The sequence below is a fragment of the Lepidochelys olivacea genome (genome assembly GCF_965140295.1).
Source record: "Lepidochelys olivacea isolate rLepOli2 genome assembly, chromosome: 6".
In the NCBI taxonomy this organism is placed as follows: Eukaryota; Metazoa; Chordata; order Testudines; family Cheloniidae; genus Lepidochelys; species Lepidochelys olivacea.
In genome coordinates, this window is record NC_140416.1 from 115,440,969 (window position 1) to 115,729,326 (window position 288,358).

A 288,358-nucleotide genomic window follows, 5' to 3' on the forward strand; every position below is an offset into this window, starting at 1 on the left:
CTGAGTGTCTGATCCTTTTTGGATTCTGTGCCTGTAGGTTGTATTGTAAAGATGACACGGTGTCATTGAGAGGCTTCAACAACGTCACTCAAAATATTCACACATCTATTTATAGCCTCCCCCACCACCACCAAACACTTTAATTTTAGCTTCTAACATAATGGTTTATTACACTTGCAACAGGATTAATGTAACCAGCTGAATTATAAAAGTTAAATTATTATATGCCTCTTCTCAAGCTTTAAGACTAAAGCCTGTCACTGCTTTTAGAATACAGGCTGCTTTACTCCTAATAGGAGGCATTGTTTTGCCTGCAGACTGCCTGAGGTATGGGCAAGTATTTGTCTCCAGTGTTAAGCAGAGAATGGAAAAAATGCCCAGCTGTTTTATGAAGCCTGAGTTTCCCCCCACAGCTGTATTGTACTCAGTGTATTTCTCGGGAAAATAGGATGCTCTTGTGTGTTAAATCCTATTATTTCCTTGAGGCTCTCTCGCCCTTTGTAGGGTATAATAATAATCAAAGAAAGCATTATATCGATAAGGCTGTAGTCATGAAGGGATGAATTGCGGCATGTAACTGCTGACCCAAGTAGAGGGCAACGTGTAACGGAGTCCCTCTAAGGTTAGCTCAGGAAGGAGTCCATCCCCCATTGGTCTGGTGTATGTAACAGAAACCATTATTATTAAATTATTTCCTTCGCTGAGCAGTATACAGTGTCATTGTATGGTATCATACATTAACTAAGGGAGTCTATGGGCCAGAGCCTCAGAAATTGGCATAGCGGCATTGAAGTCAGTAGAGTTATGCTGATCTCAGCTGATTTAAGTCAGGCGGCTGAGGATCTGGCCATATGTAGCTGGAACACAGGCTTACGGAATCATAAAGATAAACAACAACTCCTAAAAATGACAAAGGCCTTGTCCACATTAGAAAGTTACACTACTTTACCTATGCCACTATATCTGAAGTGGTACAACTCCCCCGAGGGTAGACACAATTATATTGGCACAAATGTGCTTTATAAAAGGGAGTAAGTTGTCCTGCTGTAAGGGCCCTTTAAATCAGCAGAAGTGCAACCACACCAGTAGAAGTGTACTGCTATAACTATCTTTGTTTAAAAAAAAATAAATAAAAGCCACCTCTCCTACCGACATAGTGATACCAATACAAAAATCTGTGTGCAGACCAGGCCTGGGTCAGAGAGAAGCTTGTAAATTACTACCCTAATCTTCAGATTAACCCACTGCTTTCCTGGGAGCCAATGAAACTGTAGTGTCAGGGTAACAGGACGTGGAGGGCCACATCCCATGCTCCAGCTACACGATAGCTACTCATGTGGAAGGGTAACAGATTGCTTCATCTTTTTGCTGACCAGTCATCATATTAAAGTTGATGACAACTGTGGGACTGACAAATAAACAACGGCAACAACAATAAAAGCTTCAGCACACATGCTGGCTCCGAGGTCATCACCACCTGTATCTGAAGAATAGAGGCCTGCCACCAAAGGAAACCCTCTCACTCCGCAAGATGTCACCTGAGATTCTGCTGAAGACAAAAAATCAATAGCAGCTAGAAGTGTTTAGTTCTTTGAGTTCAAAAACATCTGAAGACATTCATGACTGAATATCACTCAATTATGTAAAAGCATCAAGCTGCTTCGTAGGATCTGCCGGAGCTAAAAATACACCCAAGTATTGTCTGCAGATCCAAGAGACTGTAACCATTGAAACATTAGCCCTCAAGGAAAGCACAGGAAACTCAGAGCATTATAGGAACAAAGCTATAGCACGGCAGAACCTCAGGGGTAACATAGGCCAAGTTAGAGAAATAACTGCCGAAAGTAATTAAGACATTAATGAAAAAAATCTAAAACAATCTAAGACAGTATAAAACCTTTGCAAATAGGCAGCTCTGGGGCCCAGTTCGTTAACAGATTAGGGCTTCTCTATAAGTAGAGTTATTCCCGATAAGAACATCCGCACATGAAGTTTATTCTAGAATAAGAGTGCTTTATTCTGGATTATTTTTTAGTACAATCCAGATTATTTTAACTCACTGGATTACAGTATAGTTCAGAATAAGGCACTCTTATTCTGGAATAAGAGTATCCACACATGGAGTTTATCAGAGTAGTTAATTTTCTTTATATTTACACACTACCTTATTCCAGATTAGCTTTCATATGAAGACAAGTCCTCAGACTCATCTCTAGGGATCTCAGTTGAAATTCAGCATTACTATGAGAGAAAATAAATTTGGTGGCTCACTCTATTTGTCATTGGGGCACATTAAAAAAAAAAAACAGCAGCAGAGGTTCTACCATGACTGTCAGTTTCTGCTGAGGAGAGACCCCAGAAAGGAACAGGTCACAACTGGGAGAGGTGGACTGGTAGAGATCAAGTGATGTTTTCAGAGAACCTACCCGCAGCATGCTTGGCTTGAGTCGGTGCAATTAGTTCCTCCCCTTTGAAGAATACAATGCATTTTTAAAAAGGAAAGAAAAACCAAGTAGGATACAAAGAGTCTGGTCAACAGTGCTAAAGGGGGGTAGATTATCCAAAACCATGAGCATAAGGGGAAGTCACTGTCAACTGACACTACAGCAATTCAACCTTGGCCCACCGTTTGCCGCACCTCACTGAGTGTTCCGTAGCCCCAGCCAAGCCCTGCCCTGGGGTCCTGTGGGATCAAGGATTGGTTTTCTCTCTGCATCTCAGGCTCCTCCATACCCCGCAGGGATGGCGCGCACAGAAACACAGGCCTACCACTCATTGCCATTTCTGAGCTAAGTGCTGAGCAGAAATCAGAATAAAATGCATCAGAAGGCGGTGTCGAGAAATGAAAGTGTCTCCAAAGACTCATCTACCAACCTCCTCAGCCGCTTCTGCGGGGGGAAAGAGGTTAGAGAAATGACACACTACAGTCCGCTTTGCACAATACAGAATGGGAGCACAAGTCCAACTTCATCAATACGAGTAATAACCGAGTCCAAGACATCTCTGCAAAGCGCCACGTAGGACAGGGGAAATTGGCTCAGGTGGGAATATGATGCTGCTGAATAATCAGCTTACTCTCAACAGGAAAATTAGAGAAGCAAGTCATTAATAGTAGTGCAGCAAAAACGAACATAACCCTGCCAGAGGAAGCACTGAAAGGGAAGTCTGCTCCACTGCTACATTTCTCCACATTTCAGCAGAAACTAGATGAACTGCAATGATGTGTTGCTCTGGACTGAACCATTCTATTGATTAACGGGGTTTAAATAATTCTGAGCACCCATTTACCCACTGAGCAATTTTCCTTGGAAGGCACCACGAAAAATGACTGCTGTAACAATTGTTACAAAAAACCTATGCCTAACCCCAAATACCTTAGCCACGTATGCAAAATTAATACAGTTTTTATTAAATTATGTATTTTGCTGTACTGTAGCCAACTATTTTCTCTAGTGTACATATATTTTAAAATCAATTCCCCTTTATAATGTGACTTCAAAATGGATCTTGGTGCGAAATGTTGCGGAAGTCCCAAACCAGTTATCTTCACTCCTCTGAAAAATCATCTTTTCCAAGGCTGAGTGAGGATGGAGTCGAAAAACACCACAGATTTATAATCATGTATATCATGTATAATCTTCACTAGTGGCTGAAACTTTGTATCAATATGGAATTCCCCTTTAGAATGATATAATCGCATATCACATTTTGCATCTGCAGTAGGTTAATAAGCAAAACGCTGTAAGTTCAGTATTATACACACATCTCACATAGAACAGTTATTTAAAAAGACACTCGTATGTACATTTTGTGCAGGTCAGATAAAAATGATGCAAAAATTACAAACCATAACTAAACACAGTGACTACTGCCATTAAGCAAGGCAGTTTACTGTGCTTTTGTCCTGAAGGGGAATATATTAGAAACGTGTAATAAACCCTAGAATGCAGGATTTACTACTTAACTGAGCTCCTTTTTCCTTTCAGTCAGTGATTCAGTAGCATGAGCACTGCAGCCAAGAAAGAATTCGTTTGCTAGATTACATGGGCCAGATCCAGCTCTGGCTGCTTCATGCAGCTCCAAGGGTGCACAGCAGCTGTAATGGCAGCTTCCCTAGGAAGTGGAGGGTATTCCTCCTATGAGGGAGAATCTCCAGGTGCAAAAGAGCTAATATAGCAGAACAGAAGCACAGCCAGAGGAAAGACTGTGTGGCCCTCATGCCAGCAATTCCCATCTGCTGGACTGGCCCTGTGGGGACAGAGGTGGCCCAGGTGTAAGTCAGAGCTGACCCCAGCCACCTGTCCTCCCACCATTACCTGAGATGCAATGACCATAGCTCAGATGCAGCCCAAGGCTGAGGCTTATGTTAGGTCCTGCATAGCCCCAGTGAAGTCAGTTTCAGAGTAGCAGCCCTGTTAGTCTGTATTCGCAAAAAGAAAAGGAGGACTTGTGGCACCTTAGAGACTAACCAATTTATTTGAGCATGAGCTTTCGTGAGCTACAGCTCACTTCACTGGATGCATCGGATTCATCCGATGAAGTGAGCTGTAGCTCACGAAAGCTCATGCTCAGATAAATTGGTCAGTCTCTAAGGTGCCCCAAGTCCTCCTGTTCTTTTAGTGAAGTCAGTGAGACTCATAGGGTGCCACAGAGCAGAATTTGGCCCTAATTCTCTAAGTGGGGGAAACAAAGAAAAATAGAAACTGTGAATCAAATTTGAAAGCCTTTTGCAGCTGAGTATTTTTGTGCTTCACTATAGTCAGTAGGAATGGAGAGACACCAACTGAAGGGTTTAAGTTAGAGCCTTGGCAATAGGTGTTATTTGAAATTGTTTAGGGATCTGGCACCTATCTTCATCTGGTAGGACCTGTACAATCGTATGGCTCTGTGCACTAGGGTCATGGCTCCTATTACTCAGCAACAGCTAGCACTGGATCTCTTGATAATCAAGAAAGAAAATTAGCCTTCTTCCTCTATCTACTGCCTCCACTGGGTTTAACTCACTTTGGAGGCAGGAAAAAGATGACTATTAAAACTGAAAGTGCCGCTGCGCTCTGAAGCGTGACTACCTAAAAATCACCTCACCTTAGTAAGCAGATCTGCCCTTTGTGGGTATGCAGATACAGGCGTGAACTGTCATACTTTTCTCTTCTGTTAGCCCTCCAGGGCCAACACCTCTGAGAGACCAAGTGGGATTCTATTCCTTCTTGTGCAAACACTGCTTGAGATGGGTTCGCACAAGGGGAAGTGATAGCACCAGGGGGCCTGCAGAACCCTCCTAGTGATGTCAGAGAAGGAAAAAATTCACCTTGACTTTCAGATCTCTGGAATATTTTACGGGAATCTTGAAAAAGCACTTTTTACTTGGAGCAGATTTGACTCAGTCATTGAAAGATAATAAATATGAAACCCCACTATGCACAGAATCATTCTTTCAAGTGAACCTCACATTAAGAAAAAAATAAGAAGAGTGAACAATGATCTAGAATAATCGTGGTTTAGGCACCAAGGCAGATGTGCAGCTTGTTTTGGTCTCTCTCTCTTTTTGTTGTTTTGTTTTCACAACAATAGAAGCCACAAGCTAAGAAAACAGGGAAGCATCTAAACATGCATTACATAACTACTATGTTAAATTGACACCCATCACCTCATACAAACATCTGGTGATATAGGTTGCACAAGAAATAAAACATGCTTACTTCAAATACTAGTAAATAATACAAGAAAGTAATGGCAATCTCTAGGCACTTAAAAGTTTACAGAGAAATCTTTAGTGCTTTCCCATGCTACCTGAAAATATATTAATCAGTCTTAAGTGGTATCAAATGTTTCTCTCTCGGATTTAGAAACACTGTAGTAAAAGGAAGAACGAGTGGCATGCAGTGCTAGACTAATGACGTCATCTGTGTATCAAGAACATTTGCATACATCAATAATAAGAATGGAGGTGGGAGAAAGACATTACACCAGAAGAAAATAGCAACAAAAATAATTTAGATCAATGAGGCATTGACAGCAAGAGGGTAAAAGTAGCTTTGTGTTTTTCATAACCACTTCCCTTCTGGTTATCGTTTGGGTGAGAAAATGTATGAAAACCCTCAAAGGCAACAGGTAAATTTTCTCACTGGGCCCCAGCACCTACATTCACTGAGTGTGCTGAGTTTTAAAAATTCAGTTAAAATAGACCCGGATGGTTCATAATGTTTGCTATGGGATGGCTGCTTTCAGCGGGGTGATTATGGGAGGATCCAGTGGGTAGTCCCAGGAGCTCAGGGACCATTAGGATTCCAGTAAGGTATGCCACCTGCAGACCTGCTGCCCTTTCGTTTCTTTCATTTCTTGCCAGTGATTTTGCTCTTCTTCTCCGCTGCTGTTCTGACCCATAGAAATCCAGCCAATCATCTCCTTGCGCTTCATGCTGCGCCGGTTGTATATGGAGATCATCAGCGTGACGTCAGAAAGCTGGAACAGGGCAACTTGGAAGACGAACGTCTCCTTGTAGATGGGGTTTGGTTGGCCTCGACGGATGGATGTCTTGCAACGAGACATCTCCTGGCCCATGGAGTTGAGAAGGCAGAGCTTTCCGTAGGTGTCTGGGACAAAAGAGAGAAGAGACACTGTTTAGTTTTGTTGCTACTAGTGAAGGAATATCAAGGGGGCAAATGAAGCAAATGGGACCTTTGTCCAAGTAAGCACTGAGTAAAAGCGGAAGGTCAGATCACCTCTTTCCATAATAAAACCCATGGGAGGGGCATAAGAAGGGAGGAAAACTCTGAGGATTTCCTTATCATTCAGTCTGGGTGGGCAGGCAGGGTCTGCTCCTTGGCCTCATGTAATAAACTTCAAGTCTGGCCCTAAACCCTACAGGTCTCACTGGGAGGCCATGACCATCTCCATGGAATCTTTGCTCCAGCTGAGGTCCCAGCACCCCCTCTCCATTTCCTGGCAGCATGGCTCCATTGGAATTTCTACACCAGGGCCTCCCCTGCCTACACTTGCCTCTCATGACTCCCCATTAAAAGGAGGCAACCACTACCTACTATCCTGGACAGATCATGACCCCATAGACAGCCCTTCATAAGTTCCTGAAAGGGGGAGGCAGGTTCCATGAAGGCTGCTGACCACTCTCCTCTTTCTTGTGGGAGTGGAGACATCTGCATGCAGTAGCATGATCTGGCCTTAAGTAAGGATTTCAGAGTTTGTCCGAAGCCTGCAATAAAACCCTCTTTTTGCTTTTCCTCCTGAGTGCAGCAGAATCAAGGTCAACTTCATTCCTTGTTCAAATTCTTTAGTGTACAGACATCTGTATTAACTACATTACTGCTGTGCAGGGGGCTGGACTTGACTTCCAGTCCTACATTTCCATGATTCTAGGATAATACCACCACTAACATCAAGTGCTTTCTACAGTCAAAATCCCCAATCTCATCTCATCCCACAAATCCTGCTCAGTGCAAGTTTACAGACTATTCCTGTTTGCAGGTCACTTTGCCAGGTCAACCCAGCTCTAACCTTTTTAAACATCAAAGACCAAGGTTCTGCAATTTAATATCACCTCAGAGGGCACAGAAGATAGGAAATAAATTACAACCCACTGTCTCCTTCCTATAGCAAGTCTATCCTTTTCTATTCCTGTTTGATGTGCTATGTTACGCACTTATCTGCTGAGAAACACAAGGTGTGAAATTACACTTCAGGTGTGAAAACACTTCTGTAGCTCAAAAGCAGGGCTCTCCATTCCTCAAACTGTTCCACTGAAAAAAGCTGTCAGGAAACTGACAACCGAGGAGTAAATTGTGAGCCTGCACAGCTGTACAGCTATCAGGTTATTGCAGGAAAAGTTCAGCCCTATCACCAGCTAGCTATGGCAATTTGGCTGCCAACATCACACTAGAGACAAAGTAAATCTTGCCAACAAAAATCTTCTCCGTAGAGAGAAAAGGAGAGCAATTTATTCTGTCATGAAATAGTCTGCTGATTGTGGCTGGGAAGGAAAAAAACCCACTTAAATACAAGAAATGTGAATAGTCCATGTGGCACAAAGCAGACTACAGGTCCCATGTACTTTACTGAGAGCTGAACCCTACTTTCTGCGGGATGGCTTGTGATTTTGATGGCACAAATCTGAATCCTGCAGAAGGTTCAGATACATTAAAAACAATACAGAGTTTGCGGAGGGGGGGGTTGTTTTTCTTTTTTAGCTGGACTGTATATGAAAACAAACAAAACAATCAGCACAGGGTTCCTGGTGTTATACATGGGGATTTTAGTTTATTTTACCTTGCAGGTGTCTGTACTGACAAAGCATAGCTGCACTGTAGAAATGTGTCATCATGAAGCCAGGGGCTCTGGCTGCCGCTCAGGGTACTATGGGGGCTTCTTGATATTAGAACTGGTTGTGGGGGAAAGTTTCAGGAAATTTTGGGGAAAGTTCTGCCCTTACACAAACATGCCCTTGCTGCAGAAAGTTTGTTTTAGGGCAGGGGCAGCTCCCAGGTAGAAATTCCAAATGGAATTTTAAAATGGGTTCCAGTTAGGAACTAGGTACAATGGCTCTATTCTTGGTCTACTAGTTCCTGGAACTACATTTACTTCAACTGAACCCAACAGTGGCCAAAAGGAAATGACTGAAATCTCCACTGGGATACTCAAGGTAGGTTCTGGACAACCTCAGAGTCTTGACATTTGGAGGTTCCCCCACAACTAAGGTGCACCAATGACCAGTGGGTTCTAGCATGAGAACACCCATATAATTTCACCCGGTGAAGTCAGACAGGATTTGAAGCCAGCTGGCTGCAGCATGCTTCGCTCACTGAAGCACCCAGTCCCTGGGAGAAGCAGCACTAACATTCGCTCTGGGAAAGAGCTCATGCAACTAAAGCATAATACAGATACCTCTCTGGATGTGCTAAGTGTCTGTCTTTTCAAGAGATGGGAAACTTCACTATCAACGCTTCAGGCAACAAGAAGCAGGTTTTTTTGCTCACCTGTCAACCCCAGAGAGTGGGAGGGGAGGGACTTTAACTGAGAGTGAAATCCCTAATGTTTCAGCTCCTAGATCTAGAGTTTAGCATGCCCATTGTGTTACATTAACGTATGGCAATGAGTGTATCAAATAAACATTACTATACAGCTTGTAGAGGGCAGCATTCTCAGCGACAGAAACAGTAACTCAGCTGTAGCCGAATGAAAACAGCACTTCAAGCTTTCGTTTCTTTACTTATTGGGTTAGCACCCATTAGTGCTGCTTTATTTTATAACCTATCAGCACATCCCTTGTAAATCCTGTTCTTCAGGTTTGTTGCAGATTTGCTGCAAACATTCACCTCCACCTGAAACTTGGGCTTAATAAGATTTTTACCCTGGGGACTAGTTTATATTCTTGTACACACTTTTAGAAAAAATCTTTTGGCTTGTTTTAAAGACATCAGAATGGCTCTGGTGCTAGAATCAATATATATCCAGCTGCAAATGTATTCCTTTAACTCAAAAATAGCTTTGCTTTGTATTTTCCAAGATGTGACTCTGTAGTACGGATTCTGCTTTTTTATCCTTCTTACACATTTAAAATAATTGAGTTAAGCGAAGTTACTGGGCACCATTGACTACTGGGCGTATAATAATCATTTGAACTTCCATTGCACTTCCCACGCAAAATCTCTATGCACTTGCCAAAAGTTAATGAATTTACCGCTTGATTTTCAGCTATGCCCATCACCCACCATCAGATTCTAAGGGTTATTTGGGGGCAAATTCAGGGGTGGAGAATAAAGGATGCTGAAAGATTAATTAAAGCATTCTCTCTCTTTCTTTATTTTTTCCTGGCAAAGCAACTAGTTGTAACGCTGTCTGTAACTCACTGGCGAGTGCATATTGCCTGATCTGCAGGTGATAGGAGTCTGGATAGCGCCCTACCTACAGAGCTTGGCTGGACCTGTAGCAGTTCTAGCTTTTCACTCTGGAGGTTCCCAGTTCAGTGACCGGTATGTTGGTGTGCATCCATAGACCATCATCTTTGGAGCTGTGTGGACTTTTACTGCCTACCATCTTATGCTCTCCTTATGTTCTATAAATTATCCCAGGCACTACAGAACGTTTTTTTAAAGACAGAAGGGAAGGCAAGAATCCTACTTTACTTCTCACCTGAAACTGGTGATATTTCTTGAAGGATTCCATAAAAACCCTGACACCTAAAAGTAATATGAATTATAGTCAACTGCCATTTTAGCTCATTTGCCGGACCATATGACTCTCCTGAGGGGTCATGGCATGCCTAGCCATCCAGAGAGGGCTACAAAATCTGCTAGGTAACCTCTAGAAGGGACTGGAGAAGTTTTGATTGGTTTCAAATGATCATGTGGGGGCACCCAAATCCTAACTGACAGTGGTGAGTATGGGGAGCGGTGTCACTTGTTTGAGTGGTAAAATATGCCCAGAGAAAGGTTTTGTGCTAATGAATTATGCATTCTCATAATTTAACCCAAATTTGGTCCCAGGCTTTTCTAGATTCACACCTCTCCCTGTTCAAATTCCGATGACAGAGAGCTCTTAATTCACACAGGAAATAATTAACAAAGGTGTAAACACATCAGGCATCAGATAAAATTTAAGACCAGTCAAGGTTTCAAGTTCCTCCTAAAGCAAATCAGGACTGTGATATCAAGGTCACACCTGGCGCTATCTCCTAGTCCTCCTTGTCTTGGTCACCTCACCCCCACTGAAATACCGTACAAGGTAGGAAGGATCTTTTAGTGGTGGGGCACTTGACCGGGACTCTCAAAACCTAGGTTCAGTTCTTGGCTCAGCCATGGACTTTCTGTGTGACCTTGAGTGAGTCAATTAATCCACCCTGTAGTTCAGTTCCCGAGGTGGGAATAACAGGACTGCCTTGCCCTCACCAGGGTGTTAAAAGGATAAAATCTGTTAATGATCGTGAGGCACTTTGATACCATGGTGATGAGGATCATAGAAGTTCTTAGCTAGATAGTCTGCGGTATCCTCTGCACTTTTTGCCACTACTCATAACACAGATTCGTTTTTGTTCATCAGCCGTTAAATCTCGATTTGTGGAGCTTTTCCTTTCCGATTTTGATTTGTTCATTCTCTCTCCCTCCCCCGCCCTCTCTTTTTTAACAATAATGCTATTGTGTTTGTTTAATGGGGTTAATATGCTGCTGGTATGATAATGATCATGTGTGGTTGTAATTATCATGTGTGATTAATTCTGCACTTGCTGAAAGGCTGTGAGGATTGTTCTTACCAGCGAGGAAGTCTGAACAATAGTGTTCGACAAGGGGCATTATATATTAACATGAACCCCACAAGAAATGCACAGAGGGAAAGAATTAAGATTGTGTTGGAAGGAGAGAAATCAAACAGAACAGCAGGAAATGTCTGGCAGCTCTTTGGGGCAGGAGCTGTCCTTTTGTTCTGTCTGTACAGAACCTGGCACAACAGGGTGCTGGTCCATGACTGAAGGTCCTAGACACTACCCCAGGACAAATAATAACAAATAAGACAAGGACATTTATCAAGGCTGCAGGTCCCAGCTGTCACTCACTGTAAAATACACCCCCTTAAGTGAGAATACCGGATTTTTGAGGAAAACACCCAGGAGACTAAAATATAAACCCCAGAACCATCCCAGGGGCCCACTAAAACAGTGTGAACAGAACATGGAAGGAAAGGAGGATAAATTCTTCTCTTCTATAATGGACGGAAACATGAGCACAAGCTGATAAGTTTTAGGAGGAGTAAATAAAACAAGATACATATAATACATACATCGTTAGCGTTAAAATGCGGAGAGGGTCATCACGGAAAAAGGGACATACTACAGAAAAAACACTTGTGTGACACTTTCTCGCGGTGCCTGGGACTGTGAGTCACCTTGTTAAACCCCTGCTTCAGCAAGAGAGAGACGTTGGGCTGGGGGGATGAGGTACGACAGCTCCCTGACACCACCAGCCCATTAGCCATCCAAACAAACTCCTTGGGACTGTGCCAGCCCTCTCTTTGCCTTGCCAGTAACAATAGGTAGATACACATGGATCACTTAGGGCCGGATGCTGCAGCCCCTCCTTTGGTTTGTATTCCCAGGGTGCCCAGTGAAGTTAATGGAACTACTAACATGAGAAACGACTGCAGACTCACGCCTACAGCCCGGCAGGTCCAGGTGAACAATTCCTGAAGTTCTAGCCTGGACCAAACTACTTTTAAATGCCACTTCCGAGTCCTTCTTAGGAGATGCTGTGTCAGAAATTCAAGCAGCAAAAAAACTGCTCACATGCATCATAATGTTGAGATTTAAAAAAAAATTAACGTTGATGGATCACTGTCATTTTTGAAGGATAAATAAGGGTGGCTGCAATATTTAACTGACTCAGTTCAGCGCTCAACAACATTTTGTTTTGAAGGTTTTGTGATGCACAAGGTAAGTCCGGGGGGGAGAAATCATTCTTTCCTTGTTCAACAAACTGTCTCTTGCAGCTTTTGCAGACTCCAAGATGCTGCCCTCTAAATCACTGAGGTCCAAATGTAGTGCCTGTTGGTGTGGAGGCCTCCCCAGGCACCAGAACCACTGTGGATTCGGGGAGCCGTGCAGGGGGCATGCATGCCACATGAGGCCTGGAGCTCAGTTATGGAGGGCCCTCAGTGGGGCAGAGAGCCGGGTTGGAGTGAGGACAGAGCATGGTAGGGTTGGACTAGAAGATTCACTGCTGTGTAGCTCCTCCTACTGTTTCCCCTACACTCTGGTGAAGGCGGTGGGTGGATGTGGGTTGACTAATAGGCGGCAGAGGAAACTAAAGCCATTGGACTACAGCAGTGCTTAATTTGTGCCAGTGCTGAGCCCCGGCACCTCCGGGCTTGGCAGTTCGTAGCCCCGGCACCTCTGGGCTTGCCGCATCAGTTATGAAAGTAAAAAAATTGCTTGAGCCCTGGCACTTCTTTCATTACACATGAAGCACTGAACTGCAGTAGTATCCATAGAATAGCTCTGCAGCTATCATGCAGTCTGTGTGCATGTAGGGGGGTGGGAAAGATTCTTTCCCTCCTGCTGCCTCCCCTGAGCATCTGCCCAACGCCATCTGGAGAGTAAACATTACACTTCTTTCGACAGCTACTAAGCTGGCAGGGGCTATGACATGGGAGGTTACTCCTGCACTCCATGCTCTCTCTCAATGTCTTCTCGCATGTCTAGTGCGCATTGCATAGCAGTTTGGTTTTCCACTGCCTTTTACGTTAGCTGTCCCAAAGCCCTTCACAAAGCCCCATTATGCTGGAAGCTCCTGTTACGCCTTTCAAAAACAGCACTCTCAGCACTGGACCCCAGAACACGTTTAACTGAGAGAAGCAATACTGGCCAGGATTCTACGGCTCTCTCCCTGCTCTTCAAAAACAAGATGGGATTTTTAGTTTCTACCTAGAAAAGGAGGCTTGGTTTAATATCTTATCCAAAGAACAGCACCGTAATCAGAGCAGCTGCCTGCATCTCATACTACTTCACTGGAGTGCCAGCAGTGATGATGACTGCAGTTTCTAGCATGGGGTTTGGAGCCAAGTGTTCCCTTTTTCCAACCCCTTTTGCTCTCTTTTTGATAGGTTTTTCCCTCACATCACATTACCAGTAATTTTCCAGGTATGCAAGTACAGTATAGAACAGAAAATAATGATGTGATTTTGGATGGGGAAGCATATTGTGACAGATATGGAACTTCCCTGCAGTAAATTATGAATATTGTATGCTGGCCTGGCCACAGGGATGGTGTTTATTGTATGACTATATTGATTTAATTCAATAGTGAGCTGTCTGGATACAGGCAAGAAGTAGGAGAAAGGCTCAAGATAGCCACTTATCAGCAAATACTTAAGTGCTAAGGGACACTGCCAGACTTATTTGCTTTGCTGACACTGTCAGAGTCTCCAATCAGCCTACAAAACTGTTTTAACCAGCAATAATCAGAACCCTGCAAACATGAGAACAAAGAACTTGGGCAGGTTTTAATACAATGTCTTCGCAGGTATGTCTTCATTGCACAGGTTTCAGAGTAACAGCCGTGTTAGTCTGTATTCGCAAAAAGAAAAGGAGTACTTGTGGCACCTTAGAGGCTAACCAATTTATTTGAGCATAAGCTTTCGTGAGCTACAGCTCACTTCATCGGATGCATACTGTGGAAAGTGTAGAAGATCTTTTATACACACAAAGCATGAAAAAATACCTCCCCCCACCCCACTCTCCTGCTGGCAGTAGTTTATCTAAAGTGATCACTCTCCTTACAATGTGTATGATAATCAAGTTGGGCCATTTCCAGCACAAATCCAGGGTTTAACAAGAACGTCCTAAACCACCTCCCCCCCCCCAGACGGTTCTTGTTAAACCCTTGATTTGTGCTGGAAATGGCCTACCTTGATTATCATACACATTGTAAGGAGAGTGGTCACTTTAGATAAGCTATTACTAGCAGGAGAGTGGGTTTGTGTGTGGGGGGTGTGTGTGAGAAAACCTGGATTTGTGCTGGAAATGGCCCAACTTGATTATCATACACATTGTAAGGACAGTGATCACTTTAGATAAGCTATTGCCAGCAGGAGAGTGGGGTGGGGGGAGGTATTTTTTCATGCTTTGTGTGTATAAAAGATCTTCTATGCTTTCCACAGTATGCATCCAATGAAGTGAGCTGTAGCTCACGAAAGCTTATGCTCAAATAAATTGGTTAGTCTCTAAGGTGCCACAAGTACTCCTTTTCTTTTTGCTTCATTGCACAGTTAACCAAGGCTCTCACCCAAGTTTTAGGCCAACCCCCACTACCATCCACACAGAAAAACCTCTGATCCCAGGTTTGGAAATGTTGTAAGCTTTGGATACCTGGACCGGCTGGGAGTGGGGTTAGAACCTGGGATGGAAGCTGTCCAGTTTGCAGTGAAGATGCAGGCTAAACCATGTGAATGATGACAGCCCTCCAATGCCTTCCCACAATTCCCCCCGGGCATCCAGAAGGACAGACACATTCTGCCACAATGCACTGGGAACAAACCACAAAACAGCTCAGCTTATTGCAGCACAAAGAACCATGGGATATGTCCCTGGAAGTCCCAGCCCCCCCCCCCCCCACCCGCACACACACACAAGTGTAGCACCAGTGAGGATGCAGTAACTTGGGGATGGCCTTGCAGTGCGGCTACTCAAACCCGGGCGAGGCTAATCTGGATGCCAGTCACCCAAGTAAACTCTGCAATACCTTCAGCGGGATGGAGGGCTACAGAGGAAGTAGACAGACACAGGGGCCTGCTGGATGTGTGTGTGGGGAGGCTAGGCTTGCTGAGGCTTTGTGGGAGGATAGGACTCAAGGCAAGATAGACAAATGTGCAGACTCTTTGTTGTTTTAAAATCCTTTTTCTCTTACTCTTTGTTCCCATTGATAAATAAATCATGGTTTTAAGAAGGCTGTTTTGTTTCCTATAATACCACTGGTCACTGGCTCTTGAAGGGAAGAACCACAGGTGCCCGAAACCAGCTGGAACTGCAGAATGAGACTGTTTCATACACAGGGTAGTATAGCCGAGGTCCTGGTCTAAGAGTTGAAGAACTGCATGATCCTACCCTGAAGCAGGAAAGAGCATGAGGGCCAAGACCTGAGTTGGGGGCACTCAGAGACCAGAAAGGGGCAGCTAGACCTGTGACCACAACATATTTGAAGATTTTCATTGAAATTCTAAGAAAATCTTATTTCTTGAGGGTCTGGCTAGCTACGGGTATTAAGTAATTGGATACCGGGCTTGATCCTGCAAGGTTCTGAGCACTCTGGCCACAATCTAGCAAAGCAATTAAGTACTTCAATGGAACTACTCACATGCTTGCATTTAAGGGTGTGCTAAAATGCTTTGGTGGATCAGAGCCAAAGGTGCACAGCACCCTGCAGGTTCAAGCCCAAAGAGTCTTCATTTATAGATCCCCAGCTCAAATCAAGCCCAGGTTCACAGTGACCAAATGTTGTTGCCATCAGGTAGATGTCTGGTGGCTTATGTGAAATGGCCCACATCCAGTTCCCAATGGGCAAGTAACCACATCACCAAAAATACCTCCTCAATTGACGCTAGTTCTCAGATGAGATGACGGGCCAAAGACTGAAGGGCCATGAAGTTTGAACTCACCCCTAGAGGCGGTATCTTCTAGCCTTGAATGAGGCACATTGGCAGCAAAGCTGACTATCACGGCTTGTGCTACACCAGCACAGTGAATAAAGCGCAGACTTTGGTCAGCATCGCTGTTAATGTGTCACGCTTCACGAGAACTAGACACAATTAAAGCATTAAATATGTACTCTTGGCTCCGATTTTATTTTTTATATTAGAGAGGATGGCTGGTCCAAAGACCTGGGTTCAAGGCCCTGCTTTCCCACAGACTTCCTGTGTGGCCTTGGGCTGATCACTTAGTGGCTCCATGCCTCAGTTCCTCTCTATAAAATAAGGATAATACCACTTCTTTGCCTCACTGGGATAAATACATTAGATCTTGTGAGGCGCTCTGATACTATGGTAATGGCAGCCTCATCAGTACCACAGATAGATATTTTATTCAAAATGCACAGGCAAATTTACCAGCACATGCATTTGGAATAATATTTTTTATTCCATTATTAAATGTAAAATTCAAATGTGCAGAGACTCAATTAGGAAATAATTTAATTGGATAGCTTGATGTGGCAAAAACCGTATCAAGAAAATAAAACCAGGTTGTGGCTCAGTGGCTCTGTCGAACAGGTGTGCCATTACGAGAGATTTCACTTACCAGGCGGCCTGTTAATAGCAAGGTTGCGGAAATGGCTGCCTTTGATCATCTCTACTGACAACCGTCCGGTAGTAGCATTGTACGACAGTCCCACCAGCAGCTCTGGTATGCCTCCGTGCGACAGGGACTGTGTTGAAGAAGCGCTATCGCTGTGAGAGGTTGCTGACAGACTGATCTGAGAGTCTCCGCTCTGCAGGGAAAGAACAAAGAGAATCCCAGTGGAATGCTCAACACAGCTCCCCCTTTAATGTATACCTTGGGGCCTAATTGGGTAGAATTGTGATGTTCTTCTTGGAGTTGCCAATGACTAAGAATCATCTGCATGAATAACAATGGGGTAGAAGACAGAACTGCAGGAACAAGTCTCCAGCATCACTTTGCAGAAACACATCTTTCAATACTCTCTCTCTAGAGGCCAGAAGCCCTGTCTAATGTGTTATTACTAGTGTAAATCAAAGCTTTTGAGATAAACATATGCTCCAGTACATCAAAAGTCGAGTAAATTTCCCTGAAAATGATTTTCTGATGGAATGTGTCTAGCACAATCTTCTATCTTTTATGTCACTTGCTGTATATTTTCTTGCTTTCTTCCTAGTTACCATCATGTTCAATTCTCTCCTCTCCCTGCAAATGCATTGTTTATTATTCATTTTGTATGCACAATCTCATACGGAGTTTCTTTTATATGGTGAAAAGTCTTAAGCCTTGTCTACACAGGGAAATTGTCCAGCATAGCTATTGCAAAATAAGCTTTTTTGCAACAGCTATTCTGGAATAGCTCCCAATATGGACATTATTCTGGAATGTGAGTGACGTTTTTCTGGAATAATTATTCTGCTCAATTCCCTCCTTTTCCCTGCCTCTTTGCAGACAAGACCTTAGAGGAAAGGGTGGCCTGTTTTAATACTTGTTAGTATTTTTCTTTTTACCAAAGGATTGAATATTAGTACAAGACATGCCTCCTTTAAAAAGAAAAAACAGAACAAAACAGTATGTTTGAAAATTTAATAGCTATAGTTTCAAAATCAACCTGATGGCACAGCAATTATCCTGCTACTCTGATATCACAGATGATCTACTCTGGGATTGGAAATTGGGATTTTCCAAGGAGATTAAAGGAGCAAAGTGACCAAATCCTACAAAAGCAAGGCACCAAACTTCCTCAGACTTCTTGGAAAACCCCTAGCTAGAATGCTCTTGTGGTGATGTTCACTGTCTATACATAGGACTCTGAAAACTGGGCAGTTCTCTGGAATGTACAAGAGGCTGCTTAAAATATTCAGGCCAAATAAAGAGCCCAACTGGTAGAAAACATGCATGCGTAGATGCAAATGGGTAATTATGGATGCAAAATGGAAGGTTGGTTGTTTGGGCAATGGACCTTTTTGTGGGTTCTACTGCATATTTTATGAGCAGTTACCAGTCTGTGCCCATGAACACATCTTTTGTGGATGGAACTTGTGTGCCTAATTTTGAAAACTTGGCTCTCTAACCTCAGAACACAATAGATTACATGGAAACATCTGGTCCCTGAATGCATAAAAGGTGGAAAGTCATTCTTATGAAAGAACATAAGAACGGCCATACTCGGTCAGACCAAAGGTCCATCTAGCCCAGCATCCTGTCTTCCAACAGTGGCCAATATCAGGTGCCCCACAGGGAATGAACAGAAAATCATCAAGTGATCCATCTCCTGTCACCCATTCCCAGCTTCTGGCAAACAACCACTTTAAAAAACATGCACCCTGCTCCCTTTCAATCCTACTGAAATGTCTAAAAGGGAGCATTAGTGAATGCGTCGGGTAATATGGACGCTGAGCACTGAGCTTTCTCGAACTAGTGCTGACATTCCTCGCTTGAGACCAGGATAAAAACTGAGATCTGAATAGTGGTGCTAGGAAATGGACCGGCAGCATGTTTAAGAATCCTTAATGAAGAAGTTGGTGCATTAGTCAAGTCAGCTGTACCCCTCCACCTCCGCCAATGATACAGTGAATTGTTTAATAGACTTACGCTCATATCGCTCCGTGGCTCCAAAACCAGTGTCACCTTCACTTCCCTCTCCTGGTTTAGGCTCCTCAGATAAAACAGTTGCTCCCCCATCATCTGTTCCCGGATCATTTTGCGCACTGCATAGAGACGGAACCTGAGTGCATAGCTATTCAGCTTCTCTGGCTCCAGCTTATTAAAGGTCATTTTGTCTTTGAACACTGGGATGGGTCCTTTCTGAATGCTCGTCTTTCCCCGCTGTTTCTTGCTGGGCATCAGAACTGTGTGAACTTGCCAGGTGTTCACACCACTGCGGTCTTTGTCTGGGATATCCTTAGCTTCCAGGATGGTTACCAGCAGCTTTTGGCTTGAGGCCTTATAATCGAAGATGACGTCTAGGTCACCACATTTAGAAATGGGTTCATGGGCACTGTGATGAGCTGGAAGACTATTCCCTCCATCATGTTCCTGCCATGGAGAGAGTAAATAAAGGTGTATATATAAAAAAGCATTTTCTTACACAGGCCCTATTAAATCAAACACCTCAAAGATCATTCGAGATAGGATAACCGGCAAACATGACAGAGACCAAATACAAGGTATGTTGGCATCTACCAATGAAAAGTGCTATATAAGAACTAGGTATTATTATTTATTATTAATTATTATTATTATTATTATAGCCTCATCAACTCAATCCCTAGATGGACTGTGGGTCTCTTTAATAGTGAAGAAATATCCTGAGCAAAGCACCATTTGCAAAAAGAATACAGACATCACCCATCCTTATGTGCATCTTCCAAATAGGCTACCCCCGACTGCGTACATCCACACTGCATCTGATACTGAGCCTCCCAGCTACAGTTGATGGGCTTGTGCACTAGCCCCCCACTTCAAGGTTTGAGAGCCAAGCCCCAGCCCAAGGTGCACCGTCTACATAGTTGTTATTCTGTCGACCCAGGCTGGGAGGGCTCCCTCCCAGATGCAGTGTAGACATACCCCAAATGTGAATACAGTATCCACCTTGAGAATGTTATATGGTCATGTGAACATACAGGAGTTGGGCCACACTTTGTGGTGTTTTTATTCTGCTCACCTCGTATTTTGAGAGCAGGCAGTCATTTAGCAAAACAAACCATCTAAATGCCCCTTTTATTCTCTTGAGGGGCCAATGCTGGTTAACTGCTGGATTCTGCACTGCATCTCATTCACAACTGAGTGGTGGGCTGTTGTTCTGAATTAGCTTGCGGCAAGAGCAGTAGAAATAGTGATACAGAAAAAGAGTCATATCAGATTGGGGGAGTGGTAAATAACGCAGAGGACAGGTCACTGACAGTGAGCTAGATCGCTTGGTAAACTGGGTGCAAGCAAACAATATGCCTTTTGATATGGCTAAATGTAGATATGTATACATCTAGGAACACAGAACTTAGGCCATATTTAGAGACGGGGGGACCATATTCTGGGAAGCAATGCCTCCGAAAAAGATTTGGGGGGTCATGGTGGATAACCCGTTGAACATGAGCTCCCAGGGTGACAAAGTGGCCAAAAAAAACAATGCAGTCCTGGGATGCATAAACAGGGGAATCTCAAGAATGAGTAGAGAGGTTATTTTACCTCTGTATTTGGCACTGGTGTGACTGCTCCTGGAATACTGTGCCCAGTGCTGGTGCTCACAATTCAAGAAGAATGCTGATAAGTTAGAAAGGGTTCAGAAAAGAGTGACAAGAATGATTACAGGATTAGACAACATGCCTTATGGTGACAGACTCAAAGAGCTCAATCTATTTAGTTTAACAAAGAGAAGATTACGGGTTACAGTCTGTAAGTATCTACATGGGGAACAAATATTTAACAATGGGCTCTTCCATCTAGCAGAGGAAGGTATAACATGTTCCAGTGGTTGAAAGTTGAAGCTAGACAAATTCAGACTGGAAATAAGGCATAAGGGTAATTAACCATTGGAACAATTTACTAAGGGTCATGGTGGATTCTCCAACACTGGCAATTTTTAAATCAAGACTGGATGTTTTTCTGAAAGATCTGCTTGAGGAATTATTTGGGGGAAGGTGTTTTTTTTGGCCTGTGTTATACAGATCAGATTAGATGATCACAATGGTCCTTTCTCGCTTTGGAATCTTTGAATCAAACACTCCTTTGCTCATCTTCCACTGTGTGCGTCTCCCTCTGAAGTGCCTCTAACCTTCTCTTCACATTGAACCCTCATATTTTCATGATGAGAACTCAAAACATACAAGCAACACGTGTGTAAAACAATTGTCAAATTACCTTTTCTTTCGGCTTCTTTAAAACATTTATTTGAAAAAACAAGATGAAAAAGCCCACTGTTGCTCACTTCACCTGTTGATGGGGGTGTGCGAGTTGCTGTTTCAAGGTGCTTTTTATCTCAGAGATAGAATGTGTTTCAGTGATAAAGGGGTTGCTATAACAATCCATCATTTGTATTTAAACATGTGTATACACTGTACTAGGACAAGATCTCCAGTTAATACTCAGAAGGTGAATCATTGCTGGTAACTGCAAACTACCGAGGAGGGCAATTTCAAGCCTTTATCTTTTGTTTTTAAACTAACATTTCTTTTCAATATGTGGATCTAATTACAACATAGATTAGGAGCAATAATAGTGATTCCCTTAAGAAGCACTAATGGGGTCTATTTATCCAACAAAGCCAAATTTTCAACTACCTCCCATCACTCTGACAAACATTTAGGCTCCTAAATGTATAAGTGCAAAATCCCACATTTCCGCTTTCACATAGGCTGGCGGTTCCGGTAGTTTGCAGTTACCTGACTGGTGCATGCAAATACAAGTTTAAGAGAGAGAGAGAGAAATGCAGTGAAAAACTGGCGCCCTTGTGTCCATGCAGAATTCTTGCTAAGACGAGCCAGAGAAGAATGACACCTAATGAACACATACAAATGGCTTGTTCCAGAACACCACAGACACAGGACTTTGCACGCGTAAGGGCAATGCAGGACAGGTTGTTCCGGAGAACCCGATCATGTGAGTGACGCTGCGTGGCTGTCAAACTACTTCTACCAAATGGCTGGAGTAAGGCTTAAGGAGCAAGTATGAGAAAGATTGCACTTCAGCCGGTTTCTCCCCATACACGCTCATTCCCATTTTTTACCATGTGCATTTGCCATTCAGGAAGTGGGATCACAATGGGTTTGTGGCTTGCTAACACTCAGCGTGGGGGACTACATTTAGTGTGTAACTTTACGTGCACCTACTTATTGCCTCTACTTGTACTTGAGCTGGAAAGCAGCAGTTTTGTGGATGATGCACAGCCCTGTAGGATAAAGTATGCAAAGATGGCCTTTGTACTTCCACCATCCCTGGCTGGCTGTGCCAGTCGAGCCTCTTGGCATAACTTAGAGCCTGCTCTAAATCATGCCAACTACCAGTCCCCGCACCAAATACTAATACAGTAGCCATTGAAGAGTTGGATATCGGGCTGTCTCGACCAAGCTCTCTTAGTTTTGGCTATGTCCCTCACGCTGGCCCTAAGAAGGTGGGAGAAGTGGCAGAAGCTCCATCAACTCTCTGGCACCAGAAAATGGTTCTCCAGTGGCGTTTACCCTTCCATGGCTGGCTCTACTACCTTTAGTGATGATTTGTGCTGGCCGTGGAGCACAACGTCAACAGCCAGCTGGCACTTCCAAAGAATTCTCTGATGTCTGGAACCTATTCATGTTCAAGTTTCCTACATGGCAGAGGCTGCTTGCAGAAGCTTAGTCCTGCTCCTCATAAAGTCACTGGTAAAATTCCCATTCCATGGCTTATGGGGGGGCCATAAATATTCTGTAAATGTACTGACTATACAAGCAACTGCACTGAAATCCAAGTGCTGTGTGGAGTTAAGTATTTCCACATGAAATAAACGTTTTTCTTTTACAGTAAGGTGTACTGATGTATCGGGCTCAATACAGGAGAAAGTGGGGGAAATTACAGGGCCTGTGACAGACAGGTCAGACTAGATAATTTGATGGTCCCCTCTCTCCTTAAACTGTATCAATCTACACGGATTTAAGACAAATACCCCTCTCAGTATAGTGTGTCTTTTTTTAACAGATCATGAGTACAGGACAGAGTGTATATATATGTAAAATACACATTCCTGCCAGAAAAATAAATAAATCTCACAAAGCAGGTAATTATGGGAGCAGCCTTGAAATGCCCTTTGAGTATGCACCGCAGACGCACAACGTTACAGAGTTTGCCTCCAAACAGAGGCCTGTTTGAAAGTAGCACAGCAATGTTTGGGTATCTCTGGAATGTCAGAACATTTAGTTCACTCAAACAAAAATTATCTTCCATTAAGCCACACAATGCAGTCAGATAAGAAGCTACTCACAGCAAACAAATCAGGATCCAGGTGTATCTGAACTCTGTAATTCTCTATGCGCTGTTCATGTTGTTAATATACATGCACCTGGGGCAGATTGAGAGGCACATTCAAAATAGAAATGAAAAGAGGACACTCAAGATTCCGCAGCACTTGTGCACCATGATGAACACGGAATAGACAGAGAAATGGGCACAGGATCCACAGATAGATAATCATCATGGCTCACAGTAATGTAGAAAAAAGAGTCCAGACTGTTATTGCAGGAGGTTCTGGTGTATCAGGCCATATATGCAGAGCTGATCTGTGCAGCATTCAAAATGACTGCCTATTTTTACTGCCTCTGTGTGAATGTCTGCTTTGAACAGGTCAAAAGCCCATACACTGAGAAGCTGCTTTCACTCTCTTCAATTGGGTGGAAGCAACTTGCTCACAGGAAGGGAATATTTTCTGCCAAGCCCTGTTTTTCCTGGGGCAAAAAGATTAACTTGTGCAGCTAAGGGATGATCCTTTTTGATTCAGAGATGTGACTTTTTGTGCTTTTTTATTTATTTTTTTTAATATTGGAGGCTATTCGATACTCTTGCAGAAATTAATCAGATGCTCAATAATAATCCCCTGATTATTAATTTTTTTTATAATAAAGGAACAACCCATATTTAATCATATAGAAAGAGGAGAAGGGTAAGTAGTGAACTAACCCAAAAAGGGCTGTCTTAGAATCTGGAATATTTGCCAGTGGGTATTAGCTTTGAAATAAGGGCCAAATCCTTAGGTCTGGCCAAGACCTGCCTGGTGACATATGCTGGATGCAGGAGAGGAAAAGGGGGCTGTAAACCTCCCCAGCCATGCCCCTGCCTGCTGTAGAAACGTGCTCTGTGTGTATGGAGAGCAGTGTGACAAACAGCTAGCTAAGCTAGGGAAGCCCCCAGCCGTCCCTTTAAGGCAGCTTTCCAGATGCTTCATGCTGCCTGAGCAATGGAAAGCAGCCAGAAGGGGAACTAAGGATCTGACCCAGTAATCATACACTGTATCCCTACAGACACACACCACATACACAAGCAGTAACAAATCCACTTACCTCCTTCAAAGCATGATAAAACATTGTTAGCTAATTCATAGTAACTTCTGTCATGCGGGAAATGGTTGTGATATGATTAGTGTGTGAAATCAGACAATAAAACAGCCTCTCTGAAGGAATACTAGTGAAGTCTATTCAAAATTCGAGCAGGCAAAGTATCAGGAAAAGGGAAAACATACACCAAGGTATGTGCATGCATGCACTTAGGGATTACTATCCTGGGTTGTGCCAATTGATTTTTCACTTCATTTCTTCCCTAACATTTCGGATAAGAATTCCAGACATCTTCAGGGAACAGAAACACGGTGTGTAATACAGAATAATTCACCATACCTCAGGGCTCCAAGCTGATGAGCTGTCAGTTGCGTCATTTCCTTCAAATCCCTGGTTGCTGAACGCCGTCTCCATTTGCAAGCTCCCTTCTGTGGTTTGTTGGCTAAGGCTATGGGCAATGCTAGCCTCCATTCCAGGGCCTTTGGCTTGCATGGTACCCCTACTCTCAGAGGTAGTTCTTGAATCAACAGATATGTGGTCATCTTCATGATAGGATAGGTTGTCTTGGAAACTCAGTTGGCTTAGCCCATCCAGTTCTAACAATATTCAGCAAGAAACATCATTTCAGAGTGATTAAAATTACATTCTTTTTTCTCCCCTAATTTATCCTTTTCCCCCCCCGCCCCACTACAGTAGGAGCCTGGCAGGAACAGCTCTGCTTATGAGACTGTGAGATCCCCGGCATTGAACCCACAAAAAATCACACAACCCGCATAAATCAGCATTGCAAGGAATAAAAACGGCTCCTCTCCCTCTGCATCCTGAGCAGGGAATCAACCTGCCTGACACAAAGAAAGACATCGGTCACACAGGATGATCACAGGGACGTTTGGGAACACAGTGCTCAGGACGCCTACAGTATGAAGGCATCACCAGTCAAGAGACAGATCAGGCATGAAATGGAAAAGTATAATGCACGGGCTGATCCTAAGAGAAGGGTGTGGTAGAGGGAAACCAACACAATTTCCTCTTCTCAGGTGGTGGGAAGCAACACATCGGCCAGCACAGCCCAATAGGAGGACAGGGACGGGGGCATGGCTTAGGGTGGTTGACAGAATGCCTCCCCTCACACTGCATCTCTCATCTGAAGAGCTTTGGTTAAAGCTGCTCTCCAACCAAATGGAAACTCTGAGGAAGGTGGTAATGTTAACTCTACCAGTCTGAGCTTGGGTCAAACCCTCCCTGGGACACAGGGATGCTCATCGGTGCAGGGAGATGCACATTACAACTCTCCTGCCTCCCCAGGACAGCTTTTATGCATCTGACCCACAGGTCTATCCCACATGATTGAAGATGGAAATGTTACTCACGCTGACCAGTAACTGTAGTTTGTCGACATTTGTGTCCCTTTAAGTGCTCTACTTCAGGTGTGCATGTGCCTCTCATGCCCTTGGCTGGAGATTTCTAGCTAGCAGTGTCCATTTGGCCTGCATATGTGCCCTGTGCCTCAGCAAACACAAAGGCTATTTACAGGCGTGTGGGAAAACCACCCTCAGTTCCTTCTCTACCCAGGTGTCCCCGAGGGAACAACTGAAGCAGAGGGGAAGAAGGGTGGGTAGTGGAGCCCCCAGTGGGACACATCTCAAAGAACTTCAATTACTGCACCAGGTGAGTAATCTTTTCTTCTTTGAGTAGTGTCCCAATGGGTACACCACTTCAGCTGACTTCTGAGCAGTATCCCAGGAGGAGAAGGAAGCTTCAGAACAGAGTCCAGAACTGAAGATGGTGCTACAGAGCCAAGTACCACATCAGATCTGATGGCATGGAGCAGGCAGTAATGCTTCAAAAACATACTGAAGTCCAAGTAGTGGCTTTACATATCTCAGATACTGGAACAGTCTTCAAAAATACAGTAGATGTTGCCTGTGATCTGGTTGAATTTGCTCCTATGCCCTGAGAGGGCTGAAAACCAGCAGACTCATAAGAGGCAGAGAGACGACTCGATATCCATTTCGAAAAGTGTTTGAGCAGAGATAGAAGCCCCCTTAGAGCTATCTGCACAGCAGATGAAGAGTCTAGGTCATCTACTAAACTGCTTATTCCTATCCAGGTAGAAGGCCAAGGCCTTTCTAACTTCCAGGGTGTAGAAATAGGATTTCTGCTGAGAGCTATCAGGTTTTGGAAATATTACCGGAAGATGGATAGACTGGGTAAGATGAAAATCCGATGTAACCTTTGGAACTAAGGATGTGGACGTAAAGAACATTGTAAAGGGTTCCAGTCTCCCTGCCCCTACAGGCCAACGTTATGGAAACTTAGAATGCCATCTTCAGAGATAAATGAAGTATGCAGCAGGTTGCCTTTGGTTTGCATGGAGGTCTCGTAAGGCGGTTTAGAATTAGGTTAAGGTCCCTAGATAGGGTGGAGTGTCTAATGTGAGGGAAGAGATTCCATAGGTCCGTAATAAAGCTAGACAATACCGGGTGACTAAAAATGGAGAATCCCTTGACAAAGGGATGAAAGGCTGATATGGCAGCCAGGTGTACTTTGACCAAGCTGATAGAAAAACCTACCGGCTGGATCTGAAATGTAGGATGAGGGAAAAGGGAACCATTTCAGGCTGGAGGTAGCAACAACTGCACCAATAGATGAATCTCTAAGATTTCTGCAGGTAAGCAATGCAGGTTGGTGTTTTCCTACTGTTTAATAACACCTGCTGTACAGCCAAAGTCCATCTGTTCTGAACCATGAGAGTGTTGAAGTGGGCTCCTCATCCTAACAGGGATGAGTCAGTTAGATGGAGTTGGGCAACAGATAGGGATGTCCACACAGACATAGAGTTGCTCCTTCCACCAGTCCAGGGAGTTCTTGACTTGCAAAAGGACTGTCACCTGCCTGTCTGAGGAGCCCTTCCTTGGAGAGTAGATTGTTCTGAGCCAACCCTTAAAGCAATGGAGGTGAAGCCTTGTGTGACTGGTCACAAAAGTGCAAGCTATCATATGGCCCAAGAGTTGAAGACAGTTCCTTATTGTGTGGTCTAAGACGGGGTTTCTCAACCCATGGGTTGGGACCCAAAATCGGGTTGCAGAATGTTCCAAAGGGTCGCATGGCTGCTCCTGTGGCACCTGTCCCATGGGGCTGGCTGGGCTCGCCTCCCTACTCCAGGCACTGCAACCTCTGGGGTCCCAGTGCCATTCAGGGTTAGCCCAGCCGTCATGACCACGTGAGTGGCACCGCAACCCCATGAGTCAGGTCACAATTCAACTCACACAAATTTGGTCCAGTCAGTGGAGCAGTGCCAAACCCGAGTGGTGCTGCAACCCTGGAGGTTGCAATGTCCAGAGCAGAGAGCCAAGCCCAGCCAGCCCCACAGCAGAGGAGCTGCCTCTGTGGGGTGAGTGCCAGGCAGGGCCCAGCCCCCCCACTCCTTTAGGCACCAGGATCTGACTGAAATCACCCCAGGGGTTCCACCCCCAGACTATTTACGTAAAAGAATAAATGAACACAAATCAGACATCAAGAATGATAACATTCGAAAACCAGTTGGAGAACACTTCAGTCTCTCTGGTCACTCAATTACAGACCTAGAAGTGGCAATTCTTCAACAAAAAAACTTCAGAAACAGACTCCAATGAGAGACTGCTGAATTGGAATTAATTTGCAAACTGGACACCATTAATTTAGGCTTGAATAGAGACTGGGAGTGGATGTGTCATTACACAAAGTAAAACTATTTCCCCATGTTATTTCCCCCCCTACTGTTCCGCAGACTTTCTTGTCAACTGCTGGAAATGGCCCATCTTGATTATCACTACAAAAGGGTTTTTTTTCTCTCCTGCTGGTAATAGCTCACCTCACCTGATCACTCTTGTTACAGTGTGTATGGTAACACCCATTGTTTCATGTTCTCTGTGTATATAAAATCTCCCCACTGTATTTTCCACTGCATCCATCTGATGAAGTGAGCTGTAGCTAACAAAAACTTATGCTCGGATAAATTTGTTAGTCACTAAGGTGCCACAAGTACTCCTTTTCTTTTTGCGGATACAGACTAACACAGCTGCTACTCTTAAGACTATTTACTGGGTCACGACAGGCCATAAACATTTACAGATGAGTCCTGAGCCCAAAAAGGTTGAGAACCACTGGTCTAAGGGCTTCGCTGAATTGTCTCTACCAGGCCTGAAAAGGTCACAAATCTGTCTGAAGGGTGTTATGCTCTGGTTGTCAGTAAGTCCCAGTATGCCCCTATAAACTATCCTTTGTACCAGTACCTGAATGAATTTCTTTACTTTCAGCTGCAGGCCCAACTTCTGGAACAGAGCAAGGGCCATCTGGGTGGAAGATAGCACTGCCTTGAAGGAGCAGCCCTGGAGGTACAGGAAAACTAGGATCACTTTCTGCCAAAGATAAGCTGCCACTACTGCTAGGACCTTCGAAAACATCCCTAGGGCTGAGGATAGGCTAAAGGGAAGCATTCGGTGCTGGATCAGATCTTGGCCTATGGTGATTCATAGGTATTTCCTGTGAAATGGGTGTATAATTATATGGAAGTAGGTCTCTTGTAGGTCGAGGGATGAAAACCAATATATGTCCTCCATTAAAGGAATTATAGTTGCCAGAGTCACCATCCTGAACTTTTAAGGTTTTATGAACTTGTTCAAACAGTCTTAGATCCAAGATCAGCCTTTGACCTCCGTCCCTCTTTGGCACCAGGAAATATTTTGAGTAGAAATCCCAGCCCATGAGATGAATGGACCAATTCCACTGCTCCTAGACAGAGGAGAGAGTCCATCTCTTGCCTCAGTAGAAGCTCACAAGAGGGGTCCTGAAAAAGAGTGGGAGGATTTGAACCCTCGACCAACCTATCGAAACTGCTGCTTAAATGATGCCTGGATGGTCATGGAGGGCGGTTGGGCATTTCACTTCTTCTGAAAACTGTGTTTCTTTCTGGCGGTTCTGAGAGTCTATGGTACCTGGACAACTGAGTAGGGCGTGACCTCTTGGCAGTCTGTGACCTACTAAAACTTTTCTTGCTCATTGGTGTGTAAATGCCCAAGTAACATAGGGTAACTCTGGAGTCCTTCAATGTGTGTGGAGTTGTTCGTGGTCTCTGAGAAAAAGCTTATGACCATCAAAGGGAGGTCCTCTACTTGTGTTCTGAACCTCTCTTGGAAACCCCACAACTTGGGGCCATGATGCCCTGAGCATAACTGCTGCTGTAGAGATTAATCTGGCATTCTGCAGGCATTGTAGATGTCAGGCACCATTGCTTGCTTGGTACAGATGGTACTACTTGCTCTGGCTGAGCTGCTTGCATCAGTACTGGTGGCTGGATTAAGGCACATGATGGAACCAATGGCTGAGTGAAATGCTTCGTTGTTGATGACAGGGGTGAACTCGATGGTACCCTGTCCTCACCCTCCTGACTGGTGGAGGGTTTTGATGCTCCATCTTCTTGTACTTGGAACTCCAGGACTTCACAGGCCTGCTAGTACTGGAGGAAGAGTCCTTGGCTCCAATGGTACCCACGGAGACTGAGGACCCCAACAGGGACCTGGTCTTTTCTGCAGCTGTCTTCTTAGAGTAAGAGTCCATGCTCCCCTTTCTGGGAGTCTTCCCAGCAGTCTGCAAAGACTTCCCTTTCTTAGGGGAAGCATGCTTCAAGGTTGACCCGGCGTGATGGATCTGTCTGAAGACAGATGTATTGGGGGGAGGGGAAGTCTCCTGAGCTGGCCCAGAGGGAGGTTGCAGACTAACATTCCATGGCTAACAGTCTGAGCTTTATCTCCTGTTCTTCCTCATCCTTGACTTGAGGGCCAAACAGAAGGAAAACTCCCCTAGGCAACAGACACACTTGGAGTGCCCGTCGCTTACCGATATAGCCTTTGGGCAAGAGAGGCAGTGTTTGGAGCCTGGTGATCCAGGCATTCCCCATCCAGAGAAGACAAGTCTCCCAGAGGAAAGAGAGGGAAAACAATCCTCTCACCTAAAACTAACTATACTAATCACTAAACACAAATTTACAACCATAAACTACCTAACTGCAAGAAAAAACAGAGGGCTGAGTATGCTGTAGGTGGACATGCTAGGTTTCTGTCTCAGGCCAAGGTGGTAGAGAAAGATCTGAGGGTGGTTTGCCCGTGCACCCCTATATCGCCTCGGTATCTGCCACAAGGTGGCATAATTTCAGGTTTCAGAATAACAGCTGTGTTAGTCTGTATTCGCAAAAAGAAAAGGAGTACTTGTGGCACCTTAGAGACTAACCAATTTATTTGAGCATAAGCTTTCGTGAGCTACAGCTCACTTCATCGGATGCATACTGTGGAAAGTGTAGAAGATCTTTTTATACACACAAAGCATGAAAAAAATACCTCCCTCCACTCCACTCTCCTGCTGGTAATAGCTTATCTAAAGTGATCACTCTCCTTACAATGTGTATGATAATCAAGGTGGGCCATTTCCAGCACAAATCCAGAGTTTAACAAGAACGTCAGGGGGGAGGGGGGTGTAGGAAAAAAAAGGGGAAATAGGTTACCTTGCATAATGACTTAGCCACTCCCAGTCTCTATTCAAGCCTAAGTTAATTGTATCCAATTTGCAAATGAATTCCATTTCAACAGTTTCTTGCTGGAGTCTGGATTTGAAGTTTTTTGTTGTAATATCGCAACTTTCATGTCTGTAATCGCGTGACCAGAGAGATTGAAGTGTTCTCCGACTGGTTTATGAATGTTATAATTCTTGACATCTGATTTGTGTCCATTTATTCTTTTACGTAGAGACTGTCCAGTTTGACCAATGTACATGGCAGAGGGGCATTGCTGGTACATGATGGCATATATCACATTGGTGGATGTGCAGGTGAACGAGCCTCTGATAGTGTGGCTGGTGTTATTAGGCCCTGTGATGGTGTCCCCTGAATAGATATGTGGGCACAGTTGGCAACGGGCTTTGTTGCAAGGATAGGTTCCTGGGTTAGTGGTTCTGTTGTGCGGTATGTGGTTGCTGGTGAGTATTTGCTTCAGGTTGGGGGGCTGTCTGTAGGCAAGGACTGGCCTGTCTCCCAAGATTTGTGAGAGTGTTGGGTCATCCTTCAGGATAGGTGGCATAAGGCTCATGTGCAGACCGAACGGGCACTCCTAGCTAGAAATCTTCGATCACAGGCTCGAGAGGCACATGCACACCTGAGGTGGAGCACCCATAGGGATACTACTCGAAGAAGGTGGTTAATCATTGAGGGTAAAATTATCTTCCTTTGTCCGAACTGTGAATTTCTTATCTCCAAAGTGAAGATCTCTACTCTTTATATACAGCACTTGTTCCTCTCCTCACCCAGAATCTGCACTGGCAACTGCGAGAGTTCTGCAGGGTACAGCGCGGAACCCGGAGTAAAATTCTCTCTCCGCTTAGGCAGATTCCATTTATAGTTTAATCAATCATTTGTGGCTTAATCAGAAAACCAGGTATCTTCTGATTTTATACTCGTGAAACCGAAGGCAGGCTTTGTTCCAGACATAAATAAGCGTTACAGTGGTATAACTCATTTTCCTTCCTAGGAGTAAAATTAGTTACACCACTGAAATGCTGGTAAAAGTCACAAACTCAGAACGGAGTTCACTGTATTTACATAACCAGTAAGCCACAGGGCCCCCCCCCCCTTTTTTTTAATCTTAGGGATTTGTTTTCTAGTTCCTTCCAAGAACTGCACCATTCGTGTGGAAAGCAACATGATTTTTACTACCATATTTTTACTCAATTTCTTCTGCAAATATAGAAACAGAAAATAAAAGCAAAAGCAAGAAGGCAGAACAAGCAAGAAATAAAAGAAATGTCTGTATACAAATTTACTGAGACTGTACAAATATGGATTCTCCTTAAGGTGTTTAATTAGCAAATCAGTGTCTTAGACACACTTTAAACAGGGGGTCATCCATCAAAGCATACGTCACACAGCAGACTTTCAGATAAAACATAACTGTAGTAATAAATTATCCCCAGGCAACTGTCTTGTGGTTTTGGACTCCTGCCAGGATAATATCTAGATCAATAATAGAGGAATTTTGAAAGCCCTGAAATATATAATATAACAAAGAACTTTCTCTACGTGTTATGAAAGCAAATGTGGTATACAAGGCAAGTTTCAAGGGAAAGAAAAGAAAAGTGCGATTCACCATTGACTATTTTAGGGAACGGTCTTGTTATTTCTTTAAATTTATGGTAGTCCTGTCAGTGATAACTGCGTGTGTATATGTGAGGGTGTACTTTGACACTGTAAGAAGTTAAGCAAACATCTGTGCCAGATCATAGGAGAACTTACGAAGAATGAACTCACTGTACTATGAACAACTATTTCTGAAAAAAAAAAAAAAAATTTAAATGAAGAGGTACTGAAGGGATCGAGAAAGGAAGTACTGAGGTTCCAGTTCTCAAAAAAAGCAAACAGGAGCCTGGTCCTGGCCATTATAACCACAAAAGTCTACTACTCTCATCACAACACAACTAATGGGTAAGAAAAAGATTGGGGATCATCAGACAATGGAACAGATTATCAAGGGATGTGGGAAAATTCTCCATCGCTTGGCATCTTTAGGACTGGATATCTTTCCTAATGACATGCTGTAATGTGATCACAAGTTGTTGGGCTGGATGGAGTCATCACTGGATGAAATTCTCAGACCTGTATCATGTAAGATGACAGACTAGATGATCACAATTGTCCCTTCTGGCCTTAAAATCTATTTATTTTTTAGGGTGATACACGGATGAACTTAAATCAGCAGAAACTTTCCGCTGAATATCAGGGAAACCTTCTTACCAACAAGATGTAAAAGGACATGGAATAAGCCCTCCAGTTTAAAGATGGATGCTCCAGCATTTGAAACTGTGATGAATTGGGAATATAGCTATACAATTTGTGAATTGTGTGTGAGATTATGAACCCTGCATGTCTGTGTCAGTCTACAAACTCCATTCTGAATGTGCGGCCTTTTGTCGTCTCTGTGGTCTGTTTGCCACCATGCCGAGTTGAAAATTCCCAAGACTGGCAGCAAATGAAGGACAGTAGAAGGTAATTGACTCCTACGTTCCCAACTGTTGGACATCTGCTCACTCTAGACACAGGACTGGTCCCCGCCCAGAAGAACTGGTTTAGCAAGGAGGAAGTCACCTATGCAACAAAGTCATGGAACAGATTTGTGCTCATATGGTGAAGCTGGCAAGGAGGTCACCTGACATGGGAGCGGGGGAGGGGCTGAAAGTTTTAAAAGGGCAGAGGCTGATCTGCTCAGAGCCCGTTTTCTTCAGTCCATAAGGAAGAGACCACTTACCATGTAACAGCCTGCATGAGACAGGGGACACACTGTCTGCCTGGACCCAGATAGTTCCCCCAGGACTCACAAGGAAAAGTGAGGGGCTCCAGTGATTTCATGATTAAGTGTAAAAGAGCATAAACGTGTTAGACTGGGCAAAGTGTGTGAGCACATGTGCGTTGATAGCTCCACAATTGCTGTGTGCCCCTGAAAGAGTAAAACTGAAAACCAGAAGCTTCGCACCTTTGCGGTGGTCAGCGCTGGTCCTGGGGCCTACGGCAAGTGAGCTGAGAAGGGGGCACTGACTGAGTCAGTGCCCAGGAAATGTGCCAGAGAGGAACCAGTGCTGCTGCCTGCTGAGGCTCCTGACGCTTAACACACTGCAGAGGATCCAGCGCCTTGTGAATGAGAGCCAGATGCTAAACTCTTAGGAGGCTGCTGCTTTGTGGCTAGCTGGCCACTCCCCTGTCTTGTAAGTTACAGCACACTCTTTATAGTCCACAAGGGAGGAGGCATACCAGGAAGAAGCGAGCGTGGCCCAAATACACCATGCACCAGCATTTTTGGGACCACTGCAAACAGTTAGCCAGCAGCTACTTTTGCTGCATGGCTGGACTGGAGGATCAAGACTTGGGTAAACTGTAGCTAGAGAGACGGGAAAGATAAACCTCATATAACTATCTCCATCATGCAGCATCAAAGGAGGAGATGAGAGAGAGAGAAGAGGGGCAAAAGGATTGAAGGCAACAGAGTATTTAACAAAAGGCACTTTCCTGGGTTACTGAATGTCCCAGCAGAAGATTGTGCAGTTCCTCACCAGATTGTGTTAATATTCGTGATCAGGAACAAAGCATAACTCACTGGAAGGCTTCTGAGGATCTGATCCAGGGAAGCTGGGTGCGATATATTCTGCGCAGTTCAAGAGAGAGAGGGACAAAGGTGACTTTCCACCATCTCTACACTCCTCTGATCCTTGGGCCAGCCAGGGGCCAACCTGGAGACTGGAATAAGCAATAGCAGCCTCTGGGCTTCTCTAATTTACACCTACATTCCTTTGGCCTCAAGAGGCCATTTCACCAACTGGGAAATACAAGAATGTAGAGACTATGGCCACACCCCCTTCCCCATCACGAGTTAGGGGGTTGGGTGGCATATACCTGCAATGGTGACTCTACCCCAGCCATGGATTCCCCAGGCTGAGGGAATCCTCCATCATGCAGTCAGGATAGCAGTACACTTGACTGAGGATCTGAGAATATCTAAAACATAAATAAGGGGGTGTTATTTGGAATAAAGGGTCTGATCTGCTTCCATTAAAGTAGACAGCAGAACTCCCAGTGACTTGAGTGAAAGCGGGACTGGGCCCTAACAGTTGTTTTTTTTTAAACACAATAAATATTAAAGTAGTACTAATCCTAATGATTTCGGTTTATAAAGACAACAAAGGAAGTAACTGTAGTCCACATTATGATCTAACAGCAGTTCTACAGAGGGGCCTAAATCAAAATGAGCACAATAATTAACAGGTAACTAAATATTTCAGAATCACAACTGTTTTGTGTAACTAAAACCACACAGGCAGTTTCCTGAAGCTTTCCCATGAAAGGTTCTCCCAGACATGTCCTGTATTATAGAATGCCATTGTACCGACCAATTTTGCACTTGGGTAAATGTTTGAAAACCATGCATGTTTGTTTGGAATATTCAAAAGCCACTTGCAATAATAAACAAAGATTGGTCAAAAAATTGTTCCCTTTGATACTATAAATTTTTACCTTCTGTCGTTGCCTGCTATGTAGCGTATGCACTGGTGAATGATGTAACATAATTCATTTGCTATTTACCTGGTATTTGCAAAGCTGCTATAAAAGAAACATGCAATTTCTATTCAAAGGCTTGCTAAAACACACCATATTGATAAGAAATGCAGTTCAACAGATTTCATCGGGCAGAGTCCTATAGTCCTTACTCAGATAAAACTCCCATTGAAATGCATGGGAATTTTGCCTAATGATTAAGGAACCTAATCTAAAACCCATGCAAAGTTAATGGAAAGATTCCCATTGACTTCAGTAGGCTTTGGATCCAGCTCTAAGTCAGTACTTTAGGAATAAACTCCAGATGGATTTTAGCCTGAGCGATCAGAACCAAGGCTGCTCCTTCCCCAAAATAAAAGGACTCTCTCCATGTTAGGTGGCTGTGGATTCAAAGCAAATGTTTTAATACTCATTTGAGACAGACAATACCTTCGCATTCAGATGCCTCGGTACTGTACTCCTCATGGCTGGACAGCAAGCGGTTGAATTTAGGTTTACGTTCTGAACCCGCTTGTGTTGCCTTTTCAGACACCCCCGATCGAAAACTCTGCGAGCGTGACACAGAGATCGCAAACTGTTTAATCACCTCGTCGTCGCTACCTGAAGATGTGGTTAGCTCTTCATCCTCCCCATAACTGTTCACTGGGAGAAAAACACAACACGGGCTTTTGACAATTTCACAGGACTTGACACAGAAGTAGGAAAACATGGTACATTTTCAGTTCACTATTTACTTTGGGGGGAAGGAAAAGGAGAGCAATAAGACATATAACTACCATGGGGGAGCAGATGAGGCAGGCATGTTTCCTCCAAGTTTTTGAAATCTTTCTGGTGCCTCACTGGGTCTGCAGGAATTACACAATGTCACTCCTGGCTTCCCATCCTGCAGATTCCCCCAACTTTTTAAAAATGTGATTGTTCCTCCCACACCCAAAACCAAAAAAAGGAAAACCATTATATGTATATAACCATTAGCATATGCAGAGCCAAAGTAGTAAACACGGACTCTAAAACCTTCTCAGCATTCCAATAATACCTCCACAACCCTCTGAAATAAAGACTACTGAGTGCAGAAGAAAGAAAACCAGAGGGTTAATCTAGTCTTGGGTTACACCATGAACACGAAATTACAGCATCTAGCTAATAGGCATCACCAATTCTGCATTCCAGAGTCAGCAGTGGAACCTTCTGAGAACAATGTAAATTCTAACCTTTAAAGATGAAGATACACATCTGAACATTTTTCTGAAGCTGCCCTTCCCCCTCCTACTGACAATGCTGGCTTTGAATACGGGATCACTACGTTCTCATTAGTGTTTGAATATCCTTTGTGGGAGGTGGGGAGGGGAGGGGGGAAGAAGAGAGGAAAGGGAATCTGATGTCCCATACTTGGCCTCTTTTTTCAAATGAAAATGGAGATGAAAGTACAATGCCACACTGCAGATTCCCCAGCCATCTGTATCAGCATAGGAGGAAGTTTTCATCTGTGAACTTGTGGGGTCAAGGGAGTTGTGGGTGTAATGGACAGCTGGAGTGTGTGTGTGTTTGTGTGTGCATGTGAACACACCAGCTGGGAAGTGTGTTACTATTTTGTTACTTACTCTTGAGGATAAAGAATACAACAGTGGCTGCCAAGACTTGTTTCAATAATCCCCATTGCATATCCAAGCCGCTGAACAAATGAACAATGCATACAAGTGCAAAAAGGTGGGGCCATTTTTCCATGCCAATGGCTGATTTTTGAAGGGAAATACAGCTTCATCTGTATCCCACTCATACACAGCTACCTGGCTAAGATTAGGGAAATAGGACCCTGCTTCCACACATCCAGACTCCATTACGTGTCTCCAATACTAATCCAATTAGAAATACCCCCACTGCTTCCCAAACCTACCTCCTTTCATGACAGTTGCCACAGGCCTGCCATCTATCCCTAGGGCAGAACTCATGGGAACCAGGACAAGGGAGCTCTCAGTGGCTGTGAAATTCACCTCCACCAGGAATCTATCAGACACTGAATCTCATTATGTTGAAGTTGTGTTATCAGATTTGCCTTTGTTGTCTCGCTTTGAGTAATATTGCCAATAAGACCAGTATTGCTCTCAGAAATTGGTCTCCTGGTAGCTAAGTGGTATTTGCCTATGCCTCGGGGGAAGTCTCACTACTGTGGGGAGAAATAAATGTCCCCTACTTTGAGAAAATACACTATTTTAATTGTTTAATAGTTGTTTTGTAAATGGCACTCAGTTAAAAGGGCTTTTTTATTTTTTTACAGAATTGGGCAGGGACAGAACATCTAACTGCTGAGGTCAGTTCAAGCTTTATAAATCTCTCACAATGTCATGTACCGCATTAAATAAGTATCTGTATTATTTCCAGTCTTTACAATGGAGTGAATGCAAGTCGTTAAATTTTCTTCCCCAAAAGTCAAGTACTCTCAGTTTCTGTTCCACAGAAAGCTTTTGCCTTAATTACTTTTGGTTTCAGTTTAGCTCGCAGGTACAGAGAGAATATTTGCTTCATTCAGACTTGTGCGTTTAAAGTTGAGAAACTAACTGGGAGATGAAAAGGGAAGAAAGTGTTTTCATCAGTATTTTCATTAATGACTTGGAAAATGGAGTCGAGAATATGCTTATAAAATTTGCAGATGACACCAAACTGGGAGGAGTTGCAAGCACTTTGTAGAACAGGATTAGAATTCAAAATGACCTTGACAATTAGAGAATTGGTCTGAAATCAACCACATAAAAATTCAGTAAAGACAAAAGTAAAGTACTACACTTAGAAAAGAATAACTGGCTAGGTGGGAGTACCACTGAAAAGAATATGGGGGTTAAAGTGGATCACAAACTGAAACAATACAATACAAATCCCTGTGTGGACCACGCCACCACACACTCAAAATTTGGGGACTTGTAAAGCAGAAGTCAAAGTGTAACTGCAGCATTTGCTATGATGTGGGGTGCTATTTCTTAGCTGCATTTTAAAAAATACATGCTAATTAAATGCTAGAACTAGAGGGTCTAGAGCAAACGCCTGATATGACTTCTGCTGCTGAATCTTTGTCCTGGAAGGAGACAGCTCCATAGATTGCCACGCTAATATCTTTATAATAATACAACCAAGTTTACTCGTGGGAAAGAAAAAACTCAACATTCAGATCTACAAATGCTCTGATTAGAAAGGGGGGAAAGCATTTTCAGAATCACCATGGAAACGTAAATAAAGGGCCCGTGATTATGATCTAAACTCGTGAAAGATGATGAACACATCTTGTGATTTGAAGATGTTGCGCAGTACATGCATTTTAACTCATTTACTCATACACACACAGCCTCTTTTACAAATCAAACCGCTGATCATTTCTAAAGGGGAGTTGCAGTACATTGCAAAAACCACAGACAGTGTCTGCAAGGAATTTAAAATACATGTTCAATATTAAATCTAGGTTACAGACGTCCAAGATAAATGGTCCAAGAATTCTTTATCATTACCAAGTATAAATAATCAAATATCTTTATTCAAAGCCTATACAGAAAAGAATGTACTTCACATAGCTGATAAAATATATTGTGAATGGTGTCAAATGTATATATTTTGCATACCGCTCCCCACTTGCATGTTAAATGGTGGTTGTTTAAGCTGTGAGGTCAAGCACTTAGAACACAGTAATGCCAAATTTATCCTCCCCAGATAACCTTAATTCTTTCTTGTGTTTACCCATCCTGTGCTTTGAGGGGTTGATCCTGCTCCACTGAAGTCAATGGGAGTTTCATTATTGACTTCAATGGGAGCAGGATGATGCTCTGAATGAGTAAGCGGTCCAGTAGCAAAAACAGTATGTGACCACGTAATTAAAGATTGTGTTGTAATGTATATGCCTATGCCTGGCAAATCACAAATGTTCTTAGTACAGTGCCTGCTGCAGCAGTGGCAAGGACATGGGCCGGACCTTAGAATGTTCATGCTCAATTATTATTTTGCTCTGTTGCCACAGTTTCCCCATGGAATGCCAGTGACAGAAGAGAAATGGTGATTTTCAATGGTTTATAACTGAGCAAAATCTGAACTGAATTCCATACGACAATAGGGTGATAGCTCAAGGGCTTTACCCCTGCCAAATTTCAAAGTCTGCCATCAAACAATGGAGGTGTCAGAGTTTGTCAAAACAAAGGTTGAAGGAATCTTTTATAATGGAAATGTAAGGCAACCTAAAAATAGATGTCACTACCAGATCCCTCTTTAATTACAGGCCTGGTCTTCAAAGGGCCTCAACTTTGTCTACACTGGCACTTTCATCGTTAAAACTTTTGTCGCTCAGGCATATGAAAAAACAACCCCCCGAAAAACAGAAGTTTTAACGACGAAAAGCACCTGTGTGGACAGCGCTTCGTCGGTGGGAGGTGAGAGCCTCAGACTCTTTTTACACCTTCAACCAACTGCTAATACAACTCATTGGGAGTGCAAATGAGGGAATGTAGACATTTGATTACCTCACCTATAGCTACACAGGTAGTTAAGTGTCCATGTATCTTCATTTGTCCTAAAAATTATTTGTGGACCCAAAATGATTGTCAAAAAGGAGACCTGGTTTAAAAAAAAAAAGTTAGGCCTAAAATGTATTTTAAATATATAGAAACTGGGCCTCTCTGTAATATATTAAAGCTGTACCATTTCAGGATCGTGTTTTTTGTGAATTTAAATACTGCAAAGAGTACCTGATTCAGGTAATGCATTTGCAGTGGCAAGAGAAGCTTCCATCCCTACCAACGTAACTCAGCCCTTAGAAGGACTTGGATATGGCCAAGCCCATTCATTTTGTATGCTCTCTAGTGAGCCTGTCAACAACAGTGCAAATTAGTGCCAACTGTTCCATCATGCTACACACCCCCGATAGGTGAGTGACATCTTATTGCTGCACTTGGCCCACTACCTTGACTGAATAGAACTAAGCAAATAACTGATTTTCTGGGTTAGTCGCCGAACTGAAAATCCTAAACAAAACAAAAGAAAAGGGTCATTCTGAACCAAACCTGGTGTTTTTTTCCTTGCCAAAATGACCAACCAAATAAATTTAGTTCAGGTTGAACAAAACAACATTTTCAAAATGAAACTGTTCATTTTGAAACAAAATGTTGAAATGGTTCATTTAAAAAAATTTCACTGTTTTGACTTCTTCAGAAACATCTTCCTCATTTTTATTTAGCTGAAACTATTCATAGAATTTGATCCAAATTCACAAATAGTTTCAGTGGCCCCCAAAACGGTATTTTTTGGTGAATTTACTATATACTGAACATTTTTTGCCAGCTCTAGTCATGAGTCAGGTTTCTTCCAGGCAGGGACCTTGTACAAGCTATATGCAACGTGACGCACCTACCATAATTCTGAGTACTGGGCCACTTTACCTGTATCTGTCTTCCAGTTCCCATATCTGGATGTAAATTTGAAAGAAAAAAAAAAAAGGGACTCAGATCCAGACATGCCAAACCTGCGGGAAAAAACACAGAAATTGGGCTTGTTTTTGGCTTAATTGGCTTGTGAGTTGCTTGTTGGCTAGTTTTTGGCTTGTAGCTTGTTTGGCTTGTAGCTTGTTGCTTCTCTTTTTTGATCAGCTCCTGGCAAGCAGGGGTAAGGGGGGGGCAAGCAGGGGAGAGAGTCAGGGATGCACAGCGGGCCCACCCAGTCCCAGACTGCAAGCCAGGTGGGTCAAGTCAGATAGAGTGTTGGGGTTCTTAGGGATTGGCTTGTTTTGAAATGGGATTAGCTTGGTTTTTGACTTATTGTGAAAGTTCGGGTGCTTATTTACCGCATGAAAGTTGGCAACTGTGCTCAGCTCCAAACCACCCCCTGCCTGGGCTTCTGTAACCGCTAAATGAAAAGGCAAGCAAGAAGTTTTTGCAAAAGCAAAACTGCCCCTGATTTTGCCCATCTCTACTGTGTGTTATGGGTTTTCATTAAGCATGAATTAGTAGCAATTAAAACACTACAGGTGGGGCCTATATGTAAGAAGGCCAGTTTTCATGACCCTTCCTTCCCTCATAATAGAAAAGAAAATTGTTTATATTTCATATATGTAACTTTCTCATATATTTTCTCTAGCAAGCTCTACGGCACAATGGCTTGCTATACTGCCCCCCCCCCACACACCTTTTTTCTTTTTTTTTTTTTTAAGATGCTGTTTACTCTTCTAATGTAAAAGCATCATTTTGCAAACTCTCTTTGCAAAAGATCACCTAGCAACAAAGTCAGACTTTACCCCAGATTTTTCCATTAAGTAGAAGGGAGCTTTCTTAAAATGGAGTCGTGTTTTTTCCCAGAACTATTTCACTATTTGCAGAACTCCAGCTGGTACATTGAAATGCATTGAAACTCCTCAGAACTTTCACTCTGGTTCACCCATAAGTGGCGCTTCGCTATACCATAGTTCTTATCAGCTGGTTCCTGTGTCTCGTTGCAGGGGCACACCCACCACCATTCTTTGTTTGCTGATTAACAGGGCAGGAACAAATTCGCTAGCTAAGATATTTGTTTAGGGCTGCTAAGAATTACTATTGCACTGCAGCAAGGCAGATATTTATTTTTCCACTTAATATAATTTTTTTAACGACATAAGCTTTTGGTTAGTTACAGTGGGGCTGATTCATCACAGCCTAACCCTAGTTCTATACAAGCATAACTCCATTGATTTCAATGGAGTTGCACTCCCAAGGGAAAAAAAAACATTCAAACAAGGCAGTGGTGAGCAGTGTTTATATAACTACAGTACTGTATTTTAGCAATATGAGCAGGCCCCTAACTTGAGACCACAAAACTAACTGGGATGCGGGGCTTGGACAAACCTCAGACCTTTCACCAAACTGAACTAAGTCCACAGGTGTTTTTACAGGTTGGAGATCGGGTTGTTTAAGCTGACCCCATTTCAATCAGCCCTCAGACTCTTCTCTTCACCATCCCCACAGCTTCCTATGGCTGACCAGCTGGCCTCTGGCTTCTCAGGAGGGCCCTGATCCAAAGCTCTCTGAAGTCAGTGGACTGTCCTGCCACACATCCCCCTGCCCGTACCTTAAATGTGTACAGTTTCGTACAGTACAGCTGTGGTCTCTGCTGAGCCCTGCTCTTCTGCACACCATTCACATGAACTTTTGGCTTGATATGATCTAGACTGCATTGCAAGCCAGAAATGAGAGGTGAAGGCACAGGGACCCAACACAAATTCCTCTTAACCCCCCAGTGTCTGGACAGGAGGAGAAGGGAGATAGTCCCATGGACCTAGATAGGAATGGGAAGGAGAGTCCTATGGCCCTGTTAGGAGACAGTAGGAAGAGGAGCTCACTGGCCTTTGGTAAGATTGGACCATTATCTGAACTTCTAAAACTCCCAAATCTTTTGAGACTTGTCCACCACTGAACTACACACAAACATGAGTATGCATCTCCTTAGCTCAATCTGGGGAAACTATCTCAGAAACACACGAACAACACCTCCAATAAAACAGCCCAATTACACCAACTTGCTAGTAGGCATCCTACAACCGTCAACTGCACGTTTTTCCACATATAATCCCAACTAGTCCAAGCAGAGGAGTGAGTTACCAAATCTTCATCTGCGGATCTCATTGGTCCCTAGGTGTCCTCAGAGATTCATGGCACGATCCTAAAAGTTGTTCAGATTTTGACTAGAACAGGTCTTAATATTTTCATAGTTGAGTTCACAGAGCCAGAATATTTTCTCATACATCATATATTAATACATTCCCCAACAAACGGGACATCTTGGAAAGTTAAGAATCAGAGGTACTAGAATTAGAGATAAGACATTCATACAACCTGCAGTCTGTGTTCTAATCTAGATGCTGTAGAAAATTGACTCCTTGAATGAAGTGGCCGAATGAACCAGTTTAACTGTTGTGACCTAGGGCTTGGATAAGCATCCAGAAGTCCATGCAATCTTACTCCCCTCCTTCAGATCCCTCTCAACATCCATCTCTTCCCATAGTTTATCTCCAGCAATGACTCAAGAATCCCATATCACCCTAACAATATCTAAAGGCAATTCTAAATTATGCCAGCTGCCAATGGTCAATTACAACAGCCAGGAATTGATGGGGCACAAGATAGCATTAATCATACCCCCCATACTAGAGAGATGTAGGGGTTGTTATATCAGCTGTGAGCTACAACAGTTCTCCATGCACTGGGATGATCCTCCAGAGACCGGATAGCCTGGCTTTAGAGCTGCTTATGCCACTGGAATGGTGCAAAACGGCCAGAATGCCACTGAGGATCAAGGCCCAAGTCCCAGAGAGTGTTCTGTTTTGTAACGTTTGCTTGCAATCAACAATTTATGGGAGTGACCTTCTACAAATGGGGTCAAATTAATAAGAATTGAAACTACAAACAGAAGAAAAAAAGGAAAAAACTGTTTCAGTCGTTGCAGAAAAATACAACGTTCTATTTCTGCAGACAACATTGTTAGTGTTGTACAAGTCTGCTTGTTACTTCACACATAATGCAGTGAGATCATTCCCACCTTGTATAGAGCAGTAGTAGAAGGAGATGAGAGGTGAAGCAGCAGATTTTCAATGAGAGATGCAACATTTCTCAGATGCTGCCAACATGCTGTTCATTGGTAAATGAAGTCTCAAGTCCTAAACAATTTCCCAAAGGAAGAGAGAGGCACAGCTGCCATATGGGGAGAGGGAAGAGGATGCTGCTTGGCAAAATGGCTCAGAAAACACATGCCCCAATACACACACACAATTTGCTCTGTAACTGTTGTGAATCACAATGCCCATGTTTTCCTTTTAAATAAATTCCTCTTAGCTAATAAATAATTAGAATAGATGATCAATAATAGATTAGGTTGTGTAACGTTATACAACCTACTCACCGGTGAACATAGAAGACAGAGGTCTTCAAAGTATACCTTGGTTATCTTCTGTTCTCATGTCTCTTAGGTAGATAGGAGGCAGTATGTCTACTATAAAGGGCCATGAGCTGGGACTCAGGATATTTGGATTCTATCCTTGGCTTTGTCATTGACCTGGTGTAACCTTGGGCAAGGTCACTTCAACTCTACATGCCTCTGCAATACACACCCTACAATATGCAACTCTTTGTAAACTTTTTGGAGAAGCAACTCTCACTATATGTTTGTACAGTGTGTTGCAGAGCCACCCACCTCACCTGGCTTTGGGCTAGCTGTTGCCTCAGTTTCTCCTCAGTTCCACAGACCAGTTACCTACCCACGTTCTCCATCACATGGAAGTGTGCTGGCCTGTACCCCAATCCAGGAAGGGCTGACACCACACCCCAGGTCTTTCAAGCCCTTCTTACCAGTCACAGTTTTATTAATTCGAACAAGACCCCAGAAAATGGCAAAAAACTCACAACCAAAGCATTACGCTTACCGGTTAACCGACATTAACTGTTAACCCCCGGCTGTGCCATGTCGGCTGGATCCCAGCGCTGGATCCAAGAACCCTGCCTTCGCCGGCCCCCGGCCCCACCTGCGCCGATCCTGCCCACGCCACGCCAGCCCCCAGCCCCGGACCCCAGTCCAGGCCTTGCCCCACCGGCTGGCCAGCTGACCCCAGCCTCGTGGCCGGTCAGCTGGACCCAGCCCCTGCCTCGCTAGCCAGAGCAACCCCAACTCCTCTCTCTCTAATCAGTTAACCGTTTAAATGATAGAATTTTAATCGTTTAAACGGTTAACTTTTTAAATGATATTTACATTCCTACTTCAACTAAGCCTTCTCAGCCCTTTTATAGGTAACACCTGAGCTCTTCCCAGATGGGTCTGATAATCAAACAGAGCTGGCTGGCCCCAAGACCCTGGGCCTTTGAAAGGGCAGACTCCAGGGCCTAGCTCAATGGGCTCCCATTTTGGTTGGCCCTCTAGGTGCCACCATAATACAAATAGTAAGTCTTGTTACTGATTACTCAGAAACTTCTTCTCTCAAAGGGATTTATCCCATCAGCCTATGATAACTGTTCTTGCGTGACTGACTATTGGCCATCTGTAGCTTTTTTCCACATTTCACAAGTTAAGGTCCTTTGTATGCACTTTAAATCCCAAGCAAGAGACCCACAGCAAAATCATGGAACACTGTTACTGCTAGACAGCAATGACAAACAGCTACCCAGTTCCCTGCTGTCAGGTTCTCTGAATAGGCAGCTTTACCATTTCTACCTCCTCCTTCTTCTTCTCATTCTGCAACATACAAATACTGGTTTTCTGAACTATGCCTTCGGGGAACTCTGACATCAACAGGGTCTGAAATGCCACCTCGACTTTTGGTGTCTAATCTGAGCCACGTTGGGCCTGGTTTATGAAAGGTGAGGTACAGCCCCCTATGCTCACTGATTCTGCTAGCACGGCAGAAAATCAAGCCTAAGGCATTGCAAGGTGGGCCCCCAAAAATGGAGGCGCCCAAAATCACTTGTCACCTTTGAAAACCGTGTCTTCAGTCTCTCTGTGCCTCAGTCTTCCCATCTGTAAAATGGGCTCACTACCGACCTTCCCCACAGGCCTATTGTAAACTTCATTCCTTTTTGCACAGTGCTTTGACATCCTGGTAAGAGGGTACTTTATAATCGCAAAGAATTGTTCATTGGTATTATTCTGCAAATCTTAACACTTTCAAACAACAGAAGAGATTGAAATTATGTAAAAGGGAAAACTTTAGAAAAAAAATGAATCCCATTACTACACACACAACAGATGTGTGTGCGCACATTAATTCTGAGTGGATGCTATACGTTTAAAAACTAAACAACCAACTCAAAAAATCAGTGGACACAGCTCATTTCTATTGCATCATTGAAGAAATCTTCAGACTCCCACAAAATCTTCTCGAGATACCAGATATATATCCCAGCTTGTCCTTGTGCTCTCCTCCACTCTGGTAGCAAAAATTTTCTGTACATTGCCTTTAATTCTCTTTATTCACTCCTAGTGTTCCTATTGATTCAGTGTGGTCTTTTAGCACTTCCTTTTTTGAATGCAAGGCACTCCTGACTTATAAAGGCTCCAGAGTACACATTCCAACCAGAGTTCTTTCTAAGTTCTTACCAATGAAGCTGCTACCTTCCTTGGAATCTTTACACTGAGACTGGCTGTCTTTCTAAAAGATATTCTTTACTTCAAAACAAGTTTGATGTAGACTGCAAACAACCGGGGCAGGGATCTTCTTCTCATTATATGTGTAAAGTGCACAATGGGAACCAAGTCCCTGTTTGGGGCCTCTTGCTTCTACAAATATTAATAAATTGGGCTCACTCCGAAAGGAAGAATAATTCCCTCCATAACAATAATTATTAGTTGAAATTCTACGGCCTTTGTTATGCGGGAGGTTAAACTAGATAATCATAATGGTCCGATCTGGCCTTAAAATCTATAATACTTTAATATCCCTGAGCCTTTTAGTATCTGTTTACACTAAGAAAATACATGAAAGCTAGCTATCATGATGTAGCTTCTCGATGTAAACCTCAACATTTTCCCTAGAGTAGATACAAATCTACACCTCCTACCTCAATATAGATGGGCCAGGTTCATATAATCATATATTTTGAGGCCAAAAGGGATGATTACACTATCATAACACAGACCATAGAATTCCATTCAGTTACTCCCGTATTGAGCCTAATAACTTGTGTTTGACTCAAGACTTCTCTAGGCATAAACACGTGTCTAGGATGAGGTTGCTAACCTCGGTGTATTTTCCTAGTGAGGACAAGCCCTTTTGTGCATGTGTGATCACACCCAGAAATGTAATCTTCAATTTCTAAATTCTAAATGTTATTCACAGATTACACAGAGGGCCCAGCCCACAGCCTGCCTACGGATGAATGACAACTGGCTCAGCTCCAGGTCCTTGGATAAAAACCAAGTCTAAACAATGCCAACTACCAAGGATAATCTGGCACTTCTTCCCGGCAGTCTCTTGCTTTCGGATTCCTAATGCCAAACCAGATCCCTTGGGTAATGGTAAACCTTCACATTTTCTAGTTTACTAAGGTCTAATAAAGTCATTTCAGTGTGATCTGAATGTAGTCTTTAGCTGGCATGGATCTTGCCTTATTTCAGAAAAAAAAAATGAAAATCTTGGTTTTGCAATGTTAAGGTTGCCTCCTGAGAATTTCCTGATTTAGTGCTCGCTCATTTATATTGTAACATTGCGAACACAGTGTCAGACTGACAGCCCTGGAGACTCTTCATTCGCAGAACTGGCCCTAGAAGTACATGCTTCCCCAACGTGCTTCAGTTCTGATCTAGAGGATTCAACTCAAGTGGTATTTCAGGCCCCACGCCTATTCCAAATTCAGCCTCTCTACGGAAACTGTCAACTCGTGTTCATGATGAGTGTGCGTTTCTGTTTGTGTGCGACATTCGTCCATTGGCAAGTAGGCTCTGACCACTATATTCATTTCACACAAGTGCCTAACAGCCATCGTAGCATTTTGGGATATTTCTTATTTGAACTAGATTCAAGCTGGTGATGTTGGCCCATATTCCCATTGCCAATTCCCTAACGCAGGGGTCGGCAACCTATGGCACACGAGCCAATTTTTAATGGCACGCTGCTGTCTGCCAGACCCGGGCAGACAGCAGAGTGCCACTAAAAATCCTGCCCGGCCCGCTCTTTTCCGCCCCCCGCTCTCTCCTTGCAGGGCAGGCAAGCTTCCCCCTCCCCCGACCTCTTCCCCCAGCGTGCTGGGTTCCTGCCCCTCCTTCTCTCCCCCTCTGCGGCCGATCAGCTGACGGCCCTTGCTTCGGAGAGGGAGAGGTAAAAGCAGAGCCCCAGCACGCTCTCTGCTCCGGGGACCTTGGGGAAGGGGGTGGAATCAGGGCATACCCCCTCCAGCCCCCTGCCATGAGCCGCTCAGGGCAGGGGGCTGGGAGCACCCCCACTACCCCAGCCCACACCCCAAGCCCTCTGCCCTGACCCCTGAACCCCCTACACACACCCCAGCCCTCTTCCCTGACCCCTCCACCCCCCTCACACACACCCAGCCCTCTGCCCTGACCCCTGAACCCTCCTCACACACATCCAGCCCTCTGCCCTGACCTCTGCACCCCCCGACACCCCAGCCCCGTGCCCTGACCCCAGCACCTCCCCCACAACCCCAGCCCTGACTCCAGCACCCCCCACACATCCCCAGCCCCCCCAGTCCCCTGCCCTGACTCCTGCACCCTCCTCAAACACCCCCAGCCCCCTGCACCCCCCTCACATACCCAGACCCCCACACCCCATGCCCTGACTCTTGCACCCCCCACATCCCCACTCCCACCCTGAGCACCAAACAGGAGCTCCTGCACACCCTGCCCCCCACATTCCCACCTGCACCCCTCGCACCAAATGGAAGCTGCCCAAGTAAGCGCTCCACACCCAAACCTCCTGCCTCAACCCTGAGCCCCCTCCCTCATTCTAGCTCCTGGCCAGACCCTGCACCCCAACCTGCAGTCTGCTCCTTCACCCCCCAGCCCTGTTCTCAGCACACTCCCACCCTCATCTCAGTGCAGAGAGAGGAAGAGAATGGCTAGAACCAGGGAGAAGGTAGGTACCTACTCTATGTGGACAGGGCCAGGACTCCAGATCGGCAGCGGGCTGAGCGGGGCAGGCAGCTGGGACCCTGGCTGGCAGGAGCTGGTGGACGGAACCCCAGATCAGCAGCGGTCTGCGGGCTGAGCTGCTCAGCCCACTGCCAGTCTGGGGTCCCGGCCACCAGCCCCGCTCAGCCCACTGACGATCTGTGGTTCTGGCTGCAGACCCCTTGCCAGCCGGGGTCCTGACTGCAGGCCCCACTCAGCCTGCTGCCGGTCTAGGTGAACAGAACCCCAGGCCAGCAATGGGCTGAGCAGGCCGGCGGCGTAAGATCAGCATTTTAATTTAATTTTAAATGAAGCTTGTCAAGGTTCCTCCCCCACTCTGAACTCTAGGGTACAGATGTGGGGACCTGCATGAAAAACCTCCTAAGCTTATCTTTACCAGCTTAGGTCAAAACTTCCCCAAGGTACAAAATATTACCCCCGTTATCCTTGGACTGGCCGCTACCACCACCAAACTAATACTGGTTACTGGGGAAGAGCTGTTTGGACGCGTCCTTCCCCCCAAAATACTTCCCAAAACCTTGCATCCCACTTCCTGGACAAGGTTTGGTAAAAAGCCTCACCAATTTGCCTAGGTGACTACAGACCCAGACCCTTGGATCTTAAGAACAATGAACAATCCTCCCAACACTTGCACCCCCCCTTTCCTGGGAAATGTTGGATAAAAAGCCTCACCAATTTGCATAGGTGACCACAGACCCAAACCCTTGGATCTGAGAACAATGAAAAAGCATTCAGTTTTTTACAAGAAGACTTTTAATGAAAAATAGAAGTAAATAGAAATAAAGAAATCCCCCCTGTAAAATCAGGATGGTAGATATCTTACAGGGTAATTAGATTCAAAAACATAGAGAACTCCTCTAGGCAAAACCTTAAGTTACAAAAAAGATACACAGACAGAAAGATACACAGACAGAAATAGTTATTCTATTCAGCACAATTCTTTTCTCAGCCAATTAAAGAAATCATAATCTAACACATACCTAGCTAGATTACTTACTAAAAGTTCTAAGACTCCATTCCTGTTCTGTCCCTGGCCAAGACGACTACAGACAGACACAGACCCTTTGTTTCTCTCCCTCCTCCCAGCTTTTGAAAGTATCTTGTCTCCTCATTGGTCATTTTGGTCAGGTGCCAGCGAGGTTACCTTTAGCTTCTTAACCGTTACAGGTGAGAGGAGCTTTCCCCTGGCCAGGAGGGATTTCAAAGGGGTTTACCCTTCCCTTTATATTTATGACAAAGCTTCTTAAACATTTTGAAAACCTTGTTTACATATGACAATAGTTTAGTTATATAATATATAAACGTATAGAGAGAGACCTAAAAAACGTTAAAATGTATTATTGGCACGTGAAACCTTAAATTAAAGTGAATAAATGAAGACTCGGCACACCCCTTCTGAAAGGTTGCTGACCCCTGCCCTAACCCAACAGGCCCCTCTTTTTACTCACTACTAAACCATCCCATCACTTGTTTTCTGCAAGGGATTTATAAGGACTGACTTGGTTCTTATGCTATTTCCACTAGAGTCTTCAATAATAGGCACCTACAAACAGGAACCAAGATCTTGGTTTACAAGGCAGTTGTCATCCCCACTCTTCTCTATGGGTGTGAGACCTGGGAAACTGACAGATGACATCTCAAGCAACTGGAGTGGTTCCAGCAACGCTGCCTCAGGAGAATTCTCGGGATCAGCTGGGAAGACCGATGCACTAACATCAGAGTTCTCTCTGCAGCCATCATCAGCAGCATGGAAGAGCAGGTCATGAAATACCAACTCCGCTGGGCTGGCCACTGTGTACGTATGCCTGACGCTCGCCTCCCGACGCAAGTACTCTTCTCTCAGTTAAGTCAGGGAAGAAGGGCTTGCAGAGGGCAGCGAAAGCATTTCAAAGATATATTGAAAGTACAGCTTAAAAAGGGAGGCATCAACCCAACAAATTGGGAGGACTTGGGGCGGAACAGAACACAGCTGTGCCACATCACACACCAAGCCACAGCTCACTTTGAGAACAGACGTGCACTGAGACAGGGCCGCGACAAAGGAGGAAAGAAAGGGCACAACATTCCAGCCAACAACTAGGTCTCCTCCAAGATCACAACTGTCACTTCTGTGGGAAAATTTGCAGGGCAAGAACGGGGCTCCTCAGCCACTTAAAACCGCACCAATGAACCCCCTTGGCAGACATCATCCTCGCATCAAGGGACAGCCGAAGAAGGTGGTTTCCTCCACGCTGGTGCTAAGCTGGTGTGACAGAGGAATATGGAGTAAAGCAACTGAGCTTCAGTTAAATACTGATGGGGTATCCAGTCTCCAGTGCGTCTTATACAGATCTCATATGTATCTAGTTTTCTGACAATGGACCAAAAGTGACCAAAGTGAAAGAGTGCTAGAACTTCTCAATGCATCTGTGGTACAACAGCATTTGCATCTCTTAGTTATAGACTGGGGGCTCAGCGCAGGGATTCCCTGGCAGGCAAATCTGCGCCACAGCAGATCAGCATGTGCCACGTTACCTATCAGCAGTGTGATCTGAGAACTCAAAGATTTCAATGCTCAGATACTTACACCCCTTAGCCTAGAAATGCCTTTCAATAATCTACGCTTGGAATGCACTGAGGCCAGCAGAAGGGCTACTTTAGAAAATAGGGAGCACATTTCTTGAAAGCAAAAAAAAAAAAAAAAAGGTGGCTGAAAACCATCTGCTAAAAAACTTATTTGATAAAAATCGGTCTTTTCCACCCAATTTTTAACTGCAATTATGTCATCTTTACTTCACCTAGCAAAAGGTGATGTTTTTCCACCAAAAGGCTTTTCTTTTGCTGCTGTTTTTTTAAAACTAGCATAGCCTATATTAGGATCACCCTGTAATGGGTCTTTGTGCCTATTAATCATCTGTGGCTGCTAAATGAAGTGTATCTATTTTCTCTGTTACATTACTATTGGCAACCAGGTCTTCAGTAAGTGCCCAGAAATATTGCCATGGCAACAAAAAGCATTCAAGCATCACTCTTGTTTTGTGCCAATTTAGCTTTAAAATCTTCTGTTGTAAAGGAGAATATGGTACATTAAGTACAATAAAATCAAGATGCAATGTTCTGAAAAGAGTCCAAGGATAAACAGGAAACATGTATTTTACAGGACCAAGGGAAATAATGCCAAACGCGAGATGAAAATTTTTCAGAAGTTTAATATTTATGCTAGTGAATGACTCTCCTTTACTGTATGCCAGCCAGCCCATATGCTCACTTATGTTGTCATTTAGGGTTAGGAAGAAAGCTAACAGAAACAAGGATACCTCTTACATTTCCCTTGATCATTTCAATCCAGATCTGAAATTTGAAGTTGTCAGGGTATCCCATCTTCTCACATCTCAGTTATCAACAGATCATTTCATATGCTCAGTAAATCAACAGATCCAAAGAGCAACGGGAGAGATGAAGGAGGGGCATGTATGTTTAGGAAGGGGTATGCCACACTTTGGGTAGCAGAACATGTTCAATCACATCCGAGACAGGGGAAATTTAATAAAAAAATAAATCTCAGGAAAGACACTTTCAATCATGGTTCAGTGCTTTCACACTTTATAGCAAGCTGCTGCAATGTATATGTTTTAGATAGCTCTGAGATGAAAGAAGCCAGGCCTTCATGCCATATCTTGCCCTTGATCCATGCCTGCAACTTCACCGCCATCAATCAAGTCATGAGGGCACAATATGGTCCGTAGTGCAGTGCATAGTGGAGGAAAAAGCACTAGGATTGTGGAAAGCTGGTGCTTACAGGTGAAAAGGAAGGGGCTTCGGGCAAAGCAGCTGGGCAGGGGTGGGGAGCTCTGCAGAGTAGGGCTCCATGATGGCTCCATATAGGCTAATGTGGAGAGAGACTGGTAGGGGTCAGGCCATAGGAACTAACATGGATGCGGTGGCCAGGAACTCCCATAGAATAGGCGCTGAGAGAACATGGCCACTATTCCAATCCTTTAATGTCAAATCCTGCCCTCAGTTTGGGGAAGGGGCACAATTTCATCCCCTTGCACAACCACATAAATGCCTGATTACTCTGGCTTCATGCAGCATATGTGAATTTCACCCTCTAGTAGACACCACTACTGAGGCCTGGATTTCTAACTTGAGAATTCACATTGATCCAGCTCTAAAATACAGTATCAAAGACATCAGGCAGGGGAGTTTGGGGGAAGGGGATGATGGTGGGAAAGAGTATTATTGGCTGGTTATTCCTTCCTTTCTAATTATTTACTTATTTAATGGGAATGATGGTGCAGGGGGAAGAAAGCAAAGGACATATTTAAATTTTTCTTGAAGGGTCACTGCCAAGATTTACACCATCCATGTCTCATCTCCCCACCAAGTACCAAAACAAAAGGCCAGATCCTGTGCAGTATCAAGCACCATACCGGAGGTGAGAGTCAAAGGTGTTTAGCCGCCCTCAGGGGAGAGTTAAAAGTGTTTAGCTGCCCTCAGGGGAGAGCTTTTCCAACAGCAGGTTCAAATTTTCGGAAGTGTCTAAATGCCAGTTTCAAAAGAGTTAAGCACTTGGAAGTCTTAGGACTTGTCTACACAGGGAGTTATGCCAGATTAACTATTTCTGATGAACTACCTCTGTGGATACTCTTACTCCAGAATAACAGTGCCTTACTCTGAATCAGCTTGATCTAATAGCTATTCCAGAATAACTCCCTGTGTGAACAAGCCCTTTACACTCCTTGGAAGTGGATTAAGCCAATTTGAAACAAGGATTTCTTATTCCAGAATAAGCGAGTCCAACACATGGAGTTATTCAGGAATAGCTATTCCACTTTAAATCCAAATTAACTTTCCTGTGTAGACAAGCCCCTATGCTCCTAAATCACTTTTGAAAATTTTACCCTAGGCCAAGAGAAAATATGAATTCCCCGAAACAATGGCTTTAATACATCATTACCTATATACAACGTAGTCAGGATACTAGTTTTCATGCAGTGTCCACATAGGCTTACACCTCTGCCAGCTCTCCCTGATCGCACATGGAAAGTGGATTGATAGAATAAATTCCACATGAACATACACACAATGAGGTCACATGCAATATAGTGCAGAAGCATAGAAATTCCAGACCACCACCACCACCCACCTCCCTCAAAGGGTGTTGTGCTTAAAGTTGCTCATCAGCCAAAGTTTTAAGATTATTGCAGCCCTCTCTTTCCGTTATTAGGGGGAAAACTGGTCTGCATCCTTTGGGTAGCTGCCATACAGACCCTTGAAACTATACATTTAACTTATAGACTCAAAGGCTCAAATGAAACATCATAATCATAGAATCATAGAATATGAGGAATGGAAGGGACCTCAGGTCATCTAGTCCAGCCCCCTGCTCAAAGCAGGACCAATTCCCAATTAAATCAACCCAGCCAGAGCTTTGTCAAGCCTGACCTTAAAAACCTCTAAAGAAGGAGATTCCACCACCTTCCTAAGTGACCCATTCCAGTGCTTCACCACCCTCCTCGTGAAAAAGCTTTTCCTAATATCCAACCTAAACCTCCCACACTGCAAGTTGAGACCATTTTGCCTTGTTCTGTCATCTGCTACCACTGAGAACAGTCTAGATCCATCCTCTTTGGAACCCCCTTTCAGGTAGCTGAAAGCAGCTATCAAATCCCCCCTCACTCTTCTCTTCTGCAGACTAAATAATCTCAGTTCCCTCAGCCTCTCCTCATAAGTCATGTGCTCCAGCCCCCTAATCATTTTTGTTGCCCTCCGCTGGCATGATTTATTCTAGTCTCACCTCCTGCACATTACAGGCCACAGTACCTCGCCCACCCATTCCTGTAATAGAAGCCTAACCTCTGGCTGAGTTACTTAAGTCCTTAAATGATGGTTTAAAGACTTCAAGTTACAGAGAATCCACCATTTACACTAGTTTAAATCTGCAAGTGACCATACCCCATGGTGCAGAGGAAGGCAAAAAAAAAAAAAAAACGCAGGGTCTCTGCCAATCTGACCTGGGGGAAATTTCTTCCCAACGCCAAATATGGTGATCAGTGAGACCCTGAGCATGTGGACAAGACCCACCAGCCAGACACCTGGGAAAGAATTCTCTGTAGTAACTAAGAGCCCTCCTCACCTAGTGTCCAATCACCAGCTGTTGGAGATATTTGCTGCTAACAGTCGCAGATCAGCTACATGCCATTGAAAGCAGTCTCATTATACCATCCCCTCCATAAACTTTTCAAGCCCAGTCTTGAAGCCATTATTAGGGGGATATCTGGTATGCATCCTTTGGGCAGCTGAGATTCAGACCCCTGAAACTATTAATTTAACTTAATTTTTAAAAAAAATCAAATTCTGATCCATTTCCTGCCATTTTCTGCCTAGCGTCCTCTTGAATCTCATTTGAAAAGTTGTGAGGAGAAAAAGTGATCTGGGAATATTTCACCTGTAACTCTCGAAACACATCTATCCTTCAGTACCGCATTTCACTGCAAGCCACACAGAAACATCTTGAGGTTCCTGGCAAGGTTTCATTTTTTTTTTAAGCAATGATGTACAAGCAGATGCTTCTCAAAGTGAAGGCTTAAGGTGAAAAGCTCCCTTTGAAGGGTTCTGATACCTGAAGCATTTTGGCTGAAATCCACAGCACACTAACATGTCAAGCTCATGAGCCTGAATTGAATAAATGCGGGAAATGAACTGCATTTCTTAATATGGTAACAGGACCTGATTTTCCTCTAACCTACCGTGTCTTTACACCCGTTGAACTCCACTCACTTTAATGCAATTAATTCTGAAAGACAGAGGAGAATCAGGGCCATTAGCATGGTTGGTTTGGGGATTTTGAAGCTGTGAGAAATCTACAAGAGATGATGTAAAATAAAATGAGCAGATTAATAACTAAATCAATCAAAGTCAAAGGAGAGAAATGGGCCCTCTTACATAATGCTGCTGGGTGGTAACCACCATCTTACCTTCCACACATGCCTTTCCATTAATATTTTCTAATGAGCCAGGCATATCAAGGTCACGCTGAAGGTCCCTTATCTGCCTGTTGAGGTAGCCTTCCTCCTCGGGTATGGCAGGAAGCATACCTAGCAGCTGGTGGTCGTCATATTCTTGGTAAAACCCCTGGGATGACAGAGAGCTGGTGTTGTCTGGACGTTGCTCTAAGGAGCTGGTGCCACTTCTCACTCTTTTCTGCCATTGCAGACACATGTCGGAGCCCCGGGCAGGTGCCTGGGAATCAAGATCATGACTTGTTGATGGAAAGTCACCGTCTTCAGGATGCACGTGTTCAGCATCTTTCGTGTTCTGGCTAAAGCTTCCTTCATCTTCTGAATCTTCAGAGTAGTCCTTGTAACTGCCGTCACTGTCTTCTAAGTCCTGGTTTCCATCTTCCTCCGACTTGTGGTCCACTCTGCTCAAGTTGACCAATGAAGCAGATAAGGAGTCTCCCACCTGCTGGACAGCTTCGTACATCCGTGACATCCAGGAGGAGAGTGGCTGGAGGAAACTCTGAGCATTCTGAGAAGCCATGCTTATACCATGACCCGTATCTGATGATCAGTTGTTCAGTTTTGCCAGCATGCCACACTTACAATTCTGTGAGCTATAGAATAAGCATCATAAGAGATTACCGTAAATCACTTGTCCATCAGCTTCTATGTGTTATCTATCAAAACTATCCAGCCTAGAGAGAAGGAAAGGCAAGAACCCGTCCACCAGCTTAGAGATACCGCCACTAAGCCACCACCAGAAGTCCAAGATTACACAGCAAGGCATGCATTTTGTAGCAGACAGCAAAGAGCTCCAGATAATCCTACAGCAGCGAGATAAAAGCCATTATGACAAAAATTTAAATAGAGACCATTTGAACGCCAGCACTTCTCGTGGTGCTCATACATTACACTATTAACACCAGAACGATCTATATAAAAATACTCTGTGCTTATATAGCAAATTTAAGCCAAGGTTCTCAAAGCACTTACAAACCTTTATTCCCTTAACACCCCCTTGAGTTAAGTATCATATTATATCCACCTTAAAGATGGGGAAACTGAGGCACAGAAATTCTTTTGTTTGTTTGTTTTTTTAATTGACTTGCCTAAAGGTCACACAGTCAATCATTGTCAGACAGCAGCAGCACTCCCCACTCCCAAAACTATGCTCTAGCCATTCACTACACAAATGTCGGTTCCCGTGGGGGAACACAAGTCAATAGGCTGTATTCATTTCTATGAGAAGGCTTAAAAGGAGCATTTTGACATCAATTGTTGGCAGAGGAAGAGGAAGCTGAGCGTAACCACAATGTTCTTTTGATGTTTAAATGAAACATAACCATTTTCTACACTCAGGCCCTGATTCAGCAAGGCAGTTAAGCTTGTCTAACTTTCCGCATTGTCAGCAGTCCCGTTGAATTAAGTGGGACTAGTCAGAGGCTTAATGTTAGGCATGCGCTTACATACCTTGCAGAACCAGAACCTAAGACAGGTTTCTGGAAGTAGTGTGTGGAGAGAGATTTAAATATCTCAATTTTTAAAACTAATCTCAATCCAAAACAGGAATGTGTGTCATTTTTTCATCTTCCTAAGGACTGCAGGAAGGCAATGGGCCCTTCTCTGCATGCCTCTGGCACATCTGCTCTTTGTGTGCCTTTGGAAAATCTTTCCACACATTACCAGAAAGATATCAGCAAATTCAGGGGGAGTTCAGAGAAGAGGAACAAAAATTGCCAGAAAGCTAATGGATTTAGGAGGAAAGATTAAGCCACCTGTACTGCTTGGGTCAGTGACAACTACAAGGGGGAAAAAATGTTTACATGAAATCTGGGCCTTACTGATTCCATTGACTTCAAGAGGGCCAGGTTTCACCCCAAAAGAGAGAAGAATTATACAGTGTGCCACAGGGCAATATAGATAGGCATAACTACATTAAGAAAGGGAAATAGAGGGGGACTGTCACTGAGTGTGGGGGAGTCAGGGCCCTGCAGCCCCCACTCCCTGCAATTCACCGTGACTCTCAGCCAGCCAGTAAAACAGAAGGCTAATTAGACAACAGGACCAGAGTCTAAAACAGAGCTAGTAGGAACAGAAAACAGGACCCCTCAGTCAGGTCCTTCCTGGGGGGTGGGGAGCCCTGACCCAGGTGCTGGGCCTGTTTCACCATCAAGCTACAAACTGAAACTCCTCCAGCCTTTGCCCAGCTTCCCGGGGGCAGAAGGTGTCACCTGGCCCCAACCCCCTCCTGGGCTCAGATTACGAAGGGCAGCCACCACCCTTTAGGTGCTGGCTGTCCAGTGTCATCCCTCAGTGAAGTCACACCCTTATTTCCCATCTCCATCTAGTATTAATGCAGACAGTAAATGAGTAAAACTCCCCTGCACCATTACCACATTAATACTCCCTACTCCGTCACATCCCGGGGGTGAAATCTGGGCCTCACTGACATAACTGACTTCAAGGGGGCCAGGGTTTCACCCCAGAAGAGAGAAGAATTATACATTAAGAAAGAGAAAATAGAAGGGGACCATCAAGAAAACCTCTCAACAGTTATATGCATAAGGCTGCAGAATAGTATCCAAAGGAAACTGACAGGAGCCCCATTTCCTAGGATACATAAAACTAGGGAGAGTCTTTTGTCCAGTCTTTTTTTAGAGAGTAGCTCCCCACTGAATTAGATGTGGATGACTCAGTCGATCTCTTCAATCTGCACCTTCCATGACTGATTATTTTGCCAAATGACGTTCATTTAACTGGCTATGGTTCGTTTTGCAGAAATCTCCAAGACATTTGTCATCATTAGAGCATGCTTAAAAGTATAATCATTATCCTGGTGATAAAAGTGTGGGTGACTAAATCTTTGACAATACGTTTTTAAAAGTTAATGGGGGTCACAAAGCCTTTCCGTACATGCGCAGACACTGATCCAATGCCACTTGGAGTCAACTGGAAGCTTGCCATTGATTTCAGTGGCCTATTAAACCAAGGTCATATTTCCCATGCAATCAATCACGCCCATTCCCTTCACTGTCCCCCCGGCTCCCATCCAGCCACTCTTCCTCATATGATCTATTTGTTTTGACTCTGAATTCAATTCATTTTCCACCGTCTCCAAATGATATGTTTTCAGTGTGCTGCAGATTTTTCTAGTGATGAGTCACTGCACTGTAGACGTTGTTAGGGGACACTGGCAGCATTGACAGCTTGGAAAGAGAGAGTTAGGCCTTTCGGGGCTTTTTGGGTCGGGATGATTTGGGTTTGCTCTATCCAGCGATGATTGCTAAGCACAGTAGCTAAACATTGCTTCTAAAATGGAATAGTTGGTTTAAAAATAAAGAGAACAAAACCTTTCTGCATTTTTGTGAGGGGTTACTCACTCACGTCTGTGAGCCAACGACCTCTTGGTGCCCCCTGGCAGAAGGTCAACGTGCGTCACAGCAAGGCCCTTCCAACGCTAAGAATTTTCGTTTTAAATAACTTCACCAATCTCAACTCACATTTTTAAAAACTGAGTTATGGAGGGAGAAAAATTGATGAGAACAATAAGTGAAACGTTGGTGGGAGCAAGTACCACTTATTTTTAACGTGTATATCTCAAAAAAAAAACCCACCAAAAAACAGCTTATCAGCTTCACTTCAAACATCCCCAACCTTTTCTCCCTCTCGTGAGACGTTTCAGGCTAAATAGCCTGTGTAGTTATTAATTGTTTCCTTTCTTTTAGAAAATCAGATGGGTAGAAGGGTCGATGTTAGGCATATAAGAGAAAGCACCACAACCATCACTATGAAATCCCTACAATCAATACACTGATTTCTTTATAGATTATATTATGAGCGATGGTAACTGTAAGGAGTGACTTCCTTCAGCTGAGCCTGAGGACTAGCCAGCCCAGCCTCCAGACAGATAAATGAGCTCAGACAAGTTGCGGCAGGACCACCTGATTGACCTGCCCACCTGATTGGCTGAAGGGAGCCAGCAGACCAGGCCTGTTTTAAGCTCAGCAGCAGGTCCCTGGTGTCTCGATTCTTATGTGCGCAACTGCGAGAGTTCCTGTGCTTGCCTTGTTTCCAGCCTTGCTCCTGTCCTGTTCCACTATGCTCCAGCCCTGCTTCCTCCTGACTCTGATCCCTGGCTCAACTCTTGGTTCCCAACTCCTGCTCTGACCACTAGGCCTGACTCCCGCTTCAACAACTAGGCCTGACCCCCCAGCATCCCAGTCATGACAGTAACTGTCGGATGTACCATCATTCCATTCCTAGGTAGATGACTAGACTGGTTCAGATGTAAATCTGACCACACCTTAGCTAAGAACTTAGGGTGTGGTGATAGTAAGACCTTGTCCTTGAAAAACATTATAAATGGGGGTTCTGCCATCAAGGGTCCAATCTCTCCAACCCTGTGGGCTGACATGAAAGCTACTAGAAAGGCAGTCTTTATAGATAAGTGAAGCAAGAAGCAGGTCGCCATAGATTCAAACAGAGGTCCCATAAGATATTTAAGTACCAGGTTGAGATCCCAAATCATAGTAGCATCTTTACCCTGTGGATAAAGATTAGCCAGACCCTTAATAGATCTCAAGGACATATGGTGCACAAAAATGGAATACCCATCTCGAGGGAAATGAAAAGCTGATATCGCAGGGTGATGAACCTTTAACAGAGCTAATTGATATACTCAGTTTTTTAAGTCCAGCAGATGGCTAAGAGCGGAGAAGATTCAGGCACAGGATGGTGATGGTGACATCAGTGGTTGAACCTCTTCCATTTCTGAATTTAAGTGCAACCCTTCTGCCTGTCAGAGTTGGCAGCAACAAGGGCCGGGTTCAGTATCTAGGGGTTCCATTCCAATAACACAATGCAAAACCGGCTTGAGCCCCCACCCAGTGACCTGGGACGAATATATGTCACCCCCGCTGGGCGCCTCCAAGAGGCAATACTTCCCCTCTCGCAAGCACAGAGTCTGAGTGTAGCAAAAGCCTTTTAATAACAGAGAAACAATGTGGCATTATGTTGGGGAAACACCACCAACAGAATTCATAACACAACCCATGAGCAAAAAAACCCACCCCAAGCAAATTGGGGCATGCCCTTTCCCTTTGGTTCTTGAGTCCAGCAATCCAAAGTCACCCAAAGTCCCAAAAGTCTCTGTCCCTGGTCAGTGCAGCACCAGAGTTTGAAAGTTTATCTGCAGAGTTTTACCTCCCAACCTGGGTGGAGACGGGAGGTGGGGTTAAGGGGCACCTTATGTGGTCCAAAGCCAATTGCCCCACCTCTCCATGGGGCTCCGCTCCGCTCCACCAGCCGCTCTGCTCTGCCAGCTGTCCCATGAGCCACTCCAGCCATCCCACAAACTGCTCTGCTCCAAGAGCCGCTCTGCTGTGCTCTGCCAGCTGTCCCATAAACTGCTCCGCAATATATCTTCAGGCTCCCCCCTACTTAACACACACTCAGTGATTTCAGCTCTTAGTAAGTTCAGCTCTTTTGTGATTTCAGCTTGTAGTAGGGGAGCTTCAGTGCTGGTGCACCATTGGTCCAAAGTGAATTCAGCTCAGCAGCCTGTAACTAGACTCCTAATGGAATCAAAATTAGCTCTGATATTCCACAGTGGAGAGAGGAGGAAGTGCAATTAGCATGTAAGGCCCTCACCAGGGGGCCCATGCCACCAAGTATTAATACCTGTCCCCAGCCTCTCTCAATTCACTGAGTTTTGGAACCCATGTCCCTTGCCTAGCGAGTGCTACTTAGTTGATGGCGAGTCCCTTCATCGTAACAAAAGGCCAAGTACAGTTCCACTGTCCTTGATTCACAGAATCAGGATAACAACAATTTATTCTTCCTGCCCCAATAACAGAGAAACTGGGGATCCCACAGCAACCAAAGTGACCATTTGGGCAGCTATGGGCTCATGCTAGGTGGGATGGGTGTGCCTATGCAAATGAAATCAGCCCCTGAAGTTCTTTTCCACAACTTGCCACAACTCACTACCAGATGTCAGGGTGGAGCTCATCCTGACTCTGCTTACATAAGTAATTCTATTTGATTCCCTTCTACTGTTTAATAATACTTGTTGTACTCCTGTTGAGCAGGTGGATTATAATCCCATGAACCATCTGGGAGGTATCCTTGGAGCCCTGCTTTACCCCTAGGTTGCACTGAAACACAAGACCCATTTCCTGGAAGAGGAGATGAGGGACAGTCAAAAGCTTGAACATTGGTTGGACACACAGGTAAAGCACGTAAGGACACCAACCTTGCCTTGGCCAAGTTGGTACTACAAGGACAACCCTGGCCTTGTCCTGCCTGATGTTGTTCATCACTCTTAGAATTAGTGTTGTTGGAGGCAATGTGTAAAACAGGCCCTTTGTACAAAGAAGGAGAAAGACATCTCCCAAAAAGAGAGTTAACCTAGGCTCCTCTTTAGCAAAATAAGCGACATCCTGTTGCTGGACATGGCAAATAGGTCCACCTGGGGAAGTCCCCACTTCTGGGATATCCCAAGAAGGATTTGAGAGTCCAACTCCCATTCATAGTCCTGGGAGAAGTATCTGCTGAGCCTATTGGCTGTGACATTCTGGACTCCAGGAAGGTAAACGGCTGAGATCTGAATCTGATGGGCTGTACTCCATAACTTCCATAACTAGTTTATAGCTTTGGTACATAGGGAGGGTGATCTTGCTCCTCCCTGTGTATTGATATAGAACACGCAAGGTACATATCCATCCTGCTCCTGATTGATTTGCCACTGATAAGGGGTAGGAACTGAAGACAGCCACTCCTGACTTCCCTGAGTTCCAACACGTTGATACGGAGATCAGTTTCCTGAGATGATCATCTGCCCTGAGTTGTGAGTGTGTTGAGGTGTGTGCTCCCCACCCTAAACAGGGATATGTCCATTGTCACAGTTATTGTTGGAGCTGGGCAGATGAAAGGGATGCCTGTGCAGATACTGTGTTGGCCTTTCCACCAATCCAGGGAGTTCTTCACCTGGAGGGAAACTGTAACCTGTTTGTCCAAGCTGTCGTTGAGGAATAGATCATCCTCCTGAACCAGCCCTGAAAGCAGTGGAGGCATGATCCTGCATGATTGATCACTAAGGTGCAAGCTGCTGTATGACCCAGGAGCTGCAAACAGTTCCTTGCTGTAGTACAGTTGCGTCCTTGAATTGTCCTGACCAGATTCAACAAAGTTATGAATCTGTCTGTGAGAAGGAAGGCCCTGGCTGCCAATGAATCCAAACACGTCCCTGTGAAATGTATTCTCTGTTCAGGGGCTAACCTGGACTTATTTAAGTTTAGCTGGAAACCCAACTCCTGAAAGAGGACGAGAGCTGTCTAGGTGGAAGTTAGTACTGCTTTGTACTAGCCAGTCTTCAAGATATGGGAAGACTAAAATTACTTCTCGCTGAAGGCTAAATGACTTTTAGCCGCTACTGCTAAACCCTTGAAAAATTTATTTGAGACTGAAGAGAAGCTGAAGGGAAGTACTCAGCACTGAAAATTATCCTAGCCCATGGTGAAATCCAGGTAACCCCTGTGCTCGGGATATGTCACTATAAGGAAATTGGTTTTTGGCCCTTGACCTACAGGATGCCTACCTCCTGCCTCTAGAAAAGGGATTATAGCTGCCAGAGTCACCATCAGGAACTTCTGAGACTTTACAAATTTGTTCAGTCAGCTTAGATCTCAGAACAATCTCCATCCTCTGTCCTCCTTTGGCATGAGAAAATACTTTGAGTAAAACCCTTTCCTCCTGTGAGGTGACGGAACTGGTTCTATCATTCCTAAACAAAAGAGGGAGTGTATTTCTTGACTAAGTGTAGTCTCGTAAGAGATACCTACACCGCCACACCTGTTGGAAATGGGAAAGGCAATCTCCAAAGTGGGGAGGTGGGCAAAAGGTTGGAGCTTGCAAACTAGAGATGACAGAGGAGACAAAGCCTGGGCCAACCTGTCAAAATTGCCGTTCCGATGATGAGTAGGTACTCACTGAAGGAGGGTGGCAAGCTCTTTTCCTCTGGAATCTCTCTCTCTCACCATGGGATTGGTGATTCTGTGAAAACCAGGGAACTGAGCCAGGCGTGATCTCTGTGTAGTTTGAGACATGCTAACTCTCTTCTTGTTTGTAGGGATATATATACACCCAGAGACCTCAACATGACCCTGGAGTCCTTCAGCATATGCATAGTTCCCAAGTTCTCCATAGGTCACAAGAAGAGCTTCTGACCATCAAATGGGAGGTCCTCAACAGTATTCTGAACCTCTCTTGGGAATCCCAACAACTGGAGCCACAACACCTTGCACATGACAACTGCTGTGGAGGTGGATCTAGCAACAGTGTCTGCAGCATCCAAGGATGCTTGGAGAGAGCTTCTGGCTGATAATTGACCCTCCTTAATGATGGCCCAGAAGGAAGTGTTCTCTGTGCTCCTAAGGAAGATAATCGAAAAAGGATGCAAACTTGTTGTAATTAATGTAGTCATACTTGGCCATAATCTCCTGATAATTTGTGAACTGAAATTGGAGAGTTGCAGATGAGTAGGCTTCCATCCAAAAAGGTCTAACCTTTTCTGGCCATTTCCTATGGAGCAGACCTGGAGTAATTCTGTCTACCCCATTTGTTTACAGCATCCACCACCAGGGAATTAGAAGGGAGATGGGAAAACAGAAATTCTGAGTTCCTGGGGCAATGTAATATTTCTTATACACCTGTTTACAAGTTGGCAGCATGATGGCAGGAGTTTGCCACATGTCTTGGCTGGATCGAGGAATGGTTCATTAATGGGTAGTGCAACCCCAGTGGGTGTCACGGAATGCAAAGTGTCCAGGAGTTTGTGATGAGAGTCTTTAACTTCCTCAAGAAGTACAGTATCTGGATGGTGTCAGCCACCCTCTTCACAAGGTCCCGGAATTGATGAAAATCATTGGCCATAAATGGTGGTGGAGGCATGACTGCCTCACCCAGAGATGAAGATGAAACAGGGGTTTGAAGGGTAGCCTCTTTGTCCACCCGAGCCTCCTGTTCCTCAAAGGTCCCCTCGTATTGGGGGTTTGGTGGAGGAGACTGTGTAACCCTAGTTTCCTTGTGCAGCGGAGCTGGAAAATTGGCAAATTGCTGCCAAGTCACCCAACAATCCCAGTATGGCCAGTATGCACAGAATTTTTGTAATTTTTTGGCACAGAATGCCCCCAGAAGTAAAAGATGGGGAAGGGCAGGGGCCACCATGTAAATTTCTACATACATGTATCAAGCGCTGATCACTGTAGTATCTGAGGGTACATCAGTCACACAGACTTTCGAAGGCAAAGGAGCAGTATAGATGCTTTAACTCTCAAGAACTTCTCCCAAAACAGGATATCACAGTAATGGGTGCAATATAAAACAAGGATCAGAGGCTGAGAAGGCTCTAGAGCCCAAGCAGTGAATTCTGAAATTTCTTATTCCTCTCATCACAGCTCTGCATGCAGCTAGCTATGTTTGGAGTTGTGCCAGGATTTGTTTTAAAAACTGATTTCCCGATAACAAAACACATTTTTGTCAGGATATTTAGCCTCCTTTCTTGTTGATCCTTTGTCACGTGCACTCTTTTTGTAAAAGAATGGCAACTATAAATTACTGTCCCCTACAGTTATCATGGGGGGCAGGAGGGAAGAGCGATAGTAAGATCTATTGTGTAAGCGTGATGTTAATTGTTCATAATAGGTAGGAGCTGTTTCACGAATCCAGGCTTGTCTACAATGTAGAGAAATAGTATGAAAACAAGATGAAAAATGTTTCTGCAATTCCTAAACGCAAACATCGTGAAATAACATCTGCATCATTAAATCGGATCAGGACAGTTTGATTGCAACGTGACCCCAAAGGGTTTATTCCGTTCTGTGAGTTGCTCTGTGTGATCCAAACTACTTATTCCATATATAGGCACATTACTATTCTACTTAGATTGTAACCTCTTTGGGGCAGGGACTGTCTTTTTGTTCTGTGTTTATACATCTTTGACAAATGTGAGAATTGCCCTTAATATTTTATGAAGTATCTGCATGACTCTGTACCGAGCACCTTGCACTGCTACCCATTGGGGGAAGAACAGATTTTTCTCCCTGGAATATGTGAGATCAGGTTAGGTATTTGACATATATAGCCACTAGGACCGTCTGGGCTAGAATCAACATGTTGGCTGCAGAGGTAGCTGAATATGTGAACACAGCACGGTTTTGCAAGGGAAGGACAATGGACACAGGAACCTGTGTTAAGAACTGGCCTCAGAGACACAGCCACAGGGCTCTCTTTAGAGAGACAAAGAGTGGGGATGGAGCACAGGGAAGCAGGCCCTGGCTTCCACCTTTCATGCTAACCCAAGGATGGTCAGAGTCGGTATTCCAGGTAACTGATAAACGGTTCCCTTCCTCTGCAAAGGCGTGTGTGGTGGCGTCACTGCAGAAACTTACTGAGAACACCGTGCCCAGAAGTGCGGGGAGTCTCTCACAGGAGTCTGGCTTGCTGCAGGGAGCCGCGGAGGCTATGTCAACACAGCAAAGAAAACCCGCAGCTGGCCTGTGCCAACTGACTTGGGCTTGTGGGACTGTTTCATTGCTGCGTAGACTTCTGGACTTGGACTGGAGCCTGAGCTCTGGGACTCTCCCAAACTGCAGGGTCCAAGAGCCCAGGCTCCAGCCCCGAGCCAAGACATTTAAACATTAATGAAACAGCCCCAAGAGCCCGAGTCAGCTGCGGGTTTGTCTTTGCTGTGTGGTTATAACCAGAGAGAGACAGGGATAGCTGGCACCCAAAAGCCCAGCTTCAGAGTCACAGGGGATCCAGCACACAAAAGTGTTACTCGCAGGAGATGCGTTAACAGGGCATAAACAAGATCCATGACAAGTACACCTAGCATAATGGGGCCCTGGTCCACGATTGGTACTCATAGGTGCTAATGCAATCAATACTTATGTTCCTAGGGGGATCTGAGGTAAGTGGAGAGTAGGGAGAAACACATCTCGACTATATTCTGTTGCCTGTGATATAGTGGAGGGCCAGATTCTGACCCGATGTCAATGTAAATCAGGAGCATCTCCACTGAAGTGAATGGAGTTACATCAGTGTAAAATCAATATGGGACCAGAATCAGGTCTTTAGAAATTCTCTGACCACTGGTCAAATGAGCACAACTGGATAGTTCGTTTCTGAATAGTAACAAGAAGGTGGCACAGCGAGTAACTTTCAGCATCTACATGAGTGTATGTGTGCTCACACGCGCACACAAGGGCTCTCACACCGTTTTCGTAGTGCAGACCCCACCTAATTAGACCGACTGACTCCTGAGTCCCCACGCTTTGCAAGCACATGGCCTACCTATCTCCCCTCTGCTCTGTGATCATGTAACAAGCCTGTGGCAATTACAGCAATTGCTTGCATGGAAAAGTAACACTAGGAAAGTATCAGAGTAGCAGCCGTGTTAGGCTGTATTCGCAAAAAGAAAAGGAGGACTTGTGGCACCTTAGAAACTAACCAATTTATTTGAGCATAAGCTTTCGTGAGCTACAGCTCACTTCATCGGATGCATTCAGTGGAAAATACAGGGGGGAGATTTATATACACAGAGAACATGAAACAATGGGTGTTATTATACACACTGTAAGGAGAGTGATCGCCTAAGATGAGCTAATACCAGCAGGAGAGCGGGGCAGGGGGTGGGGGGAAGAAAACCTTTTGCAGTGATAATCAAGGTGGGCGATTTCCAGCGGTTGACAAGAACATCTGAGGAACAGTGGGGGGGGGGGGAGAGTGTGGAATAAACATGGGGAAATAGTTTTATGTTGTGTAATGACCCATCCACTCCCAGTCTCTATTCAAGCCTAAGTTAATGGTATCCAGTTTGCAAATTAAACTGGACAGTCTCTACGTAAAAGAATAAATGGACACAAATCAGAAGTCAAGAATTGTAACATTCATAAACCAGCCGGAGAACACTTCAATCTCTTTGGTCACTCGATTACAGACCTAAAAGTTGCAATTCTTCAACAAAAAAAAACTTCAGAAACAGACTCCAACGAGAGACTGCTGAATTGGAATTAATTTGCAAACTGGATACAATTAACTTAGGCTTGAATAAAGACTGGGAGTGGATGGGTCATTACACAAAGTAAAACTATTTCCCCATGTTTATTCCCCCCACCCCACACCGTTCCTCAGACGTTCTTGTCAACTGCTGGAAATGGCCCACCTTGATTACCACTACAAAAGGTTTTCTTCTTCCCTCACCCCTGCCGCCGCTCTCCTGCTGGTAATAGCTCATCTTAAGCGATCACTCTCCTTACAGTGTGTATGATAACACTCATTGTTTCATGTTCTCTGTGTATATAAATCTCCCCCCTGTATTTTCCACTGAATGCATCCGATGAAGTGAGCTGTAGCTCACGAAAGCTTATGCTCAGATAAATTGGTTAGTCTCTAAGGTGCCACAAGTCCTCCTTTTCTTTTTGCGAATACAGACTAACACGGCTGCTACTCTGAAAGATTTTTTTAATTCCTGTGGAAAAAAAGTTATAATCACAGTATCTGTTGTTGCTTTCCTTTCATCTCCCCCTTACATCTGTGGAGCTCTAAGTGGTCGGCTCTCCAAGGACCACCAGCAAATGCTGCACAGTTAACAGTGTGGGAACACACCCACACATTATTCCACATGCTACATACTTTTAGACACCCCTCTCTCCACTCCTTTTCACAATGCCCCTTAGGCATGGGCGGATCTTTAAGTCCCTGAACTGACCCATACGTCCAACCCCCCACCCTCTCAAGATCCACTTCTGTCATGATGCCTACAGAAATCAGACACCTAATGCTGGCTAGGCTGTGGGACAGACAGAAACAGTATGGTATTTATATGTTCAAACACTTCATTAAGAAATAGTAATAATAATGCCTAGCTCTTACATAGTCACATCTGCTGATGAAAAGAGCTATCATTATCTCTATTTTACACATGGAAAAACCGAGGCACAGAGCAGTGACGTGACTTGCCCAAAGACAGCCAGCAGGCTAGCGGCAGCACCAGTGATAGGATCCAAGTCTCCTGGATCCCAGAGCAGTGCTCTAGCCATTACGTATGCTGCCTTTAAAAGAATTCAGAGCTACAAGCCTCTTCCAGGTAACTGCGTGACCTCATTGCAGTTACCCTCCTCCTTCCTCCCACTTGCTGCTTGTGTCACTCACTCGTGCTGTAGTGCTTCCAGTTAGATTCCACGCTCTTTGAGGCAGGGATCCAGTTCTAGGGGCTACTGCTAATGTAAGCAATGCTAACAGCAGCCATAACTTTACTGCTCTGGAAAGACACAAATCTCTTTCACTATTGATTGTGCTGTTGGAGGAAGACAGTCTACACAGTCTGTAAACTGAGTGTGCAAATTACTGCCACCATTTGCTTCCCCTTCCTCATTTATGAGTAGGCATAAGGGTTAGCCTGGTGTCAGTACGTGATGGTCACGGCCTCTGCTCCTACGACAGGTTCCATGGAGGACTCAGACAAAAGGGGACACAGAAAGCAAGGCAAAAACGCAGTGTTGCCAACCCTCATTATTTTATTCCAAGTCTTGTGACATTGGGTGTTTTCCTTAAAGCCCAGCTCCTGCAGTCAAGTAACTATGTAAAGATTTCACCCGTTTCTATCCCCTGTGGCTTAGGAGAAAAGTTTGAAAACACAAACTGAGGCACTCTAAGAGTTAAAAAACCCCAAGATAAATAAAAACCAATCCACCCCACCCCCATTTTGTTTACTTATGATTTTAAGTGGTCTCCTGATTTTTTTGGGGGGGTAAAACTTGTGATTTTTGAATGCTTGTGGGTTGGCAATATGGTAATTATTTGAGGAAAATGCAGAATTCTGTGCTTTTTTTCCTCTGTAAATTGTGTAAAGCGGAGTCAAGAGACCACAATTTTCTTCTCTGGCCTTCAGTTTGCGCTGTAAGATTGATCATTCTGCTCCACTTTGGAATAGGTCACATCAATATAAAAAGTGCTAAATCAAGATATAGCACGAAGTGGATTGTCTTCTTTTATGAGTCACAGCACTGCAGCTTGTGGCTAGATATGGTAATGTACACAAGGGTTTGCCCTGTGCTTGTTACATATTCCTGCAAACAAGCTGGTTTCGCTCCTGAACTTTGCAGTGAAGTGCACTGCTCAGCAGTGCACATTGTAAACTTTCACCACTTCCAGGGTAAAAGTAACCCCATGCGAAGGGCCTGTGCAGCACTGTACACCCTCCAACTACGGTGTACAGGTGAGTTCACTTTAGTTTCAAGTGGAGCACAGGTCTTGTACTGACCCTCTGCACAGGAACAAGATTCACCCTGCTTCCATTGTATAGATCAGAGGTTCTCAAACTGTGGTCCGTGAACCGCCAGAGGTCCGCGAGCGCCATACAGGTGGTCCGCAGATAGTTCCATCTAAGGTGCGCACCTGGGCAGCCACACATGATAGAATGGCCATCCATCTAATTAGTTGAGCCACACAGGTATGGCTCCACTTATTCGGTGCCTGGACCCTGGAGAAGACGCACATGTAAGGTAGGGTGGTGGCCTTGGGGGGAACAGGAAGTAGGTGGGAGGAGGCAGTAGGGTGAGAAGAGGGGGTGGGGGGGAATTTGGGACATACAGGGCTGCAGCCGCCAGAGAAAGAGGAGACTTTCCCCAGCTCCAGGGCTGTGGCCGCCGGGGAGAGACAGCCCTCCTTCCCAGCCCCAGCTCTGTGGCTGCTGTGGCAGGGGAGAGGGCACATCCATTGCATTAGAAAGGTAAGACTACTGATATTAAAATAAGAGTTGTGTGCTTTCATTTGTAGAACAAAAAAACTTTAATTATTATTAAGGTTTTTTTATATAGCACTTTTATCTAAAGCGCTTTACAATAGTTAGCTAACGGTGCAAACAACATTTGGAAAGATCATTAAGTGGTCCGCCGAGACCCTCCGCAATTTTCAAGTGGTCCGAGAAAAAAAAAGTTTGAGAACCACTGGTATAGTTCAAAGGGAAAATATTTCCTCTTTCCCCCCTCAACTCCTCCAGCAATGGCTATCGACTCCCGGGGGGAAACTGCACAAGCTAATCATGCTAAGGCTTAGCACCCCAGCAGTTAGTGCCTACTCCTTCTGTTCAGCTGCACACACTCTAACTGAAAACTGCTCTTGGCTGCTCCACCATGGCTTGGAGTGCACACACACTTGAAGAGAGACAATCAGTGGCAAAGCATCATGGTCCAGAATGCAGCTCATCATTAAGGTCAGAAAGAGGAATTCTAGTACTAGGCACAAAAGCCTCAAGTACCACAAATGACACTCACTGCGTAACAGTAATTACGAGTCATTGTTCTGGAGTTTCCTAAAGGGTTTTCAATTAATACTTCTTTTTCCATAAAGATTCTTCAAGTGTATTGTTCCTTTCAGGAAAACACAGGCCCCTCTATTACAATCAAATCAGGACTAAAATGCCCAGATGTGTGTCTTAGATTCACAATGATGAAAACCGTATTTCACTCAACTCCTTTTGCCACTGTACAGCCAACTTCAGTCAAATCTTCGTTCAGATTCCTGGCACTGGAAGACATTCATTTATATATAAGGCTAACCTGAGAACCTAAAATCTATGAACCAGGCAGATTTATTTTTCCTTCCAACTTTATTTTTATTGTTAGATAGGTCAACGTTCAACAGCAAATCCAGCAAGGATATAAGTGAAGATTGTCATGTACATCAAATTCAGAGAGCCATTAAACTTCTTGGGACAGATTCTGAACTTATTCACATTAATGTAAGATCTGAGTTACTCCACTGCAGTCAATAAAGGTACTCCAGATGTACACTAGTGTAGTGGAGATTAAAATTTGATTCCCTACGTTTGCCCTTCAATTTGGCCAGTTATACAACCAATTTCAGTAGCGGACAGAAGAAGTGTTTCAACCATTCCAAACCCCACCTGAAGTGGGATGGCTAGATTTCACTATTTCACCATATCTACCCGTCACCTACTTACTACCATAACAATTTACATCATAACAATAAGAAGCAGAGGTTTTTATTGAATCTGGCCCTTTAATAATAAAGGCAACCTTCCACCAAGAAGAATAAAGAAGAGAACTGAAAAACAGAATCACAAGTAATTTATATACTGTAATAATATATACCCATACACATACGTATATACAAACACATATTTACCACAGCAAAAATCAAATTCCTTGGTAGAAAAAAAATTCTACTTGTTAGCAGTAATATTTGGAGATTTCCTTAGTTACACTAACTACAGCTATCTCATAGAATGATTTCATCATAAACCACAGCTGCCTTGCTAGATTCAGACCACCTGGCAACCCCACTATCAGCCCAGATGGTAGGCTTCTGCAGGTGCCATATGATGTGATATGTAACCATTAGGTTTTGGTCCATTCTTTCATGTTATGTCTGTAAGAAATCCTGGTCCTTTTGCAAGCATATCTTATAATGGTCTTAAAAATACCTATATAATACATCAAAATTAACTCAACCATAGAAAAGCTGACATTTTGAATCGCTCTAACTTCAACTTTTCCTGACTGTTTTACTTTGTAAAGGAGAACATAGGCTCCGACAGTAATCTCCCATTGTAATTAATGATTACAATGTACTCCTCTTCGGTATCAGATTTAGCACCTCATTAACGTGTATGGTATTTTGCTTGTACGGCACAGCTGTAGTTAAAGTTGAATTAGTGTTTCCATTATAAAGCCATGTTTTCAAGGGTTTATTACTCAGTCGTAGAAGATTTACTTTGAAATGAAAATTGCCACCGAGTGCTTCAGCTTGGCAGCAATTTTATGCCTTCAAAATTTGGGAGGGGAAAAAAATCCACCCTGTTTATTAATAATTCACATTTTAAAAGGCATCGTAAATATATGTTTGCATGATAGTCTTTGACAGCTCAAAAGAATGTCGACACCTACACATTGCTGAGAGATGTGTCATTTTTTTAAAAAAAGCCACACTCTTGTACTACTTGCCAGAAAAAAAAAAAAAGACTTAAAACTAATACGGTTAAATTTCTTTTAATATAGAAAAATCTATGCTAAAGTCATGTTAAATTTATGACACAGAGCCCCAAAAGAAAAGGGAAAAAATTACATGCAAGCTGAGCCCTCACTCTGGGTGAGTCCCAATGGCTTTGTTACTAAAAAGATTTACCGGCATGTCTAACTAAATTTATAAGTAGTCCCATTGACTGCTGTGTCAACTTGTGTCTAAGCATTTGTTTGCTTGTTATTAAAGCCCCAAAGTGGGTGGATCCCGGCCAACTGGATATAGCTACAGTGAAGTCCATGAGGTTTTACACAGGTCTGTGGTCAATCCATACGAAGAGAATGGCAGGATTGGGACCTAAGTCCTAACAGAGTTAGGCCCTTCTGTAACTAATCTTGAAGACTGGACATCTTGCTCCATCATTTAATTAAAAGCACGCTGAAGGATATATTCTGGCAGATAAACCCAAACACGTCTAAGATGCAACTGACTTTGCAAGCAAATCTGAGAAAAATATTAGACAGGTCAAATTCTAGCCTAGCAGCTTGGCAGTGCCTGTTTAAGTATAGATTTGTGCATGTTCATATATATTTTTAAATATTTATTGTAGAACTTTCTGATACATGACAGGTAACTTCTATGAAATGTCCCCCATTACTGGCATTAACATTACCCTAGAGAATATTTACTTAGCATTTTTCCCTCCCACCATAACATTTAGGAAGCTACTGGCCAGATTTGCATGCAGTTCAGCACCTCCCACTGAGACACCTGTGGTCAGATTTTCAAAAGGGCTTACAGCTCCCAATGTAGCCATGTATTCAAGTGCTTAAATAGGAGAAGAGCTCTTCTGAAAAAATCAGTCTGGTTCTGTTGTAAGAACTGAGCACGTCTGAAAATGCCAGGTTACATGCCAACATTCTTAACCAAACCAAGAAAAGTAAAACTCCCCCATAAGCCTTCCTTCCAAGCTATTGTAACTCAGAGTGTCATCACGGATCTGCCTAATATACGTTTCTGGAATGGGACTAATGCAGGATGATATGTATGACAGCTAATGCCAGGAAGTCAGGATGGAAGCATCCTACACTGAGCAAACAACATTCCCATTGCTCTGAGGAAACACCAGAAATGCCCAGATTTTTCTGTTCTTTGCACTACCAAAGCACTCCCACAAGCTAACAATGGAAAAATGTGTTTTCTCCAACGTTTTTCTTCCATTTTTCAAGAGAACATTGCTCAAGACAACAAAGAGGACAGGCCCCTTGTAGCAACTGTGTTATTCATTATATCTACTGTTAGAGTTTACGCCACCGCACCTCAAGCCCCAGCTATTTTCCCCACAAACAACATGGCTCTACTCTCTTCTTAATCAAAGCCTCAGTGAGTTTCTGTACATCAAAGTCACTGAGATAATGATGATGCTTACCCAGGCCCTCATGAACCCCCGACCTCTCTTTGTAGTGTTTTCGTCTCCCTGGTTGTTCCAAGCATGGGAGTCCACCTATCTTTTCGAAGCACAGTTTCTTGTTGATTAAGAGGAAAAGGACTGTGAGGAGGACAATAAAGACTCCAACTGCAGACAAGAACCCAATGGCCTCCGGAGTAACTAGTGACAAAAACAAAGAAATAAAATATTATTGCAACTGGAAATGCTTGTCCCCTAGCGAAGTGTGGTTAACTCACCTCCACCCCATTCCCATGCCCATGCCCTCCCAAATGCGTAAGAAGCCAAATTCAGCAGAATGCAGCCTGTAGTTAGTGGATGCAACCTCCATATTGGGCCAAATCTACTGGTGACATAAACAACGGGATAAATTCCACAATAAATCTGATTCTGCTCTCCCTCCGGGTCTGATACATAGTCCACTGAAGACAACGGAAAGACTCCCCTTGACTTCCACAGGCTTTGGATCGATCAGGTGCATACACCAGTGCAATTCCATTAACTTCAATAGGGTTACTCCCAATTCATGCGGGTGTAATCAGGCTCAGGCTCAGTGGGGCAAAGTTGACCATGCATAAACCATGCATACACAGCCACACGCAAAGAGGGAGTGCTATGTCTTAAGGGTGACAAAACAGCATTTATCTTTTCAAGTCGGAAGGAGATTGAAGGAGAGATTTCATTTTCCTTGCGGCAGGTGAGAGGAATAAGTGGCTGAACCTCTTCGCAGACAGAGAGGTACTGAAGGCAAATACCTTTGGACATTTTTTGCACTTCCTCCAAAAATACATAAGACCATCACAGATGGAGAATGTCTCTGGTACGGGAGAATTCCTTTGCCATTTACTAAGAACCTGGGAAATGTGTCTGTCTCTTCAATGTATCCTGTTAAAATGTTTTTCCTTTGTTGAAATAAGACACAAGCTCCAAAATCATGATTATAACTCTGAACAATACAAGGCCACATCCCCAGCAGGTGTAACTTGTTGCCGACTTCAGGCCTGGACCTCAATTAACTAGTGACATCACTGGCTCTACTTCAGCTGAGAAAGTGGCCCTGTAAGGCAACATTTGCATGTTAAACTGTAGAGAAACATTCTCTTATTTCTGCTTGTTGCATTCTGCCTGAGCCGTTGGCTCTGGAAAGAATTAAAAGCTTTTCTGCTATCATCTGTAAAGCAGTCTCGCATCACGCACGTTGAAATGCCAAAAGCAAGGACAGACATTACACAGATCATCTAGTACAGGTGGCAAAAGCACATATGTCAAAAAGCATAAGCACCATCTGCAAAATAATTCAACATATTCCAGTCATTAATAAATTAACATCAGATGGCTGCGAAGTTCAGTTGCACAGTTCAAGTCAAAGACTCCATCAAAATGAAACATTGGTGGCATATGCTGATTTTGACGCTATGGCTCACTGAAGGGGCAGGCAGCAAGAAACAAGACAGCCAGAGTCAGCACCACATATCGTGTACTCAGCTAGAGGTTTACAAGATTTGACTGAGCACGTATTCAGGGGTGAAGAGGACTGAATTGTCTTCAGTTCCTGTACTGACAGCAGGTAGTGGGACTGCGGGAGGGAAGGTTATAAACAACAGACTGATGTGGCTAATTAGAAACAAAAAATCACAACTTCTCAGAAACAAGCCACACTGAAAAAACGTTAACACGGCTTGGAATGAAACCCGGCAAAGCTGAGAAATGCCGAGGTAAAGCAGAAACTGGTGAGTTGATTCTGATCTTGCTCACACCAGTCTGAACAAGCCGTAGCTCCTCCAAGTCTATGCTTTACTTGCCCTCTTCCCCCTAGGTACTGAGGCATGTAACTGGTCCAGTTCCACCATGCAATAATGATCTTTTGGACCAGTCCAGCAGCAAAAAAGGGTCGGTCTGTAAAGAGGGCGAATCTCTCAGCCAGGAAACCATCTCAGTGTACAGGCTTCCCGGGATGGCTTTCTGTGTCCCAACTCTGCCCCTGCCCCTTCCCCACCCCCACTCCATTCCCTGGAGGAAGGGGTATCCTGGGGCAGGGCCATGGAAGGAGGTGAGGCAGCCGTGCCATTGCACCCCTGCTCTTTTCACCTGCTGCAACAGCCCTTAGGTGGCTGTGGTAGCTAAGCAGAAGTTAGAACAGCTTGGTGGCACAACTCTGGAATAGAAAGAGGTGCAAGGCTGGCATAAAACCTCCTTTGCCCTCCCCCCCCGCCCCCACTGACCCCTTTCCTTCACCGAATACAGCTCTGGCAGGAAAAAGAACGGTAGCCATGTATGCAAGCCCCACTTCTCCTCCCATCCTCTGACTGTCTCAGCTGGCATATCTGGGGAATACGTTTAACGTAAGCTTTCGAGTTGGAGACTTGACCACAGGGTTTTTTAGTGATCTGAGGGGGAGGGAGTGATGTCTAACGGCTGCAGGAGGAGATGTTATTGTCATGAGCAGGACACAAAATGATGAATGCCTAAGGCGCTTCCAATCTGTCAGGCACCCGGGTTCTGGCCACTAGACCTTGAACTTGGCTGAGGCACTCGATCTCTCTGGCTGAGTCTCCAATAGCTGGCTTCCATTTTCTCCCGCTGACAGGGCCCCAATCTGCCTCCAATGTTCTGAAGAATATGCAGTCTAAACCTGCTCAGAGCAGGTGTAAATGTCATGGTGACAAACACACCAACACTGCCTTGTCTACAGTAGGGCTCCAATCGCTGCACCCTTTGGTGGGGCTACCAAGCTGCTAGCAAGAGGGGTCAGCTTCCCAGAAAAAAACAAAAACCACAGTGAAGACCACACCTCTGGGCCTCAGTTTGTGGCCTGGATAGAACAGCTTCTTACTGTGGCTGTCTGAAAGGACTGGTGGGGAGCTCCAGGCCACGTTATGACTTGGTATCCGCCCAAACTGGGGTGAAGCTGCTCTTATAGTGGAGGAGGTTATGCCCCACAAACACAGGTCTGAGAGGCTCTTCTTCTCAAACTGGCAAGGAGAGAGTCGATACGCATATCTGCCTGTTTGCTGCCAGGGAGAAAAGGGGCAAGACTTGTGCGGAAAGTGGGGGGTGTCCATGCTGCAGGGGCTGAACTTATTCCAGCAACAAACTGCAATAAGAGTCATGGGGAAAACCAGGGCCACTCTGGTCTCCCCTATCCCTGGACAGGTTAGCTGCAAAAGGTGGGAGGCATCTGCCACCAGAACTCATCAAAAGCCTCTCTTCTCCTGCATGTGGAAACCACCACGTTACTTGTGCTGAGTGCCAGCAATCTGTGCCTTAGTGCCTCTGAGCGAGGTGCACATGATAGCATTTGAATGCTGTATCTGGGAAGAGACATTCAGCTCAATGCATCTGATGGCCAGTTGGGATAATGTACCCTGTTGTGTGGGTAGCCAGCTCATGCTGTATGACACGTGCATCAATCAGCACAAGAAATAAAGTTCCAGACACACACCTGTGCGCGTATCCTAATTGCTTTCCAGATTTCCCAACCCTTCTTTCCTGTCATTCCTCAGCTGACGGGTTATTCTTCACACTCACGCCTCGGGGCTGAAAGCAAGTGTGAGAAATTGCGCCAAAAGGTTTTTCTGTTTTGGGGTTTTTTTGCACTTCTGTTACCTCACCCAAAAGATTATGAACGACAGGAACAAAAGTTTGCAGCCACCATTGTTTATATACCATCATAGGGGCTTCACAGACAAGTGAAAAGGAGCAGATTTTGACCACAGTGGGTACGGCCTAAGTTAGACAGAAAGAGATGACAGAGCCTCGGAGCAAGTGAAGAAACACCATGACAGGAAACATGGTCTTGTAGTTAAGGCACTGCACGGGGACTCAGGAGATCTGTGTTCTGTCCTTGGCTCTAGCACTGAGTTCCTGTGTGACCTTGGGAAAGTCACTTCATCCCTCTATGCCTCAGTTCCTTTTCTGTAAAGTGGAGATAATCGTACCCTGCTACCTGCCAGCAGTGCTGTGAGGATAAACTAATTACAAAGGTGTGACATGCACACGTATTCTAGTGGTGGAGCTATGTCAGCAGAAAGATGATAGTATGAGATTGAGATGTGCTTTGTTATAGACACTTTCCATTTTGTCATCCCCTACCCCCGCTTTTTTAATTAAATGCTTTAATATGATGGTGGGTGCAAATTACGTCTCCCAACTGCATACATTGTTTTTGCACATGCAATTGTTCATGCACAGTCTAGAAAACCGGAGCACACCATTTAAGGGATTAAATCTGGAGAAAAGGAGGTCTGTGATGGAAGTGAGATTTATAAGCAATATCTGAAGGCGGATGTTCCAGGCATAGGGTGCTACAATCCTGTCACTATTGTACCCACACTAACAAACTACCTTTGCATTATAGGGAGTGACTACACTATGCAGAGAAGGAACTATCCAGTATACCAGGGGTAAAATCATGGCCCCACTGAAGTCAACAGGAGCGTTGCCCCTAACTTCAGTTGGGGCCGGGGGGAGGGGAGGAGAGGGAGTCAGGATTTCAAGCCTGCTGTATGGCTTGGTGTGAGTTTCACAGCCATTTTAGAAACACACTGAGCTCCTTCACCTAGAACAGGAAAACACACACTGGAAATTTCTCAGTGCACCTAACACATACATAGTACTTCCACTGGCTGGAGAGTGTACAAGGAAAAATCTTATTCCAGTTCATCACAGCTGGCCTGCCAAGGATTAAATTCTGAATAAAATCTTATTCCAGACAATGGTTCTTTCATTCCAATTGATTCCAAGCTTTCTGCAATAGGAGTATTTACTGGTACTTTTTAATTACAACCCCCCCCCATAAATTGTCTGTTTTACTGCCTGTGCTAATTACATTTCATTATATATTTGGAGTAAGCTATTATTTTCCTGCTGGTTCCCATGGCTTTCTTCATTATCAACCGCTAATTGTCTAGCATGCGAGCTAAGTAGGCTGTTGTGTGGGCAGAAGTTCAAGGGAAAGCTGCGTGGCATTAGAAATGAGCATTATTATTAGTGTGGCATATTAGAAAGTTTCCACCTACTTGTATGCCCACATAATTTGTTGCACATCATCCCTATCAACAATGTCACCGCGCAACGAGGCACAGAAGGCCATATGTACAGAGCTTTACGCTCGACAATTAGCAGCAGCTATCGAGGGACGATGGTGTGGGGCCAAATAGCTCCTGCAACGACAGTGGAGATATAGGTCTGCCAATGGAGTAATGAACACAGCGAGGGCCCTTTTAAAGGCTCCATTTATCCTTGGCCAGCAGCGCACGAATCCCAGGATGTAATCTGGGCTCATCCCATCTGTCTGCAGGCCAGGGTCAAGTTCATAAAGGGAAATAAAAACAACGCATGCATTCTGGAGTGAATTTACAGAATAATTGTCTCAGAGGTTTTCGGTAGCCAGTGCTAATGCTAATTCGATTTGAACAAGATCCTGAAGAATCCATACCTATGTGAGCTCAGGAAGTGCTATGGAGACTATTATAGCAACCAGCAGAGTATGCAGAATTTCACAAATTTAGGTCAAGACAGAGTTTTAGGAGCAACTTCCTTACAAAGGGAACTGCTATGCCAGGGAGCACACATGACTGATGCTCTGAGCCACGGTTATCAGCATGGAGCAGGTGGCAGTTTTATTCATGTGCGTTGCATACACAATGTACAAACACTTCAGAAATAAAATGTGTTTTCACAGGATTGCAGCTCTCTTCTGATATCTAGCTCAAACAAGACAGAGACAGAGCCTGACCCTTCGTGGCAGCTCACACCAGGATGAAATGGTTGCATAACTCTTCTGTAAATATATTACCAGAAATGAAATCAAACAGACCAAATTCAGCCTTGGGGAGGGAGGGTGCAACTCCCAGTTCAGGTTGCATTTCACTCAGGCTGAATTTGGCTCCATGTATTTTTATGCACTGCTTACGCCCCAGATAGCAGGATGCCTCTCAGCCCCTTCATAAAGGGACAACGAGCCTGATTCTGTTCTCACTGAAATCAGTTGCAAAACTCCCACTGCCATCAATGGGAGTAAGGCCAATCCCAGCGGCTTTGTTCTTGGTAATATATTTGCAGGCCGCCTTTGAAGGATCATGTTGCTTTGAGAGCTATGGTTTGTCGCAGACATGCCTGTTTTAGAGTAACAGGAATAATAAAGTAACTTCTATCTATCTCAGGTGCTTGTATAATACTTGTCACCATAGGATCTGAGCACCTCACAGTCTTTATTTTATTTATCCTCAACACTGCTGTGAGGTAGGACAGTGCTGTTAGCCCCATTGTACAGATGGGAACTGAGGCACAGAGAGGCTAAGTGACTTGCACCAAGTCACCCAGGAAGTCTGAAACAGACCCAAATCTCCCAAGTCCCAGCCCACCCTAACCATGGGACCATTCTTTCAGGCAAACAAGAATACACCTGTAGGTGGCTACAGTACAGCATTTGGCTTCCTATTTGGGACTGTTAGGAACAACATTTTCAAGTCAACAACTGTCCCCCTCCACTATGTCAGGAACAGGTGTCTATGTCTCTCCCTCCACCCCCTAAAGCAGGCCACACTGCCTGCATCATCAGCCACATCATGCTTAGACCAACATTTAACGTTTAAAGCCGATTTCTGGGTCGGTGTTTACCTTGCATCTACAGGAAGATGCTCCGGCATGTGGAGGGCACCCAAAAGCCTTTGTATGCTTTGTTGGGTCAATCAGGAGGACCAAGAATAATGATCTGTGCCTTCCCAAGAAGGCATCTTCACACTGCAGTACTCAGAACTCTTTTTCTTTCCCATAGCAAACGTTGGCAACTAGCAAAGGACATCTCAGGGTAACCGAAAATTGGCTATTGAACCCCTCACCTCTCCAGCACCCGTTCAAATGCAGAGCATGGAGAGCATGCCTGAAAAAGGTTACCATCTGATGCTCTACATCAGGATGGCCAACCCGAGCCTGAGAAGGAGCTAGAATTTACCAATGTACATTGCCAAAGAGCCACAGTAATACGTCAGCAGCCCCCATCAGTTCCCCCCCCCCAAGTTCCCAGTGCCTCCCACCCACAGGCAGCCCCGCCAATCAGCGCCTCCCTTTCCCTCCCACACTGCCCAATCAGCTGTTTCGTGGCATGCAGGAGGCTCGGGGGGGCGCGACAAACTCAGGGGAGGGGGCGGGAAGGGGTGGAGTGGGGGCAGGGCCTGTGGCAGAGCCAGGGGCTGAGCCGTGAGCACCCCCGGCACACTGGAAAGTTGGTGCTTGTAGCTCCAGCCCCGGAGTCGGTGCCTAGACAAGGAGCCGCGTAGTAACCTCTGAAGAGCCGCAGGTGGCTCCGGAGCCACAGGTTGGCCGCCCCTAGTCTACATCAATGGAGTTTGGCAGTCTCAGTCCATCTCCCAGTCGACAGGTATCCATATCCCTCACACACATCATAGTTGACACGAATTGTCAACCTTATCAGTGGTCTCAGAAGATACCCCAATTCAGAAAGATACTTAAAGTGCACATGCTTCAGTCAGCCAGAAAGATCAAGGACTGAAGGAGGACAGAAACCATTCACATTTTTAGAGGTGGTCCCTCCAGGTCAGAGCTGAGGCACATTGGCAGGTCAGCATGGGGAAGCGCGCACTACTGTTGCTTGTCCTGCAAATAAGTATGAACACTTCAGTTTCCAGGCCTGTCAGTCTGCAACCTTCCTTGAACACTAAAGTCATACCACTTTTTTTTTAAAGACAGCTCCCTCATTACCAAGGTACCACTAATGCAGTATTTTGAGACAGTGAGGGGATAACATGCATCACTGTGATGATGCATCCATCAATTGCTATCCTCTCAAAGAGTAAATAAGCAAGCACTCAAACACAGACTTTAACGAATATGCCCACACCCCCACCGTTTGCTCTTCCATTACTCATTTCCTTCCTTGTGACACTAACAGCAACATGAGCTCATAAGAAACCAAACTCTCGCATTCGTGCCTGCCTGCTCTGCACATTGAAAGCATGAGGTGATTGCTCCAGAATTCCCACAAACATCCCCTGCTCGTTTCCTCCTGCACTAACAGAGGCTTACCAAGAATGACCCACCCTCCCCTCAAGGACAAAAGAAGAAAAAAGGTCATTCTGATGGTCTCATTTGTCTCACCTGGACTTGATAAGATGTAAGAGAGAGAGGCCTTGTTACCACCACGCACCCCACATCTGTCTCTTATAACCTGTACAGCCACCCACAGAACTCTTTGCAAGGGACTTCTATTAATAAAAGGAAACAAACATTTTGGCGTGTGAGGTTTATTATTTTCTCGGATTTGGTGGGTGGCAAAGAATGAGCTAACCCTAATTAGAATACTCCTGCTCACATTATTCTCATCCTACAAACGCCAATCTTCCTAGTCTCACCTCTTTGACCCCAAACGTGACAACTCACCCGCAGCCAAAGGCTGGACAGCAGCTCCCTTCAAAGACCTGAATAAACCCTATTCCATCATCAATTGACCAAGGATGATGACCAGTAAACCTTCTGCTGAAGGCTGAGTGTGTTGCCTTGGCAATCTGCCTGACCTCCATTCCCCAGGGAGTGAAAATGTGCTGCCAATAAGAGATTGCAACTAATCAACTCAATCTCTCAATAGTTATAGGGTTTCCCATCTCTGGATGGCAGGCCGTGTGCCCAGACGGAGCAGAGCACTCTGAATACAGACCTGGCTTTTACCCTTTCCTAGCTCTCTCCTTAGGCTGCAGTCTTCTCCTGGTGGTTACATAGTGAGAAGAAAAACGAGGCCAGGGTGTACTTATTAAGCCTGCTTGAGAACTCTCTGTTCTGGGCTTTGGTGGGTGTTTCTAATTGCCTAGAAGAGCCATTTCAGCATAGGCAGCTATGGAAGGGAAGGGGAGGAGACCATTTGCTGTGCGAGAGCGAGCTGAACATCATACCTATGAAAGGATTTGTGCTGTAAATGACCCCACTGCCGGGGGCCACGGAGCGAGCTGTGCTGCAGTCTGCCTTTCGGATGCCTCGCGGAGTTCTACGCCTACCCCAAGTTCAGAGGGATGTGTCACAGATGCGCCAAGCTCTGTCCACGCTTGCGCTTGGTTGGTTCCCATTAAACACTCACTTGTAGTAGGCCATGGATTTTCACTGTGGCTGGGTGCAACCACGCGTTTTAGCATGTAGTTACAGAAGGAACGCAAGGGATCGGTAAACCCTGTCACCCCTCGGAAGCAGTTTAGTATGAGGGTATAAAGTTCGCTCTGCCCTTTTGGTTCATTTTTTCTTGTTAAAGCCTTCTTTTTCAGGGCACAGAATAGAAGTCTTAGGCCCGTGATCCCACAGGCTGGGTCTTGCTCTGCCTCTAGTGTTTGGGACTTGAACTTGACAGGGGGATGATCCTATGCATATTCTCCAGTTTTCCCTCAGTGGGGCATCCCCCACTGCATGGGATTGTTGGCACGCTGCCTCCCATGCCACCCCCCCACCCCCGGCTCCCCAGAACCCAGTCCAGCTACTTGGATTTCGGCCTTGGCCACTGAGGAATACAACCAAGGAACCATTGTGCAAAAAGCTTATAGTTTTTCAAGGGATCCTGCAAGAAGGAGGAGACTGCTTGTAACACCAGGTGTGGTTTCCAGGAAAGAATGTGCCGTGGGAGATTTCTGGACTTGTGGTATCAATCAGGCCCCCTGCACCCAGTGAGTGTGTTCTAAAAGGAACTGGTCATGGGAGAATGCAAAAGCCATTAAAGCAAATACTACGAAAAAATGACTGAGGTTACTGGCTCCATTTATTTAACACAACGGAGTATTTTGCTAATGCTACCACCTTCTATGTTATCAGTGGCATGTGCCTTTTATTGACCTATTAGCCTAATGAACCTGCTGGTTTGTTACAGGGTGACCTGGTGGGAAAGAAGTGCCCCACAGGCAATCCTGGGAAAGGAGGTGGCCAAATCAGCATTTAGCTACCCGGGGGCTTCAGAACCACTGAAAGGAAAGGACATTTGGGGAGCATGGCAGATTAGGAACTGAAACTGGCTTTGATGGTTGGGAGAACAGCCGATCCTACGCCTTCCTCCCACCTTCCCTTGGCATCCCCATACGCTGCCTTTGACTTGTCCCCTGAAGTGCAAGGTTGAGCAAGCCCTGTACAACATGGATGCGTTTGACCCAACGTATTTGCTACTATAGGGGATGATCCCAAAGCCACTGAAGGCCAAAGGGAAGTTTGGCCACTGAGTTTAGTGGGAACAGGAGCGGACTCAGAGAACGCAAATGCTGATGATTCATTATTATTTATATTATCATAGCACCTAGGAGCTCCAGTCGTGGTCCAAAACCCCACTGTGCTAGGTGCTGTACAAAACACAGAACAAAAAAGACAGTCCCTGCCCCAAAGAGCTGACAATCCGAGTATCAGACAAGAGAAAACAGATGGATACACAAAGATGAGGGAGTACAAGGAACCAATGAGACAACGTTGGTCGGCATCATAGACTGTGGTCTCGGCCCACTAGCAGCCTAACCATTGTCAAGTTTTTTGTAGTTTTAAGGAGGAATTTAAAGAAGGACAGTGAGATGGTTTTGTGGAGATTTACAGGGACCTCCTCCCAGTTGTGAGAGTTGGCATGGGAAAAAGCATAAAGATGCTTTGTTTGACAATTTAACAAGTGGGCAGTGAAGGCTAGCATTGTGGGCTGATCGGAGGAGAGAGTCAACATCTGAATGACAGATGAAAGGTCAGGTGGGAATAGGCTGTGAAAGGCCTTGAAAATAAAAACCAGTAGTTTATGTCTGATGCAATAGAGAAGGGGGAACCAGTGCAGGAATACAAAGAGAGAGGTGACAGGGTTCAAGGGACAGGCTAGGAAAATTGACTATGCAAGTTACTTCAGAGCCAGCTATGCTCCCTCTGAAAATATTATATTCCAATATTATACAGTCTTTATACAAAAGGTCCCCTATAAATGAAAGCAATTGTGATTCTGGCTGGAAAGATTCATATATGTCAGGAGATTTCAAAAGCAACACTCAGGAGTTTTTCAAGCAGTGCATGTTACATGGGACCATTCTCATGGACAGCATTTGAGTGTAGCATGCCTTAAGAAACAGGGGGAAGTCAAAAAAAAAAATCAAGGACTTCTAACTGAACTACATTCAATGAGAAGCTACATTAAAATAACTACTACACATTTTATAGGCTTTTGTATTTCCAGTCTATGGAATGTTCTACCTTGTGTACGAAAATCCCCAGAAAATTTTTTGTAAAAAACTTTCAGATATAACTGACAACACTCCTGAGATGTTTTGAAACAGAGACAGCTATGCTATGGAGTGTTGTTTTTATTTTACATATATTCTGGCTCCCTCCAACCATTAATTCTACATTTGGGCCCTATAAAAAAGGCAATGCTGTGTTCTTAACCTAAGTCATTCAAAAATAACTGCATGTATTTTTGTTGCTCCCTGTACAACGCTGTGAGGATATGTTTGCTCTCTGTTTGAGCAGGTGGTGAATGGTTAACACCTGTGTTATCCTATACATACACCCAGTGTTACTACTTTATTGTTCTACAGAGAAGATGGAAGCACTTCTGTAATGATCGTATGAAAGAATAAAATATATGTACAAAGAAAAAGGGCACTGATGCTCTACATTTGGTTACCTGGGGCTTCTAATAGTACTTCAAAAACATACATAAATGTGGTTCTAAATACAAAATAACACAGGCATTTGCAACACAGGGTTTATTTTAAAGCTATATCACTAATGAGGTTACAAAATGAAAAGGTTTGCTTCACTCCAGGAAGTATTTATTCAAAATGCCAGACTTACCTATTTTCCCTTAAAGTAGCAGGACAAGTCAAACAAGAAGTGAAACTTCCCAAGTGTGCTTTCTTCACTGATATAGTGTATGTTGTGAATAATACGACTCTGAAGTCAATAGAAGTTCCTTTGTTTTCAGTCCAGGACAGGCTCCTAAATCCTGATTTCCTTTTGGATCTGTGGAGTTCACACTAGCTGGTCGGAGAAGGCCAGCCATATAGATCTGCGTTTCACAAATGGGAGTGGTGCTTTCTCTCCCTCTCTCTGTACTAGATGATTTACTGTCCAGAGAACAAGGAAGGCTGCTAGTTCATAAACATGTGACAATCACCAAAGGAATGTTAGCCAAAGAGGTGGCAGAGAAAGCAGACTGAATCACTCCCAACGGTGGCTGCTTATAAACTTCTACCCCAACGATAATATTTCCTGAACATGTAGTTACCTGTATGGGTATTAGCACTTTCTTTACTTGGTCAATTATCTTGCTGACAAATTTACAAGAAAAAAATTAATTCAGATCTCCAGTACAAGGATCTCATTTCCTGCCCTGCCTAAACTCAAAGTCTGGCCATAAACATTTTGGATCAGCTAATGAAATGTATCTTTTCTACTGCTGGATCCAATAGGCTCGCAATGAAAAGTAAACTAAGGATCACAGCTGGTACTGGTAATGTTTCATCCCAAGGGAGTATCCCACCGGTAGCAAGGAACTGAAATACATTATTTGCCAGGCCTCAGTCAGTCATGACTTCATTGAACAGATATACACAGCCTCAAGCTGAGCCTGGTTTCACCTCCTAGGATTCCAAAGGTAGGAGAGCAAACAAGTTGCGATGGTTATGCTTTTGTAGGTGGGATTTGTGTGCATTATGAGGTAAATTGTTCTATGAGTAAAAGTGGAAGCTTGTGCCTTGCTCTACATGGGCAGAACAGCATTGTTCACAACTGCATACTGGGTGATACATTAACCAGTTACATGCCCACTGGGCATGCACACAGATGCATGAGTAACATTGGAAAGTGTTTCTTGTAAAACTATGCTTCGCTGACAACAAAAGGTACAAAATGCGCTTCTATTTTTTTTTTAAATCTTAGTGTCCTTTTAAAGGAGATTTTTGATCCTATAATACTGACTTTAGTGCCATATCATGGGTTCAGTGCCCATATGCAGCTGCCACTAACATCACCTGTATGTAGGAATCATTAAGGCATGATATGGCCCTTAGTTTACTGGTTTACACTGAATGAAGGGCTTCCATCCCTAAATTCTCTAGGGCAAATCCAAACTCACCCTCACTGCCTGCAGAGGGCCCTTTTGCATCAGAACCAGAGCAATTCCCAGTGGTGGCAACACTGTAGTAGTTAGAGCCCGATTTTTTAAAAAACCTTTCGTATCTGGTACATCTCAAAGAGAGCAGTGGAAAGGTCCTCAATAAAACCGCACATCACTGGGTATAGTTATTGCAGCAAAGACTAGACTGAAAAAGAAAAAGCCAGCGGGATATCCTGGCCTCAATGAACTCAATGGGAGTTTTGCTATTGACTTTAATAGGGCCAGGGCCTGCTTCAGTCTTTGAAGAGCATTCCAATTTCCTGAAGGTTTGTAAGGGGCAACCTATTTGCCAGTTTTAGGTACTCAAATGGCCCCCAATCACTATAGTATCTGAGCACCTCAAACATCAGTATTTATCCTCAACACTCCTGTGAAATACAGCAGTGCTATTATCCCCATTTTACAGATGGGGAATAGAAGCACAGAGAGACTTTCCCAAGGACACACAGGAAGTCTGGCTGAGCAGAGAACTGAGCCCAAGTCTCCCAAGTCCTAGACTAGCGCTCTAATTATTAGACCAGAGGTTCTCAACCAGAGGGATGTGTACCCCTGAAGGTACGCAGAGGTCTTCCAGTGGGTACATCAACTCATCTAGATATTTGCCTAGTTTTATAACAGGCTTCAAAGAAAGCACCAGCAAGGTCAGTACAAATTAAAATTTCATACAATGATGTGTTTATAATGCTCTATATACTATACACTGAAATGTAAGTACAATATTTATATTCCAATTGATTTTATAATTGAATGGTAAAAATGAGAAAGTCAGCCATTTTTCAGTCACAGTGTGCTGTGACACTTTCATATTTTTATGTCTGATTTTGTAAGCAAGTAGTTTTTAAATGAGGTGACACTTGGGAGTATGCAAGACAAATCAGACTCCTGAAAGGGGTACAGTAGTCTGGAAAGGTTGACCGTCACTGTAGTAGACCATCCAAGCCCATAACCCTCATAACTTCACTACTCATGGCAGCAGGGCCCAACATACCTGTGGAAACCCATACGGGGGTCTATTTGCATTTGGCTGGATTCATGCATGCGACGTGAAAGTAAAAAGACCCCGAATGTCTGTCTGGCTGAAAAGCTACATATTGCACATCCAGGTGCTGCACCTCTCCTGGTTAGCATTCTGACACCTCCACTCCTCCCACTGGGCATCAGGGACTTAAAGGGGCTTTTCAGGACCTGATTTTTTAAAAAAAATATTGTATAAATACTGTTCTTTAATCCCTTTGTCAGCCCTTGGGCTGCTGCCGAGACAGAGTTGCCACCTTCTTGGCCGGCCAGCCAGCCAGATGGATTTTCAGGCTGCTAATGTACAGCATCTAAACATATGACTGGCCCTCCGGGTACCAGCAGAAGAAAGGGTGCAGGGCTTGTTGGATTATTTTGCTTTAGTCCTGGGCCTGCTGTAAAACATTCAAATTATTTGCAACATAGGACCCCGGAAAAACTGCATTTTAGTGATGGCTGACATCATCCTTGTGTAGGGATATACCCAGTCTGTAGAGTGCTTTATGACCCCATCTGACCGTGATGAGCCACTAAAAATGGAATATTGTTATAGGTGGGGTTACTTGTCCTATCTGTGATTAAAGTTACCAAGCACTTCCCTTTATAAAACCCTGTTTTAAGTTGTTTATAACTTTGTCAAACTGTAACCACTGACCTGGAATTTTGCATGATGGGTGTCTGCCTCAGGCTGAGTTTTTCTTCTCTTTTCTTTTTTTTTATTTGCAGCCAAAATCACCCAGCTGTTTCTGAGAAGATCGCTAGTGAAAAATATTTTTTTTTGCCCCTGTTAAAAAATTCGGGTGACCTTTTCTTTGAAAAGCTCTAGGAGTCCCATTCTCCTGTCCCTGTAATGCTACCCCCACCCTCTGTGCTTTGGAGCAGAGACTTGAAATGAGGCAAAAGAGTGGCCTTTTTGTCAGGCCTCAATCCGCTCAAATTTGGCCAAGTTATAAGATTTGAAAAAAAAACACAATTCATGCAAGCTCAGTAGAGACTTGTCCACAATGGGCATGCTCCAGCCCAGGGCTGATCAGGGCTTCCCATGAAATTGCTGCAGGCCATGATGGGTCAGAGCACATGAATTGAGAGCAGGGACCTTTCAATGACCACCCCCTGCTGGAGCCAGGAAGCACAGAGGAGACAAGAGCCAGATCTTGTGGGGGAGGGGAGGAGGAGAGGTAGGGTATAGGAGGAAACAGATTGGGACAAGAAGCCTTGAAGGAGAGACTGGGAATGGCAGGTCAGACGGAGAGGGAGATTAGAACTTAACTTTTTTTTTAAATTGGGGCAGAAGGAAGCCTGGGGTTGGCTGGGCAAGGAGACTGGGACTAGGAGCGTGGGAAGGGGACAAGAGCTAGCTGGGAAAGAAGACTTGGAGCCAGTGGGGGACAAAGGAGACTAGGACAGGTTGGACAAGGAGACTAGGACAAGCAGCCAGATGGGAAAAGACTGACTTGCTGGGCAAGAAGATTGAAGCTGGGATGCAGGGACAGAACTAGAAACAGGTGGGCAAAGAAAGTGGAATAAGGACCCATGTGGTCACGGGGACACACAGTTTGGATGAGGAGACTAGTACCGAGAGCAAGTGGGTATGACAAACATGGGGAGGAGGGAGAGAGAGAGATCAGACAAGGAGCCAGGAGAGGAGAACTGGGAATGGCTGGGCGAGGAGACTGGATCTAGGATGAGACACCCAATGGGTGAGGACTGAGATGGGTTTCATGAGGAGAGTCAGATTGGGACACAGATCCAGAGGTATGGAAGAGACAGGACTGGGCCAGGGATTGGTTAGAGGGGAAGGGTCAGAAGTGTCTGTGCCCATTTTAACACACTCCCCGTCAGAGCCCAGAATGGAATCCAAGATTTCTGAGCCTCACCCTTCCTCTGCTTTCAGAAAATAGCTGTGAACCCACTGGCGAAGTGTCTCATCCCGCTGTAGGTTGGTACACAGAGAATGACAACCTACTATGCTATCAGTTACTCCACCAGCTAAAGTGGCAGAGTCCTGTGAAACGGATCGAAATGTTCCAACCTTGCTGATGATGTACGTGAGTATTAATATGCCACATGATGGAATTTCTGGGTTTTTTTTTCCAATTTGTCTTTTTAAAAACATAGGAAACTACACACACAAACTGTGTTAAAAATATAAAGGCTAGATGCATTCATTGCACAAGATGGACCTGCTCAGGGGATGAATCAAGGCCTGTGTCGCAAAGGGGGCTGTAGTCTGTAGGACCATTGCTTTATTTGTTGCAAAAGTTGCAAGGTGTGATATGAAAGGGGCAGGAGATTGCAGGAAAAGAAAGGACTGTCTCACAGTCAAGGCAGCTAAATGCTGCCTTAGGGAATTGGAATCTATCCTTGCTGCTGCCACAGAGTTCCTATGGGATGCTAAGCAAGTTCCTCAAATCCAGACTTATCACAAGTGGTCACTAATTGTGTATTCCCCATTTTCTGGATGCCTGACTTGAGACCTTGGGGTCCAACCTGCAGAAATTTTGAGCACTCTCAGTCGCAAATGAACTCAATTAGAGCTGTGAACATATAAAGTGCACATGCAACCTTAATTCTGGCATTTCCTAACTTCTGGGTGCTAAACTTTGGGTCCTTGATAATGCTCTTTTAACCTAAGTTTTGTGTAATAGTATATATATTACAGAACATTCATCTCCATAATTCACCAGGGCTGTCACAACCAGCAGAGCCATGGAGAAAGATTTAAGTCATCAAACCCAACCCTCCTGCATTTTGCAGATTTACTCACTACCATCCTTCCCATCAATCTTGGCCTATCTTGTTCTTGAATTTGTGCAGTGAGCTATAATAAGCCAATGAAAACACCAGCACAGAAACCTTGCTATATATAATGTAGGGAGAATAAAACTCCCATCCTTGCCTGCTTCGCACTTCTCTTTTTCATCCTACTTTTTGGCTTTTACACAGTTGTACTAACAAACCTGGAGCAGAAGTTTCAGAAATTCAATATCCTTTTCAAATAACTTATTTTTTTATTTGTCAACCATCAGCTAAACTGTAGAAATACTCCTTTTATGCCCCGTTAAATGTCAAGCTGTTATTTTTAAAATCTGGACAATAGTCTTCACATAAACCTTTGCACTGTTTTAAAGATCAAACATCCTTTCACCTGAGAATCACAGAGAGACTAGTTTCCCTGGTAACATAATTTGCTTCCAGTTCAATGGAACAGTGTGATCCTTTTCATGGGTTCAGTGAACACAGCAGCCAATCAGTGCTTAGGAAGTCAGGTTCTCTTTCAAAGCTCTATAAAAAGTCTGTTGCCAAGGTGTCTTTGTAATGTTTAAATGAACCTCTTATGGACTGGTTTTAATTCTTCTGTTTAAAGCTACACTAAAGCACAGATCTCCCCAAAAGCCACAAGCCGTAAAAGCCTTTTCATTTATCTGCACTTGCTTTTTTTATTTTAAAACTAGGCAAGCTTCTTGGCATATTCTCATACCATATTTTCCCCCTCAAACGGCAATTAGCTAATTGAACAGGAGTTCAAAGGAATATAATTTAGAACCCCGCTTGCCCTGACACTGGTACAAAGACACATCATAGCGTAAAGAACTTGATGTAAAGATTGGCATCCGAAGGCCTTATAATCATTTCACAGAAAGGGCTAGATCATCCTTTCCCTCTTAAAAAAAAAAAAAACACCCCAGAAAAGGGGCAAAGTCACTCTATAAACCTAACAGTGCAGAACCCAAGGCTCACTGAAGAGTAAGGCAGAGGATGGGGGCGAAGAGGAGGACTTGTGAATAGGGGAGAGGGAGAGGCCCTCTAGCCAAATGGATGCTTCACGATACCTAGGAAAACGTCACAGATCTCAGGAGATCACACCCATGCCCCAACTTCCCAGGCCTGAATACCACAGCTCTCCCTGTGATACCACTGACTCCCCATCCACACCTGGACCCTTCCCCTCATTCCCTCCCCCGCCACACACACCTCACTGAGAAAGCTAGACAGTATGAGACAGAACCAGGGGATGGAGTTAATGCTGACAGGCCAACATGAATTCATAGAGAAATTCTCTCCTGGGAGATGATGTCACACATAGCAGCTGAGTCCGTCTCATTGGCTATACCCCATAAAGCAAGAGAGCTTTGCACAAAGGTGCGAAGGGATACTGTGGTAGTTCCCTTTCTCTCTTATTACACCAGGAAGGAACAATCCCACTCCTTTCAACCCCACTGCACCTTGCAGCAGGGGCCACAATATGCCGCACAGATGGAAAATGCACTCTAGCCACCACTCACATTTTGTATGGAAGTAGCTAAGAAAAATTCCTTGCTCAGCAGAATCCTTGCTCATAGTCCCATTGTGTAGCTGACAGAGTGACTACTTGTGAGAATAAGAACTACTCACTGACTAAAGCCTGGGTGTGCACTTGACAGTTGTACGCGGGTACGAAATTTTACAGAAATAAATAGTTATGCCAGTAAAACACCTACTGCAGGTGTGGTTATATTGGTATAAAAGTATGCCCATATAGCTTATTCCCCTTCCTACACCACTATATCTGTGTCTGCAATACACCGGTTGTACCACCTTACCTATATTAGCACTTGCCAGCGTAGCCAAACCCTTTGCATTGCAGGATCTGGCCCAAAATTTGTATGCATAACTTGACAGCATTATGCCAAAACAAATTTCAAATCTCCTTAGTTAATGCCTTTGGGTAGTCAGAGAGAGGACGAGTCTTTCTAAATCTCACTAGACTAAATTTCATCAGACTTCGTTTCGGAATTTGTTGATATTCACCTCCCAATACGTTTTGATGTTACCATTAGCATTTAAATACCTATCATCATTAATGCCTATTGTTCAAATCTGAAACAGATCCACTGTGCACCTGGTGTGATGGCAGCTGTACTAATGATTGGCGTGTTTCCTTTTCAACTTATTTTTTAAAGTGCCAACACCATTTTAAAAGAACTCCATATCTTTGCCAGTATCTAACACAGCGGTGACATGTGCCATTGTCATTTTAGTTTCACTGTAAATTGACCATCACGGAGCACACAGCCTGTACAAATGCATCGGTAGGCAGCCATTAACAATGGTGAAGCAAGGTTTCAAAAAACGTATGCGCGGGCATGCACACAACACAGTCACCGTGTCTCGAGTTCATAAAGGGTTAGCAATGAGCACAGAACACAGCTCCTTAGACTCCTCAGAGAGGAGAGCGCCCCCTAGTGCTGTGAACTCATTGAAAAATGGACCCTTCTAGTAAGAAGCAATAAAAGACAGTAAAGGGAGCAACATCTAAAATGCACTCAGGACACTGTGAACTGGGTGAGAATGCGGGTTTACAGGAAGGCCCAGTCCACAAATGAACTGGAGGCCCCAATCATATGGACATCAATTAAATATGCTTCAAGGCTCCTTATCAGGTGATGGGTACAACTTGAGATTTCATTCATGATTTGCTGAACTTGCCCACTATTTCATTCATCTGGGGTGATGTGTCCCAATGGAGAAGAAACTGGGAGAGGAACATGTTCAACACCATTAGCCATGCTCAACAGCCATGTGCCAGCACAGGAGTAAGTGACAAAGTTTCAGAGCCTAGGGGAGAAGGGCTTTGTTAAAACTGAACCAGCAGAAGCCACGTATAAACTAATACTATATTGCAGTTCTAGTGTATTTCTTACAAAGCTTTAAACACAGAGAGTAACATGGCTGTCATGTAGCTATTACTGTGCTCGAAAACTGTTCAAACACAGTACAAGCCCTAACATGGGCAGAGATTAATAGTCCTACCCATACTCAGAAGTGTTCACCAAAACCATGCACAGGGTAGGCCCACACTGGGGAAAGCCCTTTGCAAATCCAGTGTGCAGATATACCCATAGTGAGAACACTTGGTATCAACACTTGCGCCTGGTGAGATTATTCATGCTGTTGCATTTCAACCAAACTGTAACCATGTGTTTAACGGCTCATCGGTTCCAGCATGTTCTTCCAGGTATTTAACAGCCAGCCTAGCTTATTCTGCTACGAACATGCTCTAAGGCATGGCTGAACTTGTGGGGGCACCGGGTTCTTTCCCTCTGTACTTTTGCATGCTTTGCCCAAGACTTAAGATTCAATTTTGCTCTCACCCAAGGGCCTAATCCAGTGCTCAGTGAAATCAGTGGAAAGCCTCACACTGTCTTCAATGGGCTTTGAATCGGATCCATAATGTATCAATCCTACTGTTTTCACTGGATGTTGCGGGGAATCCCTGAAGGTAAAGGGCTCGACTCTTTACTGCAACCTGCATCCTTTATGCTTCTCCAGTGGCATCACTTGCCCCAGCATAGAGGGCTCTGCTCAGCCACTGCAAAGATGGGGCTCTGAGACATCTCCCTTCCTGATCCTAGGCACAAGGGAGTACAAAGAGTGCAAGGAGACCGGCTGGCATGCTCTTGAGACTGTAATTCCTGGCTGCCCATGGACCCCAGATCGTTGGCTGCTGTAACTTATACCAAGGACCAAATGACTGTCCTGAGAATTCAGAGAGTACAAAAGTGGCTTAAAGCCAACTGTCCTTCTTCCTGCCTCTATCCTAAGTACAGGAACAGAGAGACAAAGCACTGGAGCCCAAACAAGGCCCAGAGGCCAAATCCCAAAGTCCAAACTTAGTTCTTCATCAGGTAAAACCACCGCTGCTGTCAATGGTGGTTTTGTCTCACTCAGGCCTGCATGATTTGTCCTTCCATCACTGTGACACACGAGCCAATTGCATTCAGGGGAGTTAATTCTCATGCTGTCACCTGGAGAGTGTAGAAGCCACCAAATGCATGAGGCACCTCCATGACGTTCTGTCCCGAGGCAAGTCCGACGCCTTAGAATGCCTGTGAGGGAGAAGTGTCTGTGCACACTATCCAAAGACACACATTTGTGGTTTTCATAGCAATTGGGCTCGGGTGGGGGGTTGCTGGTCTGTCCAACGCTAAGCGTGGGTCATGCAGGAAGACATGAGAACCCTAGGGTGGGCTTCACCCACTCCGATAAGGTTGGAGCTGCCCTGTTCAGTGCATTTAGTGAAGGTGGGTAGGCTGCCTACCGTTGAATTCTCCATTATCTTTTGTTTCCTCATAGTGCTCTGGTGTCGTGGGTTGCTTTTTATTTTTCTTCTTCTTCTTTTTTTAATGCATTTTTAAAATATTTTAAAAATAGACACCTGGTCCCCAACAATAAAGAGCTGTAACAAAAGGAGCAAAAATACCCCCATGACTTGCAGCTCTAACTCATTCAGCAGATCAAACAAATATCCTGCTTCAGGAGCTTTATCTGCCAAATGAACCTTTGCTTTAAGCTGAGGGACAGCCGTCCCAGCAGAGAGTGATATCTAAAAGCTAGTGCATGCCACTAAGCTCCTGGCAACTATAAGCGTGCTGTGCCAATTCGTCAGCCCCCTGAAACCCGATTTTATAAATCCATCAGGGTGCATTGTGTGTTCTTTACTACAGCCTTTACTACACCTAGGGAGGTGGTGGAATCTCCTTCCCTAGAAGTTTTTCAGGTCAGGCTTGACAAAGCCCTGGCTGGGATGATTTAGTCGGGGATCGGTCGGTCCCTGCTTTCAGCAGGGGGTTAGACTAGATGACCTCCTGAGGTCCCTTCCAACCCTGATATTCTATGATTCTAACTAGGGCAAGACATTAATCTGAAACCTTATATTTTTCACACTAGTTATCCTAGTTATCTCCATTTTCATTTTTTAGTTTCTGTTTTATCCTCTTCCAGAGTTCTTTGTGATTTTTTTCTGGCCGTCTGCTATTGAGGATTTGCCTAAGGCAGCTGTTTATGAATTCTTGGGTTTTAGATAGCAAGATCTTATAAGTGTCCAAGTTTCAGCGCCATACAGCAAGACTGATTTACAATGATGTTAAATACTCAACATTTCATTTGGAGAGCAAGATTTCGGTTTCTCCAGATCGACTGTAGCATTACAAAGGCATATCTGGCTTTTACTATTCTAGCTTTAATGTCTTTGTCTGTTCCACCTGTTGTACTTACAGTGCTGCAAAGACATGTGAAATATCAGACCCCTTCTATGTCAGAAAGTGTTACTGGTGTTTCTTGTTGGTTGTTGAGTCTCATGGGTTTTACTTCTCGGTGTTGATTTTCAACCCTACTGTCATAAATATAAAGGGAAGGGTAAACCCCTTTAAAATCCCTCCTGGCCAGAGGAAAACTCCTCTCACCTGCAAGGGGTTAAGAAGCTAAAGGTAACCTAGCTAGATTACTTACTAAAAGTTCTAAGACTCCATTCCTGGTCTATCCCCGACAAAGACAGACTATAGACAGACACACAGACCCTTTGTTTCTCTCCCTCCTCCCAGCTTTTGAAAGTATCTTGTCTCCTGTCATAAATATAAAGGGAAGGGTAAACCCCTTTGAAATCCCTCCTGGCCAGGGGAAAGCTCCTCTCACCTGTAAAGGGTTAAGAAGCTAAAGGTAACCTCGCTGGCACCTGACCAAAATGACCAATGAGGAGACAAGATACTTTCAAAAGCTGGGAGGAGGGAGAGAAACAAAGGGTCTGTGTCTGTCTATATGCTGGTCTTTACCGGGGATAGACCAGGAATGGAGTCTTAGAACTTTTAGTAAGTAATCTAGCTAGGTATGTGTTAGATTATGATTTCTTTAAATGGCTGAGAAAAGAATTGTGCTGAATAGAATAACTATTTCTGTCTATGTATCTTTTTTTGTAACTTAAGGTTTTGCCTAGAGGGGTTCTCTATGTTTTTGAATCTAATTACCCTGTAAGATATCTACCATCCTGATTTTACAGGGGGGATTTCTTTATTTCTATTTAATTCTATTTTTTTATTAAAAGTCTTCTTGTAAAAAACTGAATGCTTTTTCATTGTTCTCAGATCCAAGGGTTTGGGTCTGTGGTCACCTATGCAAATTGGTGAGGCTTTTTATCCAACATTTCCCAGGAAAGGGGGGGTGCAAGTGTTGGGAGGATTGTTCGTTGTTCTTAAGATCCAAGGGTCTGGGTCTGTAGTCACCTAGGCAAATTGGTGAGGCTTTTTACCAAACCTTGTCCAGGAAGTGGGATGCAAGGTTTTGGGAAGTATTTTGGGGGGAAGGACGCGTCCAAACAGCTCTTCCCCAGTAACCAGTATTAGTTTGGTGGTGGTAGCGGCCAGTCCAAGGACAACGGGTGGAATATTTTGTACCTTGGGGAAGTTTTGACCTAAGCTGGTAAAGATAAGCTTAGGAGGTTTTTCATGCAGGTCCCCACATCTGTACCCTAGAGTTCAGAGTGGGGGAGGAACCTTGACATCTCCTCATTGGTCATTTTGGTCAGGTGCCAGCAAGATTATCCTAGCTTCTTAACCCTTTACAGGTGAGAGGATTTTTCCTCTGGCCAGGAGGGATTTTAAAGGGGTTTACCCTTCCCTTTATATTTATGACACCTACAAATAGTGCATAAGCCTGGAAATTATTTGTTTTGGCTTGCATGTCTCTATGGATATGGGAGAGCAAGTTTATATGATCTGCAAAGTCAAGGTCCTCTAACTTCTATGTGAAAGTCCATTGTATGTCCCTTGTTTGTTCTGTGGTCTCTCTCATTACCCAATCCACTAACAGTAAAAAGATCACGAGTGACATAAGACATTCTTCTCTGACATCCCCTAGTAACTTCAAATGATTAGTCAGTTTGCTATTGCATATGTCTTTGGCATGTCATTTTCACAGCCACTCTGATAATCATCATAAATTTCTGAAGTATTCCATAGTGACATAGCAACTTCCAGAATACTGTTTTATCCACTGTATCAAAGGCTTTGGAAATCTATAAAATTCATATAAAATGATGAATGCCATTCAATGGCAAGATCTACGATAATACGAAGGGTTACTATTTGATCTATACATACTTCTGTATGAACCCTGCCTGTTCTTGTTGTAACCTTGAATGTACTGTTTTATTCCGCCTAGAATAATATGTATAAATATCTTACTTGGGACAGAGGAGTGGTTTGCAACCTTTTTTCATTTGTGGACCCCTTGAAAATTTCAAATGAAAGCATAGACCCCTTTGGAAATCTTAGACAATGTTTGCGGACCCGTTGGGGGTCCATGGACCACAGGTTGAAAACCACTGGGATAGAGAAATTGAATGCCCCTCCAGTTTTTACAGTGACTTAGGTCTCCTTTCTTTATGTAGCAGCCTCACCATATGATCCTTTTTTCCACTTGTTTGGTATTTTTAGTTCTTCCCATATCCTTTGTAAGAGGCCTACCCAAATAAGAACCTCCACTGGAACGTTATCCAGACCTGACGCCTTTCTACTTTTTAAAATCAATTGTCTGTGCTCTGCCCTTCTACTCTCATGGTAGGCCCTAGTTCAACGTCCATCTCTTCTCCATCCTCTGTCTCTGAGGGATTAGCCACGGGCTTGCCATTCTTCTTGACAAAAAGTACTGCCTTCATTCACATAGTTAATTGTTCAGATTTAATCTTTGTTAAGTTGCTCTTGTTGTCCTGAACGCCTTTGTTTTTCTTCCTGACAACTGTTTAATAATGTTGTACAGTGTCTTCATGTCATGTTGTGCTGCAGCATTCTGTGCATCTAGAGAGTCTTGTTTTTCTTTCCTAGAACTTCTTTTTGGCCTCTGTTCTTTACGGCATATTCCTCCTGGCATTGTTGTGTCTGCTACATATTTTTCCTTGATTTAGTTTCATTTTAATTCAGTGTCTTTCTTCTATTTTCTGCCATGTATCCTCAGATAACCTCTAAATATGACCGCAATACAAACAACAACTGATGGTCTCTCTGTTCCTTCGCTTGCACTGCAGATGCTGAGTACAGCCAACAGGAGGCGCATACCACTAAGGCAGAGAAGGCTCCACCAGAACACAAGTGAGGCAACCCCAAGGGAAATCTGAGGAGCCTCACCCAGCTGGAGACTACAGCTGGTTGAAAAATAAGTACACATTTTGTGAATTTTTTTAAACAAAAATTAATAGAAAAACAAATTGAGGGGTGGGTTCTTTTCTGTCCCTTTCTCCATGGCAAAAAGGAAAGGCACAAAAAAAGGAGGGGGGGAGTCTATTGAGAAAAACCTCACAAAACAAAAAAGTTCAGCTTTCAGTGCTGAAAACAGGAATTTGCTTTTCCATTTCAGAAATATTGGCTCCCCCTTCCCCAATTTTTTGGCAAAAAAGTTTTGAACAAATTTTGACCAGCTCTACTTGAAAGACCTGATAAGCGAGGGGGAACAAGAGCAGCTGCAAGCGGTGTGAGCAAAAGAGAGAGAGAGAGAAAATGATGAGAGGGTGGAGAAAGGAAAAACCCAAGATAAAGCAGAGACACATTAGGGGGTGAATCACCTGAGTAGACGGGAAGATGGGGGCCAAAGGAGACAATCTGGGGATGCACCGGGGGAGGGGGAGGGACAGCACCGCCAGAGAGAGGCTCTGCTTCTGTTTGCTATTCTCAACCCTCAAAATCCTGATTGAAGGGATTGGCTGGGAAGGCTTGAGAGATGCAGGGCCTGTAAAACTGCCACATTAATCCTGTGTGGCTCTCTGTCCCCGTCTAATGTTACAAAGAAATGTACGAGTCTACTAGTACTTTCATGCTAGTGGATCTCATCCTTTATCTCAAGCAGGTGAGGCTCGTGCCTTTAGATCCAGAAGTCCTGAGTTCAGTCTCTCCAAATAACCCAACTAGTCTCACATGGCTAGCGAAGCTCATCCTGAGGTTCGGAGATCAATGACAGTTCAATGCTCCAGGCAGGTTGCCATTGTAATGAGGCCTCAGGATGGGGTACCTACAGCGATTGAACCCATGACCTTTCTATCTATAAACATAAGCTGTATGTTTAAGGTAAATAATGCGGCTCAAACATCTTTTTGTGGTCCAGCCACTAGAGGGAGACAGAGACCAAAGCTGATTTGTGTGGATTGCAGCTGGCGCTAATAAATTCAAAATAAACCAGTTTTAGCAAATACTAAACTAAACAACCAACTGATTTGCTCTTTACATGCCTACAGACCCACATGGAAAAGTTATGAGTGCAGCTCACCTTTAAGTTCTTAGAATTGTGTTTTTTTCTGTCCATTTCACGGTCTCATTGATATTTAGCATCTCTTTGGTATCTTTTTAATTTAAAATTCAATTTGTTGGCCAATGACAGGACTCGCAAAAGGACATACTTAAAAACATATAATCTATTTGAGATTAAATAAAAAATAGATGACCTTCTGGGGTCTAGATGACCTTCTGGGGTCCCTTCCAACCCTGATATTCTATGATTCTATGATTCTATGAATAGCATTTGTAGAAAAAAGTCTCTCTCCACCATCACTCCCAAACAATAAGATTTAAAAAAGCCAAAACAGAAATGTCATTAGCATGCAAATCAGATTATGCAGGTGTTGTGCACAAGCAGCAGGGAAACAACAAAGGGAAAGGGGGTGAAATTGGCACAAACGCTACATGTCAATTGATGAACACACAACTTGTAATTTTTTCCCTGGAGCAAATCGGACCCGAAGAGAGTCTCCTCTGCAGTAGGTACCAAAATGATTTTCATTCTTTTTAACACTTTGGTGGCCAATGTAAAGACCATCCTACTTCCTCTTTTATCCTGGTTCCCTTCTGCAAGGTCCCATATGTGCTCTGCAGTCAGCTGTACCTAAATCCTATGCCAGGTCCCCTGATTTCCGGGGCAACTTCGTTTAAATTCTAAAACAGTCGATTTTATTGAATTCAATATGAAAATGAATAACAAACAGTAAATGAGAACCAGATCCCAGGGGGTGAGGCCCATAAGTACCTAGATAGATTTGTTATATAGCATCCAGACATTTTCAGTGACCCTCATTTTTGTACTAGCAAAATATGACTGTGTTTTAGAAGTTAGCAGAGGTAAAGCTGGAAGTTTGACTACTGAGAAGAACACAGTTGGAAGACTTTGGCACCTTGGGATGGTGAGCTGCAGTCTGACAAACAGAAGGAACATCAAACTAATCTACAATGATCAGCTAGTGAAACAAGTAACAATGTTGACAAACAAACAACTTTAGGCTCCAAAACGAACACTCAGTGCTATGAATAGGACAGTTCACACCTCTTTTAGGAGATATAGTTGCAGGCTGTGTTCAGACCCTGGAAAACATTGCTGCATTGTTAATATTTGGTTCACACTTTTAAGAGTTCTTTGCAACTGTAAGAGCTAGGATTTTTTTTTTATTTTTTTAAGATTCTGGAGCACAATTCTGCAGCAAAGGGTGGATTTCACAGCAAATGTCCTAGTATCACGGAGTACAAGGGAGCCCTATGCTCGTGCCCTTCGCATTATAAAGCAAAGTAAAGAGACAGAGTAGGATCTTTCTCCAGCCAAAACAAATTCCCAGAGGTGCAAGTGAAGATTTAAACATTTCTAGCCAATATTTTGACTAGTGCCTCAAAATTAAATGAGCTGGTTTTATCTTACATTTGAGAATGGAAAGATAAAACAATCGCAAGAAAATCCCAGTTATCCATTCCTGTGAATCCTGAAAAACAGCCTGCTACACTCTTCAGTAACAAAGTTAACAATGAATCAATAATTGCCAATTAGGGTTGCCAACTTTCTAATGGCAGAAAACCAAACACCCTTACCCCATCTCCTGCCCCTACCCTGAGACCCCACCCCTTCCCCCCACTCACTTCATCCCCCCCTCCCTCTGTCGCTCACTCTCTCCCGCCCTCACTCACTCACTTTCATTGCAAGACCCAAGAAGGCACCAGGAGAAGGCTGGGAGCTGCAACAGTTTGAATGTGGGAGATAGAATTATGGGACAGGAAGGGACCTCAAGAGGTCATCTAGTCCAGTGCCCTGCACTCATGGCGGGCCTAAGTATGTGTGATTCAAATACTCTTCACCTCATCAGGGAGAGATTTTTAAACACTATTGTAAAATTAACTGCCCCCCAAAAGAGTCCCACTCACTCGCAATGAGTGAAACTAAAAAGACTATTGCAGGAGCTTGATTTTTCTTGCCTTCACCCAACTGTCCAGGTTGGGGATCCAGTAGTGTTGCAGCCACTAACTGACTCCTTCCCTACCTGGCAATGAACTAGATAGAAGGGGGGGAAAGTGATGCTGTTCTATGTGTAATGACTAGTTAAATTGTTTAAATGTATGCTTTAATAGACCATATATGCAATGTGGACAAATTAATGTTATGGGAGTCTTAATGTTAACATTTCCTGACACTTATATTTAAATATATAACCGTAATACTGAATTGATGTTACTGTATGAATTCATTATAGCTCTTTATTGTTAAGGTGAGGTTGCATAAAATGTAATCCATGCCTCAGAAACTGACCGTTCCCTATCTTGCCATCCTGCCATAGGCGCCGACTTCTCCTGGCGCCGGTGGGTGCTTGACCCCTCTCTGCCCCCGGCCCCGACCCCATTCCAACTCCTTCCCCAAAGTCCCCGCCCCAACTCCGCCCCCTCCCTTCCCCTGTTCGACTCCTTCCCCAAATTCCCGCCCTGGCCCCGCCTCCTCCCCTAAGCACGCCACGTTCCCGCTCCTCCCCCTCCCTCCCAGTGCTTGCTTCAGCTGTTTGGCGGTAGCAAGCGCTGGGAGGTAGGCAGAGGATCAGAGACGCGGCGCACTCAGGAGAGGAGACGGTGAGGCAGGGCAGGGAGTTTGGCTGCCAGTGGGTGCAGAGCACCCACTAATTTTTCCCCATGGGTGCTCCAGCCCCGGAGCACCCACGGCGTCGGCGCCTATGCATCCTGTTACCCAGCAGATTTTCTAGTGTTCTTCATTTCAAGTTTTTTCACTTGTCCTGTGTCTCAGATTTGCCCCAAAGCAGGTTGGGGGTAAATATGTTAGAATGTCACGCACAGCGTGACCACCTGTCCTTCGTTTGGTGCCCAGTGTTCCACATTATGCATCAAATCAATCAATATTGCCTTGTACACACCAACAATCATGCAAAGGATTGTACACTGTAATACAATGTGTTATGAGTGTGTGTCACAAAACATTGGGGAGATGCCCTTAAAAATAAACTATCTCCTATAATTTCTAAATTGTCCTTTATTTGAAACATGAAGGATCTGTATATGGGTGTGAGGGAGATTACCAGAGCCAGGAATTAGCTCACCTGTTTCAGGAACATCATTGCTAGTAAAGCTATGCATTCACTGTTGCCAGGCCCCTTTGTGATGTTGGCACTATCAGACCATATGAACCACTTACTTTTTGCAGATTCCAGCAGGCACCCACCAGTGCGAAGTACCAGACTTTGCACACAGTGATGTCTGGCTGCTGGCGTGGCTCGTGTGCCCCACTGACTGAGTGGGTTGCCGTGGCCACCCCAGTGGCGGATGCCGCACCAGCCCTAGTGCCCCCTGGATGCGCTGACGGAGACACACCCCAAACCACACTAACCTACATTCACCTCCTAGGGTGCACCTAGGCTAGCAGCTGCTGTGTCCTACTTGCTGGGAGGGAGTATGGGTGGGTGTGTCTACACAGCAATTAAAGCTGGTTGCCCTCTGGCTGCTGACTGAGGCTCGCTGTGGGGCTATTTGGGCTAGCTGAACCCCAAGCTCTGAGACCCCCGAGGGGGGAGGGATTCAAACAACCCAAATGTCTACACAGTAATGTTGCAGCCCCAGTCCACTGAGCCAGGCCAGCGGCGTGTTTAATTGCAGTGTAGACATACCCCAGAGAACTCAGAGGGGCTGAAGTGGAGGCTCCTGGGTAAGGACTTCCGGGGAAAGGAACCGCAAATTCAGAGCATCCCCACCTGACCCCCCTCTTCCCCAAGCCACCACCGGCCACCTAGCTGGAGCAGCTGCTAGGAAGAACAGGAGGGTGCTTGGGGCTGGGGTTATGGAAGGGGGTTGAGGTGTGGGAGCGGGGTTGTCAAGGTTCCTTCCCAACTCTGAACTCTAGGGTACAGATGTGGGGACCTGTATGAAAGACCCCCTAAGCTTATTCTTACCAGCTTAGGTTAAAAACTTCCTCAAGGTACAAACTTTGCCTTATCCTTGAGCCCTATGCTGCCACCACCAAGCGTGTTAAACAAAGAACAGGTAAAGAGCCCACTTGGAGAGGTCTTCCTCCAAAATATCCCCCCCAAGCCCTACATCCCCTTTCCTGGGAAAGGCTTGATAAAAATCCTCACCAATTTGTACAGGTGAACACAGACCCAAACCCTTGGATCTTAAGAACAATGAAAAAACAATCAGGTTCTTAAAAGAAGAATTTTAATTAAAGAAAAGGTAAAAGAATCACCTCCGTAAAATCAGGATGGTAAATACCTTACAGGGTAATCAGATTCAAAACATAGAGAATCCCTCTAGGCAAAACCTTAAGTTAAAAAAAAGACACAAAAACAGGAATATACATTCCATTCAGCACAGCCTATTTTACCAGCCATTAAACAAAAGGAAATCTAACGCATTTCTAGCTAGATTACTTACTAATTTTTTACAGGAGTTCTGAGCTGCATTCCTGATCTGTTCCTGGCAAAAGCATCACACAGACAGACAGACCTTTTGTTCCCCCGCCTCCTGCTTTGAAAGTATCTTGTCTCCTCATTAGTCATTTTGGTCAGGTGCCAGCGAGGTTATCTTAGCTTCTTAACCCTTTACAGGTGAAAGGGTTTTGCCTCTGGCCAGGAGGGATTTTATAGCACTGTATACAGAAAGGTGGTTACCCTTCCCTTTATATTTATAACAAGGGTGCAGGGGATTGGGATGCAGGAGGGGGTATGGGCTCTGGGCTGGGGGCGTGGCCTCCAGGGTGGGGCCAGAAATGAGGGGTTATGGGTGCGGGAGGGGGCTCCGGGCTGGGGCAGGGGATGGGAGGAAGCTCGGGTTGCAGACTCTGGGCAGCTCTAGCTGGTGCAGTGCACAGGGACTCCAGGGCTCCTTAAATAGCAGCTGCACCAATGCTGCCCTGGCATGTGTCCGGGGACAGAAGCTGTCCATGTAGCTCCTGGGAACTGGCGGCATGTCTGGCTCCAAGGCAGAGGGGCTGCCAGAGGGGCTCCGTACGTTGCCCTGAGCATTGGCTCTGTAACCATAGCTCCCATTGGCTGCGGTGCCCCAGATTTGGGCCCACCATGGATTCCCGGCCAGTGGAAGCTGCAGAGCCTTTTTCTTGCCTTCGCCGCCTGCAGGTGGGGGCAGCATGCGGAGCCCCCCGGCCACCCCTCCACCTAGGAGCCGGACATACCGCCACTTCCTGGGAGCTGCAAGGAGCCGGAACAGAGCCTGCCTTAGCCCCCCTGCAGCCAACCAGACTTTTAGTAGCCCGGTCAGTGAGCTGCAACGGTCCCTTTTCCACCGGACGTTCCGTTCGATAACCGAACACCTGGCAACCTTTCTGCCAGTTCTTAACACAAACATGCAGCTAGTCTTGGGAAAACCCATACTGAGCTACAAGTTTCAAAAACGTGCTTTTACACTTGCAACTTTAAGCTTCGACATTTTCAATATGTAATATATTTCACCAGGATTGTTCTTTATACAAGTTGTCTACCCCTTCCAAAGTAAAAATATAGCTCTCTTATGAAGTTCATTGTTTTTATATATTTACCCATTTTAAAGGTTTCACTGCCTTTATGGCTCTGATTGGAAATCTGCTCTAAATAGGAAAACTATATCCACAGCAGAAGAATACAGTAGCAGTGGTTAATTATGCCATCTAGTGACACATACGTTCTTCATGTTCATTTCAATATATAGTAAATTGAAACTAAATGTGCGTGGCCATCAATTAAATTATCCTTCTCACAGCCTATGAATTTCAATACACCATCTGTTCACCTGCTGTGTGGGCGTTCAGTCATCTTCTTGGCAGCAATATTATTCTAGAGCAATTACCTGTGTCTTTATCACCTATCATTCTGCTTCATCATCTTTTCATCATGTGTAAAACCCACCACTTTATTACTACAATTTCTGTAGGTAGCACAGTCCTGTTAGTTACCATGGAGATGATCGGTCAGAAAAAAGAAAGTCTACATTTGAAGTAGCAAAAGCTGGCGGGGGGAGGAGCATTAGGAAAGGGGAGTATGTGAAATAAGCTTATTTCCCATATTGGAAAGTTTAGCAGAAGAATCACAGGTTTATACTGCAACACAATAGTAACGGGATTGAAGGGTGACCAGCAACCTCATTAGGGATCTATCAACCTTTCCAATATATGGGATGACTCAAATGACTTGGAGGCAATACTATGTGCCAGGGAGACCTGACTTCACTTCCTGGGCTGCTCTTAGGGTGTGTCTACACTGCAAATCAAGTGTGTTCTTAACTCAGGGTAGCTAATCCAGGCTAAAAAAGTAGTGACAAAGTGGAATCTTGGCTTTTAAATCAGGTTAGCAGCTCATGGTCAATCCCAGTCTCCCCTGGGGGCTTTAACTCAACCGGGTCACCTGTATAATAGTCCAGTTGCCAGGTCTTCACTACTACATTAACTCACGTTAGCTGAGCCGAGTTAAGAACATACCCTCAGAAAGGACATTTTGTCGTCACTATAAATCAGCAGTTAGGGGTGTGGGAGGAGAGGGAAGAGACCAGGTGGCAGAAATCCCCATTGAGGTGATTGTCCCCAACAGAAGCAGCCAGTTTTGCACTGTCTGCTCTGTTTTATGCCTTCTCCTGCCATTATCTTTCAATTAACTGACTTCTAGCCTGACTTCAGTCTGTGTTTATGCCGTTAGCTTTGGTCTCTTCCACAGATCTCTTTCTAGACCTGCTCTTTCCACTTGCTTCTTTTTCCCCATTTAGCTGCATCTGCACATTACCACTCCGCCCACCTGGTGTTTTGCTTTTTTCTCCCCACATTTCCATCACTAGACCCCATCTGCTTTTTCTCTCTCATTCATGCTGTTCCTCCCTGCACTTCCTTTTGGGCTTTTTAATTATTTTCTAGTTCTCTGTTCTCATTGTTTCAGGCTCCAAGTGCTCCCTCATTATTTATTATTTCTGGATAGTGTTCCCTAAAACAGTACCAAGCAACAAAGCACAAGCATCGGGCTGTCACTGTAAGCATCTGCTGCTGCTCAAAGCTTCCAAGGTATGTCGCTGCCAGCCCTGAACTGAAACACATCAGGCTCCAGTCAGTCCACTTATTTTTCCCAGGGACACAAGGGCAGCAATTTCATTTCAGATCTATCCCATTTGTTTATTAGTAAGTACCAATGTTATGAATGTTACATAAGAATGGCCATACTGGATCAGACCAATGGTCCATCTGGCCCAATAGCCTCTCTTCCAACAGTGGCCCGGTGCCAGATGCTTCAGAGGGAGTGAATAGAACATGGCAGTTTAACAAGTGATCCATCCCCTGTCATCCAGTCCCAGCTTCTAGCAGTCAGAAGTTTAGGGAGACTCAGAGCATGGGATTGCATCGCTGACCTCCTTGGCCAACAGCCATCGATGGACCTACCCTCCATGAACTAATCTAATGCCTTTTTGGACCCAGTTATACTTTTGACCTTCACAACATCCCCTGGCAACAAGTTCCACAGGTTGACTGTGCGTATGTGAAGAAGTACTTCCTTATGTTTGTTTTAAACCTGCTGCCTATTAATTTCATTGGTTCTTGTGTTATGCAGAGGGGTAAATAACATTTCCCTATTCACTCTCTACACACAATTCATGATTTTACAGACCTATCATATTCCTGCTCAGTCATCTCTTTTCCAAGCTGAAAAGTCCCAGTCTTTTAACTCTCTCCTCAGATGGAAGCTTTTCCACACCACTAATCATTTTATTGCCCTTCTATGTATGTTTTCCAGTTTTAATGTATCTTTTTTGTGATGGAGTGACCAGAACTGCACGCAGTATTCAAGGTGTGGGAGTACCATGGAGTTATATAGTGGCATTATGATATCTTCTGTCTTATTGTCTATCCCTTTCCTAATGGTTCCTAAAATTGTTAGGTTTTTTGATCACCACTGCATGTTAAGCAGATGTTTTCACAGAACTACCCATGCTGACTCCAAGATCTCTTTATTGAGTAGTAACAGATAATTTAGACCCCATCAGTTTGGATTCCAATGTGCATTACTTTGCATTTATCAACATTGAATTTCATCTGCCATTTTGTTGCCCAGTCACCCAGTTTTGTGAGATCCCTTTGTAACTCTTCGCAGACAGCTTTGGACTCAACATCTGCAAACTTCGTCACCATACTGTTTGCCCCTTTTTCCAGATCATTTATGAATATGTTGAACAGCAGTGGTCCCAGTACAGACCCCTGGGGGACACCACTATTTACTTCTCTCCATTCTGAAAACTGGCCATTTATTCCTACCCTTTGTTTTCTGTCTTCTAACCAGTTACTGATCCATAACAGGACCTTCCCTCTTATCCCATGATTGCTTAATTTCTTGGTGAGGGACCTTGTCAAAGGCTTTCTGAAAGTCCAAGTACACTATAACCACTACATCACATCTTGTGCATCTTTATTGATCCCCTCAAAGAATTCTAAGAGATTGGTGAGGCATGATTTCCCTTTACAAAAGTCGTGTTGACTCTTCCCCAACAAGTTGTGTTCATCTATGTGGCTGATCATTCTGTTCTTTACTACAGTTTCAACCAAGTTGCCTGGAACTGAAGATAGGCTTATGGTCTGTAATAGTCAGGATCACCTCTGAATCCTTTTTGAAAAAATAAGCATCACAGTAGCTATCCTCCAGTAATCTGGTACAGAGGCCAATTGAAGGCATACCACATATTAGCACTTGCATAGCCCTTTACACCTTCAAAATGCTTTGCAAATATTAATTAATTATCCTCAACTCTCCTGCCTGGTATTAATATTCCCATTTTGCACATGAGGATAATACAGTGAGGTTAAGAGTAGAAGGTCCACATTTTCCAAAAAAACCAGGAGTACTTGTGGCACCTTAGAAACTAACAAATTTATTAGAGCATAAGCTTTCATGAGCTACAGCTCACTTCATTGGATGCACAGAATGGAACATATAGTAAGACTGATTAGACAGACAGACAAGTTGGAAGTTACCATACAAACTATGAGAGGCTAATTAGTTAAGATGAGCTATTATCACCCAGCCACTCCCAGTCTCTATTCAAACCCAAGTTAATGATATCTAGTTTGCATATTAATTCAAGCTCAGCAGTTTCTCATTGGAGTCTGGTTTTGAAGCTTTTCTGTTGCAAAATTTTCACCCTTAAATCTTTTATTGAGTGACCAGAGAGGTTGAAGTGTTCTCCTACAGGTTTTTGAATGTTGTGATTCCTGATGTCAGATTTGTGTCCATTTATTCTTTTGAGTAGAGACTGTCTGGTTTGGCCAATGTACATGGCAGAGGGGCATTGCTGGCACAGGATGGCATATATCACATTGGTAGATGTGCAGGCGAACAAGCCCCTGATGGCGTGGCTAATGTGATTAGGTCCTATGATGGTGTCACTTGAATAAATATGTGGACAGAGTTGGCATCGGGCTTTGTTGCAAGGATAGGTTCCTGTGTTAGTGTTTTTTTGTGTGGTGTGTGGTTGCTGGTGAGTATTTGCTTCAGGTTGGGGGGCTGTCTGTAAGTGAGGACTGGTCTGTCTCCCAAGATCTGTGAGAGTGAGGGATCATTTTTCAGGATAGGTTGTAAATCTTTGATAATGTGCTGGAGAGGTTTTAGTTGGGGGCTGAAGGTGACGGCTAGTGGCACTCTGTTATTTTCTTTGTTGGGCCTGTCCTGTAGTAGGTGACTTCTGGGTACTCTTCTGGCTCTGTCAATCTAAGTGCTCAATTTGAGATTGGTTGGGCCGTATTTTTCAGTAGTTCTGAGAACTTACAACTTTCCATCTTTCAAGTGGAGTTATTCAGGACTTTTGAAAGTCACACTCAATGTGTGTCAAACTGAATATCCAGAAAGAGAGAACTTTTAAAATTTGACATTAAGCAATTAGCTCAAGGTTACATAGTGAAGAGTCCAAAAGTAGAACTACCAATAAACTAAAGCACTAAGTACCTAGAAAACTGAGCACCTGCTTGGAAAGTACAGAATTTTTAAATGTGATTCCTTCATGTTTCTTTTACCCAGAGGTCCTCGAAAGTTAATTTGATCATGAAGCACTTTTCCAACTCAGCCCTGGGCTTAAGATCTGCCAAAAGGAGAATGAAATGAGGGATTGGCAAGGGCACAGAAAGAGGAAACTCCCTGAGCAGTGAGTGGTTTAATCACTTCACAGAAGGCATCAGTTCCTGTTCTTCTAAAATCATTCAAGTATCAAAGCCAATGAAGAAATCCCCATATCGCAGATCTACTATATATTTGACATCTTATTTTGCACACACTTAAGAATATGCTGGTGACATTTTGACAGAACTGCCTTTTGCAAACCAACCAAACTACATCGAAGGGCAAGCTCTCGTACTCCTGCAGAGCCACAACGGAAAACCAATCCATGCTGATAATTCACCACCATCTCTAATGTCAGTCCAGGCTTCTACAGAGCACTCATCCCACCATGTATCAACATTCACTAGTACTACATAACCAAAGACAATCAGATCAATGCAACCACACTGCAAACATACCTCCTCATCATTGGGCCAGATCCATGTCTGGTGTAATTCCACCTAAATTCAGAACTAGAGTACCTGCATATGGCGCATGTGTGTTATTCAGCAAACTAAACATCTGTTTTCAATGTCAGGTTTCAGAGTAACAGCCGTGTTAGTCTGTATTCGCAAAAAGAAAAGGAGTACTTGTGGCACCTTAGAGACTAACCAATTTATTTGAGCATAAGCTTTCAATGTGTGATTTGTAGTACAGTACAGTACTATCTAGAAGCCCCAGGGACCCATCATGCTATACAATACCATGCAATACAAACACATGGTAAAAGACAGTCCCTGCCCTGAAGAGCTGACAGCCTTAGTACACAAGACAGACAACAGGTTGGAGGGGAAACTGAGGCACCAAGAGGTGAAGTGACTTACCAGAGGCCATACAGCAGGTTAGTGGGAGAGCAGGGAATCGAACCTAGATTTCATGAGTGCCACTCCAGTGCCTGATCCACCAGGCTGCCTAAAATCTCACACCTAAATACTGCAGAGGCTTTATTAGCACAGTGTCCTCTTTCCTTTACACTTTGTAATATTCATACTGCCACACACAAAAATTCATTCTTCTCTCATCAAAGCTGTTTTAATTATTTCAGTTCATGGCATGTTTTCTATCCGCATTCCGCTGCAGGTTCTACACGTTCGATAAAACTTCAAGAATTAAAATACTCTCCCAGGATGACAGCTGGCTGAGTGTGCGACAGAACCCCTCCGTCAGCTCTACCCACGGCAGCACACCCAGCTGAGACAGTGGCAACGCAGACTGGTTTCGAAGGCAGCCCCATCCTGTTCTCCATGGCTGGTGAGATAGTGACCATGAACTGGGGCATTTGAGGGTGGACGTGTAAATCGCGTGGAGAAGGGCTCCTCCGAGCTGGGGTGGAGAGCCACTACTCTAACTACGGGTGGTTCCTTTGTCATAACAGGAACACTCCATGCCAGTAACACACCCACTTTACTGATCGTACTGACATACCTGTTGCCTCACAAAGTTGTATGGCTTTTTGGCTGAGCAGTAATTAAAGCCAACGTCTGAGGTTGAAACAGATTTGTGGCACAATATCTATGAGAAATTGAGAGAAGCATTGCCCCCTCTTCCCCCCCAATAAGAAAGGGGGAAGAAGAGAAAGAACCTGTATGGTGAACTTTTGACTCCATGTCAGCAGACTGAGCTCTTTAATGTATCATCTGGGACTCCCCACTAGTCATTTTCTGGCCTTGTAGGAAAGGTTTATTGCTGTCCTGGGAGCAGAGAGTCCTTCTGCGGCTGTTTATTACGATTATGGATGTACAATGACAACAGCGGGCTCTAGGGGCATCATCCGCTGGACCTTTAGAGTGAAGGCAAACACAGCAGCAGCAGACTGGTAAAGTGCAAACACAAGCGCTGAGGCCTTTCATCCCCTCATCGGGACTTATACACGCACCAGCCTGTATGCCTGTACCAAACAACTCCAGGATCTTTTTTCCTAGGAGCTAAGACTGCCATTTCCTCTTCCTCCTCTAAAACCAACTGTTTAAAGTGAATATAATGCTTATGGACAGCCCTGGAGATCAAATCTCTCTTTTCCCCAGAGGTACAGGACAGGCAGCAGCAACACTCCATCCACGTCATCGCTGAAAAGTCATGGAAGATGGGCGAGACTCCAGAAGACTGGAAAAGGGCAAACAGAGTGCCAATCTAAAAAAAGTGAAATAAAGACAACCCGGGGAATTACAGACCAGCCAGCTTAACTTCTGTATCCCAGAAAGATAACGGAACAAATAATTAAGCAATCCATTTGCAAACATCTAGAAGATAATAAGGTGATATGTGACAGTCAGCATGGATTTGTCAAAAACAAATCGTGTCAAACCAACCCGATAGCTTCCTTTGACAGGGTAACAAGCCTTGTGGATAAGGGGGAAGCGGTAGACGTGGCATATCTTGACTTTAGTAAAGCTTTTCATACTGTCTCGCATGACCTTCTCATAAACAAACTAGGGAAATGCAACCTAGATGGAGCTACCATAAGGTGGATGCAAAACTGGTTGGAAAACCATTTCCAGAGAGTAGTTATCAGTGTTTCATAGTCATGCTGGAAGGACATAAGTGGGGTCCCACAGAGATCAGTTCTTGGTCAATCTCTTCATCAATGATTTAGATAATGGCATAGAGAGTTCACTTATAAAGTTTGTGGACAATACCAAGCTGGCAGGGGTTGCAAGTGCTTTGGAGGATAGGATTAAAATTCAAAATGATCTGGAGAAACAAACTGGAGAAATGGTCTGAAGTAAACTGGATGAAATTCAAGAAGGACAAATGCAAAGTACTCCACTTAGGAAGGAACAATCAGTTGCACACATACAAAATGGGAAATGACTGTCTAGGAAGGAGTACTGCGGAAAGGGATCTGGGGGTCGTAGTGGATCACAAGCTAAATATGAGTCAACAGTGTAATGCTGTTGCAAAAAAAAGCGAACATCATTCTGGGATGTATTAGATGGAGTGTTGTAAGCAAGACACGAAGTAATTCTTCCGCTGTACTCCACGCTGATTAGGCCTCATCTGGAGTATTGTGTCCAGTTCTGGGCACCACATTTCAGGAAGGATGTGGACAAATTAGAGAGAATCAAGAGAAGAGCAACCATCAAGATTAAAGGTCTAGAAAAACATGACCTATGAGGGAAGATTGAAAAAATTGGGTTTGTTTAGTCTGGAAAAGAGAAGACTGAGAGGGGACACATGATAACAGTTTTAAAGTATGTAAAAGGTTATTACAAGGAGGAGGGAGAAAAATTGTTTTTCTTGACCTCTGAGAATAGCACAAGAAGCACTGGGCTTAACTTGCAGCAAGGGAGATTCAGGTTGGACATTAGGAAAAACTTGCTAACTGTCAGGGTGGTTAAGCACTGGGATAAATTGCCTAGTGGTAGAGAATAGACAAAGCCTTGAGTATTCAGTGCATCCCCAATGAGCAAAATCTTCCCGAGTCATTTTAACATTCTCTTGCATTGCACTCCATCAATTTTTATCTGCTTCTCCCAATGCTTGTAAAGATGCTTATGCTGAGCACAAAAGCTCTTTACCCTACAGAAAAGCCAGTTACTCCCTGATAGCTTGATTAGGGTGGCTGACATGTTTTTGACATTTATGGGAAAGCAGCACAGGCCTTGCTTACTTGGGGCTTATGTGTGGCTTTCCACAAGCCCTACATATGGGGCAGTGTATAGCTGGGCTGTCCCACAAGCAGATTGTGAATTTGAGCTGGCCAATCCACTTCCTGGTTCTTCCACTGCTCCAGGTGCTATGTCCTGCACCCACGCTATGCCCGGCACAGAATACAACCCTGGGAGTGCCAGGCGGAGCCAAGGCTGTGTCTATTCCCCACCTCTTCCTACACACTTGCACAAGACCTAGTAACCTTGAGAAGGCTGCTCTCCCCATACAATTTGGGCAGTGTGTAAGACAGTAAGGGCACTTCCTCATGGCCCCTCAGTCCCCTGGGTGGACATGCAGGATGAGACACCAACTGGCCCTTCCATCTTTGCTCAATTCCAGATACCGTTGCAAGAACTAACTCCTGAGCAGTGGATACGTTAAAATAGCATCCACTGTGTCCTAATGGAATAATTCCCCTGTGACCGGGGTCCTAGGGGGCCACACTGAGATCACTCAATCAGGCCAAACTGCAAGGAATGGGGCAGACGATCCCCCAAACTGGTGGTTATTTTTTATACTTGGATTCACCAAGCCAACAACAAAACAGCTTCTACAACACCTTACTGGTTACCCAGAAATACAGTTCCCTTAAAACAACCCAGCCTTGAGCTCCCACCCAGACAGCCAAGTCATATATGATGAGGATTGCTGAAAACCTTGTTCATCATATAAAAAGTTCTACCAGTCCCAAAGGATCAGACACATTACCCACCAGGTCAGTGAATATCTAAGATCTTACCCAAATACACCCTTACAGCCAATTCTTATTAACTAAACTAAGATTTATTAAAAAAGAAAAAAAGAGTATTGGTTAAAAGATCATCATACATACAGATATGAATAAAGTTCTTAGGTCAGTTTCATAGTAGAGATGGTGAGCTTTAGAGCCGCAAAGAGCTCTTTCAGAATAAATTCCATAAATTATAGTCCAATATCAGGGTGATCCTGTCTGGAGCTGGGGACCTCAGTCTTGAGACTCAAACTTCCCCTGATGAAGCTTAAGCAGATCTGAGATAACAGGATCAGAGCCCAAGAGTTTTTTTAATAATTCTCTAGCAACCTCTTGACAGCAGGAGAATAATAGGTGAAGCATTGTGGCTTTGAAGTAGACCTATTTCCTAAGCATCACTGTTAATTAGCTACGTGGATTAGCATAAGGCAACTACACATCTCCTGCCCATTTACAGGTTGTTTACTTCAAAGAGAAATAAAGTCAATGATACTACTACATGTACGGTTCATCTAAATGTTAACATCTCCTTTTGAACTCTGAATTAACAGAATACTGGACAGAAAGCAACAGTTTCGTTACACTGTCAACCTCTAACAATATATATGTAAACACACACAAAACACAATTATTATCTACTAATGTTCTCCAAAGGTTCAATCTGCGTCAATTAGCCTGTTGGTTGTGTAACCCTTTCTGGCCCTGTTTCACGTCCCCTAAAGCTGCTATCAATTTCAGACAGGTGTCCAGATTTTAGCGGTGTTGAGCAGGGCCTTTGTGCAATGGGGAGAAATGGTCCCCTATTAGCTTTCCTATTAGCTAAAAGGGATAGTGTCATATTGAACATCACAGTCCAGACCCGCATCTGGATCAATGGAGCTCCATTAATGTCAAGAAACTATGCTGGTTTACAGCAAATGAAATTATATCAAACTTTTCCCTACTTGGGTTATTAAATCAAATAACTTTAAAAATCCAATATATTTGTCACTATTCCTGCTTTGTTCGCTCTGCATTTCTCTCTGCCTGAATAATGAAAATCACTCATTTTTATTTACAGTCCACTTCACTTTCTGGTTCTCAGTGCTAATGGGTTTGGGTTTCAGACACTGAAGGGGATGTTTATTTGTTCAAACCAAACCGATTATGCTGAAATATACTATAATTTTAAATTCCTAAGAACTTTTCTTTTGGTGTTAAGTTTTGGAAAAGATTTAGTGTTTTGTAAAAACAACTGGCTGATCTGTTTTCTATTGACTGGGAAGAAAGGTAGTCTGTGAAAATTACAAAACGCAGTTTTTAAAAAATTGAGAATCCAACTTAGACTTTTAAATTGTGAGAGAAAATTAAAGCGATTTTCACCTATTTTACTCATTGGTGATGAATATCGTGTGTGTCAAGCAAGCCAGAAATGGTCTGAGAACTCTATAGAAAATTCATAGGATGGAAAAAGAGTCTAGAAGCACAACATAGCATGAGGTCCTCTCCCTTGCCCAGTCATTAAGAGTATGTCTACACAGCAATCCAAGACCTGCAGCACGGCTCGCCCAGGTCAGCTGACTCAGGCTCAAGCTATGGGGCTAAAAGTTGCAGTATAGACATTCTGGCTCAGGCTGGAGACTGAGCTCTGAAACCTGGTGAGGAGGGTGGGTCCCAAGTCCTGAGACCCACCGCCTTGGCTGGGTTTTAGAACCCAGGCTCCAGCCCAAACCCAAACGTCTACACTGCCATTTTTAGCCCTGCAGCCCCAGCCCAAGTCAATTGGCCCAGTCTCCAAGACTTGGTGCATCTGGCTTTGGATTGCACTGTAGATGTAGCTTAAGGGACTGTCTACAGGGGACAACTCAGGAAAATTAATCCCAACTACATAAAAAAAAAAGTGTGAATTTAAAGCAGATTCGTTGAACTGCATTAAACCCCTATGTCCATCATTCAGAATTAAAGATAAAATATTAAGCTAAGCCATACTGTGGCCTCTTCAGTTCTAAGGGGAGTATCCACACAGGGGTTTAAATCCACAAGGTACGGGGCTCTTCGAGGCTCAGTCCACAGCGACTCCTCTGGCCAAATGAATATATCCAGACCCCGCACTCAGAAGAGTCTGCTCTGCTGAGGCCCCAATCATGACAAACATATACACGATTAACTTTAACCACAAGAATAGTCCCCCTGACTTCAATGCTTAAAGATAAACATGTGCACAAGAGAAACCTAATAGGGGAAATGGCAAAAGCCCACAGGGCCCAAAGAGGATTTTATGCATAATCTTGGGATGGGGAAAAGAATGTGGCAGTGACTTTCCAACAGTCCACAAAACAGCGTGTTAAACAGAAAGCCAACCACACTGTTTCTGAAGTAACAGAATAGTATCCCCCTTTAAACAGTTTGTGAGCCCTCTTTTGCTCTTCTACACAACCAGGAACATTCCATCCTAATTCCCTAGCTAATCTCCAAGTTTGGAGAGGAGCCAAGATATATCCCTGCTACAGGTGAATCACAAGTATGTAGCAAGACAAGGAAGATATCCAAATCAAATCCACCTGCTCTGAGACTGTGAACATTAATGGATATCAACCATATACTGACTTACAAACTACACGGATGACAAGTATTTCTTTTTCAGCACACCCTTATTGGGTTTGGATGTTCATCCATCAACAGATTCAGCCACATTTGGCAGTAAGATGCACGAAGCTATTATTCTTTGTCTCCGTGTGTGTGCATGAGCTCTTACCCCTCTAGCTCAACAAGAGGAAGTCAGAGGCACTTTTAAAAGGACTATACATGAATAATGCAATTACCGTATATTGTCTAACTGAAATCGCAGGTTTTGTGGGTATTCTTTGATCTATCCACCTCTTCAGAACTATCAGGGAGAATGGGAACACAGGGCACAGATCCCCACCCTCTCCCCAGAAAATAAACTTACTACCCCTAAAAAAGAGGTAACTGATTCTCCCCAGCCACCAAGAAAAGTGAAGGAACTCAGCTGTGGGTTCCCCTGTTCTGTCCTACAGCAGTGGAGGATGTGGGGGTTACAGCAGTCACAGCCTACTCAGGCCCTGTGTGATGAAAGAAGCCAGGATCCCAGAAGGCTGGTATACTGTGGAAGAGAAAGAAGCTAATTTGCTTGAGCTCCCAAACCCCATCCTTAGCAGATTTGCCTGTCATTCCTATGGCGAGAGGGCATACGTGGTCCTTTCATTTGAAGGATCAACCAGCCATGTCAGGGCAGTAAGAGGCTACTGATTAGAGCTAGCCAAAACATTTCAACCATAACTCTTTTTATGAAAAAGGTTTCTGTGTCACCATATCTGCATTTCACAAATTGGTGTCCACATTGCTCAATTATAAGGGAAAAAATCTGAAAAAAATCAAAATGTTTCATTTTGACAATTTCTAAAAGAAGCATTTTTTATTTCAGTTCAAAACAGCTTTGTTTCAAAATTTCCTTTAATTTTCTTTTTAAAAATTCAAGAAGTTTAAAAATGCTTGAAATCATAATGAAATGTTTCCAGTCCAGCAAAACGTTTTGTTCGATCCAAATCCCCACTACCACCCCCCAATGAACCAAAAAAACTAAAATCAGTTATTCCCCCAGCTCTACTACTAACCTCTTACAACTACATGAACCAGACTTAGAATTTGGCTCTAAATATCCTTAGGCGTACCTGGGCATATTGAACAGATGCCTTGTGATTTGAAATGCATGCCCGGAGTATCACATGTACCTATGATGCATCATTGGGCCACTACATGAATGACAATTCCTGCAATCTAACATCCCTCTCCAACCAAGAAGGCATCTAGCAAGGTGAAAGCTATGATCTGCTAATATTAAGCCTAGCACCTCTCTACAAGAGGATGGCCAGGGATTCTCCCGACAAAATTTTGGTGGCCTCAGAGTGCGGCCACCAACTCTTGCTGGTGGCCGCTCTGACAAAATTTAGGAAAAACAATTAAATATGCACACATACATGTCCAAATCATTGTAATCTATTTATATGGGGTGGAGCCCCAGCCCAGAGCCCCACAGCTGAAGCTGAGGGGGCAGAAGCACCACCCCTGGAGTCCCACCGCTAAAGCCCTCTCCCAGAGCCACTGGCGCTGCAGGGAGGGGACGCTGCTCTGCCCCCTCCCCCATCTCTGCCCAGGAGGCTGTTGTGGCTGCAAGAAAACCCCCTGATGACCGCATTTGGGAAACGCTGGCACAGACCTCCAGACATCATGATGCACCACACCAGGCTACACAACTGGAAACATCAGAGAGTTATTTTGGTAGACACAACCTGAATAGCTGGTTTGTATCACAAGTGAAAATTATGAGTTTATTTGGACAAAAACACACAGCTCCTAACCCCTTTTCACGCTGGCTGTATTATTTTATTTTAAAATTGCACACATTTTCGTAGACCTATAACAAGAGGGATAAAAGCATTTTCAGAGTGTAATTGGAAACGTATGTCATTTTTTTCACCAATTTAAAATTTCTGTCAAAAATGAAAATTTTAATTTTGTTCCAAAAATTAATGTTTATTTTAGACCAGTTCTCACAGTCAGGCTGCTTCAAATATAAATTGAGTTACATCACTACTGTACTGCCCTCTGGTGGCGTATTGTATATTTACATCATTTTAGCACAGGCACAAAGGTTGCTATCTTAACATGAGCATCACAGAAGGCAGTGCAGCCTATTGTCGCTATAAAAAGGGGCTAGCAGTTGAGACAAGGGTTCAAATCCCAACTCTTTTAGTGACTCAGTGTGACTTTGGGCAAATCTATACCTCAGATCCCCCCTCTTTGTAAATTTGACATAACATTGCCCAGTGAGGAGCTGCAAGGCAGGAGTTTAAAATCCTTGAAATAAAAATGCTCCTATCACTCTGATCTTTATTAGCTCATTGTTTCCTTGCACTCCCGTCTGTCTGTATCCATCTGTTATCTCGTCTTATACTTACTCTGTAAGCTCTTTGGGGCAGGGACTGTCTTTGTGTTCTGTGTTTGTACAGAACCCAGCCCAGTGGGGTCCATGATTGGGGCTCCCAAGTGCTACAGGAACACAAATACATTATTATACTTTTTCTACTCCCTCCCTTCCCTCAAAACTGACAGGAAGTGGAAACAAAGGTTAAAGGACATTGAAGTTATTTCTGTTACACAGGTCAAGGGATTACATCTGCCCTGCAAGTGGCCACATATTGTGGTTTGTATTGTGGTAGTACACGAAGGCCCTAATTGAGATCAGAGCTCCATTACAAAAGAGTAAGCGACTGTGCCTGCCTCAAGGAGCTTCAAACCTTAAGAGGACAAAAGGCCCAAGAAGAGAGGAAGAACTGGATACAACAGACAAGCCAAGTTGTCAAGGTTATGATAAAAGCATGTTTTAGTTCCATTGCTTTCTCCCCACTGCCCCCGGACAGATGACATACAAATGGAGTGGGAGATAGTTAACAAAATATATACTATATACACACACCCACTTTAATACATATTATATACACTGTCTATACCTGACAGCCTTCAGCCTGCGCTTTGCCTGCTGGCCTATGGATTGTGGCATCACAGCAGAAGTGGGTTGAGAAAAGAGTTGAAGAAGAGGGCCTGGGCCTCGCGAATCAAGGCAGGGAGAGAGTCCCACACATAAGGGGCAGTGTGGACAAAGGGACAGAAATATCTGTGCCAGAAGCCGACAGACAGGATAAGTGTTAGAAATGATGCAATAGAAGACCACCACCAATCACCCCTCCCTCTCAAAAAAAAAAAGAAGAAGAAGAAAAACAGGGAAGGGCAGAGTCACAAAGGGCCCTGAAAGTCAGGACACGTCATGTACAAACACGACCACGTGAAGCTGTCCTCTTCCTGGAGAGAGTGTCACGGACTGTGCTCAGACCAACAGCTATGTGGCAATGGTAGTATCAGGGTAATTGTCCTTAGGGAGCACACTGAGCATGTCCCACAGGAGGGAGTGGGACATAATCAGGAACAAAAATTGAAAGGAGGCCACCTGGCTCTTAGAAGAAGTCTTTGTGGCTGAAAGTTCCATTCTGGAGCCAGAGGATTGAGTTCCCTGGTCCTTGCCTGAGCTCCATGACAGAGTAACTCTTTCTCTGGGCCACAATGAGCCATCAGCCTTACACTTCGCAGCACAGCAGAATGTGCAGTCACACACTTTTCTCTAAGCCCCTGTTGTCTGGAGTGGCTCAAAACGAGAATACCAACCTCAGAGCAGACTGTTTAGAAGCAGAGCACAAATCCCAAACTGGCTGCGAGTTCTATAATTAAATGTCACCAACCAAATAACAAGTGTAAACTCCTCAGGCACTATAACAGCTTAACATGGAGTCACAGACTGTCCCCTTGGGTATTCCAATCTGTCTAACCACCCAGGCAAGACTGACTCTGTGATAGATGGTCACTTTACACCAAAGATCACAAAATATTCAGGTTACTCCCAGTCCTGAAAGGCCAGTCACTTACCCCAAGTCAATCTGCACCTTAGATCTCACAAAGGCAACACTTGTACCCAATCCTAAAATAAAACTAACTAAAGGTTTAACTAGAAAAAACAAAATGGGAGTTATTTATAAGGTTAAAATAATAAAACACACACACACACAAATAAGTTGCTGTCTTAGGTTTCAGATGGTGAGAGATCTGCTGAAATATGCCAGCTCTAAATGTCCATTAGGGATCTCCTTCTTCAGTTTAGGAAACTTTGCCCCTCTGAGTTCAAACACCATAAAATGATCCTAATTCCTTATGGTCAGGAATTTTTATCTCCCTAGAGTCCAAGCTGATGGGATCAGCACTTCTGCATGCAACCTCCTCATGGGTGGATATGGGGAGCAATCGACAAAGTCTTTGTTCCACAACAGCTCTTCTTGAGGGGCAGGAGATAACGCCTTCTGTAGGAACCCTGCATTTTGCGTTAGGTGATGTTTGTTTCTCATTTGGTGAGTTACACTGTTCTAAATTGTAAAATGTTCTGGAACTAACACTTAAGTAGTACCGTACAGTGTTGGAGACAGGTATTAGCTCTCTCAGCATATGCACAGTGTGCCCCACCATTTGACAGCAATGTCATCAGCCAGGTGAAGAGCTGGCAGCCAGATATCAAAGTAAGTCAGTGGGAACTCATCAAGGATGTGCGACAGTCTGAAGTTGACTGCATCTACATCACGGGTCGTTAGAGAAACCCCATTTGAAGAAACTAGCCACACAACTGTTGAAAACCGGTTCAGGAATGACCACAGGTGCCTTGGCAGATCAAAACCTGGTGGACAGATGGCTGGGTCAGTGAAAAGAAGTGATTAACAACCGTCATTGCTGACCACTCATTATACCAAGCAGATTCCACCATCAGACATTATCAGTAGGATTAATACAGGCAGCATCCTACAAGCATTGCATAAAGTCAAAACACTAAACTATACTAATCCCCAGATAAGCCAGACTGGTCCCTAGCTATGCACTTGTCACTATTCAGTGAGGGCTTTGGCATGAGCTGGCACCTCGTCTACCAGCGTCAGACCTGTCCACGCAAATAGTTGCACAAATTGTTGCACCAGTTTAACTAAATCAGTACACTTAAACCAGTGCAAGTTTGTGAGTAGACAATACCTGCATAACCCAACCCCATTTCTATGTTCCATACAGTGGTCACCCTTAATAGGTTTCCATTGCCTGAGCCAGCTCAGTCATGTTATTCGATTTTTTCTATTATACCCCAGGCATCACACATAGGAGCTACTGTAGAATGAACACTGCAGATACTGAGATACTGTTATCTAGAAATTGGAGGCAAAACTGGAAAGTTTTTAAAAGGTGGCCAAATGTACATTACATTGAATTATTCTCTATTAACCTAATCAGATATTTCTGTAATGAAAACATACTTCTTCTACAAGCAGTTTCTGACTCAACCCCATTCCTTCAGTGTACAGGGAAAATGATTTGAAAAACCATCTGTCCTCTTTAAATAGAGGAGCTATTTTTACCTTTATGATGAGCCCAGGCAATTAAAAAACAAGTGTAGTGGTTTGAAAAACAAAGAGAGAGAGAAACAGCTGCTACCTTGTGGTTGTCAGAGTACAAACATGACACGGAGTACGTGGATCTTAGTGCTAACTCTCCTAGCCCTTCTGTATGGGTTTGCAGCCATCACCACATGCAAGGCAATGCCTCATACACTACAATTAGACCCAAACATCCACTAGCTGTTAGGGTGCTAGCACATAAGGAGTTGGATAAATTAACCTTTACACATCAAAGTTGGGAAAGGGATACAGAATAATCTATATGTAGGTCAACAGGTCAAACCCAGCCCAAGTCAGCCAGTGACTGAAAGTTCTAACCACCTGATAGCTATTCTGTTTCTTTTGTGCAAGGAGTTGGTTGGTCTCAGTGTAGTTTCTAGTGAACAGCTATCCCCAGTTAGCTCCCATTAATGCTCTTGTTGGCATTCTCAGCAGAGGACCATGCACCCCCACTCAGTGCTCCAGAGAAATCTGGGAAGTCTCAGGTTAACCAGGAGTTCTCTGGTGCTCCCAGACTCCCATTCTGAAACCACCCAGTCTTGGAGTTATCTACTGGCATCAGTGGGGGGAATCTAGCAAGTGGTGCTTGGCTACTCCAGGAAGACAGAGGCTGCCAAACAACACAGTACAGGCCAAAAGTTCCTTCCCATCTCCTATAGACAATAAAGGGGCAGGGATGCAGTTCAGGATAAATAAAGAACACGTCAGATCTTCTGACCAATTTGAATGAATTCAAATCAGCAGGACTGGACGCTAGTCACCCAAAGGCACTGAAGGAATTAGCTGAAGAAATCTCAGAGCCACTGACAATAATATTTACAAATGCATGGATGACAGGAGAGGTCCCAGAAGTCTGGAGAAGGGCTAACATAGTGCCCATCTTGAAATAGGAGGGGAAAGAAGGAGCCGGGGAACTATAGACCAGTCAGCCTGAATTTGATAACTGGGAAGCTACTAGAGCAAGTATAAACATTCCACTGGCAAACACCTGGAGGATGAAGGGATAATCACTAGCAGCCAGCCTGGATTTACCAAGAAAAAATCATGTCATAACAGCTTGATTTCTTTCTTTGACAGGGTTCCTAGTTTGGTGGATAGCGGGAATGCAGTGGACATAATATACCTAGACTTTAGCAAGGCTTTTGATACAGGCTCACATGACATTCTGATAAATAAGCTGGAGAAACATGGGCTCAACTGAATTACCATTAAGTGGATACATAATTGGTTAAATAACTGCAAACAAAGAGTAACTATTAATAGAATGATGTTGGATTGGAGGAATGTCTCAAGCGGGCTTCCACAGGATTCTGTTCTGGGTCCAGTGTTCTTTAACACCTTTATTAATGACCTGAATGTAGGTTATGGAGAGCATACTGATCAAATTTGCAGATGATACAAAGCTGGGGAGGGGGGTTGCCCATTTGGAGGATAAAGCTAACATTCAGAGGAATCTTGAAAAAAGAAGAACTGGGCTATAGACAAAATGAAATTCAACGAAGACACATGTAAGGCACTACACTTAGGGAAGAAAAGCTAAATGCACAAATACAGAATGGGGGATAACTGGCTTGGCAGCAACACTGCGGAGAAGGATCTTGGAGTTGTGGTGGAGCACCACCTCAACATGAGTCGGCAATGCAATGCTGTTGCGGGGGGGAAAAAGCACGAATGCAATTTTAGGTTGTATTAACAGAGGCATAGCAGGCAAGTCACGGGAAGTGATAGTACCACTCAACTCAGCACTGGTTAGGCCTCAGCTGGAGTACTGTATCCAATTTTGATCACCAATGTATACAAAGGATGCAGAGAAACTGGAAAGGATCTAGAGGTGAACAACAAAGATGATCAAAGGGATGGAATGCAAGCCATGTGAGCAAAGGCTGAAGGAACTGGGTATGTTTAGTTTGGAAAAGAGATTAACAGGGAATATGATAGCAGTCTTCAGATACTTGAAAGGCTGCCATAAAAAAGATGGAGAAAAGTTGTTCTCCTTTGCCGCAGAGGACAAGACAAGAGGCAACAGGTTCACACTACACTACAGCACAGCAGATTTAGATTAAATCTCAGGACAGATTTCATAACTGTAAGAACAGCAGGACAATGGAACAGATGCCTTGGGAGGTTGTGGAAGCGTCTTCACTTGAGGTTTTCAAAAGGAGGCTAGACAGCCATCTGTCTGTGATGGTGTAGACCAGTGGTTCTCAGCCAGGGATATATGAACCCCAGGGGTATGCAGAGGTCTATCAGAGGGTACTCAACTAATTTAGATCAGTGTTTCTCAACCTGGGGTTGCGACCCCGGAGAGGGGGTCCACAGGACAGGTTTAGGGGTCTTGCAAGTGCAGGGCTGGCATAAGTGGGTGGCAAGCAGGGCAACTGCCTGAGATCCAATGCCACAGGGGGCCCTGCAAAGATAAGTTACATGCTTCAGCCCAAAGCAGCAGGGCTCAGGCTGCAGACAAGGCTCACAAGTGTAAAACAGGATCAAGCAGGGGTGGCCAGCCTGAGAAGGAGCCAGAATTTACCAATGTACATTGCCAAAGAGCCACAATAATAAGTCAGCTTCCCCCAACCCCGCTCCCAGCACCTGCCACCCACCAGCAGCCCTGCCGATCAGCACCTCCCACTCCCTCCCCACAACTCCCGATCAGCTGTTTCGTGGCATGCAGGAGGATTGGTGGGGGGCGGAGGAGGAGCGAGGCACGGGGGAGGGGGCGGGAAGGGGTGGAGTGGGGGCAGGGCCTGTGGCAGAGCCAGGGGTTGAGCCGTGAGCACCCCCCCCCCCCCGGCACACTGGAAAGTTCTGTAGCTCCAGCCCCAGAGTCACAACTTCTGAAGAGCCACATGTGGCTCCATGTATCACACTGAAATGTGCAATATTTATCCTCCAATCAAGTTATTTGATAAATATATGGTAAAAATTAGAAAGGCAGCAATTTTTCAGTCACAGTGTGCTGCGACACTTTGTATTTTTATGTCTGATTTTGTAAGCAAGTAGTTTTTAAGTGAGGTGAAACTTGGGGTATGCAACACAAATCAGACACCTGAAAGGGGTACAGTAGTTTGGAAAGGTTGAGAGCCACTGGTTTAGATACAACAAATCCTGCATCTTGCAGTCCCTTCTAGCCCTATGACTCTAGGTGGTCCAGCGCTGCACTGCTCCCCCATGTCCCAGAGGAGAGCTGGGCAGAACTCAAGACAACAGGAGACGCAGTAACTCTGGTAGAGCCAGGCTGGAAAGAGATGAGGCCAGGAGAAAAGGAAAGAGCTACAAACATAGAATGGACCAAAGCTGGATGGCAGAAATGGGGGCAGGGGACACTGGGAATGAAAGCCACTCCTGGTGTCTTGTAACAATGCAAAGACTTGGCCCCATGCATTCTGCACAGTTCACACAAGGCAGGCATTGAAAACAAGTGTGGTTAGAGGAGCCATTGTTTTAACCTATGAGACTTCACACCAGGAGGCTCTCACCACAGACCCCTCCGCCCAAAGGAAGCGTGTTGCCATCACTCACGATTTTACTGCAAGTCTCATGATATTTGGTGTTTTTCTTAAAGCCTCAGCTCCTGGAGGCATGCGATTATGAGCCAATGTCAGCTTTCATTTAAAAAAAAAATGTTCTAGCCCTCATGTTTGCAGAGGCAAACACGCTCCATGGCCACTCTCAAGGCCACGGAACAAGGCAGCAAAATGAATATATAGATTATATATTACTTTTTAAAACCTCCTAATTTTTAAGCCCATCTTATGATTTTGGGGAGCCTGGCAATTTTAGAACATTTGGGGTCAGTAATACTATTGCTCTGACTTCATGCAAGACCCAGTGGAATTTCAGAGCCACCTAACCCTGCTACAGCTCTTCAAAGTGATTAGATAAATCCCAGGGAACTAGCATGATGCACTCTTCCACTCAGCTTCCTCTAACTCTCCTGGCTGTGGCAGTCTCCCACTACAGCAAGCTCTAATGATAAAGAGGAAGTTTATTGGTGGCAGCTAGGCTGTAGCCAAGCTGGAACATGTGCCTGGGCCTTACTCAATATACATTCCTCCAGTGATTTAAACCTACAGGAAGGGATCCAGCTACAATACATAGGAACTGGAGACGCAAGGAATTCTGTTATTCCAAATCTCTCTTTAAGGACAGCCTGCACGGATACAGTTGGGCAGTATAGAAAAGAGGTACATTCATCATGCATTATCTGTCAGACATAAACTCCTGCTTACGTACAACTCTCCTCACTGGTTTACTCTCTATAAAACATGCTCCCTGAGAGCAGTGGGCCATATGCTAATGGCTCACTCTATTCGATCTCACAATCTCTTCCCAGCTATACTGTCAGAGTCATTTTGTGCTTTCTCCCCAGTGTTTCATGTCTTTTCAGCAAGCTGCTCAACATTTTATACATTCTTGCCCTCGAAAACATATTCAACTTGACATCATTAACATTAAGGAGCTAGGGTCTGAGATGGCAAAGCACTGGGCAAAAGAACACTTTGAAGAGCCTACTTATTTTAAAAGCCCTTCCAGAACTGTAGGTTCTCGCACAATTGCAAGATAGGAACCAATTAAAAATAAACAAAATTAAACTTTGAGGTTTATATGCAACTGGTAATGATTTATAGATCACTGTAGGTATGAGATAGGTGTGAATGCCTTCAGACAGATCTCTGGTTACAGCCAGCCAATCTTGCTTCTAGGGCAGGAGAACTTTCCAATGACAATTTCAAAAGACAAGCTGCATGCAATTTGTCATGAATTCGGATACACAGAGCAAGGTGCCTCCTCCCACAACCCCCACCCCCAGGTATTGGGAGGTGAACTCATGCGAATGCACTTTTGAACTCTGGGTCTTCACTGATCAACAACAACAACAACTGTGAATGGGGTGCGGTGGAGGGAGAGAGGAAGGGCACGTTACAGGAACTTTTGTTTGTTGGACTTTCTTACCGCAAGAGAATGTGAGGCAAAGGACACTGCCCAACGTACTCTGGGGTAGGTGTTTTCTTCATTGTCTTATGCTTATGAATCCTGCTTGCAACGTTTTCCCAAGTTAATGCCAGGTTATTCTCCCCTTTTTATTAAAAGTTTCTTTTCCAAACACAGACTCAGTGCTTACAAGATGGGAAGTATTGCCTCTTAGAGAGTACCCAAAGGTAATGTGTAATTTTCCCGGGTTACTGGGTGGGGCTTGAGCTGGTTCTGTGCTGTATTGTTCAAAAGGGACCCCCTAGGTATCGAACCCAGCCCTTGTCACTGCCAACTCCACTTGGCAGAAGGATTGTACATGCGAATCAAGTGGATGGAAGTCTAGTTACTCAGCCAGCATATATAAATGCTTTCTATGCTCACAGATTCTGTCTTTCACAGGAGCAAATATTTGCACTGGCAATGCAAATTTAGAGATCATTTGGGAAAATCTGGCTGAAAAGGTTGCTTTAAATCTGGAAGACAAGCTAATTTTTCTGTTCCATTTTCTCCTACTCTTTTTCAGGTTCTCTGCCTAATAAAAGCTTCCTTGGGGGTATGTACATATCCTCTACTATCAGTTTACAACTACTACTACATTTAATAGGAGTCAGCTGAAAAGCAGCAATACACTTCAAGGTTTCTCTATTAGAAACCCCAATAGATTTCTTTGATAAGCATGCTACAATCTGTTCCTGTACTCTGTACAATGCCTGTTCTCACGCACAGACTCTGCCTCTTCTGGAACTCCATGGAATATGTATTTTCAAATTTATTAAAACCAGTTTTTAAATGTAACCATTACTGAACGCTGCCAGGGTTGTCAACTTCCGCAATTTTTTCTGGGTCTCGGGATATTAGGTGTTTTTCTTACAGCTCCAGCCCCAGAAAATGCGCAAGAACCTCAGCTTTCACTGATTTTAAAATCTAAGTTTCTAGCCCTCATGGTTACAGCGAAAAGCCTAAAGACTTGAACCAAGCTCACCCTAGAGGCTCAGAAATCAGAAAGCAAATAAGAGGACTGCACATTTTTTTAAATTTTTGTGATTTTTAAGCCAATCTGCAGATTCTTTGGCTGACTCCTGGTGTTTGAATGTTTGGGGTGGCAGCACTGTGTTCTACCAAGCAAACACCACCACAGATAACGGTATATGAACAGATGATGCCATAGTTATAACTATCCACGCTCAAAAAGAAAACAATGACACCTTCGATTCCCAAATAACTAACAACACAGGGCCCTCGGATACTAGATGAGCACTGCCTCATACTGGGGGTGACACAGAGCTGCAATGCCCCCCAGAGGAAGGGTCTCTGGAGGAAATGAGCATCAGAAGCCACAAGCCCTCCCTCTGCTGCAAGGCACGCAGGTGATGAGTGAGTGTGCAGTGCAAACTCCTTTTGGACACTGCTGCTGAAACCTGCTCCCTCAGCCAGCTGGAGCAGAACCGGGCCAAGCACTGACCACACCCTTCCCCCTTTACTGTGACTTGCATGCCAGGTGCTGGGAGAGAGCAGCCACCGTGCTCCGCCAAGCACAGCTACTGCTGAGCCTCATACAGGCTATGCAAGGCAGAGATCTCCCAAGCCCCGTGCCTGCACAATCTGTCCCCGATGTACCTAAACTGTTTAAATCTCCATAGCTACAAACTATTTAAAAACTCCAAAATCAGCAGACAAGCTGAAGATTGCTCAGGGGATCCCACAAGCCAGAGGCTCTACAGCAGAAGTGGGCAAACTATGGCCCGCGGACAGTCCTGCCCGGCCCTTGAGCTCCTGGCTAGGGAGGCTAGCCCCTAGCCCCGTCCCCTGCTTCCCCCCTCCCTCGCAGCCTCAGCTCACCATGCAGCCAGCGCTCTGGGCGGTGGGGCTGCAAGCTCCTGCCAGGCAGCAGGGCAGTGTGGCTGCCAGTCCTGCTGCTCTGAGAGGCATGGTAAGGGGGCGGAGAGTAGGGGGGTTGGATAAGGGAAAGGGGTTTCCTGAGGGCAGAGGGCGGTTGGATGGGGCAGTCAGAGGACGGAGAACAGGGGTGGTTGGATAGGCAAGGGAGTCCCGGGGCGCCTGTCAGGGTGCAGGGGTGTGGACAGGGGTCAGGGCAGTCAGGGGACAGGGAGTGGGGGGACTGGATAGGGGATGGGGTCCCTGAGGGGGCAGTCAGAGGACAAGGAGCGGGGGGGTTGGATGGGTGGGAGGTTCTGAGGGGGGCAGTCAGGGGATGGGAAGTGGGAGGGGGCAAGGCTGTTTGGGGAGGCAAATCCTTCCCTATCCAGACCTCCATACAGTTTCGGAACCCCAATGTGGCCCTCAGGCCAAAAAGTTTGCCCACTCCTGGTCTACAGGCACACAGGTCAATAAACTGACGTCTGCTTCTACACTTTTATGCACCAACTTCACGGGACAGGGTTGTGGGGGTGCGGATTATCCCTCAGAAGACTAAGGTCAGAAGGGACTTTCGTGATTATCTAGTCTGACCTCCTGTACCTCACATGCCACAGAACCCCACCCACCCACTCCTGTAATAGACCCCCTAACCTCTGGCTGAGTTACTGAAGTCCTCAAATCATGGTTTAAAAAGACTTCAAGTTACAGAGAATCCATCTACATTTGTTTAAACTTGCAAGTGACCCATGCCCCATGCTGTAGAGGAAGGCAAAAAAAACCAAGGGACTCTGCCAATTTGACGTGGGGGAAATTCCTTCCCAACCCCAAATATGGAGATCAGTTAGACCCTGAGCATGTGGGCAAGACTCACCAGGCAGATACCTGGGAAATTATTCTCTGTAGTAATTCAGATCCCTCCCCATCTGCAGCAGTTGGGTAGTTCCTGATAGTTCCTCTTTAATGCAATCCTCCCTTGCCCAACTCATCTCTTTCAGGGCAACGCTAAGTAGTTAAAAAATATATATATATTAGAAGTTGTTTATTTCAGAGGACACTGGAATCTTAAGGACAAGTTTTTTTTGAAGTAGCTGGTTCATTCACATGATGATCAAATTAACAGCAGACACACTGCACAAATTGGCACGTATTTGCAATAACTCTTGGCTTGAAGCGAGATTTTATAGTGGTTAATGGTTATAGAAAGACGCCAAGTATCACATTAAGAAGCAATAAGTCTCTTTGTGAAGCTCTCTTCAGAAGCACATGAGTATTCAGCCACTCTCAGCCTGATCCGTGAGGTGCTAAGCACCTTCTGCAAAGAACACGTGCCTTCAACACCCACCGAAGTCAACACAAGACGAGGCCAACACTCAGCAACTTGCTGGAGGTACTCGGGCTCAGATCTTCAAAGGGATTTAGGCACCTATCTCCTCTTGATTTCACTGGGAGTTAGGTATCGAAATATCTTTGAGGATCTGAGCTCAGTACTGTGAAAGATCAGGCCCCAAAACACCAACTGTTTAAATAACCCTGGAGTTGCCAACTCTCATGATTCTATCATAAGCCTCACAAAATGTGCTGTTTTTAATAAAGCCTCAGTTCCTGAAGCCTTGTGATTACATAAGAATCTCAAGTTTCATTTACAATTTTTCAAAAAGTATGGCTGAGTAAAGCTTGAAATCATGAACCCTGAAGGCTCAAAAACCAGAAGGACCTGAAATGTATCACTGTTTAAAACCTCAGGATTTTGGGGGGAGCAAATTCACAGTTTTTGAATGTTTGGGTTGGAAACACTGTAACCCTGGCCAGCCACTTTTCTGGAAAAGCCATTGTGATTATTTACTGGATTTTAATTCATCTTCCTCCAATGACTAATAATACATAGATCTCAAAGGGCTTTATAAAAAAAGTCAGTATTATTCATCAATGGTGAAACTGAGCCAGAGGGTGGAGAAGCGATTTACCCAAGGTCACCCAGCAGGCCACTGGCTGGGCCAGGAACAGAACCCAGGTCTACTGAGTCCCAGTCCAGTGCCCTAGCCACTACATCAACAGAGATCCCAAAGGAGTACTTGTAACAGGACAAATGGATAACTCCCAGTGAGCGAGCAGTGCTCAGACAGACACTCTCTAAAGAAAGAACAGGGGGACATGTGGCACCTTAGAGACTAACAAATTTATTAGAGCAGAAGCTTTCGTGGGCTACAGCCCACTTCATCGGATGCATAGAATGGAGCATATAGTAAGATAGATAGATATATACATACAGAGAAGGTGGAAGTTGCCATACAAACTCTAAGATGCTAATTAAGATGAGCTATTATCAGCAGGAGAAAAAAAACTTTTCTGGTGATAATCAAGATGGCCCATTTAGACAGTTGACAAGAAGGTGTGAGGATACTTAACATAGGGAAATAGATTCAATATGTGCAATGACCTAGCCACTCCCAGTCTCTATTCAAACCCAAGTTAATGGTAAAACCAGTTGGAGAACACTTCAACTTCTCTGGCCATTCAGTAAAAGATTTAAGGGTGGCAATTTTGCAACAAAAAAGCTTCTAAAACAGACTCCAACGAGAAACTGCTGAGCTGGAATTAATATGCAAACTAGATACCATTAACTTGGGTTTAAACAGAGACTGGGAGTGGCTGGGTCATTACACATATTGAATTATTTCCCTAAGTTAAGTATCCTCACACCTTCTTGTCAACTGTCTAAATGGGCCATCTTGATTATCACTACAAACATTTTTTTCTCCTGCTGATAATAGCTCATCTTAATTAATTAGCCTCTTATCACACAACAGAACCACTGACCTAGGAACCTATCCTTGCAACAAAGCCCATTGCCAACTGTGTCCACATATCTATTCAGGGGACACCATCATAGGGCCTAATCACATCAGCCACTCTATCAGAGGCTCGTTCACCTGCACATCTACCAATGTGATATATGCCATCATGTGCCAGCAATGCCCCTCTGCCATGTACATTGGTCAAACTGGACAGTCTCTACGTAAAAGAATAAATGGACACAAATCAGACATCAAGAATTATAACATTCAAAAACCAGTCGGAGAACACTTCAATCTCTCTGGTCACTCGATTACAGACCTAAAAGTTGCAATTCTTCAGCAAAAAAAACTTCAAAAACAGACTCCAACAAGAGACTGCTGAATTGGAATTAATTTGCAAACTGGATACAATTAACTTAGGCTTGAATAGAGACTGGGAGTGGATGGGTCATTACACAAAGTAAAACTATTTCCCCATGTTTATTTCCCCCCACCCCCTACTGTTCCTCAGATGTTCTTGTCAACTGCTGGAAGTGGCCCACCTTGATTATCACTATAAAAGGTTTTCTTCCCTCCCCTCCCCCTGTACCTCCCCCCCACTCTCCTGCTGGTAATAGCTCACCTTAAGTGATCACTCTTGTTACAGTGTGTATGGTAACACCCATTGTTTCATGTTCTCTATGTATATAAATCTCCCCACTGTATTTTCCACTGAATGCATCCAATGAAGTGAGCTGTAGCTCACGAAAGCTCATGCTCAAATAAATTGGTTAGTCTCTTAAGGTGCCACTAGTACTCCTTTTCTTTTTGTGAATACAGACTAACACGGCTGCTGCTCTGAAACTAGCCTCTTACAGTTTATATGGCAACTTCCATCTTCTCTGTATGTATATATCTATCTTCTTACTATATGTTCCATTCTATGCATCCGATGAAGTGGGCTGTAGCCCACGAAAGCTTCTGCTCTAATAAATTGGTTAGTCTCTAAGGTGCCACAAGTACTCCTGTTCTTTTTGCGGATACAGACTAACATGGCTGCCTCTCTGAAAACTCTCTAAAGAGAGAGCTAGGAAGAACCTACTAAGGAACTGGAGGAAATTAAATCTACCCTTCATACCCAGGAACAACAACTGATGTTAGACACACATGCTCTGACCGTTAGAAAGAGAACTGGATCGTCACACTAGGCACAGCTGGGCAGAGGCAGTGGAAAAGGTGACCTAAACATAGGGGGTCTGTTAGGATAGCAGTGGATGTGTCGGATGTGGAAGGAGGACAGGGCAAAGTATAAGTGATGTAGCCAATCCTCAGCTGCCCACAGTGGTCCTATAAGGACCTCATAGGACCACTGAAGTTAGCATAACAACAACAATTAAGCTGCTCTTAATTATCCCGCTGGCAGTTTCAGCTAGAGCTCTGTGTACTCCTGTCTTATGCCCTCCTATCCATCCCTCCTATCCATCCTTCCCTCCTTTTCCCCCACCCCACACACACTCCAGGTGCCCCTAGAGCCAACTATGACACCTTTAAGCCAGCCAGGAGTTGGGGGCGACGGGGGTTCCCTTTACGCTAGGGAATGAGATCTGCTCTAACGTACCGAGCTTGGTACCGTGGGTGATCTCCCTATGCTGGGGTGATGTTCCTGTGATCAGCTACCCTGGCTTTAGGATGCACACTGCTGGTGGATATTGGAACTAAAGCAGCTGCACTACAAGGGAGAATCCAAGCTGTGGTTTGCAAACACCGCAGGGAGTTTTTCAGATCTCGACGAGAACAAACAGCACTGATTTTATAGCCAATATTTCAAGGACAAGTAGCTGTGTGTGTGTGTGTTTGCACATGCATGTGCATGCGAGCTCAAAAAAACTATTTTAAAAACAGCAACAAAAGCCCTAACCTTTAGACCCAGAATTCTGACGCACAAGCAACTTACGGCAACCTAACTCTGCCATGTAGACTAGGCTTCCTAAGCAACCCTCTGAAGAGAAGCCAGTCAGTAATGCACGATATTCTGTGCATTACAGTTGGTGCAGGACCAACACACACAAATACCTCCTCAGACATGCAGCCAATATGGAGCTGCCTGTGTGCCTGTGATTTTACACATCTTTCAGCTCCGTCAGATTGCACGGGCCAAATCCAGAGCTGAGAGGCGTCATGTGTGTGTGGGCAGCGGGGGATGGGTGACACTCCACCCTTGCGGAGTTTTTCCCATCTGTGACTGACACATTATGGACGATACTCCTCAATTAATGAGAAATCTAAGGGGTAAAAAAATATCCCCACCCTTCTAGGTTGTTCGAACCCAATAAAGGGTATGTATGCCTGCTGTGCAAAAAGTCATCTTACCAGAGGAAAAGAAAGGGCTGCTGCAGAAAGACAAAACAACCCTGCCCTAGGGAGCAGCTGAGAGATCCCTTTCATGCAATGCTAGCCCTAACCTGAATCTGCCCCTCTTACCAATGGGATAGTCAGGAAATCCCAGTTTTCAGGGACACATGGTCACCCTACAAATGAATTGAAAAGGGTCTCACACAAAATGCAAGAGGGGACTGCAGCGTTTCTGCCACGTAATCTCTCTCCCAGCAAAGTGAAAGGCGTGTCTACATTCTGCCTCTGAGTCAACCTAGTCTAGGGGGTATGTCACAGGCAAAAAGCCAGCTTACGGTTTGCCTCGCACCTCAGAGAGCCAGACCACAATGCAAAATGCTCTAATGCAAGTCAAGCATGCAGAATTACTGGCCTGTATCTAATCTGTGATTGCAATAGCTATGAAGAGACGACAAGAAATGGAGCAAATGCCATCTACAGTGCCTTTCCCCCCTCTCAGACACCGTGAGTAAACTGTTTGGACCTGCAGTTTCAGTTAACTGTTTACTTATCATATAACATTGTCATCAGTCACTGTACTGCTCTATGTTACATTTAGAAAGGAAAATATTTAGGAAGCTATTCTGGATTGGGCAGCCAAAATGAGATCCATGGTAGATTAAAATATACACAAGTGGGACCCTTCACAGCCATTTTGATGGGTTAAGCCCAAAACACAGTTGACAGAAGCACAAATGTATCTATTTCTGGGCAGGAATTTCACATCTGCCAAAACAGTATGAGAAAAACACAGCATAAATTGTGCTTTCAGGCAGGCAGAAATATGATAGATTTGGGGAGTTACTCTCCTTTTTACTTCCAGACAGATCAGAATCAACCCCTTAATGAATAATTGATCAAACACTCAATGCACAACAGCAATCAGCAATAGATCATACAAAAGGAAAATGAACATGAAATCTACTTACCCTCATGGATCATGACATCAACCTGTCTCAAGGAAATAAGAGATCAATGATGCTGCTTTTAAATGTAGATGCTGCCTCGCATTTTCAGATAATTCCCCAATGGTGATTATTACCATTCTTATTTACATTAGTGTAATCCTACAGCCCACCAATGCTGGAGAAGAACTCAGCCAGACGGGATGGCTCTGATGTTCTCTGGTACACCAGGATCAAAAGAACACTCAGACACTAAAACGTTACAGAATGTTGCAGATGGCTCATTAGAGAAATGATAGCACCATCTGGAATAAATCACCAGGGCATAAACAAAGAACAACATGGAACCTGATCCTGCAAACCTTTATTCAGGTGAGCAATTTGGTTTCTCACCTGAGTATGCACTTGTAGCACTGGGCCAATGTTAAGCTGTCTCATCCACTTGAAAGTTTTGCTTAATATTTATTCTATTTGAACCCCTGAAGTCTACTGAAAGAGTTTATGCACCCATTGCACTGTGACCACAATACACACTGGTGGCTTTAGCTAGTGCACACCAGGTATTAATATGACTTTGGGGGCCAGATTTTCAAAGCTCTTTAGGAGCCTATAGAGAAAGATATATCACAACCAGGGGAGCCCATTAAGCTCTCTCTAATGTGACGAATGCTGCCTACCGTCTTTAATTGTCTACCATTTCTTCAGCAGAATCACACCCCCTGCACTCCTACTTCCAGAGGTGCGCACACAGCTGCATATTTCCACAGAGAACAATGTTAATTCCATGGGGTAACCAGTCCTCCTTGGGTTCTAAATTCTGATTACACTGCCAAATTAAAAATATATTATTATTCCACAGAGACATGTTGTAAGCACAAACAAAAGCTCTTTCAGAAAATTCAGTGTGTCCTGAGTATTAAGAAAAGACCAATGATCTCAAGCAATATTTTTAACTAAGCAGGCATTTTTCAAGATTTGCTTTATAATCACCACAGGCAGACACAATACAAGTCTCCAGTTGGAGAGTGAGAATTCAGTCAACAGAACATCAAATGACACAATAATGGTTTACACAACAAAAATCAAGATATCCGAGAGGATACTGGATATCTGCAAAGAAGTCAAAGGAAGCATTTTTATATGGACCTGTGTAACCCCATTCAGTAAAGTCTTCTACAATTGTGTTTTATCTGAAGTCTTGTATCTAACATACATATTCAATGGGCTGGTGCACTCCCTTCTCAGACAGCAGAATACATGGTGCTTACCCAATGCCAGCCAAAAGTCGCAGGAATCATCTCCAGCAATACCACAAACCTAATGTCTTTATGCCATCCAGAGAGACGAGGTAGGTCACCAGGCCAGAGAGAGAGACTTCAAATGTTCTGAACAGTGACAGCCTGTTTTTAACAGACATCTACTAATCCTGCCTGCAAATTTTTGAGCACGTGTTCATTTGCCAGATCTCATCCCCACCATTTGCACATGCATACGTGATGGCAGCCATCTTGCCTGGCACCAGGGATTGAAGCAGGGACCTCTAGAGCTAAAAATGCATTTCTACATCTCGAGCTAAAAAAACAACAGGCTCTGTAGATGGGGGCTGTAACAGAGCCATATTTTCCTGTGGATTTCCCTCTCCCTCACCCTCAAAAGATTATTATTCTGCTCAAGTTCTTATCCCACGCCCATCACCGGGGGTGACTTGTTCAGATAAACCTACTTGTTCACTTAAGTCCAATTCAAACTAAAGGCCTTTACATACCCGTTCAGTCACAGGGGCGGGAACTAAAGGTGCGGGGGTGCTGCAGCACCCCCAGGTTTTGCGCAGGGTCCCAGCTCTCGTCCACAGCTGTGGTGCCAGCTGGCTCACCCTTACCCTTGTCCACACCCCCCTCCCCCGAGCTACAGCCCGGGCTTGGCCCCAACTCTGATATCAGCAGGGCTAAATTCACATGGTAAAGTTAAGCAGAGGCATGAGTGTTTGCCAAATTGGAGCCTAAAACTTGTAACTGTCAGTATTCTGTTTGTTTCTCTAAATCTCCAGTTCTCTTTCCAACCTGTCTATGCTCTTTGCTTCAACATCTTGTGGCAATGATTTTCCTAGGCTTCCTTGTAAAAGCTGCCTTCTAATGTCACTGTGCCTCTCAAACAAGTCAAAGCATTTTACATTGTTTTTAAAATAATCCACTCTACTTTTATATCTACAAAAGTGTTTCATAACAAACAAGGTTTGAGTCCATAAAACAGGTAACAGTTGTCTAAAAATCTGTCACATTTACACACAGATGATTCAACCCACATAAGTAGGCATATAAAGTTAGAAACATGTTTGGAAACCTGTGATCCTTTGTAGCTATGTTCTGTGCAACTCCCTGAAAACACAGAGACATGCCTACTCCAGGATTAACGTCTGAGTAGGTTCAGGTAATGTAAATTCAATAAAGCACCTTCAAAATAAATATCCAGAACCGGTGTATAAAAAACTATTAATGGTCACAATCAACCCCATGTAAAGAAACAAGAAAAATACTAAAATGTCAATTTAAAAAACTTTAAGAAGATCTGGAATTCATCTTCAATACAGAAACATCCAACATTTTCTAGTACTTAAAAGTGACTACTTTAACAGATTGGTGTTCTTGTAGCAATTCTCCTTTCTCTTTTCTTTACAGTTTATTCCCTCTTGGAACAGCTTTCATTTGATAAGAGTCTCATGATGGATCTAATACTGGATGGATCTAATACTATAAGAATAGACCCCTAATATTAGATATGCATTAAAATTATTCAGGTTTTTTGGTACTCACTGGCCCTGCCCAATGGTGCAGCCTCTGGTGGGGCCAAGATTGTCATTCACTCCCCTCTTTATTCCCCTCACCCCCAATCCTTGAGACAAAAAGGACAATTGGTGGATCACTAATATAAATCAGTGCAGCCTCAGGGTTCCTCTAACATATGCCTGGCTGCTGCTGGCCACCAGGATTCACCAACAAATAGAGATGCTCTGGTCATGCCCCCTTTCTGCCAGGAATGGCCCCTATGAGAGGTTGTAGCCCTAGAGGCCACTATGAGAGCTTTACTCCATCCACAACTTTCCTCACTCAGGGGGAATCCTCAGATGGTCAGTTCAGCCAGCTTTGCAGCTGTTCTGACAACATGGCTGGTAAATTCATAAAAATCTACTCCCAATGTGCAGTTAGATTTTAAAGCTGAAATCCAGCTCGCCAATTGGATAAATATCATAGCTAACATCTAAATGGAATTTAAAATGGATAGCCACTTTTGTATAGTCCAGGAAGCATTAGCTTACAAATTATGTTAGGTTCTTCTCAGATCAACTTTTATCTTCAATAGTGTTTCTCAGATCAGGACACAGCTATTTTTAACCAAACTAGTTTGTTGATTCACCAACAACCACACAGGAATATAATCAACAGTTTTGCAAGTCATGTTTAGATATACCAAACATTCCAGCAATGTTCTGAACACAAAACACACATGCAGTCCTGCAAGCAATTGTCATAGGTCGGTGTCAGGGCCCAGCAGCTGTACCATAAAACACTGATCACCAGGACTTCTTACTACATTTTTTTGTAATCATCAGTTATCAATACTTCACTATTTCTGATATGCTTATCACACTTCTTGGAGCAGCTAGTCCAGGAACCCACAAGGGGAGAGGCAATTCTCGATTTAGTCCTGTGTGGAGAGCAGGACAGGACCGCTTGGAAATAGTGACCACAATATAATAACATTTAACGTTCCTGTGGTGGGAAGAACACCTCCTCAACAGCCCAACACTGTGGCATTTAATTTCAGAAAGGGGAACTGTGCAAAAATGAGGAGGTTAAACAGAAATTAAAAGATACAGTGACGAGAGTGAAATCCCTGCAAGCCGCATAGACAATTTTCAAAGACACCATAATAGAGGCCCAACTTAAATGTATACCCCAAATTAAAAAACACAGTAAAAGAACTAAAAAAGAGCCACCGTGGCTTAACAACCATGTAAAAGAAGCAGTGAGAGATAAAAAGGCATCTTTTAAAAAGTGGAAGTCAAATCCTAGTGAGGTAAATAGAAAGGAGCATAAACACTGCCAAATTAAGTGTAAAAATGTAATAAGAAAAGCCAAAAAGGAGTCTGAAGAACAGCTAGCCAAAAGGTAATAAAATGTTTTTTAAGTACATCAGAAGCAGGAAGCCTGCTAAACAACCAGTGGGGCCCCTGGACGATCAAGATACAAAAGGAGCACTTAAAGACCATAAAGTCATTGCAGAGAAACTAAATGAATTCTTTGCTTCAGTCTTCATGGCTGAGGATGTTAAGGAGATTCCCAAACCTGAGCCGTCCTTTGTAGGTGACAAATCAGAGGAATTGTCTCAGACTGAAGTTTAGAGGAGGTTTTGGAATTAATTAATAAACTTAACAGTAACAAGTCATCGGGACCAGATGGCATTCACCCAAGAGTTCTGAAAGAACTCAAATGTGAGATTGCGGAACTATTAACTATGATTTGTAACCTGTCCTTTAAATCAGCTTCTATACCCAATGACTGGAAGATAGCTAATATAATGTCAATATTTAAGAAGGGCTCTAGAGGTGATCCCGGCAATTACAGACCAGTAAGCCTAACATCAGTACCAGGCAAATTAGTTGAAACAAGAGTAAAGAATAACATTGTCAGACACATAGAAAAACATAAATTGTTGGGCAAAAGTTGACATGATTTCTGTAAAGGGAAATCATGTCTTACTAATCTATTAGGGTTCTTTGAAGGGGTCAACAAACATGTGGACAAGGAGGATCCAGTGGACATAGTGTACTTAGATTTCCAGAAAGCCTTTGACAAGGTCCCTCACCAAAGGCTCTTACGTAAATTAAGTTCTCATGGGATAAGAGGGAAGATCCTTTCATGAACTGACAACTGGTTAAAAGACAGGGGACAAAGGGTAGGAATAAAAGGTAAATTTTCAAAATGGAGAGGGGTAACTAGTGGTGTTCCCCAAGGGTCAGTCCTAGGACAAATCCTATTCAACTTATTCACAAATGATCTGGAGAAAGGGATAAACAGTGAGGCAGAAAAGTTTGCAGACGATACTAAACTGCTCAAGATAGTTAAGACCAAAGCAGACTGTGAAGAACTTCAAAAAGATCTCACAAAACTAAGTGATTGGGCAACAAAATGGCAAATGAAATTTAATGTGGATAAATGTAAAGTAATGCACATTGGAAAAAATAACCCCAACTATACATACAATATGACGGGGGCTAATTTAGCTACAACTAATCAGGAGAAAGATCTTGGAGTCATCGTGGATAGTTCTCTGAAGACGTCCATGCAGTGTGCAGCGGCAGTCAAAAAAGCAAACGGGATGTTAGGAATCATTAAAAAGGGGATAGAGAATAAGACAGAGAATATCTTATTGTCCTTAAATAAATCCATGGTACACCCACACCTTGAATACTGCGTACAGATGTGGTCCCCTCATCTCAAAAAAGATATACTGGCATTAGAAAAGGTTCAGAAAAGGGCAACTAAAATGATTAGGGGTTTGGAATGGGTCCCATATGAGGAGAGATTAAAGAGGCTAGGACTTTTTAGCTTCGAAAAGAGGAGACTAAGGGGGGATATGATAGAGGTATATAAAATCATGAGTGGTGTGGAGAAAGTGAATAAGGAAATGTTATTTACTTGTTCCCATAATATAAGAACCAGGGGCCACCAAATGAAATTAATGGGCAGCAGGTTTAAAACAAATAAAAGGAAGTTCTTCTTCACTCAGCGCACAGTCAACCTGTGGAACTCCTTGCCTGAGGAGGTTGTGAAGACTAGGACTACAACAGGGTTTAAAAGAGAACTAGATAAATTCATGGAGGTTAATGGCTATTAGCCAGGGTGAGTAAGGAATGGTGTCCCTAGCCTCTGTTTGTCAGAGGGTGGAGATGGATGGCAGCAGAGAGATCACTTGATCATTACCTGTTAGGTTCACTCCCTCTGGGGTACCTGGCATCAGCCACTATCAGCAGACAGGATACTGGACTGGATGGACCTTTGGTCTGACCCAGTATGGCCATTCTTATGTTCAAATAATTATCTCGAAAGTTAGAATGCACTTTATCTTAAGGCACTCTTATGAATAGTCCGCTATTCCTTGTGCTTGATTTGAGAGGAACTAGTTTATATCACCAAAAGCAACTGCTTAAAGTTATTGTTGGAGGCTCTCATAAGCCAATCTATTTGGATTTACAAAGGAGGAACATGCACATAGCGTCACTTAGTTAAAATACAGAATATGGTTCCTTGAGATTTCATTAGAAAGAGTACAGACTCAACAAGGAAACTTTCAGTTACTTCTATTAAAGACCACCAAGAAAAATACAACCCCTGAAATGAAATCTCACCACTTCTCAGTCCTTGCAAGCTTGTGAGAGCTAGCCACACGGCTGGCCCAAGTGCCTAGTAGCACTTTACAAGTTCAACAGCTTCTTTGGCGGGTTCAGCAAACTCTGAGGTCCCACATAGTGACCTCAATTTTATACCCTGTTTTCAGGGATCGTTGGAAGGGGCAAATCTCTTATTTCTATTGGAACTTGCCAAAAAGGCTCTCACGTTCATGCTCTCTCAAGTTCTCTGTTGCTTTCTTCAACTTCTAGAAGATGGCATCAGCGTACAAATATCTTTAATCCTTTCTTCATCACAGACTGTGTGTGTTTTATTTAGGGCTGTCAAGCGATTAAAAAAAATCAATCATGATTAATCACACTGTTAAACAATAATAGAATACCATTTATTTAAATATTTTTGGATGTTTTCTACATTTTCAAATACATTGATTTCAATTACAACACGGAATACAAAATGTACAATGCTCACTTTATATTTATTTTTTTAATTACAAATATTTGCCCTATAAAAACAAAAATAGTATTTTTCAATTCACCTCATACAAGTACTATAGTGCAATCTCTTTATCATGAAAATTGAACTTATAAATGTAGAATTATGTACAAAAAAATAACTGCATTCAAAAATAAAACAATGTAAAACTTTAGAGCCTAGAGGTCCACTCAGTCCTACTTCAGGCAATCGCTCAGACAAACAAGTTTGATAACAATTTTCAGGAGATAATGCTGCCTGCTTCTTGTTTATAACGTCACCTGAAAGTGAGACCAGGAGTTCGCATGGCACTGTTGTAGCTGGCGTCGCAAGATATTTGCATGCCAGATGCGTTAAAGATTCATATGTCCCTTTATACTTCAACCCCCATTCCAGAGGACGTGTTCATACAAATAACCGGGTTCTGCTCAATAATGATCCCAAGCAAAGCGGACCAACGCACGTTCATTTTCATCATCTGAGTCAGATGCCACCAGCAGAAGGTTGATTTTCTTTTTTGATGGTTCGGGTTCTGTAGTTTCCACATCTGAGTGTTGCTCTTTTAAGACTTCTGAAAGCATGCTCCACATCTCGTCCCATTCAGATTTTGGACAGCACTTCAGATTCTTAACCTTGGGTTGAGTGCTGTAGCTATCTTTAGAAATCTCACATTGGTACTTTCTTTGCATTTTGTCAAATCTGCTATGAAAGCGTTCTTAAAATGAACATGTGCTGGGTCATCATCCGAGACTGCTATAACATGAAATATATGGCAGAATGTGAGTAAAACAGAAGAGGAGACATACAATTCTCCCCCAAGGAGTTCAGTCATAAATTTAATTAACATTTTAGTTTTTTAACGAGTATCATCAGCATGGAAGCATGTCCTCTGGAATGGTGGCCGAAGCATGAAGGGGCATACGAATGTTTAACATATCTGACACGTAAATACCTTGCAACGCCAGCTAGAAAAATGCCATGTGAACATCTGTTCTCACTTTCAGGTGACGTTGTAAACAAGACGCAAGCAGCAGTATCTCCTGTAAATGTAAACAAACTTGTTTGTCTTAGCAATTGGCTGAACAAGAAGTAGGACTGAGTGAACTTGTAGGCTCTGAAGTTTTACATTTTTTGGTTTTGAGTGAAGTTATGGAACAAAAAAAATCTGCATTTGTAAGTTACACTTCCACGATAAAGAGATTGCTCTACAGTACTTGTACGAGGTGAATTGAAAAATACTATTTCTTTTGTTTATCATTTTTACAGTGCAAATATTTGTAATCAAAAATAATAATATAAAGTAAGCACTGTACACTTTGTATTCTGTGTTGTAATAGAAATCAATATATTTGAAAAAGTAGAAAAAACATCCAAAAGTATTTTATAAATTTCAATTGGTATTCTATTGTTTAACAGTGCGATTAATCACAATTAATTTTTTTGAGTTAACTACGTGAGTTAACTGTGGTTAATTGACAGCCCTAAGTTTATTCATTTCAAGGATTGTAATTCTCTATTAACCCAGACCGTTAATTGGAATTCTCCCCCCACACACACACATCACTTTTAAGCAATTTCTTTTAATACTACAGAGTTATACACTGATTAGGTTATGATATTTTTCAATATTCTTTTTTTTTCTGGTGCCATATAATTCATACCACCTGCAGACTGCAACAAACATTTAGGAAAAAAACCCAAGAGAAGCCTTTAGTTCCTCTAAATTTAGTGGACACAGTCCATACATTCCTTATTTATAACTAATACCTTTTATTTCACATCTTTCAGGGATCACAACAGAACAAGAGACATTGTATCGAAGAAACAAAGCAGATCATCCACATATATAGGGATGTATATCTGATCAACAAGGCAGACAAATTAACTTGGGGTGGGGGGGGTGAAAGATACAGCAAGCTTGACCCCCTACAGCCTTTGTCTTTCTGTAGGTCACTCCACAAGCTATTCTTAACTGATTTAAAGTTCTCCACCCATCTCTATAACTTGATTAACTTTACAGGACACAATGAGTCACTCTGCACAGGCCAAGATGATGTTACCCTGGTTTGTCAGCCTGTGGGAGGCTCTTTTTAGATAGTCAGAGGAGAAGACACACATTTGCCTTCATATATGTTATGACATTCTTGCCCAAATAAACAATAACCTGAAGATTTTGTTTAAACATCCAATTTTCTGTTCCTGGAGGAAGATGTGAGAGGCAAACAAAGGTACATCTTGTGATCTTGTTTGTGTTTTTGATGGGGGAAATAGAGGGATAGCTTTTTTGATTTAAGGGACTGAAGGCTCTATAGTTATTAACAAGTAGATTCAAGGCATATTGATATCTATACATCTCACATTTGTGCTGCCAGGGCAGTGCAAAGCAGCCACTCTGGGGACGAGAAGCTGGCCCTTTGTACTTTCATATATTTGTAAAATATTCTAAAATAAAGACCATTATTAATTATATATCTAGCACCAACACTGCCCTCAGGTCCCATCTAACTTATAAAAGCAACAGGAGGAAAGCCAGCATTTGACAAAGTTGTCATATAAAATTGAACAGATCAGGTCATTTCATAGTTCTTCTAAGGCCTCAGTAAAAGCAGTGCACAACAACCTGCATCTCATCTGGGCCTTGCACAGGACACTCGTTCCTTAGGGAGATGCTCTTGAAAGAAATCAAGGAACAGCAGACGTATTTATCTATCACTGTACAGTTAAAGGCAAAGGGAAACTACAATTCCCTGAACAGTCTAACTGCTTTCAAAAAACTCAAACACAGGTTTTTGTTCTTGACCATTTATAACTTGATACACACCATCATTTAAAGAACTCCGTACTATTTTTCAAAAACAATTCTTCAATCAGGCCACGTGCAATGGATCAATTAAGCAACTTTAAACAAGTATTAATGTCTATGTTTCTCCATAAAACATGAAGACAAAGATTGGGATGGTGATTCTACAAGCTAAGAGTGCCCTGAACCAGGTACTAATTCTGGTGAATCCAAGGTGGCATGTTGCAGAACATGGTGGCCAAACATTAGCGTGGCTTATATCAGTTAACAGAGGTGGATGTCACATGTGTGCGTATAAAACTACTGCAGCCAAAAGTTAAGCCTGGACAGTTCTTGTCCATGCGACAACTGTAACAGATGAGCCAAAACAGAAGCTGACCGTTATTAGTAATGGTAGTGTCTAGAGGCTGCAGCCGAGATCAGGGTCCCATCACGCTAGGAGTTATATGCACAAATAGTAAGAAGCAGTCCTGTCTCTCAGGAGCTCCAGTGGTTCTCAACCTATTTACCATTGTGGATCACATATGCGGCCCACAACGTGTTATGTGGGCCACATCCAATACTACGTGTATGGCCCTGAGGATGTCACATGGGCTGCAGCTCTGTGCTAATTGGGCCACAAGCAGCCCTTGGGCCACAGGTTGAGAACCACTGAGCTAGACTGGGAGGCAACCCACTTTTGGGGGGATATACTAAACAGGTGAGCCCAAGCCTAGGTGTAGTTTGAAGGGTCTGTGGGGCACTGCCCCACAAACTGCAAGTTTTAGGCAGGCATGGAATTTGCCCCACCAATACACAGCCCCACTAGCCTGACCAGAGCAGCCCCTGTGAACGGAGAAGTCAATCAATGCCTATACACCTAAATCTTATACTCTCAAATAAAATGAAATATAAAATCACGTCCATAAAAAAACCCACTCCTCCTGGCTCTCTTACTAAAGATTTAAACTGCATGTAAAACGGTGCCACTGGAATAGCTGGCAGGCTGAGATCGCCGAACCGGGCCAACTTGATTTTCCTCATTCTAGCAGCAGGACGGGCCCGAAAGTCAAAAGTTCCGCATCAGGCCCGGCCTTTTACAGCTGACATCGCCGTCGCTGGACGCCCGTCTCCTAACGGGGGGCATTTCTCTCTGCTCTGGTGGGGCATCGAGGGACCACAGGAAAATCCTGCCGCTTTTAGCAGGGCTTCCCTGAGCCCTGCCTCGCAGCAGGTGGAGAAGAACTGGAGGAAGGGGAAGGCAAAGGGCCAGGGCCAGTCAGTTCTCCCCCCAGAGGAGCTCCCCCTTGCACAGAAGGGTGTAGAAGTCAAGGGGGAGCTGGGGCAGGTAGGGCGGTGGGAAGGCTGAGAGGAGGGAGGGGTGCAACTGGGCAGCCAGGCTAAGGGAGGTTGGGGGCGCAGAGGGGGCTGCAGGAAAAGGGGAGTGAGGAGCTAGGGCCTGAGGGGGTGGAAGCCAGAAGGGGCTGGGCAGAGGAGTGGGGGTGGCAGGGCTTGGGGCCGGGGGAGGCTGGTGTTGGAGTGCGGGCTGGGGGGGGGGGTCCACAGCAGCTGGCACGAGGGCGGCCTGGGCGGGCCCCCGCCAGCCATCGCCGCAGCTCCCCGGCCGGGGCAGAGGTGCCTCCTGCGCCCCCGGCGCTGCCACCCCGGCGGAGGGGAAGGGGGGCGGCCCAGAGCCGGCCCCGGGACTCGCACTTACTGTCGGTCGCCATGGCGCAGCCCGCAGCCGAGCGCGCCTCTCCCCGCCGGCGCCCGACGCCGCAGGCCGGGCGCGGCGCGCACACACGCCGCAGCCGCCCCGGCGGGCGCACGCCGAGCATCCCACACCTGCCAGCGGCGCCGCCCTCTCCCCGCGGCCGGCCTGCGGTCACCAGCCATGGCCCAGCGCGGGGGCTCCCCGGCAGAATCGGGGCCCGCCTGCCGCCACCACCCCCCCTTACGAGCAGCGCCCAGGAGCCCCTCGCGTCTCAGCGCAGCGGGGGACAAGTGCGGGGCTGGGGATCGCTGCTGAGCGAGCCTCTGCTGGGCCTGGCACAACCCATCCCCTAGCCAGGCCGCTCCTGGCCTCTGGGAAAGCCCCGACGGGTGAGGGAACTGGGGGGTGTCGGGCTCCTGTTAGGGGACGCAGGGCCCCGGCTCTCCCTGAGGGGCCTCGAGAAGGAAGCGCAGCCCATGGCACCCCGAGGTGGCTGCTTGGCTCCTAATTGGCTTTGGAGCCCTTGCACCCAAAAAGGCCACCGGCGCTCAGCTAGAAAGAGGGTGGCCCTAGAGGGAGAAGGCTCTGAGGCGGAGGGGTGCCCGCGGGAGGGTTGCTGCCTGGGTCAGGAGTCCCACAGCCCTCTGTCCGGGGCCTGCCTACTGTAAGGCAGGCAGCAGCCTGCCTCGCATCTCTGTCCAGGAGCACTCTTTCAAACTGAGCTCTGGTGGCCTTTGATCAGGTCCATTAGTCAGTTAGCTGCCATCCATCCACCTCTGTGGTTAATTTCTTACAAATGGCCGAGACTGGTTCCTTCTCCTTAAGAGAGGAGAGTGGGCCCTGACTCCCCTTAAAGAGTCAATCACCCTGGGACCTGGGGTCTCCATGCGAGTGAGGGATTTGAGCCTAAAAAGCAGCATCTGTATCCTCTTCCCCCAGCTTTGTAGAAGCTTCTTTTATATTTTGACTCTGTAGGTGTAGAGGGAGGTATTGTCCCTTAAACCATGTGAGGATTTGAATGGCTGTAATAATACTGAATGCTTCTTATGACCATTCCTCCCCTCTCCACTGAAACCTCCCCTCTGGGCATCTGAGGGTGAGTTTGGGACATGCTCTGGGAAAGGGTTCTTTGCAACCATGCTGTCATAGTGGGGCAGGGACCATGCTGAGACACTGGGCCCCTGGATGTTATGAGTGCTATCACCCTCAATAACTAGAGCTCCGTGTGGATTGCTGACATGCCTGTCCTCAAGTTTAGAAGTTTAGAAGATCTTTGCCCCACTTGCTCTAGAGGAACCCTGCAAGTTGAAACTGACCGGTATGGAGTCATTCCCCCCACAGAAATGGCCCCTTGGACAACTAAAAAAATAAAGGTGGTTGAAATTTTTCAGATTTCAAATTTTGACCCAAAAAAAGGAGAAAAATGTTGATGAAATATTCAATTACTTATGTCTGTTTTTCAACCAGCTCTAATAAAAATACATTAAACTTTGGCCTTGTCTACACTACCACTTAAGTTGACATGAGTAAATTACATTGCTCAGGGGTGTAAAAATCACCCCCTGAATGACATAACTTACATTGACTTAATGCGGTGTCTACACTGTGCTATGCTGATGGGAGACATTCTCCTATCGACATAATTAATCCATCTCAACAAGAGGGTGCTTCAGCAGACCACTAAATCGATGCTGCATCAATCGCAGCAGTGCCAATTTAGCATGGTTGGATATGGGGGAGGTAGGTAGGAGAGAGGGATTGTAATACAAAGGAGAAACCGAGAAGAAATTGTACTATGGGCAAATTGCTTTTGTGTTGCTTGCCTATATCTCTCGTCTTTTAGATAGTAAGCTCTGTGAGGCAGGGGAATGTTTTCTATGGTGCGTGTGCACAAGTGCTAGTGCCATGGGGTCTCAAATGTGCTTGGAGTGTTTAGCTGCTACCAGAACACAAATTAAAATTATAGTGAATAAAGGTACCCAAAAGACACTTACAAAAGAACTCAAATGCTAATAAAAGTTATGGAGTAGACTCACTAGCAAGATCCGCTGCAGGTCAAAGGTTATTCTGGTGGGTAACTCACTGACATTCAGCTGTATTATAAAATGGATAGATGCCACTCAATGCTGTGTCCATTGTTGGTCATCCTACCTTAAGACATAGGGAAAACTGAAAAACTCTATGACAATGCTTAGAGACATAGGATTTATAGTCCATATGATGAAAAATTGGAAAAATTGGCATCCATTAGCCTGGAAAGAAGTTGATAAATGAGTAGCACCTTCCATCCAAATATCTACAAGCTCTTCTCAAACATCAGCAAGGTCTCATTTATTATCTGTTTTACTGTAGGCCCTAGTACACCAAGTTGTGGACAAGGAGCCCCATTGTGGAATCCCCATCACTGGAAGTTTTTAAGAACAGATTAGACAACATCTATCAGCAACAGTCTAGGTTTTCTTCACCCTGCCTCAGCACAGGGGGCTGAACTTGATGACTTCACAATGTCCCTTTCAGCCCTACATTTCTATTATTCTAAATGTAGAAGTGAACAAATAAGATCATATTATATAGATACAGATACTGATCTTACCCGAAGAAACTTTTGGGATGGCACTGCATCCTTAAATTGGTCTCAGCACAATTTACTAGCTATTTAAACCCAACTTTCAGACTTGTGGAGGGAGAGAGAACTGAAATTCTCTCGGTGCCTTTGACCATTGTTAGCCTATGCTATAAATCAAGAGAGGAGCTAGATATTAGAACATAACATTACTTGCAGGTTTATGTGTGGGAGATTGCAGCAATAGTTGTGACAAACTGTACCCCATATTAAGCCTTTTTACAAGACCACGATAAATTTTGTACAAAGTATGTTTTGTGGGGTATCATTTGAAAACTCCTGATCCACTGAACATTATTGTCCTGTAAAATATGTGTATCAACACTATATGTAAAGTTATAAGATTCTACTGTATAACATTGCTGTAACATACTCAAAGTTTAGAAAAGCAGGCACAAACCAGTTCCTCAGAAACAAAAGGCAAACCCCAAATCTAGGTGTCAACAAAGTCAAGTAGACCATCACCTAGTTAAGCAGCCATTCTTTGGCAGAAGAAGGGTGTAAGCAAGAAATTTACATACTGGCAAATAAACAGCTGGTGGTTCCTGTCCAAAACAGACTTGCTGTTGTCTGAATCCAAAATGGAGGCAATCTTTAAAGGAGAGAAAAAGCAGTATTGCCAACCCCAAATGTTCAAAAATCATGAGTAAGGCTCACCAAAAATCATGATTGACTTTAAAGTCATGTGATTATGTAAAATTAATAGTCCAGTGTTCTTTTCATTTGCCCTTCAGCTTTTTGAGCTTTTAGGGTGCACTGGGGTCACATTTTGAAGCTTTCTCCATAGCCACTAGTGTTAGAAACTTACTTTTACTTTAAGAATGAAGGCTGAAACCATCACATAACCATTTGACTCCAGGAGCTGGGGCTTTAAGGAAAGCAATCATCATGAGACTCAAGACAAAATCATGAGAGTTGGCAACACTGAAAAAGGTATAAGAATAAAGAACACACAACACAAATTCCTCTCTGCTCATGGCAGCACCACCACCTGAAGGAACACTGAAATGGGGGAGGGGTCCTGGCTAGAAGACTTTCAGCCTGTAAAGACTGCAAAAAGCATATGGTGAGAAAAACCTTTGCTTTGAATTCATTTAGCTTGCTAAGTTAGGTATTAGTTTGCATTTTATCTTTTACTTTCTTTATAACCAATTCTGACTTTTATGCCTCATTACTTGTAATCACTTAAAATCTTTATGCAGTTAATAAACTTGTTTTATCTAAACAAGTGTGTGTTTGGATTGAAGTGATTGGGAACCTCCACTTGAGATAGCAGGATTTGTGCACATCATTTTCCATGAAGTAACAGACTTTTTATGAACTTGTATTGTCCAGGAGGGCACTGGGCAGTACGAAACACACATTTCTGGGGGAAGGTCTGGGACTGGGAAGTTGCTGGTGTCACCCTGTATGTAATTCATGAGTGACTGGCCAGAGCATTCATGTACACTGGGACTGGTTTTACATGTTAGAGGCTGTGTGTGAGCAGGAATGGTTACTCTTACAGTGAAGCAGGGTAAAAGGCACACCAGGTTGGAGATTTGAGGGAACACAGCTGTCCAGGTTGTACCCTGGGTAATGTCACAATACAGTGTCAGTCCACTAAAGGGCATCTCAGGAGGTGCCCCTCCTGCTTTCATAACCTGTAACTGCAGATCAGACTGCAACTTAAGAAAGGAAATTTTTTCCAATGTTGATCAAGTATTGTGAATCTTAGTTCTTAGCTGCCTCCCAGCTCTTGCTCTTTTGTTGATATGACCATTGGTATCTTCCTCCCACTCATGTTTTCATTTGCTTTACAGAACGAGCACCTGCACTTTGATAATGGATATTTAAAAAAAATAAAATTTGTTAAACAGTTTAAAGCACCCATCTTAGTGCTGTTTAGTTTTCATATCAAGAAAAGAGTATTTGATAACTAATAAAAAGAAAGCACATGTTGGCGTGAAGAATCTCAAACATATGTTGTCAAGACAAACTTATCTGCCCTCACTTCCCATTTTCTTCCGGTTAGAAACCACCTTCTCTTCTTTAAAAGAAAGGCCAGCTTGTTGTGTATAGTTTGGCAATAACAAGGCTCTGAATGGTTGGTCTCCAGCCTTGAAGAGAAATGAACACCAAGGTTTGTTACCAGGTATTTTTATTTCTAGCATTATACCATTCACAAATATATAATTAAGGAAAGATTTATAAGTGCACATTTGGGTCTTCTTTATATAAACTTTAAATGCCTGAGACACAGTTGTGGTAACTTGCTGCATGTCCATTCATCAAGGGCAATAAGGAACAGAATGTAGGTCTGATTTCCTGCCCCGTCCACTGGTAATTCCACTGGAGCACAAGCTGCCCCATCTGTGCTGTTTAATTTCTACATTTCTCTGAACACAGACAATTAAATAAACTAGGCTCTTCCTAGTCAAGTTCATTTTCAGGTTTCTTTTTTTTCCCCCAAGTGGAAAGATATGCACTAGCTAGAGGATAATGCAGAAGATGCATAATCTCCCAGTTGCCTCCCCTCCAATATCATCACACTGGTAGAAAGCCATGCCCATCTTCAAATCCTGGATACTGGAAAAGGGACAGATGCTGCAACTCCTACAAGGATGCTGGAGGGAGCTCCTTAGCAGATGAGACTGATACTCATTGTCGGGCGTGCAGCATCACATATAACATCTGCTGGAAAGTAGGTGTGCTCTCCCACCTTCTACACCTTCCTGCCTTTCAAGGAGGGGATCAAGATGTACTACTTTGCCCCATCTTGTATCCTGACTGCTGCACAGTCCTCTACACCTCCCCCAGCCTCTATTTTTCCATTTCAGGAGGTCATGATACCAGAGAGAATGATGCAGAACATTTTCCAGAAGAGTTTGGTCATATTTTTTAATTCTTTCACTTATGTTCAGACCTCAAACATTTGATTAACCCAAGTTACTAGTATAAATGTGCAAAGAAGATTTCTAAATGAATCAATATGCATGTTGGAAGAGCACAATAACCATGGCAATGAGAAAACTCCAATTCCAGTAAGCACAACTTAAAATATTCTAAAAATTTGACTTATGCAGATGTTAAGCCTATGAAATTAACAGCTTGAAATTATAAATCAAATAAAAAAACTGAGGACTTGATCTGCTCAATCTTTTTCTTATTGCTAAATATAATTGAGTTCAAATAGGCTGTTTCTTGTGAGTTACTCCCTCAGCTCTAGTTCTGAACAGCAGCAATGAAAATGGCCAGTCTTGGTAATTTCACAGTGCTGCTGTGAAACTTGTAAGAGCTGAGGCAGCAGAGCTGTCCTGCATTCTGAAAGACAACACCGCATTGGGCAACACTGGGAAGTTAAGTGTACAGTCCCAAAGACAAGAAACAGATTAGCCACCCGCCCTGCTTTTGTGAGGAAAAATGGCCAGTGTGCCACCGGTGAGTGGATTTTCATGCCCCAGGTTTGTATTTGTTACAGCTGTGCTTTTTAAATTTAATCACATGAGACAGAATCCAGTAAAAAGTTTTATCACAAATGAATCTGGGCTCGAGTTCCTAAACATCATGTCACTGAGGGCTAAAAGCAGGCCACATGTTTATAAACGTTGTGCGCAATGAAATGGAGCATACACACTTAGTAAAAAAAAAAATCATTTATTGCACTTAGTAATCTTAAATGGTCACTAACATTACAAAATTAACAGTTACGTCCAGAGGTTGTAAGAGTACTGATAGCACAAGTACAAAATATTCATCCATATAGTGTACATACTCGGAGTGTTCTTGTAGTAGATTCTGTTATTTGTGTTATATGGGAATGAGTTATAAATGTCAACTCACATGGCAAAAGCTAGACAAAACAAAAAAGCAGCCCTCTGCCCCTCACCATTTCCAATACAGGTACAAGGACACATATACAATTTAGTTTTTGGGAGAAAAAGTTTCCACTCCACTCTACCTTCACCTGGGTTGTACCATTACACAACATATACTGAAGTCACTATTTACAGTTCCACATAACCTGTAGTTCTAGGAGGAGTAATTTTTGCTTTGTGACTTCATTTGATATGGCTGCACAGAGATGACCAAATCAAATAATTTACAAAGTTGTTTTAGACATTTATATTTGACCATAAAAAAAAAAAAATCTAACAGTCTAATTCACATAAGAAATTCTTCAACTTGATCCTTTCTTAACGGGTTCTTTTCCTTTTAGGGCATGGAAGATCTGACAAGAAGAGATAAAAGAGGTTCAACAGCCTGTCAGATGACTGTTTTTATAAATAAAGTCAAATAAAAGCTACAGTATACAGTTGTATTCAAAATATTAGAGACAGTGTTCCCCTTCAAGTATCAACTAGCACTATGGGAACAGATTAGTGTACTTTAAAGTTTATTCAGATATATAAATACCTTGCAAGCTCTCTGCACATGAACTCCCAATGATCTCAATCTAAGTTTCGCACATGAAGTGCTTAAAAGACTGGATCCCAAATGTTTCATGTCTAAATTGATTGCACATGTATCTGTAACAAAGTCTGTTTATCATTGGCATTATCCAAAAAAAGCGGTCTTCCATTTCTTCCTGATTTAGACATACAAGTGCTCTTTTAATCCACATGACCATTTAAAGGGCATATTAGTAATTCACCTGAACTGCAATTAATTGCACTACTAGTTTAGATTTGAAGTCAATAAACTAAACACACTCACTCAAAAGTTAGCGACAATTATATTTACATGAGGAGATCTTCAGAGGAAATAGTCTCTCCTCAGCTCTATGAAAACTCCTTGCACTTTAAAAAGGCAAGTACACACATGCTCCCTCTCTATTCATCTACTTTAATACAGTTTCTATAATGCTGACCCCACAAGAGCTTTACCCCACGGGGCACTAGTTAAAGCTTGTCAATAAGCTATCCATCACCTGTCCCACTTATTTTAGGCAGCCTCAGTTTCACCTTAGCCTTTCATATTAAGGGTTAGATTCACTGGTCCATTAAGTCCACTTTGCACTGCGTACATGGTACAAAATGACCTTAATGTGGCTGGAGATAATCAATAGAAGGTTTCTCCTCTACTCCTGCCACACCTACCAACCCCACCCCAGACATGTCGGGGTAGAGGGATGGCAAGTACTGCTGCTATACTCAATCCTCCACAGGCATGAAGGAGCTGCCATCATTTCCAGACAGCCTCCAGTTCCACCATGATTGAGCTCTGCTTGGGCACAGTGGAAAATTTGCCCTGGAAGCTTCTGATCACTGGTCAACTCAATGAAAACAGAGATTTTAGCAATGCCCCAAGTGCAATTGTAATTTCCATAGGACCAGCTCCAATGGAAGTTCTCTAAGGTTGTCTTTTACTTTCAAGTAAAAGCTATGTTCTCCTTCATGACACAAACAGATGAAGCATATCAAAATCTTCTTCCCTCTTTTCAATTACTAATGGAATCACATCCCAACTTTGCCATGAAGTCTCTAATATTGCAGAGAAAGTCCTTAGTTCATGTATATAGGGTTGGCTCTTGATCCTTGGTTTGACTGAGGTATGCGTCAAACATGACCCAAGGGATGGCCCTTTTATGTCCTCTGACTGAGAGGCTAGATAGGGCTAGTTTGGCCTCTATTGCAAGTTAGTCCAGAGGCTGCTATACCATACAACTAAGGCACCTGTTTAGCAACTGGGAGAACACTTGAAAGAGGTTTTATTCTCCCTTTTAATAAATATAAAAATTATAAGTTCACCTACAGCATTTGCCAAGAATAAATATCCTCCTTTTAACGGAGTGCAATCTTTGCTCTACTGTATTAAGAACATGGGAAAAGATGCATATGGCATAACAAGACTTTTAAATGATTATTCATGTGCTTGCAGGGTGCTTGTTAAAGCCTTGTGCTCTTTTATGGAAATAAACTTACAGCTTTAGAAATAGTCTAGCTGTGACAAGACAGGAAAACCAGAACAGCAGAAGTTATAATACAGTAGGTAGAGTTCTTAACTGCACCTTCGGTACTTTGAAAACCACAAATATATTTGCAAAAAGAAACACTAGACAGTAATAAGTTAAACAAACACGTCTCAAATGTTAGGACTGCAGTCATACCTTCTTCACTGGAATTCTCTTCTTCTGCGATTACAGGCATCCTACGATTCCGAGTAACGGCTTCCTTCTTTATTGCTTGTCTCCTATCTACAAAGGAATATTCAGGGAAAAATGCCACCAGTTATTAATGTCTCTGCATCTCAGGTACAAACAATCCAGACAGATTGCTTACTTGCTCTTGATTAAAAAAGCAGACATCAGTTGGTACTAAGGAGCTTTTAGCACCTTCATTTGGCTCTTGAGCAATAACTAGTAATATAAACATAAACCATACTAAACGAAGACTCTGAAAAGATGGATGCAGGGTTAGTTAACATTAGCCAGAGAGATTACAGGGAATAAAGAGGTTTTGCAGATAACGAAGTGCTACAGAGCCATCAGACCAAATAAATGTTCATTTTCACAGGAATGAAATTCATAAATAAAATGGCTGGAATACCTGAATTTTTCAACTCTGTCTTTTAAGAAAATAAGGTCAGACACCTTATGAAACCCTGATTAGAATATACTTGGAGGAATGTAAGAAAATACTTGGAAAATATGACTACATAAAAATGAGCTGATCCAAATGATATACATCTTAGGGTGCAAAGTGAATTAATTTACTGAACTACGGAATTATTTTTGGAATGTAGGAAGATAAGCCAATGCCAGACTAGATCAGAACCTAGGTCCATCTAGTCCAGTATCTTGTCTTTTACAGTGGCAGATACTAGATGCTTCAGAGCAGCGGTCTCAAAGTCCTGGCCCGCGGGCCATTTGCGGCCCGAGAACCTCCCCACTGCAGCCTGCGGAGAGACGTTTCTGCGGCAGGCGCCGCCCCGCACAGCTCCCATTGGCTGTGGGAAAGGGACAGAGATACCATCACTAGTCACCAGGCAGAGTCAGCCATGGACGCAGAATCATTAGTTGCCAGGGAGAGTCAGCCATGGAGGCAGCGTCACTTTTTTCCCCCCCACAATGAATATAAACAAAATACCGAACACAAATATCTGATGCCCACCTTGCTGCAATCCTGAAGGTTTCAACGGCCCAGTCACTGAGGCCAAACATCAACAAACTGACAGAACTGAAGCGTTGCCAGGTGTCTGGCAAACACTAAAAACTCTCTGGCAGGCAAAGAATTGTATAAAGTTGTATGACAATTTTATTATTTCTAAGAAATTCAAAATAAAAAAATATAAACGTTTTCTTTCCTGAACACCATCTTCAGTGACATTATTGGCCTGCTGGGAGGATTTGAGGACTGGCACTGGCCCGAAGGTAAATTGAGTTCCTGCTTCAGAGGAAGGTGTAAGAACCCTGCAGTAGGCAGAACTGGGGTAATCTGGTTCCCATATTCGACCTCGCCCTGATCTCTAATACAGTAGAACCTCAGAGTTACAAACTGACTTGTGTTAAACAAACTACTAAAAATTGAAGGGAAAGCAGCATTCTTCTCCTGCATAGTATAATTTGAAAGCTGTATTAAGTCAATGGTCAGTTGTAAACTTTTGAAAGAACCATAACATTTTGTTCAGAGTTATGAACGTTAGATTATCTTAAGCCCTAAGCATCAAGTTTCAACATGTCTTCCAAACTTTGTTAACATTAACTACAACATCTCTGTGTAACAAGAATATCCATACAGATATCCAATCCTTTTTGAATATTGCTACATTTTTGGCCTCAACAACTGCCTGCTGTAATGAGTTCCACAATGTAACCATGCTGGCTGAAAAAAAGTGTTTCCTTTTTATCAGTCTTGAATTAGCCATTTTTTAATTTTATTGACTGTCCCCATGGTTCTTTTGTTATGATCAGTGTTCCCTCTAATTTTTCCCACACGTGTGTGGAATGAATTTTGTTATGTGCATGAATATGGAGCTGATGTGTCACACATCACCTCCATATTGATGCACATAACATTCATGCGGCAGGGGTGGGACCAAAGGTTCGGCGTGTGGGAGGGGATTCAGGGCTGAAACAGAGGGTTGGGATGCAGGAGGGGGTGAGGACTCCGGCTGGGAGTGCAGGCTCTGGGTGGGACTAAGGATAAGGGGTTTGGGGTGCAGGAGAGGGCTGGGGCCGAGGACGAGGGGTGCAGGCTGCCCCGGGGCTATGGCAAGGAGAGAGAGAAAACTCTCCCCCCTGCTCTCTGCCCCCGCAGCTGCACCTGGTCTGGAGGGGATAGGCGCCTCTCCCCCGGCTGCTGCAGGTCCAGGGCATCTCTTCCCCGTCCACAGCAGGTCCGGGCTGGGGCACCTCTTCCCTATCCATGGTAAGTCCAGGGGGCTGGGTTGGGGCACCTCTCCCCCTGTCTGCGGCAGGTCCTAATATGACACTAAAAATGATCCTGGCAAAGTTTAAGTGCAATCTTCACTAAAATAATGAAACGTTTATTGTGAGCAGGAACTGTGATTACAAAGCCTTGAGCAATTAACTGCATGATTATATAAAATTCCTTTCAGACAATAACTTTTTATAGAATGGTAAAAGAAACAGTGTGGTAGCTGCAATATAACAGGATTAAAAAAAAACAAAAAAACATTTGATTCAATGTTTTCAGTCCTATTCTAAAGCAATGCATTGGATGCCAACAGTGTCACCTGAATTGAAAATTGACTTAAGTACCATTAGTGAGGGCAAAAATAAATGGCACTGTGTAACAGATGGGAGCGGGACGCCGTAGACATCAAGACATCTGTATTATTAAATAATCTTCATTAATAAGCTTAAAGAGCAGATAAATACCGAATTCTTAAACGGGAGGATATTCATTGAAAAACACAACAGGAACAAAAACAGAAGATAGAAACAAAAGCAGAAAATCAGACTATTTTCTCTGGATTTTGGGCTAGGCCCCCTGGAGCTATCAACATTCATACACTGCTTCTACATTCATGAAGGCCGATCCTTGCCCAGCAGGAGAGAAAGAACAACAGTTGGTAGTCTGCCTTTGCCATCTAACACACTGGTGAGAGAAGATAAAAAATAAAAAGCATTCTACCCTACATTACTGGCAGTAAAGAAATGTTTGGGGGAAGAATTACCAAGAGCAGAGATAAGAGTTCACTTTAGCTTAGCCACAGCTCTTTCCGCCTGCTGAGAGAGAGAAGACAACTGAGCAAGATCAGCCAAGTCAGGTGCATTTACAAAGGGAAGTGACATCTCAAGTCCTTTGCTTTATTTCCTGTCTCCATCTGCTGATAAGAACTATAACCAACTGCCTTGGCTGACAGAGGGGAGAGAAGAATTCCTTAGCATCTCTAGTACCGCTAATATAATGAAGAATTACCTTTGGTTTCCAATGAGTTTCTCTTCTGTGTCAACTGTGACCTCTCTCTGCTTCTTTTACACCTGGGGGTTTTCATTTTTCCCTGATCAGACCCAGATTCAGAAGATTCTAGTTTAACTTGACGGTGCCTTCTTGATTTGGAGGCCTAAAATCCAAACAAATCCATTAAGCAACAGAAAGAAATCTAGTTACTACATACACACAATAGTGATACACTCAGCAAGTAACTGAATATAGTTAGGGAAATAAGACATGTTAAGACATCTTTCTGTCTCCACCACCATGCCAGTGATCACACTATGCTTGACACAGCGGTTCTCAACCAGGGGTCCAGAGCTCCCTGGGGGAGCTGCAAGTAGGTTTCAGGGGTCCACCAAAATAACCCAGAGAGGATGGCCAGCATTAGACTCACTGGGCCCAGGGCAGAAAGCTGAATCCTGAGCCCCTCCTCCCTGGGCTGAAGCCAAAGCCTGAACAACTTAGCTTTGTGGAGCCCCCCTTGGCATGGGGACCTAAGCAATTGCTCTGCTTGCTACCTCCTAAAGCCAGGCATGGCTATTAATCTACTGAAAAACAGTTGTTGTGGCAAGGGTTGGCTGTGGAATTTGGTTGTTTTTTTTGTTTTTTGGGGGAAGGGGTGGGCGAGAGCTCAGAAGGAAAAAGGTTGAGAACCCCTTGTTTAACAGACAAGACAATAATGACAGTAAGTGTCCATAGTAGCTGAGAACTGGGCACCCAACTCTTATGCACTTTTGAAAATCCCACGTCTTAAAGTATTACCATTTCAGAGTAACACTGCTTATCTGACATTCAAATAATGAAAAGGAGGACTTGTGGCACCTTAGAGACTAACAAATTTATTTGAGCATAAGCTTTCGTGAACTACAGCTCACTTCATCGGATGCATTCAGTGGAAAATACAGTGGGGAGATCTGTAGTGAGCTGTAGCTCACGAAAGATTATGCTCAAATAAATTTTAGTCTCTAAGGTGCCACAAGTCCTCCTTTTCTTTTTGTGAATACAGACTAACACGGCTGCTACTCTGAAACCTGTCAAATAATGAACACATTGTGAGACTTATTTTCAAGAGCACAGAGAATGCCCTGGTGCTACATTTTTATATACAATTATTTTTAAGCAATAAGCAGCAAATGTTAAGAACATTTCTTGTGTAACAAAGACAGACTACCAAGACCAAATGGGGTTTTTACTGTCCAGTTTGGGGCTCCATTTTTCTCTTAGTTGCCTGGGAAAGCAACATCACTATAATTTCAAAGTTTTACTACTGTATACTCAAAGCACTGTATCATGATTTTAGTAAATATGTGCATCCACATTCCACATAGTAGGAGAGAAAAATGTTTAAGTGTGGATCTACTATAAAAAACAATACAATGGAGATTGGGGGATTTCATGTTCATTGGTTCAATGACTAATCAGATCTAGAATAACATTTTCAAAAGTACTTAAGTGACTTAAAAGCCTCGGTCCCATTTTCAAAAAGTGACCTCAGAGCTTAAGTCTCATTCACTTTTAAGAACTCCCAAGACTTTGAAAGTTAAAAGCATTTAGCAGCCTAAATTCTAAAGTCACTTTTGAAAATTTTACCCCATTTCATTTGACAGGTAAAAGTATGGGAGTTTTTAACTGCCAGCATAGACAGTTTGCCCTGGGATTGGAAAGTCATGGCAGCTTTCTAAAACGTATGTACAAAATTCTGTTCTCAGTTACCTGTGTAACTCCACTGAAAAAAGGGGTGTGCACAGATATTAAACGAAGGCCAATTAGTCTTGACATAAGGAACTTCACTAACAGTTCTGTCACGTGCCAGACTAGAATCCAGCTCACTCTCTCAACACCTGTATTGCTTTTGCAAAGCTAATAGGAGTAGTAAAAACTTGGTTTTGTTGCCAATAAGGTGGGTAAGACTGAATGCCCAATGGGAGCAGGGCTTGAAGCAGATGGTGCCATTTTGATAAATCACTTTTCTGACCATATTATAATTTAAGTGAAAGTAAGTGTTTTTGGAAAGGTAATGATTAACAATTCCCTAACAAATATATCTAATTGTTTACTTACCTCAGCAACTGCATTATAGGACTTGTATTTGATTTTAGCCAGTGCATTTGCTCTTTCAGAACCCTGTAAACAAACAAGAAAAAGGTCAGAAAAAGCCAGTTACCGGCATATCACCTTAATCTTCTCATTTTTATTCGCAATCACAGAGCTTTTCACCCAGATCTCAAAGTGCTTTACTAAATTGGAGAATCATCATCCCTGTTTTATATATAAGGAAACTAAGTACCGCTAGCAAGACGTGCCCAAGGGGTCACCACATGTCAAAGACTCCAGATCTCATGTCTCCCACACCCTTGTCCTATCCTCTGAACCATGGCAACCGTGGGCTTTATACGTCTGCTTGCATTCATACAAAAATACTTTGATTTAGTATTTTTCAAGTATTTGACAAGGACCACAGAGCTTTGCCGCTATGTCTTAGCTGTCCATTGATCTTGTCCTTCCTTATGATCAATTATGAAAAACAAATAAAATGCAAGACAGACTCACTTTGCTCAAAGAAACTAGCATCTTAAAACAACTAGAGGATGAAGATAAATGAGGCAGCGATCCCTTCTGTGAATGTACAACTGTTTATAAGATTCACTCGCTATGTCTCTATCTTGGAGTTGGGCACAGGGGAAGAGAATAAATCTCAATATTTACAGTATGCAAATTGATGGAATATAAAAGTGTACAAAGGAGGCAGTTTCCATATTACCTGATATAACATTCAGTGAAAGGGCAATATTAAATTAAGGATCAACTTCTTGAGAGTGAATGTAGAAGATGCATCTTGCAAACTGTGTCATTTGTAGAGAGCTAAGTGTGTAAAATAAGTGCTGCTTAAAAAGTCCTTATTTCAGTAAAACAAACTATCAGATTTCCAGAGTAAAGCAACTGTGACTTTGGCTTTCCTAGGTTTCTACAGTGCAGAAAAGCATACATGCAAATAGTTACCTTTCTATGAAAGATAACTTTCTGGGGTTCAACCCAGCAGTTATTTAAACAAAAAGCAGCACTATGAAACAGTTTATTGTAAAAACTGAATACAGCATTCAGTTGAAACTACAGGAGAACCAGAAAGGAATTTGGCCAGGATAGAAGGGATAGAACCCCTACTTATGTGGAGAATGGCCATGGCATTCTTCAGGACCTCTCAAGTTGAGACCTGAGTCCACCACTAACAGAGAAGAACATACTTGCTAAAAAACACCAACACTACTCAGAACTCTGGAATCTGAAGGTCTCCCATGCTAGTACTAGCCAGGCTTGACCAGACCACTGCTTAGTTTCCTGACTTGATCACAGATTGACGTGCTCTGACTGCAGATTAGGTTGCCCAATAACATTAAGATATTACACAGTAAACTTTTCTTACTTCTGAGTCTTGAGAAGTCCCTCCTTCCCTTTTGTCAGTCATTTCGTCACTATCTTTAGCCTTTGAGGAGGATTTCTGAAAAAGTATAGATATGTAAAACTCATTCAGGACTTGAACAAAACTGAAAATGTGCACAGTAACTTTGTCATCTCCATTTCCATTTGACAACATAAAATTTAAAAGATCAATTTATTCTAGGAAATTAACCACATTCTCTCTTCCCTTCTACCTCAGTCTAATATTTTAATTACTGGTATCATGTCCCTTGCATGACTTCAAAGTAAGTGTGTGTAGCACATTTAACATTTACATTACAGGATTGCATAGATCCCTACTTAAAGCATTCATGCACCACTAATCTTCAGACTTCCATAGAGGCAATGTGTACACATTATATATCTGGTCTTTCACTCATGACAAATCTTTTAAGACAAAGCTTTAATTTATCATTTGAAAAATATATTCAGAGATCTTCACACATTTAACACATTCTATACACTCATGATAACCTGCACTGCCACAGCACAAGAGAGACTATAACCTACCATTTTGTCCTGCTGCCATTGCTGATATTCCAAAATCATATTCTTAATATTAATTACAAATTCATCCTTTATCAAGCTCAGAGCCTTATCCGGCTGGGATCCGTCAGTGGAGATCAAACACTTCATTTTCTGATAGTGGTCATGAACATTCATCATTTCCTTAAGTGAAAAATGTTAAAAGCTTTTAAAAAAAAACAAAAACAGTGATGTAGCAACAAATAAAGAATATAAACTCCTGGTTAAATACGGACATTGTGCATATAATTTTTTTAATCACAGTATATTGAACTAGCAACTGTTTTAAAAAGGAGGTTGTTAAAATTAGCTGATCACTGTCAGTAGTAGCAAGTCATAAGAGTGTTTTAATTAATATCTAGTATCATGGTCCCACCAGCTTAGTGGAGAATCAGAGGAAGACAGACTGTGCACTAAGAAGGAAACTTCAGTGGTATCAGGTAATTATTTTCAGGCAAAGATTTCAATCCTCAACTGTTTGAGGCATTTTAAAGTTTCCCCCCATTTCATGGTTAGTTAATGATTTCAGTGGCAATGGAGGACGTGAGATGGGGGGCAGGTCTTCCCTGTGTACAAGTCTAAAATGCTAGAACCAACTGGAAGAGACATCATGAACCAGATAGCTGGTCAGCATGACTAGACAATGTAACAGAAGAAAAACTCTATCCTACTTCCAGTGCCAGAGTTTGTATAGGTAACATTATACTAAAAGTGAGAGAGTAAAATGACCATGGAAAAACAGGCAAGGGTTTGAAAAAAACAAAACACCACCCAATCCTGCAGCTGACTGTAAGCTGGTACATCAACATGCTCACTTGTATGCAGCCAGTTGCCGAACCAGGGCAAACACAAAGGTCAAAATTTAAATTAAAATACTGTCTTTTGCAGTGTACTTCCCCCACTTCTTGTGTGAGAGTTGCCTATTTGGATTGGCAGGGAACAATCTTCTTAACACGTCTGTGAAGCACTTTGCACACTTTCGGTATTATACAAATATAGTAGTCCTTCCATGAAAATAGATGCAGTGTTTCAGAATGGATGGTAAAACTGCTGGTACACATACTTGTCCTTATTTCTGTAACAAAACTTTTACAAGGACCAGACCATACAATTAGAGAATTATATTTGACAGTAATGATAATTATTTTGTAGCATAAAAGTTACTGTACCTCCAACACATCATTAGTGATGAGCTTGCTTACTCGGTTACTTAGCTCCTTAAATTCCTCTTTAAGTTCAGTTTCCCGAACCTTTTTCTTAGTTCTGAAGCACAGCTGTATAAAGATGGGTATATTTCGAAATACATGGTAAAAGAAATGTACAGGTGTATGTTTATAACTATGAAAATTCTCACCTTGACAGTCAAAAATGAAAGATGCTGAAAGGCATGGATCTAGAAAACAAGGTGATCCTGACATTCATCTGTATAGATTTATTTTCAAGCATTCAATCTCACAGCAATGATTTAATAGCTTTTGTGAAACACTTTTTTAAAAAAAGATATTCTTTCACTGCATGGATGTTATCAGAAATTCAAGCCACCACCCAAACTCAGAAAAACAATGTTAATTTCTACAGATTAAAAGACATGATAAATTATAAAGATGCCAAAGCAATATTTTTTCAAATAATTGCTAGTTTTTTAAAGCAGAACATATGATGGATTCAGATTACATCTAAATTACATTTTAAATCCAACAGCCTCTATCGTGAGTTAGTTATGTAAAGTACCTACTGCACTTTGGGGTATTGTAAAAAAGTAACTGCAAATCAAGTGCACTGGTGCTGCTCAACTCTCTCTTCATTTCTTATTTTTAACTAAACATTGTACAACAATTAGAAGACAGACAGGGATTTTCTAAAGGAAGTAAACTTCTTTGTGCAATAACTCACAAGTCTGGGCATTGCTGTAAAGTGAAATGCTTTGTCTAGTCTCAGCTTCCTAAATATGTACGCTGCATCATAATGCTGGGCATTTATCAGATCCTGTTGAAATCTCTGAACTTCAAGCCACTCCTTGAGTGCAATTCTGATCTGCAATAGAAAAAAGGAATCTATTTTACTGATACACATTTCCTTGAACAGTAGTTAGAGATTTTAGCTGACCAGTGGAGTAAAGTCATAGCATGCTACAAACTGGAGACATGCCTGAATGGGTGTATATGACAGAAGTGACCTCAAAACTACAGAAAAGATGCAGCAGATTCTAATAGTAACAAGTCAGTCACGTAAGTAATCCTATATAACATTGTTGTGTTTAGTATTCTAGGTTTAACCATCTGTTTTGACAATGAATACAATGATGCCAACCTTACTCTGACTTCTAGGGATGTTTATAAAAAAAAGTTGAGGAATTAGAAAGGTTACTTGAACCACAGACAAGTACCACAGGTGCAAAGCCAAATACAGACAGGAAGCATGGGTAGGGCCATACCAAATTCAGGGTCCACTTTGGTCAATTTCATGATCATAGGATTTTAAAAATTGTAAATTTCATGATTTCAGGTATTTAAAACTAAAGTTTCATGGTATGGTATGCCGCTCAGCTCTGAAGTCAGGACAGAAGTAAGGGTGGCAATACCATGACGCACTACATAACCGTGAGACCCCCCCCAACTCCCTTTGGGTCAGGACCCACAATTTGAGAAACTCTGATCTTCCCTGTGAAATCTGTATAGTATAGGGCAAAGGCACATAAAAGTCCAGATTTCACAGTCCATAACACATTTTTCATGGCCATGAATTTGGAAGGGGCCTAGATATGGGGTAGCACCAGGAACGCTTGAGGTGCATTTTAGATCACTATGTGCGATGGATATGTCCATGGGAAAAAGTTCAATAGTATGCATAATTTTCAACCTTTTGTGACAGCTTAAATTGCTTTACATTCATTTGTATGGTCTATTTTGCACTTCTGAAACCATTTTCAATTTGTTGCCACATTTGGCTATTTTTATCACCTATATCAGCCATTTTGACAGACAGTGGCAGCTGGTGAACTTTGGGGCAAGTGGATCATAACAAACAAAAAAATATCACGGATGCTTACCCACAAAATTTTCCTAGGCAGGCAGCCAGAGAATCATGTGCATGTGTATGGGGCTCCATACCTTCGCACAGCCATGACATTTCACCCTGGTGAAACCAGAACCTCTCCTTCTCCCCGCCTCTCTCCCCAGAGAAACCAGGAACTCTCCCCGCTCTCCCTGTCTATGATCAAGGGGGACCCTGCCCAGGCCTCCTATGCCACCTAGGGCTCTTTATTACCTTGGCCACTCCTTGCCCTGGACCTCATTCCCAGGATGATCCTTCTCTTCTTCCTCTTCCTCTGTTGTATTCCCTCTCTCCTCCTCCTCCTCCCCCACTGGCTGAACAGTAAGTATCTGACAGGAGGCAATGTAGGAATTTGGAATGGTATTGGGGCACTGGTTTCCCCACCCTAGCCACAGGCTGCTTGTTGCTCTCTAAATGCCCTGTGGACAGTGCTGATGCATTCTAAACAGTACCTACAGCACATTAACGTAGTGCAGCAGGGTTCACAGGGGACAGTTAAAGAGCAACACACAGCCTGTGGCATGGGCAGTGAATCAGGAGCACCAAACGCCATTTAAAATTGCCACGGCTTGCCTCCTATCAGACCTTCACTGCACAATCTGCACACATGCCACAAAGGCAGTGAAGAACGCCCTGCACAGCCACGGCGCTATTTGCTGTGTTCATCGGACCCAAGTGGCAGTGACTGATGCAAAAGCATAGATTTAAGACCTGAATTCATAATTAAAATGTAAACACTAGGAGGATTACGGAAAATTAGGGAAGACTGGCACCTCTCTGAATGGGGACGAGCAACACTTCGCTCAAAGAGCGAAAGTCTTAGATCCTTAGGTGGCTGAAACACTATGTTTAGCTACGAACGTGCAGACTCAAGTTCATAGTATTTTTAAGAAATTCCATTGTAAAGCTGTAGTTTTATCAACACTGCAATGATATTTTACTGAAGCACCTTTCCTTCCCCCATCTAGTCTGTCTACCTTCCACTTTCTCCAGTTGATTGAAACTTCTTAGATCATTGCTAAAAAATATGTTGGTGGCAGCCATTTGAGTTTTAAATACTTGTAAAGTTATGACAGCGATCTCAATTGACTCTCCTGACTTGTCTGAAGTTAAAGCATGCACTGTAACAGCATTAGTAATTTATTTCAACCACTGAAGTGCAACTTTGGGCCCAAAACTTGCAAACCCTTACATATGCACATATTTTTTACTCATAAGTAGTCTAATTATACCTTTCCCTACGCTGCATTTCCAACACCACCTTTACATTTTGTTTCTTCTCCAAAACCTGATACTTCCACGCTTTTTCAATGCATCTCATCAGCCCCTGCCTCTCAGCCCACATACACACTTCCCTTCAACACAGCACTTGGAAATTTTACGGACACCTAACTGTCAGGGAATAAACCTACTAGCTAAAGACTAATGTCAAAGACACACACACACCCCGCCACCCACCCCTTGTGCTCTGATCTGCCAAGGTGAGACGTTAATTCATACACTCCTCAAAGCTGTAAAGAGAACAGTGTAAGGATTCTTACCTAAGTGCCATTATTTTAACCTGCTCAGGAAATCCAGGTAGGTATATGAAAGATGAAAAGTCTTCCCTCTAACCTGAGAGGGAGAGAAAACATTTTCCTCTTGTTTTCCTCTCCTACCGAGAGGGTCCTGGATGTGAAGATGGTTTTTGCTACTTTACCCCTCAGCTCTTGATGGTGCAAAAAGAATTCATCTACTCTACACCTCCCCCAACATCTCTTTTTAGGTCCCCCTTTCTAAAGAATAGCTTCAGAATATGTATCTATATTGTTTATACCTTTCAGAAGAAACTGCAGTTAACTTATAATTTCCCTGTTCTATATATGGTTCTGAAGAGTGTAAAACGAAAATGGATGAAACTTTGGCCAGTTTTCACTTTGCTACAGGTTGGGAAAACGTAAGCACCACCAGCAGCACTAGAGCTCTCTGCAGCCCTAGAGAAAGACTGCTGAACATTTACTCTCAGCTCACTTTTGGAAGCCTAGAAACTTTAATTTATTATTCTTTAAACAAAGGAGAGTTTCCTATAGGCACAGGCAAGTGATATTTTAAGTTCTGAAAAATACCATGCCTTTAGTTAATTTAGCCAGTTTTTAGGCTCTCAGACTTTAATGATGTTCAAAAAGGCTAGTTTTCTTAGAGGGCCCATTTCTTCCAGAATACTCATGTTTTATTCCTAAAAAAGAAAAAAGTCTTCAAGTTGTGGTGGCAAAATATACAAGAAATCATTATACAATCATAAAAGTCTGATATTCTTTTGAGACGGAATCCTCAAAAAAAAAAAACTTACCTTTTGTTTTGGCTTACAGAGTTGCGTACTGTACAATCCATACAGAAGATACAGAGCACCAACACGAATCTGGAAAGTGTAAGGAGGCAAGAAGTATCGCCATGCCAGATCCAACACCTTCTGTGTAAACTTATTCTTCTCTAAAGGCCTTGTTTGACCACTAAAACAAACAAACAAAAAATAGATAAAAGCAAATAATGATATAAGTACAGTTTTTAAAAGACTTAACCCATTAATACATTTAAAACTTATGTTAGACTAAGGTCTGATTATAACTGACAAATCTTCAAGGATAATCAGGGTTAAATCTCTTAAATTTTACCTCTTGTCATTCTGTCATTCCTTACATTAAACAGAAGACCTATGTTCTGAAGGATGCAATGATCTGATTTTGTTCTCAGAAACCCCATATGACAAGGATACAATCAAACTCCACAGTCCTGAATGTCCTTGCTTTTGGTGTTAGTCAGACCTAACACTGCTAGATACTTCTATATTCATGTTTTTCCCTTATTAAAAAGGAACCAACTGTTTCATTACTGCATTTTCTAATCTATTTCTACTTTTAGGAATTTAAATAGTATGCTTAGAATACAGCCAAAGTGCATGGGCTCAATACAGCATATCTTGGACGCAGTGCAGCACAAGCCACATGAAATACGAACACTACATTCATAATCTCAGTATACCTTACAAGAATTAAAGCTTTTGAGGTTTCACTTTCTCCCTCTTTTAAGTTTGCTTTATAATCTTTTTTTTTTTTAAAGTTACAGACTGAAAAATCTAGCGACACCATCAGAGGACCCAACCACATGAGCCACACCAACAGGAGCCCATTCACCTGCACATCTACTAATGACAATATATGCCATCATGTGCTAGAAATGCCCCTCTGCCATGTACATTGGCCAAACCGGACAGTCGGTTCGTAAAAGAACAAATGGACACAAAATCAGACATCAGGAATGGTAACACACAAAAGCCAGTAGGACAGTCTCCCTGGACCGTCTATAACAGATTTAAAAGTAGACATATTTCAGCCAAAAAAACCTTCAAAAACAGACTTCAAAGAGAAACTGCAGAGCTACAATTCATTTGCAAATTTAACACCATTAATTTGGGCTTGAATAGGGACTGAGAGTGGCTGGCTCACTACAAAAGCAATTTTCCCTCTCTTGGTATTGACACCACCTCCTCATTATTGGGAGTGGACCACATCCACCCTGATAGAATTGGGCCTGTCAACTCCCTTCTCTTCATGTGTCAGTATATTTATGCCTGCATCTGTAATTTTCACTCCATGCATCTGAAGAAGTGGGTTTTTTACCCACCAAAGCTTATGCCCAAATAAATCTGTCAGTCTTTAAGGCGCCACCAGACTCCCTGTTGTTTTTTTACATTTAGATTGACTGTCATGATCCCAGCACAGAGACAGGGGGATCTCTCATAGGGAGGAGGGGAGAGTTACGGGGAGATACCGGATTTCCCGGGGGGGTCAAGGGGGAGGAGTGCGGGGAGAAGAGTTGCGGAGCAGGTCTCTCACGGGGAGGGGAGGGGTGCGAGCCGGTGCCGGGTCTCTCACGGGGAGGGGTGCGAGCCGGTGCCGGGTCTCTCACGGGGAGGGGAGGGGAGGGGAGGGGGAGGGGTGCGAGCCGGTGCCGGGTCTCTCACGGGGAGGGGGGGGGGAGGGGAGGGGTGCGAGCCGGTGCCGGGTCTCTCACGGGGAGGGGGGGGGGGAGGGGAGGGGTGCGAGCCGGTGCCGGGTCTCTCACGGGGAGGGGGGGGGGGAGGGGAGGGGTGCGAGCCGGTGCCGGGTCTCTCACGGGGAGGGGGGGGAGGGGAGGGGTGCGAGCCGGTGCCGGGTCTCTCACGGGGAGGGGGGGGAGGGGAGGGGTGCGAGCCGGTGCCGGGTCTCTCACGGGGAGGGGTGCGAGCCGGTGCCGGGTCTCTCACGGGGAGGGGGGGGGGAGGGGAGGGGTGCGAGCCGGTGCCGGGTCTCTCACGGGGAGGGGGGGGGGAGGGGAGGGGTGCGAGCCGGTGCCGGGTCTCTCACGGGGAGGGGGGGGGGGAGGGGAGGGGTGCGAGCCGGTGCCGGGTCTCTCACGGGGAGGGGGGGGGGAGGGGAGGGGTGCGAGCCGGTGCCCGGTCTCTCACGGGGAGGAGGGGGGGGAGGGGAGGGGTGTGAGCCGGTGGCGGGTCTCTCACGAGGGAGGGGGGGAGGGGTGCGAGCCGGTGCCGGGTCTCTCACGGGGAGGGGAGGGGTGCGAGCCGGTGCCGGGTCTCTCACGGGGGGGGAGGGAGGGGTGCGAGCCGGTGCTGGGTCTCTCACGGGGGGGGAGGGAGGGGTGCGAGCCGGTGCCGGGTCTCTCACGGGGGAGGGGAGGGGTGCGAGCCGGTGCCGGGTCTCTCACGGGGAGGGGAGGGGTGCGAGCCGGTGCCGGGTCTCTCACGGGGAGGGGGGGGGAGGGGAGGGGTGCGAGCCGGTGCCGGGTCTCTCACGGGGAGGGGGGGGGAGGGGAGGGGTGCGAGCCGGTGCCGGGTCTCTCACGGGGAGGGGAGGGGAGGGGGGGGAGGGGTGCGAGCCGGTGCCGGGTCTCTCACGGGGAGGGGGGGGGAGGGGTGCGAGCCGGTGCCGGGTCTCTCACGGGGAGGGGGGGGGAGGGGTGCGAGCCGGTGCCGGGTCTCTCACGGGGAGGGGGGGGGGAGGGGTGCGAGCCGGTGCCGGGTCTCTCACGGGGAGGGGAGGGGGGGGAGGGGTGCGAGCCGGTGCCGGGTCTCTCACGGGGAGGGGAGGGGGGGGGAGGGGTGCGAGCCGGTGCCGGGTCTCTCACGGGGAGGGGAGGGGTGCGAGCCGGTGCCGGGTCTCTCACGGGGAGGGGAGGGGGGGGGAGGGGTGCGAGCCGGTGCCGGGTCTCTCACGGGGAGGGGAGGGGTGCGAGCCGGTGCCGGGTCTCTCACGGGGAGGGGAGGGGAGGGGTGCGAGCCGGTGCCGGGTCTCTCACGGGGAGGGGGGGGGAGGGGTGCGAGCCGGTGCCGGGTCTCTCACGGGGAGGGGAGGGGTGCGAGCCGGTGCCGGGTCTCTCACGGGGAGGGGAGGGGGGGGGAGGGGTGCGAGCCGGTGCCGGGTCTCTCACGGGGAGGGGGGGGGGGAGGGGTGCGAGCCGGTGCCGGGTCTCTCACGGGGAGGGGGGGGGAGGGGTGCGAGCCGGTGCCGGGTCTCTCACGGGGAGGGGGGGGGGAGGGGTCCGAGCCGGTGCCGGGTCTCTCACGGGGAGGGGGGGGGGAGGGGTGCGAGCCGGTGCCGGGTCTCTCACGGGGAGGGGTGCGGGGACGAAGCCGGACCCCTCACGGGGCGGAGGAGGGGGGGTGCCGGGTGTCTCACTGGAAGATGGTGTGGAAGCGGCGGTCCCGCCACAGGCCGGAGAACACCTCGAAGCGGACATTATCCGTCTCCTGGAAGCTGCTCAGCAGCGCCTCGCAGTCCGCCTGCAGCCCCGAGGCGCAGCTCATCCCGCCGCCGGGCCGCTCCAGCCCAGCAGCTACCCGCCGCAGGCCCAGGCAGAGCAGGACCACCAGTGCGCACGCGCGCGGCCCCAGCCACCGTGCCTAACGCTATAGTGCGGGAGGGGTGGGAGCGGGTACATGAACATCCACTGCTCATGCGCCGACTCTGTTCCCCGCAACACTGCGCCTGCGTGAATTTCCGACAACTCTGACCCATCAACCTTCCTTCACACACTCACGCTACCCCTGCCCCCTCGCTCACCCGGGCGCATGCGCGCACCTTCAACTTTCATCTGCTGTACTTGAGCTTCTCTAGCCGCCTTGTGGTGGAGCGGAGTCTTTCTCCTGCCCTTCCAGTGTGGGCGGGGCCAGGGCTGAGTGAGGGCAGCCTCCACCTGGTCAGTCCAGTGAGGGTAGTTGCGGGGAGCCTGCCCCCACCTCAGTGATGGCTACAATGTATAGGGGTGGGCTGAGTAAGTCCCCCCCCCCCATGAACAAACAAACAAAGTGGCAGCACCCACATGCTAGCAGCTGGCCAGTCAGTCACCTGCCACAGAGCCCACATGGGGCCTAAGAGCCCTGCCTAGGCAGGAGCCCTGCTTTAATGACCAGGCCCTGCCCCCCCCCCCCTATGGCGGGGCACAGTTGTTGACCTGAATTTTATGGGTTAGTTGTTATGGCTCGCCACTGATCACATCCAACCAGAAGATTTATAAGGTCTTGTCCAATTCAGAATACAGGGTCCGATAACTCAGTTCTATACCGGGAGAGGACTCTCTGGGGCTTGGCAAAAACACTAACACTGAGGACAATACGAAATTGAGAAAAGCTTTATTCCGGTTAACAAAAGAATAATAAATGCTATGAAACTTATGACTGCAAAACAGTAAAAGAATTCCAAAACTCCTGGTGGTAACATTCCTATTATAAATACCTTAACGTAACATACTCACACCCTTCCTTGAGGACCCGATAATAGAAGGTGAAGGTGCAATGGGGTGCAATCCACACCATCCTCCAGATCATTTATGAAGATATTGAACAAAACTGGCCCAAGAACTGACCGTTGGGGCACTCCACTTGATACCGGTTGCCAACTAGACATGGAGCCATTGATCACTACCCGTTGAGCCCAACAATCTAGCCAACTTTCTATCCACCTTATAGTCCATTCATCCAGCCCATACTTCTTTAACTTGCTGGCAAGAATACTGTGGGAGACCGTGTCAAAAGCTTTGCTAAAGTCAAGGAACAACACGTCCACCGTTTTCAATTAGAAATTAGGCAATTAGATTAGTCAGGCATGACTTGCCCTTGGTGAATCCATGCTGACTGTTCCTGATCACTTTCTTCTCCTCTAAGTGCTTCAGAATTGATTCCTTGAGGACCTGCTCCATGATTTTTCCAGGGACTGAGGTGAGGCTGACTGGCCTATAGTTCCCAGGATCCTCCTTCTTCCCTTTTTTAAAGATGGGCACTACATTAGCCTTTTTCCAGTCGTCTGGGACTTCCCTGGATCACCAGGAGTTTTCAAAGATAATGGCCAATGGCTCTGCAATGGCTCTGCATTGAGTACATTAGCTTTTTCCACATCCTCTGTACTAGATTGCCTCCATCATTCAGTAAGGGGCCCACACTTTCCTTGACTTTCTTCTTGTTGCTAACATACCTGAAGAAACCCTTTTTGTTACTCTTAACATCTCTTGCTAACTGCAACTCCAGGTGTGATTTGGCCTTCCTGATTTCACTCCTGCATCCCCGAGCAATATTTTTATACTCCTCCCTGGTCATTTGTCCAATCTTCCACTTCTTGTAAGCTTCTTTTTTGTGTTCAAGATCAGCAAGGATTTCACTGTTAAGCCAAGATGGTCGCCTGCCATATTTACTATTCTTTCTACACATCGGGATGGTTTGTCCCTGTAACCTCAATAAAATTCTTTAAAATTCTTTAAAATATAGCCAGCTCTCCTGGACTCCTTTCCCCCTCATGTTATTCTCCCAGGGGATCCTGTCCATCAGTTCCCTGAGGGAGTTAAAGTCTGCTTTTCTGAAGTCCAGGGTCCGTATTCTGCTGCTCTCCTTTCTTCCCTGTGTCAGGATCCTGAACTCAACCATCTCATGGTCACTGCCTCCCAGGTTCCCATCCACTTTAGCTTCCCCTACTAATTCTTCCTGGTTTGTGAGCAGCAGGTCAAGAAGAGCTCTGCCCCTAGTTGGTTCCTCCAGCACTTGTACCAGGAAATTGTCCCCTACACTTTCCAAAAACTTCCTGGATTGTCTGTGCACCGCTGTATTGCTCTCCCAGCAGATATCAGGGTGATGGAAGTCTCCCATGAGAACCAGGGCCTGCGAGCTAGTAACTTCCGTGAGTTGCCGGAAGAAAGCCTCATCCACCTCATCCCCCTGGTCCGGTGGTCTATAGCAGACTCCCATCACGACATCACCCTTGTTGCTCACACTTCTAAACTCAGGTTTAGGTCAGAGACACTCAGGTTTTTCTCAAAAAAAGAAAAGGAGTACTTGTGGCACCTTAGAGACTAACCAATTTATTTGAGCATAAGCTTTTGTGAGCTACAGCTCACTTCATCGGATGCATTCAGTGGAAAATACAGTGAGGAGTTTTATATACACACAGAATATGAAAAAATGGGTGTTTATCATGCACACTGTAAGGAGAGTGATCACTTAAGATGAGCTATTACCAGTAGGAGAGTGGGGTGGGGGGGGGAAGAAAACCTTTTGTAGTGATAATCAAGGTGGGCCATTTCCAGCAGTTAACAAGAACGTCTGAGGAACAGTGGGGGCGGGGCAATAAACAAGGGGAAATAGTTTTACTTTGTGTAATGACTCAACCACTCCCAGTCTCTATTCAAGCCTAAGTTAATTGTATCCAATTTGCAAATTAATTCCAATTCAGCAGTCTCTCGCTGGAGTCTGTTTTTGAAGTTTTTTTGTTGAAGAAGGTTCTTCTGCAGTTTCATACTTGAGCTCTGAGAAGTCATACTGCTCCTTTATATAGAGTGCAACTCCCCCACCTTTTCTGCCCTGCCTGTCCTTCCTGAACAGTTTATAACCATCCATGACAGTACTCCAGTCATGTGAGTTATCCCACCAAGTCTCTGTTATTCCAATCACATCATAATTCCTTGACTGTGCCAGGACTTCCAGTTCTCCCTGCTTGTTTCCCAGGCTTCTTGCATTTGTGTATAGGCACTTGAGATAACTCGCTGATCGTCCCTCTTTCTCAGTATGAGGCAGGAGCCCTGCCCTCTCGCGCGCTCCTGCTCGTGCTTCCTCCCGGTATCCCACTTCCCCACTTACCTCAGGGCTTTGGACTCCTTCCCCCAGTGAACCTAGTTTAAAGCCCTCCTCACTAGGTTTGCCAGCCTGCTTGCGAAGATGCTCTTCCCTCTCTTCACTTATTCTTAAGGTGAAAGCATTACAGAGAAAACATATAAAACATATAAAACCCAATAAACGTTCCTATACACCTGCTGTCAAGGTTCCTCCCCCACTCTGAACTCTAGGGTACAGATGTGGGGACCTGCATGAAAAACCTCCTAAGCTTATCTTTACCAGCTTAGGTCAAAACTTCCCCAAGGTACAAAATATTACACCTTGGACAGGCCGCTACCACCACCAAACTAATACTGGTTACTGGGGAAGAGCTGTTTGGACGCATCCTTCCCCCCAAAATACTTCCCAAAACCTTGCACCCCACTTCCTGGACAAGGTTTGGTAAAAAGCCTCACCAATTTGCCTAGGTGACTACAGACCCAGACCCTTGGATCTTAAGAACAATGAACAATCCTCCCAACACTTGCACCCCCCCTTTCCTGGGAAATGTTGGATAAAAAGCCTCACCAATTTGCATAGGTGACCACAAACCCAAACCCTTGGATCTGAGAACAATGAAAAAGCATTCAGTGTTTTACAAGAAGACTTTTAATAAAAAATAGAAGTAAATAGAAATAAAGAAATCCCCCCTGTAAAATCAGGATGGTATATATCTTACAGGGTAATTAGATTAAAAAAACATAGAGAACCCCTCTAGGCAAAACCTTAAGTTACAAAAAAGATACACAGACAGAAATAGTTATTCTATTCAGCACAATTCTTTTCTCAGCCATTTAAAGAAATCATAATCTAACACATACCTAGCTAGATTACTTACTAAAAGTTCTAAGACTCCATTCCTGTTCTGTCCCTGGCAAGCGCAGCATACAGACAGACACAGACCCTTTGTTTCTCTCCCTCCTCCCAGCTTTTGAAAGTATCTTGTCTCCTCATTGGTCATTTTGGTCAGGTGCCAGCGAGGTTACCTTTAGCTTCTTAACCCTTTACAGGTGAGAGGAGCTTTCCCCTGGCCAGGAGGGATTTCAAAGGGGTTTACCCTTCCCTTTATATTTATGACACCTGCTAAAAGCTGACCAGAGGTCACCAAGCTTATGGGGCCTCAGTAAGCCAAAGTCCTTCCATCCTTTCCCAGGAAGGATTGGGAGCCCCCTTAGACCATAGGGCCTGTCTGCTTGGTGGATCACAAAGAAGACCCTGAGTCAGTCTAAACTCAGGCTCTTTAACTGAAAGTCCTTTCTTTGTCTATTGGTCTCTGGAGAATCCGGTTTGAAGCAGTATATGCAAGCCTTTCCAGGTGGTGGTACATCTCTGGAGATGCTACAACCTGAGTGAATTTGCCTAATCACCCCCTCACTGTTCTTAGTTCCCGGAGGGCCATGATTCCCCCTCCCCCATGGAATTATATACTGTTCCTGCCCACAAGGATACACAAACAATACAGTAAGATCTCCCAAAGATATTGCAGCAAATTGCCATTTTTGTCACAGGGTGGAAATGGACTGAAGATAAATAAATGGATAACCTGTGACAAATGCAGATTTTGTACAGGCAGCAATGCCTGAGAAACCCTCCCAACATATACTAAGAGAACTAAACAGACAGATATAGCATCACTGACCTTTAGCTTCCCTTCATGACTTGATACACACTTTCCACTTAACTCCACCTTCTTTGAAGGATTTTTTTTCCAGGGGTCTTGCAAGTGAACTCCTGATCCCAAACCCGCTGAAGTCAATGGGACTTTCCTCACTGATTTTAGTGGGAGAAAGATAAGGCTTCAGGAGAGGCAATTGCTAGCCCGTGAAAGAAGCTCAGCTAAGCGGTTAAGTTGGCAATGCCTCACCTGGCAACAAAGAGGGAAGGAGCAGCGCCTGTTTGTTGATGCAAGAGATGTTGTGACTGTGACATACAAAGCTGCGGGGGGTCCCCTAGCCTCCGCTCCTTTGTGGTTGAAGGGTGATCTGGCGCCCGCTATATCGCTCCGCTCAGCTAGAAACTGCTGGGGGCCAGGAGCGTGTCTTGACGGGGTTTGTCCACGGATGGTGCTTTCCCACTAACAAGCAGAGGGAAAACGTGCCCCAAACGCCTTGACGCTTCAATGCTTGCCAGGAAAGACAAGCTGGCCGGGGTGGAGGATGTAATCGGGCCAGCAGCACCCGATTTCGTTCGCCACCCCTCAGGGCTGCGTCCTGCAGACGCCTCTCCCTGGGCCGGGCACAGCGGTGGAGGGGAGCCCACAAACAGCCGGGTGCCGCTTGAACGCGTGCGAAGGGGCGAGGACCCGCGGGCGCTGTCCCCTGGAGCGAGCTCAGGCCCGGGAAGCCAGGGAGCCCCGGGCCGACGTGCACAAAGACACGTAGGCGGCTGCCCGGGCGCGGGGTGAGGCGGGCGGCGGCGTGACTGATGCAGGCGGCTGGGGTGGGGAAGAGCCGGCTGGCCCCGGCTGGGGCGGGGGAGCTGCGCGTCGGGCGGGCGCGGTCCGGGGCGAGCGGATGGGAAAGGGCCAGCGCGGGCTCGCCCCGCTGCATCCCGCCCCGAGATCAGCGCACCCGCGCCGGCGGAGGAAGCGCCCGGGCGGCTGAGCCCAGCTCGGTGCCCGCAGCGGCCTCCAGCGCGGGGGGGCTGTTTGCAGTCGCCGCGGAGCAGGTGCCGGGGAGCCTGCCAGCGCCCCGCTCCCCTCAGGCCCGGGTAAGGTTCACCGCCCGGCGGGCTGCCTTGCCGGGAAGAGCCGGTACCTTGGAAAGCTCTTAAAGGCGCAGAGAGAGTGTCCCGAGTACATCCAACTCCGGGGGCCGCACGGCCTGGGTGGGCAGGCACCAGCCCGGCCTGGGTGTACGTTATTAGGACGGCTTGCCCTGCATTTTCGGGGGGGGGGGTCGTTTCCATGACCCTCCATGGGACGGGGGGAGAATGAGCCTTATGCTGAGCCCCGCACAGATGCCAGGAATTGCCACGGCAATTTCGAATTAAACAGGATTCGCGGCTGTTTTTCACGCCTTTGGAGGAAAGCGGGGTAGTTTGGTACCTCCTTCAGCATCCAAGGGTCATTGTCAAAAGGCTGGTTAAACCCACGGGCGCAAAGAAATGGAGAGTGAAGGCAAAAGCTTTGGGCTGCCATTTCCAGGTTGATTGGCTGGGTGGGCTGGGATTTGTGTTCGGCAAAACAATGAAAGTTAGAACGAAAAGCTTGGACCTTAAATCTGAATTCCCTTGGGTTTGCTTTATGAAATTGGGATGTTACCATTCTGCCAATGTGGGAGGGAGAGAGTTGCAGATTTCTGTGGTGGGGCAGGGCTCAGGTATGAGCGAGGGAGTCCTAGGAGAAGAACAGAGATGGAAAGAAAAATTATAGTTAGTTGTCCCTATAGACCACAATGGTACAGTAAATGGTAACTTTAAGTAACTGGACTTTCAAAAATGTAATTTTAAAATCAGTAGTGTTACTGGATCAATTCAAGTCAGTTGTTTTCTGAAATAATCATGTGTATGCATCATAATTTTTAAATCATAATGATTTGGTAATTTTGATTATTTTCCGAAACAACAAAAATAATTAATCTGAAACATCAATTAACATCTTTCGAACATTACATTTTTTAAAAAGCTGTTTTGAATTACCAAGTGTTAAAGGGTACCTGATGCAACAACATTTTGGATAGAAAAATAAACTTTATAAATATTGTGTAAATAAAAAATTTGTGTTAGACTTTGATCCTTTAAATGGGTACTTTACAAACTATGGAAATGGTGGCCATTTCAGCAGATTAATGATTATTTTGAAGTGCCATTTACTGCTCCCTTCGTTGGTACAGGAATAGGAGCAGTAGCAAAGCTGTTGTACAAATCATGTACATTTCAGCGTCTGCCAGCTGAGAGCAACATGTGCTGTTTTTTTCCAAGAGCATCATAGACTTTAGAATCTAACAGGAGCACAGGAATTGCCAGCTGGGACCCAGACCTGTGGTCTATATAGTCCAGTGTCTTTTCTCCAACAGATTGTGTTAACTATGAAACAGAAATAGAATACCAAAATAATTGAGAAACCATCCTAAGTATCAGAGTGGTAGCCATGTTAGTCTGTATCAGCAAAAAGAAGGAGAAGTACTTGTGGCATCTTAGAGACTAACAAATGTATTTGAGCATAGGCTTTCATGGGCTAAAACCCACTTCATCTGATGCATACAGTGGAAAATACAGTAGGAAGATATAGATATATATATATACACACAGAGAACATGAAAAAATGGATGTTGCCATACACACTATAATAAGAATGATCAATTAAGGTGAGCTATTATCAGCAGGAGAAAAAAACCTTTTGTAGTGAAGCTTATGCTCAAATAAATTTGTTAGTCTCTAAGGTGCCACAAGTCCTCCTCGTTCTTCATCCTAAGTATGTTTTCCTACTCCTTTTTCCATCCACAGTGGGCTTAATGATTTGAAGGAGGACAAATTAGCTAATGAATCCCAACCTATGTGATTGTTGTTCCCGATGCTTCCACAATCAAAAACCTATGCTTATCAGCCAGATTCCTCCTTTCATAAATTAGGCAGGGCCCACTGAAATCAGTAGAAGTTTTGCCATTGATGTCAATGGGACCAAGATGCAGCCCTTTCTAATCACTGACTGTGTGCTTGGTGTTGTTAAGATATGGAGTGGGATGAAGTGCTTGTCCCCCAGGAAGTTGACAATCAAAGGGACAGATCCTTTGTTGGTACTTGTCATGGGCAAAACTTTTGTCTTTCGCGGGGTGTGTGCGTGTTTTTTTAACACCTCTGAATGATGAAAGTTTTGTCTTTCCCTTGCCAGTGTAGACAAAGCCTATTGTGAGCAGGATTTGGTTCTAGAGTAGTGCATACTTTACAAATTTGTATATAAATGTTTGTATAGTCTGCGTTTGATTTAAGTGTGCAATGTGTGTCAGGATTTCTTGGAAAGACGAGCTAGCTAGGGATATAGGGCAAAACTCTGACAGTGATGTCAGGAGAGCATCATTCTGTGAAGTGAAGGTGCAAGTTACAGTTGATAGTCTGCAAGAAACCTTTGAAGAGGAGGAAGCCAACAGCTTCATTTCTCAGTAATCCAGTCCTTTCGCTCTTTACGGATGACAGTTTAGATTCAAATACAGGGCATGTTAACTGTGACGTGAAGAGGAAAAACAACACGATCTATTTGCAGAGTTGTGACTCAGCTTTCACCATTTTTATTTCATAGCGTATGGGGTAATTCAGGGTTGCTAACAGTCCACTCATTTATTTTGATTAAAGAATAGAGTGTGTTTTTCATCTGAAGCTCCTTCAGATTTTTGCATCTGGTAAGCGGTAATTGCTGAGTGCTGATTGCTGAGTAGTTTCTGACCAAAAGATTGCTTTTCCAAACAAAAAATGGATCGGTAATGTTGATTGGCAAGGGTTCTGTATGCCCAAGATCACTTGTATAAAAAAAGTAATTTCTTGATATTCTTATTTTGGTTCAGGCCAATATTCAACACAAAAGTATTAAATAATATGCAATTTATTGATATTTCTGACATAAATTAAGGGACTGAAAAATAGCAAGAGTTGCTTCCATTGCAATCAGTGTCAGCAAACACCTTTTTATTTTGTTCTGAAAAGCATAGTGTAAACGTATTAAAATACCTATCCAATATGAAAACCTGTGAGTGGCTAAGAATTTTGATATGGTTTTGAAAAATAGTATTGTGTTGAATGATAAGTTTGTGGGAATTTTGTTAATAGAATTATTTTGTAGATTTGTAGCTTATACAAACGTACAAACCCGTCACAAAGAACATATCACTAACCCAAAACCTTGTTCAAACATACGCTAACAAAGTGCAAGAGTTGGCCTATGCCAGTAACATATATGGCATCTACCTTCGCTCTGCTTTCCGAACAATGCCGGACTAGTGACTTTTATATGACACATTTTCATCAGTGCTCTACTGAGTGGTAGAGATACAACAAGACAATAAGAGTCGAGAGTTACTGCCAAGTCATTTGCTTGTTTTGAGAGCAATAGAAATGGGCTTGGCATAATTCCTCTGGGAATTATGGGGCTTTTCAATCTTTCTGCAAATTTTCCTAGCAAAGAGCTGTTACTAAGGAATCTCTGCCGTCAGATTTTTTTTTTGTGTCAAGTCCTCTGAGCTGACAAGTTCATTATGCCTCTGACGTCAACTACAACCTCCTGTATTTTAGGAGTCATTAAATTCCTCTGCTCAGAAGTTAGACCCTAACTCAGCACCCTGTTGTCAGTTAAAATAATTATGCTTAGCCTCTTCTGAAACCCCTGTTCATCAAAGGCCTGATCCACTGACTTTAATGGAGTTGGATAGGGACCCAACCCCAAGTGCACAAGCTTGCTGGGTGTTCTACTTATTTATAGCATTGCATTTTACCTGGCTCTTTTACAAAGTGGTACTGCCATCTCCCCTTTTTAGAATTGAGATGACAGATTAACAAAAGCCTCAGGACTTTAAACTTAAACCCTGGTTTGATTGTTTTTTAAAGCATTTTACAGCAAAGAAGAACTACAGTCATAATTAGGTCAAAATATTCCACAGGGGAAAAATCAGTCAAACACAAAAAGGAATGTTCCAAAAGGAATTCCATTACACTGAATTTGCTTTTTAGGGGGAGAAGGGTACCCACATTAGCATAAAGCTAGTAAATTGCATAAAACCAGTAGCAAATCCTAGCTGTAATTTAAACTTGGCAAGCCTTGCTCAAGGTAAATAGAGACGTTTACAAATATTGTTTCAAATGAAATGTTTTGTTTGACTAATGCTTAGACATTGGACATTAAAAAGAATTAAATTAAAAGGAAATTTTGAAAAAACATCACTTTGAATCAAACTTTGTTTTGAAAATGTTAAAATAAAATGTTTTTCTTTTTTGCATATTTGTGCTGAAATGAACCAATTGGTCATATTGATATGAATTCATGAAACATTTTGGTGTTGCAAAATCTGCATTTTTTTTTTGTTGAACTCAAATTTTTGATTAAAAAATTTTACCTGGCTCTGTACACAGTACTGTTAGCCTCTGAAACAGTCATGCTTCTATAGAACTATAAGGGCTTCTATCATGTGTAGGTTGTAGTCATTACATGGTGACATGACATACATTTGTGCAGCACCCACGTTCCATTTAATAGTAGGTACTAGTAAGACACTTAGAGGCAGACTTGCACATGTGGCATAGAATCATGCAAATATAGGGTTGGAAGGGACCTTGAGAGTCATCTAGTCCAACTCCTTGCACTGAAGCAAGACCAAATAAACCTAGACCCTGCCAATAGATGTTTATCTAACCTGTTCTTGAAAACCTCCACTGATGGGGTTTCCACAACCTCACTTGGTAACCTATGTCATGAACTAGCCTTCTTGTTATAAACTTTTCCTAATATCTAACCTAAATCTCTCCTGCTGCATATTAAATTGATTGTTTCTTGTTCTATCTAGGGTGGACGTGGCAAACAATTGATCACCGTCCTCTTCATAACAGCCTTTAACATATATGAAGCCTGTTATCAGGTCTCTTCCCCCCCAGGGGCTTATTTTCTCAAAACTAAACATGTCCAGTTTTTTTAACCTTTCCTCATCAGTCTGGTTTTTAAACCTTTTAATCATTTTTGTTGCTCTCCTCTGGACTCCCTCCAATTTGTCCATATCACGTTAGTCTATAGATGCTGGGTCATGTATTCAGTGCTCCTATGATTGCTGGATTCCAGAGCACGATTTGTGAAGGAGAATGTTACATTACTGTATGAATCAATGCAAAATCCCTGCTGGCAGAGTGGCTATTGAAATAGCCTGCATGCCTGTATAGCATAGTTATAAGCAGTTATGTGCTAGTGTAAATATTAAAAAATAGAAATATACCCAATATATAAATAGCTCAGGGGAATAAACCCCAGGGAAGAAAAAGAACAATTTAAGCTGAAGGACAATGTGGGCACAAGCAAAAACAGGTTTAAACTGTCCGTGAATAAGTTTAAACTGGATATGAGGTGTCTAACCATGAGGCGGGAGGTTCTGGAGCAGCTGCCTAGTAGGAGTAGCGGGAGCAAACAACTTAACTATTTTTAAGATGGAGCTTGATAAATTTATGATCAGGGTTGTGATACAATTCCCTGTGCTAATAGGGGCCTGGACTTGGTGACCCAGGTAGTCCTTTCTTGTCCTAATATGCCAGAAGTAAACACATACAAAGGAGGATTTCACAAAAACCATAAATGCATGGCTAGACAATGTCACTTCCAAACTAAGGACTGTTCTACAGAAAGTCACATTTTATTTCACATCTTTTGTTATTTCAGCACCCATTGGTGTGGGGACACTCATATTTTGGATTAACGGGACAATTTTGATTTAGTGAAATTCTAAGGCCTGTGTTATGCAGCATGTCCGATTAGATGATTATGGTCCCTTCTGGCTTTTCAAACAAACAATAAAACCAACACCATGAATGTGTTGGTTGCTTTTAATTACTTGGGACGGGAGCACTCACACTATGATTACCTAGACAGACTGTTACAGTTTCACATACTGCAGAAGATCGTGTAGTATCAATGCACAGCCCTAGCTTGAAGTCCAGTACCCATATGAGAGGGGAGAACAGGCAATTGTGTGAATGCAGAGTATCTTCCATGCCATGCTGCCCCCAGGGGTTGCTCTGTGTGTCTCAACTCAGGATATTTAAATTGCAGTTTACCCACCTTTTTCAGCTCTCTCAGGATAGCCGATATTAGAGGCTTGAATTTGACATTCCCAGAGCTTATGATTAATTGCTTTACCTCTTGTTGCTGTGATGTATTGGATACTGTCAGTCTGAGAAATCATATTTGATATGATCAGTGTTACTGGCAAAGGGGAAATTACAGAGGCAAACCATCATCTCCTAGTACTCCTTTAGCAGCAAACATCTTTATTATGACTAAAGCGTATCCAGAGAAAAGAGAGTTAGAGGCAACTGGTTTGAGACTGTTGACATGGCTAGGAACTTGATTAAAAAGACAAACAAACCCCACACTAGAATTCTGGGGGGTGAGGAGGATTCATTATATGGTGTGTAGTTGTCTAATTTGCAGTCTCCTTTCCAATTACCCTATTCATGTCACAAAGTATGCACTTGCACAAAACTTATTGTCACGATGCAGATACCAAGGATGCTTTCCTGGCCATATGACAATCCGGTTGACACATGGATGACACAGAGTAGCCCAGGGGCATAACAGAAGGCCTCCAGAACAGCAGGTAGTGACATGAGGCTGGCCTGAGACACAGGTGTCAGAAAAGGGGTGTGAAATTTCAGCATCCTGAAGAACTGACACAGAATTCTGAAATGCAATAATCTTTGCTGATGTATCTGCATAGATCACTCAAGTTTATAGGACCGTGATCTCCACTTTGCCTACATCTTATGTAATGAGGTATGCAAAACTGAACACAGTATTTCCAGCTCACCAACACTTGAAAAGAATACCTACCTTCTGTGACATAATGCCTCTAGTCTTGAATCATGTCATTTTGCTGATACTAAAATTCAGCAAACTTGTCTTTCAGAAGTATCGCTTTCATGGTCCATCCCTTTAAAAATGCCTCTTTTAGCTTATTTCCTTTCTCCTACCACCACCCCATATCCTAGGTATGGTCTTGTCATACATCTTTCCAAATTCCAAGCAAAAAATTTATTGACCCAAACATATTTATACTATAAAGAGCAAAATAAGGTCTTACATTTGGTTATTTTTTATGAGACTAGTATTTAGTGAAATTTGCTGACTAGCCACTAACCATGTCTGCAGCTGTATTCTTTTCACACACTCTTCCATTTATGAGGAACAAGGAACTATTTTATATTTCCAATGAGAGCAACACATCGCTTACTGTGCTGTATCCTGTCTCTGAAACCTGGCACAGGGATCTGGTAAATCATCTCAAGAATAAAGTCAGATTGAGCAGATCCTGACTCTATTCTGGGGGGAAAAAATCCCCAAAGTAACTCATTTGCAAGCTTTTACGATTTTGCTGCAGTCGCAGGAAAAGTTAATTTGTAGTCTGCATTTCCCCAGAAAGATTCAATTCAGTGAGTCTATGGCAGCGTGTACCAGTAACATTTACTTCAGCATTTCAACCGGTCCATTACCTAAACTCTCCAAGGGCTTGTTAGTGCAGGCCGACATTTCATTACTACAGCCAATACTCTTCCCACCTGTTTTCTAATGTCCTCCTGGGTTGCTAGGGCATCTCTCAGTAAGAGCAGGGACATGTCCCATCTCGAGTTAACTAATAGCCAAGGGTTGCATGGAGTCAACTTTCCCCTCTACCGCCAATTCTTGTAGTATGATTGTCCCCCTCAGATAATTCATTATCTTCCACAGATAAGGGCTGATTAGTAAAGGAGTGACTCGTCATCAAGGGAGGTACCTCCAAAATGAGCTCCAAAGAGTGCTATGGCAAGATGAAGCAGGACGGTAGAAGGCAGATTTAGCAAAAACATGTTTCAGCTGGGAAAAGTCAAGTCTGTTGGGAAAGTTGTTGAACGACAAGGTAAGTGAAGTAATATGTTTTATTGGATCAACTTCTATTGGTGGAAAGGACAGAGATTTGTGGAGCTGCAGGCTTTGGCCTGAGACCGAGATGTGTCTTTGCAAATGCCTGATAGGCCAGCTATAGATACTTATTGGAGAATCAGATTTCTAGACTATGAATGGGAAGGGAGGACTTAAAATTGTTCAAGAAGCCCACTCACTGCTCCTCAAAGAGGGCAGCTGCCACCTCAAGCCATGAAGAATTCAGCACATGCTTTTTGCTGCAACTTTCTCAGAGGCAGATGAAGGACAACGGGATGGCATGGAAGACGGACCAGCAGGTCATCAAAACAGTGAGTGGTAACTTCTTTCCCTTGGATTTACTGACAAACTATACAGTTTTGGTCACATATTTAAAGGCTAGCTTTACAAGTCTGGATTCAAAGCCTGTCCAGTGTTAAAGGTTACTTTCTAATTTTCATATTGTATAAAGCATGTTATTTGTCATATACTCTCTTGCATTTGAACTTTACAACCAAGATTATCAAAAACAGGTGCTTAGTTAGGCTCTTAATTGAGTTCATCCTGACTTTTGAAAGTGGATGGGCATCCTCAGCGCCACCTGAGCTATTTGAGCTGCAGAGCATTCAGCATTTTTGAACATTTTGCCCAGATATGGATGTAAGAGGCCTTATGGACCAGAGAGTTCAAGAACAGGAACCTAAAAATCTTGGCCTAGGTATCTGTAAAAGTCGATAAACTGGACAAGTTCTAGTTCTGTAACTAAGTACAGTATTTTTCCTTTCTTTCCCAACACACTCAACCCAGATCCTAGACTTTTGGCAGTATCTTGTAACTGACTTTCAAGCTCCTTGCATTTAAGTTTTCTCAGAAGTAAATGCCAATACATTCCCTATTTAATTGTAAAAATATTGGCTTCTCAGTCTGAGAATTTTGCATCTTATCCAGATAATAGTTTTAGAAATGGATTTATTTTTGAATGTTTTTAGCAAGTTAACAATTTGTAAAAGACAGGCACTCTTGAGCATTTTACCCTTCAAGTCCCATTGACTTTCAATGAGAAGTCCCATTTCTCAAAGTGACTCAGTTATATGGGAGCCAAGGCCCTTAAGTCATTTAGGTGTTTTTGACAAATTTACCACACTTGTGTAATTGCTACAGAAAGTATGGATTCCAGGAAGGGTTTAAATTGTGTCTCAAGTATATAAGAAGATTGCTAAGAGCATGATTTTTAAAATATTGCCGTGTGATTGCCTTAAAGTTGAGACCGAAGCTATACTATCATTCCACGTGTATGTGACAGGTTCTAGTGACACCACATTCTAATGTAGCAAAATGAAAACCGTTACCTTGCCACCAAAACTAGAGCCAAGCAGATGGTACAATCACATTTAGAGTTTAGCAAAATTCCATATCTTTAATCAAGTGCCAGGTGCATTTTTCATCTTATGTATATGCCAAGAGTCCAAATTTAACGGATTTCTCGGACAAATTTTTACGTGCTTTGTCTTTGATAGTTACCTTGACAGCTGGTAGAGTATGGAAAGATTTGCCCTTGTTATCACAAAAACAATATTTTCCCTCCCACTTTCATTCCATGTTTAATAACTGATCGTATGCTTGACAAAAAAGGAAAATTAAACATATACTTAAAAATCTATTGGCAATGACTGCACAAGTCTTTGTCCTGAAAATTTATTTAGTACGGAATAGGCTCAGATAAATGATTGACTTGATAGGTTTTGAGGTCAGCATCAGGAAATTCCTTTTTAACGCCTTAGAGATGATTTTACTGAAATCAGTGCACACCGATTAGCAGTAACCACATAAACAACAAAATCAAGGTCACTGTTCTCAATAGATAACACACTTCCCAAGGGGGCCTGGTCCACATATAGTTTATTGATGTAATAAAACAATACAGTTAGTGTTAGATCCAACCACAGAGAGAGAAAGAATGAGTGAATGAAAAATTTGTACAGTACATATAGGAAATAGGATGTTTGTGAGACAACTACTCATTTCAAAATCAAAAGGTTTCTAAAATATATTGAGTTATTGAAATCTACATGAATACATGGATGTTAACAGCAACAAGGTGCATAAAAACCAAAACATCAAATATTGAGCAACTCAGTGATGTACTAGGCAACTTTGCTAACAATGCATGATGTCTTACGATCTGCTTGAAATATCACCTATACCACACAGGGTAAACAAAACATTTAGATTTAATCTCAGATACACAATATTAGCATGAACTTCCACAACTACAGGCAGGGATTTTTCTGAGCTGGCGAAGTGACTACTTTAGGAACATCAAATCCTCTCTGTAAATTAAGAGAATGTATCCAAATAAAATGCTGTTATAGTCCTTTCCAGATAAAACCCTTCCCGTTTACTTAATACTCATTTCAGTCATAAACATAATACAGCATTTAAGAACACAGTTTATATTACAACATGACTAAAACAATGACATCCTCGAGAATTAAACATGATTTCATAGGCAAAAAACAAACAAACTGTCAAAGATTCTTCTCCTTAAAAACTAGTTTTATAAATGTAGACTATATTGCATGAGGAATTGCTGGTATTTTTCTTAAGAAAATATATTGTGCGATTGTGGCTACAATGCACTGCTGCAAAGCATTGTTGTTTCATATAAAAAAAATCATTAAAATAAAAATTTGTTTTAAAATAACTGACAAAGCATACATCTTCCCACTACTTATGAAGAGCAGGCAGGAAGTATTGACAGTTTTACTGTGTAACATTTTACTGATAAGAATCTTTCAGTGAAACTCTCCAGCCAAAAATAATAAAAAATAAATACGTTTTTAAAAACAGGTGCATATTTCAAAGCTGCTATTGCAAGGATGTTTTAAATGTAATGGACTTAAAGTCTATGTACCAAAGAACTATGAAAATGCACTATAATCTGAGTTGTTACATAAAGACTATATGAAAAAAGTCTGTCAAAATAAGTAAAGTAGAAAGGGGATCGAAACGGAACTAACTGAATTAGTGCAGTATTGTAGCCAGGCTTCTAAAATCAGATATAGAAAATATAAATAGACTGCTTTAGGTGATGATTCTCCAGTGTCCAAAAAAAGAACAAGTATTGTGAAAACTCAGTTAACTTGATCCAGAGCTCTGAGCAATTCTTCACCCTGTAGCAGGTTTCTGCTGCCTTGTATGGGAGCATTTACTTCGCAATCATAACTGGTAAGTTGTGGTAGTCCAGTCTCATCCATTGACTGTCCTAGGAGCTTACTCGCTATATCTAAAAAGGAAGAAGATAAAGATAAGGGCACAATACTTACTGTATTTTACATTTCCCAAATTAGCGTATAGGGCGAGACAAGTTCCATTAGCCAATACAGCTTTGATAATATTTAATTTCCCCCCTCCCTCCCACATATACGAACACTAACCAGTTGATAGTAAGATGATTGTCTTTTGTCCCACTCCATTCTGGCCATTAGATTTGCACCCTTTTACACGTTTCCAACAAAGTGATGCATTCGCTCCACAATCTTCTGACTGCTGGAATAAAGATCCCTTTAAAAAAAAAACAAAAAAAAACCCCCAAACCACTTATTTCTGCAGCTCATGTATGCAAAAATTTCAAGAGGAAATCAATCACCAGTTCTTGTCACTATAGTTACTAACATGCTGCTACTATTTAAAACTGAATTCATTCAGTACCTGAGAGAAAAAGTTTAAGAGCAAATTAGTGTAGACTGATGTTTAAAAGTAAAAGCGAGTCACTTTAAAAACAAAAAACATTAAGAAGGATAAAGATAACCTTGGTTTTAATAAAACCAAACCCCATCCTCAAAATTAGGGTGCACGTATATGTATACATACCCCCCCCCCAGCCATCCCTTACTACTTTTGCTGGTCACTCCCACTGTCTGAGGAGGCAGCAGCGTTCACTGAAGTGAATGGAAATAAAAGACACAGGAGAAGAGAGGAGAACGACTATGGCATTACTACTGTTCCCAAGCCCCACGTGCACAAAAGGTTAAATGGTTTTTATATCTAGTTATGTGAATTTTGCTCCCACACGGCAATTATCTTGCCTCCCAGCTCAGCTGCCCCCTTTATTTTGTTCTCATTGTCAATGTGTAGGGCCCTACCAATCTCATGGCCATGAAAAACATGTCAGGGACTAAGAAATAAGCCCCTCCCCCTGACATCTGATCCGCCTCAGCCAGAGTCCAGGTTGAGCGGGAGTGGGGCACGATTTCTTCTTCACCTGCAGGGCTGCTCTCATGGGGGAGTTCAGACCCACCTCCATGTACCTTTTGGGTTGGGGCCCCCACAGTTACACCACTGTGAAAACCTGAAATTAACCAATTTTAAAACCCTCTTGCCATGAAATGGATCAAAATGGACCCTGAATTTGGTCGGGCCCTACCAATTTGGAATCCTGACTCATCCAATCACAGGCGTGGCTCTAGAATCACTTTTGACAGCAGTAGACAAGAGATTCTGTGGTACAGGAGAGAGCAGAAGGCTCTGTGTGCCTTCATAGGAAAGTTATTGCTTTCTGGAATAGGTAAGAAAACAGGTCTGCTAAACCAGAAAGCAAGACAAAAGGAAAAGCCAACCATCTACAGAAATGCTTAGAAGCCGGGCAACAGCCAGCAAGAGTGCTAATTCTGATGCCTGGATTTGGAAGTTCTGTCCTTTCTCTGGCTGTTGAACATGGAGGGGTGAAGACAGTGGAATGTTGGGAAAATCCTAGAGACTTACATACTCAGGTATGTTGCTTTTCACTTTGAATTACTTCACTTTTTCGCTAAGAATTTTCTGCGTATGTGAAATCTATAGAAACAAGAGAACCTGCCTTTGGTGTAAAAACGGTTAAAACGAATGACTCAATAGTCAGAAGATTTAAAAGTTACATTTTCACAGTAAGGTTAACTCAGCCACATTGTACTAGTATATAACTAGTATATTTTTTTGCGCAACGTAACAGTTCACTTTACCTTTCCTAACCTTTGATTCATTCGTTTTGAAATCTTATTACACCAATGTATTTTTCTTTTTAACCAAGGATACATCCACACAGCAAGCAGCACCATGGCAAAGGAGTCTCAGACCCTCGTCTACAGTGGGGCATGCTACAGTGCTAAAAATAGCTATGTAGATGTTTGGGTTCAGGGATGGGCTTCAGAGCTCAAGCTCCAGCCCGAGCCGGAAGGTCAACCCAGCTATTTTTAGTGCTGTAATGCAAGCCCCCTGAGCCCAAGTCTGTAGATCCAAGCTCTGAGGCTTGCTGTGTAGATGTACCCTAAATGGCCTTGTTTTAAAAAAAAGTTACACAAATAGCATATTCCAGTTTCTCTTCATGCACAGAACTATGGAACGTTACACTGACAGGAGCATAAAATCTTATGTGTAGCTCTTCAAAACCAGGATCTATATTTACATAACCCTAAAATATGAGAGAGTATAAACCTAAACTTAGCAGCAGTTTTCTTTTACACGTGCGCAACACACATTTCAAATGCTTACAACTCCATTTGGGGCAGGCTGTACAAGCTGGTTTGGAGCTAGTCCTCAGTAAAACCTACACAGGGGTGGTCAAATTTACTGACCCTCAATCATCAGAAGTTCAAGAGCCCCACGCGCCTGCTGGGGCTTGGGGCTCCAGCCCTGTGTGGAGGGGAGATTTCAGAGTTCAGCCCTGTGATAGGCACCTGCTCAGGGTTTCGTCTCTGCAAGGGGTGGGGGTGGCTGCGTCTCTCTCAGAGCTTCAGCCCCACAGGGGGCGCCTGCACCGACTGAGGGCTTCAGCCCTGCTCCTGCTGAAACCCTAAGCCCTGGCACACGTGCCCCAGAGGACTGAAGCCCCAAGCCCCCAGCATGCGCACCCCGCAGGGCTGAAGCCCCGAAACCCCCCTCCCAGCCGGGCAGAAGCCAGAGCTGACAGGTGAGGGGGATGCGTGGGATCATGTGCCCCCCCCAGATTTTTGCCAGGGTTTGCTGTCCCTGCTTGGTCACATGGTGCTGCTGGGCCTCCTCCCTGCACGGCAGCTGCTGGAACCAGCAAGCTGGGAGCTGAGGCAGCAGGGAAAGGCAGTGGCAAACAGCTAGGAGCTGCAGGGAGAGCCGCTGATTTTGCTGCTGCCTCTCTCCGCAGAGCTAAGCAGCTGCCCCTCCCTGCAGGGGCTACCTCTCCATGCAGATTTAACATGTGGGAGCTGCAGGGAGGGGCCGCTTGAGGGTAAGAGGGGATGGTGTGCGAGGGGCAAGCATGACAAGGGGGGGGGAGGAGAGTCCTTTAATTCATGTCCCCCCTCTCAGCGGGCACCAGTCATCTCTGGCAGAAGCCCCTAGCCCCACCACCACCCTGCTGCAGGGCAGAAGCTCCAAGCTCCCTCCCCCCAGTCTGATAGGCGGAGAATGGGTGGTGGGCTAACTGTAAAAGAGTCGCATGCGTCTCACGAGTCATGGTTTGGCCACCCCGACCTAGGCACTGGAAAATTTAATCTTTTAAAGCACAACCTTTGAGTTACCTGTGTTAAAAATAGTAATTTTTCAAATACATGGACAGAAAGACGTTGCCTTTAAGCAGAGACAAAATCAGTAATGGAAATTTTAGCTAAAATGAGAAACTGAGAAAATTATGAATGTGAGAAAAAAGGGGATGACAGGCACTGTATAAATGGAAGCCTGAACAGAACCTTAATTATAGCAGCTGGCTTACACTGCAATACACGAAGCTAGCACAGATCATTTGCTATTTTATCAGTGGTGACATCTGTTGAAATGGCCTAAATGGGAAAAATATGGCAGCCATAGCGACAATAAGACAGACACATGCAGCAAGAATCATTAGAACATTGATGGAGAACGATGAATTCATAAAAGGCTAATCAGGAAAAACCAAACATGCATGTGAATGCAAAGAGCAAAGAATGAAAACACAGTGTTAGAATTTTTTTTTTTTTAAATAAAAAGATTAAGAGAAGCTAAGGAGAATAAAAACAAGAGTCTCTAAATTACCTAACAAAAAGCTTCAGGAGCTTTACAGAAGAACTGGATGCACAACAAGTTTTCCCCAGCCTTCTGGGAGACAAGAGGTAGATAGCCAGTAAACAAAATGTAAGCAGTCATTCCAAAGCCACGACAGGATGTAGGGATAATTCACAATTCGGAAGAAAACACGCTTGCACTCTAGGGCATGCTAGCCTACAGCTACAAAGGAAAACAGAAAAAACAAAACGTCCCTGGCAGCAAGTCTTAGAGCCCAGGTCAACTGACTCAGGCTTGCAGGATTTGTGCGGTGGGGCTAAAAACGGCAGTGCAGGCATTCAGGCTCAGGCTCCGAAACGTAGCCAACTGGGGTGAGGATCTTTGAGTCCAGGTTCCAACCAGAGCCCAAATGTCTATACTGCTATTTTTAGTCCTGCAATACAAGCCCAAGTCAGTTGACCCAGGCTTTAAGACTTGCTGCCATGGGGTGTTTTTGTTTTTTGCTACATATACACATTCTAAGACCACACTGATATTTCAGACCATCAAAGAATCAGAAAGTCTCGAGACGCATACCGTGATAGAGAATTAACTTGTGTGAAGTTTTTAAAAGGAATGGATTTTATTTGACAAGTGACATAGGCAATAAGAGATCTCTCTGAAATTCTCAAGATACATCAAGGAGAGAGAAACGTAGCTGTACTAATGTCAAATCCCAGGATTTCAGAATACTGACTCAGTGTAAAAAAGCCCCAAACCAAAAATCCCCAGATGGAATTTTGCTAAAATAATTGTATGCAAGATGATAAAGTTGTGGATCACCCTGGTAAGTGAAACAATACAAACTACACAGCTGTTTAAAAGGAATTTTTCAGGTGCTATAAGGACAAGTGATGGGTTATTCACAAGTACAATCACTAACTACAGGACAGACTATGCCCTCAACCCTCTTTTTAGCCCATAATGTTCCCATTCTAACATTCTGATTGTGTCTATTCAAGGCACAAATGTATATAACTATAAATATATTTCTATTTGTAGGATTTACACATCTTTCCAAATCTGTGCTGCTCCTGTTCCAGCTATTTGCACTGTCTCTGATTTTGAGGGACATGGAGATAAAGTTTGAAATAGTAATGACATGCACTGTTAGCAGGTGAACGTTCTTTTTAGTCTCATGTTCTTACAATGCCTTATTTTCTCCTTAGGAAACACATTCCAGGAAACTGTTTCACAAATGAAAAGTTTATCTTCTATCTAGCTGAGAAATTTGTCTGGGTGCAGAGGGTAGTTTAAAACTATTTTGACAGTGGGAAAGAATTGAAAATCAGGGGGTTTGCATTCAGGAAGACATAGGATGTTATGAACTTAAATGATTACTTTGGTCACAGGATTTTGCTGTACAACACTAGCTAAAGTCAGATTCTATATCAGTGGTTAATTCTGGAAACAGTAAGATTACAACTAATTTTAAAAGAAAAATAATACCAAAACTTACAATTCCCACTGCTTGAAAAAGCGAGCCATCATATTCCATCTTTCGCTTTCTCTGAGAGTTATGCAAAGCTAGCATCTTTGGATTTAGTTCTTCATTCATTGCAGATCTAAGAAAAATTGATTCAGTCCATTAAAGTTCCTACTATCCTCAAGCCAGTCTTTTATAAACACTTTGTAAAATAAATATTTCACAGTGACAGTCAAGTTATTTATGTGTCCTAATTTTCTATGATTAGAAAGAATTCTAGCTTTAAATCTTGCTAAATCAACTACTTCTGATCCTAACATGGAAAACTGGCTGTCCTTTAAAAAGTTCTTCTCTACAGAAAAACAGAGAAAGCTTAAGTGTTTGTCATTCTGCTGTCCCTCAGACAGCAGGCATGGGGAGAGCAATTAAAATATCCATTTTGCATGTCCATGCACAGGGAAAGCTACTTTGTTTTATCCAATGGATTGAAATTCTGATTTGGTGACACTGTATGTCATGATAAAAATCTGTTTTGGATGCTCATAATCCATATTGCTGAAGTCTGACTTATTTTAAGCATAACATCTAAGCTTAAGGCATAACTACAGTCTCCGCATTCATCACAAACTGGGCAAGAAATTACTTATGCATACCCTCTCTCAATTGGCTTACTGGACTGTTTTATTTACACAACTCAGGTATGAAGAGGAGCAGAACAAAAATATGAACAAGAATGGTTCAATTGTTTGTTTTCTATACAAAGGCTTGATGTAAATAAAAATGCAAACAAGGTTCTGGGAAATTAACTCCAGTCTACTGTTGAAGTGCACTAAACCTAAAATCTTCTTTTAAAGCACAAACTAAGGTGTATAGCTTATTAAAAAAAAGAGATCAAAGACAACAGCAGATAATACTGTACTGGCTAATTTCTTCAAGATTAATGGGTAATGAGATTTCAGCTTCGTTTTTACAATACCTTTTACTCAAAGTGACTGTTAACAAATTGGGTGTTCCTGGATAAGATTTCTCCGTCTGGTCCAATGTTCCTTTTCCAGCCCTGATTGGAGATGCAGTTCGACTTCGATTTCCACCATATGGTGAGGCTGGGGCGCTGTTGGTTTCATTGATTATGAGGACAGGAGACTGAGAAACAAGTAGAGTCTTAATGTCATCCATGCATTCTGTTTTCACTGGTGTTATTTCCTCAGCGGCAGTAGAGGGCGTATGAGTTTGCTGAAATATGGTATTGGTGGCCACACTCTGAGTGCTCGCACAACCACTCTCCAGTGAAGGTGGCTGATCAAAGGATCGTAACTGGAAGTCATCATCCATTGGGATGTAAGGAGCTAACATCTCCAAGTCTAAATCAGTTTCCTGAAAGAATAATAAAACGGGTAAATAAAGTTTCTAGGGGATCTGTGCAATACCCAAGAATGCGTCATCATCTGTAAATAGTCTGCCACTTCCCCTCTCCCCAAACCTCTGGAATAGTGCTGTGTGAACACCATTTTTTTATATCTCAAAAACTATTTAGAAACAAGCTACCAACTCGTCTTCCATTTTCAGAAATACTGCTCCTGTATTTTAACACATTAATTTTAACATTTGATAAAATAAGCTTACAAATACTGTGCTCTAGGATACGCTTAAGATGACATTTAAGTTTAACTTAACGTACATACCTGAGTAGAGAATGGATTTTTTGCTTCTGTGTCTATTGCAAAGAGTTTTTCCACTAATTCCAGCTTAAACTCATTAGCCATATCATTATCCACATCAAAGCAATACTCATTGGGACTACGGGGCTGTCAAGACAAATCAATTCAATTTTAAGTACAAATTTTCAATTGGTTCAACATTGTGTTATTTTCCATTGTTTCAAGAAACAATGGGCTTAAACTGTAGCAAGGGAAGTTTAGGTTGGACATTAGGAAAAACTTCCTGTCAGGGTGGTTAGGCACTGGAATAAATTGCCTAGGGAGGTTGTAGAATGTCGAGCACTGGAGATTTTTAAGAGCAGTTTGGACAAACACCTGTCAGGAATGGTTTAGGTAATACTGGAGACTGGACTAGATGACCTCTCGAGGTCCCTTCCAGTCCTATGATTCTACAGCTTCACACTAAAAAACCCCCATAAAAACGTGCAACCAAACTATAATTGCAAAAATTTCATGAAAACTCAATGGGACTGGATAGTATTTGCATTCATCTAAATATGCCCAGAGTTTTCACCATCGTCAGCTTGAATAGATCGCCCCAATTTGGGGACTGTGGGACAGGTATAAATGTGTCAGAAGTTTATACACTGATTTGCTGTAACTCACTCATTAATTGCAATAAGCATATCTCTGAATCTTAAGTTCTTTAAAAGACGTACTCAAAACAGTTACACGCTTCATATGCAGTTTCAATCTCTAATTTTTTAAAAAACTGAAAATATAGCTTTCAAACTGAAAAGTAAAGTAATCTTTTATTGACAGGTCATGCTGTAAATATAATTGAACAGTACATGGCCACAATTTATAAATACAGTCAAAACAATTATGCAAATACTCTAAAAAACAAACTCCGTGGCTGCCATAGTGTCTAGAGATATTTACTCAAAAGCCTACTACACATTTATTTGGATGACTGTCTTCCCAAACTGTATGACTGACCTCAGGTGAACTTTGGTTAGTGCTTGCCTCAGAAGGGCTGGCTGGCTGTTCTTGCCTCTGGTGGCTGGAAAATGCAAGTTCGAGTGGCTCTGTGTTTGGCTCCAGCTTTGATACAACTTCTCTGTTGAGTGCAGGGTCAGCATTGCTACGAAGTGGCTTTGTGGCTTCAGAGGCAGGAAGTGGGGACATTGCCAAATTTATATTCTGCAATTTCTCACTGGATGAGGGGAGCATTACATCATTATACAAAGGAACTTCATCATATTGTTGCTCATCAGACTCTATAAAAATTAAAAAAAACAATCAACCTAAGTAAAAGCGCTGAGTGGGTCTATGGACCTCATTAAATAACAGCAGCTGAAATATTTTTTGTTAAGCAAGTGATACCAGCAGGTTATTTTCTAATGTTTATTTTAACATACACTAATATGATCAATCAGTAGGGTCTCTGACTTAAACACAAACCCACCATTACTGCTGAAATCTAAAGAGATAATCGTGTCTCCAGGAGCTGGTGCGAGCAAAGTTAAAGCATCTGGTTCCTTTTTAAGTTTTTCAAAGAGGCTGTTAGTATCTTCTAGGTCAGCCTTGCTGAATATTTTCATATCAGGAGACTCCACTGGTTTCAGCATGCACTCAGTCTGTGCAAGGGAAAGAAATAACTCCTTCTGTACAATCTCACTGTCAAAACCAAAAAGAAAGACTATTCTTTAAAGAGCAGCTAGCAGCTCATGGGAAGTTCAGAAACAATTCTGCCAATTCTATTTTGTTTCTCTTTGCTCGTCATATGCATTTTCATTAACACAGAAGTTTTTAAAATTCTGTTATTGCCCATTCATCCCTCAAATTCAATCTTTTCAGAAACCAATTGTGATCATATAAAGGGATAACTTCACGTAAGTAATTATGACGGCTGTGCTTTATTAAAATGTCAGTAATAAACAGATTAAAAAAATACCAAACACAGATATGGAAATCTTAATTTTTTTTACACAACAATTATATGCTGTTTTACTGGTTATTACAGATTAATTCACAATTTTGAAGAAGTTTTCAAAAGATTTCCAAAAACAGCAAGTTGCAGTCAATATTAGCAATGCAGTTATTTTACCAGTGAAAAGTTAAAGTTTTGAGGAAACAAGAAAAGTCACACTTATGAAGAAGCGGGAGGAAAGATTATATTTTAACAGAGTTAAATAGCGTTAAAGAGGGACAGAGTTAACACACCACTGAAAAACTCCAGACAAAAAGGTAAAATTAGAGATCTGGACATCTATCTAGACCAGGGGAGGGCAAACTAAGGCCCATGAGCCAGATCTGGCCCATCAGGGCTTTCAATCCAGCTCGCAGGGTTGACAGCCCTGCTGCGTGCCGCTGCCACCCCAGAGCCACTTGAGGTAAGTGGCGCCGGGCCGGAGCCTGCACTCCTCCTGCACCCCAAACCCTAACCGCCTATCCTGAGCTCCCTCCTGCACCCCAACCCCCTGCCGCACCCCTCCTGCAGAGTCCTTCCTAATTCTACATTCAGATTTTCCCATTGACATCAATGGGAGTTCTAGGTATACATTAAAGAGCGACTCTACTTCTCAGTTTATTGCTCCCTTAACCCTGTAACTGGCAATTTTCTAGGCGAATGCAAAGCATTGCTTGTAAAGGAAATAGTAAATGCCAGAACCTATCTAACATGAGGTCAGATCCTTTGGGCTTTGGCTCAATCTACAATAAAGAAACATGCAAAAAGTGTTTAACTACTCACAGCTTACCTCAAGACGTAATTTACACACACTATGCACTGTGGTTGGGAGTTCTTAGTGCTGTATATAACAGTTGCTTGAGTTTCAACCCAGACATATCCACCGTGTTTAGCAAGCATTCTGTACTGTCCTGTAGTCACTTGCCCTTTAGTGAACACTAAAGCAGAAAGGTCAACTTTAGCTATAAAAAGTCACTTCATTATTCTAAAGCAAAAATAAACGATCACTTCAGAGCCACACTTGCTATTAAAATCTTTCAAGTAGTTCCCTCCCCACACACACCCTCCCTATCTTATCTAAAGGACTTAAATTACAGAGAGTTATAGGTCTGTCTTTCCACTTACTATCATGATGAGTTTTGGTCAGATGATCAGAGTCCAGAGCATGATAGTATTCATAGATGGAGTGACCCAAGAGTTCTTCTGGCTCATATCCCATCAGCTCTGTAATTCTTTATATTGAAAAGAAGAAAGAAAAAAAGTTAAGTGAAAGCAGAAATAGAGAAGTAGAGAAGAACATGAGAATGGCCCTACTGGGTCAGACCAATGGTACATATAAGCCCAGTATCCCATCTTCCAACAGCGACCAGTACCACTGCGTCAGAGAGAATGAACAGAACAGGGTAATTATTGAGTGATCCATACTGCCGTCCAGTCCCAGCTTATGGCTGTCAGAGGTGTAGGGTCACAAGAGCATGGTGCTGCATCCCTGACCTCTTGGCTAACAATCATTTATTTTTATGATTAGATGAATATATTTAATGCAGATGTTAATGGCTCTAAAGATACAATCTCTTCCAAACCAGAAACTCCCAGATGAATACATTGCCAACAACAGTGGTGCGTTTAAAATGAGAGTTTTCCTTTCAAGCAGGGTTAAACTGAGGAAACTTGTCTCTTCTGATGTTTGCCTAACTCAAAGATCTCATAGTCCTATTCCACTAGTCTTTCTAGGCACAGTTTTACTACCAGTTAGAATGTTCATAACCCTCCACTTCTGGATATGAAATCTAATCTCAGCTTTTTATACATCAATTTTTCTCTTATTAAATACAGGACAGTGGCTACTCTGAAAGGATGTAGTATGCCATTTGTACTATAATAATACTATATTCAGAAGTTAAATCAATACTAATTAATACTATATTCAGAAGTTAAATCAAATAGAGATAAGATATTATACCTGCTTCAGCACTATTTTATTCTGTAATTGTTTAAGATGAATAAGAATCTGAAATTTCAGCAATCCTAACTTTTAGGAGCGCAATCCCTTTAACCACTAGATGGCAGTGTTGTGCACAGAACAAAAACAAGAGCACTCAGTTTAGCTGCCAACAAAAGAAACCAGAGAAACAGAACACACAGAAATGGCACTGATCTCACTAAACTGGCTGAATCGGTGCAATTTCTGCATGCACACCAGTTCCGAAAAAACACTTGCACTAACATACAATATTTGTTTGAATCTAACAGCAACCTGATGAAGCAACAGTTTACGTTAGAAGCAGCAATCTCCGACCACTGCTTATTCTATCAAGTAGCAGCAGCATACACTGGTATTGATCGCAGTTTTAAATCCAATGTTGTAAAGTTACTTATTCCATATTCTGACCTTGTCAAACTAAGTTTTCACTACGAGCTTGTTAGATAAATTCATTTTGCTCAGAAGTGGTCAACTGTACACATGCAAGAAAGGTTTATAAAGAAATACAAAACACTGAAATTAGCAGCTGTGTTACACCCCAGAGGTGGCTGCACTTCACTGATGGGTAAAAGGGTATCTGATTTTTAAAATGCCTTTAGATCCTTCTGGATGAAAGGTGCTACTCTGCCAATTCAAATTCTTCCAAAAGTGATGAATCCATACAGGAATTATTTCCTTAATGTAGTAAACTTCTCAGGTTAAAAAAAAAAAAAAAAAAGAAATCCTTGCTTTTTACATAAAATATATTGACCAATTAAAAAATGACAAGCTAGGTAAAACTTGAAGTACCACATATGAACTCAGTTTTATAGATAGGTGAAAGTTAAGCAATAAAACTACCCACAAGTATAAAAACTACAATAATGCATTGAATGTTTGTCAGAGCTTATATTTGGCTTTACCTTTCATCACAATATGAAAATTTCATATCCAGGCTGTGGCGACTGAGGAATGTCTTGCTGTCCAAAGGGACTTCAATGTTTGATGGATGAGGGATAGGTACACAGATCAACACCAAGCATGTCATGGGAGGCTTCTTATATCCACAGAGAGTCTGATTATTGCAGGTATCATACACACGAACATGCCCTGTACAGTGAAGTACCTATGGGGGGGGAGGGGGGAAAACATTTAAAAAACTAAGTTCTGTATTGGAAAAGGAGATTGACATAATAACTGTTTTAGTTTCATAAGTGGGCAGTGGCCTTCCTCTCTCCCTCTGCCCTAGGTGAGCTATTGGTGTCCGTAACCAAAATGCAATAGCAGCATTCAAGCAATATACATGACATCTGCTACAGTTATGTTAAAAAAAAAATTCCTCCCCACTTAAACTATGCACATTAAAAATGTTAAGTTGGCTACCAACTTTTTTTTTCCTTTTTGGTGCTCACTGAATTTACACTTAAGTTAATTGATTCATCTTTGAAAATTGCCTCTACAGCCAACAGACGAGTGCAATCACTCATCAGTGACATTGTGCATTAGCAGATGGTGTTTGATTGCTTGTATTTCAATTTGAAACACAGACAGAAGATACAGCTTATATTCTGTTTGAAACAGAGACAGAAGACAAAGCTGTATTTTGCATTCTTTGTGGGGATTAAGGTGGAAGGGGAGAGTTCCAACACACTCCAAATATTCCTGAAAGACAAAAGCCTGGCAATCACTTTGCCTCCTTATGAGTCTGAAGTCGGAATTGTTTCTAAGAGTGGGGAGCTGATCATGAATACATGACAAACTGAAAGCCATGGAAAAACCTTTCTGAACAGAGTGTAATAGAGTTACCACAGTTAAGGTCACTTTGTGAAGGAGCCTAGCATTATTATACCTCTTTTGCTGGTTCTCCCCCACACCATAACTGGAATAAAATATAGCTAATTTGAGTCTCTTTAAATGGATCGAGTCTCAAATTAGCTATATTTTATTCCAGTTATGGTGTGGGGGAGAACCAGCAAAAGAGGTATAATAATGCTAGGCTCCTTCACAAAGTGACCTTAACTGTGGTAACCACTTTAAAGTCAATCAGGATCAGTCATCATCATGATGTAATCCTAGTTAGTTTTATGCAAGAGCAGGAAGCTTCACGCAAATATTTTAATGATTAGTGATTCCTGATTTAAGTTGAAAGGTCAGTATTAAAAAGGTTCTCTTATTTTGAAAATGACTGTTCAGTTACATCCTAGGCGTGTTCTAAGTTGCAGTGCAGCATACTTAAGAACTTCTAGTCAAAAGAGTGCACTGTAGGTTTTACCAAATCAGCAAGAAATTGGAGAATGCTAAATTGCACTACTGCAAGCTAATTATTTCATACTTTGTTCCAAATGTGGATACTTGTACTTGATGAGATCTGAAAAGCAAAGGTTCTAGTTATATCAGTATTCATGTATACCCCATGGTTGGTTACCTTCCATGTTGCAGACTTTATATTCACGGTCCTTCCCCTGCTGGTCAGTGTGCACTTCATTCTGAGGAAAAAGCTACGCTCTGTATTCTGTTCTTTGCCCTTTTTCATAGGACCTAATAAAAAATATTAAGTGAAATGTGAGTATTTCATCACCTTCACAAGCTTCAAATAAGTGCAGCAAAACTAGCTGTGTGACTAGAATAAAGGACACATGAAAGTAGGGATGAAATGGTTATTTTTGTGTGAATGATGCATGCTGGGAGGCCTGACCGCATTTTAGATATGAGGAGTTTTCAAGTAAGTTTTTACTCTGAGATAGGCAAAAGAGGATATTGCAATGCTGGACCTGCCAAAACAAGGATAGGTTCAAGGTTCCATTTACAGTAATCCCCCTGATTTCAACGTGAGGACAGATGGGGGAGAGAGAAAGAGAGAGAGACTGACTGAGAATTAATGTGTATTGTTCTTCCCCCATCTCTATTTTAAACACACAAGAAAATTAGTCTGAACCCTCTCCACACCCAATAACTCATGGTGGGTGGGGGAAAAAAGAAGGCTAGATATATTGTACCAATTTTGGCCTATCTTTAGGTTTTCAGTATTTAAAAAATAAAAACAAACACACACACACAAACACTATTTCAATTCAGGATTAATCATCTGCATGATTTACTGAGAGTAACATGCTGCTGCTGCATAGAGGTCTCCAAGACTGGGACCGAAGCTAATGCCTAGCCACTCAGGGTGGGATTGATGTTGAAGGAGAATCACAGCTCCTTAATAATGGGTACTTGGCTCTGTTTTGACCCATAGCAGCCTTTATTGACAAACAGCTCTATACCATCTGGAACACTACAAGGGATTTTATGGAAATTAAGGAACCTGCTTCAAAGAGTTTACAGTGCGAAGTAGAGAAACACAGAACATGAACACAGGTTTCAGAGTAGCAGCCATGTTAGTCTGTATTCGCAAAAAGAAAAGGAGTACTTGGGCACCTTAGAGACTAACACATTTATTTGAGCATAAGCTTTCATGAGTTACAGCTCACTACAGATCTCCCCACTATATTTTCCACTGAATGCAACCGATGAAGTGAGCTGTAGCTCACAAAAACTTATGCTCAAATAAATGTGTTAATCTTTCAACAGTTCTCTCACCCTATTTCTCCTCCCCTCCCCCCCCCCACCCGCCATCCTTTGCCTATCTTCATGTTCTGTAAAAAGAAAAGGAGTACTTGTGGCACCTTAGAGACTAACAGTTCTATTACACATCTCACCCCCAAAACTATTTTATTATAGCACCAGTCATGACAGCAGGAGTTAAGATTGTGTCCAAGTCCCTGTTACAGATACAGAAATGTGTCTATATATGAACTTAGAATTGTACAATAAGTATGAACCAAGTTTTGAAACACACCTTCAACTCCCTTGAAGTCAATGGAGAAATCTTAGTGCAACCTAATATTAATGGATCCCATTTTATGTTACTGTACAAATCATCTAATTGTGGTGCACTTGGATTCATTAACAAACTTCTGAAGACTAATCATTATTTTTAAAGCGTTGTGATAAAAATGAGAAGTCTGAATTTCAGAGAGGTCTATTTCAACAGGAACAAACTGCTCAGACTGGGCAGAGAAGGTGCAAACTGCCTCATCAACACAAGTGTAAGCAGCTTAGTGCCTTTGTGAGTGGAAACAGATGGACAGATGAGGTTTGGGGATGGTGGTGGAGAATTAGTTTGCAGGAATGCATTCATAATGACTTTATGCCACCAATTTGACCTGGTACAATTTGGAAGCTTACAGAACACAGGCTCATTCTAGCATACATTACAGCTATGCACTAGTCTGTTCATACTCTGAAGACAACACAGTTATGACATTCACAGGAAGAAAAATGGATAGAATACACATGTTCAGAGGATCATAGCAATAACATATCAACTCAAAGTTTTTAAAACAGCACACAGTTTCTGGGTGCACGAACTAGGCAAAGCATATTCAGAAATCTACAATTCACAATATTACCATCATTATTACTTTCTGAATAATCTGTCTAAACATCTTAATGTGTGGTTGTACTCTGAGGAGCAGCTGTATAAAGATGGCACATTTACTGGTTCTTGGTGACTTAGATCTATGCAAGTTGTTTTCAAATTGACAATTCTGAAAACACAAACTGGGATCTGAAACTAAACTGTGCTGTGATTGTACAGCATTACTAATAAATGTTTCTGCTAGCCAAATGTTAGCTTCATTTACACCTGTACGATCACATACAGCAATATTTAGCACCAAGACTGAAAACGGGTTAATAATTCTGTTATATGTGAGCCAGAACAATACCTAGGTTATTCAAAGCCATGTTAGCCTTGTAGGGATAACAAATAAAGACATATTTTTGTTATTGCAGTCAGGAAATAGAACTCAATTATATACAGAAAAGAGATCTTCTGAGTGAGGGGGTAGGTAAACCATTTTGAAAACTGACTAATTTAGACATGCCAGAATGGGTCTACATTGTATCTACTTATTATGAAACGTTAGTCTTTAAAAAGAATTTATCTTTGCAACAGATCCATTTATATCCTGCTGTATTGAATATAGTATTGCTTCAAGTACAAAGATCCAATTTAGCACTGGATGCATGGACCAGTAATGATGGCAGGAAGATTTAGAAAATTCAGTATTAATATTAAAAGGGCCTGTTTTTCCTTTACACTGGCTTTAAACTAGTCTTCTCCACTGACTTCAGAGTCACTCCTGATTTACCTTGGTGTGAGAAAACGGAATCAAGTCCTACACATTTTGATGACATGTAGGAATTTATAATCATCTTCTGTTTAATCATTCCAGGGACTCAGGGTAGGTCTACAATGCGGCTGGAGGTATAATTTCCAGCTCAGGTAGAAGTATCTGTGCTAGCTTTGATCAAACCAGCGCACTAAAAATAGCAGTGCGGGTGGCAGTTAAGGTTAGCCACCTGCGTACAATCCTGTCCGAGACCCTAGGTAAGTATTCAGGTAGCTAGCCCACACCTTCACAGCTACGCTGCTCTTTTTAGTGTGCTAGCTCAATCGAAGTTAGTAGAGGTATGTCTATCCAAGTTGGAAATTACACCCCACCTGCGATGTAAACCTACCCTCCGTGACATTCTCCCCTTCAATAAGCACAGTGGCTTTGCTTGGCTGCCACCTGTCCAATATCTGAACTTTTTCCCCTATTTGCTGCAGTGGAAATATAGTAGCTCAATTGCACAGTCTACACTGAGCCTGGAAATGGCTGATGAGTAAAAGGATTGTGGAAGTTTTAATTTTTGCTAGTGCAGTTGGAGAAAATGGGATTCGTGTGTTCCATTCTAGTACAGAGAAAACAAAACTATGAAATATACTCTGTGTCAAAAAGACAGTAACTTCAGAATAAAGAACTGCAGTGAAGCAACAGCTTAGTCAAAGACCAGTATTAGCTGAAGATTCATTTTACTTTAAATATTTTTGGTTAGTCCTAAATTCATGCCAAAGCAAGATCTAAAATCAACTGAAATTTATAAAGCTACTGCATGATTCTTTTCTATACCTTTTCTGAGAACTGCAACCTAAATATAACTTCTTCCAGCATCCTGTGGAAAGATTTGCCCTGCACAGACACTCCAAGACCAATACAGAAAAATACAGATTTATTATCTTCAAATTCTTCTATAACAACCAATTAAGATGTTCTTTACACTCACCCTACCTCTAAATGTTTCTTATCTTTTACGCATTTTCATTCCTTCCATCTTCAATAATTTTATTTGATACAAACTTTATTTTTTTTTTTTTTAAAAAAGCACTACTGAGAGATATGAGTTACTCGGAACATCCATCCCCTGAAGTAGTGTGAGATCTCGGTAGAATTTGAGTTGTTTCTGACACCTCTTACTATAGTGTCCCAACTAGATTTGTTGTGAGCTCTGAGAAGTGAAGTGTAGCAAGTAGTTCTCTCCACTGACTCCTTTTTTCCCCTTCACAGTTATTTTATTCTTTAAATACCTTTGGTGCCTGTTCTAAAGAAGCCACAGAAGTCTCAGTAACCAGGTAACTGTGGATTCAGGCTTTTTCCTATTCAAGTAAATGAGGTAAACAATATCAAAACTGATAATATCTGCAGCTGATTATACAACACTGATAGGAACCGTCTGTCATTAAATTAAAGAGTAGCCTCTTCTTACCATTTCTATGTGTAAGCATTTCTCTCAGCTCTTCATGGTCACATGGGTGGGTAAAATCGAACACAGTGTGCCCAGTCAGCTCAAACTGTAGAAGTAAAAAAGAGTGTGAGTCTAGCTCCGAGTAGTCAAGAATGTACAGTAGGCACAACATTGTAATTGCATTTAAAGATGTGTCAGTATTTCACCTGAGTAAGCCCCATACACTTGTTCACATTTTCAGACATGTAAATCATGTCACCATCCTCGGAAAGAACCATGACAAATCCATCAAGGGCTTTTAAGTAAAAGCAATTCATCTCCTTCTCCATTTTGGCTTCTGTCTCCAGGTCACCTAGAAGAGCCCACATTTTTATTGTTTTTTAGATGAAACTCACGTAATTCACACTTTGTTGCCTGAAGTCATCCCACACATTAACAGCTATTTTGACAGGCTACTCACCAAAGACAGCACAATTCTCTTACTGGGATACTTAGCTGGAGAGATGGTTGTCCTGATTAAGCATCTCACTTAAAAACACGAGCTTTCAAAGACTGTCTGATAAAAACTTAGTAATACCACATACTATGTTCAAAAATGCCAAAATAAAAGTAACGGTTGCTGCATTTTACCTTTATCTGATCTTTTTTCTTTTAAACTTTAACAACTTCTGCATTAAATGACAAAAGTTTGTATCATTCATCTCTAACGTCTTGGTAAATGCCACTTATTTACCAGGTTTCAGAGTAGCAGCCGTGTTAGTCTGTATCCGCAAAAAGAAAAGGAGGACTTGTGGCACCTTAGAAACTAACACATTTATTTGAGCATGAGCTTTCGTGAGCTGAGCTGTAGCTCACGAAAGCTTACGCTCAAATAAATTTGTTAGTCTCTAAGGTGCCACAAGTACTTCTTTACTTATTTACCAGGCACTGACTAGATGGGTCCTCTATTACACAGAGTTTAAACTACTATCTCACTTATGCAGCAGTCACTCCCCATCGCTACCACTATTTCCTGGAACACGTATTACTGAGGCGTATCTTAAGTGGAGCACAACATATAATGGTTTTCAGTGGTTTCATTTAAACAGGAATGCTCAAATTTAGCAAACCTAATCTTAGATCTACCAACTACATATGAGGTCCTGTGAGCTATCTTGGGTATAATCGACCTCCCTTCTCACAAGGGAAGCAGGCAGAGTGGAGATGGTGTCAAGTTTTATGCCCAGAAACTTGAGAGTCTGATTTTTGTGGGGGAGTCACAGCTGAGATTTTTAAAAAATAAGATAATGGTGCTGGTCTTCTTAGGGATCCAAGAGATATCAGGAATAAGTATGAGAAAAATGGAGTGTACGTTACAGTTTAGGCCCCCCTCAGCCTGGCTGTATCTATTTAATCTCTCTCCCCACAGTAAAAGGTAACGTTCTAGTTTTTCTAGTGTCTTCATTGATATCCCAATGGAGGGAGGCTATCTTTAACCAATGTAAAAGGCAAGGGGCGAGTTCAGATCACTCAGACCCCTTTCCTGGCCTCTCTGTTGGTAAGCCATAATAAGTTTATTCACTTACTTGCATCTAACAGCTTTCTCATGCGTAAGTAGCTGATAGTCAGCCTCATAATGGAGGCCTTGTCAAGGTGTGCGCTGACAGTATGAGGAAGAGGCAGCTGGTGAGCAAGTTCATAGAAAACTTCAGATTCCTTGCTTCTTCGGCATCTGGCTGCATCTCTCGACTTCTCCTTTCTGCGATCTGAACTAATCCTGTATGAATAAAATTTTAGATTATTAACATACATTGGAGGCAACGTTATCACAGTGACACAAACACATTCCTTCCGCCTTTATATCTAAGCTACTTGGTAGCTGGTACATTTGTTATGACATATCTGAGACTTTGTAGAAAGATTTAAAATATTCCATGTAAGGGCAGATACTATTCCATATCTAAGTGAATCTCTGACTTCTGGCACAGAAAATCCTCGCAGACAAGATTAAACAAAAACCGATTATTAAGACCAAAATCCAGTTTAGACAACAATTGTGGATTGACAATACACACTGCAGCTTCAATGGAAATATTCTTGGCATTTCCAAGTGTGACCGTTACAAGATTAAATTGGCAAATGCAAAAAAGATTTATAAACAAAGTTTGTTTAAAAAATAAATAGTTTATCCTTCTGAGAATATCAAATTACTGTGCTAGTGAAGTTTCACTACATTCAGTCATCAACTTAATTTTAACATAGCAAAAAAGAGAGCTCCTGTTCTTTCACCTAAAGCACTCCCCTCTCCCCTTTTCTCTACCATGATGGACAACACTGCTGCCCTACCTGTCAGAGTTTATAATCTTGGCTTTATATTTGACTCAGCTTTTTTACCCACCTCTCCAGACCTTGTCTAAATCTTGCGGCTTCTTCCTCAACATATGCAAGACATGACCTTTTCTACTCACTGCTGAACTCTTGATCAAGCCCTGACCATCTCATGTCTTGATTATTGTGAACTCCTCTTCTCTGGCCTCAATCCTCCAAACTTGCCCTATCCTTCAAATTCACTCAGAATACAGCTGCTAAAGTTATTTTTGGTTTGTTGCTCTGACTACATCACACACACCTCTCTCTCTCTCTTTTTTTAATCCCCTCCATTGGTCCCTCTTCTCCTAATGCATCAGACAAACTTCCTGTCCCTACTTACAAAGCTCTTAACAATTTAGCCCATCCCTTCCTATTTGACCTATCATCACAAGGTGGGCTCTGCCAAAGATGCCAGCCTCACTGCCTAATCCTCCTTTTCCTCCATCAAACACATCTATACTCTCTCCTATGCTGGTCCTTGTCACTGGGAGCTTATCCCAGTTGTAATCTGTAACGCCACCACCTTCAAGTCCTTCCTCAAAACTCACCTCTGCTGGGATGCACACAGTAAGTTACAATCAGATAATGACTGGGCAGGTGGCAAGCTGTGACTGTGACAGATGGACAATATTCTGAATAAACCTTAAGGGTTAATACCTTTGGGGTACATTGTATTAAAATGCAATTGTGTGCGTGTTATTGTGGCATTGTATGTACATTCCGCAGGAGGGAAGCGGGGAGACTAATGCACTTCCTCCATTATCAACCATTTAAAGCTACTTCCTGGAGAGGTAAGCATATACTAGTTCAAGTGTATTCTCCAGGGACCAGAAGAAAAATAAAGGGTTTTTGGATAAACAACTTGATTTTAAACTGGCTCATGACCTTCTCCCTGATTCATTGAACAGTCCTTAGGGTAGGTTTGGAAAGACTGGTCCTACTGGGTACTTGTTCTGAGTTGCAGCGGTGATGAACTCATAACCACGAGGAATCAGCTTGGGTGGGGAGTAGGATTGCTCCTGCCAGAACCTATGTTAGAGTGAACTCTGTTAAGCTTATTAGTATGTAAGTAAGTTCTTTTACTGTTTTTAGTATGTTTTCTCTGTAATGCTTTTTACCTTAAGAATAGGCTTGCATAAGAAGTGCTGTGTGGTGCCTTATAACTTTGGCAATTAAAGACACATTAACGGTCTCTGAACAGAAAGCAAGCAGGTGTCCTTGGACAATTTATCTGTGCTGGGAATAAACACAGTAAAGGCAGGAAACTGTGCAATCTGGAAATACCCCAGTCAGAAAGGTCTCTACATAAGAGGCAATAGCTGAGGAGCTAGAAAGCTGAGAGTATCCCTGTTGTACACTGAACGGAAATATAGATGCAGTTGCCCTGAACTGCTACATACGGTGGTAGCAGGTATGCGATCTGTAACAATGTGAACTGCTAAGTGCCAAAAGCAGTAAAAGTACTGTAGAAGGAAAAACAGAGAAAAAAGCATCGACAGTCCCTTTGGGAAAAGAAATAGCGAAGAGAGAAAGAAGGGAAAATGAATTATGATCAGCTAAAGAAAACGTGGCTGATTGAGTTATGAAGAGAAAGGGAAATTAGAACCAAAGAAACAAAATCACAGTTGATTTGTTGTGTTCTAATGACCAGTCGAGAAATGATGATCTGTGTTGCTGCTGAAAGAGGGACCAGCGGTTGGGTGTTGGCTCCGAGATTCTCCCCTAGAGAGAAACAGGGAAGAGTCCAACTTTTTAGAGTGCTTACTTAGGAGGGTGGTCTTGTCTTGTCTTTTAGTTGTGGGCCTCTGTGTCTATCAATACTCCAAGATGTACTAGGTGCTGAGATGGTTGAAGATGACTCTTCAGAATGTACTATGAATCCATCCTGTTGCACCATTTGGACCCAAGGACAGGCTCTGAACAGAACATTGTCCAGGAAAAGGTACATCTGTACACTCTTCAGCCTGAGAACAGTCACCAAGACGACAAGGACTTCTGTGAACACTCAAGGAACGGATGACAGTCCAAAAAACAGCGTGTTATATTGAAAATGATTGGTCCCATGAACAAATTGCAAAAGTCTATTGTGCACTGGTGAACCAGCATATTAAGGTAGGCATCCTTCAAGTAACTAATGCAAGGTAATCCCCCAGTTGAACCACATCCAGGACCCATCTGTCAGTTGTTGAGAGAAGCCGACTGCAACCAGAGAGCATTTCTAGTGCTGGAATTTGCACTGAGGAAAGACTGGCTTCTCCTCTTTCTGGACTTAGACATGTTTAACCTGCTTTTGCTGTAGTCTCACCTTCATTACTTAGCCAGAGTAGCCATTACTTAGCCAGAGTAGCCATGAAAAGGATACTTAGGCCTGTAATAAGGTCAGCTTTTCCTTTCCCATGTCTGGAACCAGGACGGTTCTTTAAGAACTTTTTTAATTTATCTGAGGACTGTCACCACTTTGTCCAATGACTCCCCAAATAACCAACCTATTTAAAATTTCGAAGCTGCTAACATGGTTTTGGCAACCACTGTATCCTGTACTGAACCAAGCAAAGCTACCTTACAGCCGCATGGACATGTCCTTTTGTTTCAAACTGGATCGCAGGGTGAGCAAGGCAGGCTTCCATACGGCTAACTCACACCTTGTTTTATCACTCTGTTTGTTTTAACAAGTGGTAGGCCACGAGGCCTCTTACCACCCGCTTGTTCCTCTATATCTGAGCTGCTCCTCTCAGCCCTCCAGGGCTGGCTGTATGGGGCGTGGTCAACCCAAAACAAGCAGGATTTCGTTAGTCCAGCAGTTGTGGCATGACTGACCTGCAGCATGAGCAGGGTCCTGTTAGCCCATGCATTCTTGTGCCTTTTCTGCCAGCTTTTCTATTCCTCTGGTTAATTATGTGATGCAAAAAAAACAAAAACAAAAACAAACCCAACCAATCATCATTAGTTATTTACTGCCTATTCTTTTCTCCAGATATTTGGACAAATGGGGATTTAACGCATGATTTCAGGAACTATAGTCATTCTCTGAAATATCTCAAATCGTTTCCTGTAGTAATGTGTCCATTTTGCCCTTCTCAGACAAAACCACAATTGTCCTGTTAAGTAATGGCTTGGATATATTGGTTCAGAACAGTCAAACTTGAATGTGTTTCAATTCGAGAAGCCGGGCTCTTTGAATTTCCCTCTAATTTCTGTTGCAGATGTTTCCAGTTGAAGTTAGATTCCTTCCGACTATCGGGATGAAATAAACTACTTCTCCCGGCACTGGTTTAACAAAACTGTTTCAAATGTTTTACTTAAAACAGTGCAAAGTCTGCAAAGGCAGAATTAAATTTGGCTTATATTTAACTTAAATCAATAAGCCAGGTACAAACCAATTTTAGTTAAGCCTGTGCAACTAGACATGGCCTAGAATTGCCACGCCCAAGTCCGTCTGCTGCAAAAGCCCACTGTGGAGAGCTTGACTCAAATTCCCCTCCTGCCCCTTGACTCAAGACACCCCCCACCCACATAGCTTTTTAAATATAGGTGCAGGTTATTACCAAAATAGTAACCACAGGACTACTATCCAATAAAAACAATTTGTTTACTCTTACCTAATCTAAAGGATCTGGGTATAGGAAGGAAAGATTTACCACAAAACACTTAGAAATGTAATGGAAAAGTCCTCTCCCACTTAGCTGCATATATAGATTTTCTTGTGACATTTAATTTCCTGCCCTATCTAAAAATCCAAAGGGGGGCGGGGGGAGAAAAAGACCATTACTATTAATGTAACATCTCAAGTGGCTAGATATACAAATTATTTTGGACTTTTAAGCAAAAAGACACATAGTAACTTTTGTATCATGACCTGCCTTTTTGTAATTCCCCAATAACTAGGTTTAACCCCAGCCACCTCACAGGAAGGTTTCAGTACTATTAGGTTTCCAAGAATCCACAGGCTGCCCTCAGATTCCAGTTTTAAACCGCCAATACACGTCATGATCTCTAACTGATGAAATAAAATAACGCAGGCAACAGTAAAACCTGATAAATACTTAATTATAACTAGGGCTGTGGATTGATTGCAGTTAACTCATGCGATTAACTCAAAAAAATTAATCGCAATTAATTGCACTGTTAAACAATAGAATACCAATTGAAATGTATTAAATATTTTTGGATGTTTTTCTACATTTTCAAATATATTGATTTCAATTACAACACATAATACAAAGTGGAGAGTGCTCACTTCAATAGAATAGATTAATATTTTTATTAAATATTTTCCACTGTAAAAATGATAAAATAGTATTTTTCAATTCACCTCCTACAAGTACTATAGTACAATCTCTTTATCATGAAAGTGTAACTTACAAATGTAGTGGGGTTTTTTTATTACATAACAGCACTCAAAAACAAAACTATGCAAAATTCTAGAGCCTACAAGTCCACTCAGTCTACTTCTTGTTCAGCCAATCACAAAGACAAACAAGTTTGATTACATTTACAGGAGATAATGCTGCCTGCTTCTTATTAACAATGTCACCAGAAAGTGAGAACAGGTGTTCGCATGGCACTTTTGAAGCTGGCGTTGCAAGGTATTTACATGCTAGATATGCTAAACATTTGTATGCCCCTTCATGCTTCGGCCACCATTCCGGAGGACATGCTTCCATGCTGATGATACTCGTTAAAAAAATAACGTGTTAATTACATATGTGACTGAACTCCTCGGGGGAGAATTGTATGTCTCCTCTTCTGTTTTACCTGCATTCTGCCATATATTTCACGTTATAGCAGTCTCGGATGATGACCCAGGATGTTTGTTTTAAGAACACTTTCACTGCAGATTTGACAAAATGCAAAGGTACCAACGTGAAATTTCTAAAAATAGCTATAGCACTCGACTCAAGGTTTAAGAATCTGAAGTGCCATCCAAAATCTAAGAGGGACGAGGTGTGGAACATGCTTTCAGAAGTCTTAGAAGAGCAACACTCAGATGCAGAAACTACAGAACCCGAACCACCAAAAAAGAAAATCAACCTTGTGCTGGTGGCATTTGACTCACGATGATGAAACACATGCGTCAGTTCACACTGCTTTGGATCGTTATCAAGCAGAACCCGTCATCAGCATGGACGCATGTCCTCTGGAATGGTGGTTGAAGCATGAAGGGACACATGAATCTTTAGCGCATCTGGCACGTAAATATCTTGCAATGCCAACTACAACAGTGCCATGTGAACCTCTGTTCTCACTTTCAGGTGACACTGGCTAAACAAGAAGCGGGCAGCATTATTTCCTGCAAATTGTAACCAAACTTGTTTGAGTAACTGACTGAACAAGAAATAGGACTGAGTGGACTTGTGGGATCTAAAGTTTTACATTGTTTTGTTTTAGAGTGCAGGCTTGATTTTTTTCCCCACATAATTCTACCTTTGTAAGTTCAACTTTCATGATAAAGAGATCACACTACAGTACTTGCACTAGGTGAATTGAAAAAATGCTCTAGTTTTTTACAGCGCAAGTATTTCTAATAAAAAATAAATACGAAGTGAGCACTGTACACTTTGTATTCTGTGCTGTAATTAAAATCAATGTATCTGAAAAATGTAGAAAACATCCAAAAATATTTAAATGAATGGTATTCTATTATTGTTTAACAGCATGATTAATCGCGATTAGTTTTTTTTAATCACTTAACGCTTGATGTTATAAGTAGGGCTGTCATGCGGGCAGTAAATTGTTTGAGGTAACATTTAAAATCTCAGTTAAATATAAATCTGATCTTAAGAAACTGAGCTGAAGTTTTCTGGATTTTGTGAAGAGCATATCAAGTTTCTCTCTCACTTCATTGAAAATCTTAGTTTAAACTGTAAGAACTATACTTACCAACAGGTACTTTGCTCACCAACTAATTACTTCTAGTAACTGAAAATAAGTATTATGATTTAGCAAATGCATGGCAGAAAAAGTTTCCTACCTTTTCATGGGCAAAGGCAGTGACGAAGTGGGGGGAAAAGACACCCAGTTTCTGAAGAATTAAAGTTTTCATTCAAAAAACTAAGACCATGATCTTCACATTTGGGTGACTAATTTTAGGCACTGAAGCCTGAAACTCTGCCCCCCTCCATCCCCCAAGTTTCTACAATATCACAAATCTGACCCAAACTTCTATTCCTTATGATTTTGAAGACAATCTTCCAGATGAAAGCCAACATAGTTGTCTTCCTGAATGTGCAAGTAGAGAGAACTGCCTCTATTCACATAGATGGGAGGGGTTAATGACCATAGATGGTGAAGATTTTCATCAGGATTTGCTGCAGCATTGTTAAGGAATTCAAGAGAGGCATACGGGTAAGGAATTCAAGAGAGGTGGGCACTGACAAAACAACATGGCTCTTCAGACAGTGAGAGTTGCATTTGAAAAAGTGAAGTGTGAGCTAATGGACATTAACTTGCCATATCTTACTATGTATGCTTCTGGACCAAAGCACTTGAGCAGGATACTGAGTTGTTCCCAGTTTAAGCGGACTGTAGCAGATCTGATCAGGATGACAGTAGCACCTTGCTAAAAAGCCATGCAGGATGCTGAAATCAGCAAGAATGATGCTGGCAAATTATCCTGGTTGGTGGCATGAACAGAATGCTTAAAGGGCAGCAGACTGCGCAGGATCTGTTTGACGGTGCTCTTACAAAACAGTTAATCCCAATAAAACTGATGCTATTGGTGCTGCTATTCAAGGCTGGTGATGTCACCGACATGCTGCTGGTGGACATGACTCCCGGTGGACATGGCTCCCCTGTGCCTGGGAATCAAGATGATGGGAGGTGTCTTCATTCAGCTCATCAACAGGAACACAAAGATTCCAAACCAAGAAAAGCCAGGTGTTTTCTATAGCAGCTGATGGACAGACTCAAGTGGAGATTAAAGTGTGCCAGGGTGAGAGAGATGGCTGCTGACAACAAGCTTCTTGGGCAATTCACTCTGGTTAGAATTTCTACAGTTCCACATGGAGTGCCCCAGATTGAAGTCACTTTTGACACCGACGCTAACAGCACTGTTCACATTTCAGCAAAGGATAAGGGACAGGACGCAAACAGCAAATTGTGATCCGGTCTTGTGGTGACCTCAGCAAAGATGGAACTGAGAACATGGTGAAGAATGCAGAGAAATATTCAGTGAAAGACAGATGAAGAAAGGAAGGTGTCAAAGCTGGGAAGATGGCAGAAGGCATTATTCCAAGATAGAGGAGTTTAAGGATCAGCTGCCAGCAGATGAGTGCAACAAACTGAGGGAAGTCAAGTATCAGGAGGGTAGCCGTGTTAGTCTGGATCTGTAAAAGCGGCAAAGAGTCCTGTGACACCTTACAGACTAACTGACGTATTGGAGCATAAGCTTTCGTGGGTGAATACCCACTTCGTCAGATGCAATCTGACATACATGTATACACACATATACATACACACAGTATAAGTTTTAAACAATTTAATACTGTAAACAGCAATGATGATTATGAAGCTTGGTCGAGGTGGAGTCAGAGGGTGGAATATTTCCCAGGGAATGCCTTACTGCTAAATGATGAACTAGCACTTGGCTGAGCCCTCAAGGGTTAACATTGTTGTTAATGTAGCCTCAGACTCTACAAGGCAGCACAAATGGAGGGAGGGGAGACACACACCCTGTGTGTGTGAGAGAGAGACACGCACGCGCATTGCCCCTTTAAGTACGCTGACCCCACTCTAAGTACACTGCCTTTTTAAGTAGATATGCAAGTTGAGACAGCAGTTGCTGCCCACAAGCTCCTTTTTCCTGAGCCCTGTTGATACCTATTGTGTCCCCCCCACTGCTCTGTGGATGGGGTAAAGGAGTGGGGGGAAGGGAGACACCTTGACATTAGCACCCCTTTCCCCCTCCCGTCCCCGCACAGCAAGCAGGAGGCTCCAGGAGCAGCACAGGGCAGCGGGAGGCAGAGACAGCTGAACTGCCGGCAATTGATAGCCTGCTAGGCGACTGCCACACAGGGAACTTAGGGGAGCGGGGAGCTGATAGGGGAGCTACCGGTCCACCCTGGTTCCAAGCCCCCACCAGCTAGCTCCAACTGGCTGCTCTTCCTGCAAGCAGTAGACAAAGCAGGCGGCTGCCAAACAACGTTATAAGGGAGCATTGCACAACTTTAAACGAGCATGTTCCCTATTGATCAGCAACGTGACGTTAACCAGGATGACTTTAAGTGAAGAGTTACTGTACACAGACTGGAGCAGGAAGAGGGTGAAAGTTCTGAAGCTTGGAAGCAAAGGGACCATCCTGAGCTGAAATGGGCAGAATTCAGTCTGTCTTTGCAGTATTCTATATGCAGTTTCTTTAGTGTATAAATGTAATGATTCGTCTACTAGATAAACCTTCATTTGATGAAAGTTAATTCATGCAAGACAAAGTTCTAAAGGTTCAGTCTTGTGGTATTTTCAACTGAGCAGCCAGGGGATTCACTCATCCTTTACTCCTGATACTTGACACAATAGTGTACTAAATTTAGGTCGAACTTTTGAAACCATGTCACAAATGGTGCAGGGACAGGAGTCCTGATGAAGCCTGAAACAGAACACCCCCCAATGGATCCTCTTTGTGGAGCTAAGCACTTGTGGTCTGATTTGTAGTAGGTCCTGGGTTCAGCAGTGGCTGGGTCAGCTACATTACTAGACAACGTTAAATCTGCAGCTAACTTAGTATTCTTGTACCCAGTGATGAGCTGCCAAAACCTTAACAACGGGTTCCCTCCTCACCCCATGAGGGGGTCGTTGCCCACCCCTGCCCCCCTGTGGGGACTCCTGCCCCATCCAACCCCCCTGTGTTCCTTGACGTCCCCCCCAGGACCCCTGCCCCATCCACCCCCCTCCTGTCCCCTGACTGCCCCCAGAACAGGGCAGGAGGGTCTTATGGGCCACCGTAGTGGATGGCCACCCCACCCCTAAGAGCCAGAGGCACCTGCCGGGGGGTGAGATGGGGAGTCCCGGCAGTGCTTACCTGGGGCAGCTCCCAGGAAGCATCCGGCAGATCCCTCTGGCTCCTAGGGGCGGGGGAGTGACTGCTACCCTCACTGATCACATCAAAAGTGGCGCCTTAGGCGCCGACTCCCTGGGTGCTCCGGGGCTGGAGCACCCATGGGGAAAAATTGGTGGGTGCAGAGCACCCACCAGCAGCTCCTCGCCCCGCGCCCAGCCCACTGCCGCTCCGCCTCCTCCCCTGAACCCACCGCCCCGCTCTGCTTCTCTGCGCCGGCTTCCCGCGAATGAGCTGTTTGGCGGGAAGCCGGGGAGGGTTGAGAAGCAGGCGGCGGCTTCCCGCTCAGGCCGAGGGTGGCGGAGGTGAGCTGGGGTGGGGAGCGGTTCCCCTGCAGCGCCCCTCTCCCCCCCCCATACCATGCACACACACACACACACACCCCCCACTGGTGGTTCCCAGCCAATGGGAGCTGCGGAGCTAGCACTCGGGGCAGGGGTGTTACACAGAGCCGCCTAGCCGCACCTCTGCCTAGGAGCAGTAGGATATGTTGCTGCTTGTGGGGAACCGCCCCAGGTGAGTGCCACCCTCCCATGCCCCTCCTGCACTCCGAACCCCTCATGCCCGTTCCTCCGTCTAGGAGCAGCAGGGACATGTCGCCGCTTCTAGGGACCCATGTGGAGCCAGGTAGGGAGCCTGTCAGCCCCACGCCAATCGGACTATAAACCGGACTTTCAATGAATATCAGAAATGCTGATTTACAGAGCTTTCCGGTTGATAAAGCGCCGATAACACAGCTTTTACTGTAATTAGTCATCGCCTCTTGTTTTTCATATCTTGGAAGGAGCTGCAGATGCAGGCTTTATAGATGGTGAGTTTTTTGTTTTTTAAAAAGGAGAAGTGAAGCCACACTTAGCTTGACCGTACAATTCCATACATTCAAATGATCATGAAAATTAAAATGCCAAACACAAAATATACAGGCCTTTAAGAAACATTTTGCCTTTTCAGTTCATTAGTAAGTTTATCCTGGGATGTGAGTTGCATAAAGAAATTTTTGAAGATCAGATGTCCTGAGTTCTTAAAACTCTATTTTCCCTCTTGAAATGTAAAAAGAGCCCCATATAAAAAAGCTAGTCTGATTTTAATTAGGAGTACAATAAAACATGGATTCTAGAAAACAGATGTCATCCTTGTTCACTAGGTATTACTACAACAATCACATCAGTGTTGAAACTGTTGAAAAGGGTATATTTAATAAAAGTTAATGACTGTTAAAACCTCCCAGTGTTGTAATACAAAACAGTTTTATTGTACTGTAAGCACGAAGTGTTGCAGCTTGCTCAATTTTTCATTTGAGCTCCTTTTCAATACCATGCAAGTTACAAATGTATTAACTTTGCAGATTTTTCCTTAAATGTTTAGTAAATATACATTCATATACTACTATTTAAAATATTTTGCTAATTTCTATCTCTCTACTCCAAATAGTCCATGCTGTGTCCAAACTAAAATCTTGGACTGTCTCTCTGACATCTTTTCATGGATGTCTTGCCATCAATTCAAGCTCAACATGGCTAAAACAGAGCTCAAACTCTCCCTGCTATCTCATTTCTCATTGACCATGGAAAATACCATCAACCTGCCTGTCACTCAGGCCCATAACCTCAGTGTCATCTCTGAGTTGGAGCCCTCACACACAGATCATCACATCCAGGCTATGTCCCAAGTCTTGCGGATTCTTTCAGCATATCATCTCTTAGGATGCACCCTTTCCTATCCATCCACACAGCTGAAACTCTAGTCCAGGCTCTCATCTAGGATCTCAGTTACACCACCATCCTTTTCTCTGGCCTTGACAAATACAATCTTGTCCATCCATTCAGAATCCTGCTGTAGAGATCATTTTCCTGTCCCCTTACTTTGACCATCTCCCCCTGCTTTGTATCCATCCACTGGCTCCGTCTTCTCTGGTGTATTAAATAATCAACAACTCCTACTTTTGATCTGCCCATGCTGCCAGCCTCTACCACCCACTTGTTAAATTTTCAAGCAAGCACCTTTGTGCTTTCTCCGATGCTAACCCTAAGACTTCGAAGAAGCTCTCCATAAATATCTACAAAACTAACTCAATCCTTCTTCAAACTCTGCTCTGCCATGATACCCACAAAAACTTTACAACAGTTAGGCTGTGGTGGCTGAGACCACAGCCTCTCACTGTTTTCTTGCACTCCTCCATCAGACTGCCTGTGTATCCATCTGTCTGTCTCTTGCCTGATACTTAGATTGTAAATTCTTTGGGGGCAGGGATTATCTTTTTGCTCTGTTGCTACTGTGCCTAGCACAATGAGGTCCTGGTCCATGACTGGGACTCCTACGAGTTACAATACATACATAATAAATTATTAATAGCGATTATCTGTAGGATGAAAACATGAAGCCACATGTGGCCAACTGTTATAAATCTCCATGAGGTCTGAAGTAAATCTAGTCAGTTTGCAATATAAATCAAGTTTAATAACTATCTACACTCTCCTAAGAGCTACTCATAGAGTGATATTCTTGAAAGGTCAGACTTCCAGTGCCAGCAGGGCAGTTTAAAATGTCTCATATATATCAATGCAAAGGCTGTAGATGTCAAAATGGAGGACACTGCCATTATAAGTCTGGATCTTACAGACTTCAACAAAGGGAAACAAATACAGGTCAGATACTATATATGTATACATCTGATGAGGCGTTCACCTTTATCAGCTCGCTTATTTTGAACAAAACACCTTCGGCCAGATCTTCAGGTTGGCGTATACTCACATAGCTTCAATGTAAATTGGCATAGCTCCATCAGTTGGTGGATCTGGCTCCAAAAAGAACCCTAGGGAATGTTGGGGTTTGTGATTTACACAAACAGTATTTAAAGACACACTGCTGGAATACATCCATATTAAAACAATTTCTCCATTTCTAGTGGTTTTGAAATGCTAATCTTTCAAAACTGAAAAATCTTACCTACAACATTATAAATAGCATTTTTATGGTAGGCCAAATCACACCAGTTCCTGGAAGCTAAGATCCATAATCTGAATTCTTCCCAGACTGCTGAACATCACTTCAAGCACAAACAATGCTCTGCTATCCTTGTCTATCCTCGACCACTCTTTGCATGTTCTCTCTGTGTTAAGTTCCACAAATTTTCCCTCCCCAGGTAGTATTTGGAGGGATTCTTTCAGTGTTCCTCCAGTTGCCCAAGAACACACTTGCCATGGCAGATGCTCTGGCTTCATTCCTAACAGATATCCCAAATAATTCCATCTTCTCTTCTGGATAGCTTTAGAGAAAATGAGCTGTTGAATGCTCTGATAAATCTCAGCATTTGTTATAAATTCATTCCATTTAATATTTAGTATTTTTCTAAGGCATTTAGAGACTTGCCTGTACCTTTGGGGGATTTCCAGCTATTACATCCATGCATTAAGACAGATATAATATTTGAGTTGAACATTTGTAGTCTGGTCTTTAAGTTGTAGACTTTCGATGACCAAATCTTGTTTAAGCTGGGGACTTCAGCTGCCACTTTACCAATTTGTGACATTATTTCCTTATGGCCCTCTCCACTGGCTTGCATGCATGTTATTGCCAACATATGTGAATTAACTCACTTCTTTCTATTCCTCTGCCTTCTAAAGTAATGCTTGAGTTGGAAGTTGCTGGGATTCTCATTTGATTTTTCCTCCCACAATTGATTATTAACCCCATCTTTTTTGCAGTGCTGGTCTTTATTTGCATGTTGGTTGAGCTGTCACTTAGGCTAGCTAGATCAGCACAAAATAGATCTTCTATACTGTTGTTAAGCTGCCTTGATTATATTAGTTATTTTTACTGGCATACCATAACTCTTAAAAATGTTCCCAATTGAATCAGAACAGATGCATCAAATGCTTTCTTGAAATATATGACAACTGGTTTTTGCCATAGGACATTCTCTTTGATTATTCTTCTTAGGGGAAAATCTGGCGGACACATGAGTTTCTGGGTTTTAGTTTAATACCACTACCACACTCATCTCCCTAAATATGCCCTGGCTAAGCAAGTACCAAGGACATTCAAAAAAGTTGGTTCATTCTCTGTAATTATGAGCAGAAGAGACTAAACGGAAGAAGTTTTCAAAGTCTCTTAGGTTCCTGACAACCACAAAAAAAGATAAGAGTTTCAAACAAACAGTAACTGTTAATGACAGTTTCTACTGATGATTAAAAAATACTTGATTGGAAAAGATGAATTTGTTACCAACAGTCTCAGTGTTCTCAAAAGACTTATCAACTTCTATACCTAATCCAACTACACAGAGGAAACAAAAGGTCTTATGCTCAAATAACTTTGTTAGTCTAAGGTGGCACAAGTACTCCTTTTCTTTTTAAAAGGTCTAAGGTTCCCCTCAAATCATCCAAAGGAGGAAGTTGCAAGCACCAGGGAACAAGTGCATGCTGTTACATCACTGACATCAGTCCCAGTCACACTAGCACCAAGGTCTCCCTCTTCCATCAACAATGGGCTGAGAAGAAAGTATGAGAATTTCTTAGGTCTTGTCTAGACTGGCATAAAATGTGTCTTTTTAAAATACACCTTTTACCCTAGCTTAGATAAGCTCTTACTAGACAGAATGTTCACCATTTCTCATAAAAAGATGGGGAGTGCAATGGGGGAAGGGTATCTTCTTTCACCTCACAAAGAGCCCTAGTACTGAGCCAAGAGCTAATTAATGCCCCCCAACCATGGTAACAGCATCAGCTCCTTCCTCCCCCCCCCCCAGCAGTGACTGGATGCATCCTGACGAATGATGGAGAGGAGCCAGAAGAAAGGGCAGCATGCTAAAGGAGGCCGCAGCGAACTTGGGATAACAGACTCTTACCACTGCTCCCTGCTGCTGTATGCCTGTTGTGTACCAGCTGACAACTTGGCCTATCAGGCCTTCTCTACACTACATTTTTCCTTAAAGTTTCCCACCATTGTTACAGATTCACTGGTGGTAGCAACAGCGGTCATCTAGTGCAGACCAGTTGCTGGTATTTCAGCTGCATCAGAGCAGGCCTAGATAGCATGGAAATTAAAACACCGGCTCTCACCCACACACTACCTATGCTAGTTCTCCCACTATTATCACTGATGGAGCCACACCGGAAAAGTTAAAACAAGGCTTCAGTAGCTACACTTCTCCGACTTGCATTCTCTCACTAGCAGGAAGATTCTGACCAACCAGCAGTCACAAAACCGTTGCCCACTCCTCTCCCTCCTGTTTGCAGACAAGTCGAGGGAGAAATATTCCTCTCAGACAAGGATCTAGAGATGTGTAAAGGCAGATTTTTCTAACAAAAATGGAAGTGGCAGGGAACGGCATTGTGCTTGCTCTGCCCTTTTTCCATCCTCAGAAGTAACAGGAATGTCAAGTCTGATATTCCCCTGTTTTTTCAGGAAGACTTTTGGTGGACCAAAGAATATGAACTGGAGAGCTGACTCGCAGGGCTTGTCTGCATAGGGAAATTAACTGGAATAAAATATTTCACAATAGCTCACTCTGTGAGCTCACTTATTCCAGCATAGGCGTGGTCACATGGAGAGTGGTCCCAGAATATTTTTTTTCAGAACAGTTTACCACAGGGCAAGGGTGCTGAATCTTTAATGAAATCCTTTATCCAGAATGCTCATTAGTCAAGTGAAATTAAGTGTTAAAGTTGTAAACAATAAGCGACTAAAAAAAAAAACACTTCTCCTTCCAACTGTTCAGTTTTCTGTCTTTTTACTCTTAGGATATCAATTTCACTAGTTCTCCAGGCACCATCTAGCAGTCAAAGGAAAAGAAGGCTGGATTTCTAATGTGTAAAAACCATACACAAAAATTTGCAAATTAAACACTTTTCATGCCTTCTTTATAGATTTTTTTTTAAGAGAACATTTCCCTGTTTTCCCTTTTTAAATTATCACCTTTAATGTTCAATTAGTTATTTTCTCATTTAGGATAAAATTATATAGGAAACATCCCCACAAAGAGAACAATGTGAAAAAATTAAGCAATGCGTGTTTTAGATGTTCCCTATTCAGAAGCAGGGCTTGGTAAATCAGCTGGCCCCAGACAAGACAGAGGCTTGCCCTAGCTAGCTAGCAATAGTACTTAGCTTAGATTCTGCAAATGTTGATTGTCTATCATTTACCAAAAAGTTTCTAGCCCTTGCACTTGTGAAGATAATTTGACATTAGATTATTGTTCGAAAGCTAGTCCTTTTCCAAATCTTGGCGATAGATTGCTCCAGGGCCACTTTTCTGTTACTCATAACTTTGTTAAACATCAAAAAAGTAAAATTAACAAAATTCTGATAATTTTTATTGATGATATTCAAAACTTTGTGCATATCATGTTATGCATACTTAGTAAAGCAATGAGAAGCTGCAGAAACAGACACTGGAGCTAATTACTCTGATGCGCCACACAAAACATGGCTGATTAAAAAGGTAAAGCAATGGAGACCATTTCCCCCCCCTTGCAGAAACAGGAAGTACTTATGCATAAAGAGACAGAAAATCTCCCCCTCTCACAACACCTGGGGAGGTGCGACTTCACATTTTTCAGACTTTTACTAATCAGTAACTGATATTGATGACATAGATTAGCCTTTTTGGCTGAGTTTCCCACCACTGCTCACACTGGCAGAGCTCAATCAGTGTTAACAGTGAGATTTTTTTTAAAAACACAAAGTCCATGATGAATGGTTCCAGAGATAAGATGCTGGAATAGCCTCAGCAAAACGGTCATCCCCGCTCATCATCTGTGTATCTGTTGGCCTTGGAACTTGGCTTCTCATCAGGTTTTGCTGGTGGAGACCACACCCTCCTTTCTCATGCTGGAATTGAATAATGGATGTCTAGTCAAGTTTTTAAGTCCCAACTAAGAATTAAACATGCAGACGATAACTGTAGTTTTAATGAAACTAGAAACCAAATACGAGTGTTGCATTATAGACATGTAAACTACTGGTATATAAGGCATACTGAACACCCGAGATTACCTCTTAAAATTCTCCTGTATGTTACCCTTAATAGATAATATTTAAAACAGAAGGAACAATTTACTCCAAAAGTTATTGAATACTCAGGAAATAAATGTTATAGTATCAAGAAAGAAGATGATAGCGTTCTTGTTTAGTTTCCTTTTCTAGTATGTGTAGTCACAAGCAGCATGTCTTTAATAATATTAACTAGTTTTACTATGCAGCACATACACTTAAGATGGCGCAAGCGTCATGCTGCTAATGGTGAGCACAGAGAAAAAACCCTGTTGGCAGCACCAAGCATTTGTACCCAGTTTATAAAATTTAGGGGGCTAAACATTACTTTAGCATATACTATCCTTTTAAGCTGGATTACTTTTGTTTTTGGCCAAATTCACACCAAAGAACTGAACAGTAGAGTAAGAGACCCTATTTGGAAATAAAGGGTAAGCATATTGGTATTATCCTGTTTAACAAAAGCCCAAAAGAATAACAACCGAGGCTTACTAATTGAAAACAAAAACCCCTCTCAGAGACCCTGTTTCTCCCCACAAGGCACAAGTGGCAACAGGCCTCCATGAACCCATACTGAAGATGGTTTAACTGCAAGGGAAGAGGCAAAACCCAAATAATTGTCAGTAATATGTCAGTTTGTTAATTATACTGGGCTCAAGTGTCCATAAGGAATGAAACTAGAACTACAGAAGTTCTGAGCTATATAAAGCAGAATGGCTTTCAAGTGTCTTTCAAAGTTTTCCATGAGTCAGTAAGTCCATAAGCCACCAATTCACATTTAAAATTACTATCATCACTGATCTACATTTACATACAGCTTCTCTTTTTCATTCTTCATACACCTATAGCTACTCACCTACATAATTAAGTTCAGGACTTCACAGCACACTCAACTAGCAGATAACAAGTCTCACTTTATATCCTCTTGCAAATACTCATGAATCGGACGTACCCAAGTGTTAAGATTCCTTTATTCTTATACTAAATTCCAGAGTAAACTGTCAAGTAAGATGGTTTCCCAATCTTTGCTGCTCCTGTATTTATAGTATTGCAACTTTTTTTCTGCTCTATGACAAATACTAACTTTTATCCAAATTCTTACAAAATTACAAAATTTAGTTCTGTTTCCAACATCGTCAGGGGGGAAAAAAAAGATGGAAACCACCACAGGATTTATGTTGCGTCTCCAAATATGAGAGAAACTTGAACATTGATGCTTATTTTTAGTTTTGTTAACGTGGTGTAAAATAAGAGAGATTCAACTAAATGAATGTATGAGAGTAGAAAATTTAACTATAGTGAGTCATCATCACTAAAGCTTTGGCTCAAATGTTGCATTTCTGTAGCTTCAAGAAAACATTACTGGAAAATGGAAAGAATCAGCTTCAAAGAATCCTTCAATACACACAGTCAAACCTAACCCACCTCAAACAATTTGGGACTGTTAAGCAACATTTGATGTTTGCAGTACTGTAGATATGTTGGTCCCCAGATTTTAGAGAGACAAGGTGGGTGAAGAAGAGCTCTGTGTAGCTTGAAAGCTTGCCTCTTCCACCAACAGAAATTGGCTCAATAAAAATATATGACCTCACTCATCTTGTCTCTCAAGTAACACAGACTTTCAACAAGTTCTCTGCTCCAAGTTGCATAAATGTCAACTCATGTCCTTCCTTTTATGGCTACCCACATCTTTGCTCTATGCATTTATAACATCAGGAAGAGTATTCCTAAATTACAACTTAAATTTTATACTGTTTCTTTTTCAAACAAAAAACATACTCCACAATACTTTAGAGTTAATACAACTTCACAGGAAGATTCAGAAGGAAGTTCTTCCCACATTGAAGTAGGTCTCCAGGAAGCAGCAGCCAATAAATTCTCATTCTTGAGCTTCACCTTTAGCTTATCCCCTCCCTCCTATGTACACTGATTCTTACACCGAAAAATAAAATAAAAATAAAATGGCAGATCACATCCAGCAGCAGCAGGAAAATGGGAAAAAGCTGCCAAATAAAAGAGGGTGGTCAGAAAAATAACAGCCACGGACACAGAATGAAGGGACTAAAAAAACTGAACCCTCCATACCTTTTCAAGACCAGCCTTTAAACTGGGCCAAGCTCAGTAAAGGTCATTTACTTATGGTGCAACATTTTCTATGAGGCTTCCCGATAGTTATTAGCGCTGAGTGGAACACAGGAGTTTAGAACGGGAACCACCCATATGTACCCTACTTGTATGCATTTTGCTACATAAGACTTTTTTTTTTTAAATTGAAACAAATTGCAATTGGTGCAAAGGTAGCACTTCCCCCACAAGTAAATTGCTCAGTATTTTCACATACAGTATTTGCAACCTCTAGCTGCACAAAATCAATATCCACCAGAAAAAGCTAGTTCAGCCACAAAGATATTTAATTCATCTCACTTCCAGTATGATTTAAATAGTAAAGCATTTTATATCTTTCTCTCATTTGACCTTCTCAGATGATTCTCTGATACAAAGACCAAGATAACAAATCTCAAAAAAAACCAGGAGTACTTGTGGCACTTAGAGACTAACACAGCTGCTACTCTAAATCTCAAAAAAGGTATCAATATAGGGTGACCAGACAGCAAATGTGAAAAATCGGGATGGGGGAGGAGGGTAATAGGAGCCTATATAAGAAAAAGACCCAAAAATCGGGACCGTCCCTATAAAATCAGGACATCTGGTCACCCTAACAACAACAATATAAACATACTCTGCCTTCTGCAGATGGAGATTAAATTAATCCCTCCTCAAAGCGCATTGGTGGAGTTTGTTTAATCTAAAAACCTAATAACCAAAATACTGTGCTCCCCAGCAAACTCTACACCTTCAACATACAATAAGGTTTATTTCTCGAAGCTTTCATTTCCCCCTTTTGAATCTGAATTAAAAATTCTTAGAGAAGAAAGTTATTTACACTTTGGAACATACATTGTTCAGTAAACTCTCTCTTTTCTAGAGGATCAGCGTCTTGAAGAGGAATTTTTACTTATGGGTTCAAAATTTTAAGAATCTCCACTCTTCCTCCCTCCCCCCCAACCTCAACAAAAACCAGCCAATTATGGAAACCAAAACTGCAGAAGATGCCTTAAAAAAAAAAAAAAAAAACAGAAAAACCCCCGACGACGACGTCACAGTTCATTGTTCACATATCCCTTCCAGTACAAACAGCACTCTGGAGTTGTTTTCAGTATCAGAACACCTCATCACATTTGTACCTTTCAAAAAAATACTGTGTTGATTTTCTCAGCATATACAGACATTCTCTTCCTTCCCAATCTGGCTTTAAAAATCCATCAATTTTTGAAATAACTACTGAGCAGCTGTGTATTTTCGTTTCTGCTGCCTGTAACCGTTCTACCTTTATTAATCTGGTGTATCTATTTTCTGACAGATTGTAGAGAGCTTTAAACAAGAGTATGGTTCTTATTAATACAAATCTACACACTAAAAAGCCACCCCCTCTTCTCATCCAAACACTATTACACTCTCAAGCACTCTTTTTCTTTTTGCGAATACAGACTAACACGGCTGCGACTCTGAAACCTGAAATTATACACAGAACATAGGCATGAAATCAGGTGCACACACATCACAGTTAATCAACGGCAAGTCATTCCCTACTTACTCCAAGCCAAGAGCAGAACAAGGGTGGGTTTTGGGGTTATTCTATTTTATTTTTTTTTAAGTTGTGTAATGCTCCGTGTGGCAGCAAAAAAGCAGCTCAGGCCACTGAATTCCACCGGGCCTATGCATTAAGTGTCACTGATGTGAATCAATTATCTTGGAGACGAAGATGCATTAAACAGAACGGCCAAAAGCTCCCCGCGCAAATCCTGGATATTAATTTTCTGAAATCCAGCTTTTGCACGCCCCTCCCCCGCAAAATGGCGACGTGGACCGCAGGGAGGAGGAGGAGGAGGAGGAGAAACGAGAGTGCAGCACCCTCCGGAGAGGGAATAGAGGCCGATGGGGAGGCGAGGGGTGATGTGGGGGGGCAAGAGGGGCGCCCGGGGGCAGGGAAGGAGGGATGGGGGGGAAAGGAAGGGAAGGACACAGTATAACCGGGGCAGGAGAAGGGGAATGTGACAGGGGGTGGAATGAAGGGGGCAGATCCCCGGGGGGTCTCCAGCCCCCCCCCCCGGGCAGGCTGGGGTGGGAAGCGGGCGGCGGGGCGGAGAGGCGGACGAGCCCCAGCCCCACAGACCGGGCGGCGGGGGGGTAGTGGGGATTAGGCCCCAGTGCCGCTGATGGGGCGGGCGGCGCAGGCCCGAGGAGGAGGGGAAGCGCCACGGGGAGCTAAAGAGGCAGAGGAAGGCCCGGGGCAGGGGAGGATCGCGGCTGGGGAGCGGGCCCCGGTACCTTTTTTTCTCGCCGGTGATCTCCATGGCGGCGGCCCCTGTCGCAGTCCGGGCCGGCGGCTCCAATCCCCGCAGGGGGTAGCGCGGCGCTGGGGGGAGGCGCAGCCGAGGGGCCGGGGCTCAGCGCATGGGGCAGGCGGCGGGGCCTGCGGAGGGGACGGGACGGGCTCGGCGTCGGCTCTGACCGCACAAGGCTGCGGGCTGCTCGCTCCTCGCCGAGCGCTGGGAGGCGGAGGACGAGGGGGCGGGCGGGCAGGCGGCCGGGGCCGGGCCTGCCAGGCGTCGCACCACTGAGAGGCCGCGCCGCCGCCCGGCCCCCCTCGCCGGCTGGGTCAGCTGAGCAAACAGCTGGGCGGGGGCTGGAGTCTCACGTGTTGGGCTGTGTGCGGGGCGGGCTGGGGACGAGCCCCCCTCCGCCCGGCCCCCGGCGACACGGCGCGGCCTGCAGAGTGCTCGGGGCGGGGCCAGGCTGCAGCGTCCCCGAGCCCGCCACCCCGCGGGGCCGGAGACCCCCCCGCCGGGTCCCCGAGCCCGCCACCCCGCGGGGCCGGAGACCCCCCCGCCGGGTCCCCGAGCCCGCCACCCCGCGGGGCCGGAGACCCCCCCGCCGGGTCCCCGAGCCCGCCACCCCGGGCACCCCGCGGGGCCGGAGACTCCCTCCCCGCCACCGGCACCCCGTGCACACAGCAGGACTAGAGACCCTCCCCTCTCCCGAGCCTGCCACCGGCATCTGGCGGGGCTAGAGACCCCCCCCCAGCCTGCCACCGGCACCCCGTGGGGCTAGAGACCCACACACCCCCCCCAGCCTGCCACCGGCACCCCGTGGGGCTAGAGACCCCCCCCCCAGCCTGCCACCGGCACCCCGTGGGGCTAGAGACCCCCCCCAGCCTGCCACCGGCACCCCGTGGGGCTAGAGACCCCCCCCCAGCCTGCCACCGGCACCCCGTGGGGCTAGAGATCCACCCCCCCCAGCCTGCCACCGGCACCCCGTGGGGCTAGAGATCCACCCCCCCCAGCCTGCCACCGGCACCCCGTGGGGCTAGAGATCCACCCCCCCCAGCCTGCCACCGGCACCCCGTGGGGCTAGAGATCCACCCCCCCCCCGAGCCTGCCACCGGCACCCCGTGGGGCTAGAGATCCACACACCTCCCCCCCAGCCTGCCACCGGCACCCCGTGGGGCTAGAGATCCACACACCTCCCCCCCAGCCTGCCACCGGCACCCCGTGCACACAGCAGGACTAGAGACCCTCCCCTCTCCCGAGCCTGCCACCGGCATCTGGCGGGGCTAGAGACCCCCCCCCAGCCTGCCACCGGCACCCCGTGGGGCTAGAGATCCACCCCCCCCCGAGCCTGCCACCGGCACCCCGTGGGGCTAGAGATCCACACCCCCCCCCAGCCTGCCACCGGCACCCCGTGGGGCTAGAGATCCACCCCCCCCCCGAGCCTGCCACCGGCACCCCGTGGGGCTAGAGATCCACCCCCCCCCGAGCCTGCCACTGGCACCCCGTGGGGCTAGAGATCCACACACCTCCCCCCCAACCTGCCACCGGCACTCCGTGGGGCTAGAGACCCCCCCCAGCCTGCCACCGGCACCCCGTGGGGCTAGAGATCCACCCCCCCCCCCAGCCTGCCACCGGCACCCCGTGCACACAGCAGGACTAGAGACCCTCCCCTCTCCCGAGCCTGCCACTGGCATCTGGCGGGGCTAGAGACCCCCCCCCAGCCTGCCACCGGCACCCCGTGGGGCTAGAGATCCACCCCCCCCCGAGCCTGCCACCGGCACCCCGTGGGGCTAGAGATCCACACACCTCCCCCCCAGCCTGCCACCGGCACCCCGTGGGGCTAGAGATCCACACACCTCCCCCCCAGCCTGCCACCGGCACCCCGTGGGGCTAGAGATCCACCCCCCCCCCAGCCTGCCACCGGCACCCCGTGGGGCTAGAGATCCACCCCCCCCCGAGCCTGCCACCGGCACCCCGTGCACACAGCAGGGCTAGACCCCCCCCCATGCAGAGAGGGAGTCTAGGGACCCCCAAGACTGCCTCCAAGACCCCCATTGCGAGCCTGACATTGACACTCCCCCTATGCACATCCCCAGTGGTCCTAGAGAAACCCTCGCTCCCTGGGCCTGCCCCTGAGAACCCCTTCCCACACAGAGATCCTTACCTCTGTTGATAGAGACAGGTCTGCAGAGGTTTTCACCCCTCCAAACACAAAGTGAGGCCTGAGAAACTCCCCTCCCCAACATGGAGACGCAGATGGGGCAGCGTATCACCACCAGCACTTACTAACATCAACAAGAGAAGCCTGCAGAGACATCACCACCCACACCGGCAGGCCTGTAAAGAAAATGTATACACACACACAGCTGCCACACAGAGCCCTCCATCAAGACAGGTCTGCTGAGGAAGATTGATTTCAAACATTTGTTAATTTAGGGTAATATCTTGCATCCTGTGAAATCACACATGGCTTAATCCCTACATCATCTATTGATTTCAGTGGGTTTCTGCATGGGCACAGGGAGCCATCCACAGGGGTCTGATTGTAGGTTCAAGGCTCAAAGGCCTTGTCCCCAGGAATTTCAGGCAGGGATGGCCAGTTACTTATGCATACCCTTAGCATAGGAAGAGTAAGCCACTACAAACCATGACTGCTGCCAGTGCAACTTACCCTTACTTGACTAAACTGTAAATCATGGCTTGGCCTGTCGAGTGGGTTTCCATCTGGTACACTGATGGCTGGTTACGGATGAGTGAAATCCCCTGTGCAGACAAGGCCGTTAGAGACCGTAAGATGCTTGGGCCAGGGCTTGTGCTTTTTCTCTGTATTTCATACAGCACCAAGTACAACTGATGAGACTCACCAAATAATACACTTTATAACATGCAAAAAACTGTTCAGCCTCATAGCTGAGATTTTATGGGGACAATACATATACATCCATGACAGCACACTATTATGTAAACTATTGATGAAAAAATTTCACCATCTCTTTTCTGTTTCCACATGCTACTGTACACCACAAGGAAAGCATAATTTCCAGTTACCCTTATTAAAACTCAAATGTTTTTAAAAGCTTCTTTTTCATTATGAAAGATGTAAAGGAGTCATGTCCAACCTTTTCAGCCTTAAGGCTGGACAAGTTATTTCAGTGTTCAAGGGGCCACGCTTAGTACTTTGGGCTATATGCTCGGTCCTGTTCATCTTTGTTTGTGCCTCTCAGGCGGTGCAAAAGGGAGCACTCCAACTCACAACCAGTTTCAAGTTGCCACCAGGCACTGAGAGCCAGCATAGCTTTCTCCTTGCAGCTTCTGCAGTGCAGCACAGGGAGGGAAAGTGGCTGGAATGTGCTGCATTCAGATTATCCACAGCTGGTTTATGTCCTTTAGGGACCACAGACAGCCGGCATAAATTAGAGCAGCCCCTAGAGCTCTCATCTGTGCTGGGACTGTGACAGAAAGGGAGGGGGATGTAACTGGTTGTTGGTTCATAGTTTTCTCTTCTTTTTCCCTCTTGTAAGTTATATGAGGGAGAGGAACCGTCCTCTGATTAGTACTCTCCTAGGCACAGGCAGAACCAACTGGGCTCTTACAGGTAAGGAGTGGGGCAACCAAAGGGATGCACCATGTGGCCAGTAGGGGTGCTACTGAGCAGTTGCATCACAGACTGGACAGAAGGTGCTGCGAGCACTCCTGACTCAGATCAGAGCTGCTCCTGGAGCTGTGTAGGGGAAGTGGCAGGAGGCAATGTTCCATAGCAATGATTCAAACATTTAAGTTTAGAAGTCAGAGGGCATGGCTCAGAGAACACACTGTCCATTTGCAGAACAAATAGATGCAACTACTCTAAAGAGTCAAGGCACTAAAATCTTTTACAAACTATGTCCTCAATCCTGCAGACTCTTACTGAATAACTTTATACATATGAGTAATCCTATTTAGATCAATAGGACTACTCACCTGCAAAAAGCTACTCAGGTATATAATGGTTTGCAGGACTGGGTTCAGTGGACTCAGTCCAACTCTCATCATGATAGTGGAAAGACTTCTACTGACTTCAGTGGGAGCAGGACTCCTACAAACATAGCCTCGCTGTAGGAGAAATATGATTGCAATGCAATCATGATACAATTTTCATGTTGTCACATACGACTAATATCTCTTGTCTTTTGCAATACAGTACAGGTAAAATAAATTATGTTAATATAGTATTAAGAAAATGTTCTATGCTGAATATAATACATTAGTTTAGTACCTTTTGTTCCAAAGGATGTCAAAGTATTTTTACATATGCAGCATGACAAGCATACGTGGTGCTTTACCAAACACAAGAAGGACAAGGTCCTTTCCCAACAAGCTTGCAATCGAACTCAGACAAATACAAAACAGGAGACAACTGTGCCAGCATAAATGCATGCCAATACTTTGTTGGTGAAGAGATTAACATAGGAAGGCCTCATGAAGGAAGCTTTACATAAACACAGGCACACAGACAAACGGTAGGAAACATCTCGGAAAGAGAATAACAACTAGAACATGGCACACCATGCAACCACAACTAGGGAGAGTGAAGAGAGGAAATTTTGGCCAGAGTCAGTGCATTTAGCATTGAAGGCTCCACAGCAATATAAACTATGTCTCCTTGATCATGTGGATTATGGGTCTGATCCTGTGAGTGGTAAACAGAAGTGAGATACACCGGAAGCAATTGGCCCCTCACAAGATTGAGTCCTATGACAAAAGCGTTCATTTTTTTCCATCATATATAGATCACTCTGCTTCTGTGTTATACCCCCTCTGCCATGCTGTGTCTATCTTGTCAATTTAAATTATAAACTCTTCATGGCAGGTGCTGTCTGCTACTCTGTCTGTACAGTGCCCAGTACAATGGGGCCCCATAGTTGATTGACATAAATAAATAACAATAACAAACAATAATAAATGCTCGTACAAAGCTGGGTAATGTGATATACTATGCAATAATGACACATAAGGAGCTACACTTGTTTTGGTGCATATAGGTAACCTTTTGCATGCCTGTATACATATTGTATAATGTTGTAATGAATGCTCCTAGGGGTGCCAGTTGGCGTTGCTGTAATATCCTTAACTCCCTGACTTTTATTTACGTAGGTTCTTAATTTTAACAAGCCAAAGCCATTTTTGCATGCAACTGTGTTTTTCTTTAAAAAAAAAAAAAAAGTGGTGTCTGTGAAGTTTAAATAGAAATGGCAGGGTGAATAGCTGCTGCAGTCGGATACATATGCCATAGACTCTTGTTATCCCTTTGAGGTTTCTCATCCAAGAACGGATGAAGGCCAGTTTTGCTTAGCTTATGAGATGTGACAATATCGTAGCTCACGGCAGCAGGGCTGTGGACTTGTGATATTTTTGTTGTTCTGCTCACCGAAGCCTCAAGGACAGAAATAATAAGAACAGGTATCAAAACTAGATCTCCCACATAAACACTGAAGAGCACTACTACTAGGCCACCAGGCAGGAGAGCAGATACTTACCTTTCAAAATGAAGCACAGCCAGCCTAAAGATAGGGAGAAATTCACTGGTGCATTGCAGCACCTTTATACCAACTTAACAGGGCCACAGAACCACTGTAACAGTCCTCTTGGGAATTCCCCTGATGTAAAGGGGAGTTCCTGGCAGGTGCAGAGGTGTCCCAGTTGGCTCTCTGCCACTCCCACAGGAGCACCGGCAGAGTGAATGTGTTAGGGGCATTTCTGGGGGGGAGATAGAAAGTGACAATGGCATTCCTGTGCCCTGTCCTGGCTACTTCTGACTGCTGGAATGGTGCTTTAATCTGCACTGGGAACTGAAGTGGCCCCTGCTGACCCCATCATAAGGAGGTGCAAAGCTGCCTCAGTGCATGTGGAGGGTTGATTTGGCCCCTTAGAACACCAGGTAAATAGCACAAAGAAGGGTACTAGTCAGGTCAAAACCTGTAGAGCTGTGAAAATTAGACAGGATCAGGCTTAGAATCATAGAATCATAGAATATCAGGGTTGGAAGGGACCCCAGAAGGTCATCTAGTCCAACCCCCTGCTCAAAGCAGGACCAATTCCCAGTTAAATCATCCCAGCCAGGGCTTTGTCAAGCCTGACCTTAAAAACCTCTAAGGAAGGAGATTCTACCACCTCCCTAGGTAACGCATTCCAGTGTTTCACCACCCTCTTAGTGAAAAAGTTTTTCCTAATATCCAATCTAAACCTCCCCCACTGCAACTTTAGACCATTACTCCTCGTTCTGTCATCTGCTACCATTGAGAACAGTCTAGAGCCATCCTCTTTGGAACCCCCTTTCAGGTAGTTGAAAGCAGCTATCAAATCCCCCCTCATTCTTCTCTTCTGCAGGCTAAACAATCCCAGCTCCCTCAGCCTCTCCTCATAACTCATGTGTTCCAGTCCCCTAATCATTTTTGTTGCCCTTCGCTGGACTCTCTCCAATTTATCCACATCCTTCTTGAAGTGTGGGGCCCAAAACTGGACACAGTACTCCAGATGAGGCCTCACCAATGTCGAATATTCTAGCCATTAGCCATTCTAGCCATTATTCTAGCCATTAGCATAATTTGTTTTCAAGCTTGCCGTTGCAATCCTTTCAGCTGCAGCTAACTTTGATACCTGTCATGTGCTCATTTTAGGAGGCACTTGTACATCTTTACCACCACAATCTAGGTTTGTTATACCATTAAGGTTTGAAGCATTTATGGACCACTGTACATGTGACAAATGTAGATTGTACCTCACAGTATATCCCCCAAATGCCTTGTCCTGTCTAGTTGTAAGTGACTCACGCAATGAGACTCCAGATTAACACTACAGTCACACAGGTGTAGTAGATTCTTTGAGATCCTTGGATGGAAGGCACTAGATAAAAGTTCAGTGTGGCATATTATTAATGGTATCCATGTTAATTGTTTAGAAAGTGTAAAATCTCACTGCATGAACTGGCTGAGGAGTTGTAAGTGCTATGGTCTCATTATGCACAGTTCACACAGGCACCTTTGTGTGCATTTCTCTCATGCCAAATATACATACAATCTGTAGTAAAGACCTATCCATCAAAGGGTGGTAGTATTTCAGAACAATATTAAAAATGGAAGGTTGTTCAGCAATTACACATTTCCTTTAAAAATGGTACTATAGTCGATTTAAAGATGATATGAAGTATAAATGTTTTCCCCGACATGAAATTTCAAGCCACTTAACTTCAACAATTTCTTATACACTTTTTCCCTCTCATCTTGCCAGTGCCTGCTAACAGTAACTCATTATAGTATGTAGCAACTTAGTCACTTTTCCTGACCTTTATACATGTACAAAGTTCACTAAGTTATTTCGTTAGCAGAACTTCCTGAATAACCTATTACTTACATATGACTAATTGCACCTCATTCACAGCAGGCTGGGCATTGAGTCAGAAAGTAGCTCAGTGAGGATGGAGCAGGAAATAGGGAAGAGAACAAGTCAACAAAAGGATGCTGGACCTTTTTCCTTCTCGGTTTCCTGATGTGCTTGCTCAGTGGTTCAGATACCACGGTGATGGATGAAAAGGCGCTGTCTTGAGCTCCAGTTCGGGTCTCATTGAAATAAATGGCAAAGCTTCTATTGACTTCAGTGGAAACACGGTCAGGACCTTAATCTTGTTGGACACCCTTCTCTCCTGACACTGCAGCAGGACACACATACAGACACTCCCCAGGTTACGCAAGACCCGACTTACGCAAATCCGCACTTACGGAAAAAGTTCTGTAAGTTGAAATAGGAGGGGTTTTTTTTGTTTTTTTTGCATAATGGTTGGGTATACGTTTCCGATTTACGCAAAATTTGAGCTATGCAAGGTGCTCTGGAAAGGAACAATTGCGTAAGTCAGGGAGCATCTGTAATTCCCATTGACTTTGAATTGACAGTGAAGTCTATTGTGATTGCAACATTAATATCCATCAACTTTGTAAATAAGCCCCTGATGCTAGAGTGATAGGCACCAATCAATCAATACATATTTGTCCACAAATCAGATGCAACCCACTATACTCCTTCTGGAAGCACCTACTGGAAGGGTATGTCCTCACCACAGAGTTAGACTGGCTAGACTAGCATGGGTGGAGCATCCCTACTGCAGAGCCCTATGCATGAGACTGCATCCATAATGGTGCTAAACTAGCCCTTGTGCTGTGTTGAATTTCTAGCAGGATAGCCTATGGTTCTTAGCTGTGCATTAGACTGGGCCACTCCTTTGAATTCATTTGCTGTGTGTTGTGGAAGAACTTGTCTGTCTTTCCTGGGTTCCTGTGCAAGTGGTCTTGTGAGTCTTACTGATGTCACACCACAGATTTACATAAGGCTAGTGTCAGCTTCTGGCCATCTGGCAGCACGGGAGAGAGATTTATTGGATGGCATCTCTGTTTAAATGCTGAGGAAGTACAACAGAAATGGGGCAGGCAAACATAGGTTTAAAATGCAGTGCAGAATAAGGGAGGAGTTCGACAAAAAGAACTGCTCAGGTGCGATAGGATAGGAGGACTAACAGCACTTGGGCTTGATTCGCCTGCATTCACACAGCCAAGTAGGCAGGTTGCCAGCTTGGGCTGAAGTGAAATCCAAGTTCAATTGCCAATTGCTGTGACATTTTTCATGAGGCAAAGACCTGGAATAATCACCAACTCATTTTGCAATAAACAGCTGTTTTTCCGTAATATCTGTCCCTATTAACTGGATTCAAGCCTGTGACCGGGTAGTGAAAGCTACTGCCACAAGTTATTCCCTGAGTCTGCAACATTGGCTGAAGCAGAAGAGACGTGACCAGAAAAGGATACTACTCTTCTGCAATTGCTACGATTTCCAATAGTCTCTCCCAAGTCTGAGAGCACGTCTACAGTGCAAGCCAAAGTGTAACTGCAACTCATGGAGACATACCCGAGCTAGCTTTGGTTTAGCTAACTCAAATAACAACAATGGTGCTGCAGTGGCCCAGATGGCAGCATGCGCTGTACAACTTCACTCAGGATCCTGGGTATGTGCTTGACCCTGGCCCATGCTGCCGCCCTTGTTGCTACGGCTTCACTGCTATTTTTAAGCTCGCTAGATCAAAGCTAGCTCAGCTATCTACATGTGCTGCAGTCACAATTCTGATGGCAGTGTAGACGTACCCCTGAAGACTCTCCTCACATTCCTAATCCAGCCTCTTGTTCCTTCCTCTTAGCATTTGCATGTTAAAATATTTTAAGGCCAATGCCCTCTTTTAGGACCTGGCTCCAAAGCTGGTTTAGGTCAATGGAAAGACTCACACTGACTTCAATGGGCTTTGGATCAGGCCACGTCTCTGCATACAAAAAGGATGCAGCGTGGCTGGTAACTTTTACTGTAATAAAAAAACCCCGCCATCCAGTTCAGTCTGCCCAAATTCAGTATAGCTGAACTTTAAGGGAGAATATTGCTCTCATGAAGGAGACAAACTGAGAACACTGACCAGATGGAAGCATGGTGCATGCAGGTGCTACGCAAACTTCCCCTGCTGGCCTGCCAGCTTTGCCAGCCCCAGACCACTCTTGAACAGACACTGGTCAACGTATGGAGGGTTTCCTGATGTGGACAAACATTCACTAGGGATCAGAATGGTATCTACAAATTGCTCCACAGGGTAAGGATGATGATCTTGTAGTTAAGACATTATCAAGGGACTCAGGAAGTCTGGGTTCAGTTCAGTCCTTCTGTGGGACACTGGGCAAATCAGTTTCTCTGTGACACATCTTCCCATCTATAAAATGGAGACACAAATGTTTCCTTTCCCCCACCCTTTGTCTTTTCTGGCAATCTCTTCAGAGTGTGGGCTGTCTCTTACATGTGTATGTACAGTAGCTAACACAGTGGGGCCCTGATCTCGGTTAGGGCCTCTTGGTCCTGCTGCAATACAAATAAATAGGGTTGCCAGACACTTTTACTTGTGTCCAAAATACAGTATTTTAACTCACATCACTGGAGCTGAAAGGAAACTCCAATGTGCCAACCAGCTCCACAGCGTAACCAACTTAGCTGCAAGGCATCTGCAAAGCTAGTTTTACTTTCTTCTTAGTCCAGCTTCCCTTCTGAATGCCTTCTGAGTATAAGGGAAATGCTTTAAGAACATGTAATGGAAGCCAGGCAAACAGTAGGCAGGTGAAACATGAACTGGATTTCAGGATGAACGTGTTCATACATACCAATACCTACAGCAGAGGGGAACTGTAACTATCTCAAAAGGAACAGTGGTTTTTGCTTCACACAGACACTCATTGCAAATACCCCTGAACATTTTGGAAAACGTTTCTTTTCTCCCCGTCAGCCAATTTACCGCCTGGACCGCAGATTTGTGAGATTCTGTGTCCCACATAATCCAATATTCTGTTATTTCTGAAATAAGCTATGAGTGTTAACATGTATGTGAATGATTAAAATATAAGGGGAATTTATATATTTTTGCATACGCTAACATCCTGTGTTGTTTCAACTTTGAAATTTTCCTGTCACGCTGCTAAATTTATTTCACTAAACACTGGAAAATGCACATTTCCTGAATAATTTTTCTGTTTATCATTTTTCCCCTTGGGTTTTTGGTTCAAATGGAAACTTAATTTGCTGTTGTGTTTTGGCTAATATATTAGAAAACACAATTCAGGCTTTAATAGCTGGGTGTGTTATAACATGCCTTTTGGAGAATTGTAGGCATTCAGAGAGGAAGGTGATTAATATTATATCTAGGCTTGCAAAAAGGAGGGGAGGGATCGAGCCCGTGATTTAAGGACGCTGTGCTTCCCCCGGACGAGCACCCAGCCCTCCAAAGTGGGCAGGCAGCTGCGGGTGTCCTCAGGGAGATCGTGGACCATCACTCACTGGTGGACGTCTGGCGCGACCACCACCAGGACAATGATGCCTCCTTTACCTATGTCTGGGTAGAGGAGGATCGGTCGCGCCAGTCCCGGTTGGACTGCATTTATTTTTTGCGTTTCCATCTAGCATGAGCCCATGACTCCGGTGTCCAGCCGGCCCTGTTCTTGGATCACCACTTGATGACCATGACGGCCTCTCTCAGTTCGGAGAGTCCAGGCCAGCCTATTGGCCTTTTCTCCCCAGATCCGACCAATGCCAAAGCCTGCAGGGTGCTCTGGACTGAACTCCCGATGGTCAGCGCAGGCGACCGAGATCAGCTGGAGCTGCCTCTCTCTCTGGCCAAGCTCTTGGAAGCCCTCTGCTGCATGCCCACCAATAAATCTCCAGGCATGGACGGGTTGACTGTGGAGTTCTGTTGCATGTTCTGGGACGTCCTTGGCCCGGACCTTGTCATCGTCTGGGCCGAGTCCTTGCAAAGCGGGGTCCTCCTTCTCTCGTGCAGGCGAGCCATGCTCGCCTTACTGCCAAAGAAGGGGGACCTCCGCGACCTACGGAATTGGCGTCCCGTCTCTCTCCTCAGCATGGACTAAGGTCGTAGTGAAGGCCATCTCGCTGCGGCTGGGGTCCGTGCTGGCGGACGTGGTCCATCCGACCAGACCTACACCGTCCCGGGCCGGACCATCTTTGACAACTTGTATTTGGTCCGGGAACTCTTGGAGCTGGGGCATAGGGATGGTCTATCGTTCGCTCTCCTGTCCCTGGACCAGGAGAAGGCGTTCGAGAGGGTGGACCATGGGTATCTCCTGGGCACCCTGTGGGCGTTGGCTTTGGGCCCCAGTTTGTGGGCTTTCTCCAGGTGCTGTACGCCAACGCGGAGTGTCTGGTCAGGCTCAACTGGACCCTGACCGATCCGGTCAGCTTCGGGCGGGAGTATGGCAGGGGTGCCCCCTCTCGGGCCAGCTGTATGCTCTGGCAATCGAGCCCTTCCTCCGTCTCCTCTGCCAGAGGTTGATGGGGTTGGCGCTACGGGAGCCGGAGCTGCGGCTGGTCCTGTCGGCATACGCCGACGACGTGTTCCTCGTGGTCCAGGACCCAGACGACCTGGTGTGGGTGGAGGCGTGCCAGGCCGTTTACTCGGTGGCCTCCTCCGCCCGGGTCAACTGGGTCAAGAGCTCTGGCCTGGTGGTCGGGGACAGGTGGCAGGCGAGCTCCCTCCCGCCCGTGCTTCAAGCCATCTGGTGGAGCGCGGGTCCGCTGCTCTATCTTAGCGTTTATCTATCCGCCATGCATCCTTCTCCACCGGAGAACTGGCAGGATTTGGAGGCCAGGGTGGGTGAGTGGCTGCGGAGATGGACAGGACTGTTCCGGTGTCTCTCCCTGCGAGGGAGGGTGCTGGTGCTGAACCAACTAGTCCTGTCCATGCTCTGGCACCGACTCAACACCCTGAGCCCAGCCCCGAGGATCCTGGCTAGGCTCCAGAGGATGGCTCTGGAGTTCTTCTGGCCGGGGTTGCACTGGCTTTCTGCGGGGGCTCTGAGTCTTCCCCTGGAGGAGGGAGGACAGGGCTTGGGTTGCTTGCGCAGCCAGGTCCATGTTTTCTGTCTCCAGGCCCTGCAGAGGCTCCTTTACGGGGCAGGTAGTCCGGCATGGAGCACGTTGGCACATGTCTTCCTCCGCCACCTCTGAGGGCTCCGATATGACCGCCAGCTCTTTTTTCTCCATCTGAGAGGCCTTCCGCAACACCTCTCTGAGCTGCCGGTCTTCTACCAGGACCTCCTCCAGACCTGGAAGCATTTTTCGGCGATGAATGAGTCGCTTGCCCCCTTCCCCGCTACCTCCCATGTTATTGCCGCCCCCGAGGTTGTCTCGTTTCCTCTGTCTACAGACAATTCTCAGGGGGGCAGTTTTCATGTCCCCTCTTCCCAACATCATGGGGGCTGCACTATTTCCTCCGCTGCCCCCTCCCGTGCTGGGGATGGGGACGGGCTGCCTGGTGCAGCCACGCCGGGGTTCTGCTCCATGCTTGCCCATCTCTGCAGGCCTCACTGGAGGATGGCAGCGGGTTGGCTGCCACGTCCCACTCTGTGCTGGTGGAAGAGCTTCGCTGGAGGAGGGACACTCTAATTCCCTGGATGACCAGCAGGAGGCGCTGCAGGGGTGAGTCGCCACTCCGCTACACCTTCTCATACCAAGAGCATGAAAGAGACATAATGTCCTTAGAGTGACCCAATGTATCTGACCAGAGTTTATTTTATTGTTCACTATCTTTTCTTCAGTTGGCCATCTAGAGCCTCCTGCCTGGAAGATGCCTCCGAAAGGCCTAAAAACTACACAGTAATTAATGTATAAATAAATAGTAACATGTACTATGAAATAGCTCCCCGAACACACACAGCTACAGCGTATAGGTTTGTGTGTATGACTCAATTACTGCTTAGTATAAACCCTATAACTGGCAGATTTCCATTTCCTGAAATATTGCTCTGTCTCTATGAACCCTGCCTCAAAGTTCATTCTTTCATATAAGAAAATATTACTGATGTTTATAGCATGACTTCAAACACCTGCTGATGAGATGAAGATGCTAATCATGTCCTGGCAGCATTTCTTCTTTTTTTTTCCATGTGGAGTTATTTTCTGTGTCATAATTATGCACAGCCACTGAGTCCTATTGGATGCATCCATGTTTCGAGGCATCCAGGCAGTAATAGTGGCAAGAAATGCCTTCTTCCACCTTTGGCTAGGCAGAAGACTGTGCTGCACTATGGTGTTCAGGGATCATTTAATAAGCAAGGTGCATGCAAGAGATTTGGTTTATTCTGTGTCTGGATCCAATTGCCTGTGCATAACAGCAAGATCATTCCATCGCCCTGCCCACACTCCCTATCTGAGAGGCTCATCCCTAAAAGGCACAGTCCCAAATACCACACTCTTTCCTCTCAGATGAGACCCTAGAAACTGTTATGCATGATTGCATCCTATCTCAAATGGTTTACAGCAAATTCTTCTGCCTGGTGCTCACTGTGATGTCCACATAGAAACACCACTTGGGACAACATACAGCTTCCCCGTTATACAAGCGTGACCAATGAGAGTGTATCGCATGAGTGCTCTGCATACTCCACTGGCTCCCCATTTGATTCCAGATCCACTTCAAAGTCCAGGTCCTTAATGAGCTGGGGCCCAGCTATGTATGTCTCTATCCACCTCACCCACTCAGTGAGGATGTTGCAGTTGGTAGAGATTGTTGTGAACCAGGAACAGAGACAATTTGGCAGAAGATTGTTGACTGCGGAACTCTGAATGAGCCCAAATCTGACTATTTTCACAGCACAGTGCAAGGCCCACCTTTACGTGCAAGCTGTCCCTCAATGAAGGAAGGAGAATGTCTTGTCTCTAACAAATGGATGATGACAAGGGGCAGTGGGAAGGGAAGTTACAAGGACCTGATCCTATAATCCCTTGCTCACATGAGTAATCCATACTCGCATGAGTAATCTTATTGAAGGTTTGATGTAACGGGCAAGAAGTAACAGCACTTCACATTAGGAGGTGAAGGAAGCAGGGTACTTTTCAGCAACATTTTGCTTTGGATGACCTCGATACCACAAGTGTTGTGTGCATTAGCTATAAATAGACAAGCCATTTCCTCTTTGTGGCTTAATATCGTCTTGATATCACAGCAGTCATTTCAGTTTCATTATGATAAGATGAGCAACATCACATCTGGGGTGTCAGGTAAAAAATATCCAGCAAAACCCCCCAAGTTTAAAATTTTACATTGCTAAAGTGAGCAAGATTGAAGAGGAGAACAGGGCAGGAGCCCTGACTGTCCACAGTAGAACCATTTACGTGGAGCAGAAAGTGTGGACTTCTGACTGAAGAGGACGCGTATGCTAAGTCTTGTCAGTCTTTTCCTTGAAGAAGTCAGTGCAGTGAGATTGTAGGCAGAGAGGCAGAGTTCAGGAAGATGATGAAGGTGGCAGGGAAGGCACAGGGGTTGTAACTCAGTGTTTTGTGAGGGGGATGGTGGTACAGAAGTAACTAAATGGGAGCTACCAAAACAAATTTCTCTTTTCAGGCACATCATTTTTAGGCTTTCTAGCGAGGTAACAGTCAGGGGAGGGGAAGGAGGCATCTGGTGAAGAGCCATAGAAAAGGCATCTTTTATGCCAAAACATTAGCCTACTTGTAAAGGATGAGGAACTCCATCACACCCAGGATTTGGGGATTCCCAGGGAATGGAGAGGAATCATAGAATCATAGAATATCAGGGTTGGAAGGGACCCCAGAAGGTCATCTAGTCCAACCCCCTGCTCAAAGCAGGACCAATTCCCAGTTAAATCATCCCAGCCAGGGCTTTGTCAAGCCTGACCTTAAAAACCTCTAAGGAAGGAGATTCTACCACCTCCCTAGGTAACGCATTCCAGTGTTTCACCACCCTCTTAGTGAAAAAGTTTTTCCTAATATCCAATCTAAACCTCCCCCACTGCAACTTGAGACCATTACTCCTCGTTCTGTCATCTGCTACCATTGAGAACAGTCTAGAGCCATCCTCTTTGGAACCCCCTTTCAGGTAGTTGAAAGCAGCGATCAAATCCCCCCTCATTCTTCTCTTCTGCAGGCTAAACAATCCCAGCTCCCTCAGCCTCGCCTCATAACTCATGTGTTCCAGTCCCCTCATCATTTTTGTTGCCCTTCGCTGGACTCTCTCCAATTTATCCACATCCTTCTTGAAGTGTGGGGCCCAAAACTGGACACAGTACTCCAGATGAGGCCTCACCAATGTCGAATAGAGGGGAACGATCACGTCCCTCGATCTGCTCGCTATGCCCCTACTTATACATCCCAAAATGCCATTGGCCTTCTTGGCAACAAGGGCACACTGCTGACTCATATCCAGCTTCTCGTCCACTGTCACCCCTAGGTCCTTTTCCGCAGAACTGCTGCCTAGCCATTCGGTCCCTAGTCTGTAGCTGTGCATTGGGTTCTTCCGTCCTAAGTGCAGGACCCTGCACTTATCCTTATTGAACCTCATCAGATTTCTTTTGGCCCAATCTTCCAATTGGTCTAGGTCCTTCTGTATCCTATCTCTCCCCTCCAGCGTATCTACCACTCCTCCCAGTTTAGTATCATCCGCAAATTTGCTGAGAGTGCAATCCACACCATCCTCCAGATCATTTATGAAGATATTGAATAAAACCGGCCCCAGGACCGACCCTTGGGGCACTCCACTTGATACCGGCTGCCAACTAGACATGGAGCCATTGATCACTACCCGTTGAGCCTGACAATCTAGCCAGCTTTCTACCCACCTTATAGTGCATTCATCCAGCCCATACTTCCTTAACTTGCTGACAAGAATACTATGGGAGACCGTGTCAAAAGCTTTGCTAAAGTCAAGAAACAATACATCCACTGCTTTCCCTTCATCCACAGAACCAGTAATCTCATCATAGAAGGCGATTAGATTAGTCAGGCATGACCTTCCCTTGGTGAATCCATGCTGGCTGTTCCTGATCACTTTCCTCTCATGCAAGTGCTTCAGGATTGATTCTTTGAGGACCTGCTCCATGATTTTTCCAGGGACTGAGGTGAGGCTGACTGGCCTGTAGTTCCCAGGATCTTCCTTCTTCCCTTTTTTAAAGATTGGCACTACATTAGCCTTTTTCCAGTCATCCGGGACTTCCCCGGTTCGCCACGAGTTTTCAAAGATAATGGCCAGTGGCTCTGCAATCACAGCCGCCAATTCCTTCAGCACTCTCGGATGCAACTCGTCCGGCCCCATGGACTTGTGCACGTCCAGCTTTTCTAAATAGTCCCTAACCGCCTCTATCTCCACAGAGGGCTGGCCATCTCTTCCGCATTTTGTGATGCCCAGCGCAGCAGTCTGAGAGCTGACCTTGTTAGTGAAAACAGAGGCAAAAAAAGCATTGAGTACATTAGCTTTTTCCACATCCTCTGTCACTAGGTTGCCTCCCTCATTCAGTAAGGGGCCCACACATTCCTTGGCTTTCTTCTTGTTGCCAACATACCTGAAGAAACCCTTCTTGTTACTCTTAACATCTCTGGCTAGCTGCAGCTCCAGGTGCGATTTGGCCCTCCTGATAACATTCCTACATGCCCGAGCAATATTTTTATACTCTTCCCTGGTCATATGTCCAACCTTCCACTTCCTGTAAGCTTCTTTTTTTATGTTTAAGATCCGCTAGGATTTCACCATTAAGCCAAGCTGGTCGCCTGCCATATTTACTATTCTTTCGACTCATCGGGATGGTTTGCCCCTGTAACCTCAACAGGGATTCCTTGAAATACAGCCAGCTCTCCTGGACTCCTTTCCCCTTCAAGTTAGTCCCCCAGGGGATCCTGGCCATCCGTTCCCTGAGGGAGTCGAAGTCTGCTTTCCTGAAGTCCAGGGTCTGTATCCTGCTGCTTACCTTTCTTCCCTGCGTCAGGATCCTGAACTCAACCAACTCATGGTCACTGCCTCCCAGATTCCCATCCACTTTTGCTTCCCCCACTAATTCTACCCGGTTTGTGAGCAGCAGGTCAAGAAAAGCGCCCCCCCTAGTTGGCTCCTCTAGCACTTGCGCCAGGAAATTGTCCCCTACGCTTTCCAAAAACTTCCTGGATTGTCTATGCACCGCTGTATTGCTCTCCCAGCAGATATCAGGAAAATTAAAGTCACCCATGAGAAACAGGGCATGCGATCTAGTAGCTTCCGTGAGCTGCCGGAAGAAAGCCTCATCCACCTCATCCCCCTGGTCCGGTGGTCTATAGCAGACTCCCACCACTACATCACTCTTGTTGCACACACTTCTAAACTTAATCCAGAGACACTCAGGTTTTTCTGCAGTTTCGTACCGGAGCTCTGAGCAGTCATACTGCTCCCTTACATACAGTGCTACTCCCCCACCTTTTCTGCCCTGCCTGTCCTTCCTGAACAGTTTATAACCATCCATGACAGTACTCCAGTCATGTGAGTTATCCCACCAAGTCTCTGTTATTCCGATCACGTCATAGTTCCTTGACATCACCAGGACCTCCAGTTCTCCCTGCTTGTTTCCAAGGCTTTGTGCATTTGTATATAAGCACTTGAGATAACCTGTTGATCGCCCCTCATTCCCAGTATGAGGCAGGAGCCCTCCCCTCACAGACATTCCTGCCTGTGCTTCCTCCTGGTATCCCGCTTTCCCACTTACCTCAGGGCTTTGGTCTCCTTCCCCTGGTGAACCTAGTTTAAAGCCCTCCTCACTAGGTTAGCCAGCCTGCTGGCAAAGATGCTCTTCCCTCTCTTCGTAAGATGGAGCCCGTCTCTGCCCAGCACTCCTCCTTCATGGAACACCATCCCATGGTCAAAGAAACCAAAGCCTTCTCTCCGACACCACCTGCGTAGCCATTCGTTGACTTCCACGATTCGACGCTCCCTACCTAGGCCTTTTCCTTCCACGGGGAGGATGGACGAGAACACCACTTGCGCCTCCAACTCCTTTATCCTTCTTCCTAGAGCCACATAGTCCGCAGTGATCCGCTCAAGGTCATTCTTGGCAGTATCATTGGTGCCCACGTGGAGAAGCAGGAAGGGGTAGCGATCCGAGGGCTTGATGAGTCTCGGCAGTCTCTCCGTCACATCGCGAATCTTAGCCCCTGGCAAGCAGCAGACTTCTCGGTTTTCCCGGTCAGGGCGGCAGATAGATGACTCAGTCCCCCGGAGGAGAGAGTCCCCGACCACCACCACCCGCCTTCTCCTCTTGGGAGTGGTGGTCGTGGAACCCCCAACCGCAGGACAGCGCATCTCATGCCTTCCAACCAGCGGAGTCTCCTTCTGCTTTCTCGCCCCAGACATATCATCTGGTCCACTCTCCGCAACGATACCTGTGGAGAGAACATGAAAGCGGTTAGTTACCTGGGTCTGTGTTACTGGAACCCGGACATTCCGCTTACCTCTTCTGGAGGTCACATGTTGCCAAGCTTCTTCACTGGCCTCTTGGCTCCTCTGTGCAACCTGCTCTATATCTATATGCTCTATATCAGGAGACTGAGGCCAGGCCCAGGTAAGTGTTAGAGCTGTAGAAATAGGATAAATAGGCAAAAATGCGGGTAAGGCTAGGAACAACCACTCAAAACTGCAATCTGGGAAAGGAATTGGAGAGCCCCATGAGAAGCACAGCTGCCTGAGATCAGGGATTAAGCAGGCCTTGTGAGCAGGCTCATGATGACTCATAAGCCAACAGAGCATTTCTTCCCTTCTGAAAGAGAGAACTTGTGTGCTGGGCAGGCCTATGGAAACTCTCTCTAGATGCCCTGCTGTTACAAGGCAATGCAGCCATAGTTACTTTCAAGGAAACAAGCTTAGTGGGTTATTTTAATAAATGCTTTTTACAAATAACATTTGTACGGAACATATTTTTTCTCCTCAGGAAGTATGTGACACATGGTAACTGTCTGCTTGCAGAAACATTTGGCTATCTGTTTTCAAGAATGAACAGAACAGAAAAGTTACCTTATCCAACATGTAAGAGAGAGAAAAAAATAACCACACAAACCAAACAAAACTGGGAGCATAGAGGCAACGTTAAACACTGTTAGTCCATTTCCTGAGCTCAAACACAGCATTTGCAGTGAAATACCAACAGAAGCTTTCCTCAGTCTTAGTAACACAGTTTAGTCTACTACAGAACTATCCCATGGTAGCATTTGTAACTTCGGTTACGGTTTGTTTATACTCCTTCTAGTGAACATTGGTAAAAAAGGTTATTTTATTATTCCTAGTGTGGGGGGATTTACTGAGTTCTGGCACTTACATAAAGCCAGTGATTTGCTTTTAAAAAAAGCTAGGAATTAAAAAACACAAAATGTAAAATATGAATACTAGCATCACTGATTTTTAAAGAATTAACCTACATTTTAAAATTCAGAAAATACAGGCAACCAAGTTTCATAAATATTTAAAAGGTGATCAACGTTTAACGGAAGGTTTTTGTTTTATATGATGGAATTCCAGCTGAGGCAGGCATCTCAAAGCGAAAGTGCTCAGTGACATGGATTTCTCTTTCTGTGTATTTTGGAACATTTCTGTTCACTGAAATGACAGCTTTTCTGGTAATTTCTCCGTTTCCCGCAAAAAAGTGTTCATCGCCTTACTGGAAATTGTTCTATTTATGCAAAAAGAAAAAGAGCACTTGTGGTACCTTAGAGACTAACAAATTTATTTGAGCATAAGCTTTCATGAGCTACAGCCCACTTCATCGGATGCATGAAATATGCTCAAATAAATTTGTTAATCTCTAAGGTGCCACAAGTACTCCTTTTCTTTTTGTGTATACAGACTAACACGGCTGCTACTCTGAACTCTATTTATGCAGTAAATCCTGCTTCTAAAATTGCTTCAGAACTTGTTATGTAACCTAAACAGATGGACTCTGAGCAGTTTTTGTATGTCAATTCAAACGATAATCTAAACAGGCTGAAGTAATTTATCAGCTCATTCACCGCAGATTAAAAACAGAGTTGAGGCCTTAAAATATTCATGGAACGCACACACTGATTAGCAGTGTTGATGAGATAAAACTGTAACAAATAATAGTCCTTATAAAGGGCTTTTCCCCACCCTCCCCAGCTGAAGCACTCTGGATGCTGTATATAATAATAAATACTACTACCACTACAATGTATAATATACTATGGTCCTCATCCTGCACGTGTTTGACTTTATGCTTTGTGAGTAGTTCCACTGAAGACAATCCAGCCATGCACACCACTGTGGATAAAGTTCCATGTGCGTAAGTCTTTCTGGGAACCAATGCCTAAAAGATCAGCCTCTAAAAGCTAAATGCGGGAGGAGGCGCTTAAAAAGGGGAAGGAGATAAAATGGGCAAATGAGGGGATGGAAAGGTAATAAATATATAGTCCCTTAATCATGTTCTCCAGCTCATCTATTAAATAGTGTTATATACTGTAATTATAAAGAACCAGTCCATCCCCCTGCTCCACGACAGGGAGAAATATAATAATGTATAAATCAGAATATTGCACCCATAAAGTAAACTCATTTTTAATTAAAAATATTAATAACCTCCCTCTTCCCAGTCAGATTCAGACAAATGGTGATGTCTCAAGGGGCCTGATTAGATTCACACCGATTTTACAATTTATTACCATTGACTTCAAGAGAGCTACTCATATTTGACACCTATCTAAGGCCTGGTCTACACTACGAGTTTAGGTTGAATTTAGCAGCGTTATTTCGATTTAACTCTGCACCTGTCCACACGACAAAGCCCTTTTTTTCGACTTAAAGGGCTCTTAAAATCGATTTCTTTACTCCACCCCTGACGAGGGGATTAGCACTGAAATCGGCCTTGCCGGGTCGAATTTGGGGTATTGTGGATACAATTCGACAGTATTGGCCTCCGGGAGCGATCCCAGAGTGCTCAGTTGTGACCGCTCTGGACAGTGCTCTCAACTCAGATGCACTGGCCAGGTAGACAGGATAAGGCCCGTGAACTTTTGAATCTCATTTCCTGTTTGGCCAGTGTGGCGAGCTCACCTGCACAGGTCAGCATACAGAGCCCATCAGCACAGGAGACCATGCAGTCCCAGAATTGCCAAAGAGCTCCAGCATGGATCGAATGGGAGGTACGAGATCTGATTGCTGTATGGGGAGACGAATCCATGGTGGCAGAACTCGGTTCGAAAAAACAAAATGCCAAAACATTTTAAAAATGGCATGAAGGATAGAAGCTATAACAGGGACCTGCAGCAGTGCTGTGTGAAAATTAAGGAGCTCAGGCAAGCCTACAAAAAAACCAGAGAGGCAAACAGCCGCTCCGGTTCAGAGCCCCAAGCATGCCGCTTCTACAATGAGCTGCATGCCATTCTAGGGGGTGCAGCCACCACTACCCCAACCCTGTACTTTGACTCTATCCAAGGAGTAGGAGGCAACATGGAAGCGGGTTTTGGGGGCGAGGAAGATGATGAAGAGGAGGTTGTAGATAGCTCACAGCAAGGAAGCGGAGAAACCAGTTTCCCCAACAGCCAGGATCTGTTTATCACCCTGGACCTGGAGCCAGGACCCCCCAAACCCACCCAAGGTGTGCTCCTGGACCCTGAAGGCGGAGAAGGGACCTCTGGTGAGTGTACCTTTGTAAATATTATACATGGTTTAAAAGCAAGCGTGTTTAATGATTAATTTGCCCTGACATTCGCGGCCAGTACAGCTACTGGAAAAGTCTGTTAACGTGTCTGGGGATGGAACGGAAATTCTCCAGGGACATCTCCATAAAGCTCTCCTGGATGTACTCCCAAAGCCTTTGCAAAAGGTTTCTGGGGAGGGCAGCCTTATTCCGTTCTCCATGGTAGGACACTTTACCACGCCAGGCTGGTAGCATGTAGTTGGGAATCATTGCAGAAAAAAGCATTGCAGCGTATGGTCCCAGTGTTTGCTGGCATTCAAATAACATCCGTTCTTTATCTCTCTGTGTTACCCTCAGGAGAGTGATATCATTCATGGTCAACTATTTGAAATAGGGTGGTTTTAGTAAGCGGACATTCAGAGGTGCCCGTTTCTGCTGGGCTGTTTGCCTGTGGCTGAACAGAAATCTTCCCCGCTGTTAGCCATGCAGTGGGGGGAGCGGTGAAGCCATCATCCCAGAGAATTGTGTGTGTGTGTGGGGGGGGGGGGGTTAGTTGGGTTTCTGCTGCGCGTGAACCCGGAAACAGCAGCCCCTCCTTTTAAATGGCCAACCCAACAGCTACTTCATATGGGAAACGAGGGTGCTGCTGTTTGAAACCATTCCCACATGTTATGAAGGTTAAAGAAGCCAAAAGACTATGGCTTACCATGGCTGCCTGAAAGCCGAATTCTGCTGCCTGGCCCTGCGTGAGTGATCTCTCACACCAAACTGGCACACCCGCAATAAGAGGCAAAATGCAACCTTGTAATGAAAGCATATGTGCTATGTAATGTTAACAGCAAGGTTTACCGTGGAAGAGTGTACCCATTTTTCTATAAAAGGTGTCTTTTTAACTACCACTCTCCCTTTTTTTTCTCCACCAGCTGCATATGTTTCTCCTTCCCAGAGGCTAGCGAAGATTAGAAGGTGAAAAAAAAACGCACTCGTGATGAAATGTTCTCTGACCTCATGCTGTCCTCCCACACTGACAGAGCACAGCAAAATACGTGGAGGCAGACAATGTCAGAGTGCAGGAAAACACAATATGACCTTGAGGAGAGGTGGCGGGCTGAAGATGGTAGGTGGCGTCAGCTTGCTGAAAGAAAGCAGGAGTCAATACTCAGGCTGCTGGAGGATCAAACTCATATGCTCCAGAGTATGATTGAGCTGCAGGAAAGGCAGCAGGAGCACAGACCGCCACTACATCCCCTGTGTAACCAACCGCCCTCCTCCCCAAGTTCCATAGCCTCCTCACCCAGACGCCCAAGAACGCGGTTGGGGGGCCTCCGGCCACCCAGCCACTCCACCCCAGAGGACTGCCCAAGCAACAGAAGGCTGGCATTCAATAAGTTTTAAAGTGCTGTGTGGCCTTGTCCTTCCCTCCTCCACCACCCCTCCCGGGCTACCTTGGCAGTTATCCCCTATTTGTGTGATGAATAAATAAAGAATGCATGAATGTGAAGCAACAATGACTTTATTGCCTCTGCAAGCGGTGATTGAAGGGGGGGAGAGGAGGGTGCTTAGCTTACAGAAAAGTAGAGTGAACCCAGGGGGAGGGGGGATTTCCATCAAGGAGAAATAAACAGAACTTTCACACCGTAGCCTGGCCAGTCATGAAACTGGTTTTCAAAGCTTCTCTGATGCGCACTGCGCCCTCCTGTACTCTTCTAACTGCCCTGGTGTCTGGCTGCGCGTAATCAGTGGCCAGGCAATTTGCCTCAACCTCCCACCCCACCATAAAGGTCTCCCTCTTACTCTCACAGATATTGTGGAGCGCACAGCAAGCAGTAATAACAGTGGGAATATTGGTTTTGCTGAGGTCTAAACAACTCAGTAAACTGCGCCAGCGCGCTTTTGAACACGCAAATGCACATTCTACCACCATTCTGCACTTGCTCAGCCTGTAGTTGAACAGCTCCTGACTACTGTCCAGGCTGCCTGTGTACGGCTTCATGAGCCATGGCATTAAGGGGTAGGCTGGGTCCCCAAGGATAACTATAGGCATTTCAACAACCCCAACGGTTATTTTCTGGTCTGGGAAGTAAGTCCCTTGCTGCAGCTGTTGAAACAGACCAGAGTTCCTGAAGATGCAAGCGTCACGTACCTTTCCCGGCCATCCCACATTGATGTCAGTGAAACGTCCCTTGTGATCCACCAGTGCTTGCAGCACCATTGAAAAGTACCCCTTTTGGTTTATGTACTCGCTGCCTTAGTGCTCCAGTGCCAAGATAGGGATATGGGTTCCATCTGTCACCCCACCACAGTTAGGGAATCCCATTGCAGCAAAGCCATCCACTATGACCTGCACATTTCCCAGGGTCACTACCCTTGATAGCAGCAGCTCAATGATTGCATTGGCTACTTGCATCACAGCAGCCCCCACAGTAGATTTGCCCACTCCAAATTGATTCCCAACTGACTGGTAGCTGTCTGGCGTTGCAAGCTTCCACAGGGCTATTGCCACTCGCTTCTCAACTGTGAGGGCTGCTCTCATCTTGGTATTCTTGCACTTCAGGGCAGGGGAAAGTAAGTTACAAAGTTCCATGAAAGTGCCCTTATGCATGCTAAAGTTTTGCAGCCACTGGGAATCGTCCCAGACCTGCAACACTGTGCGGTCCCACCAGTCTGTACTTGTTTCCTGGGCCCAGAATCGGCATTCCACGCCATGAACCAGCCCAATTGACATCATGATTTGCACATGGCAGGGGCCCGTACTTTGTGAGAAGTCTATGTCCATGTCCTCATCACTCTTGTCACCATGCTGCAGTCACCTCCTCGCCTGGTTTCGCTTTTGTTGCAGGTTATGGTTCTGCATATCCTCCTGGATAATGCGCGCGGTGTTTTTTGTGCTCATAATTGTTGCGGTGATATGAGCAGGCTCCATGTTCCCAGTGCTAAGGCATCTGCGCTGAAAAAAGGCGTGAAACGATTGTCTGCTGTTGCTCTGACAGAGGGAGGGGCGACGGATGACATGGCTTACAGGGTTGGCTTACAGGGAATTAAAATCAACAAAGGGGGTGGCTTTGCATCAAGGAGAAACAGAATGGCCCCCTCAAAGATAAAACTCAAAACCCTGGGTTTAGCAGGCCATTGATTTCACGGAGGGAGGGAGGGGGGAGAAAATGAATACAAATGAATACAAAATAAATCTGGTCTATTTCTTGTTTTGATCCACTTCATGTATCTTTATACATCTTAGGCTGGCAGCAGACGGTGCAGTACGACTGCTAGCCATCGTCATCTCCTGGGTGCTCACCAGAAGACGGTGCAGTACAACTGCCGGCAGGACTGAATCTCCATGAGACGAAAGTTAAAAAGGGAAATGACCTGGCTGAGTCACTCCCATGTCTGCCCAGGCGCTCCTGACCGACCTCACCGAGGTCGGCTAAAAGAGCACCCTGGAGTACGGTGACGACGGCTACCAGTCATAAAGCACTGTCTGCTGCCAAAAGGCAATGAGCTGCTGCTGTGTAGCAATGCAGTACCACGTCTGCCAGCACCCAGGAGACATACAGTGACGGTGACCCGAGCGGGCTCCATGCTTGCCGTGGTATGGCGTCTGCATGGGTAACCCAGGAAAAAAGGCGCGAAATGATTGTCTGCCATAGCTTTCATGGAGGGAGGGAGGGAAGGAGGGGCCTGACGATATGTACCCAGAACCACCCATGACAATGTTTTTGCTCCATCAGGCATTGGGATTTCAACCCAGAATTCAAATGGGCAGCAGAGACTGCGGGAACTGTGGGATAGCTACTCACAGTGCAACGCTCTGGAAGTTGACAATAGCCTCGGTACTGTGGACGCACTCCGCCGACTAAATGCACTTAGAGCATTTATGTGGGGACACATACAATCGACTGTATAAAAACGCTTTCTAAAAAAACGACTTCTATAAATTCAACCTAATTTCATAGTAGATTCATACCCTAAGTGAAAGGAGAATCAGATTTAAAAAGGGGTCTGATACCAAAAAGAATGAGAGGGGATGGAGGGAAAAGTAGTGAATAAAGGTCATTCTCAAAAAAAATTAAGCATCTGGGTGCTTTTTAAAAGTGGGGAAAGTTGGTTAGATGGGTGTTGGGGCTGGTGGAGGACGGACAGAAAGAATGATGTGTGCCCCCTAGAAATCAGCCGAGTAAAAGCCTGATTTCTTACATACTGAAGACCCATCCAAGGCTAAAAAATCTACCATGTTAAAACATAGATTCATAGATATTTAGGTCAGAAGGGACCATTATGATCATCTAGTCTGACCTCCTGCACATCGCAGGTCACAGAATTTCACCCACCACTCCTGCAAAAAACCTCACACCTATATCTGTGCTATTGAAGTCCTCAAATCGTAGTTTAAAGACTTCAAGGAGCAGCGAATCCTCCAGAAATGGTCTTAGTCCAACAACATTATAGCTTTCAGCTTAGTCCTCCAGGAATTAAGTGGAGTATTTGCAAGTTTGAGATTAAACTGTGATGCAGTCATGGTAAGGAGCTTTGCCCTAGGCTATTTTTTAAAAACAGTGCTAAAAGCAGGGTTTCTTAACATGGTTTAAATATTCTATGCAGAAGCAAGGCCAAACATGGCCCCAATCCTACAATCAAATCCATGTAAGCAGACCCTCGCGCCCATGTGGAACTGATTGCAGGATTGGGACCCCCATTACTGTGCCATTACTGTGTTTAAATGTGGTGCTTAACTCCAATGGATTTTGTTATGTAGATGAGGCTTAAAGGGAAATGATGCAACTGATGAGAAGTGTGTGGTGTAAGCAGCCTGAAGTCCAACTCCCTCACAAACACAGCCAAGGGCTGCCCAGGAGGCCATTTTCTGTCCTCAGTTACACACCTGAAATTCCATTCACTACATGGTTGTGAGTTGCACTTTTCTAACTTCCTCGCTCTCCTCCACCCTCAAGATTTTCCATTTCTAATCTTCTGATAAGGGTGAAGGTAGCAACAGGTTTCACTGCAACACCAAGTCATTACAGAAATGAACTGACAGTACCTTAAATACAATGGAGCAAATTCATTCTCCTTGCAATGCAGAGACAGTCTTTTCTCTGTATGGGCATATAGTGCCTAGCACAAACGGGGCCTCGATTTTTGTGAGCTACTGAAATACAAAGAATTAATAACTGCAATGACTTCAGTGGAGTTTGAATCTGGCCTAGGAATTATTTTATCATCGTTTAGTCAGATTCTATTTTGCTGTACAAAAATATCTCCAAAATTCCACTTGCTCACAAAAGAAAACAAATATGTTTTCCCTTCTGTCTGTAAATATATTGAAATGATCAGCTGAACAGGATTGGCACTCAAGGTTAGAAAGCATGCTTGGTTTAGAATAGCTTTTCCCTCGATGATGTAATTTACTTTATTCTACAACTGTGTTAGTCGATCTAAGTAGATTAATGCTGATGCACCAACCTGGCATGCACTCAATTTGCCCAGCAGTTATTCAAGAAGGCTGTTATTTTAGGTTGCAGAATGCATGGTCCACATGACTTTCAGATGGCCATTGGTTTGTTTGTGTGTAAATAGATCTAAAATCCCTGAGGACTGACCCAAATACTGTATTAGCAGTTACATAAGAGGAGAGCTAATGTGTTTCTCCCCATTGTTACTTGGCTATACTGAATTCATCCCTGTTACTAATAGATGTTGTTTCAAAGGGTACACTCACATCTTTTGGCATATTGATAAACTGATTCCTAAAAGTTCTTTCAGCTCCCCAATGTTCTTAATTTAAAACCCAAAAGAACATTGGATTTGTAGCTCTGAGGCAGGAGGGTTGTTTGTTTAACGTTAGTGAATTTAGTACTCATAAAAAGTACTGGCCCGACAGCTCTTGGGAAACATATTTTATTTAAACAGAGCTGTCAAGGTTCCTTCCCCACTCTGAACTCTAGGGTACAGATGTGGGGACCTGCATGAAAACCTCCTAAGCTTATTTTTACCAACTTAGGTTAAAACTTCCCCAAGGTACAAACTATGTTACCTTTTGCCCTTGTACTTTATCGCTGTCACCACCAAACATCTAACAGATATTTAACCGGGAAAGAGGCCGTTTGGAAACATCTTTCCCCCCAAAATCCTCCCAAACCCTACACCCCCTTTCCTGGAGATGGTTTGATAAAAATCCTCACCAATTTGCATAGGTGAACACAGACCCAAACCTTGGATCTTAAGAACAATGAAAAAGCATTCAGATTCTTAAAAGAAGAATTTTAATAGAAGAAAAAGTAAAAAGAATCACCTCTGTAAAATCAGGATGGTAAATCAGGGTAATCAGATTCAAAACATAGAGAATCCCTCTAGGCAAAACCTTAAGTTACAAAAAGACACAAAAACAGGAATCTACATTCCATTCAGCACAGCTTATTTTCTCAGCCATTTAAAGAAAACAAAATCTAATGCATATCTAGCTAGATTACTTACTAAGTTCTAAGACTCAAATCCTTTCCTGTTCTCGGCAAATGCATCACACAGACAAAGAGAGAGAGAGTTTGTTTCTCCCTCCCTCCAGCTTTTGAAAGTATCTTGTCTCCTCATTGGTCATTTTGGTCAGGTGCCAGCAAGGTTATCCTAGCTTCTTAACCCTTTACAGGTGAAAGGGGTTTTTCTCTGGCCAGGAGGGATTTTAAAGGTGTTTACCCTTCCCTTTATATTTACGACAAGAGCATATAGAGCAAAGTTAAGAATAATAAAACCTTTCCCATGACGCACTCTTATGTGCCTCAGAGCGGCCTGGTGGAACTACCTTTAAGACGAAAGACACTAATGACCTCCATGCAACCTCAAGCCTTGGCCTCTCTGCTGAGTTAACACACTGATTTTGTGCATCTGATCATGTCTCCCTCTAGTAGCTGGCTCCAAATACTAAAACACCCTCTTACATGAGGCTAAATGCGGTCTCCAGTAGTTTAAGTGCTAGGGTGCTGGTGCTAAAGATTCCAGCTTCAGACTCCGCTAAGGCAATGATGCATGGCAACGAATGACATAAACTGTGGTATGCTCTTCGTTACACTGGGATGCCCAACAGAATGTCACTAATTGCAACATCCTCAAAGATCTAGACGGAGCGCACAAGTCATTTTACATAAGCGCCCAGACAGCCATTAGACCAGGGGTGGGCAAACTTTTTGGCCCGAGGGCCACATCGGGGAATAGAAATTATATGGCAGGCCATGAATGCTCATGAAATTGGGGTTGGGGTGCAGGAGGGGGTGCGGGCTTTGGGGTGGGGCTGGGGATGAGGAGTTTGGGGTGCAGGAGGGTGCTCTGGGCTGGGACCGAGGGGTTCGGAGGTCTGGAGGGGGATCAGGGCAGGGGTGCGGGAAGGGGTGCAGGTTCTGTCTGGGGGTGCAGGTCCTGGGGTGGGGCTGGGGATGAGAGGTTTGGAGTGCAGGAGGGTGCTCCGGACTGGGATTGAGGGGTTTGGAGCAGGATCATGGCAGGGGGTTGGGATGTGGGGAGAGGCTCAGGGAGTGAAGGCTCCAAGTGGCGCTTACCTCAAGTGGCATATCCCTTCTCCAGCTCCTATGCAGAGGTGTGGCCAGGCAGCTCTGTGCACTGCCCCATCCGCAGGCACTGCCCCTGCAGCTCCCATGGAGTGTGTAGGAGCTGGAGCAGGGCCATGCCGTGGCTTCCAGGAGCCGCGTGTTGCGGCCCCCAACTCTCTGCCCTGGCAGGAGCACCAGAGCGGGGCTGAGCAGCGTGGTGCGGCCCTGACCCAGCGCCCTGGCCGGAGCAGAGCCAAGTCACATGGTGCAGCACATGGGCTGGCTTAAAACGGCTTGTGGGCTGCATCTGGCCCATGAGCCATAGTTTGCCCACCCCTGCATTAGACAGCAGCAATTTTTTGGACATTCTTGGCCAAGGCTGAATTCAAATCATGGATCTAGAGGTGAAGATTCCATATCCGTTTACAAGCCCCTGACCCACCCAATGCTCTAGTTTTTCTGATTTCTGACCTCCCATTTTGAGGTGGCAAGGCTGGCCAAGAAACTGACAGCATCTGCATCCGCCGTGACAAGAATGCCCCCCCCCTTTTTTTTAGGTGCTATAAATATTCACTGTGCATGCAGAATGTACACAGATAATGTCGATCGCACAGAGACAAGTAGTTAATCTTGGACATACTCAGTTTTTGTGGAAGGTATTACCTATGCTCAAGACTTTCTGCTGAACTTTCCTCCCTTAAATAATAGCATTTTGCTACAGACTTGTGAAACAAAACTGGGAGCTCTAATGGCTGCTCCTGTAACTAGATTTATCTCCCCGCTAACAGTTTTATGGCAAATGATATTTCATTTTGATGTAAAAGCTTTTGAGCAGAAGCCAAATTGCTCCAGGCAAAGCAGATTTTGTTTTCCTACCATTTAATCAGTAGGAAATTAAGAGACCAATGAGGCCAATGGCAATTTTGAGATGTATAAGTAGGGGCATTGCCAGCAGATCGAGGGACGTGATCATTCCCCTCTATTCAACATTGGTGAGGCCTCATCTGGAGTACTGTGTCCAGTTTTGGTCCCCAAACTACAAGAAGGATGTGGAAATATTGGAAAACATCCAGCGGAGAGCAACAAAAATGATTAGGGGACTGGAACACATGACTTATGAGGAGAGGCTGAGGGAACTGGGATTGTTTAGTCTGCGGAAGAGAAGAATGAGGCGGGATTTGATAGCTCCTTTCAACTACCTGAAAGGGGGTTCCAAATCTAGACTGTTCTCAGTTGTAGCAGATGACAGAACAAGGAGCAATAGTCTCAAGTTGCAGTGGGGGAGGTTTAGGTTGGATATTAGGAAAAACTTTTTCACTGGAGGGTGGTGAAACACTGGAATGCGTTACCTAGGGAGGTGGTGGAATCTCCTTCCTTAGAAGTTTTTAAGGTCAGGCTTGACAAAGCCTTGGCTGGGATGATTTAGTTGAGGATTGGTCCTGCTTTGAGCAGGGGGTTGGACTAGACGACCTCCTGAGGTCCCTTCCAAACCTGATATTCTATGATTCTATGACCAATATTGTACTGCCACTGACTTGAAGTCAAACATTTGAGCTCACTGAAATGGGCATTTCCTTTCTGTTGCTCTCTGCATTCTCTTTGTAATGTACCTGGGAGTCAAACAAAGATTCGGTTGGGAAAATATAATTTTAATTTTCTTGTTCCATTGATCATGTTGCCTAATATGAAACAGAAACCAAATCCCAAACTAAATTTTAAGGGGCAGAGCTTCAGCTGGTGTGAATGAGTACAGCTTCACTGGTTTTACAGGAGCGATGTAATTCCCACCAGCCAAGGATCTGGTCCACAGAGTTTTAGTGGCCATCGTCTTCTGAAATGTTCTAGGATCTGACTCATCTAGTTTGTTGCTGATTATGTTAAAAATAAATGTGACCTGTTAAGGGGAAATTGAGGACGTTGCTCAAATTCCTGTTTGTGCCTTTGTTCCTAAGCGGCTTCTGCTCTGGCAGCTATTCAAACAGCATGGACTTCTACAGAAATGATATTTTAGGATTCCTGCTGCAAAGGATCATGGTGTGTTGCCCTGAAAGAAGTGTTTCTCGAGTAAACCCGCATATGACAATGTAGCATGTGTCTCGGCTACCAAAATATAAGCCCTTTTGAAGCATTTTTATTTCTATGAAAAACGTGCTCCGGGGCCCTGTGTCTGCTAATGCCAGGGCTGAATTTGACTCAAAGTCTTAAAACTAGATGCAATTTTTCTCAATTTGGGGGACGGATTGAGGGGAGGGGGAAGAAAGAGCCTTTTTTTTCTTTCTTACCCATATGGAGCAAAATTTTATAACATTATCTATAACAGCCATGCAAATGCTACACCAGGTTCCATACGTTTTAAGTCTGGATATGAGATCATATATCTACTCGTATGTGAATATAAAAATGGCCCTTCTTATATTTCACTCTTAAGTTATACGTATAACATCTATTACTTGCAACCCATGGCCCTGATCCTTCAAATGTGACTGTATGAACAGACCCCTATGCTCAACTCAAGCAGAGACTGATTGATTTCAATAAAGCTTTGCAGAATTGGGACCTATGTGTATTAAATATATGTCCTTTCCACATACATAGAGCCATATTTGGCACTGTCTTCGAGCCACACTGTGGCAATTGAGGATACAGCTTGAGGGCCCAAGATTTACTGCAAGACTGTAGTTAAGTATGTCTTTTCTACCTATTCAAATATAGCTGGCTATTAGCAAACATGGGAGGGGGGAGTGAGTGAGAGGTACATTGATTTGCGTCTCATCTGATATTTGGAAGTTTTCAAAGTACAAATTCTAATCACAACTGGCAGCAAACAGAACGTGGGCCCGATCCTCAGCCGGTGTAAACTGCCCAAGCTCCACTAACTCCAGTTGAGCCAAGTCAATGTACAGCTGAGGATCTGGAGGGATGCCTGTAAAGGACATACCCCTCTTTAGCATCATAAAAACCCAACTGTCACTGCAAACCAGAAAACATTGTAGAACATGTCTGAGGTAATACAGGCTTCTCTGGGATGATGCTGTATAGAATGCAAGCAGCAAAACAGAAACTGCTCAGACCTATTATTATACTTCTTACAGGCAGTTCTGAGGTTGTTCCAGGGTATAAAATGTATGTAACCAAATGCAGGTCTACCTTCTTCCACGTTTACAGAGTGTCTGGAAAATGCTTCCAGTTTTTTCATGGCCCCCAGCCTAAGGGCTAGGCACACTACAGAAATGTACAACGATTTTAATAAAAGGCTAAAACAAGATACCCAGAAATGCCTGGACGCTGCACAACAAAAATGGGGATGAAGAATCACATTTATAAGCACAAGTAATACACAGGACAGAGAGGACGGGGAACCTGATCCTGCATTAATGAGGGTGCTGCTGCACCACTAGGAACTTACTTCTGCTTAGTGGCAAAAATATGGCCAAAGAGGAATGTAAGCTCATGTAACTAAGCAGTTTGGAGAAGATCCTGGCTCCCTTGAAATCAATAGGAGTTTTGCTACTGGATTCAATGGAGTCAGGGTACCCTTTATGTGAATGAGAAGGCTCATACTTGTACTCCCATCTCCACACACCCACACCTTGCCCCTTTTTTACCCTCTGTTGAGGGCACAAGGGCAAACACACACAAGGCTTCAGAACTTCAGACTTGCTCCCAGTGCTGCTCCTTACATAGGTGGGAGGGCTCATTCTGCTCTGTACATGAGGGTGAAGCAGATTTTGTTCTCCCCCAGCAGTTCTCTGGCTCTGCTCCACAGGCTGGTGGGCCCCATTTGTCCCCACTCCCTTTTTGGAAATCTGCTATCTAGGGGATGTAAGAGTGAGCAGTTGCTCCCTAAATGCCCGGGGAGCAGAGTGTGTGTTGTGAGTGGTCTCTGTGCAACAGCTAGGGAAATTACTTGCTTGTCCCCACCCCTGCATACACACTCACAATCTGGGCCTTAAGCTTTGTACGTTACTAATTACTTATAAGCTTGTAGATGCTTAGGGCCAAATTCTGCTCTTGGTTACATAGCCATACTCCAGAGTAACTCCATCTAAGAACAGGGCCTGTCTACACTAGGAACACAAACACTTTCTGACAATGGTAAGAGACAGAGTATCCTTCCAGAACCTCATTAGGAAGCCGTTTGACTGCTAGTGTAGGCCTGGGCCAAGTTGTTGGTAACTTCATTACATAAAATGTACAAGACCGAGCAGAACCTGATGCATGTTCTACAGGTTTGGTCCCTTCTGCGCTGGCATCCAAACAGTTTTCAACAGGAGCTGCAGGGGGCCGTCAGGACTGATTAACATTGTCAACAGCAGTTCAGGGTTCCAGGGGAGCAGAGCTTTAGATTTCTGCCTTCTATTCAGGGGCATCTAAGGTGACTGCAGCTGGCACTGCATCTGCCCAGGCCTCTTAAAAACTCATTATAATCAATATTGAATTGAACCTAATGTCAGTGCTTAAACGGACTCTCCCCACAATGGGAATTTCCATCACATCCTTGTCAGGTTTTGAGGACAAGACGTCTTGAATTTGTGAGCTTCATAACTAACATTTCCACCCCTTTCCATTACAATGTCATGGCTAATGCTTTGTGAATATGTTTTAAGTAACTAGCAGATACAGCTAGATTATCAGGGTTTGTGGGTTTGTTTTTTTTTAAAAAAAGGGAACCTTAATATTCACTTTCTATTTGGCTTCTGATTTCATATTGATCTCTGTCCTTACCAGTGTCACCTCTTACCCCGCTCTCCCCGCAAAGATTCTGTGGGAGAAAGACAGCTTTTATCTCTGCTAGCATCTCTCATCAGCTGAGGCTGCAGCAGGCATGCATTGAATCAGCCCATTTCCTGGACCCCAAAGCCACCACCTTTTCCAGGCCACAGTACCAGTGGGTTCTCCGTGAATGCCTGCAGAGTGAGATTGGTGATGCCTCACACTGCCACAGGGCTTCCATTATCCAACCAGGTTGGTCTTGGCTACTTAGCCTCCACAAGGGTTTGCACCAGCTTTCATTGGCATGGACCATGGAAGGAGCCTGGCCCATTGTACCTAAAACCCAGCATATTTATCAGTTCTGTGCACTACACACTCTGAAATACTACACGTGCCTGGTTTTGCTTTCCCATATATTGCATGGTTTAATTACATGACATTACATTCAAGGTCATACATGAACCTCTATTGCCAGCATCATCATACCACTTAGCACTTCTGCAGCAGCTCAAAGCTCTCAGAGCAATTTACACCAAAAACCCACGAGTGACTCATTTTGACAAGAAGTGCACACTAAAACATCGGCAGGGATGATCAGTGTTAAGGTATCTATTTCACAGGGTAAGAATGGTCTGTTGGCATAGCTGAGCCATTGTAATGGTTTTCAATGGAAAACCAACGGAAGCTGATAACATCTGTTCTTATGGCAGGAAATGGGAGGGAGACTATCGGATTGAGCTCAGAGGGAACCAACCAGTGCCAGCTTTCACCAGGTTTCCTTATTTCAAGCGTCAGCGTTCTTTACAATAACACTTCTGGAGAAACTATTTAAAGGCTTTGTTAATTAGTCTGTGGTCTCTAGCTATTCCTGTGCTAACTGCTGTGATGCCTATGTGATGCCATATGGTTAAATTTGCCCGATGCAATGTCTAGACATATGAACTGCAAGGAAACAGGGTATTTGCTCACTCCCAGATGTACTGTAGAGTGAAAACAGCTAAGCTGGGATTTATTTGTGGAGGTATTCTGATAATAAGGGACAGTCTTTCAATGAGCCTTGCCTGCACTCAGCCTCATTTGCAGAGTGCTTCTAAGAGCTAGGCTCCAGGCAATCAGTGCCTGCACTGATCACAGCAGGGGTTGCTGGGGATTCTCACTAGAATATCATCAGGGAGCAACTGCTCAGACTCTGAAAACTTTTGAAACTTCCTCTTCCCCATCACAACCTGCCATACAATTTATCAGTGTGTTGGCCCTGAAAGCATCACAAAGGACATGCATAGAGAATAATTAAGTATGACTATACCTCCTTTTCCCATAACCACAGCCCCTGGCACAGGGAACTGCACCAGGAGTTCTTTCACCTCCCCTCCTTCCCACATGCTGAAGGGAGAGGAGCAGGTGATTTTTTGGGGGGCTCTTCTTCAGAGCCCAGCAGAAGCTTAAGTAAATGTTTAGCTGGTGGTGGGAAGGGAGCACAGCAAACAGGGTTCCCTAGTTCTGCTTATCTGTAGTTCAGACCCAAACTCAGGAAATTAAGAGTGGAGGCTCCCAAGTTAGCAGAAATGGAAGAATCACCGAAAGATGGGAATCCATTCTCTTCAACTCTATCACCATGAGGCTCCCACTGCTCATGCCTTACCCCTTCCTCTACTTCCTATTTAGCACACACTCACTCCTTCTCTCTCTCCTGCTGCTGCTCTCAGACCACTGCTTGGGCTGCCATGGTACGGCATGCCCAGGGACCACCAGTGGCACCAAATGAGGAGGCCCTCCACCCAAGGTTTCTGCACTTGCTCAGATTTCCATAGGCTGCACGGCTGGGGTGGGTGTGGCCTGACCACTGTTAAGGGGCGGCCCCATCCCAAATCAGTACGGGTGCTGCCAGAGCGGCCTGGAGCATCACTCCAGCTGCAGGGCCGCAACACCCCTGAAATCTGGCGCAGCCACCCCCTCTGTCCAGACGGACAGGCAGGCAGGCTAATGCTGTGAGCTGGTGCACAGGGTACGGTGGAGTGCGGACGAGCCCACAGAGAACTTGACTCCTGGCAGCACCAGCTCATGGACATAAGGAGACAAGACCTGGGGTTCCTGTGGGAAGGGGAGGGTGGGGATGAGTGGGGACAGGAATTTACAGCACTACCCTCCTCCCCCCGAAAAAAAAGAAATCACCGTTGTCTCAAAGTGCTTGTAGTGAGTGAAGTAATTCAATTGCATAGGTAAAATAAACTGGAAATAGTTTTTCAAAAAGAGGTTTAAAGACTGAACAGTATTTTCCTTCACTTAGGCTGGCATTTGATATTAGTAAAGAAGTGTAATTTGATTCTTAAAGTAACTCTTAATGCCCGTGAGGGATTACATACCTTCCTCATCAGGATGCTGGGAGGATTAGGTAGCGAATGTTTGCTCGGTGCTTTGAAAACATAAAGTACTAGATAAACCCGAAACATGAATCCCTTTCCACAAGGCTGTAAAATGCCAGAGTTCCTGGTATTCTACCACCCCCGGTATCTTGTGCTGTGTCTTGTGCCACGGCATTATGCTGTACAAACAGCAGGCTGGAAAAACCCTCGATTTTGTCACGGATGAAAGATCAGGATTCTGCTCTCAGAGCAGTGTGACACCACTGATTTAAGCAGAGTCTACTGATGTACACCAGGGCATACAAGAGGACAGCTGGGCCCGGTCTGTAAAGGCCTGCGGCTTTGCAGGCCTTTGGTCTTTGATATTCTTTGTGACGCTGGGAAGTACTGTCCATAATTCCCTCCCTCTCTCTCTCTCTCTCTACTTAGTGTGGAAAGAAGAACCCTGCTGTCTCTCTAGATATCCTCCAGAAGTCCTACTGCCAACATCAGGGAGTGCAGCACCACTGCAGATGTAGCCACATGGATCGGGCTTGGGTAGGGCTTTGCCTGGGGACATTCAACCCAAGCTAGGCTAGTCCAGGCCAGGTGCCCAATCTCCTGGGCTAACTCTGCACTGAAGGCACACCCTGCCTACATCCTGCTCAACACTTGGCAGACCTGAGTGTGTGTTCACACATGAGGCTCTTTAAGTGAGTTTGCCTTTTTAAAGGTTTCAGAGTAACAGCCGTGTTAGTCTGTATTCACAAAAAGAAAAGGAGGACTTGTGGCACCTTGGAGACTAACCAATTTATTTGAGCATAAGCTTTCGTGAGCAGCTCACGAAAGCTTATGCTCAAATAAATTGGTTAGTCTCTCAGGTGCCACTAGTACTCCTTTTCTTTTTGCCTTTTCAAAGGGGATTGTCAGTTTCTCTACTATAAACACATTAAGTTTCAGCCTCTTTAATGAATGGCCCTTTCAGCCTTTGGGGGATAATACTTTGCCAGGCACCAGCCTGAGGCAAAGCCATTTGAAAATCTCCTGGAATAACACCACCACTTTGAAGATATCTAGTGAGGCGACACACATTGTGTTAGGGTAACTGAGATGGGGTGAGGGAACCAGAGACTCCGACAAGGTGTGAAGAGAGAGAGCCTCAACAAAGAATAAAGACAAAAGGAAGATTATGCTAATGGCCAGATGCTACTCCCCTGCTGGGGAATTCCTGTTCACTGTCTGGGTGTTAGCTATCTCTAGGCACCCACAAGATGGGCAAAGAATATTTGTATGACATAGCCATTAGAATAGGATTTGATTCAGAGGGTAAAGCTGTGTCTTCAATACTTCAGTGATTACACTTAGCTTGTTAGTTAGGGATACCTGTCATCCTATTTAATTCCACGGTTTTATAGCTGTGCATTAGATTGGATGTTAGAATCAGAATAAAATGCACACACAGTATGGCAAGTCCTTCATTTTCCACATTTTTCTTTTTGCAGCAATTGAATATTTGCCTCTGTGGATGAGAGCACATACCAACGCGAGTGGCTGCGCTGAGATCTGGGGTGTGAGAACTGAGCATGCCATGAGCTACCTGCGCAGGGAGAGTGGCTTGGAAGAGGATGGGTAACAACAAAGTGGTGTGTTTGCAGTATATGTATGTATTTACACACAGAGGTCTGCAGATAGATGCACTATCTAAAGCACAGAGCTTACTGACATTTATTATTGCAAGAGAAAAAGAGGAGATAAGAAAATGAAAATCTTTGCACCATCATCTTTCAGAATCACTTAGCAGGTTCTGCATCTTCAAATTTAATTGCCTTTGCATCACAGCTATAGAAGCTGGAAAAATCTCATGAAGCAAACATTTCAGAGAAACAAACAAGCCAAGCTCTGTCTTTGTCTGCCTCAGGAGAGCCCCAGAAAGGACTTGTAGTTACTTTAAAAAATATCAACTTACTCATGAAGGCTGGCCACCAAAGTTCTGATACCTTCAATCAAAGTGGACATGGACGTATTTTAAATTGGTGCTTCACCACTTATTACAAAGGAGCTTGTACCTAAAAAAGGCTCCCTGCTTAGGAGAAAATGCGGTTATATTAGGGCCAGATCTGGATGCACTGCTTAGCACCTTACTCTGTGAGCATCCCCATCGACTTCAGTGGGACTGTTCCAGAAGTGAGGTACCAAGTGTGACTAGCAATGACAGACTACAAGACTTGACCCTTAATTTCCAACTCCAATTAGCCTCTAAAGCAAAACAGATGATTCTTTGCAAAGAGGCTTGAAACAATACATTACTGAGTTTCAGAGTAGCAGCCGTGTTAGTCTGTATCCACAAAAAGAAAAGGAGTACTTGTGGCACCTTAGAGACTAACAAATTTATTTGAGCATAAGCTTTCGTGAGCTACAGCTCACTTCATCGGATGCTGTAGCTCACGAAAGCTTATGCTCAAATAAATTTGTTAGTCTCTAAGGTGCCACAGGTACTCCTTCACATTACTGAGTGTCACTCTAACGGATGAGAGAATAGCATAGTTTCCATTTAATCACTTCGAATCAGCAACACAAATCAAGATAACAAGATTGGACAAGAACAAATATTTTTGGATCTACACAGTTTTCCAGATTCAGGCTTTGCTGTTATCAGATTCTGGGAAAGGGTGGCAGCATGTTTTCCATAGATGGCCTGATTGATTGCTAAAGAGGCCATATGAATTATGCTCAAAATTCCTGGATAATTCATTATCTAAACTTGCATTAGCAAATTCTACATACGCAGTTTATACTTTGTAAAAACAAGAGCGATTGCTCTGGCAACGAATGTTTCCCTTCTGTTATGTTTCCTTCACATTAAGTACCTTTGACATCAGTGTGTATGCCTAAGTAGAGACATTAAGATGACTGAAATTGCAAGATTCTAGGAATCACAGATTCCACACAACCAGTAATACAGCTGCGGTGTATCTCACCAAGACCGAAAGGCATAACCATAACACAAGGGAAGAAACTGTTTGGGGTTTTTAAAGAGAATTGTTCAGGGGCAGAGGGGAAAAGTCAAGAGTTCTGCTCTGTTAATGGCGCTCAATCTCTCTTGCTTCTGGGTTCTGCATGAATTGGAAACAATTGGCACCTTTTCAGTCTGGTTTCAGAAGACACCTACTGGATGAATCAAATGCTTTCTAGAGACAGGTTGGCTAAAGAGCCATTTCTTAAGTACTAGTCCTAAGTAGAACTGGCCAAAATACTTGTGTGTGTATTTTACTGAGAGATTATCATCATTAGGTTTGATTCTGCTCTCACCTACATGGGCTGTAAAACCAGGAGTGACTCCACTGAAGTTAATGGAATTACACTGGTGTAAAACCAGACCAACTGAGAGGAGAATCTGTTGATGAGTTGCCAGGATAGCACCAATCAAATATTCTGAGTTGGGTTTATCCATGAATCTTGAACTCTAAATGCAAAGTGGGAAGAACAGGCCATTCTTCATATTAAAGGTGAACAAGAATCCAAATACATTCTCTAGCAATATGTGGCTACCATTTTTGCCCTTTTTTAAATAGGACTGATGCATAGGAGATATTTTTAGATGACAACTGAAGCGTGCATGCAGAGCTCATTGCAAGCTGCTATGAATTACATGGTTTAAAATCAGTTGAAGAGGGGGATAGAATGATTCTGAAATAACAGAACTTGCCTGATAGGAACTTTGAAACTAAAGCGTCCTGCTTCTCCCAAGCATTGCAGTGGTGAAGTGCATTTTTATCTCCCGCAGTGTCATCACCGTGGACTTCTTGCTGGGAAGTAGAAGGGCAGCTCTTATTAGGAGATACTAGCACCAGTCATGGAAATCTTGAGATGGGGATAGTCCCTAAGGTGCCGCAAGGACTCCTCGTTGTTTTTGCTGATACAGACTAACATGACTACCCCTCTGAAACCTAAAACCTCTGGGGAGCTCAAAGCAAATCATTACCTATCATCTTCTATGAATTGATAGGATCAGGTTTATTCAGGCTCACTTTTAACTACTCTGTGCATTTTTTCTTTAACAACACTGAAAGCCAGCAGCTTTTTGGGGAAGAAAAAAAAAAGTTGGAACAAAATAGTTCCAAGTCACTCAATTGCACTCAGTGGTGCAAATTCTTGGTTTCAGAGTAACAGCCGTGTTAGTCTGTATTCGCAAAAAGAAAAGGAGTACTTGCGGCACCTTGGAGACTAACCAATTTATTTGAGCATAAGCTTTCGTGAGCTACAGCTCACTTCATCGGATGCATACTGTGGAAAGTGTAGAAGATCTTTTTATACACACAAAGCATGAAAAAATACCTCCCCACACCCCACTCTCCTGCTGGTAATAGCTTATCTAAAGTGATCACTCTCCTTACAATGTATATGATAATGAAGGTGGGCCATTTCCAGCACAAATCCAGGGTTTAACAAGAACATCTGAGGAGGGGAGGGGGGTGGGAAAAAACAAGGGGAAATAGGTTACCTTGCATAATGACTTAGCCACTCCCAGTCTCTATTCAAGCCTAAGTTAATTGTATCCAATTTGCAAATGAATTCCAATTCAGCAGTCTCTCGCCGGAGTCTGGATTTGAACTTTTTTTGTTGTAATATCGCAACTTTTATGTCTGTAATCGCGTGACCAGAGAGATTGAAGTGTTCTCCGACTTGTTTATGAATGTTATAATTCTTGACATCTGATTTGTGTCCATTTATTCTTTTGCGTAGAGACTGTCCAGTTTGACCAATGTACATGGCAGAGGGGCATTGCTGGCACATGATGGCATATATCACATTGGTGGATGTGCAGGTGAACGAGCCTCTGTTAGTGTGGCTGATGTTATTAGGCCCTGTGATGGTGTCCCCTGAATAGATATGTGGGCACAGTTGGCAACGGGCTTTGTTGCAAGGATAGGTTCCTGGGTTAGTGGTTCTGTTGTGCGGTATGTGGTTGCTGGTGAGTATTTGCTTCAGGTTGGGGGGCTGTCTGTAGGCAAGGACTGGCCTGTCTCCCAAGATCTGTGAGAGTGTTGGGTCATCCTTCAGGATAGGTTGTAGATCCTTAATAATGCGTTGGAGGGGTTTTAGTTGGGGGCTGAAGGTGACGGCTAGTGGCGTTCTGTTATTTTCTTTGTTGGGCCTGTCCTGTAGTAGGTGACTTCTGGGAACTCTTCTGGCTCTATCAATCTGTTTCTTCACTTCCGCAGGTGGGTATTGTAGTTGTAAGAATGCTTGATAGAGATCTTGTAGGTGTTTGTCTCTGTCTGAGGGGTTGGAGCAAATGCGGTTGTATCGCAGAGCTTGGCTGTAGACAATGGATCGTGTGGTGTGGTCAGGGTGAAAGCTGCAGGCATGTAGGTAGGAATAGCGGTCAGTAGGTTTCCGGTATAGGGTGGTGTTTATTTGACCATCGTTTATTAGCACTGTAGTGTCCAGGAAGTGGATCTCTTGTGTGGAAACTCTTGTTGTTTGGTTTTGATAATAGAGATTTGTAGAGTCTGAATGTTCTTCAAATGAAAGGGACTTAATGCTGGTAAATCACTGCCTAAGAACTGTCCCCAGCCCGCAACAACATTTCTAAAACAATCAGTCATGGAAATATCTTCTGGATGCCTCAGCTCCCAGAAGAAGATATTTTCTAGGTGTGCCTAAAACTCAGTCAAACAGAGAGAAAAGGGCACAAGCAGAGAAGTGGAGCTGTAGTGAAATAATGAGTAAGAAACTTGACATTTTGTCGCCGAAGAAAAGAAAATAGCAGAAGATAATGATTCTATGAGAAGAGAAAATGTTCCTTGGATGCAGATGCTTAATTGAAGCTTTTCCAAACAGCCTGGACCAGATCTGGCTGCTGTTGCATCCTTAGTTGCATCCTTTGCATCCAGGGAACTGCTTATCTCAAAACCCACTGAGACTCAAGCTATGAGCTCCAATGAAGGACATGAATCCAAACCGCACGCCCTAAGTCCTATCCAGCATGCAATGGGCTCAGTGTAAAACCTAGGATGAATCATCTCTGGAAATGGCCTTCTCTTTGGCTGTTCCAAAGTCCTGGTCAGGATTATGTAGGAGGCACTCCCTGGACATTACAATGACCTTCATTCCCTGCTCTGTTCTCTTGAGGGGGCAGGGAACTGTTAGCTGGCCTGCTTACCCCTAGCTGATTATAGCTTTCCTCTATGGACAACTGACTAGTCAGGTAATCAGCTTATCCCTATAGACAGGCCTTCCCATTAGGGAAGCACAAAGGCAGCACAAAGCCCAACTTAATTCTCATTAGGCTGCCTAGACAGTCCAATTCCCTCCTCAGTCTTCTGCATGGGACTCAGTAGCCTTTCCATTGTGGGTCCTGCTTTATATTTTAGAAGGCCCTCCAAGTCTTCAGCAAAATTATGTTTCTTGGAGAATCACCTGCTTGATTATGAAACCCTAATATGCAAGATCCTCCCTTTCCCCTTTTAAACTGTAAAGTAGTAAGAGAAATCCTAACTACTCGCACCCCTCTGTGCCTCAAATAGACTGTCCTCCTCCTGGGCACAAAGGGATCTTGCTCTTCTCCTTCAAGCTCAAATCTCCCAGCCACCCTTCCACTTCCAACCTCCCCTCCAGGGCCACCTACTCCTGAGCTTATGCCTGAATAGATGCTCTTCAAATATAACTTGCCAACAACAAACAAGAAATCAATATTGGAAGAGGAGACAATCCCAGGACTTTATCCTCTTGAATCCCTTCCTCCCCCCGGCCCATCCTATTTCTGCCCCGACCCTACACTGTGGTGGTAGCTGAGCCTTCACAGGGGAGGTCTGCATGCCGATCTGGGCCTGTAGATCTTTGCAGTGACCTTTATGGAATCCTCTTACACTTCTATAGAACCCTAGTTGTTTCATTCCTCCATTACAAGTTCTATAGGACTCAATTATCACCAGGGGATGCATACCTAGGGCACTATATAAATAATAAAGCAATGGGGTCTGCCCCCACATACGAAGGCTAGTGGGTCCTGTTGCAGAAGACTGGGGTGGATAGGGAGAAAAAATGGACTGCAGACCCTCTGATGAGATCTGCCTTAACAGGGGAGTCGGCCTTTTCTTGCTGCCTGCCCACCCACCAACCAACCTACACCCAATAGGACCTCCCGCTGTATGTAAATGCCCTTAACTAGGCATTGTTGCACCTCCAGGAGACTCCCTTTGCTTTCTGGGATTCATTCCCAGGGAAGGGCTCTCATTTTATCCAACCCCTTCACCCATCACCAAAAACAGTTTCCTGCAGGTATCAAATTTGCCGATAATCCTATTAAAATAATGAAGCTGTGAGTTTGCCACCAGTGAGCCCTCTGCATGTAGTAAAGAGCCCTCATGCGAGGCTGGTGAGCAGGAACATCGGAAATGAGTGGGCAATAAAGAGTGAAGTTTTAATGGATCCTGTACATCACCTTTCAGGATGTTCAATTGTCTGCTTGAGCCAATAGCATTCAGCTCTTGCTGCTGTTGCAGGATGTGGAAAGAGGAAGTCAGACGAAGAATGGAGACAGGCTATTGTTGCAAGATCTTCAGGGTTTCCCCCTTGCTGCAGCATGAAGCAATCTGTGTGCTTGCTATGCTTTAAACTTGCTGGTTTAATTTTCCAAGAGGACTCTCTCAGAATTATTGTTCCGAGAGGTGTGTTAATAATTCTGCATCATGATCCGGTGGCGCTAATGAAATTCTGAAAACAGGGCTAAGGAGAAAGGATGTCAGTAGCACCAAAGACAATACTATGAAGGAGCAATGTTGATCTGGTGGTTTCTACTCAATAGTGACAGAAATGGAAAAAGACTTGTTTGGGAAAGTAGAAGATTCAGTTGGGGCCAAACTGATAAACTGATAGGGATAAACAGTTGGGGCCATTTCCATCTAGGTTTACTGGTCTCCGAGTCTATCAGTGCTTTTTGTGCATTGTTCCAAGATTAGATATAACAGGTCACGGATCTTTGACCTGTGCTATTATCATGTATTGGAGCGAGTAAATGAATATGATCTTAACTGTCATCTCTAGAGCAGGAATCCAGTGCAATTCTAGGTGATTTAAGGGTTACGTTTCAGATTGATCAGTGAAGGATGCCAATGTTCCTTTCCCATTGTCTGATCCCACTGCTGTAATATTAGTTCTTAGCTCCGCTGCTTTTCCATGAACTTAGTGGTATTCTGGGAAGTGTTATCAAGAGATACAAATCCGGGTCTTAAATTTGCTCTTTCTACCCCTCACTTATCCCCTGAGGAGATCTGAGATGTCAGTGTAAGAACCCTAATTTTCTTTATGCAATTGATTGTTTTAGAGTGACTAATTCTGGCAGCCAAATACTGTGCCTGCCCCAATAATCTACCCAAGAGATCTAGAAATTGGCTTCCTTGGTCTTTTATTTTTTGGCTTTCAACTGGTATCACTCACGGGTCAGTACTTGTGAATAAGGCGATAAAACAATGTAAAAAGAGCCCAAGACCGCTGGGCTGTGGAACTAACTGCCCCAAACGCTCTGGAGCTGAAACACTGACCTTCATTGCTCTTGGACTGCCTAAACTGCTGCCTGCCCTCTGGCAAGGATTAATTCATTCACATATTGATGTTTCAAGCAACTGTCTTGAAATCATAAAAAAAAAAAAATAGCAGAAAGCTGTTCCATAAAAACTTTGAATGTTAGTTCCCTATCTTTTTCCAGAGATGCGCATTAACGGGTGGGAACGGTGGGAAAACTCCATCTTGTGTATGGGTAGCAGCAGCCTTTAATGTCAGGCTAAATTTTCTTTAAAGAGACAGACAGATTTAGGGTCTGATTCTCCTCTCATTTACACTGGGGTAAACCAGGAGTAGAAGTCAATGGATTTACACTGGTGTAAAGCTAGCAGAAGTGAAAGTGGCAGTATGCATCCGATGAAGCGAGCTGTAGCTCACGAAAGCTCATGCTCAAATAAATTGGTTAGTCTCTAAGGTGCCACAAGTCCTCCTTTCCTTTTTGCAAATACAGACTAACACGGCTGTTACTCTGAAACCTGAAAGGGGAATGTGACCTCCAGGCTCAGATCTTGAGCTGGCGTCAATCAACAAATTTTAAAGGAGCCACGCTGATTTACACCAGCTGAGGATCTGGCCCTTAAGCTTTATTTTGTGGACAACTTTATAAACTGAGACTGAATCCATCCATCAGTTTAGATTTCAATTCAACTCCTACCTTATTGTCCACCTTGAAGCTGGCACTAGTTCTATCTCCTGTTCCTCTACTGGAGCTCATCTCCCTTAGATAAGAGTTAACACAGTTATCTTTTCTCTTTAAATCTATCTGAACATGGAGACATCCCATAATATTCAACAGTTCACGTGATCTATTCTGACAAGTGAATTTCTGCGTTACAGAAAGCGGTGCATGGCCCCACGCTTTCCTCAGTACAAAGTGTTATAAATATACCTTCGAAGTCAGGAAAGCTATATTTAAAAAGCTAACACCGAGGGCTTGATAATTTTGACCCTGAGTTACTTTTCATGGGCTATTTCCACATCACCTTGCACCAAAAGGAAGTATTTCCCTTTGTGAACATTGCTGTAAGGAAGAGAAAAAGTGAGTAGGGGAATGTCAAAGAGGATGTTGGTGTGGGAAGCGTGATGTTTCCTAGACCTGACTGTTCTTCCTTGCTTTATATGGAGATGCAAAAGAAGCTACAATTTCTGATTGTCTTATATATACACATTTGTGACCTGCTACCTGAATGATCAGATTAATTAAATTCTTTGTTGGTTCCCTAGACATGAGCTGCCCGAGTAAAGATCAATGGAAACTGGCACAGGTAGCTTTGGCTGGAAGAGGATGTTGGTCCTTTTCACATGTTGCACATGACATGGGGAAGAAATCAGTGCACTGGCAACTAAGCACAAAACCTTTTGTTTGCTGCTATGAGGCACCAGCACGGCTGGGCAATAGGGGAGAGGTGGAAGAATCTGCTGGGGTCTGGCATGTCAATGAGCATACAAAGCACCCCATTTTGCTTGAGAACATCTATATCTGTCACTGTCACTATAAGTAGCCAGTCAAGAGATACACTGCAATATAAACATGGCCCTACCAAATTCATGGTCCATTTTTGTAAATTTCATAGTCATGGCGTATTAAAAATATTGAATTTAATGGTTTCAGATATTTAAATCTTAAATTTCACTGTGTTGTAACAAAGCATGAATATGTATTTAAAAAACACAAACATATAATCATGTGAAGCCCTTAAGTTAACAAAAGCTGGTGGGGAAAATAATAGTTCTGGTTTCAAATGTCATTAGTTGAATGTGAGCATAGAGAATCCTGCAACTGTTTCTTTCTTCCTTCCCTGTCTCTGTGCGGAAAAAAATCTGTCTGTGTTTAGACACAGCTCTCCACATCCACGGAGTATGTTGGAATGGTCAGACAGTGCTGCGCTAGCCTTTTAAGGTGGGCGATTCTGCCTTCCATGGAGTTCCAAAACCGTAGCACAAGCAAAGTTCAGTCTGCTGCTTTTGTGATGTTTTTTGTAAGCAGGAACCTGCCGCTTATAATTCTTGTCAAAGCCAGGAATTGCATTAAGGGAAGTTAAATCCCCCCATTAACAGGAGCATTTGTGCAGGGTCAAAAATATGCACAGCTTTTAGGAGCCTTGCTGCAGGTTGCTGAAACTTTTGAGTCAGTTTTTTTACATCGCTTGACTCTTCCCCATAGCAGTAATATTGTCCGAGTTTCTTTGCCATGCAAGAAAACACTTGCTGAGCACTGGCATTTAACTCAGTGTTGTCAGAGTGATTTTCATTTGACTGTCAGCCAAGAACAGTGCGTCCATTACTTCATTGTAAACTTCATGGATTATGACATGTCGAGATTCGAACCAAATGATTAAGTCCATCAGCCCTGTGTCATTCTTGGCAATGAACTGAACTTCCTCATTCAGCTGAGCATTGTTCAGAAGGGTTGAAAGTTCTGTTAAAACCTGCGTTTTTGCTGTCAGTGTCAATTCTTCTGAGACAAACTCTGAGCAGTATGTCAGGTGAGCTGCATGGTATTGTACAGCCCAAAACCAGGAATTCCAATAACTGGCTCTGGGGGAAGTGCGATTTTTTGTTCTCCAATTTCAGTTGCATTTGCAATGTATGCCTGTATCAAAGTTTGTGGCTAGGGCAATGTTTAAAGATCCTTTTAATGTAGTGACCAGTTTATCAACTTCACCAAACTTGCATCTCCACACCTCACTGACAAGAGAAATTATCTGTGTATGCACAGCATTTGGCATTAGACGTTGGAGAACAGATTTGAAAGATTTTGTCACGTAAGTTGCATCGTCGCTCATGAAAGCGGATACTTTGCCAAAGTCTGCACTGTATTTTGAAACGGTTTTAACTATCACTTGAGAAACTGTAGTGTAGTTAACAGCATCCAAGTAAATGCAGTTGACGAGCACGGTTGTTAGCTTTCCTGTTTGTACATCTTTGGCCTGGTCAGAATAAAATCAAACAGAATGTGTAGTACCTAGCTATCTTGCTCATCAGTGGACTCAGCAGAAATAATTGCCAAAGATTCACATGAGTTAGAGACCTCATCTCCTCAAAATGTGTTGCAAAACCTTTGGAAGATAGTCCTGTCATAGCTTATTCGCACTTGGTTAGCAACCGGCATTTTGTACATTCTGTTGAATAAATTCATGTAGCTTTTGGTGATCACGTTTTTCAAACAGTATATTAGCACTTGCAAATGCATCCACAAGTTCCATTTTAGCTAAATGACAGGCCTCAGAGCTCTCTGATGTCTTCTTACAAAGAGAAGAAATTGTTTGTTTGATTTTTTAACTTTCATTTCCCAGCAATGCACTATCTGCAGCCCTCTTGCTGCTTTGGTGGCTTTCCAAGTCTAAGTGGTGCTGAGCCATTGCCCGCTGTGTGTGATCCAACACAACATTGCAGCTTGTACAAACGGTTTGTCACCATTGGCTTCCAAATTCTTTCACACGATCCACTGCAGCAGTGATTGTAGAGGTTTTTGATTTATTCTGGACACTCATTTTAAAATAATTTCACTTGTTTTACGGTAGGCTACCAATTGAGATCACTATGCTACAAAACCACACTGGACACCCCTATCTACCAATCAGTGAGTTGAGCCCTGAGTGTTATTTGCTGATGTAAAATGTCAATCAACAAATCCTGTCAAGTTCATGACCTTTCCTCTTTTTATATTGAAACAAGCTAATAATCGTATCTGGAACCTGTAACAGTACATATAATTGCACTGGATTTTATGATAGGGTAAAAGTACACAAAAATACCAGATTTTACAGGGAAAACCAGATTTCATGGTCTGGGATATATTTTTCGTGGTCATGAATTTGGTAGGGCCCGAAATATAAATGCCATAGAGAGACAGAATTGGAGACAAGCGTATCCACAAGATTATCCCCTCTCCTCAGATTTGTTGGATATTGTCAATTTTCAGGGTGGTTAGTCTTCTCTTTATTTGGGACTTGAATAGTAGTGTCGTGATGTTGCACCATGTTGTCACAACAGAACATTGTCATGCAGTCACACAACATCAGGAAATGGAGATGCAAATATAGAAAGGGCCTCTGATTAGAGCACTGGATTGGGAGTTAGGAGATCTGGATTCAATTCCTCACTCTGCCACAGAATTTCTGTGTGATTTCATCTGTGAAACAGGGAGACCACCACTTCCTTTCTCCCATCTTTTGGCTAATTCTTCAGGGAGGGGACCGTCTCATACTATGCAGCACCTCGCACTCTGGGACCCCAATATCAGTTGAGGCTCTAGCCACTTCTGAACTACAGATGAGTACCAAATAATCATTGTGGTGTTGCCACGGTGTTGCGCTGTCACTAGGCGGTTTATTTTACCCTACCAGGGTAATAGTTACAGACAGCTATACACACCACAAGCAGTGATTGTTTTCAAACATTCTTCAGACTTCCCTCCCGCATGGGATCCAAGGAGAAACACCTACACCACAGGAGGCAGAAATGCTCAGATTTTCAGTGTTTGCCTTTATCATCAATTTGACTTTTCTCCTACCAGAGGCTTTCCTAAAAGCCCCCTGCATTTTAGGGTTTTTCTTTCCGCGTCTCCCTTTAGGTTACTTGATTTTGGAATGTGGCGCCAAACCCGCATGTAGTTGCCCCCGTTCTCTACCTTCCTCTGAAAATTTTGCTGTGACTCAGATCCAAATGGCCCCTATAAACTTGGTGAATCTTAGCCCTAACCCGTAGGTTTTGCCTTGGTATAAAAGTTTTGCACAGCTTCGCAGGGCCAGTGTGGAAACCTGTCGACGGCCAGACAAAAAGCAGCAGCTAAGACACTCAGTTGGTTTTGTCTAGACCCTAGACTGCACTGCCGCTGCATTATACGATGACTGTCAGAAACAAATACCACACCACTTTGATTAGCTGACTCTATCCTACAGTCTCAATGGGTTACCTGGCGCTGAGCTATCAAACCAGGTATCCAACAAAACATTAGCAGACTTCTCACTCATCTGCCCAGGGCCGGATGACCTTCAGAGCCCTAAGCATTGAAAAGATTATGGAGCCCCCCCCCATATGTAATTCAAAATAAAAACAATACTATACCGTAAAATAACATTTTATTTTTCGAAATAATACAAAACTTACATGTATGCTGAAATTAAAATAGCTTCTTTCTAGGTTTTCTGATTGCAAAATTCTGGATAAGTTCATCGAAGCGGACTCGACGAAGCATGTCCGCTTCCATACACAATAGGGAAAGTGAATCAAGTCTGTCCTGACACACTGTTGTTCTCTGAGGGTTTTTTATTCTTTTTAGCTGAGAAAAAGAGCATTCTGCGGAGCAGTTGGTAACCATCCATGTTAGAGAAATACGTCGTGCGATCTCTACATTTGGAAATAAACGTTGTATTCCATCTTTCAATATTGTGTCGTGAAGATCAATGTGACTGAATTTCATTTTTCCTGTTTCATTAAACTTTGCGCGCATATAACAGTGGAGCTGCTGTACTTCTCCACAGAGATTCATGTTCAAGTCAACAGGGTATGAGTCAACTAGCTTTTGGGAAGCTTGTGAATATTGTTCATCAGGTAAGTCCATATTGTTTAGAAAAGAAAATCTACTTGATACTTCTTTGTACGCTTCACCTCTCCTCTTCATATGAGCTTCAAGTGTATCAATTATAGCGCAGTAAGTAGATACGTGCAATTTGTCTCTAGGATTCAATGCTGTTTCTGTTGCACTGCTATCATTTGCTTGTTTTTTCCTGATTCACTTGCAGGACTGGGCTTCTTTGTAGTTAGTATCAGGCAAGATATCTTTTGATATGTCTTCAAATCTTTCGAAATCATTCCTCAAAGTGTGTAAGTGATCTGCTAATGATTGACAGAGGTCTGCATATGTTTTCAAATCCAATTCTTTTTCTTGGAGAGCTTGACTTGTGTGGTAAAAGTGTTGTAAAATTTCATTCCACATGGTCAACATGAATACAAACTCTAGTTCTTGCATCTTGTTTGCAATGTTTTCTGCCTCTTGTATAGTTTCTCCCTTTTGTGACTGGTCTTCAGCTATACTTTCTAATGCATCCACAATCTCTGAGTAGGACTCCAGAATTGCACTTGTTGCCACTGCATATGCCTCCTAGTGAGTATTAGAAAGAGATTTAACACACAATCATTGCCCAAATATGTTTTAAGAACTGCCCATCGGAGTGTTGAGGCAGAGAAAAATGTATAAAGTAACTGGACTGTTGAGAAAAAACTCACTGCCACCAGACAACAATCAACAGCACCGCGGCCAACAAGATTGAGAGAGTGCGCAGCACGTGGTATGAATATGGCATATTTGTTCTGTTCTAAAAGCTTCTTCTGCATTTCTTGATAACGCCCTGACATGTTGGCAGCGTTGTCATAAGACTGACCTCTGCACTTTGAGAAATCTATTTTGCAACCTTGGCACGGATAATGCAGCACCTGATTTGCCATTTCTTCACCAGTGTGGCTTTTCAACTTGGGGAATGTTATAAATCGTTCAACTGGTTTTCCATCTGTGGGAGACACATATCTTAGTACAATACTCAACTGATCAATATGTGAAAGATCAGGTGTAGAGTCGACAGATAAACTGAAGTACCCAGCAGTACTTATTTCATCCACAATAGCTGAATGAACTTTGTCACTCATTAGGCCAATGAGTTCATCACATATTGCCTTGGATATGTACGACGAGTTACCTTTGCCAGCCTGAGATATGGCCTGCTAAAAATGGCTCAAACTGCGTCACAAGCTCCAACAAGAATATAAAACTCAGAAGAATAGATCAATAATAAAACATAAATTTATTGCAATACATGACAGGATCTGATTTCCTCACATTATTTCGATCTACGGTAGTAGGACTCCCCCTGGTTTAAGTGGGGATACGTAATAAAAAAAGAGAAAAATGGGGGAAGAGTGTGTAGTGGAGTGTAAGGAAGTCTAACAAAGTTCTCATTTTTCCCATGATGACTACTTAGATGCTTTTTTTTTGAAATATCAAATATCAAATTTTTTCCAAAAAAAATCTCATTTTTTTTGGTGCCCCCTGCTTTGCTGGTGCCCTAAGCACGTGCTTAGTCTGCCTATTGGGTAATCCAGCCCTGCATCTGCCCATTATGGGACTTTCATAAGTTCAAACCTCTTTCTATACCAAAACAGAGGGGAATTTATTAAGAATTAAATAATATACACAGTGAAGTTTTCAACATTTTGAGACCTCCTCTATATTCCTGCCATTGAAGTCCAGCCAGTAAGGCTTCATCTTCACAAAGAGCTCAGTTGTGTTTAAAAATTATTTTTAGCAGTCAAGTTAGCCAACATGATGCTGATTGGGGAGTATAGATAAGACGAAGTTGTGTTTAGCTAATCACATGTAAACCTTACTGGGACAGGGGTTATCCACAACTAGCTGACATGATGTTGAATGTGACTTGCCCTTGTCTATGTTGACCAGTCAGCTGTGGTCAGCATAGATTGTTAAAAGTCAAATTTAAACCTGATTCAGATCTCTCTAGCCCCTTTAAAACATAGAATCAGAGAAATTTAGGACTGGAAGGGACCTCTATGGGTCATTCTAGTCCAGTCCCCTGCACTGAGGCAGGTCTCAGTGTTATCTAGACAGGAGTTTCTCTCACCTGTTCTTAAAAACCTCCAATGATGGAGACTTCACAACCTCCCTAAGTAATTTGTTCTAGTGCTTAATTACTCTTACAGTTAGGAAATTTTTCCTAATGTCCAACCTAAATCTCCCTGCCATAGTTTAAGCCCATTGCTTCTTGTTCTGACCTCAGCAGATAAACTGTTCTCCTTATCATGCTCTTCTTTATAAAAACCTTTTACATTCTTGAAGACTGTTATCATGTCCCCCGCTCCTCCCCTCAGTCTTCTCTTCTCCAGACTAAACAAATCCAGTTTTTTCAATCTTTCCTCATAGGTCATGTTTTCTTGACCTTTCATCATTTTTGCTGCTCTTCTCTGGACTTTCTCAAATGTATCCATGCCAAAGGGAACAGGTGTATTCTCCCTTATGTTCATGCATGGGCTACACTGTTCTAGACCTCCAGGGTGGTATTCACAAAGGTATTCAGGCACCTAACTCCCATTGGTTTCAATGGGAGTTAGGTGCCAAAAAGTTTCCAATCTGATCTCACCAGCCTGCCCTCACTCCTGCAAATAAGGAAAGAAAACAGAAATCCACCAGGACCACATAAGAGGACGCACCACTATCCATTTCAAGGAAACCTTCCCCCTGACTTTTTTTTAACAACATCAAGGTAATGTAATCTATGAGTGCCAGAGACTGAGCAAAGCTGCTCCATATGTCACAATTGATTCCAACATCATATTGTACTGGGTTTAATGCAGACTTTTCCACCTCATCCAGCTATACCCCTGACCTGAATATCTGTAGAATTATCGATTTCAGAGTAGCAGCCGTGTTAGTCTGTATCTGCAAAAAGAAGAGGAGTACTTGTGGCACCTTCAAATTTATTAGAGCATAAGCTTTCGTGGGCTACGGCCCACTTCATCAGATGCATAGAATGGAACATATATATAAATATAGATATATATTGTGACAAAGTTCCTGCGCCACCTTGGTGGGTCTTGCGCTTATTGGCGGATTTGCTCGCCTTGGAGCTTCATGGCAGCCCTCACCTTGGCCACTTTTCTGAATTCACAGTCCCGGTCAACTCCTCCTGTGTCTGACCAGGAGTTGGGAGGATTTGGGGGGAACTCGGGCCCACCCTCTACTCCAGGTTCCAGCCCAGGACCCTGTGGAATGCAGCTGTCTAGAGTGCCTCCTGGAACATCTGTGCGACAGCTACAACTCCCTGGACTACTTCCCCATGGCCTCCTCCCAACACCTTCTTTATCCTTACCATAGGACCTTCCTCCTGGTGTCTGATAATGCTTGTACACCTCAGTCCTCCAACAGTCCGCGTTCTCACTCTCAGCTCCTAGTGCCTCTTGCTCCCAGCTCCTCACACGCACACCACAAACTGAAGTGAGCTCCTTTTTAAAACCCAGGTGCCCTGATTAGCTTGCCTTAATTGATTCTAGCAGCTTCTTGATTGGCTGCAGGTGTTCTAATCAGCCTGTCTTAATTGTCTCCAGAAGGTTCCTGATTGTTCTGGAACCTTCCCTGTTACTTTACCCAGGGAAAAGGGACCTACTTAGCCTGGGGCTAATATGTCTGCCTTCTATTACTCTCCTATAGCCATCTGGCCTGACCCTGTCACAATATACACATACAGAGAAGGTAGAAGTTGCCATACAAACTATCAAAAAGAAAAGGGGTACTTGTGGCACCTTAGAGACTAACCAATTTATTTGAGCATAAGCTTTCGTGAGCTACAGCTCACGTCATCGGATGCATACTGTGGAAAGTTTAGAAGATCTTATTATATACACACAAAGCATGAAAAAAATACCTCCTCCCACCCCACTCTCCTGCTGGTAATAGCTTATCTAAAGTGGGCACATATCTATTCAGGGGACACCATCACAAGGTCTAATAACATCAGCCACACTATCAAAGACTCGTTCACCTGCACATCCACCAATGTGATATATGCCATCATGTGCCAGCAATGCCCCTCTGCCATGTACATTGGTCAAACTGGACAGTCTCTACGTAAAAGAGTAAATGGACAGAAATCAGATGTCAAGAATTATAACATTCATAAACCAGTTGGAGAACACTTCAATCTCTCTGGTCATGCGATTACAGACATGAAAGTCGCTATTTTACAACAAAAAAACTTCAAATCCAGACTCCAGCGAGAAACTGCTGAATTGGAATTCATTTGCAAATTGGATACAATTAACTTAGGCTTGAATAGAGACTGGGAGTGGCTTAGTCATTATGCAAGGTAGCCTATTTCCCCTTGTTTTTTCCTACCCCCCTCCCCCAGACGTTCTTGTTAAACCCTGGATTTGTGCTGGAAATGGCCCACCTTGATTTTCATACACAATGTAAGGAGAGTGGTCACTTTGGATAAGCTATTACCAGCAGGAGAGTGAGTTTGTGTGTGGGGAGGGGTGAGAAAACCTGGATTTGTGTTGGAAATGGCCCACCTTGATTATCATACACATTGTAAGGAGAGGTTTCAGAGTAACAGCCATGTTAGTCTGTATTCGCAAAAGGAAAGGAATACTTGTGGCACCTTAGAGGCTAACCAATTTATTTGAGCATAAGCTTTCATGAGCTACAGCTCACTTCATTGGATGCATACTGTGGCATCCGATGAAGTGAGCTGTAGCTCACGAAAGCTTATGCTCATATAAATTGGTTAGTCTTTAAGGTGCCACAAGTACTCCTTTTCTTATTGTAAGGAGAGTGGTCACTTTAGATAAGCTATTACCAGCAGGAGAGTGAATTTGTGTGTGTGGGGGGGGGGGGGAGAAAACCTGGATTTGTGCTGGAAATGGCCCAACTTGATTATCATACACATTGTAAGGAGAGTGATCACTTTAGATAAGCTATTACCAGCAGGAGGGTGGGGTGGGAGGAGGTATTTTTTCATGCTGTGTGTGTATATAATAAGATCTTCTAAACTTTCCACAGTATACATCCGATGAAGTGAGCTGTAGCTCACAAAAGCTTATGCTCAAATAAATTGGTTAGTCTCTAAGGTGCCACAAGTCCTCCTTTTCTTTTTGCGAATACAGACTAACACGGCTGTTACTCTGAAACCATCTGAAACCAAACAACTATGAGAGGCTAATTAATTAAGCAAAAAGAAAAGGAGTACTAGTGGCACCTTAGAAACTAACAAATTTATTTGAGCATAAGCTTTCATGAGCTACAGCTCAATTCAAGCTAATTAATTAAGATGAGCTATTATCAGCAGTAGAAAAAAACTTTTGTAGTGATAATCAAGATGGCACATTTAGACAGTTGACAAAAAGGTGTGAAGATACTTAACTTAGGGAAATAGATTTGATATGTGTAATGACCCAGCCACTCCCAGTCTCTATTCAAACCCAAGTTAATGGTACCTAGTTTGCATACTAATTCAAGCTCAGCAGTTTCTCATTGGAGTCTGTTTTTGAAGCTTTTCTGTTGCAAAATTGCCACCCTTAAATCTTTTACTGAGTGGCCAGAGAGGTTGAAGTGTTCTCCTACCGGTTTTTGAATGTTATAATTCCTGATGTCAGATTTGTGTCCATTTATTCTTTTGTGTAGAGACTGTCTGGTTTGGCCAAAGCCTAATGCTAACTCTGTCCACATAACAGCCGTGTTAGTCTGTATTCGCAAAAAGAAAAGGAGTACTTGTGGCACCTTAGAGACTAACCAATTTATTTGAGCTCATGCTCAAATAAATTGGTTAGTCTCTAAGGTGCCACAAGTACTCCTTTTATATTTATTCAAGTGACACCATCATAGGACCTAATAACATCAGCCACACTATCAGAGGCTCGTTCACCTGCACATTTACCAGTGTGATATATGCCATCATCTGCCAGCAATGCCCCTCTGCCATGTACATTGCCCAAACCGGACAGTCTCTACACAAAAGAATAAATGGACACAAATCTGACATCAGGAATCATAACATTCAAAAACCAGTAGGAGAACACTTCAACCTCTCTGGCCACTCAGTAAAAGATTTAAGGGTGGCAATTTTGCAACAGAAAAGCTTCAAAAACAGACTCCAATGAGAAACTGCTGAGCTTGAATTAATATGCAAACTACATACCATTAACTTGGGTTTGAAAAGTGGCTGGGTCATTACACATATTGAATCTATTTTCCCATGTTAAGTATCCTCACACCTTCTTGTTAACTGTCTATATGGGCCATCTTGATTATCACTACAAAAGTTTTTTTCTCCTGCTGATAATAGCTCATCTTAATTAATTAGCTTCTTACAGTTTGTATGGCAACTTCCACCTTCTCTGTATGTATGCTCTAATAAATTTGTTAGTCTCTAAGGTGCCATAAGTACTCCTGTTCTTTTTGTAGAATTATCCTTTTCCTTTAGGCTCCAACCAGAGTTTTCCTGCTCTGCTGCCTACACTGTGAAAAGACCGATGGGCCCCCTGTTTTGCCAGGCTTGGCATTTTTCCACAGTGCCTCCCAAGTGCAATTGCAAAGTAACGTCTTGCCTTCAGCCAAGAGGACAGACATGTAGCTTCCTCTTTTATCTGCTGCCAAGGCTGGGAGGAAGTCCTATGGAGTGGAAGGCTGTTCCCTTTGTACCTCTCTCGAGCTCCCAGCCTCTTACAGCTTGTTGTACAGGGTAGCCAGAGATCATACCACACTAGAGTTTCCCCAACAGATTGTAAAAGCGCATGGCCAACACATCTACACAACATGGCAGACAGGAACAGCCAGATCCTCCTCCCACTGAGAGCGGGGTCACTTGATTGATTTCAGTGGAGATGCTCTTGATTGACCCTGCTGTGGGAAGAGAATCTGGCTCTGAACAACTAGTGAGACACGTGTCATGACAAAAAGCTTCCCAACAGGGGGCATTATGGTATGATTATACATAGGGGAACGTCTAGGAATTTGGAGAACTCTATTTTCAGGAAGTGCTTGCCGAGAGAGGACAGTACATGTGAAGGAAGGACTAAAGCCTGAATATTGCCTTATCTTGGCTCTTTCTTTTTCCACACCCAACAGCATAGTACTTTGCCATAATGACCAACAAACATAAATGCAATATTTCCCAGAAGGCTCAGCAATCATTTCCTGAAGCTTTTCACCGTTCTTGATTAGGAGCAGTGAGTGAGGCATGCTGTGCAAGGCAATCAGAAGACCATCCTTTTGTTACTGTTCCACCCATTTATTGCTATTGACATCCACTGATAAGCCTATGTTCAGGGCCGTATTAGCACACACCTCACTCAGCCACACGTGGGAGTGAATCCCCGCCTGCAACCTGCTCTCCTGCTTAGCCCTATGACTTTGGAATGGCCAAAGCAGATGATGATGATGATGATGATGATGATGATGATGATATTGCCTAGTATGTCCCTCTGAAGGAAAGTGGGGGTAAGTAGAAGCAGTCCTGGCTCCACCCTACCGCTCACCAGCCTGACACACTGGTTGGGCACATGGGGCAATTAAGCTGCTCCATTGAAAAGGGGAAAGTAATTTACTCTCCACCCCAGGGCAAACAGGGAGCAGGGCAGGACTTGTGACTCAGAATCCCAATTCACTCCCCAATCTGATCCTGTGGCAGTGCAGCGACATATCACCCTTTGCCTAGACCAGACCGTAAAGTTACAATCTAGCCCTAAATGTTCGATATGACATTGTGAGGTTTTCTACTCCAGTGCTGTAAGGCAAAATACACAATACTGCTGGATCTGGCACTGCAATTCACTCTGGCTAGAGCAGGCTGGACATGAGAATTTCCATCCTGTGATAAATTCCAATACATCAACTCACAGACTCAGACTTTACTGTCAGAAGGGACCATAATGATCATCTAGTCCAGGGGTGGGCAAACTTTTTGGCCCAAGGGCCGCATCTGGGTATG

General features: G+C 43.9%; 3 protein-coding genes across 7 annotated transcripts; all 3 read right to left on the reverse strand.

The window, feature by feature from the left end:
• Window positions 1-4,555: 4,555 nt before the first annotated feature.
• SYT16 (synaptotagmin 16) lies at window positions 4,556-147,537 on the reverse strand. 4 transcript variants are annotated; one of them, XM_084630335.1, is made up of 7 exons: window positions 147,459-147,537; window positions 74,426-74,605; window positions 35,780-35,992; window positions 24,565-24,821; window positions 18,803-19,246; window positions 16,790-16,979; window positions 4,556-6,593 (listed from the first exon to the last, which is right to left on the reverse strand). In XM_084630335.1, exons 1-7 carry the CDS (start codon window positions 147,469-147,471, stop codon window positions 6,280-6,282), a joined length of 1,611 nt encoding a protein of 536 aa, XP_084486461.1. In that variant the 5' UTR covers window positions 147,472-147,537; the 3' UTR covers window positions 4,556-6,279. The 4 variants fall into 4 exon arrangements, with proteins under 4 accessions (XP_084486461.1, XP_084486459.1, XP_084486460.1 ...); XM_084630333.1 differs by lacking the exons at window positions 74,426-74,605; window positions 147,459-147,537 and adding an exon at window positions 55,930-56,557; XM_084630334.1 differs by lacking the exons at window positions 35,780-35,992; window positions 74,426-74,605; window positions 147,459-147,537 and adding an exon at window positions 55,930-56,557.
• A 6,161-nt stretch (window positions 147,538-153,698) lies between these two features.
• Window positions 153,699-172,415, reverse strand: SNAPC1 (small nuclear RNA activating complex polypeptide 1). The gene is made up of 10 exons (XM_084630683.1): window positions 172,208-172,415; window positions 168,826-168,985; window positions 165,336-165,476; window positions 164,612-164,716; window positions 163,428-163,586; window positions 162,883-162,957; window positions 161,523-161,585; window positions 159,444-159,588; window positions 156,167-156,253; window positions 153,699-154,288 (listed from the first exon to the last, which is right to left on the reverse strand). The coding sequence occupies exons 1-10, from the start codon at window positions 172,333-172,335 to the stop codon at window positions 154,254-154,256; spliced, it is 1,098 nt and encodes a 365-aa protein (XP_084486809.1). The 5' UTR covers window positions 172,336-172,415; the 3' UTR covers window positions 153,699-154,253.
• Window positions 172,416-188,126: 15,711 nt separating this feature from the next.
• HIF1A (hypoxia inducible factor 1 subunit alpha) lies at window positions 188,127-229,931 on the reverse strand. 2 transcript variants are annotated; one of them, XM_084630340.1, is made up of 15 exons: window positions 229,690-229,931; window positions 208,476-208,666; window positions 207,117-207,262; window positions 206,932-207,016; window positions 202,721-202,833; window positions 201,219-201,421; window positions 199,458-199,564; window positions 199,123-199,270; window positions 197,829-198,040; window positions 197,360-197,640; window positions 196,385-196,507; window positions 195,679-196,076; window positions 194,736-194,841; window positions 189,682-189,793; window positions 188,127-189,530 (listed from the first exon to the last, which is right to left on the reverse strand). In XM_084630340.1, the coding sequence occupies exons 1-15, from the start codon at window positions 229,713-229,715 to the stop codon at window positions 189,379-189,381; spliced, it is 2,403 nt and encodes an 800-aa protein (XP_084486466.1). In that variant the 5' UTR covers window positions 229,716-229,931; the 3' UTR covers window positions 188,127-189,378. The 2 variants fall into 2 exon arrangements, with proteins under 2 accessions (XP_084486466.1, XP_084486465.1); XM_084630339.1 differs by having other exon boundaries at window positions 189,682-189,808; window positions 229,690-229,930.
• Window positions 229,932-288,358: the final 58,427 nt, after the last annotated feature.

Excerpts from the sequence above, each read along its gene's own strand:
- SNAPC1 (XM_084630683.1), bottom strand. The coding sequence starts at position 172,335 with ATGAGCTGCGCCTCGGGGCTGCAGGCGGACTGCGAGGCGCTGCTGAGC. Across the intron at positions 159,589-161,522 it reads CCTATAATGCAGTTGCTGAG|GCCTCCAAATCAAGAAGGCA; the intron begins GTAAGTAAACAA and ends TTTGGATTTTAG. Across the intron at positions 154,289-156,166 it reads AGAGAATTCCAGTGAAGAAG|ATCTTCCATGCCCTAAAAGG; the intron begins GTATGACTGCAG and ends TCTTCTTGTCAG.
- SYT16 (XM_084630333.1), bottom strand. The coding sequence starts at position 56,494 with ATGGCTTCTCAGAATGCTCAGAGTTTCCTCCAGCCACTCTCCTCCTGG. Across the intron at positions 35,993-55,929 it reads TGGAAAGGCATGTGTGGAAG|TGAACAGTTATGGGGAGGAT; the intron begins GTAAGATGGTGG and ends TTTTTCTCCCAG. Across the intron at positions 19,247-24,564 it reads CATCAGCTTGGAGCCCTGAG|GAACATGATGGAGGGAATAG; the intron begins GTATGGTGAATT and ends TCTCCATGGCAG.
- HIF1A (XM_084630339.1), bottom strand. The coding sequence starts at position 229,715 with ATGGAGATCACCGGCGAGAAAAAAAG. Across the intron at positions 199,565-201,218 it reads TTTTCATATTGTGATGAAAG|AATTACAGAGCTGATGGGAT; the intron begins GTAAAGCCAAAT and ends TTCAATATAAAG. Across the intron at positions 189,809-194,735 it reads TTTTTCAAGCAGTGGGAATT|GGATCTTTATTCCAGCAGTC; the intron begins GTAAGTTTTGGT and ends TTTTTTTTAAAG.